Below are 207,898 nucleotides of genomic sequence, written 5' to 3' on the forward strand. Positions count from 1 at the left end.
ACAGAGGATTTGGTGAAAAGCACCTTGGGTGTGTGAGCTGTTTTCCTTTTCTGTGAAGGTCATGTCAGAGACAGGGGGATGCACGTGGAGTGGTGATTGTCCGGATGGTGCCTCCCTTCTAACCACTCGTTTTGACACTGTAATATTTGGTCTCTTTCATCTGAATGCTCTCTTTTGTGCTTTTAACATATCATTATGTTGTGGATTCTACCAAGAAGATCCTCTATAAACCGGGCACAGTGTAATTATAGTAACTCCATTTCATTCACGGTTATCAGTGTCCTAACAGATTGAAGCTGAAGTGAACTCTGCTCCTGTTCCCCGACAATGACTGCACTACCATCACTGTGATAATGAAGACGACTCTCAGATCAGATGGTGTTAACTCAAGTACAGGACGTGTTTTATGATTTGCAGACGATCTTGTCATTTATTTATGGAATTTGGCCTCAAAATGTGCCAAATATCCACATATACAAAACCATGGATGTTTTTCTGACCTTAAGTTGGCATGTAGTTTTAACTGCTCTCTCTCTCTCTCATGAGTTTTGTGATAACTGAGTTGTAAAATGTCCTGTCATTTACTGTTTCATTACTTCTCTCACAGCTAAGTGCAGTCATGTTTTTGGTGATTATGGCTTTTTCCCCCCCTAAATGGACGGGTTATCATTAAAACAAGAAAACGTGATTGTGATTTTTTTCTTCTCTGAGACTGTAAACTGGAGGGACGTAAATAGTTGAATGAATTATTATATAACCAACTGTCCATACAAGAAAACATATTTAAGACCATAGCACTGATTCTTGTGAAGTTAAACCTCAGCGGGAAGTTAAAGAAAGATCTAAAGAAAGTCAAAGTTTGGAAGTTGTTTTCACTGAAATGACAAAAGAGAAGAATCAGAGATCAGTCTAATAACAGAAACAAACAGTCATACAATGAAGAGGTAACTCATGTCACCAGCAACCACTGGAGTTAGGTGCAATCATAGATAATAATATTTCAAATATATATGTGTTACTTTTTTCTATATTTAATATGGATGTATGACTGTAATATTTGTTTGTCATTTGGACAAAACCTCTGAGCTTAGCGTTGAAGCTCATGTATGATTAAACGTGTCTTGTTTCTGAACTCTGCTTTGTGTTGGATGGTTGTGCTTTTATTTTGTTGTGAATTAGAGAATTAGACTCAGGAACTTGTTTTACTTCTCGTTTCATCACTTGGATATTCGAGCTTCACCGTACAGGAACATTTACATGTACAGTCCAAAGACTGATTTGTGTTCATCTGCTCCACCATCTTTAATTCACATGTTGTCAAGTATGTCTGAATATTAAATACTAAATATTTAATATATAGCTGAAAGCTCTGGCTCCTACTCTACTTTTAGAGACTTTAGGGACAACAAGTAAACCTGAGTTCTGGGAGCGCAGTGCTCTAGTGGGGTGATGTGGTACAATGAGCTCTTTAAGGTATGATGGTGCCATGTTATTTAGAGCCTGCAGGAGACTAGAGCAGGAAACTGGAAGCTGAGTTCTCTACCTACAGGACCTTCTTGCTGTGAGGTGACATCCCAGCACCACCATGCCACCCTTGCTTGATCATAATGCCATATTTCTTTTGACCTTGTAGCCACATATAAAAGAGGCCGTCTCGTCAGTGCACATAATGTTTTCAATGTTTTTTTAATCATATAAAATATTATTTTCTTAAATATTATAGATTAATTGTACTTACTATATTCTTCAAGTATCTGTACTTGACTGAAGTAGATTTATTTTTCAGGTACTCCACAAAATATGTCAGCAAATATATGTACTTTCTACTCTACTGTATTTTATACCATGCCTGGCACTGTTCACATTGTTTTTAATGTTTTTTTAAAATAATTAGTAATGAGAGGGGAATTGGTTCTCAGATCCAATCAGAGCAGGCAGGTAACATTAGGTAACATCACTTTTACTTTTAGCCCATATTTTAAAGCTCTCCAGGCTCTCCTACTGTATATTCAGATAAGACTGAGGCGCTCTGGTCCAGTCCAGTCTAGGCTTTCACCTAAACATAGATTAACTTCGGTCGCCTCTGTCCGTGGCAGATGTTGAGATCAGAATTCAGGCCTTTGGGTACGTGATCAGTAAACATTGTTCTCAAATCTTTAAAACGGCTCATACACTAAAGAACAAAGCTGAGTCCTGATCGATATCACTATCACTTTTAGTTAGATTAAAGTCTATTACCTAGACATTTTTAACTAATTTAATTATAACATAGTCCATATTCATGGTAGATGCCATGTGAGAACATCATGCTATAGCTACTGTTTTTAGTTATAAACTGTAGTACCGTGTCATGCACACTCATGGGTTTACACCAAAATGTTCAACTGCAGTGCTCAAACAATGTATTTTTTATTTATTTATTTCAGTACAACATGACAGATTATTTTACTACTCTTAAACAAAATAATTTAGTAATTAACAGAACAAAAGAAGTTGGCAAATATCACCAGTTACAAAAAAAAGTTCATTTCCTGAAGTTTTTCATAATTATGGAGCCAGAAGAAATGAAGAAGATGCTGTCCGCTGTGAACGCCTCTACACAATATTTTGTCTGTCAAGAGATGTCTCGGTCACATTTCAACACTCTGACCTGTGTAGCTGAGAGGAATGTTAAAATACAGTTAAAACATTTGTTTACCAGAATTAAAAACACATTTCATGATCAAAATCTCACATAATTGTTTGCAATAACAGAGGATTTAGGGAAAAGCACCTTGGGCATATGAGCTGTTTGTTTTTTCTTTGTCAGAGACACAGGGGAATGTACGTGTTTGGTTATTGTCCGGACGGTGCCTTCCTTCTAAACACTTGTTTTGACACTGTAATATTTGGTCTTTATGTTGAGAATGATTTCTACAATACTATTTGTTTTACACAGTCAGAGCTAACAACTTGTTCTTGATTTCATTTCCAGATTAAATATCATAGGAGTTACTGCATCATTCAGGAAGGAGACCTGATAATATAAAAACACTGTTGTCATTGTGATTGGTATCATATTTCATAAAAGTAGTACAGCAGCTGTACTGATTTAAAAAAAACATCCTAATGTTGAGTGAATGAATAGTGCAGCAGCAGTGTGAGAACAGGATCTGACTGATCAACAGGATCAGTCGTCGTCTGCTTCATCGAAGGCCACGCCAGTCGCTTGCATCTTTCTGCAAAACACATGAACAGTTGTTGCTTTCCCTTCACAGAGAGAGTCATGGGGCTACTGGTGTGAGTTGATGGGAGATAAACTGTACTTTTTAGTTCCTGGGTTGATGAGTGAAGCCCCTGGAGCTCGTCTCTTCACCGTCACTGATGGACCACAGTTCTGCTGCTGCCTGGGCTCAAACTCTGAAGAAGAAAAAAAGACCATCTCCTTAACTTGAATGAACTGAGCTGCTGTCAACACCATTAACAACAACTCACCATATTTATAACATGGCTACTGACAATCCTGGATTCTGATTAGTAATAAGCTGTAGACAAACTTTTACTAACTGTGGTTAAAACCGGGGTTAAAATGCGCGAATGAATGGGTTTTAGTTTGATTGTGTGTGGCATTTTGTTGGTCACGGTACAACTGGGATATTATACCCTTCAAGTGTTTATGTTCCATGATTCAGTCGAGGCTATTATCAGCTTAGTATTTGCTGTTATTATCTGTTTAAGTCCTAATGAGAACTGATTTAATTTAGTGTAACCTTGTTGGGTTTCTCTATAATTTTTTAGATCTTGACCTTCTATGTAAAATGCCTTGAGATAATGTATATTATGATTTGGCACTTTACAAATAAAATTGAAGTTAAATGATTTTGTATCCCAGCTCAAGAATGGACTTTTCCTCTATATACCTGCTGTTAGCACTTTTCCAATGATTGTGTATGGGGTAAAATTGTGTGTGGGATGCTGTCAAAGATGCAATACCCACTGCAGCCACTACATTGAAATTATGTCACCCACTGGCTCAAGTTTTTGTCAACAAAGGCCAATTTCAGTAGTTGGTTGATATTTAGGTTTAAGAGTGTTCATGTTGTTCAGGGTTTTGGTATATGATGAAAACACTCAAATTCTGCTCTCAGCTGTCTATAATTACAGTAGTGTACATATATAATCTAATAAATAGAGTAAATGTCCTTTGCCGCCCCCCTGTGGATACACCAGGTCAAACTGCTTATTACTAAAAGTAGCTATATGCAGTGCAGGGCCCTCAATTTTACAAACCAGCACTATGCGCTGACTCTAAACTTGACAGGACTTTGACTGTGATAAGCAAACAATGAGTAAAAGATCATAATATACATTATCTCAAGGCACTTTACGTAGAAGGTCAAGACCTTAAAAATATAGGGAAACCCGACAGTTCCCACAATGAGCAACGCTTTGGAGAGAAGAAACTGCCTCTTTAACTGGAAGAAACCTCCAGCAGAACCAGACTCAGTGTGTGCCTTGTCAATGCGCCCATCTGCCTCGACTGGACACAGCTTTAAAAACATACGTACCTGTGTGATTCCTCTGATGATTTTTTAGTGGACTGAGTGCCGGGGTTCTCACTAGAGGGGGTGAGAAAACACATCCAGCACTGATTCCAGAGTGACCATGGGGTTCAACTCTACAGAAGTTCTTACAAGCTCAGATCTGAAACTTTGTGAAGCACCGGCAGTGAAACATAAGAACAAAGTACCTTTACTGTCAAGCTGAGTGAGGCTGTCTGCCATTCTGAACAGCAGCTCCTTCAGCTCCTCTGTAGCCTGTGGGCCCTGCAGCCTGGACAGACTCACACTCAGGTCACCTGACCCTGAGGACACCTGGAGCTCTGCCCCGGTGTCATGTACCACGACAGACACGTCCCCAGTAACACAGGCAGACCTGAGGGAAAGACGGAAGAACACTGATATCATGATTACACTCTCACACACACACACACACACACACACACACACACACACACACACACACACACACACACACACACACACACACACACACACACACACACACACACACACACACACACACACACACACACACACACACACACACACACACACACACACACACACGTTACTCATGAACCTCTGGCACAGCGTCTTCTGATATTTCAGCATGTGGAATGGGGAAGACTGGGATCAAACCTTGGATTTTCTGGTTAGTGGGCAATCTGCTCTGTATGCTAAGCCACAGCCGCTGATTGGAAAGCTACTCAATATGCATCACTGGCATCAATAATTCCAAAAAATAATTCACATTACACAAAAGGGTTTTTGAAGGAGCACATATTGCATGTATAATCTTACCTGAGTTTGAGAATATAACCCTCTGTCGATTTCAAGGCAAACTTCTGTCTCTGCACAGACAGGTAGGGTTAGAACCAGTGGCAGATCAGGAACAAGACAACACTTTCTCTGATGCTCTGTGAGAACCATGGCGGCTCAGCAGCAGGTGAAACTTACAAACTCATTCAAGGTGTCCTCTGTGTACTCTGTGCTCCAAACATCTGCAGCATCTGTCAGGCTGTAAAAACACACAGTCAGCTGACACACTGACATAACCTCCACATGTACACCGGTACGAGGTAGAATAAAAGGTGAACAGCTGTTTGATTTACCCTGGACTGCATGTGTTCACATTACTGTCTCAGTACACACACTGAAAGGAAGACTTCTGACCCAGACTGCATTTAAATATTTGTAAATATTACATTTCCTGGTAAATAAGCAAATATAAATACACAGTCAGAGTACCACAGATGATTGTATTATTGATTCTGGGGGTTGCTCTTTAATTCCGCATTAATTCTACATAGTAACAATCCATTAGTTGATTGTTTTCAGCCAACATGTCGGTCCATTTCTACATCATATCAAGACTCCATGCTGATCTGAGGAATACATCTTTGCCGCCGGCTACTAATTGAATTGAACCTTGTTCTACATGTTGACACACGTCGTTCTCCTGATAATTAGCAGGTCCAGGGTCAAACTGTCCTGTTCTAAATGGAGACTGGCTCGGAGCTGTCTCCCTTCAGTAGAAACACTCACCAGCTTTGACTCACCAGATATAAAACAGTGCATTTCTCCGGTGTGTATAACACAGATACTTGGACTGGCTCTTTCCATCCAACACAGTGCAGTACGACGACGGCTTCACATCCTCCATGTTCCCTCCACTGGTCAGTCAACACGAGCTTTTAGATCTATTTACGTTCAGTCTATCAACACAAGCAGGAAGCGCAACACAGAGCGCCTTCTTCTTTGGGGTTTTTATAGGTTGTTGGGTAATACCGCCACCTACTGGACCGGAAGATGGAGGAACGGTAATTATGAAGAAAAAGAAAATGACCCCATCACTGATTATATTTGTTCACAGATTTCATGTTTTCACTCTTGTCTGTGTTGTCTTCTGTGTCCCAGCTGCTTTACCGCAGCTGCTTGTCCAATTCTCTGTGGGTGAATATCCATGAACTGAATAAGAGTTGGCTGTAAAAACCAAATCCAAATGTGAAAGTTTTTAACCAGGAAATAAGGTCCTGTGAAGTTGTGATACAGTGACCATGTTGGATGACAGCAGCTGATCTGCTCAGTAAAGATGGGGATTCTGTTTAATGTCTGGTGCGTTCATGTAGTGAAAAGCTCTGTGGAAAATCAATTTCAAGCATCCTCTCCAGGAAATGTATAAAAATAGGTTATGTGCTCACTGCGGTGTTCACTTCACTGTGCTTTAAAATCTCTCCAATATGGAGGACGATACATGACTTAAGTATAAATAAATACATGTATTAATAAATACATAAATAAATAAATGCATAAATAAAAAAGGAAATAGATAAATAAATACAGAAATAAATACAGAAATAAATAAAGAATAAATAAATACATTTATTTATGTATTTATTTATACATTTATTTATGTATTTATTTATACTTTTATTTTTATTTTTATTTATACTTAAGTCATGTATCGTCCTCCATACTCCAAGGCTAAACAAGGCTGTAAACACAAACATCTGTAATGCAATGTAACACCTGCAAGCTAGTTCAAACTCACTCAAATACACTGAAAAGTCTTTACCTTCTCTTATCACTGCAACACACAGTAAATATCCAGTGCAACCTTCTCCTAATGATGGGGTACACTGGCATTGTAAGTGCTGTGTTCAGTCATAATCAATTCAATGTGTGTTGCCTGAATTAATTAAGGATGAATTGTATGTGAATGGGTTTAACATCCACAAAAGTATATATTCTTATTATTGGTAAACAGTAGCAATTTGCTTGTGGATAAACAAAGTGGCAGGGGAAGAAGACAACACAATTTGGATCTCTCAGTTTAATCTGAATATGTTTAATCAGATCAAAACCTGAAAGATAGATCACAGGACATTGAGAAAACCACACATGGAGATGTGTGCAAGCTGCCTGTACCAACCAAAGGTCTCAGGCCTGATGACCTGCACCAAGGGTATATGAGTAATGGAGGGTGCCACCTTTCTTCAGGAAGCAGTCGTGCTTATGGGTTCCCAGCTTGATCTGACGCTGGCAGACTCCCACCAGGTCATCAAAGAGGAAGTCACTGTCGTGAACCTCCAGCCTCAGTATGTCGTTCTGCTGGGCCTTGAAATGCGTGAACTCCTCCTCCCACCAGGGGTTAGGGTTGTTGTTGCGAACAGATGTCTCACCAAGGTTGGCAGAGCCACAGAACACCTTGACGAAGCCGTCTGTGGTCCCCAGGATGTTAGAGGGCAGATCGCTCGCCTGCAGGTTGAACAGCCTGAGCTGGGCTTCAGCCACAGTCAGACTGCACAGGAGCAGCAGGAGGAGAGGAAGACGGGAGGCCATGGCTTCACAGGCAGCTGTGGTGGAGGAACAGCTTTTCAATCTGGGATGTTCTGTAACACATGCTCAGCTTTCTGTGCTTGTGTCTGCACAGTTTTACAGTTTGAACTCACGCCTGTGTTTGAAACTGGGGTTAACTGTATATATAAAAGTCGTCACTAATAGCACAATCTTGAACTGGTTTACTTTAATGTTATAGACAGCATTTATCAACATGGTCCGCTTCATATCATGTTTAGTTTGTAGCCCCTGTTGGGCCCTCAACCATTACTCCATCTATCCTCTGGGTCAAGTGAAAAGCATCAGAGGGGTGTTACATCCCCTCATATCTTATCTGAAAGCGTGAATTGAAGAAACATCCAATATCCAAGAGCAGGGCTGGAGATTTGATCCTCTCTCGGATAAATGCTACATGGCAATAAAATCATTTTAAGATTTTCAAATTAAGGGAATGTGAAAATAAAGACAAGGATAACATCTAACATCAACTCTCATGTGTACCAAAAATATGAATCTTTAGATAATATGAAACAGGAAACTGCAAGTTCATCTATAACACATACACATATGCTGCATAGGACTGAAATGTCATGTAGCACCTGGGTTACTGAAGAAAAGCATCTGTGTCAACCCCACATGACTCATGACTCATCACTTATGACTCAGTGAAAGGTCAGAGGTCAGGGGGGAGTTGCATCATCTTTAAGAGAACAGAGTGAGAAAAAGTAGCCTGATAACAGCTGGGTCTATTTGGACTGTTCTTCCATTCATTGCCAACTTATCTCTAATTTCCATTCACTTCCATCTTTTCTCTAATCGTCCCAGATACATGCTGTATTTAAGTTGTGGACAATTCCAACAATATGTCTCCTATTTATTTCAGACTTACTGTCACCCCAAATGTATCCATCACCCAGTTTGCTTATATCATGATAAGTTACCTATTAGTTCCTGTTAAAAGAATGAACTCGAAAGTCTTAAAGATGGGTTCAAACTCTTCGTTGTGAGGCTGAGAGAGAAGGTCTCTTTGGTTTAGTTACTGCATTAAAAATCAGTTGTTATCATAAGTTGACAGCATGGTTTTTAAACTAGATCATTTTTTCTTGGGAAAAAATTGATTCTTGGTTGCTTGACACATACACTTACATTCACAGTCATATTTAATATTTAGGTATCGTTTAATTTCAGTCCCAGTTGCAGACATCAGGTTTGTCTTAAACAAATGTACTGAGAATGTTGGGAAATGCAACAAAGTTTTGTTAAAAGTAAGAATTGTATGTATTAGAGAGAAAACAAATTTAAAAGCATGTTTCATCCAGCAAGTGGAGGGATGTCAAAACATCATTCGATCAAATCAAAAAGTGTAAAAAAAATCCCTACAAGCTACTCTTTCAATTTCTATTCCTATAAAATGATTCAAAGTCTGTTTTCAGAATTCATACCTAAGGGGATGAAAAGTGACAAAGACACAGAGCAGAAATGGGCTAAAGCTTGAAGAAATGAAATGAAAACACAAATCCACACTGAGCTAAATTACAGTGACACTAAAAATCTTACCTGTAGTCTTGACTGCCTTGACTGTGTGTAGCTCCATATGGTGTTAAAGGCAGGTGGAGCAAATATCAGCTTCACGTCACCCTCCCACAAAAACACAACCTGTTACACTCTCAGCATTACATAACACAACACAGCTAGATTTTTGTCTGGCTCATTGCTCACCTTATCTGCCCCCATGAAGGGCAAAGGCCCCAAATATTCCAGACTATTCCAAAAAAGATTTCACTAAATTGTTGTTGGTCACATGGTCACAGTGTTTTTAATCCTGATAACACAAAGGTGTTGATATTGTTTTAACTCCCACACATCAAATATTGGGAACATGATCGAATTTCAAACTACAAGTGTTTAAATATATTGTTTCCTGTCCTGCAACACTGTTGGGCTTGGGTAAGGTCGAGACTCGTCCACCGATCAACAGCAGCAGTAACATGCCAAGATTTGTTACAATGCATGAACAAAGGCATGGAAAAAGACGACTGCAGGCTGGTGAACATGTCATGGTGTCGTCTTTTCTGTGTTTAGTTTCCACCTCTTTTTGAAGAGTGTTTTCAGTTTATTAGTACCTCCTTGTGTTTCTTGTACATCCCTGTGTTTATGTTTGTTAATGAGTTGTTTCTGTGTTTCATGTTTTCCCACTCCGTGTTCTGTTTCCTGTTTTATTTTGTAGTCTCTGTTCCTAGTGTGTTTTCTTTCTTCACTTCCTGTCTCTGTGATTGTCTGCACCAGTCCTCATGTGTTTCACCTGTGTTCAATTGCCCCTGCCTTCCTTGTGTGTGTATATAAGTGTCTGTGCTCCCCCTTGTCGGTTTGTTGTCTAAATGTCGTGATCTCCTGTGCTTCTTGTTTTGCCTCGTCTCCTGAGCTCCCGTCCTCTGCTTCTCTTCGTTTGCCTCCAGTCTTTTCCCCTGTGTGACTTTAGTTGTTTTTTTCTGTTAAAGACTTTTTTCATTAAAAAATACACTTTTTGTTAAACTCTGTATCCTGGGTCCATCTGCTTTCCCCCAACCTGACAGAACATGAGTATAAACAAAGCTGGACTCATAATTGTTGATGTACTCTGTTACATGCAGACTTTGGAAATGTTTTATGATGAAGGAAACCTTCTCGACTTGTGTATGATGCTGTGTTCACACCAAACATGAAGGAATTTCCGTGTCATGGTCCTCATGCAAGTTTGGCCTCAGGATAAGGCCACGGTCACACATATGGAAATGAGAAGTGAATTTTTTTCGTTGCCCGACGTGAGTGATGCAATAAAATGGTGTCTCTGCATTGACTTTGTATGCAATCTCACCGCCCATCGCAAATGTGCTTGGTATTTGGAGTGAGCGCAGCCGGATGGATCCACACATGGAGAGTAAAACAGAATCTTATCACAACTTGACTGTTTGATGTCTGTTTACAAGAAATCTCTACGAGGCCTCTTTAAGTTCCCAGTGGACCAGTTTTAACACTGACTGTGTGAATGAGCAGAGAGACCTGAATATGAAGCATGTGGTTAAACTCAGTCACATAGTGTATAACTAGTGAAGCCAGAGGGGGGAAATAATGGAAGAATACTTTGCCATAATTTTAGAACGACAAGTGCGACTTAAAACATGGGGAATAATTTGTGCTCTGAGCTACAGCCTCGTGTCTGGAAGTCTAACACTCTGACCTCAACCTTGTGTTCTGATGCTTGTCTGTTCTGTTTGGTCTCTCAATAATTTTGAGGTCTCAACTTTAAGATGTTGAATTGAAATTGACAGCATATATGACCCATTGCTTCCTACATAGTGTCATGAGGTGGAAAACATTCTGATAAGTGTAGGTTTCTTCAGTTATATGGGCTGAATGCATGAGAGGGGTGATATATATATATATATATATATATATATACACAAATAAACAATGTCACTGAAGAAATGGGAAATGTGTGTAAAAAAAGAACTAGAACTCTACTTTTGCTGCTCTCCATAGACGTGTGTAAGGTTCATATGGAATTCATTATACTTAGCACTGTGCAAGTTTTTACATTTTGCAATATTAAACTGATTCACTCCCATGATGATAATGAGTAAGCACACAGAGACAAACTTCTTTCAGCAGAGGTTTATTGTTAATTTTCAACCTTGGAAAAGGGTATAAAATACCCAGTGATTCAGTGAGACATGTTCTGATCTGTACACTGTATCTGCCTGACGATTGTCTCAGTTGAGGCTGTAGGTGTAATGGAGGGTGCCACCTTTCTCCAAGTAGCAGTTGTGCTCATGGGTTCCTGGTTGGATCGGACGCTGGCAGACTCCCAGAAAGTCATCGAAGATCAGATCCTCATCGTGAACCTCCAGCCTCAGTATGTCGTTCTGCTGGGCCTTGTAGTAGGAGAACTCCTCCCCCCACCAGGGGTTGGGATCGTTGTCACGGACGGATGTCACACCCAGAGAGGCAGAGCCACAGAACGCCTTGACGTAGCCGTCTGTGATTCCCAGGTTGTCAGAGGGAAGACCACTTGCCCGAATGTTGAACAGCCTGAGCTGGGCTTCAGCCAGTGTCAGACTGCACAGGAGCAGAAGGAGGAGAGGAAGACGGGAGGCCATGGCTTCACAGGCAGCTGTGGTGGAGGAACAACAAATCCAGATTGTAGCTAGTATTCTGAAATGTTTTCTCAAAATGTTTCATGTTTAAAGATTATTGTCATAATGGTACCAATACTGTGTCTTTTACACATTTTACTGGGAACTTATCCAACATTAAAGTATTAGTATGTCTGCAGACAAAATGTAAGTGGGCAGGAGCCGGCAGTCAGATGTCAGTCCTCACCAGAACCCAGTCTTACATGAGAAAACTAATTTAATCAACATGCCAGAAAAAAGATTTGTCTTCAATGTACCTGCTCCAGGATTCTGTTATTTTTTTCAAATGGATAAAACCATCCAGCAATTAACAAATGTATAGGCATTGTATAATTAGTTTTATTTAGACATTTATTAGAACCGTACATGACACCCATGATCCTCCATAAACGTAGAACTATCTTGAGACTAATCAAGGATAAAAAAAAAATGTATAATTTTTTTGTTGTTGTAACTGATTTTGATTGATTTTTTTTCTTATTTTCCTTATTCATCCTTTGTGATACACTTTTCAAAGGTGCAAGATGAGTTATCGTTATTATTTCTATTTTTATTATTATTCATATTATTATTATAAACCCTGTAAAACATTGCTGATGATGTGTGGAGATACTGAAAACTGGAAAAGGAAAACAAGTATAGTCATCAAGAAATAAGAGCTGTGAACAGGCCATTTTGCACCTTCTGTCTTTACTCTAAAAACTAACAGCTCCTCCCCTTACAGATAACAGAAGCCCACATGTTATCTTCTTTCCACACACAAACTGCTAAAATAGATATTTATAAGATATTGCATCATCCTCTCTGGAGGCGAGTGGGAAAATTTAGCCACACAACAGCTGGATTTGTTTGCTCCTTTCACACCTCTATCTACATTTACAATATCTTATAGACATTTGAGACACTTACAGGATTTGTTCATTTTTATTTTCTGCAATTATAAAAAGCTATTTTGCTTTACTTGTCACCCTGGTGAAAGTGAACGTATAATAATCTAATAATTGTTTTTGTCAATCAACACTTGACGTGACTTTTTTTGGCGACCTGTGGTCAGAAGAAACAAATTGTGAATAAGTTGTCTAATCATCACTCTTTAAGTTGAAGTAGTGAACTTGTTATCAAATAGATGCACATCCACAGTTATGAAGCGACTCTGTTTACACTCACCTTTTATAATTTGAACCTGTTTAAGCTGTGTTTGGTCTCTACCAACATCTGATGGAAATACAACATCCTGTTATATAGCTACATGCTCTATTAGGTTCACCAGGGAGTTTCTAACTGTATCTGTCCATCATTTAATGCCAATTGGCAGCACCCAGTGGTTTCACAGCTTCCCTGTCCAGGCCCTAGTCATCATCCCACAGGACCAAAGGTGACCAGGCCTCTTCTATATTTATAAATTTACAATGTTTTATTTTATCTTTTTTTTCTCATCTGTAATTGTTCTGTATTTTTTGTTTCTAATGCTGTGTGACCTTTAAAAGTAGCAGTAGCAGTAGTATAAGTAGTAGTAGTAGTAGTAGTAGTAATATTGCTGCTGCACTAGAAGTACTGGTTGAAGTAATGACTTAGCTCCGGCAACAGTACTGGTGTATTACAGCTGTTCAATTATAAATAGGAGCAATGAGACAGGAAAAATTGTCAATTCAAGACATGAGAAGAGAAAACAAAAGAAACTCTCATTAAATGTGAAAGTCTTACCTGTCGTCTTGATACCTTGGTTCTCACCTCTCTGTCTGCAGTCCCGTGTTTTAAAGGCCAGCGCAGCTTGTATCAGTTCGATAAAAAAAACCTCCCATAAAACCTGCTACACTCTCAGCATTACACAATAGCACAGATACAGAATGACCCCGAAATATTTTGGCTCCCACACAATAATGTTGAGAAGACTGCACTATTGTCAAAGCAGTTAATACATGTTCTAAAATGTCAAAATAATACTTTTGCTTAAAACAAAAAGTGGATGGTTGACTCATAAACTGATGGAATGGGGGAAATGACGATGTAATGCGAAATGATTTTTGTAATGCACCAACATTTTGTGACAAAATATCAAGACACTTTGTCACACAATGTCTATTCCAATGCAAACATGAACCAGTCACTGTTTGAGCAACTACATCTGCTGCTACTTAGTGTAAATGCTGCTATTTCACTAACCCTGTGGATGAACATTACTTGTTTGCACTATATACACTGCAGTTCACATCTACCCTGTGCCTTTTTGACTGGGTATTTATCCTTACATGTTGCTTGTGTACTTTCATGTTGGTACTTATATGTTGCTTACTTATATGTCTATTTATATGTTTACTTGGGGTTCAGAGAAAAACTGCATTTCAATTCTGTCTATAGCTGTACATATGGCAGAGTTAACAATAACATTGACTTGATACTGTCCAGGTGGTTGCAGTCACAGAGAATGAACTCTGACACTGAAGTTTTCTGTACAGTCCTGCTCCACAGTCCTTAACCTCATTCACATCTGCCTTCTGGAAAAGCCTTGAAATCACATGAAGGCTTATTTCATGTTGACTTTTCAGTACTTATCCATGTAAGCACAGTCCTGAAATGCAGCCGGTCCACTTTGGAGCATCCCAGCAGGTAACATTGCATACTACCATCTGCCTGATGTCCTTCTGCACATTGTGCCTCTCAAGACAAAAGGGGCAATTAGGAAGCAGTAGAGAAAGCAGCTTCTTAGATGCCCTATGATTTGGTAACGTATGTTGATGATCTGTTGTGTGGGGTCAGTGGGTGTTTTTAGCCGACCCGCTAAGATATCCTGTGGGACCTGTTTTAGGACATAGTGTGAATCATCACACCCCTGACAGGTTGACAGGAAGCTGGCCTGAAGTACGAGAGAGTGAGTGTATTCGAATAGGTCCGTGCCAGGACATGGTGATGATTTACCGGTGGATCATAGCAGATCTTGATTGGCCTGCCGCTTTGTAAAAGACGACCCGAGATGGTGGGGCTGAGCTACAAGGGAACACTAAAGTCCCTCCTCTCCCAACCAGCCACATCACAACTACTCTGTTCTTTCTGTGCCATGCGCCTGGCTTCCTGTTCAGGAGTCATTCGGGGACAACTGCCATTTTCTTTTCACCATGCACTCTCCTCTTTTTGTGAGTGAAGAAGTTTAGTTATCGTAAATACATTTTTTGTTTGTTATTTTGGCCTTTGTCCACACTGAAGAAAAAATACATTTTGTTAATAAATATATTTGTTTATAATTCACGATTTTTTTCCTCCGTGGTTACTTGTGAGTTGGTAAAGATGATAAACTGGAAGTGGACTTGTATCAAGGGATAAAGTGGCATTAAATAATATTAATAATAAAAGTCTCCAACCATTTCAATGAAGATCAATGTTTAAATTGATCACAATCAAATTAAATGAGCTCACCTTATTCTTACACTGCCCTAATTTAGAAAAAGCCTGATCATTACGTTGGCCCCTGAAGACAAAACACCCAGTAAAAGCACAAATATTAAGTTAAATTCACTCAAAAATCCAGAAACACCACAAACATGAAAAAACTTGAATACCAATATATCAATCTAAATATATATTGTTTCCAATAGATTCCGTGTCATGTGACCCATTGACCCAAATCAGTTAACTTTATGACTGCATAGCTGACAAAGGACCAGAACTATATTGTTATTCTATGAATAATGATTTTACGTAAACATGATTAATAGCTTCCATGTCACGTAATATGTTGGTTTGAAACTCTACTGCAATGTGTGTACATGGCCCACAGAGGACACAACTCTTAATCTATTCATTAGGGATATTTAAGGAATAATTTTTTCAGCAACTTCTGCATCATTTGACCCACATGTAAAAGGAATGCAGCCATTTTTGATGTTTCAAAATATTCCAAAATGGCTTTTGTCAGCGGGAACTGTGCCTCACCTACTGTCCTTCAGGTTGTAACAAATGAACCGAAGACAATATGATAATATTTAATCGATAATGATTTATTATCAATAACATTCATTTGAAAACAAGAGTAAAATTTATCTAAAAGGAAATTGGTCACAAAAGAGAAGGGGTGCAGAATAATAAATAAAACAGGGATGGAGTAGTCAGTATAGACACTGATGAAATTATATAAAATTTGTAAAAAGACAGATTGGTCATAGACGCATATATATATATACACATACACATAAGCTTTGTTAAAGCACAAACTCATAAGATAGTGTTACTCCCACCAACACATGTACATGAAGACAGTTAATGAAAACCACCTCTGAGAAGTTTCCTCATTCTGGAAATGATTTTCTGTTGATTAATGAGATTTATTGCGCAAATAAGAATTGTGGATGTTTTTACGTCACTTGGTTTGAGATGCCCATCACCGTAGTGAATTTCCAATGGTACAGTCTGTACTCGCACTGACACATGGCATACAATACTCCTAATGTTACTGAAGGCCACTCAGAGGTGAAACAAATCAGTTTACACATGTTTCACTAACAGCGCCTGTGTTCAGATGTTCTTCAACTTGTCATGTTTAGAACCATTAGGGACTGAAGGTCGTCCACTGTGCTCACATTTATACATATAGGTGAAAAGAAAAGTGTGGAACTTATGAGGATAGAGAGCTCATGTGTTTGCTGAGGATTCACATCCAAAAAATTTGAAAATTACAGACATAGAAAAAAAAAAAAACATTAAAAAAAATAGATGACAGCACCTGAGCCCTGCTCGGTGAAAACAATCTGCTGAGTGAATAAATGCCTGGAACTCGTGTGGAAACTGATGTGGTTCAAACAGCATGAAGTGTGTTTTTAGGTTTGTCAAAGACAGGGACAATGACAGGGCATGATTCAGTTCAGGTCAGACAAGTGGACACCATGTTGTCACTGCTCTCTGTTCTCAGAGTCATTGGTTTTGGCTTCTGGTGGGGCAGCGGTACTCGTCTCCTCTGCCTGCCCCTCTGCCTGCCCCTCTGCCTGCCGCCCCTCTGCCTGGACCTCTGCCTGGACCTCTGCCTGGACCTCTGCCTGGACCTCTGCCTGGACCTCTGCCTGGACCTCTGCCTGCCGCCCCTCTGCCTGGACCTCTGCCTGCCGCCCCTCTGCCTGGACCTCTGCCTGGACCTCTGCCTGGACCTCTGTCTGCCCTTCTGCCTGGACCTCTGTCTGCCCCTCTGTCTGCCCCTCTGTCTGCCCCTCTGTCTGCACCTCTGCCTGGCCCTCTGCCTGGCCCTCTGCTTGGCCCTCTGCCTGGCCCTCTGCCTGGCCCTCGGCCTGCCCCTCTGTCTGCCCCTCTGTCTGCCCTTCTGCCTGGACCTCTGCCTGCTCCCCTGCCTGCTCCGCTGCTGGCGGCGAGGCCACTGCCTCTTCTGCCGCTGCCCCATCACTAGTGGGAGACTGGAAACCGCTGTCATCATGCGGAGGTGGGGAAAAGTCAGCGGCCACCTCTGGTGGGGTTGTTTCTGTAGCCCCTGATGGGATTTCATTGGGAGAAGGTGCCGGGGGCAATGTCTCCTCTGTCTCCTCCTGGTTGAAGGGTGGTTGTTCATCCAGCGCCGGCTGACTGTCCTCTCCCGCCTCCTTCTCCTCTGAGAACGAAACACTTTCTGTAGCAGATTCAACCATGCAAGGGATTTGTTTAACCTGCTCCTCTGGTTTGGCTTCCTCCTCCTTCAGAGCAGATCCATTAGACAAGGCCGGAGGGTTTTCTGAAGCTTTCGGACTTGCAGATTTAATCTGGTCAGGAGAAGCTTTACCGTCCGAGTTCTCCTCCCTATCTTCCTCCTTCTCCACCTCGTCCTCATCCCCCTCTGGGATGTCTTCGTTGCCGGGCACGTCAATGCACGACTCGTTGGGGATGACTGAGGACTCTTCCACTTGGATCATGGACACAACCTGCTTCATCCTCCTCGTCTTCTGGGACTCCCCACCTTCACTCTCACAGTGGCCCTCAGCGTCCTCCTCTGCTACGTCCGCCTCCTCCTGAGCTCCTCCGTGCTCCTTGGCCCAGTCGATGGAGGGGTTCTCTCCCAGCAGTTGCAGACTGGGGTCGCTGTTGCTGAGGACAATGCTGTCCCTGTAAAGGTTGTGTCTCCTCTGGACCGCCGCCTCCTTCACAGCTACAGGCAGAGAGAAGAGGTTAAAACAGGGTTTCATATGTTTGGTATATGTATTTTTTTTAAACATATATATTTTATAATGACTTTTAGTTTATTCATGGTGAGATGTTTGAGACTGATCTATTTGTTATCTACTTAGGTAGTCATTAAAAGCAATATTGAAAATAAGGAAACATAATGAACTGTGTGATTGTAAAAAGGGACAGGATGAATTGCAGTGTTTAAGACTCACCCATCATGATGTCCTTCATGACCGAGAGCAGCACCACCTCCTCAAAGATGTTCTCCACCAGGATGAAACGGGAAAAATCCTCAAAGATCAGTTCCTGGAAGCGCGGCAGCTCCTGGTGTTTGACAACAACAAAAACATTTAGAATCTTTCAACATCTTCGTCAGGTTTCAGGATTTTCACTTATCTCAACTACGGTACTAAATAAGGACTTGAAAACATGATTACAGGAGAAAGGTGGAGGAGAAGTTTTCCCATGTTAATGTTCGGGAGGCATTGAGAGGCCTCAACCTGATGACAGGCAGAGCACAGTAGAAACTAAGTGTTCAATGCAATGACCCTGCCAATTTAGCAAATGAACTCAATATCTTTTTTTAGCCGTTTTAAATCAACAATATCCTAAAACAACAGAATCCTTTACTATATCAAACAAAAATAAATCATAATCATCAATAATCAATGGAGGTGGTGTCTGTTCTTAGGAAGGTGAACCCCCCCAAAGCTCAAGGACCGATGGACTGGGGGGGAGGACCCTTAAAGTTTGTGCTGAACAGTTTGGAAATGTGCTTGCTGCTCATAGACACAAGCCCTGTTCCTACAATTTGGAACACATCAACAAAATGTCCCATTCCTAAAAAAATGAAGCAAAAGAAATGCAGGATTTCAGGCCCATCGCTCTAACACCTATCGTCAGCAAATGCATGGAAAGAGTCCTATGTATCCATCTGACACTGATAAACCAAAAGCCTGGGCACGGATCTTATTCATGGATTTTCCCTCTGCATTTAACACTGTCAATACAGAAACCCTCTCTAACTTGCATTTAATCTCAGCATCTGTTTGCTGGATTAAACAATTTTTATGCAACTGACTTCGCAGAGATAAGGTAAATGATTTCAGGTCGGACAGTGTTGTTTTGAATAATGGTGTCCCCCAGGGTTGCATTTTATCACCAATATTATTCTCAGTTTATAGAAATGAAATAATTTGTAATACAGATAATAATAATAATAATAATACATTTTATTTGTACAGCCCCTTTCCTACATAAAATGCAGCTCAAAGTGCTTTACAATAAAATCAAAGACACGACATAAGAGATCGATGAGAACACGTTAGCAATAAAACAAAGACTTAAGATTAAAAAAATGTATTGAATTAAAAGCAAGATCGTAGAAATAGGTCTTGAGTTTTTTCTTAAAACTATCAACAGAAGAAGCTTGTCTGATGTGTGGTGGGAGTTTGTTCCAAACCTTTGGTGCATAGCAACAGAAAGCTAATTCCCCAAACTTTCTTATAGATTGTTTTTGGGATCTTGAGCAATGATCATGGTAGACGACCTGAGGGAACAGTTTGGAACATATTCCTATAAACATTTAGAGATGTATGTTCCTGTCAAGCATGAGTCAATCATCTTCCAGAGTGAGGTACGGTCTTACTCTTGCAAAGTTTCTTAAATGATAAAAGGCAATCTTTGTGACATTGTTTATGTGTGGATTAAAATCTAGTTCTGAGTCAAGTGTAACGCCCAGGCTCTTTACTGTAGATTAGTTGTGATGCGCCAGACTTCCAAGTTTGCAAATAATCTCTTGTCTCTGATCATCAGTACCATTTATAAGAATTTCGGTTTTATCTTCGTTTAGTTTGAGAAACTTGTTGCTCATCCATTGTTCCACACTTGAGAGGCAATTTATAACTTGGTTTGGAGCATCAGAGTCATCAGCAGAACAATGATAGTTCACACCATGGTCAGCAGTATCATATAAATCAGATAATCTCACTCTAGTCAAGTATGCAGATAATATGGCACCAGTGGCACGCCTTACAAATGCTGAGTAATTAAATGCGTATTCTAACGATGTAACAGAACTCATTAAATGGTTTGATGACAGTCGTCTTTTGTTCAATGTAACCAAATCAAAAGAAATGTGTCTAGGTGGCCACAAACACAGCAAGTCAAACCCTCTATTTGAACCCATTACAGTAAAAGGTCATGAGGTGGAGCTGCGGACTGCGTTAGACCAATCCTTTCACCTTCACTGATCATGTGGAATGCATCTATAAAAAAAGCCCAGCAAAGACTTTTAAGGTCAGCCAATGCATTTACAGTATACCGGTCATTCATTGAAAGTATACTCACGTTTAACATAGAGTCCTGGGTTTGAATACTTAAGTGGCAAAAATAAGACAAAGCTTTCTACAGTAGTAACACTGGGTAGTACAATTACAGGCTGTAAACAAGCCCTGTTGTCCCGTCACCATAGCAAAGCAGTACAACGCTTAAGTAGCAAAATCCTGACGACCACAGCCAACCCCAAAATCAGTACGTCCAGCTCCTGCCCTCAGTTCAAAAGCACAGAGTCCCCAGTGCAAAGGAAAACATCTACAGGAAATAATATGTCCCTAAGCCATAAAATATCTTAATCAGTAAAAGACAGTCACTCAGCATGATGCCAATTTTATATGAATCAATTAAAGCTATTAGATTATTTCTTATTAGGGTTGCAAAATTCCGGGAATATTCAAAGTTGGAAACTTTCCATGGGAATTAACGGGAATATACGGGAATATACGGGAATTAACGGGAATAAACTGGAAATTTTGTGGGTAATTTATACTAACTGTATTTACCTTGTCATATACAGACATAAATATAAACATTTTGTTTTGTCATAAGCTGATTTGAGCCCTGAGGAAACTTTGGGCACTTGACTATATGCTTCTGCATCTTTGTGGCATTCTTAACATAGGTCTTTGCACAGTATTTGCAAATGTACACAGCCTTTCCTTCTACATTGGCTGGGGTGAAATGTCTCCACACATGAGATAGTGCACGTAGCATTGTTCTGTAGAATAAGATGAGAAAAAAGCTTGTAGAAAACACTAATGCAATGCCAGAGATATAAATAGTTAGCTAAACAATTGGAATCGTCTTTAAAAATATTTTACAATTGATGGATAAATGAATAGAAATAGGCTAGATGAACAATCCTCAATCAGCATGCTAATATATTTTCCCCAGTAATATCATCAAAACTTCCCTGACTAGTCCTTGGGCTAATGCAGTAGTGTGGCCTCAATAGCCCTGCTGTAGTGTGCAGGATACTGGGAATTATCTGTGCATGTGATGGAAGAATGCACTGCGCATGGGATGGAGAAATGCACAGTGCAGGGTTGAAATTCAACGTGCAGCGTGTGCTGCATTCCATACATCTTTAAAATAGAGTTTTGAATGATGTTTTTATTGCTCAGCGTTTAATTTGCGGTAATTTTTTTTCCCCAAAATTCCCAAAATTCCCGAGCTTAACTTCCCATGGAAAGTTTCCGGAAATTTACCGGACATTTTCCGCCCCTTTGCAACCCTATTTCTTATGCACACTTTTTTGAAACATGCATCAAGACAACATATTATATACAACTCATCCTCATGTATATCCTCACACATTACCACATGTTGCAGATAAATTGATTGTGGGCTTTATTATTGTCTATTAAAAACAGTAAATGAATCCAGTGGAAGCCAAACACAAGTGCTAGAGTTGTTTTAGTAACAGTGTTGTTGTTGCATAGTTTGTCCACCAGAGAGAACTGAAACTCCACTTTAGGCTTCACACAAACTGATGTGAGTAAGTCAGTATCAGTCCTGTTATTTTCTCACTCGTAGGTAAAGCATTGGTGTTTTAAAACACATGTTTGTAGGTTATCTGTTAGCTTGCCAACAACATGACTTGTCAATGGAAGACAGCTAATGAGCCGTTATGGTAAGGCGTTAAAGTTATTCTGCCTAAATGTCATATAGGTAACTACAGTAGAGTGGACCCATAGCTCCTGTAACAGAAATATAAAAATAAGAATTCTGACAATCAGCAGAAAACGTATAAATCGCAACAACATAAATATGTGTAAAATAAAGGTCCATATTATTTCCAAACAAGGTGAAAATGTAAAACAAAAGGTTTGGTACTTCTTGCAAAAATCATGATGACAAAAAAAGGTCAGTAGAGCAGTACTGTCACAGCCTGTGGAGACTGATGACATTTTGCAAAGTTTAAAGCTGACACTGTACTATCAGAGGTAAAATCCCCTCAGATAAAACCTGACCATCACATCCCAACTAATCAGAAAGCCGCTGGCTACAACTAGAACTGGATTATTAGCCAGAGCTGATTAAAAAACTTCCTTAATAACTAAACGTAAGAGATCCTTATCCAAAATCTTTGTGTGTCTGTTCTTTAAACCATCAAATATCCAACTCAACCGGTCTGTAAATTTCTGTATCAGTAGAGCTCTGCTGACACTGCACTTTTACACGAAACACTGTTTGTACTCAGGCGCTCACCGAGCCACAGGAGGGGCCGAGCTGCTTCAGCATGTAGGGGATGAAGATCTGGAGGAGAGCCTCGCGGAAGAAACGCTTCCTCACCGTGCTGCTGTCATAGTCAAACTTCTGAAAAACCCAAGAAACACATGATTAACACACACACACAGGAGTGTTGTCTGACATTGAATGTTTAGTTGTCAACTGATTCTTTCTGAATTTATAAGGTGACATTTCCTCCTTCAAAGTGTTTTGATTAAGGACGAGCAAGATGTGTAACCAGTGGTGGAAACAAAGACTTAAAATGGGTCCGAAAGATGAAGCCAATGAGGAAGTGCCTGTAACCTGTACTCCCTCAAATGACCAGCAGAGGGCAACGCCAACGGTTGCAAAAGAAGTTGGTGAAAAGAAAGATCAGGGATTGTTTTTATTAATTCATTATCCTTACTCCATTCAATTTTCTGTTTTCTTCAGGGAAAGGGTCATTTGATAGGAGCACAATGAATCTGGGAAAGATACATTGTGACTGTTAAGCTCCAATCAGGAAAGATGTGACAGTGTCAACATCAAAGTTTCTGTCCATCCAGACTAAAACTCAATCCCAGGATTGAGGCTCCAGAGTCTCTGCTTTAGAGGCTTGAAAACTCTGGAGCAATGTGGACGCATGATATAAACATAACAAAATAAAAATAATTAGTGTGGATGCTGCCAAAGCTTGGATCTACTAGCCTTGTCCTGTTTGTGGGTGTGTTACCTTGATGACTCGGTCCTGGCAGCGCTGGATGGTCTTACAGAGCTCCTCTGTGCCCTGAGACTCCAGGCTCTGGTGAAGGATCTGTTCAAACGTATAAACAGCATCGTCCATTTGCTGTGGACGGACACACACACACACACACACACACACACACACACACACACACACACACACACACACACACACACACACACACACACACACACACACACACACACACACACACACACACACACACACACACACACACACACACACACACACACACAGAGAGTTGAAAATTGTCAGTAGGATTTGCTATTATTGATCATATTAAGAATGGTAAATAAAAGATTTGTTTTTTGACACCAACACATACTGAAAGTTTAAGAGTTATAATACAGTTTGTAGCTCAAACCTTTTAACAAATTCTACTTTGGACTAAATGACTTGCCTCTGTGTTCTCTGAACCACTATTAGAGGGCACTCACCTCTCTGCAGTTCTACTGTGTCTGCAGCTGTCGACACAGCCTGAGCCTCCTCTCAACTCCGAGCAGATTGAAGCTACATCACCACAAACTGTCTGCTCTCAGATACACTGACCTGCATGTTTAATTGTTTCTAAAAACCTCAGAGGACTAGAATTGGACTCAAAGTCCTGCATACATCATTGAATCATATATAAGTATAATACATTATTAATGATATATCGTTAATTTATTCTTAACTATTAGAACGATTAGAAGGATGGGAATGTGTTCTACTGAGTTCAAACAGGGACAACAAATGAATACAAATGACTCCACCAACCTCTTCAAATATCATCAAGGCTTGATAATCTAATATGAACTAAATGATTCCCTGTGGCAACAAAGCTCAAATATTGACCTGATTCACCTACAGTTATCAGGAGCTGCATTATGAGCTCCCTATCCAAGAATCCAGAAAACAACAAGTATCAAACACGTCATGTATTTTAGTCAAATGTACTGAAGCCTGATGTCTGAGGAGCTTTGTGTTCTAGAATGCATTTGTAATATTTAAGATTTGTTCATGGAGACGTCTTTTACTCTGATGAGAACTGATATTAAAAGGTGTAAAAGTGAATTCTCAACCCTAAACATCAAAGTCTTTGTGAGTAAAGATTAGAAAATGGAAATTTGAACATCTACTTCAGATCAGCTTCTAAATTGAGTTTGAAGCAAATATTTAACTTTTACTTTTTTAGTGTATGATGTGAGGAAATGATTGACAATATTGAGTTTGTCAGCTCGTAGCTGATATTAGAATGGGTCCCTAGTGAACACTGATCAGGGGCCTGTACGACAACTCCATTTCCACAAATCCTGCTGTTCAGGTTTTCAGTCTGACAAAGCTGGTCCATGTCTAACAGGGATAAATCACCATGGTAACTTATATTGAACCACTCAGCCATTTTCACAACAGGTTAAGCTCAGGATAACAGATCAAAACCTGTTTACAGCCCAAATACTGACCAATCAGATCACTGGAAACCAGAGTTTTCACTCTACAGTATCCTGCAACTTACTTTCAATTCAAAAAAGATTATTTGATTGTTACATGATACCTGATAACTTTCTTATTCTGTCAATAATGACCAGAATAACAAAAAATAACAAAATTTCCGGTGTAGTTATTTAAAAAATACATTATTACATATATTAATCCAGTTTTAACAAACTAAACTCAACTCAACAGAAACGAGATATTTTATTACTGCCCATGTTATTTTGATCTGCAGTGCCAGAACAAGGGAGCTGCCAGGTTTAACATTTCAGACAGAGGTCATCACACAATAACTACTTCCCTTATCTCCTATCTGCTTTGGCAGCAAACAGTCTGACATCACTTTAACTTTATATTTGCATCAGGTGTCAAACACATATACAGTTTTATCTTTAGCCTTATACTTAAAAAATATGTAATAATTAAAAGGTTATTTTTACTGTTTTTCTTTTCTAGTTCATCATTTACATCTCACTTTGTTGAAAGTCCCTTTTGCCAAACTGACCAATGTTAGGTAAAGTGAAGCCGGATGATGAAAAGATATCCTGGGTATATTGAAGTTGCTTTGCAGTACAGGCCCCAGGTCTCACCTCCCTGCTTTTTATTCAATAACTAGACAAGATTTGTTTTTAGCCAGTCTGACTATAGAGGCAGTTGTCCTTGAGAGTGAGAGTGAGAGAGTGAGAGTGAGAGTGAGAGAGAGGGGGGGGGAGCTGACTACAATGAAATAAGATTGTACTTATTTGAAATTGTAAAAAAAGATAAAATCAATGTGTCAGTCAGTGTTGATATTGTGTCAAATAGATCAATCCACGTGTAGCACTCAAAAGTGTGAAAATACATTGAGTTGATTATGAAACTGTAGAGGGGGTAAGAGGAGCAGGCGGTCCTTCAGTGTGGCCCAGGACACATTTCCAGCTGCTAAAAGAATGTGGCCACATGTGTCGCAGACCTCCTCTGAATGTGTCCCCAATGCATCCTGGGTGAATTCACACTTGAACTTTGAGCCGACAACCTGTGATCGGATCTGTGGGACAGATTTACCAGGTCGGAACCAGGCCAACGTTTTCTTCACAGCACTTGAACTCTGAATGACCTTGAATTAAAGTTCAGACATCCCTCCCCCAGCTGGCCCCATGACCCACTATGGAGATCAGAATAAGTGATTTCTCCATGGGGGTGCTGGATGCCAGAGGGCTTGCTGTGCACACGTCTGGACACATGGACGATGAATACAGGCCCTGGGCTTTTAACATTTGACATTTTATGTCATTGCATTTTTCAGTATTTACCTCTCAAAGAAATAAGCCAGGTAATAAAATTACTATAAAATAATGTTTTAACTTGAATAAAGATTTTTTTTTTTCTACTCAACTCTCATATTTAACACCATATCAACACCCTGGTTTAGATGAAATAAAAAATATACTGTATGCCTAACTCAGACTTAAATAAAAAATGGGTGTGTTAAGGGTGGAAGGCATATTGGTACAATGTTCAGCACTGTTGCCTCATAGTAAGATGCTTCTTGGTCTGTATCCCGGTTCAGCCGAGGTCGTACTGTGGGGAGTTGGCATGTTCTCCACGTGTCTGAGAATCTAAACTGATTGTTGCCTCTCGCCCAGTCTGAGCTGTGATCGGCTCCAGCCCCACCCACGACCCTCAAAGGATAAGCGGTGCAGACGGTGGGTGAATGGGATGTTCTGAACGGCTGGTTCACCTAGCTTTACTCGCTCTAGTTTATAGTTGTACAGATAGTTTTGGTTTTATTGGTCAATGATTGTGAAGTGTCTCATGGGATTTCTGCACTGACTCTAGCACAATGGAGGAATTGAGTTTGTCCTGTCTGCCCCTGAACTCATTGACTTGTTTAGCAAAGTCGTCTCCATTGAGTTCACCAATATCTAACGTGGAGCAGGGCAGAACCACTAAGTTACAATATGGTGGTTTTATAGTATCCAGGATCCCATACCAAGTATCGAACTCACTTGTTGTAGCATGTGTAGAAACCTGAAGCTTAAAATGCCTTGCTACACTGGGATATTTCCAAGAAATCTTTAGACAAATTCCTGTTGACTTGTTTAAAGCCTACACTGTCTGACTGGTCAGATCTGAGATATATATTAATCATAATTGATAAAAATTTTTTTTTAAAAAACTGCCCCTAACCCCCGAAGAAACAATGAAAATAAAATTACAATGAATTAACACTGGGAAATGTGGATCAACCCAGTGCCCAATATCTAACCTATACGTAAGCCGGACTACACTCAATTGAAAAGCAAAGTAACGCGGGCAGTTGTGGTTTGTCTCACCTCTCTCATGAGGATCTGGGCTCTCTGGACGAACACCGAGGGGCTGGACACGTCAAACCTCTGCTGCAGACCCTCCAAGCTCAGGTGCTCCACCTTTTCATAGCAGCTGTTCATCTTCACTGGATGGAAGGCCAGCATGGAGATCTTCTCCATGTGCTGAGGACAAGGTTTCGTACAGTTTTACAAACCATACTAGACTATTGAAATGGCTTCATGTCCTTGTTACACAGACTTTACTTTCTTACTAGACAGTTGATGCTGATACTAGTTAATGTATGTAGTATTTTGGGCCTTGATAGGTCAGATCACGTTCACATCATTCGTGGTTCGAGCAAAGACTCTCAGCCCACACTAAGAGTTTATGCTTAACCTCCTCTTCCTCCTCTTCCTCACCTGTGCCATGGTCTCCTTGGTGCCCTCATTGAGGGTGTTCTTGCTCATGTCCACCAGTTCTCTGAAGAAGACGTCGCGGACCTCTGAGAAGCCTCGGCTGGTCGGCTCCATCAGGGCTTCCAGGATGGAGCTGATGTAGGGCTGGATGCTCACCTTCAACAGCTTCTCAGCTTTGGGGAGAACCGCGGCTGTGTGGAGGGGGAGGAACATGAGAAAGGGGAGAGGGAGGTTTACTGATCAGGTCATGGTTTCCATCAAACATCTCCTTCAGTGTTGAGCCCCTATGAAAATCACAGTCATTGAAGAACTAAAAGTTAAATAAAAAACAATAAGTAATACCATCTGATGCTGTAATGCTGTCAGAAGAAACTGGATCATTTCAAAGTTGCAGGAATATAACAGTGTTCACAGTCCTTCATGAAGTGCTTCTCAAAATACAGGCCACGAGTCTGAGGTGTGACACTGCAATCAATTAGTTATAATAAATATTATGATAGATCTAAAGAAGAAATGTTAAATTTATTTTCAGTAATACACTTATCAATGAATCAATACATATATTATCATTAATACTTTGTCAAATGGAACCAATTTGACCTTTTCTTATTGCATTTACATACTGCATGTCTGCCTAACACATTCCACTGCATCTGTCTCCTGATTCATATTTACAGTTTAATTTGTGTGCTTTTTTAAAAATAAGACAGTACTTGATGATTTAAGGAGCACCAACAAACCCTGCACACAACAGGAGGTCAGTCAGTTTGTGATCCCTCTGGTGGCCCACTTCAGACACCACATTTTAATTTTTTTTATTTATTTTTTTGTATTTAGTAATTCAGATCGTTAAAATGCAGGGTCTCTCACTAACCCTTGATCTTGTTGGTGACGTGCTCCTTGGACGTGATGATCTGGTCCATGTCTTTTCGTATGGAGGCCTCCAGACAGGAACGGGCCGCCTCACACTTCTGCAACACTGCCTCATACTGGGTTTGACACTGGCTCTGCACCAGGCTGTACACTGCATCACTGATCTACACACAGACACAAACACAGGCAGAGAGTCCAGGTCTATTCAGCTGCTTAATTCAAGATGACCAAATTTATACGTCTACAGTCCCAATATTTTTTTATTTGAGCTGCATACATGCTCATCACTCTGTCTCTGAAGCCAAACAAACTGAACTGATGGGTCAAATTTAAAATATCAACTTTGTTAAATTTCAGTCACGTAGCTTTCATCATGCATTTCACACAGCAAATGAAAATGAGTGTGTATACAAGTGCATAAGAGGTCAGCCAATTATACAAATCAATAATTAAAGAAGAATTTCTTAAAAACAGACATGAGCCAATCAGTGAAGTCCCTCTACTAAGAGATAAAGCAATTGATTCAGTTTTTATTCACATCAATACAACTGTAAAACTGGTTTCTTTTGATAAAACTGTGCGCAAGTATGAAATACTGTATTTATCTTTCTTTTATTATTCAGTTCTGTGTCCAAAATGTTTCAGTATCCTGTGAAGACTAGATGAATTAACATTGGAAAGATACTGAAGCATGTACGTATATATGTTTCCATTTATTTACCAAAAGCTGTGCAGCGTAATGTGTGTGAAGCAGTTTCTCACCAGCATCCAGTTCCTCTGCCTCTCATGCAGTTTGCCCTTCAGGGCGGGGGGAGATGAGCTCCATCAGCTCAGGAAGGAGATTCCTCCATCACCAGGTTAGACATGATCTTTACGGAACACACGACACAAACACCTCATAGGATCACAACCATCCCACTCACCACGTGCACATGTTCAACTAAACATACTGGTAAAGCTAGACTGTATTTATCCAACGAGCAGTTGGAGCACCAGGGCTCAGGTTCTCTACAGCTTGGTCCGTAATGACTGACTGTTCTGTATGACTGACTGTTCTGTATGACTGACTGTTCTGTATGACTGACTGTTCTGTATGACTGACTGTTCTGTATGACTGACTGACTGACTTACTGTTCTGTATGACTGACTGTTCTGTATGACTGACTTACTGTTCTGTATGACTGACTGTTCTGTATGACTGACTGACTGACTGACTATGTATTTTTGATACAAATACAGTGCATCTAATTTATCAGGAAGAACGGTTACATACATTACACTGGATGTACAAACGCCCGCCAAAAATGTATTATAGAACTAACATATGCAATCATATTTCCAACAGTGTAAACAGGGTTTGATGTGTAAAATTGGTCTAGTCCCTTTTTAGGTTTCGTGAAGAGCTTTCTGTAGAGCAGACAATGCTGAGTATAAGGATTGAGTAACATGACAACCCTTACCATGAGATGATAGAACTATAACCAACGGCTCATATTTATTTAATATCTTAGTCATGATTGGAGTCACAATTTATTGTAATTATAGGACTGTTTTAATTGCTACATGTTAGTTATTGTATTTTCCTATAGTTTTTTTTCCTCTCAAAATAATCAATTATGTTATACCATATATAGTCTATAACACAGTTTATAATTACATGTACTGTGATTAAGGTTCCAAGTGTGTTGCTAACAAACACAATGAACAGACACAATTGCAGATTACTGGTGAAAAGCAAGAAATCACATTAACATCTCACATAAGTGATGAGGAGGGATTAAATAATATAAGAAAGTTGTCTTAAATGTGTTTCCCATAACGGAGTTGGGTGGGTGGGCAATATTGAAAGAAATCCAACCAACTGTATATGTACTTTTTGACCATGAAAGTGATAATCATAGAAACATTAGCAGGCAGGACTTAGCATTAAAAATACTGCAATATTTTAAAACAAATTGTTATTATTGGCAGTTAAGAACGTTAATTGTAAAATAATTGTAAGGTGAATGTTGTTGGACACAAATTAAAATTATTCATTTTTCCCCCATAGTATTATTAACCTTACAACATCTCAGGGATAATTCAAATTACCAACAAAAAAAAGAAAAAAGATGAATGAATGAATTAATTGCCAACTATTATACTGTATAGAATACCCACACATATAAGCCCTGTCTCTGCAGCTTTCAGACTGCCTCTCCAATAAGGTAAGAACCATAGAAAAAGATTTTCTAACCATTGTAAAATAACTGGAGGAAAACACCAGTTCTGTTCAAAAGTCAATTCACTTAGCGTTGTTGAGAGGAATTTTCAGGGGTGGAAACTCACAACAGCCAATAGCCAGTAAATGCTTAGATGTTCCGAATTAGCCTGTCAGCTACTTTAAGATTTATACTACAATTAGCCATTTAAGAGTCAGAAAAAATGTCTAGAATGATATGAAACATGTCTATAATGTGAGGTCTCCATGTGTTTGCATCATTCACAAAATACTGTCCAGTGACAGAGGTAAAGAAATCGGACCAGACTAAGCTGCAGGAGGGCACTTACAGTAAGTTTGCTCTTCAAAGCCTGAAACACTGCAGCAGTCTCACCATGTGTACATACAGGACAGAACGTTCACGGTCACAGAAGGAGAACTCAAGTTCAGGCAGGAATGTGGAGAATGTGTTTATATGTGCTGATGTGGCCTGATTAATGTGACCCACGCTTAGAATGAAGCATGCTGGGAGTCGGATTTATGCTCCAAGCACTACAATGTGGAACCAAGCCTGTAAAGCTCATCAGGGATATACTGTTTTCACGTAAAGGCAGACCCCAAGAGACGACATGCTTACCTGTGATGGTACACCACACATCATTTCCCAGGTGCCATAGTGCCCTTGAGCTTGGCGGTAGTGTCGTACTGCATCAGTGAAGGCTGGTGTTTGGACTTTTTTCTCCTCTGACAAACCTGGATGAAAACAATAGTAGCGGTTAGCATTCAAGTACAAGAAGACGTTCCTCATCAAAATAAAACAGTGCCAGTGACCTTTTGTTATTACCATGATGTTTTAGACAGAGAATATTATTGACATATGCTAATGGGGAAATCAGAGGTGCTAAGAATAACATGAAAGATGGTTAAATTCCATGTAGCTGCTTCAGTTTGAGGGTCGTGGGGGTTTCACCTTCACACTGCCATGTGTTGACAGTACAATAGAAAGGAGGTATGTTTATGTTATAAACTATATCTGTGCTTTTCCCATTAAGAAATGGAATGTCAACGTAATCAATTACATGGTCATGTACATATGCATTTAGGCTTCGCACTCTTTATGTTATTCCCAATGAATGCAGCTCCCGCACATAGGGATCCTGAGAATGGCAGTTTCTCTCTAAACTCCACGCACACAATCATCAAAATTATGGGACTTTTGAAACCAAATAAAATGCTTTCTAAAATCTTCAAAAACTGTGATGGCCTACCACAGCGCATAACGGCTATGCAGGACCATCACAAAAGAAAACATGCTATGACCTGAAAACAGCGAGACAGCGTCATACGTATTTATTACAATGAGTCTGATTGTTGGCTGGTGTCTGTGCCTGGGAGTCATCATTGTGTCTTTTTCTGTTGCATGACAGACCAGAAGTCGGAGCCAAATACTTCCTAGAGCATGTATGCTAATGACCCTTATGGGAACAGAGCTTTCCAGTGCATATGCAAGCAGTTTGTTTATGCGCAATATAGATCTACAGTGCTGTGAAAAAGTATATGCTGATACCTTTTACTTTTGTATATTTTCTCATTTCTTCTTTCAGATCATTAAACTAATTTAATATTAGACAAAGAAAACCTAAGTAAACACAAATGGAGTTTTTAGATTAATTCAAAAAAGCTATCCAAACCTACCTGGCCCAATGGGAAAAACTAATTGCTCACTAAATTTCAAAGTCAACCAATTAACCACATTTCAATAGAACCTGTCCGACAATGTGAACTAGACTACAACGACACATGATGCCAGAGTTAAACGAATTAAAGAACAAATGAGAAACAAAGTCAATGAAATCGATCCGCCTGAGAGTGGTAACAAAGCCCCTGCTAAGACTCTGGACTCCAGTAAAACCATCGAGAGCCATTATATACAATGGAGGAAAACTGGAACGGTGGGGAACTTTCCCAGGATTGGCCGATCTACCAAAGTTTCCTCCAAGAGCACTTTGAAAACCCAGACCAAGATCTAAACAACTGCAGGCCCTCGCTTGCCCCAGCTAAGGGTCAATGGTCATGTTTGCTACCAACCCTGCTCTGTTCTGTTGTATCTTTCCTCTGACTGCAGCAACACACTGTATTGAGGACTGTATAGAGCCATTCCTCTTTATTTTAAATGAATGTGGTAATGGCCTTCATGTTGTACGATGAGACGAAAGGAAACAAATGGAAGTGAATCTTTTATCTAATATAATGTGGTTGATTGAAGTAGCTTAAATCAAAAACTAACTAGCGTGTTGGTGTGTGCTGTTTAGCTCCACTATCAGTAGTTAACACTGGAGTCAAATGGTGCATGAGAAAGACGAGGCTTTTGATAAACGTTTCTTCATTCCTCATGTTGGCTGCCTTCCAAAGTAAATTACAATCTGCTTAGAAGCAGTAAAGCATGCTCACACTGTGATGAAATATACATGCTGATTTTGAAATGCTGTTCAGCCTTATTGGACAGTGGCGTGAAAAACTCCCCACAACGACAAAGCCAGGATGTGTGTGCGTATGTGGGGGGAAGGGCAGTGACAAGACCAGAGTTCCTAATATGAACTGTGACAGGAAGTTCCAAGACCCTTTCAAAGAGGAGGTTATTATTTTCAGAGGATTTCAAACAAACCCAAAATTCAGATTTCCAGGCTCTTCTGTGATCTTAACCCTTTGCATTACAGTGCAAGAAAACTCATGAGAAACCTTCATGTAAAACATTCAGCATTTTGGGACACTCCATGACATCCCTGTCCCTGTTGCTGAGAAGACCCCTCATAGCATGATGCTATGACATTTTTCAGGTGCTGAACAGAATGTTTGGAGCTCAAATGTTGTCTCAGGGACAACAGACCAGGGACTCGTTTTCCCCCTTGACTTCAGAGTCCTTTAGATTACATTTGCTAATCAACAAGCAGTCTTTCATATTCCCTTGCTGGGGTCAGTTGTTCCAGGGCAGAGATGCTACACTGTTGAAGAACTATCATCTAAATACATCAGACGGACAGCACTTTGGCTCGGGTGGAAAGTCGCTTTCCATCTACAGGCACTTGAAAAGTGTGAGTTTGCAAGGATGAACATTTAATTGATGAGAGTCCAAAGCAATGCATTAGTTCATTAGGTCAGTAAACAACAATCAAGCTTCATGGGATCCAGTGTTTGTGGCTCATGAGGGAGAGCTACTCCATCTCCCACACTAGAGGCAAAGCCCTGCCCTGTGGCAGACACACTCCAACATGCAACTGTTTTTCAAAGCACACTTTTAAAGATTACATGGAGGATATCAACATCTTCATAAATGAGGTAATGAACAGCCCGTCTGTTCAACGTGCCTTTATCACTGAGAGGGGTTGAAAAAAAGAGTGTGTTTGCCAACAGCGATGCACAACTAAACAAACCAGCGAGAAACTGCAAAATGTGTATCAAAGAAAAATCCAGCCCTGTGGAGCCAGTATGTGCCCTGTGAGTTCTATTCACCAGTATGAACAGCCAGTACCTATACTAGGAGGGGACTATAATTTGAGACTCATGGAGATTGTGAAACTAGTGATCAGATGATGCATCTTATGAAATAACATGCTACAACTTTTCTAAAGTGATATCATTCAAAGTTCTCCTATCAACAGGGTGGAAGTGGGGCTTGTTGTGATGAAGTTGTGATCAGTTGTGTGTCAACCCCTAGACTGGCAGAGTGCTACATCCAGAACTGGTGGGGTGGGGTTGATAAGTTGTTTCACTTCTTATTTGTTGAAATGCTCTTCATGTCCCTATAAGTGGTCAAAAAGCAGGTTGGCCCTGTCACTAACTAACCTTCCTGCCTATGCACATCACTGCACATCACCAGAGACTTCAGGCGGGGAAGCATACAGTACACTGCTGAAGCACAGTCGATGGCCAGAAGTTAGGGAGCAGTTGTCAGGCAGAAGGTGTAACTTTAGATGGGCCGATATGAGGGGGTGGGCTGTATCTGTTAGTGTAGCCTGCTCTCGCCAACTTTACAGAGAAGGAGGCTTAATATCCATTCTTTGCTCAGTTGGCCTATAGGGAAACTCCATTGTTTAATAGCTACAGTCAACTTCACATGAGACACAGACTTTACAGGCCCGTGCCCCCTCACCTCCCTCAGCATAGTCGTCTGTTGTTGACTGTTGCTGGTGGTGAGAATTTATGTTTCTGAATACACAGTTGTCAACGTGTTCTGGACCAAACTGTACCAGTTATCACAACCACATGACTTCAACTCCAGCAGGAAACATGGCCGTCAGGGGAAACTCTATATTACACCACTGAGCTCCCTCTCCTTCCCCACTAGGTTTAAGTGACGCATCACACTTCATCAACTAGACCAAGCAGGACGGTGCCACAGGGCACTGAACTCCAAAGGCCTCTGAACAGTTGACATGTGTTTGTTTGTTTGAGAATATAAATCAATAAAATACTTCAACTATAAAGACCAAACCCTTTTAAAGGATCCCACATTATGTCCTAATCTGAAGACTGTGTGTTGAGGGGATTCTTGTCAATATCCATTTTTCATAGCTCAAATAAACTGACCATGAAAAGTCAGAAACTTGCACAATGAGAAAGGCTTTTTTAAGTATCAACTAGTGAATAACTGTATTTGTATAGCACTTATCTAAACAAGGTTACAGAGTGCTTCACAAAATACATGGCAAGAAAACAAATTCATAAAAGGTAAGCGTATGTTAGGGTCATTTTCAATTCACATCCCCCCCCCCCCCAAAATTGTGTTTTTGAAGAGTACATAATACACAGAGAGGATAGGCCCACGGGTCTCCATGTGGGTTCACCCTGCCCTGTGTTACACCACTGACAGAACCTCCTGTGTGGAGAAGAATGACTTATGACCTGGGTTGAGATTGGTGCACTCACACCTTGTTTAAAAGAGCTGTTAAAAAGCCAGCGCAGGTCCCAGAGCTCTGTGTGGTACACAGAGAACATATGGAAGCATTCAGCCGCTCACACGTCATACAGCTGGCCTGTGTCACAGCTCAGGCATGTTAACTATTGGTGCCATTTCCGCTTTCAGGTTCTTCACAGCCCCTGCCCTCACAACTCGTACAGGCATCCAATCAATGCTCTGCCCAGACATTAAGGAGCAAATGGAAATCTACTTGCGAGGTTAGTCAGCTACACAACTTGCTTTCCTGGTTTTCATATTCAAGTTTTATGACTGAAAATTAGAGCTAACGAAAACTGAGTAAGTCTAAAGTCTGAGGCTTTTTGTCCCTTCAGTGCTTCAAAAAGATCCCGGAATGATTATGTTTAAAAGACCTGAGGAGAAACACAGTGAAATAAAGCCAGAGCTTCAAGGCATTTAAAGAAATGAAACACTGATAAGGAGCAGACTTAGTCTAAACAATGTGCTGTTGGTGTGCCGCACTGTAAAAAACGCCTCAGGGACTACACTACATATTCATCATTTCAGTCACCTCGATGAGAAGGGAAGTTAGAGACATCATTGTGTAACTCTGACTCACAACCATAGCTGCACCACATTTTGTGTAAACAATGATTCATAATGAAAATGACAGTCTTGTTTCAAGTGTCCAAAGCACTAAGCTGCTTTAAAGATCGACTGTCACAGCACTGAAATCCAGAGCTTTAGTTTCAGTGAGCAGAGGAAGACAAAGCAGGGGCCAGCGAGCTGTGTGTCCCAGGAAACATGCTTTAATTAACAAAAAGAAAACAAATCGGAGGTTCAATTAATGAATATGTATGCTAACTATGTTTTTACCACATTCTGACTTCTTCATAAGAAGATGAACACTGAACATCACAGCTGCACTACCAATTTACAAATGACAACCAGAAGTTGAATTATGGAAAACTGAGCAGAATACCACTTGTGCAGTCTGTGTTTACCTCATGTAAAACCATTGTTGTAATCTCACACACACACACACACACACACACACAGACAGAGAGACAGAGACAGAGACAGAGACAGAGAGAGAGAGACAGAGAGAGAGAGAGAGAGAGAGAGAGAGAGAGAGAGAGAGAGAGAGAGAGAGAGAAATGTAGCACCTGTCAGTTAATGAACACTTAAAGCAAAGCAGCAGAGGTGTAGTTAAGCTCAGGTTGTAAGTGACAGGTTCCTCCTGGACCTGCCTCTTGCTAATCGGAGCTGAAACACACCGTGGATCAATGCCATGATGTGTTTATTTGTACTACTTTCAGACCCATGCCACTTTCAAATTCACCTCCGACTGAAGCAGCTACATTTACAGCAGAGTTCTCTTTAATTTCATATGGATCAACAATGTAAAAAACTCTACTGTTAGTCTCCAACAATGCAGTCAGCTGTGGACTTAGTTATTACAGAGATAACATTAAGAATCCCACTTCATTTTAAAGACAGCGGAAGCTAGTCAACATTAGCATGTTGCAGACAGTTCAAATTGCAGGTCAAATGAGAATTCTAATGACATGAAATGATGAAGATGCAGAAACAATAGTAGCAAAGTGGAGAATCAACTGGTTACCCAATAATTGTTCACATGCCTTCGCCATTGTTGTCCTCCTGATCCCCTCTCTCCCCCCCATTAGAATATGACAAGCCCTCCGATGCCATCACAGTTCGCTTTGCTTCCAACTGGGAAATGAATTTTCAGGGACCTTGCAAATTTATTTGTGGTCAAAATATTTTGGTGCATGAACCAAAATGATACCCAGTCCATGTTGGTGAAAAAGGGGTTTCCTTCCTTTGTTAACTACCTTGCAACAGCAATGCTGCTAGGTGTGGTGCTGTCCAAATATTTCCTGACCTAACTGTATTTAAAAATCAAGCAAGTTGGTCAATACACCAAAGCACATCCATAACACTGCTTCCAGGCTTCATAGTGGAGAGGGCAGAAAACACTACTGGGGATGAGTGCTTACTTCAGAAAAAATGCTATTTTAACATGATATAATTATACATTTAAAGTGGAATGATACTGGGGCAGACCATTTGACAACTGTTACATCACCCGGTGTTATTTACAGAGCTGACACTTAAAATGGTTTCTTGAAAAATGTAGAAAGATGCTATTTTCATTTCCATCAGGAGAATCTAAAACTGTTATCAACACCCACACGTTTTTGTGATGAATACAGAACTCTGAAGGTACTGAAGGTAATAGCAAACAGGGTAAGTGAACAGAGCAAATTACCCAACGTGTTTGAGCCACAGCTTTCAGTCTCAAACCACTTGTTGGGAAACTTTGAGCCACTCCCTCCCACTTGAAGCCCTGGGCAGCCACAGACTCTCCCATGATGCCTCAAGTGCATTATAATATGTCAGTGGTGCCCTAAAACTATTTCTTTTAAAACATTATAGCTTTGTAAACCGTGCATTACATCAATAAACTGCCAATTGACATGAATACCAAAATATGGTCCAAGTGCCAATCCCCATGTCAGAAGTCTGGATCATGTGTGTGTGTGTGTGTATAAGTTTGGTTGAGGAGTAAGTAGAAGGCCTCACCATCATTGGCGTGACGGACACAGTCCTGTAGGACAGCGTGCCACTTCTGTTGCTCTTTGTCTGTCCCCACACAGAAGTAGTAGTGACGGGCATAAGGGTGCCAGAGGATCAGCGGGAACTGGCTGGCACACTTTAGGAATGGAGAACTTCCCACCTTGGCTTTCACATCTGGGGAAAAACAGGCATAATACAATAATGAATATCTTAATGCATTTGAATATGTTTGTGTAGTCGTCAGCAGGTAAAGCATGACCAATGCTTGTTGTGCAATCAAGCCCGAATTAAACTCATTCTCTTAAATAGCAGTCAAGTTCAAGTTCACAGTGATTATCTATGTCATGCAGTTATGTTGATACTCTCCACATTGATTTGACATTTATAATGTTTATTGTTATTAAAGTGTAAAGTGAGGACACTCAGACAGGATACTCCGACACAGTACAAGACAACCGGACCTCTGATCCAAAGCAGCAGCGTTTGTGGGGTGCCGGAAAACTCAATTCGATCATTTTCTGTCACTGCATCGATGCAGAGTCGTCCATGTCTGTATCGATTCTAAGGTGCATCAACCTCGAACTTTTTTCCTGACCATGTTACACAGGTAAGTTTTTCAAATAAATGAACTAAAAGCTAAGAAGCAGAAACTTCATTAGGGAACATTTGTGAAGGAGTCTTGTTGCTGCGGGCTGTTTGAAACCAGACAATTGTTCCAAAGTGCCAGTTTATCTTAAGAATTCTCGCAGAGCAGATCACTGATATATTTCATGAGATAGTGAAAAAAACATTGAAACTCTGACCTGTGATGAACAGACAAGTCCACTGTATTTTTGTGCATGGGCTCACTGCCTAGTTTGATATGAAGGCGGTATTACTGTCTTTGCAAGCTGTGGCAAGTGCAACTGGAAAAGGGTAACACTGCATTTTCCTACTCTGCACAACCAGGTGCCTGCTATAACATATCAATATGCTGGTATGTTGCTTAACTCCTTCAGGCATTTGGCAAAGGCTTTGGGACATGAGGAGTAAACAGAAGAAAACTAACCTCGTTAAACTCAGTTAAACTGTGTTAATGTGGAACCAGCTGATGTGCCTGACGATCTACAACACTAAATCATTGAAGAGACAACAAGCTCAAAGCTACAGCAGGTACAACAACCTCCCTCTGTCCAAGGCATGGACTGAAGTTTGCACAACCTACAGCTCTACAGTTGTTTTCGATACGGACTGTTCACAAAGACTCAGTTTAGAGAAACAGTTATCCAGCCATCACAGTAGAGAGGTTAATGTGCCAAGCGTGTTCAGTACTTTTATATAGATCTCTCAGCATTTTATAAAAAACGAAATGACCGTTGATAAGAAAAAGGTTCTCCTCCCCTGACCTAAACCAATACAGACCAGATAGTGACACATTATATTTCCCTTACTAGTCAAGTAAAGTGGACTTGATTAGGCAAAGAATATGAAGCTGGCTCCTCAAACATTATAGCTCTAATCATACTGCCGTCATCCCGTCTGATGTTTCAACTCAAACTTCTTCTTTATATGTGTAAACAAATTACTCAGGACTACACAGGAAATCAGCAGAAAACCTTATCAACCTCATCACGAAAACATGCTAATGTTACTTCCAGTCCAGAGTTTTAGGTGTCCTGTGTTTGACTGATAATATTTCCACCCTGACAAAACATACAGTTATATGAAAAATATACAGTCATATTTCATTGTTTTGGAAACCTGGTCATGAAAAAAAGTTAAATTAAATAATCCTGCACATGATAATCAGCATGTTGCTGCTACTGTCTCTGATTCCCACCTCACCTCCCCTCCCCCCATCCTCCTCCTCACCAGGCAGGCTGTTGCTGATCAGGTCCGGTACTGCTCCATGGATGTCAGCACTTTGTAGCCAGCACAGTTGATGGTTCCTTTGGGAGTGAGGCCTCTGTCATGGGACTGGTAGATAAGACCGGGGGGGGGGAGGGCAGAGTTAACACATCTAGCAGTGAATCAAACTTGTATCCTATAAAACAGACTGTATTTTTCCACTCACCACTTTGTTGTCATAGAAGTTGATGTTATAGGAGTCCGGGATGAAGAAGAAGCGGTTCCTCCATTTCTTGTTCTCCTCCAGGTACTGAAAGAGTGAGCCAGAGAAGATGGACTTGTTCTCCAGAGGAATCTGTGGAACACAACACATTCAGATCGTCTGTCGAAGTTCTGTCAGTCAGAATCTTTTGAGAATTTGAGATTGTACATCAAACTATGGGAAACGCATACAAATTCTGCTTTTCTGTGCTAAGAGAGATGGCTATTGTGCAACCTGGTTGTACATTTATCAATGTTTTTTCACTTTGACTGATCAGTATTTTTTGACCTCTTGCTGCTACAACTTAGTAAATGTCCCCATTGTGGGACAAATAAAGGGTTATCCTATCATTATTAATGTGGGTGGCAGAGGAACCCGTTAGCCTTACACAGTGGATAAGTATCGGTTGGAGTTCATGCTCTTGGGGTTCTTATCTTTGGAGAGGAACTTTTACACTTTTATAAAGTCCTGGAGTCCATTTACAACCTATTTAGAACCTGATTGTCTGAGAACAATAACAGGTCTGACCTGCTGGGGTTTGACTTCGGGACAATAGTTGCTTTATTGTCAATGAATTGTGTTTGTACATTCCTGATCTGTGTCATAACTTGTTTCCATTTGGCAGATATGTCATGACCTGTAAACCTGTTAAAAGGTATGAGATAACAATTTAATTTTAATTTAATAATTCTGACTTAAGTTGAAATTAGATTTAAACGATCTCATAAATCTGACTTAGTAAGTCTTGGTAAATCCTAAAGGTTCACAGTGTGTAAGATTTAGGTGAAAGGGATCAATTGGCAGAAAGTGAATACAAAATAATCCTAGTGATGTTGTCACTATTGTGTAATCACCTAAATTGTATGAATTGTTTTCTTTAGCTTAGAATGGACCCTTTATAGTTAAATACGTGATATTTACATCTGGAGTGGGTCCTCTCTACGGAGGCCGCCATGTTTTTTACAGTAGCCCAGACTGGACAAACTAAACACCTTTTGAGTTTTTATGACAACTGAAGGCTACCACAGGTTTTCCATCATGTTTGGAAGGGCAGGGTGAGGTGAGGGGTATTCAGCTGCAAAATTCAACTTCCCCACTAGATGTCACTAAATTCTACACACTGAACCTTTAACATGAGTGTTTTTACTTCCATCCTTCTTCACATTTCCTCTGCTTTCCTGTTTTACCAGGCAGAACTTTCAGATGTTTTACCTTGCGATGCAACAGCTGGGGTTGCGGGCCACCCACCTCCTTCTATGTCCGAAACGAACTTTGTTGAAGAGAGCCACTCCATACTGCTGCTCATACAGATGCCCAAACTCCCCTGTAACCGCCCCAGTCCGAGCTGCAACACACACACACACACACCAACACACACAACACACACACACACACACACACACACACACACACACGGAGAGTGAGTTAGGAACGTAGTGGGCGAATAGTTCAAGAACGTTCTGCGTTGTTGTGAATGTGCTTGCAATGCCGCCATGCTCATTGTGTGTCACACTGTGCTTCAAACAATAAGCACAAGGAGCATTGCAGCCTCAGGGTGTGGTAGTACTTTGTCAACATGTATTTTCCTCTGTGTCTTACCAAAGGGATTCAGAAACATGAAGAAATACAGTGACTCGATAATAACATTTCCACTTTAAAAGAGAATGAAAGAGCTGGTGAATTCACATGATTCACACACAAACACATAGAAAGAAAAAAAGTCAGCACACAGAAACGTTATTTAATCACGCAGTAATATTGACCTTAAGTTTTCAATACTCACTAAATGTAGCCATCATAAAATACTGATTATACCAGACAAAGTACGACTGCAGTGAACTGAGCAGAGCTGAGTGTTACGGAGCGTTCATTTTTGAGAGATGGTGTGATCCTAAAGAAGTGCCATATCAAAAGTGGACAAGCATTTTAGATTCTATAACAACATTTGCATTCAGTAGATAACCTTCATCATATTGTTCAAATGGAATTCAGCTGGTGGGAAATATGTTCACCAGTTGAAACTGCAGTCGGGAGGAGGATGATGTGTTTGGTCCCATCTGTTCCACATTGTGGTTATGAAATGTTGATGAAATGTGGATGTAGGGAGCCCACAATCAAACTTTCTGGAAAGTTGCCACACTCATAAGGAGCGCTGAACCGAGTCTGGAAATGAGGATGGATATGAGCTGGAGAATGTGTCATTTTCTTTCACCAACAACTGTTTCATTAGAAATTCTAACACGTAGCTGTGAATTGTAACAAATTGTTGTATCACACTAAATGGATACAGGTGAAATGGGCCTTACATCACTGTTTGAAGTGTGATAATAAAAGCAAACTTTCTTGAATAAACATCCTGGTGCCCAAAGAGAGTGAATTGTTTCTCTTCCACATTTGGTTCATATGACTCACCTCAGTCGACCTCCAGTTCCCTCCCACAAAGAATGTATCACACAGAGCTGCTTTAGTGTCACAGGGGTTAACACAAAGAGTACAAGCTAACCATCGGGGAATTATAATTAATTATAATTATAATGCTTGCTGATGATAAACTTATATCTGTATCCCTCTCTCTGGCCACACTTGAACATTTTATTGCCTGATAATTGCTGTGATTAATTAGAATAACTTTGCTCCTGAACAGGCACATGCTGTTTTCTGACTAACTGGCCCTGTGGACAGGAAGTCCCAAGAGGAATGTGACCTTTAGCTAGGAAAACAAGAGATGGAGGAAGGGGAGACATGCCAAGAGAAAGTTCAGTCCAGTTTTTTTATGTTATTTGCCATTTTTAATTACATCATGTGCGTATTAAGCAAATATATTAAAGCCTGGAGACATTTTTCTCAAATTCTAGTTCACAGTCCAGACTGCTGCTGTTGGTGTGATGATGTGGAGAATGTTTTCTTGACACAATTTGGACCCTTAATATCAATCAGTCCTGGTTTGAATGTCAGTTTATCTCAGTATTGTTACTGACCATTACTGAATGCAGTAGAACTGGAGCAGAATGAACATTTTCAATATCTTGAGGAGTCATAAGAACCAAGTCTATTTGTATAGTAACAATGCCCAATTTGTTTCAGTACTACATTCAGTCAGCAGCAACACCATTCCTCAGAGAATGTTATCTAAGAACTCGGTGAGTAGATTAGTGCACATGAGATAAACTTCCTCTTTTTGGGTGGGAGGGGCTGGAACAGTGCAGGATGAATGCATCATAGGCGGGGGATTAGAAAACAAGTCAGGGCTGACTCAGTTAATTTTTAATGCAGACAGTGACAATACAACTGCTTCACATCTTAGTCATACAGCACTAAGCTCCATATGACCATGACTACACATGAGAGAGCTCCTGAAAGGGGAAATACCCAAGCCCTAACCCCCCGTAGGACTGCTGTAAATCAGAGAATACACCGTGGTGACCACTGTCCTTTACAATACGACTTTAAAGAAGTGTTAGAATAAGGACTTCTTTTTTGCGAAAAAAAAAAGCAGCAATAATAAAACTCAAGTCCAATCTGTAGTTTCATCCATCTGGCAAGAGTGACAGCAGCTGCTTCACAGTGGTTGCTTTGAAACACACCAGGGCTGACACACTTCTTTTGGAAGAGTCACTCAGCGTCATCACATGACAACCAGACTGTGTCAAAACGCCGAGGGGAATCAAAGACCTCATTCATTACAAGCAAGAGACAACAGCGGGAGATAAACTCGCAGATAATGTTGCTGCTATTTGACTGTGATATCTACATTAACACAAGTTGGCAAACCTTGCTGTGTTTGCACTGAAACATTCCTCAATTCAGGACATTTCATTGCCAAAACTAAGAGGATCCTACAAAGTGCCTGATGTGTTGTGACTATTTGAGGTATTTCTCACTGAGCTTTTTTTCCTTTTTCAAGACACTAGTGTGTGAACGGCTGTATGTGAGGTTCCCTTCATGGTGTGAGGGTGTCTTTATCCACCATTCTTTAAGGGCTACAGACTGATTCTGCCACGCTTGTCTTTAACCCTATTCATCCGAGGACTGAGCTGATATATGGATGTACTTTTACTCACAAACAGCATTATGTGAACTGTTCCTGTGGAATACTAAAGGAGTGAGAGGGACAAAGGGAGAGTCTCTTGAAACTGAAGACGGATCCTTAACTAGATCATATTGCATGTACACTCAGTATAATCATATCATTTCTCGCTGCCTAAAGTAAATAAAAAAAGAAATGAGACTGCCTGCAATCCCCTACCAAGACATACAAAGAAGAACATTCTGTTCTTAGCTTTGATAAATACCTGGACTGTGCCTGGCATAAACACAGCATTCATCTCCATCTGACAAGAGTAATGTAGCCATTATTTCTGCCTGGGTCTGTAATCCATTTCAATCTTTTGGAGTGGGCAGTTTTATTAGCACTGCAGAGGTTGTCAAGTCAGTCTTTTTTGGCATACCACAAAAAGTCATGTAACTTCACATTAAACTTCATCCATTTGACTGACTGTTTACACTGTAAAAGTTACAGAGACTTAAACTGAATGTACTGATGCATCTAAGATGACTAGTGAGGACTGTGAGAACTACAGAGGACTAGACTCCTCTTTCAGAGGAGGAAAATAAGTCACAACAGCAGCCTAGTCCATGAGTCTATCCTGTTCCTGGTTACTAACACATTATAAATGTATTAATGCTGCTGAGGCATCAATTTGTGTTCGGTGTTTTACAATAACAGCTGCTCAAGGTGGAGCGAGATTTTAGTAGTTTATATACTGTTGTTCTAGTTTGGTCCCGTATTTCTAGACCTAGGGGTCAGGCCCCTTCTAATGGCCACCGGATAAACCTGAGAGGAGATGATCACTGAAAGACATAAGAAGGAAAGCTCTGACACATTTGTTTTTATTCATCAAATCTTTGCTCGTTTAATCTGTAAAATTACTAGTAACCATATGTGAAGAACAAGGAATAATATAAAAAAGATGTTCACAAGTCAAAAACAAATATATTGATCTTTTACTTGGGTAAGTACTTCAGATTTGGAAGTTATGAGAACATATCCAGGATCTGCTGCTGTGAGTCTCGCTGACTCTTTGTTGTGTTACAGCTGGCTAACAGACCAATTGTCCAGGGGCCTTCTGCAGTGCTGAGGCCAGCTATCAGCTCTAATGATACTACTGTGCTGTCTTCCACCGCCGTGGTAATCTAATCCAAGCAACACTGCTTTTTGTTTACACGGCAGCTTTTATCACTGACATCAGTCCAACAGGTTCAGCACGTCTTGATCATAGAGTTCAAAGCGAAAACCAGAGTACTATTTAATAGACCCACAAGAGAACCCACCCCCCAACTTTACCCCCTCCTCCTTTCTCCACAGTGTCTTAACAAAAACATTCCACTGAGATAGACCCATGGGCTGACTCATAAATTTAGACCGGGTTCCCATCGCAGCTGAGGCGAGAGCGGCAGCCAGCAGTGCTTGTGTAAGGATCTAGAGCGTCGACCGGAGAGCAAATTTAGTTGGATGTAAACAAGTTTACTGAGGTAATTAGAGGCAGAGCAGGACTGTTAGTTCAAACGTTTCACAAAAAGCTATCTTTTGTTTGCACACGTCAGCCAAGAGGGGAAGTTCAGTGCTCTGCTTCAGGATTTTTACCAGATAAGTGGACCACCAGGGCTGATCTTTGTGATGCAAAACTGACCCAAACCTGATACAGAGTCACGTCAATCTAACTCGTTCATCCATACAAACGAGTTGCCCTGATGCCTGCAGCTATGAGTCAAATAAATCTAACTACAAGACACATAAAAGTACAATGTGTAAGCAGGGCTCCCATGAACATCAGAGATATGAGATGCACTCAACAGACAGGATAATGAGAATGAACTGACCTCTAAGGCTCATTAAAGTAACATGACAATTCACACGCTCAGATCTGTTTGAGGATGTATGATAAAAAGTGTTTTCCGCTGAAAGATATGCAACACAATATGACAGAGGATACTGTGATATATGGGTGCTTGTTGTGTAAAACTCACAGATAGTGATTAACTGGCTCTCCCAGTGCCAGTGTATAGATTCAGAATGAAACAAATAAATCAAAGTGAAAACAACGTGGTGCAGCAAGCATCACTCAGAACTGTGGAGCATCCATGGAGACTGTACTGGACTCACATTAGATCCCCAGCATGCATCATTATCCCCGTGTGGCCCTGCCTCTGCAGCACTTTTTCCTCATTTAGCAAATTAATTTGTTTTTTCCTGCCCACAAATCCCACCCTCGTTGACCTGTTTTCCAGCAGGAGCAAACAGCTGTTTTCTGTGAAACTAAACAATCCGACACAGAAAACAGACAGTTTGCTTGTAGTGAACACAGTGGAGCCTTTAGCCAGTAAAGAACCTGATTGATCTCTGGATTAAGTGAAACCAAGACAGAACTGAAAGATGAATTATTGGACTTCAGATGAATGCTAATGATAGTTTATGTCTCCTGGATGTATAAATAAGCAACACAGTAGTGATATTAATAAGGAAAAAATAGAACCCTGGAAAAACCCTGCACCATTGACTCAGCAGTAGCTACAATAACACAACGTCTATCATTTCTATGGACTAAAATTTGGTTCACTGTGCAGTATCATAATAATCTGGACAGTAGGGTTAGATAATGAACCACAATACATTATGAATGATATTGACCTCATAACCAGGGGGTTATGTTTCTGTGGTCTGCTTTTTTGGTTGATTTGTATTATGTTAGTCAGGAGGATCACGCAAAAACTACTGGACAGATTATCATGAAACTTGGTGGAAGGATGACATATGGGATGAATCCATTACATTTTGGTGCACATCCTGATCAGGGGACAGATCCACTATTTTGCTTCCAAATAGAAATCTGGATCTTGTGAATTTAAATGTGGTTTTATATTGGGACTTTGGCAGATTTATGGAGTACCATTCTAGTTTTAATTCATGATGTTGCAAGATCACAAGGCAGGCTGATCTAACATCATAGTAGTAGGCTAGATTAGTTATCTTGAGCATCAGAGATTCGTTAAACTAGCTTAACTTAGTTTGAAGTAGTGGGCTCAGTTTCAAGAATGGCCTCCTCTTCTACTTTCTGCTTTTTCTCTACTGTTTTTTTTGTAACGTCACCTCACCTGTTCTGTTTGCCTCATGCGCTCATACATTCAGACCTGCTCAGCCACCAACACGTAACACATGTATATGGTGGGGTCCCGGCAGCAGGTATACCCAAACCTTTCTAAAACAGGTCTCTCTGTGCTGAGAAGGGCGTGTGTGTTGAAAGTGAGAGTGCCACACCTCGACAGGCCTGTTGTCCACCTAACACTTCCTCCAGAGCCTGAAGATTTAACACTGACAGGGAAAAACACTCCATGTTCGGATTTCCTGTTTCTTTGCCCCTCGCCCACTGACACTGCTGACTCTGCTCTGTGTGTGATTACATAAGGGAACACTTTGTCAATGTGAGCTAAGATGTGTGTTTTTGGGATCTCTATGAGGGAAAAACTGTGAAACCAGGACTAGAATAATAAACACTACAACATTGGTGTTCTTTTTTTTGGGGGGGGGGGGGGGGGGGGGGGGGTATTTTTGACAAATAACAATATTTTTTCTTAATAATACTGACAGCCAGGAAGTGTTTGGCTCTCTGCTGGGAAAAAAGTAATCCCATTTCTGTATCTATGTGGTTTAAGGATTTGTTATTTTGTGGCCTGTAAGAAAATGTGATGAGTAATTTAAAAGGATAGCTCACAGAAAAATGAAAATGCCCTCATTATTTACTCACAACAATGCCGATGGAGGGGTGTGTGAAGTGTTTGAGACCACAAAACACTTCCGGAGTCTCAGAGTTTCAGCCAAGGCGACCTCTTCGTCAGATGTAATAAAACAGCAGAAAAAACACAACATGCCTCCATACTGCTCGTGTGGTGTCATCCAAGTGTCTGCAAGCCCCGACATTCATATTCATTATACAAGTTAAGTAAAAGGAGAAAAAAGAAAAAGGGAAAATCTGCTGATCATTTTTTTCTGACTTGTCTCTTGGATTCAGTGGCTGGAAATTGTGTTGTACAATTTTTTCTACAGTTTGTTCCAACATTGCCTTTGTACAGACAGAGGGTTTGTAAGTCATTAACTGAGGCATTTGTACTTTCAAAGTTTCATTTTGTTTCACTGCTGCAGGGAAATTGAAAGTTAAAACTTATTTTTAGTCCCTGGAAAAAGCCTGAAAGTTACATACAATTTTGGAGGATTAAGGATCTTTTTTAACCTTTGTCATTGACTCAAATTGAAATTAGTATAAAAGCATAAGCAAGACACCCAGGTACGCTCATGACAGTTTCTAAAGAGGAAATGAGAGGTTAGCCATGTGATCTTGGTCATTTCCACCCTCTCCCCACCCCCATATCTCCCTTTTAAACTGACTTCATACTGGAGGTTATATGAGGGAAGTCAGACACGCTGATAGCTGGTTTAATATGACTCTGCTCTGGGACTCAGAGTTATTCTTATCAACAATCAAGGCAAGGCTTTTCTACCTGTCAGATGACAACAAGATAGGTGTGAACCGTTTTATCAGCTGGTCATAAATCATTGATATGTTTGAATACAATGGCACTGAGGGATGAAGATATCTATGAATGAGATTACCTGATAACTTTCCATTTCTACAAAAGAATTTTCTTTTTTTTTACAAATTTTAACTCCGGCAAAGAAGTTTATCAACTTCCCAATGCATCAAGAACTAAATTAGTGACTGTGTGGGATGTGTGTGTATGTGGACAGCTTTAATGATAAATCCAGGCACTTCCCTTGAAGCCAGCCTGGCTCTGGGTCTGTCCTGGTTGCAGAGACTGCGTGGCGCTGGCTACGCAGCTCAAGGCCTGGAGGAGGTTTCCTTCCAGCCACACACACACATGCTTTTTCATGCATTCCTCAGATTCCACATCTGATGCATAAGTCTGTGTGTGTGAGCATCACTCTGAATTGGCCACTTAAGGCATTTAAGAAAAAATATGACGACGCTTGATCTGTTACACAGCCTTCCCTCTGCATTTCCTCCTAAGAGGTACTGTAGTCAGCCGCATGACCTGCATCTAAAACTAAAATCAAGAGAAGTCTGTTAACACAGAGGGGTCAGTGGATCTGGAGGGTCCAAGCGGGCCAGCGGGACAACATTTCAGTTGGTATATAATAATTATTTCCCCACATGATTTTTAAAACGTTATAATACAAGGTTGTACGTCGATACATGGGGTGGCTGGCATGGCACATCATCTAAAAACAGTAGGATAACTTGGGCCTCATCCATACTGCTACCGTTTTCAAACTAAAATGATCTGTCCACATGAGCATTTGGCTAAATATCAGTTTTAATCCCATAAAATGGCTGAAAATCAAGTGACCAATGAACACGTAATGCACGTAAAGAGGAATTTTCGTTGTTAGTTGCAGAATTATTTCATATTGCTTGAATAATAGCTTGCCTCGGAAAAAAATATATGCAATTGTATCATTGTAAAATGCAGCATTTAACTGCACAACAGCTGTTAGCAAAGACAACAGGGTCAGCAGTGCTTGTAATTTATTATCCATGTTGCGTTCTACACTGGTAGCTGTGTCTGATGCTGGTTGTTTCCTTCACGAAAGGGTCAGGTGACGACAGGAGCCTGACGAATCAGGTTATGTCGTGGCCAAAAAAAACCTAATCAGCAAGCAGTTGTGTCTACATCATTGTTTCCACATGTCTCCGTTTCTGCCCGTCAGATGTCACAAGTTTTCAAACAATGGGACAAATCTAGGCCCCTATAACTGGGCCAGCAGCAACTTTTCCATTTCCGAAAACGTATCATAAACGGACAGTGTTTGAAAGCATCAAGAGTAGGGCTGCACCTATCAATACTGTTTTTATAGATTAATCTAACGCTAATTTGCTTTGATTAATCCAACTATGAATATTAATATATGACTATCAAAAATAATTTATCAAAAATAAAAAAAGGTTTTGAAAAAGGCATCTTAAAATAAAGTTAATTAAATTAATTTTAGAATAAATAAATAAAAAGATTTGGTTTGAGTTTCCCCCTTTCCTTTTTTTTTCTTAATATATAGCTACATTGCACATATAAACAATCTCAACAAATATTAACAACTAAACATCTTTAACACTCCTTTTGTCTTTGTTTCCACTTTCTCTTGCTCAGTGAGAGAAGTAAACTCTACTGTGTGCTGCCAGGATTCACTACCGTAAAGATGGAAAACGCTGTGCAGGTTAAAATAAGACTAACGTAAGTTCGAGAAAGGTGCGAATGTTAAATTGAAACACTCCGTCACAATCTTATAACAGGTCTGGGTCCGTATAGAGCAGCTTCTGGGTCCGGTCTGGACTGCGGTCCGACTATAGGTGACCTATGCTAGATGAGAGTGGTAATTTATTGTTTTGCTTCAGCGTGCTCTTCAGGTGAGTCCATGCTTTGACTGTGCGCAGCCACCTTACATACGATGCGTCGACGCCTTGTTGCGCAAATCGACGAATTTACATAGTTGATTACGTTGATGCGTCGCCCTAACCCTAATTAAAAGGAAAATGAAACTGTAAACGCTCACATCTGTGGCCTCCATGTTTATTACCGACCTCTGTACACAGCGTGCTAGATAATGTGAAGAGCTACAAAAATCTGAAATAAGTGCGAAGGCTTACAGGGTGAACGTAGCTTTAATGAATCAGCTAATCACCTAAGTCAGTGGAATTCGAACTCTAGAGACCATGAAATTCTATACGTTGTTTCATAGCAAACCACCAAGTCTTTCAGTCTGAACCATTTAGCATTATTAACTTACCATCGATAGGATCAAAAAAACTCCAGCTAAGCCTGAGATCAGATGATCACAGGCGTAGGGCCAGGCAGCTTTCACGCCATCCGTTCCATACTCATCAATATTAAGGAGTCAGAATGACAAAGATATTCTCGTGCTGTGACACATCAGATGCTGAACCACACCCTTTGATACCCAGTGAGATTAACATTTCATGTTCCCTCCTGTACACCCTGTACTGTCCCTTATCTGCCACACTCCACTCAGCTCAAGATCAGACATGTCCAACATTTAAACTGAACAAGTTCCACAAGATCAAATAACAAGATCAGATTCTTATTTATAAGAGCTGCAGCTGATAGAGGAGCAGCAGTCTATCTTTTCTTATCTTAGTTGGATGAATGAAAATGCTGCTGTTAAACAGCTCAGCACATCAGATCAGCGGGCTGGAGCTTGTCAGCAATATTCATGTCTGTATTTAACATGAGATCAAAGTCTGAATGACTATGTGAAGTAATAGGCTGATAGAGTCAATAGAGGTGGGGCAGCTCCACCCATGCTCCATAGAAACCCAGCAGCCTGACAGCTATCTGCAGTCTTTTCCCAGAGATCACTCGCACTGAAACTTGAGCTGATTTTGAAATAGCCCAAGCCCAACAGAGCACAAATGACTCTTCCGTGATTAAATTAGTTTTTTGACGGGGAATATAAAGAATCTGAAAATATTTGAATAATCAACAAATCCTTTATTGCTTTATTTTCAGTCCCCTAATTGGGAGTATCATCAGCTTTTCTTCACCAAGAGGAAGCTGGATATCATAAATGTCTGGTTAGAAATAACACTTGGAATGTTGTAGTGAGACAAACTTTCTGGTATTTTATAGACCAAGCGATGAACAAATCTCTGTTAATCAATTCATTATCATTACCGTTTTTTTTAAATTACAAACTGAACAACTTAGGATTTTAGACAGTTTCTGTTTGACCTCACCGATGTGACCTCGGGTTTCAGGGATACTGTGATGAGCATTGTTTCTTCGTTTTCTGACATGGCATACGTAGACCTAACAATCATGAAACTTATCAGCAGACACATTGATGATAATATCTATATACACAATCTGACCATCTTTAGGCTCAAGACTTAAAATTAATTTCTGGTCAAATAAAAAGATTGTAAACAACATGATAGAGGAAACCGTTTTAAAACGAGTATAAAACGTTGCCATCGTCAGTATGATTCATGTAGCTACAGGGGTGGGGAGGGGGCCTGACCAAACTAATGATCCTGAGTTTTAAAAATCCTGTCCACTGCCCTGCTCACACCCACGCCCCTAGAATCTCGCGTTTATTGCCAAAGCACATCGATAGTGATAGCTCAGGCGGATTTAACAGTCAGTTAACAACACATTGAGTCTGTTAAAGACAGAAAGAAGAACTAGAGTCCCACCAACATCCTGGTAGAAGAATAAAAAAATGACTCATTCTCACACAGTAAGTTGACTCATTCGGACAGTGGCCGCTGCGTAAAAACGCACGTGTGCCCAAAGCAGCACGCACCAAACAAACAGCCGCTCACCTGAGATAATCTCCCGCTTGGCCTCATCCAGGTGACTGGAAATGACGTCCCCCATGCTGGATGGAAGTCACAGTGCCAGACCGACGCGTCTGCGGGTCTGAAACGGGTCTTCTCGCAGGACACACGCAGGGGGAATCCGTTCAGAGAGGAGCAGACACTTGTAGGAACCTCCTCAGCTCCTCTCCACTGTTTCACTGAGTGACTGTGGCGCACGGAGGAGACGGGCGGTGGCGGACAGAAGGAAAAGTGCTCGGCCTGTTGCTCGGACAGACACACCCTCCCTCAAAGTGAACAGCTACTCCCACTTTACACTTGTGCTGCGTTCATGGTATGTGGGGAAAATCACCACAGCCTCCAAAAAGAAGATACCTGTGTAGATGGGGGAGAAAGAAAATCTCCAAAATTGTTTGTCTGTGTGGATTTGTACACATTTTAACTAGAGCCAAATAAGCAAGGAGAGCTTGTTTTCTGTTAACATGAAGGTTTGAATAGTGTTACAAAGCCAGGTTCCAGAGGAAGGCTACACTAAAAAGCTACAAACTACAACAAGAAGTGCAATTCAAGTCGCGTGTAACAGAGCACACCAACGAAATAAGAATATTGACCATATTCAGTCTGAAGTATCTGGATTCAGGGATCAGTCAGTAAATAGAGCCCCACGTAGAACTGTTATCTGGGCCCAAAACATGAATTAAACGTCTAGGATATTAATCAAATCATTCTCATTCCTTGTAAATGAAAGAAAATAGAAAAGTTGTCCTTCATGTAATAAATTATATTAAAGTGCAGTACAGAAAACGAATCTGTCTGTGGCACACACGTTACAGTGTTTTGTGTTGTTCACATGTATCCATCTATCTACATACAGTAATGTGGCCCCGCTGCAAATTCAAATTGTGTATTTTACTTTAATATGAAGCAAGTGCATCAATACAGTCCTAAGGTCTCTCTGATGTATCAGCACTTTATTTATATGATATGTGTATATACTTGTGTTTCTCAACAGAAATTTAACAATGTCTTTCTGTATATTATTATTATTATTATTATTATTATTATTATTATTATCATTATTATTATTATTATTATTATTATTATTATTATTATTATTATTATTTATGTTATATTATTATTAATCCTCCTTTAACTGGACGATTGAATTAAAAGAGACAAGTGAAATGTTTGTGTTCAACGCAATTTAAAAACATTTACATCAATATATATCTATATCTATACATACAAATGTTTCAACAACAAAGGCACAAAGTTTGCAGTAATGTTTTGGGGCTTTTCTCCTCCTCTTTGTTCACCTCTCCTTTGCTGCCCTCTCATGGACACCAAAGCTAACTGTTTTCTAGAAGTGTGTAAAGAGCGCTCCTTCATTACAGGCTGTGGACACCAGAGAGGAGTTTAGTCATATCCACCTCTGCTCTGCACCTCTCCTTCATACATTCCTAACCCACAATCTGCATTTTCATATTCCAACATCTTGAATCTTAATATATCCTTAAATATTAAAATATGAATCAATGTTTTTTTTAAACTGCATTTATTCACATTTATTTGTTCTTCTTTTATTGTATTTCATTATAATAAATACAATAAATCAGATATATCTCAGATCTGAACAGCAGATATTCTGTTTATGTTTCTGACACATTATTTTCAAAATAAAAGCAGTCGAAATTAGAAAATATTGTCAATAGTTCTTTTCAAGGGATGATGTGCTTTGTAGTATCCTACACAATTCCACTTCCAACATGTCCAAATATTATCTATGTTTTCGCTGTGAGCTTTTTAGTCGTATTAGTTATGATAACATCAACAACCACAGTTTTGTGTTCATCAGTGAAAAGCATTCCTCTAGCTCCAGTGGGAAGTAAATGCTGGGTGATAAAACACAAAAAGAAAAGCAACTAAATAGAAAGGGACTAATTTTACAGTTTGATAGATATATGCAGTAGATATATGCAGTTCTTCAGTTATAAAATTTAAATCCCCCCTAAAATGATTTATATAAGTGATTGTCTGTGACCAGGTATGAACCTACGTATAACTTACTTGCATCCATGTGAGTACATGTACATGTGTACGTATGAACTTAAATGAATTTACTCTTACTATAGTCTCCTTTTTCAGTGTCTCCCTTTTGACTCTGTCACTGGATGTATAAAACACAAACAATTGACATAATAAGAATAATAGGCAATTTGAATGTTCAGGATATTTTGGGGTTGGTTGTCTATATGTATTGTTCATTTCAATAAAATAAATATGCAGTTCAATCAGATGATCTTGGAGAATACATTTTGCCTGGTTTAATGTTGCTAAATAGGCTCCTCTAGTCTAAACAATGTTATTGGATCAAATCAATTAGAGATGCAACTCTTTTACATAGATACCATGAAATTGGAAGGCATAATCACGAGATGGATCTTCAGCTAAAATTGTAATCAAATTTTTTTTTTTTTAATAACACAATATTATCCAATAGATCACTTCGCTCCCAAAACACAGGCTCACTTGTGGTTCCTATAGGGTAGAATGGGAGGTAGAGCCTTCAGATACCAGGCTCCTCTCTGTGGAACCAGCTCCCACTCCCACACATGCTACTATAGGTCTAGACTGCTGGAGGAACTCCTAACTCCCCCCCCCCCCTTGGTTGACATGTCACTAACTTTGTGTTTTTTCTCTCCCATAATCTCTCTCTCTCTCTCTCTCTCCCTCTCTCTCTCTCTCTCTCTCTAGGTATCTCTAACTCCAGATGTACAGGGTCCAGATAACAACAACAATTATAATTATTAATATTATTATTATTTATCATCATCAGTATTATGGTTATTATTGTTATATTAACTGGTGCCACTAATGACATCTTTACGTCTATAGTTATCACTCTCCTCTTTCTCTCCCTCTCCCTCTCCCTCCCCTTCCCCCCTATCTCTCTCTCTTCTCTCCCCCCTTTTCAACCCATCTCTCCATTCTTCCCCAATTTTCTCTGCTCACCCCAGCCGTTGGAGGCAGATGGAGACCCACATGGAGTCTGGTTCTGCTTAAGGTTTCTTCCTCTTAATGAGGGTTTTTCTCCTCTCCAAGGTCGCCAAAGTGCTGCTCATTGAGGGAACTGTTGGGTTTCTCTGTAATTCTAAAGGTCTCAATCTTCTATGTAAAGTGCGTTGAAATTATTAATGTTATGATTTGGTGCTGTACAAATAAAATTGAATTGAATAATAAATGGAATCAGGATGAACAAGTAGTGTGGCTGTGAATATATAGGTTTGGTATCAGTTGTGCAATTTGTAGGAAGTGGAGATTTATTATCCACGTGTGACAGAGTTTGTGCTGACTGTGCCAAGAGTTTTGAAAAGGTTGACCTCGAGTAGAAGAAGTGACCCAAAGGCTTTTATTTTGGCTTTAATTGGAACGGAAGTGCGTGTGTTATTGATGTGGGCTTGTCACGAGTGTGGCACCGCTCAGTTGTGTGTGGAGAGCTGGACGCGCGGCTGAGGACTCATCATGTCACCACTTGGACTAAAAGCCATTGCTGGAGAAAGTGAGAAGTGTTTATTTGATTTATAAAAATACTGTTAATGTTATAACCCAAACATGTTGACGTAGTTTATCATTCGCAGATGGCGGTAGAGCATTATTCCAAAGAGTCTGGAGTATTGCATAGGGATGAAGGGTTATCCACATTCAGTGGGAGACAGTCAGTGAGAGTATGAACGCTTTTCTTCCATGATGTAAATGTAGTTATTATTAATGGTGATATAGATGAAGCAGCTCCTGGTGACACTTGTTATCATTCTGGGACGTTCGATGCGCAAAAGAAGCGCAGACACATCCGAGGCACGCAGCTCAACAGATTTTTACTGTCAGTGACTTAGTTCTACAAACGTGTTGTTTGCTGATGTTCGGTTGGACTTCAGTGTCAGTTTCTATGTTTAATGATCCGCTTTTGGCGTTTGTGTGGAAAAGAGGAGCAGAGTCCTGGTTCTGCGTAAATCCTGCTTCGCTAATCTTTGCCTGTGCGGATTAAGAGCTGTGACATCATCCTCAGAGGAAGAGGAGAGGAGGAGGATGAAGGACACGGACAACTAACAGGCGTCTGTTTGTGCTGTCAGCTGTCCAGTAGCCCATCATTGACCATCATTCAAACTAAGTTATTATATCGTAGAGATTTGCTTTTGCTTCAAACTAAATTATTATATTGTAGAGATTTGCTTTCGCACGCAAGCAATTGCGATCTCACGCGACCAAAGACGCGCACGCTAAAAAAATTGTGATATTTACTGACAATTTATGGTCGTATGATAATAACATCACTTAATAAATGATTTCTAACAATTATAATGTAATTGTTAGCAGATAGATAGTAAACACTATTTAATGTAGGTTACTGTGGACACTCATGAGTGGAGACTTCTCTGTGACAGATAATGACAATATAATCAAACACTTTTGCAATATCATATAATAGCTAACATTCCTTGAGTTGTAGATAATAGTGTACATTAATAAACACTTAAATGTCCTCATATCTGCTAACAACTACATTGTATCGTGTGACTTTGGGTTTAGTGTTGCCAAGCTCATTTCCATCGTCTCAGTGTTTGAGTAAATAGTGCCTTTCTTATAAGGTTTAATAAATTACAAATCTAATGGCTTTTGTTAAGGTAACGAATACAAAGAATTTATATATCTATTCTAAGATGTCAATTAAAACACGTTTTGGTTGTGTATAGGTTTGGTTGTGTAAAAGATTGGTTGGTTTTTGTCCCTTTTATTTGGTAATAACACATTTTTATATTAATAAATTGTTAATAAATTTGTTTTCGCGTCAGATCTTCTGCAGCCTTATAGGAAAATAGTCATAGCACCCACAGATCAAATTTGCAACTCTAAAGCTGTTACTATTAAAGTCTTGGGCATTGGTAATATACAATATAAGCAGTGTAATATAAAACATCATGACACAAACGACACACACACACACACATACAGCCTCCAAAACACAACATTGTGGAAACTGGGCGAGAGTTAGTTCTTTAGAATGTTTTCACAGAAGGGAGAGAAGTGAGAAGTGTAGCTAGGCAAACAAGGAAGCTAACGTTACCTGGCAGAGCATTTCAAATTATGCATCGATCCAAGTATACCCACTGGTAAAGTTGAGTTTTAAGTTCTTCTCGGCTATAAAGTCCTTTGCACATTGTTTCAACAAATATCGTGATAAACAACTAAAGCTACAGCTTCTAAGCTGACATGCAGAGAGGATGAGACGCTGTCCTGTGGCCAGAACATTAACCGCAGACAGTGATACACAAAACTCTGAAACACTGAAACCGAAAAACAGAACCCGGGCTGTGTACAAAGGTGTACAGTAGTATGTTCAGCACATTCACAAAACAGACAGCTGGAGGACTTTGCTGAGACTTTCACTGAATTTGACAAAAAAAGTGTATAGGATTTGAATCACTGACGATTTATACCTTTAACAAGACCACAACTGTGCCTTTTAGATGATAGACAATACATTGCAAGAAATTCCAAAATACTTGCGTACTGTACTGTACTCTACAATCTAGATCTATAGATTTTAAACAATTCATGGTAAAATACCAACTGATCTCTCTATACTGGTCAAAGGTATTTCTGATTTCATAATTCTTTGTTGCTAGGCTGCTGAATAAATTCATATTTATGTCACTCATGTGACACTTTTATATCCCAGTGATCATTCAGGAAAGGAATAAATGTACTTGCTGTTTAAGGATGAACAAGTTTTGCTGAGTAATTCAATTTATTCAACAGATCAAGTTAGCACTCAGCGGATGTCCCAGAAACGGGACGTATGAAATATTCAGCTTGTCATCTTCACCGAGGAGACAGATGCTGTCGAGGAAACAGTGACTCACTCAGCTTTGGCTGATGCAGAGCTATATCATCATCAGTTTTACAGGAGTGAAAGTAATTCAGGACCACTGCAAAAAATATATATTTTGATGGTGCCATTTAAAATAATGTTAAAAACAACTTTTTTTGTCACATTTTTGTGTGAACTCAATCCTGGACGAATACTACAGTAAAGATACAGTGATATTGACGACAGTGTTAATGACTATTAGTGGTATTGACTACCAGTATGTCTTCATGCCACTTTGATAAAAACGCTGACCGGATATCTTCAGATACATAGTCAGATTGACCTGACCAGCTCTAGTGACCCATGTGTGGGGTGACAAGGTTAAACACAAGAGCATTTAGGAGTATGCACTATATGCATTTTAACACATGGACACTATACAGGTAAAGCAGGATCCACTTCAAGTGCCCCAAAGTAGACAAGTTACCTGTCTGATGAAAAACAACCCCCCAAAAAATACAACACATTTTCACAAGGGACATTAAATGCTGTAGAAGGGTTGTAGAGATGAAAGAAGTCTCCTCTTCCATTACATCTGCTTCTCTTACGCATGTTGCTAGTTACAGCTACTTACTGTGATCAAATATACAAAGTAGTACACAGATCTATCTACTGCAGCAGCCTGTTGTTGTTTATCCTGCCGGTGAAAGCTGCTTGTCGGTGTGTCCCATTCTTTCACAACACCTCACCACTTAATCCTGTTGACTAATAGGATAAACGGGACCATTCACTGATGCATACATCATTTACTGTCATTACCAGCTTTCCTCAGACAGCAGGGGCTGGCCGACTGGAGACTGGAGGATTTCAGAGAGCTGCTCCAGCGTTAAACAAATCTTTCGTGATAAATCATATTCGATTTTCATTTAATCTGAGACAAATATTAAAGAATTATCGTCAGTTTAATATTGTCCCAGTTATTGTCTGTATGAGCTGTGCTGTTGGCTCAGATTTATCACAGTATCTCAGTCATGTCCTTATTACATTTTTAAAGCAACTCTTTATGTGAAACGTCACCCTGGCTCTTTGTGGAAACAGGACATGTGGACTTATTATGGAAGAAGATTGTTTCTGCCCCCTCTTTCTTTCTCTCTCTCTCTCTCTCGCTCACACACTCTCTCTCTATCTCTCTCTCTCTGTGTGTGTGTGTGTGTGCGAGGGCGGATGATGCTGCTTCCCCTGTGACGTCACGTCCGCTGACACAGAAACGGCCCAGAAATAGTGGGGAGTGGTGGATGGGGTAAGAGGATTGGGAGCAGATTAGAGGCAGTGATTGCAGTGGGCCCTTCATGTTCAGTTTGACAGACCGGACGGGACTTAAACCCCCACTGAGGAAAATTGGGACGCTGCTCATCAACACAAGTGATAGGATGTCATGAAACGCCGGGTCCTGTCTCTCAAACATCACTATGATTCACATCTCTTGAACTGACTCTTCACGCTATGTATTGAATTCAGTCTTCTTTTATTGATTATATTACATCATACATCATGTTGGTGGTGTACAGCTTCTCCATGAGAGGGTCACAACTATTATCTGTGCCTTGGTTTTCCTGCTGTCCAGCTGTACTGCAGCGGCGCAGGAGTTTTATTAGGGTTTGTCTAAGGGAAATTGTTTTTACATTGTCAAAGACACAGTGTAAAATTATAAACTGAGATGATATATTGTATTTGCATGGTGCATCTTCCCCGTAGGTTTCCAAAAATAAAATTTGCTTTAATTGGTTTATTGTTATTTTTATCCTTTTGTAAATTATTTTATAACTCTGTGAAGAAGAGTGCTTTATAAACTATTATTTTTATCATTACTTATTACCAACACATGCCTTTCCTTATAGACAGTGGGTGAACTGGGAGTTCAATAGTAGCCCGCTGGTTATTCTTCTCTAGGTTGAACTGGGTTATTCCAATGTCAGCATTACAAATATACACATTAGATTTATTTGCTAATCATGTTTACTCAAACAGCTGTTAAACAGCTGTTAACCACATGGTTCACTAGTCTGTGGGGTTTATAATGCTGTGAGGAAGGACAACAGTTTGATACTTGTCATACCTGCTGCAAGGAAACAGAATTTACTGGACCAAAAAATACTTTTATCCTGATAGAAAATATGGTTCTTTCTGTGATTGCTTTCAATTGCTTATTGATTGCTTATCAGGATTCAATTCAATTCAATTTATTTTGTATAGCGCCAAATCACAATATGGGAGGAGAAGAGAGATGGGTGGAAAAGAGGGGAGAGAAGAGAGAGAGATAGGGGGAGGGGGAGGGGGAGGAGAGAGAGAGACCAAGAACAGAGTAAAAGAGTGAAAATTATAGATGTAAAGATGTTATTAATGATAGCAGCACCAGTTAATATAACAATAATAACAATAATACTGATGATGATAAATAATAATAATATAATTAATTATAATTGTTGTTGTCATCTGGATCCTGTACCTCTGGAGTTAGAGATACCTAGAGAGAGAGAGAGACTATCGGAGACAAAAAACACAAAGTTAGTGACATGTAAAATGAATGGGGGGGTTGAGAGACAGAGAGAGGGAGAGAGTGATGAGATGGGGGTTCCCCAAGCTGTCTAGACCTTTAGCAGCATATCTAACAGATGGTTCAGGACTCATCTGATCCAGCCCTAACTATATGCTTTATCAAAAAGGAATGTTTTAAGCTTAAAGCTAAAGATAGTGTCTGCCTCCTGAACCCAGAGTGGGAGCTGGTTCCACAGGAGAGGAGCCTGGTAGCAGAAGTATACCTCCCATTCTACTCTTACAGACTCTAGGAATCACAAGAGAGCCTGTGGTGTGGGAGAGAGGGGATCTATTTGCACAATACAGTGTTATGAGCTCTTTGATATATTAAGGGGCTTGATTGTTGTTGTATGTGAGGAGCAGGATCTTGAATTCTATTCTGAATTTTACAGGGAGCCAATGCAGAGAAGCTAAGACAGACGTAATATAGTCTCTCCTTCTAGGTCCTGTCAGCATCCGTGCTGCAGCATTTTGGACCAGCTGGAGGCTTTTCACAGACTTACTGGGACATCCTGATAATAAAAAAGGCAACAAATGCATGTACTAGTTTCTCAGCATCTTTCTGAGACAGGATGTTCCTAATTTTCATAATATTATGCAGGCGGAAGAAAGCTGTCCTAGAGACCTGTTTTATATGTCCTGGTCAAACATAACTCCAAGGTTCCTCACAGTGGAGCTGGGGGCCAAACTAACACCATCCCAGGTGACTATCTGGTCCGACAGTGTTTCGATGAGATGTTTACGGCCAATTACAATGACCTCAGTTTTGTATGAATTAAGAAGTAATAAGTTCTGGGTCATCCAGGCCTTGATGTTCTTGAGACATTCCTGATGTTGAACTAAGTGATTAGATTCAACAGGCTTCATAGATATGTACAGCTGGGTTTCATCTGCATAACAATGGAAGTTTACGTGGTGCTTTCTGATGATGTTGCCTAAAGGGAGCATATACAGGTGCATCTCAATAAATTAGAATATCATGGAAATGTTTGTTTATTTCGATAATTAAATTCAAAAAGTGAAACTCATATATTATATAGATTCATTACAGACAGAGTGAAATATTTCAAGTGTTTATTTCTTTTAATTTTGATGATTATGGCTTACAGCTAATGAAAACCCCAAATTCAGTATCTCAGAAAATTAGAATATTGTGAAAAAGTTCAATATTGTAGACTCACGATGTCCCACTCTAATCAGCTAATTAACTCAAAACACCTGCAAAGGTTTCCTGAGCCTTTAAATGGTCTCTAAGGCTGCTTCAGTAGGATACACAATCATGGGGAAGACTGCTGACTTGACAGTTGTCCAGAACACAGTCACTGAGGGTAAGCCACAAAAGGTCATTGCTAAAGATGCTGGATGTTCACAGAGTGCTGTATCCAAGCATATTCATAGAAAGTTGAGTGGAAGGAAAAAGTGTGGTAGAAAAAGGTGCACAAGCAACAGGGATAACCGCAGCCTTGAGAGGATTGTAAAGCAACGGCCATTCAAGAATTTGGGGGAGATTCACAAGGAGTGGACTGAGGCTGGATTCAGTGCATCAAGAGCCAGCAGACGTATCCAGGACATGGGCTACAACTGTCGCATTCCTCATGTCAAGCCACTCCTGAACCAGAGACAAAGTCAGAAGCGTGTTACCTGGGCTAAGGAGAAAAAGGACTGGACTGTTGCTCAGTGGTCCAAAGTCCTCTTTTCAGATGAAAGTAAATTTTGCATTTCATTTGGAATTCAAGGTCCCAGAGTCTGGAGGAAGAGTGGAGAGGCACAGAATCCAAGTTGCTTGAAGTCCAGTGTGAAGTTTCCACAGTCGGTGATGATTTGGGGAGCCATGTCATCTGCTGGTGTTGGTCCACTGTGTTTTATCAAGTCCAAAGTCAACGCAGCCGTCTACCAGGACATTTTAGAGCACTTCATGCTTCCTTCCGCTGACAAGGTTTATGGAGATGCTGATTTCATTTTCCAGCAGGACTTGGCACCGGCCCACACTGCCAAACGTACCAATACCTGGTTTAATGACCATGGTATCACTGTGCTTGATTGGCCAGCAAACTCGCCTGACCTGAACCCCATAGAGAATCTATAGGGTATTGTCAAGAGGAAGACGAGAGACACCAGACCCAACAATGCAGACGAGCTGAAGGCCGCTATCAAAGCAACCTGGGCTTCCATAACACCTCAGCAGTGCCACAGGCTGATCGCCTCCATGCCACACCGCATTGATGCAGTAATTCATGCAAAAGGAGCCCCGACCAAGTATTGAGTGCATATATATATGAACATACTTTTCAGTAGGCTGACATTTCTGTATTAAAAATCCTTTGTTTTATTGGTCTTATGTAATATTCAAATTTTCTGAGATACTGAATTTTGGGTTTTCATTAGCTGTAAGCCATAATCATCAAAATTAAAAGGAATAAGCACTTGAAATATTTCACTCTGTGTGTAATGAACCTATATAATATATGAGTTTCACTTTTTGATTTGAAATATCGAAATAAATGAACTTTTCCATGATATTCTAATTTATTGAGATGCACCTGTATAAGGTGAAGAGTATCGGTCCAAGGACAGAACCTTGTGGAACTCCGTAAATAACTTGTGTGTGCAATAAAACTTCATTGAATTTAATAGAATGGAGGAGTCATTGTTAACATTAACAAATTGAAATCTATCTGATAAATATGACTTAAACCAGCCTAATGCCGTTCCTTTAATCCCTACATTAGGAGTTTGGAGAAGAGGTGCAGAAGTACTGGCAGAAATGTTTGCCCAAAAATCCAATTTAAAGTTTACATCCAAATTATCTTTAGTCAAGATAGCTCGCTACAATCAAGTCTATTTTCGTATTTTTATTATCATTTTCTGAGATACAAGTTTTCAGGTTTAATAATGTGGTATTAACATTTTCTTTCTTTACAGAGATAATGAACAATGTCATCAAGAAGGCAAGAGAAAAAGGGAAGTGGAAGGTAATGACCCTGTTATTCTAATCAGTCTTTCCTATCTCATCCTGAAATTGAATATAAATAGATTCACTCAAAATATCCTAAAGAAAAACCTTTAAATAAGCTGCTGCTGTGTATACTTGTGTTCTAGGTGCTGGTGGTGGACAAGCTGAGTATGAGGATGATTTCCTCCTGCTGTAAAATGACAGACATCATGTCAGAGGGAATCACCAGTAAGTACAACTGCCCAGGTCACCTCAGGTCACTTCAGCTGTAGCTCTGAAGTCAGTGGTGCAATTTCATTTAATTTAGTTCAGCTAAGAGGATCTAATAACACCTACTGTCATGTGGATGTACAAAGGCTTTGTAGATGACATGAGCTTGAATGTAGTAGAATGTAAATATACATTCCTCAACAACTGTTATGTGATTATATATGCGAAAACTATCTATTGACAATCTATCTGGCGGTGCCGCTGCCTCAGTGAGGACAGGTTATTGGATTTTGTCTCTGTGGAAATTGTGCTACCAAACCTCACAACGTCACTGGTTGACAAGACTTCAGGAAGCTACACACAGTTACTGCTGTGGTTGGTCAAGATATAGTTCCAGCATATACAATAACTATCCATGAAACAGCACAGTGTCCTTATATAAGTGTGTTGGTGCACAGTATGTACAGTTTGTTAACTGGTCATCATTACAGCTGCTCGATCGGTGGTTTTTCATCAGGCTCATCATCTGTTTACTCCTGTTTACTACTATTTACTGATCACTGTCAGTCACACTAGAGATATACTAGTGATATTACAGCATTCTACTACGTGATCTTAATATTAAACCCGTTAGTACAGTGGAGCTAAGATCACAGTGCTCTCTCTCTTCCACACACACACACACACACACACACACACACACACACGCACACGCACACGCGAACACGCACACACGCACACGCACGCACACGCACGCACACGCACACGCACACACACACACACACACACACACACACATGGGCGGCTGTGGCTGAGGGGTAGAGCGGTCGTCCTCCAACCTGAAGGTCGGCAGTCCCCATCTGCATGCCGAAGTGTCCTTGGGCAGGATGCTGAACCCTGAATTGCCCCTCATAGAACAACAAAGTGCTGCTAATAGATGCACTGTATGAATGTGTGTGTGAATGGGTGAATGTAAAACTGTACTGTAAAGAGCTTTGAGTGGTCATCAAGACTAAAAAAGCTCTATATAAATACTAAACCATTTACCATTTACACACACACACATGCTTCATAATTTAAAAAACTTGTGTCTATGGTAATAATCAAATAAATGTGCCAAAGATTAATTACCCACAATTGTTATAGAAGCATACAAAGGAAATTGATTTCAGCTAAGTAGTTTCATTTGAGGATGTCACGGCAGAATATGATTTAATGTTAGTCAATAATATAGGAGAGTAGCATTATGAGACTGAAGCCCTTAACTTATCTCTTCACTCCTTATTACCAACACAGTGAATGGAGAAAACAACACACCGTAGTCATTTAACCATCATATATAGCACAAATATCCCGAAGCGTAAATAATGGCTTTGGTTCCTGCTCTTTCAAAGGACTCAGCAAAGAAATATTTCAAAAAGTGATCCAACATACATAAGTGTTTTGAGAAATAAAAACTGTGAGTAAGGCAAAGAGTAAAGAGTTTGTCCAAGCATTAAACATTGACTAATGTGAGGGCTCTGAGGGTCTGACAAACTACACACTCACAGTCAATGGAGCTGGATGGACAGGTATTGATTAATGCTGTTTTCTTCTACTCCTCAGTTGTAGAAGACATAACGAAGCGGCGTGAGCCTCTACCCAGCATGGAGGCCATCTACCTGATCACACCTTCGGATGAGGTAAATCACACAGCTCCTCTCCAAGCGTTTTACATTTCTATAGTAGAGAAAAACAATTTTCACAGTTACTCACTAATGTCTTATTAGCTGCCTTCATTCTATGACTACAATAGGTGTAACAGTAGTTAGAGTCCCAATTCAGGGGCCACATCCTTCGGAGGCCGAACTGAAGTGAGATGGTGTATTTGAAGGAGGATGTTTCTGCGTGATTCACTAATGTCACATAACACGAAAATGTTTTTTGTAAGGCCCATTGTTTTTTACATTTGTAACATTAGCTATTTGATTGAGTCTAGGGCTGTGAAATAAAACACTATCAATAATTGACACAATATAATTTTCATCGTAAACAATATAACAAAAGTGTATTATAATGTATATCGATATATTGCTCATGCACTGTGTAAGCACAAGGAGGAGGTATAATATAGAATTAATCTACCTCAGATTTAAAACGTTTTGCTGTGTTTCAATCTCTGCTTCACTCAGGAGCAAAAATCTTTAAACTTAACACAAACTATAATGTGATATTTATCATGATAATTATGTAAATGAACTGATAAAAATTGCTCAGCGTAATATAATTATTGGCCTTATCGCCCAGCACTTATTGAGTCTGATACTAACATTTGAAAATGTATTTCTGTTTGGTCTTTGTCATCTGCTACCATATTTCCCACCGATTGCCACTTTGAAACAATTGGTCTTCAAATTTAAAGGAGGTGGCCCCTGAATTGGAAAACAGATATAGTTAGCTTGGGTGGCAGTGGCAAAGACAATTGTAATTGTGTTTCTTTTAAACGTTAGATTATGTTTAAGTAAGTAACACAATCATAAACATACACTCACAAACACACCAGCAGACATACTCACAAACACACACACAAGAAACATCAGTTGCTTAGTCACAACATGTTCTCTGTTGTCCAAGTCTGTTGAGAGTCTGATCGATGACTTCAGAGACCCACAGACTCCAAGGTACCGGGCAGCTCACGTCTTCTTCACCGACAGTGAGTAAATCTTTTCAACCCAAACACGGCATACATGTAACATTTAAAAACTCACATTTAACCGAGCCAGTTCCCGTTACTGTTGTTGAGGGTTAAGGGCAGAGGATGTCACACCTTGTTAAACCCTATGAGACAAATTGTGATTTGTGAATATGGGCTATACAAATAAAATTTGATTGATTGATTGATATAAAGTGATTACATTTCAGTGGTCAAAGATCACAGTGAACTTATATGAATCGGGAAAAAAAGTATGTCGAAATATGAACACGGAAACTGCACTGGTGTGCAGAGGGATACAACCCATAGTGCGGTAATTCTAGTTTTCTTTGATTCTCTGCAGCGATCCCAGACACCTTGTTTGGACTGTTAACCAAATCCCGCGCCTCCAAAGCCATGAAGGCCTTGACTGAGATCCATATCGCCTTTCTGACCTATGAATCACAGGTAAGACTCTGTCCAGACTGGAATTAGACCACGGCATCTCGTAACCATCTACTTCAGGTGGGATAAATCCGGTTTGGATGAATTTCAGTCAACAGTGTGTAAAACCTGCAGAGAAACCTGCCTCGAGGTCTACTTTGACTGGTGTTTGTTTTTATGTTGAGATGCAGTGTATAGGGGGGTTGTCTTGTTACATTATTTGAACTCTGTGTGTGTGTATACTGTGCATCATTGCTCAGGATCTGTAAGAACATTTGGATGGATGTGACGAATGATAAAGAAAACATGGTGACCAGAGTTTGATTATCTCTACAAAAGTAAACTCACCTTTAAGGTCAGGCTTCATAGATAAGTACAGCCAGGTGTCATCTGCATAACAATGAAAATGTGTGTGCTGCTTTCTGATATTTCTATATATTGCCTAAAGGAAGCACATACAAAGCGAAAAGTATTGGTTCAAGAACATAACCTTGTGGAACTCCATAACTAACTTTTGAGTGCATGTGGAGTCATTTAGAAAAATGTACAAATTGAAATATGATAAGTATGACTTAAACCAGCATTGTTGGTTGAGTCCCAAAAGCATGTTTACTGACTGCAAAAAAGGCCTTTCCTCTGCAAAGTATCACCTCATTGTTTTTTAATGAAAGCAAACCTTGATATAGGTGTATTGGTGGCTCAAACATCTGGGTCAAGAGTAGCCTTTTCAAGCAGATGTTTAATTGCTTCAACCATAAAGGCCTGCAGTATATCTCCTGTTTATAAAGATAAATTAATTGAATTTAACATTTAAATCACATTCAAGTTTTAGAAAGGGTTTACATGAAGACACTGTTAAGTCGGCCCAGCGAGATCAAGATGACAGAATCAGGTTATAAATAATGGATAAATTAAAATGTAATGGTGGTAGGAAGTAGGTCCCATGTCCTTGGTGTAGGAACAGTCAGAGTACCCCCCCCCCCTCCCCTCTCTCTCTTCCTGTGACATTGACACAGTTCTTCAACAGAGGGAGACACAGTGAAGACTAGTCTGAAAGTGTTTTGTGTTGGATCAGCTTTAGCCGTCAATCCTCTGCTGTTGTCCGGTAATTTTAATCCTGCAGTGGAAGGAACATATTAAACCAGCCCCATATCCCTGCCCTCTTTCTCCTGTTGCCTCATTGGCTGATGCAACCAGTGCACACACTCTGCAGGCAATGGGAGCACAGATGAGACGTGTGACAGGAGAAAGCACAGGGAGTGTTATCACGTGATTGTTGTCAGTAACAGATGGTTGCATGTGTACTTGTAAAGGGGTGTGGTAAAGGGTTTAATTAGTGACAGCCTATAGATAGAAGCTTCTGGAGACCAATACATTTTCATTTATGACTTTATCATTAAAAGTTGCCTCAAGTGTTCGATTTCTGTACATAATGTAATATGTAATAATGTTATGTAATAGATGATAACTTCCAAAACCTCATTTAGATCGTCATAGGGCGTTAAATATAATGAAGAATGGTAATGCATACCTGTGTCAAATGCAGCCTATAGGTTAATATCTTCATGTAGACAACCAGCATAGCATTGATGAATTTAAATGTTGGAAACAGAAATAAAGTTGACATTGAACCTCAAGTTGTCTCTTTGTTGTGTCCTCTGTGCCCAGGTCTTCTCCCTGGACAAATTGGATGCCTTTCAGGACTTCTACAGCCCCTTTAAGGCTGATGTGAAGAATAACATGCTGGAGCGTTGTGCTGAGCAGATCGCTACCTTCTGTGCCACACTCAAAGAGTATCCTGGAGTCCGATACAGAGTGTAAGAACAGCCAGCACATTTCAATAGTCTCTTTTTTCTGTGCAAATCTTAAAATGCATTTATCGTAAATGGTAAATATACTGCATTCACATAGCGGTTTTCCAGTCTTATCAACCACTCAAAGCACTTTACAGTACAAGTCAAATGTACCCATTCACACATACATTCATACAGCACTTCTACATGCAGCACTTTTTCTGTCACACCATTCATACACTGTCGGCACAGCCATCAGAGACAATCAGTATCTTTTGCCCAATGACAATTCAGAATGGACAACCCTCTCCCTGAGCCACAACCACCCGTTCTATGAATAAACGTAATAACAAAATAGTAGGAACCACTCACAGTATAATCCATAGCAGTTCAACACCACTACAAATGACATCCTACAGTACATGTATCAGAACTGCATGGATTTTTCAGGCTTTTTTTCTAACTATCAGGATATTTAAGTCATTACTGTTCGACAAAGAACTCTGTGACACAAACTAAGATTAGACAATGGACTTTTCACTTCAGCTGTATTTAATGATTTCTCAACTTCAGGTTTGACTGAGTTTTAAGTTGTAATTGCTTACAGTGTTATTCTCCTCTTAGAGACATTGATAAGTTAATTATTAAGTTAATTAGCCATTAATGTGAGGTATATTAACACATCCTCAGTGTTTCCTGGTTAGAAAACTGTTTTTGTGAGTTGCTGTATGTGTTTGTGGGTTCAGGGAGTACAAAGACTGTGCAGTTCTGGCCCAGATGCTTCAGGAGAAGCTGGATGGCTACAAGGCGGATGACCCCACCATGGGAGAGGTAGGGATTTGGAGCTAAATGACGAAATTACTAACGATGAGAACCAGATGCATCATGGAACAGTCAATATGTACAAAAATATATAACCCGGCACTCACGTGACACAGCACATATCGTATATGGATAATTTGCAAACATCATCATGCATTTTTTGACCTGAATGTTGATAATGAAATAAATACATGCCTTATTAAGACAATGAATATATTCAGATTTTTCAAACACAAAAACTAAATAAATTTTGAGGACGATTCCTCCAGGAGCTTTTTTCAGCAGTGGAGGCAGACGATTGAATTTGATTGGTGGACACATATATAACCTCGGTGTAAGTGTAACCTCACTTTTGAATGCTTACTTCTCTTCGCCATTGTAATTTGTTCATGTAGTTCAGAGCACTGTCTCTGTGTAGCTGACGTGTGTCTCTGCCTGTGCATGTCAGTGGGAGAGCAGCTCCTCCTCTCCTGATAACAACTCCAATGTGGTTGATCTTCATGATTTGACTCCAGCTGAAGAATGATATGCTTCTCTTTTAATTTAGAGACTATTATAAATAGATTATTAAAAAGTCCAAAGTTAATCAATTTAGACGTTATGTTTAATCAGCAGCTGTAGCTGTCGTATTCTTTGGAAAGTGTTAATGACCAAAGTCTCTGGTTTGCAAAAATGATCAACATCTGTTTGACCAGATACTGTGAAATGCAGCATTATACAGTGGAATGGTGAGCTGTAAGAAACCCTATCCGTCAGCTCCCACAGAGTTTCATGTCTCCTCCAGGGTCCAGACAAGTCTCGTACTCAGCTCCTCATTCTGGATCGTGGCTTCGACCCCGTGACACCTGTCCTGCATGAGCTCACGCTGCAGGCCATGGCCTACGACCTGCTGGGAGTCGAGAACGATGTCTACAGGTAAAGACACTACTGAAGGACAGCTGCCAGGAGTCACTGAGCCTGGGCTGTCATTTAAGTATTTGTCTTTTATTTTGTTATTATTGTTACTGCCACTTTGTGGTTATATTCTTCAGTGGTGGCCAGACGGCTCTTTAAGTGAAATACAACAGAAATGTCTCAGTCTATATGGTTAAACAAAACCCTGCCTCAGTTCAAGGAAGAAGCATAACATATCCGGCACCAACAAACAGATAATACATTTCTTCAGTGCTGATCTATTTTGGAAAATCCTTTCATGTCCACTGTGAATTATTTGAACAAATAGAAGACTCTCTCTTTAAGCAACACTCCTGCAGACTGTAACCTCTCTCACCCTCTCTGTTAGTTTTGAGACCAGTGGGATGGGAGAGACGAGAATGAAGGAGGTGCTGCTGGATGAGGACGATGACCTGTGGCTGACTCTGAGACACAAACACATCGCCGAGGTGTCAACGTGAGTGAAGTCGACATATACAGATTCACAGCATGGTATAACAAAACACAAGAGCAACTTCCTTCTCGAGTTTTAAAATAGACTAAATTGAAAAATATTTTGTCACAGAGAAATGTTACATAGGCCGACATGGACAAAAGGAGGGTAACATGGAAACAACAAGGGCACATGGTAGAATCTCCTCATGATCAATCAAAGACCAAAAAGTCAACAGATATATTTGGTTACATTTTACACATTATTACATCTAAATTAGGGTGCCAGGGATTGAAAGTCCTTCATATTATATCAACATATATAAATATATTGATATAATAAAAAATAAATAAAAATTAGGGCTGTCAAATGATTACAATTTTTAATCAGATTAATCACAATCTCTGTATATTGTTGTGGGAATGCAAAGATAAATGACAAAAGGCGGATATATACATTTAACATTTGTTTTTTTATTGATGACAAGTCCAAATGATAGAGTTATTAAGATTGAAAAATAAAATAAAATAAAACTAAAACATACCACACCATAATTAAATGTTGCTGTCTAGGTGTCAACATAGGATGATGTTATTTAGAACATTTCTTTTTTATCAAACTCAAAGAACCTTTATACTAAACAATTGGGGCATCTTAGCCTTTGCCCTTTTTTTTTTGCAATTTTTTTTAAATCAAACAAACCTTTAAAAAACCTTTGCACGATTAAATGTGAATGTGAAATCTGAATCTGAGCCCATCTGTAGAAGCAGTGTTGAGCCAGTTCACACCACAGAACCGTTATTCATCTCAGGGAATATGATACAGAACTCCCCAGTTTGTTGTTCCTGACCATCTCTTTTTCAATCCTCTGCACAGGGCTGTGACCCGTTCTCTGAAAGAATTCTCTGCCGACAAAAAAGTGAACACTGGAGAAAAGGTAAAGGACAAACTGGACTCACTCTGCTATGGTTTCAGGATCTGTGACCGAGTCGCTGCTCCTTACTGTCCTTCACGAAAAGAAAAAGCAAAAGCAGAAGTCCTGTACTTTACTGGGATTTTTACTATTTCTTCAAATTCAAATACTGTATTATGGTGAAGACACCAAGTCAACAGAAGCACATTCCATTAAAAGTATCTGAGTTAACTAAAAGAATACATTCTTTATTTGTATCTTTTTTGTAACCATTTCTTGAATCTGGGCATCAGTTAAACAGTTGTCATAGCGATAGCCACACTGAATTTAGTTTGACGTCGCATAGCTCTGCTTGTTGCCATATGCCAAACATGATTTTGAAGCAAATACGCTTCCATTCACTAGGGTTATACCCACCACTGCCCCCCCCCCTTAGCTCAGCTGCTGCGTGGCACAAGTATAATGCTATGTCTCTAATGAGATGCGTCAATTATTATACTCACATGTAGAGCATGGCCACAGCAAACTTAGTGATGTAGTGCACTGGTCAAACCCATCATTCACAGGCTCATGTTGTCTGGCAGGTTTGGGTCAGCTTTCAAGAAAATACACCCACGTCTGCACTAGAGGGTGCAGTTCCTCTCGTGTCCTGGTTGTCAATGGTCTGCATGACCTAAATATGAAGTAAACTACCTCAACTGTAATTTGTAATTATCCTGACCTGTCCTCACTTATCAGCAGCTTCATCGTCAATTGTGGTTTTGGTCAACGCACAAGTTTTAGTGTGATAAATATAAATAATTCTTAATAACTAATAATTATAGCTGTCATATAAACATAATGTAATAAAAAGTACCTTATCTGCTTCTGATAGTATTGAAGTAAAAGTTCCTAAATGCTATACAAAACATAATACTGTAGTAATATATCAGAGGAAAACTGTAATTAACTATTCTCACTCATCCGTGTGTTTCAGACCACCATGAAGGAACTGGCTCAGATGCTGAAGAAGATGCCCCAGTATCAGAAGGAGCTTAGTAAGGTAGGACCTCAGGTGTTTCTACTGTACATGTGTAGGTACAGCATGGTCATGGCTCTCAGAGAGGGGACCCAAGAGCACGACTCAGGAGACAGATGTGAATTTGTTTTAGAAAGAAAAAATAGGATACAAAAAGTGAAGCCAGCAAACGAGGGACAAAGGACTGAGGTTAAATCCCAAACATGATCAGGTGCTGGAGAGCTAAGGCTTCTGGCAGAGAGAGAGTGGAAATAAAGCAATAAATCGCCCATACCATAGAGCTGATAAGGGAATGTAGAACAGGAGAGCAGAGGAATGGAGAGGAGTGTTGCTACTGGTGAGCTTGTCATTCTACTGGCGGGAAATGCAGGTAGGTGTGAGTCTGAAACTCAGCACCATGAGGTATTGTATCACTTCATGTGGGAGGTAAAGTGGCCACTCTATCACTCCCTGTATTGTGTTGGGTTCAGGCTACACAATATAAACCTGATGTAAGGCATCTGAACAGAAGATGAGCATCAGATGCAACTATTGATTTGACTTTTAACTTGTACTATTTTGTACTGTTTTCATAATATATGGCCCATCATGGAATCCTCACAACCTCCTGACAGACCTTTACCTTCTGCCCCAAAATATAACAATGCTGCTCTACATTATGCTGACAGTGACCAATGTGTAAACAACATGCTTTTTTAGTATTGTATGCAGTCGATTCTTTCCTCTCTGCCAAATCACTCACTGACACTAAGCATCTGTCCTCTCTGACCTCAGTATTCAACTCATCTCCACCTGGCTGAGGACTGTATGAACCGCTACCAGGGTACTGTGGACAAACTCTGTCGTGTAGAACAGGTAAATCAGAGACACCTCCTTTGATTATTTAGTAGACTGTGTGCAAAATGCTTGTGTGCTTTACTTTCAGAACTTTCAGTCTCATGCCTGTGGATTAGGTATTTAGGTCATTTTGAGGATGTTGTTACCTGGTACAGAGGATATCAAACCTCTGGGTGGCACTGAAGACTTGTGGTGGAGGCACAGAGGGAAAGATACTGCTTGGAGTGCTTGGTGGGGGCAGTGGCTGTGACACAGCTCGTCTCATCAGCTCTTCAGTAGGGATGCACCGATATGGAAATTCTTGGCCGATACCGATATTTAAAACAACAATCTAGCCGATAGCCGATACCGATATTTGTTTATTACTTGAATAATATGAAAAACAGAAAAAGTGACAAGTGTAACTTTAGATGCCATGTTGAAATCCTTGGTGGTATTACCCCCTCTTGAAATGTCGGCTGAACATGTCTTGCAAATTGCTAAACGGCGATCTTTCTCTGAGACAGTGAAGAAATCCCACACAGCCGACGCTGCCGACATTGTCTCTGCTGTTTGTATGTAGTACCTGTTGCGCATGTGCACACCGGACCCGCATTTCTCTGCGCCGGTCAGCCCGCGATTCTCCGCTTGTTGTTGTATGTAACCCGTTCAATGTCGGGTGTCGGGGGTAAATGACGTATTCTCCAAGCAAGCCTTTAGCCCCCCACCCCCTCTCTCTTTTTATCTATATGACTGCTTGTGTGGCTGTAGTGGATGGGCAGAGGGGGACATTTAATTATGTGATTGGGAAAATTGGGAAAATTAAAACTCCAGGACAACAGAAGGGGAATACAAAGTATGGGATGCATATTTGATCATTTATATCATATAAAATATGTCATTTATATCGTTTAAAATCATATTTCAGTCTGTTTCCTGGCGTGATACGCTCGCTCGCACGCTGAAACCATCGGTGAAGGGCGCTGGCGCAGCGCGGCGCATTGCAGCCCATGTGAACCGCACAAAGGTTTAACAGGGGGTGGATGGGAGGCGCCTGGCTTTCCTTGGCGCTGCGCTGCGCGGCGCGGCGCTTCAGCGCCCGGTGTAAACCCGGCGTCAGTGTACCATAATCTGGATGCCAGATTGGCAGGCTGCAGAAAACATACCAATGAACATCGGCCAATGTTATCGGTGAACGAGGCGAATATCGGCCGCTACCGATATATGGCCGATACATCGGTGCACCACTACTCTTCAGTATCAAATAAATTCAGTGACACTTGTCTGTACATCCATATTACACAACTGAAGTGCTGAGAGCTAATGTTCCACCGTTTTAATTGTGCCAGTTGACAAAATGTCACTCAGTCCACAACTTAACTCACGGACTCCAGGAAAATGTCTTGATAGCTAGACCACATACCATGTATTGTTAAAATGGATCTTATGTGGACGTCATGTTGAGCTTTGGCTTCTTCTGTCCTCTGTCCTTGAAGGATCTGGCAATGGGCACAGATGCAGAGGGAGAGAAGATCAAGGATCCCATGAGGCTCATTGTTCCCGTTCTACTAGACCCCAATGTCAGTGTCACTGACAAGATCCGCATCATCCTGCTCTACATCTTCCTCAAGAACGGTCAGATCCCCACTGTCCTGCTCCTGTCGTTTTTCATATCAATGTTATCTTTAGAAGGAGAGAGAGAAAATAAGAATGTGACATTATTCCTGTATTTCCACACATTTAATTTGAATCTTAATATGTTTGCATTCATGTTTCTTGTTTTGTTTTGTTTTTTTGTGCTAGTCAATTCTCAGTTTACCTTGTATTGGCATGCATTTAACCATTTTTGTAAATGTGCCTGCTCTCATGCATGTGTGTGTTGCATGTGTTGACTGAAAATCTGTGCTGCATGTGTTTTGTGTGTCTGCATGTGCGTGTGTCAGGGGTGACTGAGGAGAACCTGTGTAAGCTCCTTCAGCATGCCAGCATCCCACCAGAGGACAGTGACATCATTTCCAACATGGCCCACATGGGTGTTCCTATTATCACTGAGGTGAGCTGTCCTGGCTCAGTGTCTCATTAGAAACTTTGACCTGAGGCACGTTGTCCACTATGTCCTTAATACTTCCATTAAAACTGCTATTCAGGACCACTGATATGTGATATAGAATAATGAAATATATTAATAGGGTTAGAAAGTGTTTTTATTATTTCTGTTTTCTAAACCTCATGCCACAGTCATTGAGATGACCACTATTTCCTAAACCCAGTATCACAATAAGAAAAAAAGATTAAAATATAAAAAATATTTTGAGGCCTAAATGAACCAAAATAACTCGAACTCATCAGGATCAAGATCATCATCTGGCATCTATTCTTAAAAATGGCACGCTCTTCATCTGCCTCAGTGAGCTGATCTGCTGATGTGAGTGGAGAACATGAGAGTTGAGTGTGGTTTGTTCACAGGGCATCGCAAAGAAAACCAAGAAGCCGGATCGTAAAGAGCGAATCAGTGAGCAGACCTACCAGCTGTCCAGGTGGACTCCTCATGTCAAGGACCTCATTGAGGTACCTGACATGTGGCAGAATGACGACACACTAATGTTTACTGCACACATGCATCTTAACAGTGTTTTATTAATAGTGCTGATTTTCAAAATGTAATCTTTCTTAGAATGATAAATCTTCCACCAGTTAATTTGACAGGGCAACTTGTTCTTTTGAAGGAAGGAATAAGGCCCCATTCAGACTGGTTTAATTTCTCTATGGGAGGCAGGGCCGGCCCTGTACATTTGGGGGCCCGAAGCAGGATAGGTTTGGGGGAAGAGATAGGCAAGCTTTTGTACGTTCTTATAACCCTTATTCACTTGAAGTCTATTAGTTTAAACCATTGTCTTGATTACTATAGTTAAATGATATGTGACATCAATTAGTTTAAAAGAAATATTCATATTTTTTCAGTCTTGCACCACTCATGTGGTGTTAATTACATTACTTTTTCACTTTAAAAAGGCCTTTTTAAAAGTACTTTAATAAAAAAACATGTTGTCACTAAATGTTCTTTATCTGGTTAATATTGCATTTAATATTTCTCTCAGTGAGAGAGGGGGCCCTGCCTCCTTCACATGCTTTACATAAATATTAATGTCATTGTTTTTCATTTTTTTTATATACTGTATGAAGTTTAACATTTCACCCCCACCCCAGTAACAATTACAGCCACAATGCTCTATTTCTACAAACTGGCTGATCATGTTGTAGCCTATTTAATGCATCTTATTTTCTAGAAGAAGAGGGGCTTGCCCTACTTAAAAAACAACAACTCTTTTTTGGCTAATCACATAGAGGGAAACGTATTAATGCCAGTATAGACCTATGCCACGACTCAGAAACAAAGAACTAAAATGAAAAATTCTACACTTGTCTTTTGTTATTATTTAACTTATAGTGAATGCTATGGATTCGGTTTCTCACTAGGTACCTTTTCTTTTGTATGAGTGGATTCAGGCAAAGAGGGTAAGCAGGTCGTAAGTCTTGCTTTAGGTATTTCAGTAAAACAATTGGTCAGTATTTTTTTTATACACTGCATTAATGTACATGGACTTGAGTATGGATTTGTATGAATACATAACATTAAAGAGTCTACTTAACCTCACAGCAGCTAGATAAAAAGAGGGACAGGCAAAAGGAAAAGTTCAAAAATAGGTCAAAACCTGGCAGCGATAACAGCTGAGTATGGCAAAATCATTCAATCGCCATCTGGTTGCTGGCTGTAGTATAGGTAATAAACCTTGCCTCCTCCAGGTTAGCAGATGGGACCTGGGCCAAACTAAAAAGTACCCATCAGATACATTTTTCTCAAAGATGGTTTCTGTCATTTTAGGTAGTTCATATCACACTGATATATGTCCAAGTGCTCATTTTTTGCTCATTAAGATTTATTTTAATTAGTTATTTGATGCTATCAAAACTAGGTGAAATGTAATTATTGACACGTGTCCAGTGACCACGATAGCACGATAACTACTGCACAGACTCTGGCTCCCAATAACATCATTGGTGCAAATGACAGCATTTCTGGATAATGGGAAGAAGTGGAGATGCGTTGTTCATTTTTATATACTGTCCACGTTCGTGAGCTTTATTGCAGAGGAGGTGGCCTTTGTGGATAGAAAGGGCGAATGAGGCTTTAGATAGTATTTTAGTTGGGAACTGTAACATAGATGAGTGTGTTTGTGATGCTAACTGTTGTATTTTTTCCCACAGGATGCCATTGAGGACAAACTTGACCCCAAACTGTACCCGTATATTTCCCAGCGACAAGTGTCCTCCAAAGCCAGTGCTCCATCCAGGTGTGAAGTCTTTTGTGTGGTGCTTTTATTTAACTGAACACATAACTTGTATAAACGGCTATATATATATATTTTCATTTTTCTCGCCATCCAGTGCTCGCTATGGTAACTGGCACAAGAACAGAGGCCCCACAGAGATTAAGACGGGGCCGAGGATCATCATCTTCATTATCGGAGGGATGACGTACAGCGAGATGCGTTGCGTGTATGAGGTCACCCAGGCCAATGGCAAGTGGGAGGCCCTGATCGGTGAGTTCACTGAACAGAGACATGGCTGACCAGGGTATTCAGCATCCCTTAAAGAGGCACTCTGCCAGTTTTACACATGCAGGTCATAATGTCTGAAGGAACTTTATCAAATCTGAGAAAATAACCCAGCCACTAGATGTATGGAGTTTGAGAGACGTGAGCACTGACCTGGGAGGAAGTGTCGCATAAAAGATGCGGTCAAGTTGCATTATGGGAAGTGCAGGATCCAGACTTTTTGTAGTTCCACACATATGAAGTCAGTCATTGGTGTTCAGATTTCATGCTAAACTGTTTAAGTATCTTATCAAAACTGTCTGAGATGCAGAACTGAATTGGTTCATTGGAGCATGTCTCTATATTTGATCCTTTTCACATACAATAAAGAATGTCGGATTCAGAATGTCATGGGAATAAACTCTCCTCTGATGCAGGGTCGCAAAAGTAATGCTACTACTAATACTATCCTCTAGTATATTTAAATTAGTGAATTCAGTTTTCATTTAAAAATTGTATTTGAAATTACATGTCCGCTGTGATCTGCAGCATTCATTAGATATTTCATATCGACAAAAGTTTGTTTGATCTTCGTATAAATTGGTAAAGGTTTGCTAAATCCTCCTCAGTGATGTTGAGACGTGTGTGTGTTATAAATCCAGTATTTACTGTATTTTCTGTGCAGCTGACTCATCAGGGCTTGACTCCTGTGTAATGGTATTAATCACATTCTCTGTGAGAGCTGATATGTTATTGTGACTTTCAGTAAATGCAGTGTCAGGTTTGGGAAAGAGAGGAGAAAACAAGTGACTCCTCTACATCCTCTGCAGTTCAGATATCATCAGGCCTTCAGTCCTTTGTCCCACTTGCCTGTAGCGTCTGAGGACAGGCTGTATTTGGCAGCATTTTGCAACTTTCCATCAATACCTCAGTGAATTCATATATTTCATTGTTATAAGACTAACATGGATTCTTTAACAAACAAGCTTCCACCCAGGATTCAGTCCGTGCTGAGATTTCAGGTTTGTGTTCCCTGTAGGTTCCACCCACATTCTCACCCCACCTAAGTACTTAAAGGAACTACAGCACCCAGACTTCTTGGACCCCAATGCCGAACCAGAGGCCACAGAGGAGACGCCTGCAGAATGAAAAGACCTTTGGAAGTAAATACACAGGATTTGATGTGATTTGTGAATCCCAGTGTTACCTGTGTGCCCAGTGACTCACTCTGACCCACTGATCCCTGCAGTTGTTTTTTACTGACTCATATTTTCCACTACAGTGTCTTGTTGGCAATCTTACCTTGTATCATCTGTGCTTTCCTTTTACATCCCTGGCTTCACTGTTTCCCACTAACACTGTATATACACATAATGTTGCTAGGAAGAGAAGTTGCAGCACATATATTTAAGGTAAATAATCCTGGATATAGTATCTGTGGCAGTTCTGACAATGAGATTCATAGAAGTTACACAACAACATGTGTTGGAACTAGGGCTGGCTAATTAACCGAGAAGGTATCGAAACCGCCTTTTATAACCTCTAACCGACTTAATCTTGCTCATTTCAGTTAATTCGGTTAATACTTTCCCCAATGCGTGCATTCACCAACTGCAGCAGCGGCCTGTATTACCCTGCTGCATGTCCTCCCTCCTCACTCTCCTGCCGATCTGCGCTCACTTTACACATTAACAGTAAACATCAACACAATTCAGAAGTTATTAGGACACGTGCAGTTCTTGCAGTTTATTTTGTGCTTGTTTGATTCGCTCGAGAGTTTATGAGACACGTATTTATACACAGTGAAAAAAAGCAGAGATGAGCAGACACACACACACACACACACACACACACACACACACACACACACACACACACACACACACACACACACACACACACACACACACACACACACACACACACACACACACTCCTGCAGACAGGATAGAAGTTTTTCCCGCAGATTATGACACAACGCAGTGTTTTAACTTCATTGTTGCTCGTAATCGAGGTAGACGTTTGAAACAATCGTAGTATTGATTTAAAGTCATATCGTCCAGCCCTGGTTGAAACAATATGCTGTTTTACACCAGTTAAGATCCAGAGATTACTTCCTGTAGAGCTCCATTTGGCATATATTATATCACCAAAGCATGTGAACACAACATATCAGCATGCACACATGTAGCTGCGTTGTATTCCAAGTGAGAAGCAAATGTCAACTGGAAACATTTAGTTTGGACCTTGGTTAGCAACCTTTTATGTTTAATAAGTACTAATACGATTTAAATCATATAGCAAAGGTATAATTGTGTTCTGAGCAGTGTGATGTGATCCATTTCTCTCTCTATGTTTGGAGTTCCTCTCTGTGAAACTGTTGGCCCTCTCCACTTTTATGAAGTGAGATGGCTCCAGTTTCATGACAAAACAATGACAGTTTTATACAGTCTCTGGGCTACACATAACAGTTAATATAAACTAAAAGTAACTTATTCAAACTTTGGTGAGTGTAAAGATTATAAAGATTAAACAGAAAATGGTGCACAGGTGACACAAGTGAGGCACAACAGGATAAAGGGGCCAAGAACATTGATCCTACTCTATAATAAATTGTCAGATAGACGTATGGCTTTTGAACTTTTCTTAAGCTCCTAGTTGTCATTCCTCACATGTCTTCCTCATGTGTAACGAAGCAAGAAGACATAGGTGCTTGCTGTTATTCACATTTGTGTGATTCATACTCAACGAAGTTATAAAAGACAGATTAGGAGAGCAGTTGGATGTAGCCAGAAGAGGCCGTGAGCAGGTTTTTACCTCACCTTCCACTGAGTGTTATCTTTAAGGCATGCTGAGCCCCTTATGTGCCGCACCATGAAGACTGACACCACACCAAAGTAACACAAAAGACCATCACCAGCACTGAAGTCATGGATGGATTGTGACACAGCATGTCCCTCAACTTTCCTACCCATAGAAGCAAGACACCCAGTTGTTTTGTATTGTTTAGTTGTTATTTGTGTGTTTGTAGTGATTTTATTCCTTTTTGTTGTTGTTTTGTGTCTGTTTGTGGTTAGTTTATGTCCTTAACACAGGGCCACTGAACTGATCATTCAATAATATGTGCAATTTAAACCAACATTTAAATTTCTCTCTTTAAATGAAGCTGACTAAGAGTATGAAATAAGATAATGTAGGTCTGTAGCCAGTGATTAACCTATGACACAGTATAGAATATCTTAAAATACAATGGTAGTTGAACAATGGGGTAAAAACCCATACACCCTAAAATCCGTAGGAAAGACATTGTGTGATTAATATATAGTAAAAAAAAAAGAAAGATTTGTTTCATCATTAATTTAATGCAAATCTGTTAATCAATACAACTACCTTGCTGGTGTGTGAGTGTGAAATCCAGGCATTTTTTACCCAGTTGGGTTTTAAAGAAACTTTCTAAAGCTTGAAAAGCGATTCATTTTTCTCAAACCACAGTTCAATACAGCAGCAATGTAGAACTTTTGATTTTCAAAGGTCATGCATCCTCCTGTCTGAACGCTGCTGGTAGTTGTACCTCACTTCCCTTTTTGTTCCCTCCAGGGCTGTCTGTGTGATTTGTTGCTCTGTTGCTTTGTCTTCCTTTATTTGTATCAGTCCAGTTCTCTTCTCCAACACAGTTCTTTGGCGCTTGTCTTCTAGGTGCAGCCTCGTCCTCACAGACAGACACTGTGATTTTGTCTCACTTCTTGAAGAACTGCTCAACAAATTTTCATAGTTATTCTATTCTATTCTGAATGCCTTCAACTAGTTCAATCAAATCTTTATATGCACGCTGGCAGGAACATTCATGTAACGGCACTCAAAGAAGTTGTGCCATCATGTCAGTAATGTACTGTATACACATGTGTCACTACATGCTGGATCCTGACCAGTCATAGCTTGTAGTCTGTCATGACTTGCATTGTGTATAGAAGTAAAGTTAAAGAGAGTTCTGTGCTCCTATTGGTCAGCATTTCTAAATTTCCACATCTCTAAAATCCCGCCCCTATCAGGCTGATATCCCAGCATTCATCAGAGGTTGATCTCTAACTACGTAAGCTCAGCAGTAGTTAAGTAGAATATAATTCAAATTAGAAAGCCCTCAAGATCAATGGAGGCCCTGAAGAGCAGACGAGAAAAAAACTTCAACTTCTGATCTCTCAGGGATTCCATAAGTATTCCCCAGAACGGCACAACCCTTTACATTAGTGACCTATGTCATGAAAACTAGATTTAAGGCTCAGAATAATTTGTGCAGAACTTTAATTACACTAACTCATCAAATGGTATAATGTATTCAAGATACAGTATGCAATAATACCAGATTACTGTATTAATATGAAAATCTCTGAAAACCAGATATAGATCAGAGTGGAGTATCAAAATCAAATAAATGTTGACAGCACAATCAGCTGTAAAAAAGCTAATCGGGACTAAACCAACCACCTTAATTCAACCTGCAGTCTGCTGAGTGATACAAACACAAACACCACAACAACACACAAGGACATTCGAGTGAAACTGAAATCCAAGTTAAGGTAATGGAGGAATTCATTCTGTTGAAGTAGTTAAAAAATGAATCCGGCTTCATCAGTGGTTTTACAAAACCTGTTCCTATAGGTTCCTTAAATTCCAAAATGACAGATGATCCACATGTACTGAAGGTTTTTCATATTTGGAATCATTTCAGAAATGTATGCTGAAAGGATGATTCCAGTTAATATCAATGTGGTCTTTGTTTCATTTGGTCTTTATTAATCTGTATCAGTATTGGTAAAATTATACTCACCAAAGTAAGATTAGGGATAATGAGGGATTGTAAATAAAATCAAAGGTTATCCAGATTATCAGTTTTTTTGGTACAGTGGATCAGAGCAGGAAGTCAGTTTATAAACTCATAGAAACAGCTCCGTTATGCTCAAGATAATTTGACCTCAAACACAATCATCAAAACCTTATCAATGGATGTGCACGATTAACATATATCACTGGAATTACTGGGAGCTGCCATCTTGCAACATGATATCCAACTCTTATAATGCATCCATGGTCATCTGAAAAATATAAGACCATACGTTTGACTTTATTTTAATACTTTTTGGCTAACTTTGTAGTTTGTTAAAACCAACTCTATCACCAGACAAGGCCATTGGTATAAGATATGGTAAGAAATAGAAAAGAAGAAATGATTTGAAGTTTTAACTTCCTTTATATCTGCACATGGCGGCGGGACTGGGGAAGGTTAGGGATAGATGGGGGTGATGAAAAATGGTTGGGAGGACAATACTTGCAATAGCATATGTGGTGTCATATGGACCAATAATAAGGATAACTGTGTAAGTTGCATTGCCCAATCAGCTGCAACCAAACTGACACCAAATCACACCATACATTATCTCAAGAGTACAAAGTAAGGTTAAGACCTTAAGGCCACTTAAGTGAGAAAACCCTGTGGGGTCGACCACAGATTCATAGACTCCAGTCCAGAGATATGGGATCTCCGTACGGCCCATTACAGTAGACAGTAAGGCACACTGCTCTCTTCCTGCAGTGACACTGGTCATTTGCTCTGGGTGTAAATTATAAGGTGTAAATTGTCTAATATACAGATACTAGGCCGGATGTCTGCCTGGTCGTCTGTCTGTGCGTTTAGAGTTCTGTGATTTCTATAAATAACTTGCTTACCACAATGGTGCAGGAATGACTCTTGAAATGAAGACCTTGGAAATATACCCTTTAATTTTAGAATGAAAAACACTTGAATTATTTGGGATATGAGACTGATCTGAACTGATTGACAAAAGGAAAAACACAGTGAAGTGTATGGACTTTCAGTGCCTTTCTTTGGTATTTGAGATCGAGATCGAAAAGTGATGTGTTCCTCTTGTGTCTTTCAGGATCAACTGAACTCCTCACCCCTGCTCGCCTTCTGAAAACCCTCAAAGACCTAGAGAAAGAAACACAGACCAGTTAAGAAGTTCCTGTAGTTCGCCCTCCTCAGCCTCATTCATAAATAACAGCCCCCACCCCCAGCATGACACATCAAACATACACTCGATGCTGTGCAGGATTCAATGGCTGCTGACCCACAAACCAAACTGTGTTTTAAATTGAGCGTGTTGATGTTGATCAAAATGTATTGGGAGAGACTGAATTTATGTTCTGTGTGGTCCATTGTGCTCTGTGTGATGATCATTTGGAAAAGGGATGTTGAGATGACTGGATGAGATCTGGAGATAATGGGATATAAATGAGAACTGTAGAATCAAGAGTGTTGAGTATATGCTCCAACAATGGTCCACTGCTTCTCAGTTATGATGGAACATTATAACACAGTATATTCACTTCTACTATAACCCATCCCCCACCAGTACACAGCTTCCTTCTTTTATTTTGTTGGAGCATGCCAGTTTTAATGTAGTGCTTTCCATACAACCACACACTACTGTATAAATAGACAGATTTACTGTGATGTGTCTGACCTTGGAAATGCCAATGTACTCTGAAGTTATATCTAACTGTAGATTAGGCATCTCAAAGATAAATATACAGTTTAGTTGTTTTGTGCATTGTCTCAAGACTCAGCAGTGTTTCTGACTTTGTATTTTTTCCTGTAGAGATTGAGCTACATTTTGATCCCCCATGTTTGACCACAGTGTTGTCACTGTTTTTTTTTGTTGTAGTGATTTTCTGTAACTGTGTATGAGGAGAGAGGTCAGTATAAAGTCTGTGTTTTTATGTCCACATGCATGAGCAATGCTTGCTGCAGGATATGTGTTGAGCTAATAAAGCGGCTTCTATTAAACTCTTCATTTAGTTTTCCTTTAACTCTGCAGCGGTCGTCAAAATGATCCTGAAATATCCAAGAGCTCTTGAAAGTACAAAGTGTGAGCACAGGTCATCTAAATAGAAACTTGTAGGGATGACAACATTAATATTTCTTCTCAAGTAACCGTCAAGTCAGTTATGTTTATTTATTTATTTATCTATTTATTATAAAGCCAAGATCATCGATCAACTTGAGAGCAAAATATTAAAAGCCCACACACAGTGGAATTTTGTTGAGTGAAGGTGTAACGACTGCAGGACAGTGCACCTGTCACTAAGACATGCAATCTATCACAAATCACACATGTGCTGAGAAGGTCTTTTCTCTCGTGGCAGCTATTGAAAGTCTAAAAATGAAAAGCCATGAGTGCCCGGAACAAAGTAAATAGCACAATATAGCATCAACATCATTGGAAGTCATGAATCACCTACACTGCCTCTCATTTACTCAGAATCAGGACCTACTTTTATCACTATAATAAGTCTTTTAGTGATACAAGTAGGTCCTGAGTCTGTTCCAATTAGGGTGTCTCTCCTAACTCAGGAACAACGTTTTGCCTTGGGATATTCTATTAATATGGGTTAAGAAATTAAAACCTTAAAAACTCATTTCCTGCAACAAGCTCTGAATGTCCAACCAATGTTCATAAAATTTCAGCACTGACCGAAAGAAAAAAACTTGATCTTCTTGGAGTGTCAGAATGTTGGGAGTTGTGATTTTTTATAAGTAATTAAATTTAAGACATTAAAGCATAATATAACAGAATGGATGAGGGCATCAAGGTGGGTGCTGCTTGGCTGTGTTTTTGTCAAAATCTAGTTTTATAACCTTCATTACTTCCATATAGTGTATAGGTTTACATGGAAAATATTCCTCACTAACTGTATATTTAGGCAAAGGTCTAGATCTAGACTTCTTCTTCCTCTTCTTCACTTAGCTTAAACTTACATTCATCTTATGGTGTCTTTTCATTTCTACTCATAAATATTGATTTCATCACAGTTTTTTCCACGTAATACATTAGTTTACCTTGATATAGTACCGTCCTTCCTGCATTTTAATGTGATTAACCTGGTTATGTAATCTATTACAAACATTGAGCTGTATTTCCTTATAAATCCACTGGAGGGAGCTTTTGTCCAGTGCTGATAAAAGCTGTTTAAAGAGTGGGACAGATGAGACTCTGAAGCATGTGAATTCAGCCGTGATGGAAAATTACTTATTTCTCATTGAAGAGAATTGGATTGCTGTTTTGATCAATGCTTTTGTTCAGGTGAAAAAGTGAGATGAAAGAGGCAATGAGCTGATCTGGACGCACCTCATCAGTAAACCAGGGTCAGTGTGCAGCATTACAAACCCTCACCAACATGTATTGTACCTGCTCTGTGAATAGGCTGGCACTCTGCCCGAGGTATAAGCAGCTAGACACTACATTTCCTTTCAGAAATACTGTGGAAATAATGCTGTGCCATTGGTCTGGCACAAGCTCCATTTATTTATTTATAATCGTTTTAGTTCTCTCAAGGCCGCAGGCGGAGAGGGAGGCAGCGTAAGATGTTGTGAGTCATTTCAGCACTATGGAAACCAGTATTTTCTAGAGACAAAGCTGAGAACAGCTGAACACATGTCCACCTCTGTTATGTGGAATACAACACAAGCTTATATAACCAGAACATCTCGTCGAGTCTGTGCAGAGGGAATTCCTCTATGCTTCAGTTTCAGTCTTTACTCCCCAGTCCGTTTACTCACTGCCCAAACTCCTTCAATTCAAAGATGGAAATTGTTTAGCATATCCGAGAGAGTCTCTGTAGAACCTGAAAAATGGAGCATGAGCTCTGTGAGATTGTAGAAACCAATTTAACATCAAGATCATGTCTTCACTTGTGATTGTGTATCTAAAGCTGCTTTCAGACATGCACTGGACATTCTCCGTAGAGGCTACATGTGTTATTGCCAATGGCCAAGTGAGAGCCTCCTGAGTTTCTGTGGACCTCCTCAGTCCGGCCCCTTGTATAAAGTCCACAGAAAGTCGGGAGATGTGAGAACACAGAGAGAGATCATATGCAGGATTCACCGAGAGCACGTTGTTGATCACACAACAGAAGGAAAAAATAACGTTCCAAATATCTCCAGAGGAAAAAGTGGTATCATACAAGTAGAAGACACTGTAAAGAATGTTGGTAATAAGGGCAGACGCTGGCTAAAATGAGCTGTAAACAAAAACATGTGACCTCTACAGCAGATTGGATACATTACATCCTGCCTCTTTACGCTGCACCACCACTCACCTGAATCCTGCGGTGGATTTGTTGCTGCTTGTTGCGTCTGAGCAGAGAATCTCCTGCTGAGTTGTGCATGTGTGAAACTCTGCAGAAAGTCTAGACCCAATTCTCCAGACACCTTCCAGAGGTCATGTCTCAACTGCAGACAACAGGGGGCCCGTTCAGAAAAAATAATTTATAAAAAGTCTCATCCAGAGACAACAACAAATGGGCTGACTGTGTCATTGTATTGAACTAAAACTGGTGTGAGTTTGTGAACATGAAGACATGAGGTTGTGTGATCGTGAAATTACAGTGAGATGAGTTCACCTCAGTCTTTCTCTAATCTCACAGTTGATATCATTTGTGTGTATACTTTATTACATCCACAAACATTTTCAAAAATCTAAATAAGTAATTTTTTTAAATTTACATCTCAAGCATAGAAATGATCTCTGCACATGTAACTGTGGTATCGTATGGTCAGAATATGTGCATTATACATATTTGTTTATCAAACCTTGTAATCTGTTTTCCAGAACACAGTGAATATTCCTCACATCTTCTTCCATCGAGTTAGCACTGATGAAAAGAATCAGCACAAACTCTTCTTGCCGCGTTTGGTTGAGTCAGCAAGCTGTTAATGGAAAAATGGAATGGAGGCCAGCTCGATATAAATGAGATTGTCGTCCTGATTTAAAACAGAGCAACAGCCCGGTGTGTGTGTGTGATGCATTTTAAAAGAGTAGTCGAGCAGCAGCAGGCAGAAGAGAGAAAGTATTAGCTCACCCATTCTCTTTCCCCATGACTGTTCCAGAGCGAATGAACATGGAGGGATCAGCCTCACGCCGACTTCTCTGCAGAAATCAAAGTCAGTCACGTTATAGCTTAATCAGGTGGTGACGATGGTGGCCAACTGTTTATCAGAGAAACCCGCACATTGATCAGATAGAGCACAAAAGAAGGAGAACGAAATCACTCGTCAAGTGGTAAAACAGAATAATAAGATGTGCCACCCAAGTTATACGGTCAGAAGAAGGCATGATTTACCTGCTGGGAGCCCTGAAAGAAAGGAGGTGTGGTGATTGTGGATCGTGATGGCAGTTGATCGTGGATTATTATTACAACTAGATTGCTTAGATATAAAATATGCCCTCTCATGTTTGGCAATAACTCATCATTACAATTGTCGTAGCTGCTCACTTCATCCTTGTCAGACATTTTCTTTTTACCCTGAAACAATGACACAACTCTCCATTTATGTTAGACACCGCCTTTCTCATCAGTGTTGTAAATATTGTCGTTTTGTTGACTTCTGCTCGTCCTGGGAGAGAGATCCCTCACCTGCTGTGGGTTTTTTGGAAGTTTTTCCTCACTCCTGTTGAGAGTTAAGAACAGAGGATGTCGCACCTTGTTAAGCCCTATGAGGTTAATTGTGTATGAGCTACATAAATACAATTTGAGTGATTAACAGATTGACTAGCCTTGGGGTGCCAGGGCCCCTGGGAGCCAGCGATCCCATTGCCTTGTATTCAAACTCAGCCTTGGTTAAGAGAGAGTGATCAACACTGATAAACTACAGCATGTTTGCTGTCTGTCCCTATACTGTACATCCTGTGTCAGACTGTGTCCTTATCATTAGCAAACTAATAAATTCATCATTGTTTCACAAAAGCTAGTGTTTGATCTTTAATCATTGTTCATCTTAACTCAAAAGGCAAGGTGATGCTTTACATGTCCAACAGTCCACAATCTCTCAAGATATTCAATTCACAATAAATTGATTGAAAATTAGCATCATGAGTCAATATAAACTCAGAGGATGTCTTTTTCTGTTTAGAGGTACAGCAGGTGTCACCTCTCTCCTCTGCTGTGTTACCAGTGTCATACAGTTACCTTATAGGTTAACCCTGGTCCAGTGGTCTACCCACTTCTAAATAACCTCTGGTGTGTGCTGTCATTTTTTTCATGGACCGCAATAGCATAACCCACCTTACTCTGCCTCAAAGTGGCTAGTCCTCATTGTCTTTGCTGGTTAGGGTTGGTATGAGGAGTGGTGATTGGTTAGTTAGAGTAAGCCAATCAGAGGCAGAGTAGGGCAGGTCATGCCTGTGTTTGCCCTCCTGGGAAAATAACATCACCTTACCTTTCCCTGACCTGCCTGATTAACTGAACACGGCCTGTAATGAAATTCAAACATGATACAAACTACCCAAACAAACATTTCAGCAGAAAGGACCTAAGCTTATGAATAAGAAATAGTTGACTCAAAATGTAATCATGTAGTTGTGTCACCCTTCAGTCTGTGGGCAGGTGTTGATGCAGAATCTACCTCTGAAGCAGAAACTAAGTAACAATGTGCCAAAACTACTGGCCCATCTTTGGGTGCACAAAATATCCAAGAGTAGTCTGACATGTCACGGCTATTGACACACGGTATTTATCCTTTGCTGAACTTCCTGCTTTAAAAAAAAGTATACTGACTTCCCCAGTCACCACGACACCACCGTCCTATAGTCCTATTCCCCACTATTCATATTATAACCATTTCTGAATCTCAGTAAACTCTTGCACAGATCCTGATGCAATCGTGTCTGATTTTGTGGACCACAAAATGAAAAGCATCCGGGAGGAGGAGCTGGGTATGCAGATTCATATCTTCTGTATCATAGGCTACTGTCGCAAATGCTTTTCTGTTTCATGTGCCGTTCTATGTGAATTTAATCCAAATTTATAATTTCCACCGTGCTGCACTTTGAAACTTTACTGAGAAACTGCCCTTTTCAGCCTTTCACACAAAAATACTTGAACTTACTGTGGCTGCTGGGAACAGAACAAGACAGATGTTATGAAGGTCAGGCAGCGTCTCGTGGTTCACAGGTGCTGATGGGAAATTACACAAAACCTGACTATGACACCTTATACCAGATCATGCTGATAAGTGACAAGAAATCTTTTAAAAAAAATCACTAATACTTCAATTCCTAATCATTACTTCCATTTTACATGAACTGTAAAATAGCATAATTATTCTTATTTATGTATTTAAATAAATAAGTAGATTAAATAAATAGAGTTGCATTCATTGTTGGTTGGGAACCTACATGGGATTTGTTGTCAGAAATTAAAAAAACATGAAATACTATTAGCCAGACGTGGCTAAAAAGCTCAAAAGAATCAACCCATCAGTTCTTTAACACAGAATCTCTGCACCAAACAAATCCAAGCTCTCTATCCCTGTTGTTGCTGCATGAGTCATCTGACCCTACACTCGTAGGGTCAGATGAAAGTTTAAAAAAGCTTATTTCTTCACACAAAATAAGCAACATAATATGCAAACATTAGTTTTATCAGACTTTTATTGTGTCCACGGGAAATCTCTTTGGGGAATATTTGTAAATATTTGAAAAATAAATATCGTGAGAACCAATTCAAGAACGAGTGACCTGCTCTGAAGGATTCTTCTGTGCCGACACAGCTGTGATAGGACATGAGGAGGGAAAACGCACAAGAGATGTTAGCAGTTACATCAAGGGGTTACGTAATGGTGTTTAACAAAATTCTCTAGCCTCTCACAATGTACTGTACATATAGCTCTATAGGAATCGGTGTGCAGCCTTTTCTGTACAAGCTTTATCATTTTAGAACTAGTTTGCATTCACAAAACCCCCCAAAATATCATAATCTCATTTACACATTGTTAAAACAGCACAGTATTCTCACCAGGGACACTTCAGTGTTGAATTACTCATACATCATTTCATATAAACTCCTACATTTCTCTAGTAACCACTATTATCTCTAGTGGGATTATGTCATTAGATTGTATAAAAATATATTAAATAGAATTAGCCAGAAATACATTTTTGAAAGCCGGTAGCATACTTCTATTAATCTTGGTTTGGATTGCTTGGCTCTGCTGTATTCATTTGGATTGTAGTTACAGTTATGAAAACAATAGACAGTAAAATAAATCTCAGGCTTGTGAAATGGGTAAATGCTTTTGAAGAACAGACCAAATACAAGAAACAACCATGACTGACTGCTCTGCTTCTTTCTACTGAAGCGTTTTTCAAATTCTGCAACAACATGCTTCTGCTAAATCACCTATAGTGCCTTTTCTTTAGTTATCCTGAGGCCAGGTTAAAAATGGAGAATAAAATAAACTTGTGCTGTAGATCATATAATGTAGAAACAATCAGCTGGACCTTGGTTGAGACAGAGGTCCTATAAAACAAAGTACAAATACTGCAAATGTTTTAAAGGGAAACTCCAGATTAAGTGTTGCATTGTCGGAAGATGAATCAGAAGAGTGAATCAGAAAATACTGCAGCAGCAGCAGCAGCAGCAGCAGCAGCAGCAGCAGCAGCAGCAGCAGCAGTGGCGGCGGTAGCAGAAAAAGCCCAAAACACCACTAAAGCCTAGATTTCCCATGATGCAACCAATGGCATATTTTTGCTGGTAAATTTCACCTCTCCACTAGTTACCTCTGCCAGGGCAACTGGCAACACTGTTTGTGTGTTGTTTTGTTTATTTGTTTAATTGTAAGCAAGGTTACACAAAAACAACTGAACACATTTCAACGAAACCTAATGATTTGGAATCGCTCAGGGAAGAACAACATGTTGATGTGGTTTTTCAACATTTTCCCAGATTGTTAAGGGAATAATTCATGAATCTTGGTGAAAACTAGAATTACTGCAGTGTGGTTGTATACCTCCACCACCATTTCCTTTGACCACTGAAATATAATCAGTTTATCTTTTTACTCTTCCAATTAAAAACTGATCAAAAATCAAAGGAAAAGAAACCAAAAACATGTTACTGAGGTCACCGTGACCTTGACCTTTGACCACCGAAACCTAATCAGTTAATTAGAGAGTCAAGTAAACATGTGTGCCCAAATTTGATAGAATTCCCTTGAGATGTTCCTGAGATATAACATTCACAAGGCAAAATATATGTTACTGAGTCACAGTCACCTTTGACCACCAAAGTCTAATCAGGTCATTCAGTGACCAAGTGGATTGTGCCAGATGTAATAAAATTCCTTACAGGCAGTCGTGACATATCAAATTCCCAGTAACATGAGGTCACTCTGACCTTGACCTTTGACCTCCAGGCATCAAAACGTAATTGGTTAATCTTTAAATCCAGGTGAATGTTTGTACCTAATTTGAAGACATTCCTTCAAGCTGATCTTAAGATATCACGTTAAAGAATAACATAAGCGTATACTTTCTGAGACCACCCTGACCGTGACCTTTGGCTACCAAACTCCAATCAGTTAATCCTGGAGTTCAAGTGAATGTTTTTACTAAATTAGAACAAATCCCCTCAAGGCGTTCTTGAGACATGTGTTCACAAGAATGAGATGAACGGACAACCCAAAACCACAATGCCTCCAGCCACTGGCTGTCGCCGGCATGGAGCCATAACAATCAGACACATTTAGGGAACTGATTTCTATGAGTGTGTGTAATTTAAAGCAGCTTGATTGAACTCAAGGGGATTGTTGGGCCTTGGAGGAGGTATTTGTTTTACTGAGTTCCTCCTTGTTTCTGTTCGTACATTTGATCTATAAACCCAAACTCAGATTATCTTTAAAGAAAAAAGCTCCAGAGCAGCAGAAGACATTATCCAACTGTTTTCATGGTTTTACAGGGAACTTCTTACATATATCCTGTATGTTGTGTTGCATCAGTTGAATACCCCTCTAACTGAACTTGTCCTATAGAGCTACAACACTGCAGACACCCACTTTCTGCCCCTATAACATTTTGTCAGTCACCAATCAGTGTTGTACATCAACAAATCTGCAAATCAAGTCAAATACTAAATCTGCATGATTATAAATTACAGATCTATAACAATGTTTCGCTGTTTGAGCAGCTTGTGCAGATGCTTGTATTCCATATAGTTTGTGTGTTATGTGGATTTGATTGATTGAACATTTCTTACTCTGATGCTCTGATTTGTTTTACGTGGCCTCTCCTGGTATGAGTTTATATGTTGTCTGGACCATCTTTATCTTAATGAATCTGAAGCTGTTGTAAATGAAGTCTGGTGAAAAATGAAGGTAAGATTTACTGCAGTGCGGTTAACTTATATTACATGATGGAGACATCATCTGTACAGTACCACTTGCCCCTGGCCATGAATAGAAATCTATGGCTTCCTGGTTTGTTCATACTCTCTACAAACCAGAACGAGGACCAGACCTCCTGCCTCTGTTTCTCACACTGTGAACACAACTCATTGATAAAAACAGGATATTCCAACATGACCAGCAATTCCTGTACAGTGCATCTGCAGCTCACTGATTCACTGTCGAGTATCATCCCTCATCAGCTCCCCACAGAGAGCAGGATAATGAGGCTAATTCAAACAGAACGTCCATTGATCTTTGTTGAGTAGGGGTTTGAATGAGGTTTCATATTGACAACCTTAGAAGTGACACGTTTTAATCCAGGTAATGACTGAATGAACCAAGGGCTACATTTATTAACAGCAGCAGAGTCATTAAGAGGCGGTCGGGGGAGATAGCAACTGTGAAACACACAACTATCACACCAGACCAAATATAAATATAAATATAAATTATCAGGTTGTAAATATATGGTTTTCTATTTTAAACCAGACAAGGATCTTAACTAACATCAGCCAAGCGAGTCTAAACAGAATCATAAAATAGATTTAAAAAAGTTATATTGTACTTTAAAATCTGTTATTCAAGCAGAAAACAAATATTTGTCTGATATGTTCAAGGTATTTGCAACTTTCCAAACACGTAAATGAATAATATATCCTCATTATATTGATAGAGAATGTAATCCAGTCACAATTACATTTTTCCACACAACATATTTGCAGTTTAGTTGTAGATAAATCATTTTGAGGAGACAGGGTTGTTTAAGAACATGACACATCCTACACTTCAAGCTAAAAGAAAACAAGAGTGATAGTGTAAATAAATTGTATAATCTAAAATAATGTTAAATGCTCTTCTACTCTAAACTATTTCATAATATAAAAAGTTATACAGAGTCATCTCATCAAGAACTAATCTACATTATTGTCATACCATTAATGTTCGTATAATCGCTGTTTAAGTACATTTGGCAATGCTGCGGAACAGATGTTGAAGAATATACATATTGAAAGTTAATATGATGTGTTTAAGTTATATACAGTATATGTATGTGTGTAATGACTAGTCGATTCAAGGATTAAAGGCGTTAGTTCAGTGAATCCATCTGGTAAACTCTTCTTCCAAGGCTGAATGATGCAGCATAAAGTCATCTGTTTAAACAGGATCTGCTGGCTGAGAAATGGTTATTTGGGGTTTTGATTCAGGATATATCAAGGTAATTAAAGGTACTAACAGTGACTCAGATGATGTACGCAGGGATGCTTATTTGACCTGTTTTGAAAGTTTACTGGATATCAGCCTGTTGAGCTCATCAGCGTCTAACCAGCATCTGACCAGAGCTTCATGAAACAGTCAGCAGTGACGGAGAGACGCTAACATTATGAAGTCTGATACTGTCAGTAACTAAGCAACCACAGACAGTCGGCACCCTTTGATCTGGGTAGAGGATCTTTTAAGTGTTCGTTGGGTAATCGTCAGGCCACACTAGCAGGTAAAGCTGCTCACCTCCCACAGCCACAGCTGAATTGTTGTTTGGTGTGTTTAGTTGTAAGCAAGAATATACAAAAACTACTAGACAGATTACCTTGGAACTGGGTGATAGGATGTGGTATGTGTCAGGAAAGAACCCATTCAATTTGTGGTGCAGATCGGGATCAGGGGGCAGATCCAGGATTTCTTTTTCACTTACTTTAACATTGCGAGTGTGGGTGATGAGTGTGAACAGTTTGGTGCAGATCAAAATAAAAATCTGGATCTAGTGAATTTAAAAGTGGTTTCATGAGGGGACTGCTGGGACTTTGTGGAGGATTGCTCAGAATCTGGTAGTATTATTAATAGTACGTGCAACAGGTCCAGAACAACCCTGTTCCCTATAAATTAGGTTTTTGCATAACAAAGTAGGAATATCACACATAAAATTATAGGACTGTAGTCGTGAATCTCAGTCATGTTCTTTGTACCACAACCACCTTCAGGTGATTCCGCTGTCATTAAGAAATGTCTGTTAAGTTAAGCCTGCCAGTGATTTTCTATAGCTGCTTCCAGACATGCACCGAACTCATCCGCAATTTCTCCGGAGGAGGTGTATGTGTGAACACAAATGTCCAAGTGAGACCCTCCGGAGTTTCTGCAGACTTTATCACCTGGCCCCTTAGTATAAAGTCCGCAGAAAGTCGAGATAACACAGCAGGAGATCCTCCGCAGGATTAACCAGAGAGAGAGTGTGTGTGTGTGTGTGTGTGTGTGTGTGTGTGTGTGTGTGTGTGTGTGTGTGTGTGTGTGTGTGGGGGGGGGGGTGATGACACTGCTATCACACCACAGATGCAATAATGAAAAAGAAAAACAAACAAAAAGAAAAAAAATATCTCAGGATGAAAAAGCTGCGTCAAGTGGCCAAGAGTTTGTGGTGATAAGAGCCTATGGCGGTGTCGATGTGCTCTACACAAAAACATGTGATCTTTGCAGTGGAACAAATAGCCATCCTGCCTCTGTCAGCTGCACCCGACTGCTCCACCTCTCGACTGAATAATACGGAGGATTTGTTGCTGTCGTGAACGTGTCAGAGCAGAGAACCTCCCGCTGCGTTGTGCATGTGTGAAAGACAAACTGCGGAGAAAATCCGGACCCAAAAACGGCTTATGAGACAGGGTTCCAAAGAATAAGGAGTGGTGAGGTGAGCAGAGAGGTTGTAAACAAGGCAACAGTTTAGCTTGATTAGCTACAGATTATTCGGATTTGGATGTAAACGTGAAGACCCAAAAAGTCACTAATAATTGGTCAATGGAAAAAAAATGTGCACGTCAATATAGCTGGCATATGTAGTAGATAAAGTAGGATTAAAGTTGAATTTAGAGGGGAGTCTCTAAACTGTTGGAAACACCGTTTGGGGAAATTATTTTACTGAAATTGTCTTTGTTTTCTTTGCCAAATAGATTTACTTAACTAGGGAGGGTGTTTATTCACAATCTGATTGTCTGATAGTGGTTGTTTGTACAATCTTTTTTCAATGCAATGTGGGATTATTACCAGAGGTGACAGCGAGGCTTGTATCATTTTAACATTGAGTGTGTGTGTGTGTGTGTGATCAGGACCAAATTTGGTCAGACTGCTGTTATGGGACGATACAGAAGTGGCAGTTTTAAGTACTCTGACAGGTATCTGTCTGTGTTTGTCTGTGGACAAATTTGTCACCACAACGATGTCACAGCTGTGCCAGATACAGTCACAAACATTTGTGAGTAGCATAACTGAGTTCAAATTGAAGGCCGAGCTCCAAGTTGGTACGAGCCACGTGTTCATGTAATAATGTTAGAAGGTCACCACATTGACAGCGCAGCTCATCAAAAGCTCTCTAGTTTATTTTCTAATTGTGACTGCGTTCACTTTTGATTTCACCTAAAGGGGAAGTAATAGTTCATCTGGCTAAACTGCTTGTTTTAAACCTGCCTGGTTGTTTTTTTCAGCGTCTCACTTAATGTTTAAATATCAGTGTTTAACTTGGAACTACAATGTTATTTTCATGTAAACGACAGAGTCAAGAATCTTGCTGTAATTAACAAATAATCCTTTCAGAGTTCATAGCTGCCTCGAGAGCAGCTCTGCCTCCACAGATAAGGTATGAAGAATAAAAAATACCAACTTACAACTAATTTACTGACTAAAATGTGTTTGGCTGTTTTCATTATTATTTGTTATGGCAAGCCACCTGGGAGTACTAAGTGTCCTCTTGATGACACATACAATAACATTCAGGATTTGAATGCTAATGACCCAGGTAGGACCTTTATGTTAAATACTAGTGTAATATCCTTTTCTGAATTTAAATTGTGCAAATCTCTGTTGAGTGCAATCAGCAGCATACCCGACACATCTTTCCCTGAAATTAAAATGAGGGCCATGGGTACAGGACAACATCATGTGGAGTTCATGTGTCTCTCTCAAAGCGGTAAAACAGTGTCTTCTTAAATCAAGAAAAGTCTTCATATTAGAGTCCCGGCTCAACCACCAGGAAGTCAATGTGATCCATGTCTTTGGTCTTGAAGGCCTCTGCGATGATGCGGGCAGCCTCCTTGTGCTCCCGACCTCTCAGGGATATTCCGTTGACCTCCAGGATCACCTGACCCACCTTCAGCTGGTCGCAGTTATGAGCGGAGCCTCCTTTCTGTCACCGGAGACATGGAGACAAGGAAGGAGAGAAGGTAGTCATTTTTGACTATAGGCTTGAAGATTTTCCAGTGATTTTAAAACAACTCATTTGGATATTAAATTCCGTTGTAATTTACATCGCATTGCACAGTCCCTTCCCTGGTGTTTATAATATTTGTATATTTAAAGGTCCAGTGTGTAGCATTTAGTGACATCTAGTGGTGAAGTTGCATGTTGCAGCTGAAAACCCCTCAACTCACACCAAACATGAAAGAGAACCTGTGGAAACCTTCAGTTGTCACAATATAGTTTGTCTAGTTTGGACGACTGTAAAAAACATGGCGGCCTCAGTATAGAGGACAAAGTTCGAATTTATTCTAAAATATCTTGCATATAGTTCAAGAGACCACTGCAGCTAAAAAGGATCCTGTTAGGTCTGTATTAATGTAATAATCTAAATTGAGGTCAGACTTCATTAAAGGCATCTGCTGTTTTTCTCCTCAAAGCCTGTGAAGTTCAGCATTGATTGCACTCACTCAGCTTCCTAAGCTCAAACTTTTAACCACCTCAGCAATTATGGTGCTTTCAGTGGAAAATGGTGCAACTCCATCAAACTTCTCAGTGTCACTTTCTCTCTCACCGACCAATCAATATCAAGAAGGAGGCAGGATGTAGAATATCAACATCATTAATGATGGGAGAGGAGAACATGATCATGGCTGTCACTGACAACACAGTTATTTATGATGCTGAGGGACTTTTGTAACTTAGCTCCATCGAGAAGAGACACCAGCACAAGAACCTGCCTGTGGACATTAATCTACAACGATGAACTTGTAGTTAGCATTCTTGTTTCAATAACTACAGCATGACTTCATTACAAGAACACATAAGCCCACATTCTGGAAACCCTGTGTTCCTACAGAGAAAACTGTCTGTGTTTTATTAGGAGGATATGTTTGAACCTTTGAAGTGCTTCACTTTCTCCAGAACATCTCCTCGACCTTTCTAGTTGGGAATTTCACCTTGGCCAGGTGGTTTCCCAGAGTCACCCAGTCTTCCATATAAGCTACATACAAAATAGAAAAACCTTAATCGTTGTCAGTCCAGAGTAGCAGACCAGGAGGATATTACCAAGGACTGCATTAAGATGGATTGTCTTATGCCCAGACTGTCAGGAAAACTTAGTGGCAGCCATTTAGACCTCCGCATTCTAGGGTTGAAGGGGACAATGAAACAACGGAGCAAAACACTAAGTGAGAGATCTATCATGTTGTGTAAAAATATTCTGCATTATGAAAGTGTGGCAGGGTACATACTCCATAGTGTACACATTGGATACAAGGTGTGCAAGGTATGCATTTCCCTTTGATGCTTTTCATTTTTTTGCACTTAAAGTTTTGCTTTGTTTTCAGTGAATTCAATCCAATCCTGAGCTAAAAGGGGAGATACAATCACCCCCTGGAAATAAACCAACTGTTAATCCATTCAGATATCTCTCTGTGTGTTCTGGTAAAGACATTTCCTCCGAGTGGACAATGGGAATCAACGAATGCAGCTTTTGAAATACTGGAATTGACAGTACAATTTGATAATTGACTCTGTACCACTGAGTAGTTCCAACTTCAAAAAATACATTTTGCTCCATTTAAGTACTTTAGATAAATGTAGAAAGCCTTCTAGTGTAACCTTTGAACTGCCTTCATATTTGATATCAGTAAGATAGGTCAGCTGTGAAGAAAATGAAGGATGTGATTTGATGACTGAGATGAATAATTTGTCTGTTTGCATGTGTGAGCAGTGTTAAATGGTCGTTTACCACTGTGCACACAGTATTGCGAGACCATTTGCTCTTTTTCTAGGCAGCCCAACAGAGCCACAGGGTAAATGTGTTTATCCATTCACAGATCCTTCTTCCTCTCAGGACAATCACAACAGCTGTCATGAACATGCACTATTCTGAATACGTTAATTTGCTGTGACATTTTATTACAAAGTAGCTGCTGAAAACATGACTGCAGGGCAAACAGGCCATTAGTAATGACTTTCAATTCTGCTGGCTGGTTGAGAAACTCTGAGGAGGTAATGAATTAAGCTATCTTCAGACATGACCTCCATGTAAAATACTGACAATTGGCTACGGAGTTTACCCAGAGTTTGTCTTTCACACATGCACAGAACAACAGCACCAAGTAGATCACGTGATTTTGTTTACAGCCCCCAACACCGTCGTCTTATCACCACAATCTCTCTTCACATATTTGTCGGTGTCTTCTATGTGTTTGACGCTGTTTTTTTTTCACCTAGACTTTTTTTCATTATTGTGTCCGTCGCATTTTAGAAGCATCATCAAACCCCCCACTCGCTTGCGGTGAATCCAGTGGGAGATCCCCAGCTGTGTTCACACATCAACTTCTCCTGGAATTTGAATAGACTTTATACTAGGAGGTCAGGCGAATACATTCGTAGAAACTCGGAGCGTCTCACTCAAACATTTGTGTTTACACCTCCTCCCGAGAATATACGGAGGAACTGCGGAGTCCAGTGCATGTCTGAAAGCAGCTTTGGACACACTCTTAGCTTCTTCTGCAATCGTCGCTAATATGCCTTTGAGCAAGGCATCAAGCCGCTTCCACTCATCAAACCTAGTAGGTAAGAGTACAAGGATGAGGTCAGATTAAGTGGCCCTTTGTTAGGGTTTTAGAAAAATATATTCAGGCATCATTTTGACAATTTAAAAAATATATATTAATAACTCCACCCGTGTGGATCGTAGGGTCAACAAAATCAATACACACATAAATGATCTTCTACTGGTCAGACTACAACTTTAGTGAATGTACTGTTCTAAAGTGAGGGTTGTATAGTATCCAGGAGGAGACCATCTATGTGTGTATTGATTTTTGTGACTCTACTCTGTACAGCAGTGATGCTATTGAATATTTTTGCTGTATGTGTTTTCGGTGTTGCACTTTTTTCTTCCTGATCGGATCGCTGCTCGTTTTGATGAAAATCAAGCGGTAGCTGGTTGTGTACATTACTCTGATTGGAAGGAGGCTTAGCTTGTGTTTTAAGGAAGTTTCTTTTATTAGTTATTGATCCGTAAAGTCCGAATGAGTGAATATCATTCCGACATCACCGCAGTCAACTAACTCCTGTACTGTCATTTCCACACATAGCAAGCCAAAATGCACTATGGTCTGACAGATATGACATTTGCATGCAATACTTTCTGGTGCACAAGAGAAAAAGTATTGCAGAAACTTTATTGTATATTTTTTTTTTGCCCATGTCCCCTTGGGAGCTCCGTACTGTCATGATACCAAATATCTAAAATAATAATTTCAATAATAATAGTGCCTGTCTGAGTCACTGTACACATAATAACTCATCTGGAAACTAATTCAGCCTGTCTGTCAACACAGCAGGCTTTAAAGAAAGATTTAATCACACGCTTTCAATCTCTTTTATACCAACAGGAATTCAAGACAGTGTGTGCAGCCAATCAGAAGAGGCCAAAATTAGCATTATTAGATTACATTCCCTTGATATGTTAGGAATATAATTGGCTTGTATTCATGTGCAACGTCACACTGATTATAGGGGACACTGTGTCTGACGAGCTGATCAGTGACTGTGAAGGACATCAGCGGACTGACATTCACTGTCATCCACTGTGCTGAGATTCACAGACACACGGCTGAACGGAGTCATTGTTATGGAAATCACTGCACAGTCACGGAAACCCCTCAAGGATGGGGGTGTTCTGACCAAGGCTCTGATGTTCATGCTGATGTTATCACCTCTCCCCCTCAGCCCATATAAACCACAGATGTTATGGGAATTTACTGCTCTGCTCTCTTTGTACTTGTTGGACTTAACAAAATGTGAAAGGTGCCAAAAATAAATATCATCAGGAAGATTTGTCTTTGCAAATTGCTTTAGAGTGCTGTCTGGGCAAAAGGCTAATCATCAGATGTTGGAGGAAGACGGAGTTTCTATTAAAGCAGAAAGGGGAATGTTAATGCATTTTCTGCATAATCTTCAATTCAAGTAACACACAGTCGATTTAAAAGGAAATTATTATTTGCATAGTGGCAAAACAATGGCTTCAAACCAAACATCAGCAAAACACTACGTATTGTTGTCTCACCTGAATGGTGACTATACGTGGCAAAGGTTGGCGTGTATTGGCTCCCCCCTCGATAGCGATGCCAAGGGTGTTGCTATTTTTCACCACTCGCACCAGGGTAGCGGTGGCTGCTGGGACCGGTGAGCCAGTCAGCTGGGACACAAGGTGAAGAGGTGTCAGATCGAGAGCTTTATTTGATCTTTGCAATACAACCCAACCCAAAACAACTCCTGTAGCAAAAAAAGAATGGTAAATGGTTTGTATTTATATAGCACTTTCTACCAATCAGAGCGCTTTACAGTACAGTAGGAGGAAGGGCACTCTGAGAGCGCCTACCTCTGCGCAGGCTAAAGACTTGTTAAACAAAGTGACAAAAATTCCTGGATCTGCCTGTTTATCCGGATTTGCTACAAAATGTAATAAGCTATTTTTTGTTCCTGCCCAAACATTCCACAACATTTTATGGAAATCCAACATGCAAGCCCACTTCACACATTGACCGGTCTGGTGTGTGGAGGTGTCAGTCATCAAGGTCACTGTATACCCAAGTGCTGAATAACTGGTCAACTGGACTTGGTTGAGTTTCTTGAAGATGTCGTTGATGTTACCTTAGAGGCTGGACCCAGCCTGCTGTTGGTTTCACTGGGAGTCGTTTGTAGGTCGTTGACCCACCCGCCCCCTGTGAGTCATGTGTCCTAAGGTGTGAATCGCAGTGAAACTCCCTGGGGATGGAAGTCAGGACTGTGTTGCATGTGGCTGATAGGTAGTGTCTTAAACCTCCTCCTCTGTTCAGAGATGGCTTCCTCCACTCCTCTTTCAAACCATCTGTCTCCCCTGGCCAAAATGTGGACATTGTTGTCTTCAAATGAATGTCCCTTGTCCTTTAGATGTGGGTGGACTGACCGGAGGAGCTGGCTCTCATGTGCTGTGCCATGTGTTTATGAAGGGGTTGTTTAGTTTCCCCAATGTACAGCTCCGTGCATTCCTCACTACATTCAACTGCATATACTACGTTGCTCTGCTTCTGTCTGGGTGTTTTATATTTGGGATGAACCAGTTTCTGCCTCAGTGTGTTGGCAGGCTTGAAATGAGCAGTATGTGAAGATCAGGTGACCAGAAGGATCAGAAACACTGTGGGGACATCTGCTGGGGAGGTGGGAGATGACGGGGTGCCTTGGAGAGAGAGAATTACTGAAGCTAAATGGAGGTTATGGAGGCTGTAGAGTCTGGCGGTTTGGTGGGAAAGTTTTGTGATGTGTATTAGCTCCTCAGAAAAGCAGCAATTTTATCAGACATGCTACCCATATGGTCACATCTCGATCTGCACTCCTTATTTATCTGGCCGTTTGACTGCTACCATAGAGTGATGCACTCATTTTATAGACTGTATATAAAGATGGACAATGTGACAGCTCGCAAAGGTGATGGCAAATTAACTATACTAGTGGCTGCAGTATAGGTAATAAATTCCGACCCCTCTATGTTTGCAGATGGGACATGGGCCAAAAGAAAAAGTTAAAGTACATGTCAAATAATTTTTTTAAGATGTTTTTTGTCATTTTAGGTAGTTCCTATCACCCTGATGTATGTTCAAGTGTTAAAGTTTATGATGTGTTTGGTTTCAATTAGCTATTTGCCGGCTCCAAACTACATCACCAGCGTAAGATGGCAGCATCTATGTCCGGGATATTTTAAGCTTATTTTTGTACAGTGGGAGGAAGTGGAAATGCATTGTCCATTTTTATATACACTCTATGGCTGTGTCATATGAGGTAATATGATGTGCTGTAGGATTGATCACATTGCTTTTGTGTGTCTGTTATATGTTGTATTTGCTCACTTAAAGGTTCAGTGTGAAGGATTTAGTGACATGTTGTGGTGAAGTGTCATGTTGCAGCTGAACACCCCTCAACTCACCCTCCCCTTCCAAACATGAAAGAGAACCTGTGGTAACCTTTAGTTGTCATAAAAACTCAAAGGGTGTTTAGTTTGTCCAGTCTGGGCTACTGTAAAAAACATGGTGGCCTCCTTAGAGAGGACCCACTACCAACTTAAATATAAACAATTTAAATATATTGGGCCCATTCTAGGGTAAAGAAAAAAACAATTTGTACAATTTAGATGATTAAACACTAGTGGAAACATCACTAGGACTATTTTATATTTCATTTCTGCAAATAGATCCCTTTCACCCAAATCTTACACACTGAACCTTTAATTTCAGCAACAGAATAAGTCGAAGTTGAAATCACAGTTTGATAAATGTGTGGGTTTTACACAGAAGGTCACAGTGAGACGGGACAATCGGAATGATCGAATGACTTGCTGAAGTGGTTGTTAATGATAGCATGAGGCTCTCACTTGTCTCGTGGCCCCTGGAGGTGGTACATGGGCCCCTGGCTGTTCCAGATGGTTCTTCTGGTTCTTGCTGGGTCGAGGGCTTCCATCTTTACTGAGACCTCCTGCTTCAGCAATATCCACCCCGCTGTCCTCACTCAGAGTCTGGCCACTGTCTGACAGCTGGGACAGAGTCGCCCCTGGATAGGACACAATAATGTTAGTATGCAAACAGGCATTACTGTCTTTATTAATCTCCTCACAATTCTATATTATATTTATTTATGCAACATGTTAACCTCTTAGCTTATCAGTATAGGCTACTATGTTGATTTCCAAAATACATTTCTAACTAGTATAATATATAATTCAAATATTGTATATAATCAATGTTGTACAATATAGCCACAGACTACTTGATTTGTGAATCACCTTAGCACAAATATTTGCACGGTTCTTTTATAAGGCTTGTAATATTGTAATGCACATATTGTAGTATATCGTTGTATTACGTAGGCTTTTTAATGGTCTTTAATTTCTTCATTTGTTTTTGCTTATTTCATTCAAAAAGGTATTTGTCTTAATCTTAATGTTGATTTTATCTTAAAAGGTTTATGAAACTCAATACATCAATATTGACGGTGAACAATATTGGTTTCATAAAAAAAAGTGTACTTAAAGTATAAAACTTAAAAACACTTGTTCTGTACTGTCACTGTTATATTATTATATTACTGGATCATTATGGTCATTATCATGTATTAACATTTCATTAGTATTTTAAGTTGTAATTTGTTGAGGCTTAACAGTTGAGGATTTTAATGCATCATCATTTTGGAACTGTTTGGTTTCTCTACAATATTGTAAGTTCTCAACCTTACTATATGAGTGTGAAGATAATATATGTTGTGATTTGGTGCTATACTATTAGGATCTATGCTTTAATATGCTGTGCTTGTTACAATTAAATATTGTTAAAATTTGAGATTTTACACCAGATATAAATGACTCAGATGCTGACAGACAAGTCCTCGGATGTATGACAACATACAGTATCTCCACATCACTAACATATGGAGCTGTACCCAATATTTGTAGGTACTTGTATGTTGAGGCATAGATGAGTTGTATTTCTGCACTTGAAGGCAACACAGTGACACCTGCGTACCTCTTTGCTGTGGTCTGGAGTCTGCAGACAGCCGGTTTGTGTCTGTAACGATGACTTTATGAGTGAGGGCAGGGGAGCAGTGCAGGTCTGGACTACAGGGTGGAGGAGCAGGTGTGATCAGAGAAGGGCAGGGGGAGGGACACGGCGAGGGATGGGGGGACAGATGAGGCGATGGCATGGGAGAGGCTGCTTTTGAAGAGGAAGCCGACTTTGACAAGATGGAGGACTTCTCATAGGAGCTGGATCTGGAGGGGAACTTGACAGATCCCTGTGGTTTAGCAGAGCCGGAGGAGCCCCGGTGGTTGAGGAAGCCTGGGCAGGTGTGGTGTCCGGAACTAGGCCTATTGTGGTGGACAGGATGTTGGTGGAAGTGATGAGCGAAGTGCGGGTGGTTGTGGTGTTCGGAGTCGGAGAGCTGGAAGAAAGTCTGGCAGGTGTGATGGAGGGCATTGAGAGAGGTGTGGTGGCTGGCTCCTGTGCCTGTGTGGTCTGCCAAGGTTGGGGAGGGCTGGTGGGTGGTGGGGAGGGATTTGAGCGACTTGTGGAGGCAGCCCTGCAGCAGCTGGGTGGGGCCGGAGAAGAGCAGGCTGGAGCCAGGCTGCATCAGCCGGGCCGAAGGCTTCCGGCCGAGATCCATCGCCCTAGGTGACCTGCTCTGGGCCTGGAGAGGAGCAACTCGGAAGGGTGGAGGAGATTGACTTGTAACCTGCACTTCATCCTGCCGGTGAAAAGTAGGAAGACAGAACTCATGAATCAAACATGATTGGTGGAGCTCCTGTCACTGATAAGTATCAAAATGAAAAAAACAACAACTTTTAATTGTAATCCTTAAGATTCACACACATTGAGTGTGCTTATTGAAACGCTAACCATGGTTATGTTTAAAAAGAATATTAATGCTCTGACATGTGGGTGAGATAACTTTGTTTAACTTTCTCAAGCCTCAAATCGCTCCTTGCTGCTCAGAGCTTTCATTTTTGACGAGTGAGCTGCTTTCTCTGATGAGCACTTATAGTTTAGAACCCATTAACGGCCACTCGCAGCTATAATTTCTTAAATGCAATTTTCCAGTGCTGTGCGCACCACAAACAGAATACCATTGTCCTCCATTGTGTGGGTGCGGAGGCAGAAATAAATGTATTCATTTCTATACTTTGATAATTGACCTTATAGTATTTTCAATAAATTTAAATGGTTTAGTATGTAGCTGTCTACATGTGTAGCATGTGACAGCTGCATCTAGCATGCGTCTGTTGTTCACAGAGCGTGTATGCAGCAGAGCTGCTACCTGAGGTTTCTGGTGTATACCGCAATAAAAGTACAGCTATGTACTCAAGTAAATGCTAGGACATCTACGGTAGCCATGCATCCTCAAGTCCTGCAATAATAACAGTATTAATGGGTTCAGTCAACATAAATGCTTTTACTTTGAAACAGGTACAAGAAGTATAGCAAATATTTATGTTTGTGACATATATGAAAGATAGAACTTAATCAATATTGTTTTCACTAACCGTGTGTACACTGAGGAAATAGGTGAGACCCTGACTCAGCGTGGCTCACACACAGGAGACGCCCCAGAGACGTGCAGCTCTAACCTGACAACATGGGCTTCGAAATGGAAAGCGAGACATTTCATGATGCCCATGTGCCGCTCACTGAAGTGTTCTTAAGCACTCAAGGATTCTGAAGCTAATTCTCTAAATCCACAAGCCAGATTTAGGGGTAATCGGTTGTGGATATTTAAGGTCACCCTCTGACCTTTCATATAGCAATATCATCATCTGTACACTCTATATTTATGCCTCTATATACTACATATAAGATTGCAATGAAAGTTAACCGAGTGTAGTCCTGCTCCGATGAACTCCATCAGTTTGGAGCTCCATGAGCCTTTATCCCCTGCCTTCCTCTGGCTAAAAGGAGTCACAAATGCTAATGAGAGATTTAATGAATTCATGGTCAGCTTGCCGTGAAATGTGCTGAGCAGAGCCATGCTCCCAAGGGGACAAAGTCTTGATTTGAATGACTTTCTTGGTGTTACCCTCAGGGTTGGCTTTACAACTTCACCCCAGTGCAGTGTTAATAATCCAACACTGTCCTGCTGTAGATGTAATGATCATTACTGTTTGAATGGGACTCCTAGTGGGGCTAACAACTCTTAGCCTTGTTATATTAATCTAATTTGTCCTCTGGAAATAATGTAACTCTGTGGTTTGTAAAAAAAATGGACAAACATGGAAGATCATTCACACACAATCCATTTTTATAGCAGATAAACCCCAAAAATGAGACCAGGCTTTTGTGTTCTCCTCTCGCCATCAACAGAGCCATCAGCCTGCAGAAGCAGTGTGAAGCTTTGTGGTACTACAGGGCTCAATCTCAAATGAAAACTTTGTATGATTTACTTTAGCCCACTTCATGAAGATGCCAGATGGATGGGATTTGCCCAGTGGGACAATATAATGAGCGCAAGAAAGTTTAGACGGTTAGAGCAAAGGGATTTTTCCAGTAACAGCTGAATCATTAGAGGCCGTTTCAGGCTTGAGGGTCTATATCGTTTCAATGCTGCAGAGGATTGTTGTTCTGCCTGTGGGCTGGCATCAACCGTGGCTGCTGCACTCATCTGCACTGCAGTGTCTGCCATGTCTGCTCACCGACTGGAATGGGCTCGTCTTCTGAGGAGGCCTTTCATCTGCATTCTGACAACATTTATATGTCTGAGTTCACCCGCTGAATTTGTGAAACAACTAAAATGACAAATTTAGTCATTTTTAAAATAAAAGTCTTTAAGTTATAATTATAATCATGACATCTAAAAACACAACAACAGCTCTGCTATGTATTTGTCTAAAGCGACTAAAGGTTGTCCGTGTAGATTTACTGGCACAAACAACTGGCTTACGTCGTCCTTTTGGAAAAGTTCTGTTGACTCCGTACACACACAAGCGCCAAGAAGGCATATTTTTTATGCCCTGTGGAGGCTGTTGGAGGAGCTTAGTTTTTATCTGGAGAGCAGAAATTATTCTACACTAAAATTAGAGGCTAAAAAGGTGAATGACTCCTTTCCCATCGTCAGTAAAGGTGTTTTTCCTTTTCAGTTTTTTTCCCTTGTCATGTTCAACATCACAAACACACAGAAAACAGAGGGGCTCTCTCCTTTAGCTGTTTTTTGACCTGTGGAAAAGGGGCTTTAGAGAAACTAAGTCAACCAGTGTAGTTTGGACATAATCTTAATCTAACCAGCTGTCAAATGCGGAAGCTTACATTTTACTCCTGCTATGGCCAAAAAACAAAACCCCAGACATTTTTTAATGCTTTTAAGATTTTTTTACTTATTTTCTCACTAAGTGGGCTCTGAACTCATCCTGCAGACTAAAGGTGCTTCTCTGCTAACAGCCCTCTATCGCCGCACAAGCTGTGTAGAAATTGTGTAAATCTTTTTCTCATCATTACTTTGTAACACTAAATCTTCAACAAAGGAAACAGAGTTGCGTTTCCCTTCCTCTACACCTCAGTGCTTCAGATCAAGGAGACACGTGGACATGTCACAGCAGGAAAAGCACAGTTGTAAATAATAAAATGATTGATGACTGAATTGTAAGTGCTTGAGTTTCAGGGTCCGGGTTTTTCTGCTTCACTGAGACATTTATTTTATCAGTATCACTAATGACAAGTCAAAATGTCTGCTGTGAAAAGGCCTGTGAAATTGAATGTGAAATGGACTCAGACTTATTTTGAATTTGACAGACAATGAAGTTGCCAATGAAATAAAGAAAAAAGGAATTTTGTATTATGACTTGATTGATGCTCATTTCTAAACAAGTGAAATGGAACAGTCTTTTCCATGATCATTTTTCATAATGGCAACGCTCTCATAGGCCTCTTTCATTTTTACACCTGCAAGCCAATGATGAAAAGCAATGGGTAAGATGAAACACAGTTTGGGTGAGGTTAATAGAAACTTTGTTTAAATTAAAACTCAACTTTATTATATTATTAATGCCTACTCACAGGGTTCATTTGTGAATGGCAAAGACTGTACTGTAAAGTGCATTGAGTCATCATCAAGACTACAAAAGCGCTATATAGATACAGAAAATGTACCATTCTTTTTACATTTCATCTATTTAGGTGTCCATGACATAATACGTTTTAAAGCTTGTGTATAAGGGCTCTACTGTAGCTCATCATGTACTTTCTAAATACCCCCAACCCCTTTTCTTGGAATGCTCCACCACCTCTAGCTATGTTAATTACAGTTATTGGTTATTCTTAATGACTGTCTTTTGCCGCCAGCCTGCATGGAAATATCTTTGTAATGAGACAATGGTGTGTCACAACACAGTGTTGCCACGATGAAACTAAGTGGCTATCAATTAAATGCAATTAGCTTTTAATAGGGGGTTGTAATTTCACAACCACAATAATGAGTTGCAGCATGGGGAATTTCTCAGACACGTGCTGCGCTGTGGCAAACACTGACATCAGCCCTCTTTTAGTAACAGCACCAAACAGACATCAATGACAAGACAAATGCACTAAAAGCTCCTGAAGGCACAACGAGTTTGGTCAGGCAGTGGGCCAGAACTCTGGAGCAGAGGGAAACCAAGTTGCACCGTTGCTTCTCTATAGGGCCCAGACTGCTGGAGGAAGTGGGTCAGCAGGAGAAGGACACCTGTCAGATTCAGGTCTCTGAGGATTGACATGGACCACAGTAAGCATTGACACTCGTTGACCTGCCACAAACTGTGCTGCTCTGTGTCACTTTCCGACCGAATGGTTCCTGTTTTCACTATCGTCTAAAGACCAGGGGAGATGAGGTAAATGAACCGACAGCTACAACAAGCAGGTTCCACTCCGGTGCACCAGGCAGCAGTAATGCAGAGGACTACATAACAGTGGGAGAGACTCAGATTGTACTGCTGTTGATTATAAAAATAGACAAACCGGGACAAACACAAGTGTCAAAGTTTTCACTTGAAATACTTCCAAAAAACTATTTTATGTGCAGACTTTTTGGGGATTAAAAGATTTCCTCAGAATAAAAACTTGGAAACTGCTGGTACCTGCAAAGGTTCCTATAGCACTACCGCAAATGTCTAGAAGTGTTACAGCATTTTTTGAAAATACATATAAGTGATTGTAAGTGACGTATTGCATCATGCGCTTTACCCACATTGCCATAAATATGTGTATTGTGTGGGATTTAACTGTAAAAATACATCAGAGGTTAACGGTGTATAGTCCGGGGGAAAGTTCCTTGAGTGGAAATACAGCTTCAGGCAGTTGAGAGTGAGGAGGATGGAACAACATGTGTGTAGAGCACTACTGGTCCATAACACTTGTATTACTCATGGTTCATTCTTACAAATACCTGGGTGTACTGTGATTTGTATAAGAATGTCCATGTGGATCATGTATGCACTAGGATTCAACAGCAGCTCTTTGTGTAGACGCAGGGTGTTTGGGGTTGGACAGAGGATGATATCTCATCATGATGTTAGTGTATTATGTCATGGTTCCTCAGCTTGGTTTGGTATCGGCTAAACCAAAATGACCAATAAACAGACTGGCCAACACAGCAGTTGGGACGAGGGTGAGGGCGCATCCCTCCCTCCAAAAAGTATTTGAGAAGACTGTAATCCAGGAAAATGATTACTGACCCCTCCCACGTCCTGTACTAAGAATACAAAGTACATGCTTCCATCAGGGAGACACTACAGGGTTCCAAATGAATACAAGATGAGATACATGAAAAGCTATACAACTCTTTCATTACTCTGACAGTGAATCTCCAAAATTCAGCACAGAAGGAGGATGTGAGATGAGAGATTGTTACATGTATCTGAATGTCTGCACTTGTCTGTACTATGCACTCTATGTGTGTTGTATTCAAGTGTTTCTTCTAAGATAAACTTCACACACACACACACACACACACACACACACACACACACACACACACACACACACACACACACACACACACACACACACACAAACTGAATAAAAACATATAAACTGAAAAATCGAAGCAGTTGAGTGTAATATACAACACGTAGATGTGAAATACTTACTGTGATACACTACAATATTTGAACTTTTTGTCAAATTATTTGGGAAGCAGCCGCAAATAACAAAAAATATCCCTGGCAAAGTCCAAATTTCCATTCTGAGAGTTTGTCTTTCAGTTGTGAACTTGCTCTAATATCCCTTATTTAGGTCCTATACATCTTTGTACAGATTAAAGTGGCAAAGTAGGCATTATACCACACAGTATTACAACAGATTTTTTTAGTTGTAATAGATAAGGGATCTACCGTAGCTGGGACAGTGTGTACTGCATCATGGATCACAGGAGCTGCGTGGTTGCAGTGGGACGGTGGGTGCAGCACTCCCAGGCCTCCGTGCCAGGCCTGGTGGGCTTCCCTCTCGCGGTGCAGCACCAGTCTGTCATAGAACTCCAGATCCTGGGGAGACACCAGGCTCCTCACCTCAGACAGCATGGACAGCTGCAGGGAAGGAGCAGAAGAACTAGTTGAGAATAGACCACACGAGAGGGGAACAGTTGAGAGAAGGTGAGACTTAAAGTTTTAGGATTTTATAGACTTTTCAATTCCCATCCATTGTGACTTATGTTGAATAAACCCACACATTGTAATTAGCGAAGAAGAGGTCTCCAGGTTCAGTAAAACCACTGAAAGATGTGTAAACCTGTTTGCTGGAGTTTTATTATTCTTCTCTCTGAGGTTATTGACATGAGACTATTACTATGAATTCTGTTTTGAACTTACAATGCTCTTGTAGAGTAGCTGAATTTGAAATTGCTTGTAGTAAGGTGGGAATTAGTGCCTGAGGAGGTGGATGCTGCTCTGAGATACGAGAACATGACAACTGAATTAGGTCATCAAGTCCTACCTGGGTTGTGAATGAAGGGCATAGAAATCTTGAATGTACAGTAAATTACACTTCTGAAGTGTCAGACCTGCTCAACTGAAGTTGGACATTGATATTGACAGATACATTCCATGTGTTCAGCATATCTAGTTGATTTGGTTTTAATTATGTATAAACCAATAAGGCAACAATAACCTTGACAATGAGAGTTTACAAAGATGGACATCATTACAGCTCCCTAAATGTGGAATTCAGTTCAATTCAGTTTGATTTGTATAACACAGAATCACAATATAGATTATGCCAAGGCTCTTTATATAGTAAGGCCAAGACCTTACAATAGAGAAACCCAACAGTTTCTACAACGAGCAAACACTTGGCAACAGTGGAGAGAACGGAAATCAACAGTTCAGATAAGGGTCCAGCCGAACCTGAGGCAGCCAGTCAGACTGAAGTCAATAATCTACATGTGCATTGCAGATGCATCTACCCCATGTCAAAACACAGACTAGCCAATGCTGATGCTCCCACCATGCGACCAAACAAAGCTCTCATGCTATAGTCTATGTTACAGTTTATCTCTGTATTTGCATGAGCACACACAATTCCTCTCGTGACTCTAACCAAAGTGCATTTAGAGGAAAAAACTGTTAACTTGCCTACATCATGGCCAGTAAGCAGCCATGACTGTCAGGGGAGTAGATCTGATCCTTGAAACAGGCATGATGATGACCTGTGTTCTGGGTTGCAGAATCAGATGCAAGTTAAGATTCCGCTAATTTCTACTAATGTTAATGTAATTCTAATTTGGATTTTCTTTCCAACATTTAACATTTCCAACACTGATGGAAAATGGAAAAAAATATTAATCATACATCTGACAAATGCAAAATACAATCTCAGAAAATTGAATGTTTCCATCTTTTAGTTGAACCTGATTGTCCTGCACTGGAATAACTAACTAATTTCACAAGTCACCATGGCAACACCAAGCATGTCCCTGTCCTGGCTGTATTCATCCTTTTTTTTAATTCATTTAATTAATTTAATTTGTGTTGTAGTCTATGCAGCATTTGGTACAAACTTTTTATGTATTTTCCATTCCACAGACATCTGAGTATTTGCCCACATACAGTATATAGGTGAGCTAGACTGCAGTCCGGTTATCCGACTTTATATTCCCACATTCAGATATACTCTTAGAAAATTATTTCTTATTTTGAAAATATTTATTTCTTTTTCTGTTATCATTGAGACCAACAGTACAGTCATCCTGTAGCTGCCAGGCTGCTTTACCTTTGCATGTGTGTTGAAGAGCTCAAACAGAGCCATGGTCAGTGGCTCCACTCCTATGTGTCCCTCCTGGTACTCCTGCAAGTAGTAGACCATGGTCTTCCTCTCTGGTTCTGTCAGCAGCATGTAGGCCTGCTGCTCCAAAGACACCTGGACACCTGGTGGACCCACACCTCTGTATACTGCAGGCTGGATGGACACAGACAGGACAATGCATGGAGAAAGCAATAAGAGACATGACAAAGGAGAAATGAGGGTCCCATACAGATAGAATAGGAAGCGTTATCTGGCTCCACAGGTCCAGTGGCATGCTAATGGGAAGTCTTCAGATGTGTGCAGCTTCCATTTCCTCCTCTCATCCTTTACATGACAGGAGATGAGATTATCATCCTCAGAAAAAAGCCACCACTTCAAAGCTGCAGGGTGAGTCAATCTTCATAAGTAGCTCCACCTAGCACTTCTCACTGTTGGTAGACAGCCTCAGTGTGCTCCTCTGGCTTTACATGTAAATAACTTCATTCTGAATTTTTGAAAAAGCTGCAGGGAAAGACTTTCCTTCCCACAAAGGTTTTTCTGTTAATAATGCAAAACAAATAAGTAGTTCATTAGATGACTGGAAACAAATATTGTCTGTTAGGCTGCATTCACAACGCAGGATCATTTGTGCTTATTCGTGTTAGTCGTTTGTTCGGCACGTTATTCGTCAGTAACGCGAATAATTACCACCGGTGCGTATTCGCTTGTTCTCCTCGCGAAGAGAGGAGGACTACTGGCTGAAGCGAGTACAGCTGCTGTGTTGTTCATGTTGGGGAAACACCGGAGGAAGCCAGTGGAAATGCTGGCTGAACTCACTACAACTGCTGGGGTGTGTGCATTCTTTTAATCATTTTTTTTGTAATCTCGACGTGTAAAAATAGAGTGGTTGTATCTTGTGTATGTTTGTTTTTGTACTAAATAAATATGCATGGAGGGAATTCCACTAAACTTGGTGGGAGTATTACTTGGGAGATTATCTCCAGATTATTAACTTTTATAGCTGATCAGTCAAAGGTCAAGGTATGGTTTGAAAACACATTTTTAAACACACCTCAGCAAATAATAGCTAAAAAGGCAAATATAAAACAATCCAAAGCTTATATTAATCAGAAGATTATTAGGATAGAGATGTTTTACTGTTATTTAGCATTTTAACAATACAAAACACTTTTGTCTGGCCGGGGTATATACAGCGCATGCAGGGTATAAATATGCATTGCCCCTCCGATCTTTTCAATACAAATGTTTCCTTGTTATATTGTCGTTATGGTTCCTGGGGCAGGTATATGAACTTAATCTTTAAACTGGTGGTTAGGGTTGGTGTCTGTAGTGTATTTTAGGTGTGTGATATATGTCTTTATATTTCATAAATGCACTAAATACTACACGTGTTGTCGCTCAGAACCCATTCAACATCCATTGTAATTTATTAATAGATACCAAGCGTCTGTTGTGATGCTTGTTGAACGTGCATTAAATAAACAAGGCCACCCATCAGATCTGAATTTAAAACACTCAATAGGCCTTGCCAGCATGGGGCACGGAACGTAGATCCACTACTGAAGAATAGCTGCTTAATTAGAGCAGAGCCTTTGATCCAGACAGTGTTGATTTCCTGCACTTATTAGCGTGTAGCTTAGATGTTTACAGCATCAACAGAGATAATTCAATAAAGAGCTCAGTGAGAGGAGGGCTTGACATGAACAACACGGCAGAAAGAAGTGGAAATGATATAAGAGGGACCAGATTATTTACACAACATCATTAGCTACAAAGAAACATGGATTCTTTTTGTCTTTGGTCAGAATGGCAGGTGTGAAATCACAGTCAGTCGTGACACTTCAGTGGAATAAACTGCTCATTGACCTGAGATCAGCCCACTAACAATAGTAAACTCAATGTTTTTCTTATTCCTCAGGCCTACAATATTGTATGTGTGTGGGTGCATATCTGTGGAGTGGGTGTGGGTTCCTCACTGTCTATGTGTGGGTGGTTGTTTGCAAATGCATTCTCATGTAAATCCCATAGAGTTTACCTCTAATGAGATACACACTATGAATAACATTTATTTGCTTTGCCCTCTGAACTAACTCTGTGTATTGGAGGTGACAAATACAGCTTTTCTGCAAGATACTCAGACTCTGAGTGATTTGGGGAATCATTGCTGTACTGATGTTACATGTAAAACACATACTTGGATGCTTGCAGGGGGCTCGGCCTGTCACAGTCAGCCAGAATGGTTGATGCTCGCATGTCTCCTCTTAGATCTATTACTTAGACGTTTACCTGCTTCAGCAAATCAGTGACTTGACCTGCACTTTGAATGACTCCATTGATAGTGTTCAGTCTCAGTTGGCTATCGAGGTTTGGGAAGTTGGCACTGCGATAATTTTCTTTATTTTCAAACTCACAGCATTCAGCATCATTTTACATAAACCCAATTACAAACATCCTAAACAGAATGAGCTCAGTCAACCACATCAAATTAAGTCACAACAAATAATGCAAATATATGTGCAAGGGCAGATCATATATTAACAGTAAAACTTGGCAGCAGTACCATGAGTAAATCCTCTACCTGCAGCAGTTTGAGTCAGCAGGGTCAGCAGCCTCATCGCTCGCTTGTACGCTTGGCAAAGTGAATTGAGTCAATAGACATCGACAAACACTAATAGCAACGGCAAATATATCACTTGGTGAAGCAAAACAGTTTGTGTCCATCTCAGTACTTATAATAGAAATCCTGGAGTTCCTGTGCTTAACACCACTGTCATGTGGGTATGGAGCCAGAGCCAATAAGCAATTAGCTCGGAGCAGAGGGAAACAGAGTAGCCTCGCTCTTCGCATAATTCAAAGCGCAGCACCAGCTCAAAGCTCTCTAATTAACATGCCCCGTCCTGTTTGTTTAATCTGCACACAAATGAAAATATAAAAAATGAAGGTACCAGTCACTGTGCTGGGTTTTTCACCAATAAATACTGTAGTTAAAGTCAATAAGAAAGAGTTTGTCCATGTTTCTCCACTATATGCCTTTAAATGTATTACATTTTATACTATGCCATAGCCAAAGCAGGTGGTGCATGCTCATTTCCCTAACACACCTCAAAAATATAAATACTGAAAGTTAAGAATATGATGTAGTATAAACCTACCAGTAACTAGTAGGAATAAACTGGCCTAGTACTCATGATGATGATTGGTTCATAGAAAGCAAATTTGTTCATGTAAAATACAAGATTATACAGGAACAATAAGACTTGAAAGCATTTACTCATGTAATAAAGACGTTTTGTTAAGGTTAAGGTCATTTTATTTGTACCCGTAGGTAGATTTGTTTTGCAGTAACAAAAAAGAGAAGGCATCCATCCAAAACATTGGACAGAAGACAAGACCACAAAACCATTGAGAAAAGTGCTCAAATGCATTGCTATCAATAGAAAACTGGATAGGGACTGGATATAAGTGCAAATTTGGCTATAACCCGTTCAAAGGAACAATTGCAGCTGGAACAAAACTATTCCAATAGTGTTTTGTTTTACCCCTTGGGACTGTAAACCTTCGACCAGAGGGTAGAAGTTGAAATTCCCTAAGTAGAGGATGCGAGTCATCATTAGTAATGGAGCTGGCCATCCTCTGTAGCTGTCTGGTGCACAGGGCCTCTAGGCTCATCTGATGCTCACCAATCAGCCGACATGTCTCTGATCTGATCTCTATCTGACTCAGTCTGTTTCTGTCCTTTAAAGACAGGGTACCAAACCATGACACCAAAGAAGAAAGATGAAACAGACTCAATAAAAGCATGATAATAAAAGTGTCAGCATTGTTTTGTCAATATTAAAATAGGTCATTTTCCTTAAACAGTACAAACGCTGGTGACCCTTTTTGCACAGAGCTTCACTGTTTGCATCAAAGTTGAGTTTGGACTCCACAATAGTCCCAAGGTATTTACACGATTCCACACATTCCACAGTTTGACTTTTGATAAAAGTGTCTTTGTGTGTGTGGGCACGTTTTCTGAAATCGATGACTGGCTGAAGTCAGCTGTTCATCACTGTACCTGTGTCAGTTCACCATCAGGGATGTTGAGGACTCCAAGATGTGGCTGTGTAGCAGACTAGGAACTTAGTTTACTCACTCAGCTGCCTTTAGAAACTCTTCTTTGCTGATTCCCTTTGCCAACTCTGCTTGCTGCCATGGCTTATGAGATTTAAGATTTGGCACTGTTGTCTTGCTCAGCTTTTATAGGATACCTTTTTTAACTGCACAAGCACAACAGCAAGCCCAGAGTAGTCGGTCTTAGGTGCACCAACTGTGTGGGCATCTTGAAGAGCACTTCCTGTGTTGGTTCATTTATGTGCAAGAGAGCTGGCTGAGGTGGAATGTACATTAAATAGATTAACTCTGAGCCAGTGAGATCACTGGTGTTTGAAACAGCTGAGCCAATCACAGTGACACGTGTCATCAACAGCTCAACATATGAATAAAGGCGTCTCCAGGAAATCATACTGTTGTGTGAATGTTGCAGAGCAGCACTACCAAGCTGCAGCAGGAGGGTGAGGTGTTTTATTCAACTTGTACAATAATGGAAGAAATAAACAATGTTCATGAAACCATGAATATGACCATACAAATGTAATAGTTTTATTTCTACTCTAAATCTGTAAATCACAGCACTACAGAGCAGTAAAACAACTGCTTAGGAATTACTACTTTTCAGATGCAGCCACAGATAAAAGGTATTGGCTTAAAGTGAGGAGATAATTTTGTGCAATGGCCTCTTAACTTAATGCACCAGAGGATTAATATACGCCAGTGACAGAATCAGCCCTCTAGCTCCCAGGCTCACTGGTTGATCACAACGATGATAATGTGTTCTATATACAGACCAGAAACTGATATCATAAACTAAGATGAACATTGCTAACAGGGCAGGTACTATGATCAAGTAACAATAAGCTTAACAAAATATAAAGTGACAGCATGCAAGTGTAACTGAACAGCTGTGCATCAGGAGAAAGATTACAGTTTATTGATTGGACATAAGTTCCATATGTCAGAGTCATGAGCTGGAGAGAGCCGCTGGTGAGTGATCTGTCAATCACAGCTGAAAGGGACCACCAGCTCATTTATTAGATGGCCTGACTCAAAAGTGCAGTACATACAGTACATACACAGTTAAAGTGTATACTTATCTCAGTGCCTATGTTACAGACTACAGCCATGTCTGCTCCCTGCCTGTAGTCTTTACTGCAGTGCCAAAGGCCACAGAAGTATCCAGTTCAATCTGCACCGAGCCTGGGGACAATCACTGCCTGAAGGATGAACCCTGACAACAAATTACTCTTTTATTGACTACATCAATGAAAGTCAGCATCTGGAAGGAGAAGCATCTCCAGAGGGATGACCATGAGACGAGCATGACGTTAGATAACAACGTTACACTGTGGCACCGCAGGAGGAGTGGAGTGATCAGCACTGGAGGACATTTTTACATCCTGAAAGTTGTAGAATGGGAATATGAAAATACTCCAGTAACATTTGTGCATTGAAAATGCATTGTGCTAACAATGTTCTTAACTATTAAAAAGACAAACAGAATGTTACATTCTATAATTTGAAGTTATTGTTATTGATAGACAACATTAATGTGTATGTAGAAATTTTACTGAAGTTTGTGGTCATGTTGGAAGAAGTACTAATTATTTTATATACTGTTGAGCAGCGTTATCTATAGTGGCATCAAATTTTATCAGCACATTTCTTTCGTATATAAAATATTAATCTATAAAGAACATAGTGAGAGAAAAAGGACAAATAAATATAGTTAAGGACAATATTTCCTCCTAAAGCAGAGGTATACAGTAATACCAATCATTTATGTGAATGTTGCATTATTAATGTATATAATAAAATGCCAAGAACCCCGTACCTACTGCCAAGCACTGATTCAATATCTTTATATTTGAGGCTAAGCTCAAAGTTATAATCTATGAACCACTCCATTGTTGTGGTTTCCATGTTACTGAACTGAACTGGAAGTATATTGAAAAACATGGAAGTACATTGAAGTACTAAACGAAAAACTTTGCAAAACTTTTGTAAGATCTTGCAAAAGTATGTGTTTTTTATCAATTTTCTTTCTCTATGTCCCTCCCCGGGCTCCGTACATTACCTTTAAATACACAAGTTATATAGTTTAGTGTTGCCAGGGAGAGCAGCGATCAGGGGGTTAGTTTCAGACAACACTACACCATCGGACTGAATGTAGTGATTGAGACCACTTTGACTGGTATTCACTTTTTGAAAGTGAATCTCTTGAAGCCAAGGCATTTTTTTCTTGACCTAAAGCAGGCATCATCAGTGCAGACACTTAGCCAGTAATGGACCTGCAGCACTCATACACTTCATACACATCCAGGTTAAATATAACTATGGTACTCAACAGTGCCTTGTACAGTAAAGCCAATGCATAGCTGTTCATGTCACCTTATGTGCAGCCTTTAAAGACGGAGCTCTGTTGTATAGGAAATGTTTAGCTGTCAATGATTGGTGCAAAGTAAAATGATCAGTTTCTCCAAAGTTTGTATATGTTTGCTCTTTTTTCTACTTCTACTTTTAAGTCTCTGTTTTTTCTATAAAATAAAAGTTCCTTTTATACAGGCCCATCCAAATTAATATGCCTTCACCACTACATCAGTGGTGTTGCATTTAAGGTCCTTCCACACTGGCTTCACTTGGGGTTGATAGCATTTAAATCAGATCCAAATACAGTTTTGAACTATTATCAAAACCATTTAGATTCATCTCTCAACATCTGTAAGATGAAAGGAATTTCAAAAAAGACAAAAGCTCAAAGATTCAGTCAAGATCTGGACTTGTTATCAGCTGCAAAGACAGAGACAGTTTTGATTAAATCACTTAATGATATGAATAAAAGTTGATGTGGGAGATTATAGAGACTGAAACTGATATAATAATACGATGCAGCTAGGTTGTCTCAACTAAGACTGACAACTCTTTAGGTCTTGTTAAACCTCATAAACACACAGTCTACTCTAAATATTAGACTGATGTTAAGTGGTGCTTCCTTTAGCAGACAAATGATCTTTGCCTGAGTAAAAACACCGACTTCCAAGTTTTTGTTACTGAAAATGGTGAATGTCTCGGTGACAAGCCTGCTGCATGAATCTTCAACATCCACATGTGAAAATGTCAGGTATAATGTTGCAAAATTATATAGTTAAAGTCGGCTGTTAACTGGAAAATTAAGAGCTTTAATGTCTTTGGGAGGATCAGTGATTCCAACATTAATTCAGTCTCACCTCACTTCAGGAGTCAGAAACAAATTTAGAGGAATCATGTTGGATGTAGAATCTTCCAGTCAAGTCAGTAGCATACATGCATTTTAAACAGGTTAATATGTACACAGAGGGCGGTAATGCATGGCTGCCATTCTTACCTTTGCTATTAGATGTGAAGATCTGGCTGATGATGGTCTGTAACAGAGAAGAAAACAATGCAGAGCATATTTAAGGAACCAATCATCTCCAGTTAGTGTATAGTCATCCTCCAAACAAGTTAAGAGCAACACATACATTAAATACCAAAACGCCTCACCAGTTCTTGTACATGTATAACATAAGAAACACAACAACATCACAGATGAGCTGAGCCTGAGGCAGGGCCGTGGCTTTGTCAGTTTAATCAAGTGTGGAGCTGAGAGGCAACTTGAACGATTTCCAAGGCAGCAGCAGGGAAAGAAATGTATACCTCCCCAAACTCTCAATCAGGGCCAGCTCCATTAGAGGCGGGAGACGGATGGAGAAGGGAGAGAGAGCGGAGTCCCCACACTGCTGTTCTGTCAGACACAATGGAGCTGTCAAACACCGTCCCCCGCTGCAGGGAAGGGCTTTTTTTGTCCTCTCCGATCAGAGCCACTCTCATTGATAGAGGTCCCACTCGGTGAGGTTTTGTTCACAGAACGACAACGTTTCTGTTGTTAATGATTTAGTTTTAAATGAACTGAACGACTGTCTGAATAGATTCATTGTGATTTCTTTTCACTTTCGACGTATTGAATCAAACTGTGAACTAGAATAACAATAGAGTGATGAAAAATGCACTTTAATGTATGAATGGACCTTGAGAATGGAACTTACAATGAAGGGTCAATGTGCTACCATTACAGGTGACTTTACCAAACCCACACACTTTGGGTAAGTGACTAACCTGATTCATTTCTGAGAGTCATCACGGACTATGTCATTTGTTCTTTTTTAACTAAACCCTGTGATTATACAACTCTGCAAAACTAGACAGATGAATCTTAAACAGTTAAACCAAATCGTGTTTTAATATACAAAGTTGTCTGCGCTCAGGTGCAAATAGTCACACAGCAGCTGTTCAGCTATTTAAACCCATATGGAATGACCAGTGGGTCCCAAATTGCCCTGTCATTGAATCTTCTCCGTGTGCAGGGTGGCATTCTAAATTCAGGCTCCATTTTCTCCCAGAAAGGCTTTAGAAGTCAGGTGAGGTAGAATAATATAAAGAGCAGTGAAGTCTGTGTATGGAAGAGGATGTGACGAAGGAATGGGTCTGTGATGGAGACTGAGGTTTATCTCCTGTGTAAAAACAAAAGTTGATTTGACATGCTTAAGACTTGGTTTAGTTATTCTCTTCAGTTTTTTCACATTTAGAAAATCTCTATTTCTCCTTGTCTCAGTACTGAATGGAAAACATGTGCGTGTGTGCAAGCCCATTTTCCACTGGTCAAAAAACCCACAAACACCCAACATGAAATTGAACATGACTCACCAAGGAAAAACAACTGGGGAAAAAAACGTACGTATACCTGCTCTTTTAGGTGTAATATAGTTATTATAGATGTAATAACTAGCAGCCCAAGGTGACCAATCAAAGTCGTTTGCAGTTGTGACATGTGGTTACATTTTTAAAGATGCGCATGAACTATGGTGTCACCCACAACAAAGCTTCAGACAATTTGAAATCAGCCAAAAAGAAATACATCATACTGTGTATTAAACCTGAGTGGCACTTTCAGTCACCAGTAAGGAAAGCTCCAACACAAATAGCTACTACCCGCAGTAACACTATAAAAATGTTTGTTTATAATTCATTATTGTATAATATAATATTATTATATATTCATATATTATGAATAATCTGGATGTAAGTACATGTTTTTAGTTGCAGGGTGTAAAATTAAATGTGACTCTGTTTTCCTGTCAATATCCTAATACTTAATAATTTCTGAATACACATTTCAGTCACTGAAAATATTGTGTTTTCACAGCACAGATCAGGTATCCATTACAAAGCCTCTGCTCCATTGCGCTGACAGTTCTAGTTCTAATTTGACTTGGCAAGTAGTTCAATTTCATTTGGTATAATGTACAAACCTTGAACTGCTGGTGGTGGCACTGACACTAGTGTGGACACCAGCATTGACAGTGGGGTTGGCGACAGGACTCGGGTTAGCCGTGGCGTTGGTCTCAGCTATGCCCTGGCTACAGATCCACTTGGTCTCGTCCACCACTGTGCGTGCGTGGGGCAGACGACCAACATCCCTCACCTTCATCAGCAGGTGGCGTCCTGTTTTGAGGATGTGAACGGCCTCATCGTGGCAGATGGTGACAAAGCTCTGACCGTTCACTTCCAGAATCTGGTCCCCCACCTGCAACAGGCCAGTTTCATTAAAGACAAGACCAACTGCAGACACCGGGGCGGGTATGAAAAGTCTGCATGGAGTTTGTTTCTACGAATTCTTGATGATGATCAAGGGCAGTGCTACATATAATCCATATTGACAATGTCCGTGTAGCCTGTTTTTGTTTCTTTGTTTGTGAACAAGGGGAAGAGTGGAACTAGCAACCTTACTTGGCAATTATAAGGGACCAACTATGCAAATGATGAAATCTCATGAATGTGTTCCTCCTGAAGAGATGGCGGTCATTAGGTCGAGGTGACGGATTTACAACAAAAGTTTGCTCACTTCGATAAATCTGACTTGGAAGGCTCATGTAAGTAAACACACATGAATTAACCATGGCATACTTATGAGGGACAGATTTGAGGGGCTATACCTGAGCCTGATACACCAACAGCCCTTGGTAGTGTTCATTTCTGTTGCAGTAGAATTAAGCCCACCTCTGTGTTAACCCTTAGAGACGAGTCTTGGTCATGGTGGCCCATTGCTCATTAGACCTTAATGCTGTCTTGGCCACTGAAAAACCAATTTCACACAACCACAACAATCAAAACATGAACACAGCCATTAAGATAAAAAGGATTCAAACGCTATAATTAACAGTGCCATAGGCTCTGAGCTTGCCAGCAAAGAACTGAAAGAGAGACCCCCTCCTCCAGACGCTACCCTACGAACATGTTCCTATATTGTGCCAATCGAGTTTAGGTTATATATATCAGACAACAGTCTCGTTGTGTGTTTATTAATTTCTACACTGTTGTAAATGCTTATCAGTAAACATCAATATGTAAGATCATTTATAGAAAATGAAAAAAAAAATTACTCTGTTAAATTGTATCTTTGTCATTGGATCAATGTTTTTCTTTATTCTGTATATGCTATTGGACTCAAAAAATGAAAACAAAATGAATGAAAATCTCACTTCTTAAAATTGTCATTGCTCCATCCTACTCTGCTTCTGGTTGGCTGATGGGGACGCCAATTTCCCCTCTAGTCACACCTTGTTTCACATCCAAAATTATCCCCAAAACAGCCACACAAGAAAATAAATCATCCAAGGTTTTCTTTGAGAGTTTTATCTCCCCACAACAAATTGGAGAGGAACAGAATTAAATTTGTGGTGATCACAGCAATGAAAATATGACATCATTTGAAAAAATCTCTTTTAAGAAACACTTTCGCTTTTACACAGATTACTTTGGCAGATGGTTGTTCCAGTCGTTTATTCTAGCAGTTTACTATAACCCACAGTTGCATTTCATTGTTCGGTAACCCTAGTGGGCATAGTAATTATGACAGGAGTAAGGGTGTTGGTCAAGTGACCAAGAGTGAGTATAAACGTGAGTCCACACAGACGACCACTATTTGTTTTCGTTGAGAAATGAATAAATGTTCTTTATTTTATTCAGAAGAGTTCCACAACCTTAACCATTTAGTATTTTTATAACCATGATGCCGAAGGCCCTCTTATCCAAAGGAAGAACTTATTTTAACCAACACCACTATATTTTCCTGAACTTTAATTTTTGTAAATTAATATACCCCAAATTGTCCCTGACAGGCTGCTGTGCCGACAGAGTGTGAGTGATGTATGATAAAAACATGCACTTTGTAAATGTGTGTGTGAATGGGTGAATGGCAAAACTGTTCTGTAAAGTGCTTTCAAGACTAGAAGAGCGCTGTGTAAACACAGACCACTTCTCTCTGAGGACTATGCACCGATATTATATGCAATGCATTCAATCCGTGATTCAGACAATATTATTTTCACTGTTGCAACCTTAGGCCACAGTTTCAATACCAGTGAGTGTAAAATCCAAGGTCGTCCTATAACCCAACTTGTTGAGATGTCTGCAGGCTGCCACACACACACACACACACACACACACACACACACACACACACACACACACACACACACACACACACACACACACACACACACACACACACACACACACACACACACGCACACAAAAGAAAACACAAATTCTTCACTGAGGCTAACTATCCTCATTCAAACAGTCAGACAATAGGTGAGCTCCTAGTCCCTCTGAGCACAATATGTCAGAGCAGAATTTCACTGCCGGTGTAATTCATCAGAACATAAGTGAGGAAAATCAATCAGTGGTCAACTGCTCTGTGGTCTGAGACATTCATGGTGCTTTTATTATCTAAGAGTAGATAAAATAGTACAGATAGCCATGGTCCCTAGAGGCTGACTCCTTAAAATATAATTCATCAGGACTAACAGCCATGCTAACAGCTCTGTGAGGATGTACATTGAACGGATGAACAATGGTGCTCTGAGGTAATTGCTAATGTTAGCATACAACCACAATGCTAACATGCTGATGTGTGATCAATATAATAATTACCATTTTCAATGTCTTTTTTCAGCATGCTAGCATGCTAACATTTGCAGATAAGCACTCAAAAAAATATGGGTGATGGGAAAGTAAACAGGTATTAAGCATAGACTATAAATTAAGTAAAATGCAAATGTTTTCAGTAAGTCTGGTTTTACAACCACACACTTGGTGGAGTGTGTGTATCAGCAGGACCTCGATACTGTGCTGGTTCCATCCCTGATTACTACAGTGAAGACTCTGACTCCATATTACATCATCAGCGCAAGATGGCCGAGTTTGTAACCAGGATGTTTTCAATTTATTTCTTGATAGTGGGAGGAAGTGGAAATGCATCCTCCATCTTTCTATACAATCTGATCTTTGCTTAATTTTTTTTTTCGTTCTTTTTTTTTTCTTTTTTGGGTGGCAGAGCCACGGTCATCCTCTAACCAGAAGGTCGGGGGTTTGATCCCAGTCTCCCAATCTGCATGCCGAAGTGTCCTTGGGCAAGATACTGAACCCCATATGCCACTCATAGGAAAAGTGCAGCACATATTGCAAGATGCACTGGGTGAATGGGTGAATTTATTTTTCTGTTTTATTTCCGTTTCTTTTAAATGTTATTTTAACATGTTCTTATGTGAAGTTAAAATCTGTTCTCTTATATGAATTACATGTTTTTATTTGTATCTATATTGTATGCAAAGCACTTTGAGCTGCATCTCTTGTTTGAAAGGTATTGCTATACAAATAAAGTTTGTATTATTATCAAATGTAAAGTCAGGGGACGACCAAAAGTGTTACAATTTATTTCCTGGGGACCATGAGTGTCTGAAACCTAATCATGGCTGCAATAACAGCATCAAATGGACGGTTTTGAAATTTTACTAATCACATTCATGTTTCTTCAGATCAATTCAATTCATCTGATATTATCGGGTGCCATCCTCAGAGCAAAATGGAAAATATGTCTGCTTAATGTGGATGATATCTTCTAATCTAAAAGGCAGCTGTGATTGACTTTTTTGATTGCATTGATGTTTGTATGGAGATAAATCCTTATCTTAAAAAGACAAGGACAAATCCAAGGGACAAACATGAGGACTCAGTTTAGCTTCAAACTAATTGTTGGATTGTTGAAAAGCAACTTAATCCCACGTTGGCTGTCACATATGTAGAGAGAAGGCAGGCCATTTAAAATGTTTTACTAAAGCGCTTTAATCATGTTCACACTACTTGCTCAGTTTGAACACTTGGACCAAATGAAACACCATGAAAGACTCCAAAGTAATTGTGCTTGTCAATATTTTTTCCCAACTAAATATATATTTATAGATATAATAGTCACATAAATCTATTCAAATGTAACAACTAATCCAAAAACCTAAATTTAAACCCAGCCCTATTCAGAATAGGTATTATTACTTTGTATTACTTATACTGTGCGATCATGAGAAATACCATTATGTTGTTTGACACAGGGGGCAGTTGAAGTTGAAGTGTATTACTTTTAAGACACATCATCTGTTGGCCACGCACTGATTAGCCGCCACTGTCAGCTGCTGCCAGCCATACAGCATGAGCCATTTGATCCCCTGGAAACAGTGGAGCTGAAATGGCTTTCTCTTTAGATGCCATTCATGCTGGCAACTGTGTCCGCGAAAAAAGAATGGGAGAGTTCCATGCATTTTTCGAGGAGCACGAGGACTGCTGGAGATTCTTGCCGGGTGATGCTAGGGTGGTGCTGCGCCCGAACCCTACATTCCGGCCAACATTGGTCTGAGTCCCACACAAGTCAGTCCGAGGAGCTCCACCCTTTCCACCCTACTCAGGATGGTGGAGCAAGAGGGCAGTCACTGTTGTGCCCCGTCAGACCCCTGACTGTGTATCTCCAGCGGACATGGACTCACAGGATGACAGACCAGCTCTTCGTTTGCTACCAGCCTAATTGCCTGGGTGAACCAGTTTCAAAGATGAGGCACTCCCACTGTGTTATGGAAGCAAGAAAGGTATAATTGGAAAGTATAGAAAGGCAGGCAGGCACCCCTAAACAGGTTCCACACAGGGCCTTGCTACCTCTTTTGTTATGGCAAGGTGCCCCCATATCTGAGCTTCTTGGTCGACCCCTTCCAACTTCATTGGGTTCTACAGCATGAATGTGGCAGTCAGCAGGACATGGCCTGACATACTGTGCCTCCGAGCCACATCAGCTCGGAGTGATGTCCTCTCTTCCAAGTTAGCCTTGCAACCTAAGTGGCCTTCCACTTATTATAGCTGGCCTTGGCATCTGATGGAGCTAGCAAAGCCTTGGTGGCACCTCTGACTTAGGCTATTGGTGTGTACATAGTGTATATATGTAAATAGCTCCTTCATTTGGGCCTATGTGTGATAACTCTGGTGGCTCATTCAAACTCAACTGTCATTTTACTCCAACCAAGAGCCTCTCAGGAACGCGTTACAATTAAGGTTAGTCGAGGTGGCCGTGCACGTGTGTTGCTTATAGATAGATAGATAGTCTCTCCACGCTGGGAACCTGGGTTACTAATGCAACCATCCGTTATCACCATTTTCACCCACAAATTCTCACACTACATGCTGTAAATAAATACCAAAAACAGTTTAGTATTTAACATAGAGTTGGGGAATTTGCAAGAGATAGCTTTAAAAAAGAAAAAGAATGGTATCTGCAGAAGCTGATGCTATCTATTTATTGGACCCTCATTGTATGATGAACGTCTTTATAGCACCATACCCTCGTCGTTAACAGTTTCTCTGTTAAAAGATTTGCATTGTTAAACCAAATCTAAGATGACATCATCAGGGTTCATTTCACAGGCTACAAAACGCACAAGACACTATACAACTATTTTCTTGGACTGAGCAGAGCTTCACATTACTAGTAAACTGATGTGTCTGTGTACAATTGGTATAATTACTCCATTCAGAACTTGATGCTCTATAGGGAACAACATTTATCTGAAAAATGCAGTGATTGTTTTTGTTTAGAATGTGGCAACAAATTACTAGGGGTCTTGAATGAATGCAGGTCATTGCTAACCATAGTCCTATTAATTCCTGCATCACTAATGGTCAACCTCCTTGTTCATCTGATGTAACATACCTTTTTTTCATGATACAATAAACTTGTCTCCCTGAAGTATTTTAGCCATATTTGCCTTTTTACCATGACCCGGTTTTGCAACAGTCTTATATCACTTAATGCTCAACAGAATATATTTTAGACAAAATAAATGCATGATTGATTCTTTTTATAACGACTGATGAAGAGAAACATGAAGATGGATGGAGAAACACAGCCGCTGCCGTAGAGCCGGATAAGTTGAGTGAGAAATGAGTTATTGACTTCTCTCCTTCTCACCTCCCTGCAACAACATGATTATGTAAAACAGATGCAGCGTTGGTCAAACTCTATGACTGAGCCCTCTGAGGATAACAGGAACCCCTGATTTACTTATTTTGACAATGACCACTCTCAAACAGGGACATGCATATACAATACTGGCTAAAGGGGCACAAGCCACTGTCCGCTTTGTCTTTGGCTGAAATTAGCTTCTTTACTAACAATATTATAAACAGTTATTACCGTCAAAATTATATTTAACTATTGTACACTATATGCAAATAAATCACAAGGATCACTCTCGCCTCCCCCCTTGCTGTAATCATAAGTTGTGGTTCACTGATCATTCATGATAATGAGTAGAAGAAAGAGTGCATGTGCAGGGTGCTGAAAGTGCAGTGTATTTGTCCTTTAGAGAGGACAAACTGCTATTTTCATCCACAGGAGCAGTTTGCTGACAGGGACAGGGGCTGGGGCTGTGGGGCTGTTTCGTTAATGACTAAAGGACCATCTAAAACTCTGTGTTACAGCCTGAACATACCATGGTCAGGATTAGTCTTTGGGCCCTTTTTGCCTTTTCGCACATTACTTCCTCCACTGTATCCCAGCATAGGGTCGGAACTGTGCACTGCACAATACTATGCAGATATGACTGTAACAGGTAGGTGTAGAGTTATAAAAAAGCAGAGCACCAGCAGCAAGTTCTATCCTCTACTACTTAGTGAACTGAAGTTATGCTCATAACACAGAATAAAATTGACATGAAGCACAAAGGTATACCTTAGGTTATGTTTATAGAGTAAATAAAATGTCTCTTTATGCACCTTATAAGAAAATTACATTGATTAAACTAAAACTAAACTGTGTATATGCTCTGTTATACACATGAGACTGAAACTTCAAAATACAACACTTCACAAGACAAACATGGAAGTAGTGAAACCATTTAACATTAACAACTGATTTGCAATAACTATATAATTATATGCAAATATCGACAATCATAAACAACAAATTAGAAAACAACTTTAACCTTTAACCCTGACTAGTAGTTTTTATTTGCCTCAACTTAAACAGCAGCTGCAGTTGGAAAATGCCCTCCATTTAAAGATGCACCAATAAACACATTTGTATATTGACACTTGATCAAATTCATAGTGACACACCCTCCTGTTTCCAGCTGCATACAGCTGTTTGCAGTGAAATAGCTCAGATAAACTCACTGTCCAGCGCCAAGCAGGCGACTGACAAACTCAGCAGCTAACGGGTTGAAGAAAAGGAAAGAATTAACATCTGAAGGATTGGAGAGGTTTTCAGTTGGTTATAAAATGCAACTTCACAACTAAATGCCACTAAATCCCATACACTTAACCTTTAGATGAATTAAGTTAATTAAATTAAGACAGATAAACTGCTAAAGTTTGATAATAATTTGTTCAGCTTGAAGTGAAATTTGTCAATATTGTGTTATTAGCTAATTCTACTGCCCTCAAGAGACAAAAGAAAAATCTATAAATGCAACTTTAATGACATCTGTTCATTGTAGGTCATTTGTATTTTTATAGAGTAAACAAGTTGATGTATCTAAATCAATATGTAAATGTCCAAAAACAGCAACAACAACAGTCCCAAAGATGCTTACATGTGTAATCTGCTTGTCTGATGGATGTGGAAGTGAAAGCAGACATTTTTTGCTGGCTGATGCCTCTACTCAACTATTACTATGTGGTGAAACAAACTGTTATCCAAATGTTCAAATACAAGCTGATAACCACCATAATGGATTCTTGTCGAGGGGAACAAGCATCTTGGGACCTGTGTTAGTTGTATTCTCTTACATGCAGATTCACATCCTGGCTATAATCCACTGGGCCAGTGTTACAGCTCATATATCTGTTTAAGTTGACACCAGCAGTCTGAGTTCCTGCAATGATGTGCATTTTAGTGTATGCAGAGAGAAGGCCACTCAGCTCAGTTGCAAGCCAAAGGGACCTTTACAAGGTTAGAAAACAGCCTCTCATTGAAAGGAATTTGAGCAGATTTATATCACTTTCTAATGGATATGGCTTGATGTCTTACTCTCTTTAAGTAATGAATGGGCACCAACTGCCACAATGGTGCTCAAATATATATCAGCTATTCAACTTTCAGCCGGGCCTATTCATGCGGCGTTGTGATGATAGATCTACCAGTTTCCTAGCAATGCTGAGTTCAGGAATATTTGACATCAACAACTCAAATTGTTTACAAGCGTAAACTGCTGCTTTCAGCACTGTATTGTACAACACTAATTCATGCATATGAAGAATCCATGCAACAGGAGCTTTATTTATTATTAGTCTAGCAAGTAGTGTTGGGTGTTTTGCTAGATGATGCAGACTGTCCAGAATAAAAAGTTGTTTCTGGGAAACATGGCCAAGTAAATTGTATCTATCGGACAATTAGACTTCGATACAACCTTATCTTTTGTACATGAGGATGTTTTGCTCTAGAGCAAAAGAACAAGAGGTCAGGGATGGTCACCAAAGACATTCATCCTCTAAAGCACCCATGAATTTCTATTTTCTATGGTAACTGGCCAGTGCAGCATTGACTGAATTGGCATAATCCCAATTTGACCCCTTCTCCCTACCCCTACCCCTACCCCTTGTTTTCGAGGGCTATCTTGCCTCTGGAAACAGAGTTGTTCAAGACAACACTTCAAGAAGCCGTTAAGTCATCGTGAGTCATCAGAGTCATCGCGAGAAACTATTACATCATCAGTAGTCGTCACGGGAACCTGACAAGTCATCAATAGTCATCGATGTGCATAGACTCGACAAAAAGTTTTGCTGGGGATGTCAATGTATTAACATTGTTGAGATCTTAAACAAACCAATGCTATTGCTTGAAGGTACTAAAGTGACAAACCTATAATATCCAAATAACATCTGTGCTAATGCAGGTGAATCAAATTAACAGGTAAATGCACAAGACATGTGTTCCCTCTGTACTGTGGCAATAATGGCATAGTACAATGACTTTATGACATTCATCCATTGGAAATTGAAAACCTTGGATGCTCGGCATTATTTCACGTATAAATCCAAAGCACACAGCTTCAGGCTGCTAGCAGTGGTCTGTAAGCAACCCTGCCAGGATGCATTGTTATTAGAAGAGCAGTTAAGTTCAGTGATGACCATAATACATTTAAATTATATTAAACTAAGATATTCCAATTATTATCTTAATTTTGAAATCCTTATTAATGGAGAAAATACTACATTTATAGGTCTCTCAAGTCGCTTTTGCAGCTATCTTGCCGGTGGTTCGCAAGGCATTCTGGGACATTTTCACAGCCCTCTGGTTGAAGTGTGGGTCTGAAAAATCTCAGTTTTGAGGGCTGTATAGCACTAACACTTGCCCTTACCCCTCCATCCCAGGGCTAGGGCTAAGGGGTATAGTGAGTAGGGGTGAAATGGGATTGAGCCTTAATGTCCTACCAACATCACCATGATATATAAATTCAAGCAGACTAGTTTGTCCAAATAGCCATGCGACAACATAAGGCAAAACACCTACTGTCCTAGGGTGTAGGAATGTTACTATGCATTGTAAAAGAGAGAACATGTTCCAGCTTTCGGACAGTTTCAGTTCTGTGCAGAGAGAAAAACCCCAATCAGTGTGTTGACCAACAGTCAAGTGCTTTACAGTACAGTTAATCATACATTCATATGCGGATTCATATAATGGTTTTACGCAGCGCTTTTCTATCATGCAGCGTTCACAATGAGGGTTCAGTGTCTTGCCCAAAGACACGTCGTCATGCAGCCTGGATGAGCTGGGGATCGAACCCTCAAATCTCTGGTTAGTGGACGTCCCAATTTATCTCCTGCGTCACAGCCGCCCGTAAAGTGGATGTTCTTCTCAGACTGTTTGTTTCAGAAGCTTTACTGATTCTGCAGGGCATTGTTAGGTGATTGGTTTTCTTTTAAAAAACAAAACGATTAAATGGTCTGTGTTGATATAGAGCTTTTCTAGTTTTGATGACCACTCAAAGCACTTTACAGTACAATTTTGTCATCCACCCATTCACACAAACATTCTGATTTGCAGCACTTTCTCTTTCACACATGATTCACACACTGCCAGAACAGCTGTCAGGGGGCAATTTGGGACGAGGCCTTTTCGGCATGTGGAATGAGGGAGATCAATCCGCTACACTATTTTAACGAGAAATAGGAAAAGAGATCATATTACTACGGCTTTAGCGTCTTTACACTGGCTTGCAGTATCACTGATGATTGATTTTTTAATTATTTTACTTGTTTTTTAAATCTCTTAATGGTACATCACCCTCATACATCTCAGATTTTGTATCGGAGTATGTTCCAAACCGTTCCCTCAGGTCTTCTACCATGGGCTTGCTCAATATCCCAAAAACGAACTATAAAAAGTTTGGGGACGCAGCTTTCTCTACTTCTCCACCCCACATCAGACAATATTCTTCTGTTGATACTTTTATGAAACAAATCAAGACCTATTTCTATGATCGTGCTTTTAATTCATTTTATATTCTTTTTTTTAACACCATTGTCTTTATTCTATTTTTTCCCCCCTAAATTGTTGTTCTTATTGATCTATCTTATTTCATGTCTTTGATTTTATTGTCAAGCACTTTGACCATTTTATGTATTAAAGGGGCTGTAAAAATAAAATGTATTATTATTACCTCCTGAGCCACAGCCCCCAACTGTTTCTAAAAACAAATTGAAAAAGAGGATTATTGATTATAGTTCCCAACAATTGTGTAGTACGACATATGATATACATATGTTCCTCAAATTTAAGTTATTTCAGCATCCTGTTCAAGTGTTATTTTCCCTCCTTATTTTGAAAGTAAAACCTTATTAAAGGGTAATTTCCAGAGTAGAGGACGGTACTCTGACATTATTGAGTCAAAGTTAAACTTTTTACTTCATTGCACACTGAAAATATTGATATGTTAAGAATGTATGAAATCAGCCTTGATAATGTGTATTTTTACAATGAATAAACAAGTTCACATTTACCAGGAATCAGCAATAACATCCACAACAGGGTAACAAGCTTGCTCCTGACTTTGGTACATGAATGAATCCGGTGAGACCTGGAGCTCCCACGTAAAGGAAGTGCTGAGGGCAGCTACTTTGAGTAGCTGCAGTTAAGTCAAGTCTTCTGTGGGAGGGCTGCACATGTGTCTGTCAGTCACCACCTGCACTGCTTGGATTTGAACAATATTTAAGGTTGACATGCTTTCATTTGTGAAGCTGACACTCAGTTTGTAACACATTAAAGGTGAATTAGCAGATGAACGTTAGTGCTTTTGTCAGTCAGACTTGGGAATGTGGGTATATGGGTATTTACTGGAGGCAGCATACACCAGTGTCAGCTTGATTCATATCACAAAACCTTTATGAGAATGTTTGTATTTGGCCAGCACTCATTTGTAGGAAAAATACCTTTGATTTATCGGCTTCAGTATCTATCCAGCCTTCCACTTATTTACAGCACATGGCCAACAGGGAAGGAGGGATGGATGCAAACATGGGAAGTGCAAGGTTTTCCAGGAAAAGAAATACAGCCTCTTTTATCTGCCTGCACCACCCACTCTAACGGCAGGATCACACACACCCACACACACACACACACACACACACACACACACACACACACACACACACACACACACACACACACACACACACACACACACACACACACACACACACAGAGTAAGGATGGACAGCAACTCACTTGCACAAACAATGAATGGCTGCGGACCAGTAAACAGAGACTCATCTGTGATGTGAAGAGAAAAAATCCACCATATTTATTTTTATGTCTATTCTCTTTCACACGCTCTGCTCTCTCCCTCCTTCCTTACTGCTTTCACATTTTCTTTCATAGTGTGTCAAAGGCTCCAGTTCTGCAGCATGACCAGCCAATCCTCCATTGTAAAAAAAAAAGTACCTCTTCATCTCTCTCCGGCAAAGAAACTGAGAAGTGTCACACACACTCTTTCAAGGGACAATTTGAATTTCTGGAAAAATCTCCTTTATGTCATTGTAAGGTTGTGTTTTTTCATGTGTCCTCATGAATTTGGAACAGTAAGATGTCAAAGGATAAACCTAAGGTTTTACTTTTATCCTCAAGTAGGCCACAGTGAGGTATTATCATGAAAGCCATACTCAGTTTTCAGGCATATTGTTTACAGGTAGGAAACACTGGCTTATGTTCTTCCCTCAGGCAAGTGGCAAAATAGCACAGAATGAGAGCAGCCTGCTTGTTTATGGAGGCAGGAAGCTGACCTGAAAGCACACAGCAGAGAGTTCGCATGGCTAATGAAGCAATTTCTGCAGGCCTGCCGTGGGTCTGTAAGGCAGCTGGCAGATGTTAGCGGCGCTAACAGGTTTAGCAGTCTAATAGGGAGCAGGTGGCAGGTTCGTCAGAATCCAGCAGCAGATGTTTGTGATAACAGATGACACAGTAGCTTAGTCTCAATTTAGCATCCTGCGGAGGACCTGGGGTTTCATTTATAAAACAGTGCGTAGGATTCATACTAAAAGTGTACGTATGCACAAAAGCCGGAAATGGCGTACGCCAAAGAAAATTCTGATTTATAAAACCGTGCGCACGCACACCTGAACGCAATGTTGGCTTTATAAATCACAGTCCATCTGGAAACGTTCGTACGTGGATCTGCCTCCAAATCCGCCCTCCACACGCCCCCTTTCAACCATAAATGGTCAATGCAAAGTACGTCATGAATATTAAATTATGCTGCTGACCAATGGGTTTCCACCGTGAGTCCTGACGGAGTCACGGCATCAAGCGATGAGAAGAGGAAGCGAAACTTTCTGACACTGACATCGAGGTGTTTGTTAGTCAGGTGGAGGTGAAGAGCGATTTTATGGGACAGCAGTGATGTCAATAATAAAGAAAATACACTGATACTCTGCTGCTGCTGCTGTTAACACAATGTGTGAGAGTGAGGACGATAGAAAGAACGGAGCATGAAATAAAAAAAGATCCAATTCAAAGGTGGAGGCAAAAAAAACACCCTCTCAGAATGTGAGGGAACTTGTTGTATCTCATGTTCGTGTTGTAATCATCCCAAACTGCAGGATTATTAAATTCAGAGACAGATGTGATGTCCTCAATCTATAGAATTTAACAGAATTATTATTATATGCTCGTGTTTGTACTGGGATGGTTCGGTTCTGTCGGTCGATCTGTGTGATGCTGGACTCAGTTCAGCTCAAAGATCACAGATCAATAGAATCTATATCAGCTGATCAGACATCGCTGAACCCTCGCTTCCTCCTCATCCTTCCATTCGCGTGCATCCATCACGCAGAATCACGCACCAGTGTCACGGCAGTATGTATTTATTTAGAGCATCGGACCGATTCCCTCACATCAGTGGATCCTCACCTCCACTCTGCGATATTATTTGGAAAGTTTCTTCATTTCTTGTAAGTGATCTCCTGTGCACTCTGTGCGCTCGATGGCACAGTCCCGTTCACTGCAGTGATTTGATGATACACGCACAGTGTTAGAAGATATTATTAAAAACTGTTAATGACTTGGCTCTGTAACTCCGCTGTTTAATGGAATCTGAACGTAATTTGCTGTTGTTTTATATATTTTTAAATTAAAAGGTTTGTGTGGAACAGATATGCCGCGCGAGCACAACTAAAGCTGTTGGTTTGAATGTAAATGATGAAGTGGATCAATAATCTGCTTCAGTGCGTATGCAACAGTTATAAATGAGACCCCTGGTCTACACAGGCGATGTCACGTCACCAGCTTGTCCTGCCGTTACAGCCATCACCTAGCAACAAAGCTACAGATGAAATGTTCTTTGGTTGATTAGAAATTATTAAAAGATGTTTTTTTAACTGGGTACCATTAGGTACCCAGTTTTCGCCTCGCTTTTTGCCGCCATTCCCTCTATGAAAATAGTTTGTCACTGAAGTGCAATGAATCATGGGATGTATTGGGCCGGGAATGATCCACCCAGATGGACACATTCTCTGCCGCATTTGGAGGATCCTTTGAATTGGGACAGTCTAGTCACGCCCCTGTGATGCAATCGGTCTACGAATGCAGCCGAGACTGATAAATTCAGATTAAGATTAAATAAATAAAGGGAGTATTCTACTGAATTAACCCCATGCACCCGTCAGATTTTAGCTGATGTAAGAACTGCCTAATTATAGTGGTGGAGTCTTGAGTGACATTTATGCTGATCCTCTGGCACAACCTCAAAGATTTCAATTCTCATAAGACGGAAATTTTACACAGTTTTTGTGGTGTAATATTGCAATGATATCAAGAAAGGTTAAATTTGGGTACCTTTAGTGCACCGACGTCCGCAGCAGATCCAGGGTCCACTCCAGTGATGTAGATCCCCAAGCCATACTCAGCACCGCCCCTGATCATCAGGCCCAAAGAGCGACCGTCGTCCATATTCAGGTTTACCTGTAGGGGAGAATGACATTCAGATCCCTCAGTGGTGACTTTAAACCAAACTATGTAATTTAGAAATGGGACATCATGAAATACTGTATTTTAGTGTCTCAATGTGTGTGAGGTATATGGACGTTTGCTGTGTTTTCTTTTTCTTCCTGGGGTTTCTGTTCAGCTGCCAAGCTCTGCTTGCCTGCATACTTGCTACATGTTTCTACCTTGCCTGTACGCAGGATCACCTGCCAGTCCTACCACAACCCTTCACCGCCACCGCATGCACTCTGTCACACTCCAATCTACCTCTCACTCTGATTTTCTCTGCATTTGGATACACTGAACTGACTGGTCAGAACCAAAGGTGGCAGAAGTACACACATTCTTTACTTACAAGTACAGATACTTGTGTTAAAAATGAAGTACTGATTCAAACTGAAGAACCAGTCTTACAGAGCTTCAATATGATGGTTACACATCTGTTCCTGGTCTCTTTAAATATACATGTAAAGTTTAAATGTATATAAATATACATAGATTTAAATATAATATTTTAGGGCTTGAGAAATGAACACTACTGCAAATATGGTAAATGGCCAAGCCACCAGTATGCAACGATCTCTTCTCCCTTAATGCCGACTGGAACCGTTTCGCTCCCATATGCTGGGGTTCGTACTGATCAGAAGTCCGAAATGGCCGACTTTAAATTTCCCAATTGTGTTCAAAACAAGTCAGAAATCAGAAATCCTTTTTCACTTCTGATTTAAGTCAGGGTAGATGGACTCGTAGATAAGAAAAGTCTGACTTTGAGTAGCATTCCAGTGTATTTTAATTTCACTGTTACATTTAACAGTTTTGACTGCAGGACATTACTCTCACTACTATTTGACATTATTTTCAGTGAAAATTGAAGATCAATGCAGCTGTTACTCCGAGGTTCGAGGAGCATGTTCCTGCAGAACCAGAGGTTGCAGTTTCAGGACCGCAGCTCTAGGGTCCTCTGTTTTTCCCGACAGTGCCACCTTGCAAATTGGATGACAACCGACCTGCATGATGGACGACAGTAAAAGTGTGAGTACTGGATCTGAATGACTTTTTATTTGTTTAATGTTAAAAGACAATTCCGCTGTCTTGAATTAATAGCAAAGTTAACGTTAGCTAGTTAAAGTAGGAGTAGGTATCTTTGATAGTAAAGGCATTTTCAACAGTTTGCTATCTGTTAGTTTAGGATAGTTGTAAGTTACTTGTGTTCAGACCCGTGTATAATGGCTTGCTGTTCTGTATCAATGTAATGATATATTTAAATGATATTGTCTAAAGCTAATCTATTTCCATTAGATATCATTTATGGCCTTGCTCTGTTGAAGAATGTGTCCCTGCAGGAGGCTGAACAGGTCTACCTCACTGGCCAAGCATATAAAGGTAAGAGTACAGAATGTAATTTCTTTTATACATTTGCATAAAATCTTAATCCATGAATAACTAACTACTTACCAATATTATTCAATGCCTTAAGAAATTGTAATGTTAATTAATGTACTCCTCTTTTAGTGTAACCAGTATTTATGTTAACCCAGCAGTTATTATGTTTTCAGTGTTTTTCAGTGAGATGGAGGAATTTGCCAGAGGCATTGGAAACCAACTAAAGAAAGAAGGAAAAGTGATCAAAGAGGGTTGCTTTTACCTTTTGGACTTAAGTTCTTGTATTTTTTTATATTTGTTCAATGTGTGCTTGTTCTTGTTTACAATTTTATGTGAAAAATATATTTTTTATCTTGAAACTGCCCCCAGAGTTGTTCTTGTATCTTGCTTCTCTCCAACCTTTAAAATATCTGGTAGACCTCTAGTGACTGCAAAGACCATAGGATATGATTCCATCTTTATTTTACTTGACGGTGAGCTTATTCTAATTATACAAATTATCAACATGCAACTCTCAGTAACAAAGACAGTAAGTAGCATTTGGGCAGAATAAACCTTTAAAATGTGAATTATTTCAACAGAGAGTACTTAAATAATCTACACATTAATTTAAACAATCATCCACTTCGCTAGTTGGTGCTGTTGTGAAAAACAAGGGTGCTAGAACTGCGGTCTGAAACTGCATTCAGGAACTGCAGTAAACGTCCAATTCACCAGGTGGCACTATTATGAAAAAACAAGGGCCCGAGAACTGCGTTCCTGAAACTGCAGCCTCTGGTTCTGCAGGGACCTAATATTGCCCCAGCCAAAGAGTGGTGCATGTAGAAGCGCTGTATGAAGCGCTGTGTATGTGAATGCAACTTGCACTAGACTGGAAAAGCGTGTTATACATGTAGATATAATCTAAATACAATTTTTAATACCTTGCAATTCTATATGTGTAATAGCTGAGCAGGATTAAAGAACATGTCTAAACGGTTATGTTTCGTCATGGATTCTGGGTTCGGGGTTAGGGTTAGGGAGATTTAATGGACAGAATCTGTAAACGCAGCCTGGGGTTAGCGACAGTCTGGTACAGCGGATACAAAAAGCAGAGCCTACAGATGGTGAGGTTCTGCCGTCGCACTGGAAAGGTTTGCAGCTAATGGCTTGAAGGTTTTGGGCTGAATCTCAGAAACTTGAGTTCCTGCCCACGAGTGAGGGGAAGCAGGAATGAGATCATTAGGAATGTTGGGAGAGGGGCCCAGTAGAGGCCCCCACTGAGCCTCTTCTTGGCTGGATCTGACTGACTTGCGTACACCACTTGAGGGAATAAGTTACATCATTGGTCAGCCGAATGCCACATGATTAAGTTACAGTGTAACGATAACAATAACAATTTGTCTTTTATTGTAAAATTGAGAAAAAGGACAAATCATGTTAACATGTAAGAAGCGGGACTAAGAAAGGTTCAGCAGCATCTGTGCTCCTCTTACATTTTACTTCTCTTCATTCTTTGGTGGAACTGCAAATCAATTTAATTGTATTGCCATTATTGGTATCCTGGAAGAAGCCATCATCAAAGCTTGGCATGAAGAAGAGGAGGATTAAGGCCCAATCCAATTTCACACCTTCTCCCTACCCCTTAGCCCTTCCCCTTTGTTTTGTGCATTCCCGTGTAGGGGTAGGCGTTCCCAATACTTGTTGGGACATAGGGGGAGGGCCAAGTGTTAGCCCTCAAAACTGAGATTTTTCAGACCCACACTTCAAACCGAGGGCTAATAAGTGAAATAATGCGGATACTAATAGGTTTGTCACTAACGTAATCGCAAACAATAGCATTGGTTTATTTAAGATCTCAACATTGTTATTACAATGACATCCCCGGCAAAACTTTTGCCTTGTCTGTTTACATCGACGACTACTGATGACGTGTCGGGTTTTCACTAAGACAACTGATGATGTAACGCAGGGGTCGGCAACCTTTTTGACAATAAGTGCCAATGTAAAATTTTCTTGTGAATTAGTGTGCCATATCAACATTTTTTTATATTAAGTCTTATTATTGAACCACATTAATATTTCCAACAGACATGTCATTTTATTCCATCCATATTGGCTATATATAGAACAACACTTTAAAGAAACATGTTTATCTCATTATGATTGCAATAATAAGTTTGTCATTAACCCCACCAACCACACTCATATTCAGAATTGCAAAAGCTTGCTTCCAAGACTTTGAGAGAGTTGGCTTCCCATACCTGGACACTGCACGTTTGATTGATTCTCCCTTGTCTGCCTGATCTTTGAAACTTCTTTCGTGCCTTGTTTTAAAGTGGCGCTTAACACTGGACGTTCGGCACACAACATTTTCAAAACATAACGTGCACACAGCACGGTCCTTATGAAAAACAAAGCCACAGTCTTCTGCCCATGAGGGCTGAAATACCCGTGTCTTCGTTTTTTTAGCTAGCGGGCATGCCATCACCAATACACATGAACGGCTGCACTTCACGGAGATTCATGTGGGGAAATGCGAGCAGCGCCGTGCCAATGATGGCGCCGCGTGTAACGGCTTCTTGAAGTGCAGTCCCAATTCGTAGGGGAAGATTTCAACCACTATCCCTTGCGACTCCGTTTCAAGGGCCAAGATAACCCTCGAAAACAAGGGGAGAAGGGGAGAAATGGTTTGGTCTCAAAAGGGAAAATAATAGGTAAAAAGTTTGATTCCCTATTATCCAAGGGTGGTGAAATACAAAAATGGACTTAACTACAGCTGTCAGAGCAGGGAACACAACTGACGCATTCGTCACTAGATGCACATAGAGCACCATGTGCTGTCCTTGGTGGTAAAAACAAGCTTGTCTGACTGTATGTTCTCTTAGACATATGCTTGTATGCCTCAATGTGAAAATGTGTGTTTAAGGATAGGATATACCAGCTATTTTACAGATGTGAATTCAAAAAATCTGTTATCAGAAGGGCGCATCAAAAATCCTGCACCACCTCTGTGCTCAGAGTCGAACTCCACCCCTGATTGATTGATTGGTACAAGATGTGGGATAAAATGAGAGATACTATGGACTGCAATATACTGTATGACTGAAGACTGGATAAACACAAAACCAGCCACTCAGAGCAAAACAATTATTACCCAGTGATTACACTATGATATAAAATTGATTATGCCAATAATTAACTACGGCAATTATGTTGCATATTTTAAATAATCTTCACCTGTGCACCTTGAAATGTGGGATGCAGTCAGGTTACTCCTAAGGGTGGCTTATATAGCAGAGCCACTGTGAAGTGTTATCTACCACGACCAAACATTCACAGTGCTGCCTGCCTTTCATGGGGAGAAGGAGAAGTACTAATTTCTATATATATATATATATATATATATATATATATATATATAGAGAGAGAGAGAGAGAGAGAGAGAGAGAGAGAGAGAGAGAGAGAGAGAGAGAGAGAGATGGATGACATGACAGCTCCCCAAAAGTACTTCTTATCACACTGATGTATGTCCAAGTGTTCATGTCTCTAATAAGTTTGGTTTTAATTAGTTATTTGATGCTATTAAAGATGCTAAAATGGTTAAGACTTGTTCACAATTGGTTGGAGGGATCTCAATACTGTGGCTTTCATTGGAAAACTAATTTGACTAACACCAGGTTTAGCAAAATGATTTGCTGTGTGCTTTGACTTTTCGGATTGGTCCTTGTCCCATCTCCTAATACAGAGGAGGCAAGGTTACAAACCTATACTGCAACCTGCTACCAAGGGTCGACTAAAATGTTTTGGCTTCATTTTTGGGAGCTGTCATGTTGTCCACCTTTATATTATAAGGTATAAGTCATTTGTTCGAATAAACAACATTCATAAAGGAGAGGTGGCACATTGTATTTCAACAGGCATATTTTCAATAACAAAGATTTATATATTCTCCAGATGAGGAGCCAACAAATAATGGCTCCCTATTTTACTGTATATGGCAAGCCTCTGTAGTGGTAACAGCTTCTCAGGCCTCGGTCCAAAACCTGCACTCCCTTCCTCAACCTTTAATCAGTTCTCCTCCAGGTCCTCCAAGCTCGTATGAATATAAGCAAATATAAGCACTTTTCTTAAGTATCCTGCCACACCAACATTTAATAGAGCAGACGTAAATCAGCTCCTGAGCAGCTTTTAGAGGAATTATCCATCAACTGATCCCCTTTCATATACAGAGTTGTATTCATACGCACTTGCACCGGCTGAGTGAAGAAGCTTAGGCAGCATTTTAGCCACTAGAGGATGTTTGGAGGAACCCTACAGCGGCAGTGCGCTCATTGATTTCCAGTCCTGCCTGAGCAAACCATCGATCCTATGAGAAGAGTGGACTCAGGGATATCATCTAATTGTGAATGTCATTACCATGAAGATCCGAGTTTACTGAAATTATTGTTGCTGGCCTGACCCTTTTCCTGAGCCAGTTAAGGGTTTTCCAACTTCAGCCATGGAGAAAACAAGTTCATTAAAACCCTCTTGTGTAAAGTGTCATCATCATAACATTTGTGCTTTAAAGAAGCATTTTTCGAATCGTATACATACACTGAGCACTTTATTAGGAACACCTGTTTATCCATAAAAAGTCATTTCAGGCAATAATGGGGCAAATCATGGTGTATGAGATTAGTGAAAAATATATCTGGTGAGCAGCAGTACTGTGCTGACGAGAGAGGTCAGACCGAAAGGCTACAGTCACTCAGATAACCTCTCTTTACAACTGTGATGAGCAAGGAAGCATTTCAGAATGAACAAGAGGTCCAACCATGAGGTGGATGGTCTACAACAGCAGAGCCCATGTCAGGGTTCCTCTCCTGTCTGCAGAGAACAGAAATGTGAGGCTGCAGTGAGACAGACTCACCGACACTGGACAGTTGAAGACTGAAAAACATAGCCTGGTCCGATGAATCTGGATCTCTGCTGAGGCTGCTGTTGGTAGAGTCACAATCTGTTTATCTAGGTACTGTTACCGACCATGTTCATCCCTTCATGGCCACAGTTCACCATCTTCTAATGGCTACTTCCAGCAGGACAATGTCCCATGTCACAAGGTAAAAGTCTCAAACTGGTTTCATGAACATGACGGTGATTTCAGTGAACGTCAGTGACCTCCACAGCCACCAGATGTGAATCCAGTGGATGTGGTTGAATATGAGACCAGCAGCTTGAATGTGCAGCTGGTAAATCTGCAGAAATGATGTGATGCTGCCATATCAACATGGAGCAGAACCTCAGAGGTAAGTTTTCAACAACTTGTGGACTCCATGACACAAAGAACTGAGGGAGGAACTAATACTACTACACTATACTAATACCCCAGTATTAGAATGGTGTTCCTAATAAAGTGCTCACTTAAAATGTTTATTGGACTGAAATTTTATATCTGTGTTTACCTTGTTAATTTGATTTTTATTCAATTGTATATTTATGTATTTATATTCACATTCAGGCACTGACAACTGTTCAAATACTGTTTGAAACATAGTGAAAAAGACCTTGACACAATCTCCCGAATGACTTGCCCAACTCTAATATCCACTGTTAGAAATGCATTATTAATTCCAAGCAATGCTCACATAGTATGATTATAATTTTTTTAATTTATGCTCTCTCTCTCTCTCTCTCTCTCTCTCTCTCTCTCTCTCTCTCTCTCTCTCTAAATTAGAAGAATGTGGTATAAACTTATATACCACATTCTGGTAAATTTATATACAGTTGCTTATAATATGATAGATTGTTTTTGTGATAATTGTAGCTTACAGGCTGCTGACTGACTGTTATTTGCATGGAGCCATTTCAGTGGATAGAGCTGTGAGTAGCCATGATAATCTACTTCATTGTAGAACTAATAACAGTTTTGGGGCACAGCGAGGTGCATGTTTTTTTACCGTGTGGTATAGAGCTGTTTTTTGATTTGTACCACAATAAATGCCATCTACACAGAAGCCACGTGTCGAAAATTACAAAACAAACTGTGCAGCAATACGCATCATTGAGCTTTCTATTTATTTCTTACTCTCACATTACAGATACAGAAAAGGGCCACCCCACTGCATCACAACATTGGTTGAGTTTCAAAGCATTAAACAGATCTATATCAGAAAGGATTAGTTCAAGTTTTAGCAAGCATTTCAATTTGAACAAAGAGCTCAGTGTGAAATGGTGGAGGAGCAGCCTGCGTCACAGGCCTGTGGCGGACGACTGCTGTAGGATGAGTCTGTCATCCAAAACCTCACAACACCACAGGTCATGATGACTGTGTTCAGGGAGCCATATTCCAGTGCTGAAGTAAGTGCTGCCAGGCAAGTGCAAGGACGATCACAAAAACCTCTGTATCATTCTGGATAATACATTCTTCAGAACCTGCAAGATGCTATTTTAAAAACCAGCAGTTGTTTCTCTCCTTTTTTTAGAGAAAAGTGATGACTTTTCAAGTCTGCACTGCATTGGTGTCTCTTATGTTTTATTCATGTTTACAATGCATCACATCATCTACAACAGCCTGCTGTAATTTGTTTCTCCTGCAGCACCACAGTACACACACACAAACTCACACCAGTCCTTCTTACCGTCCTCTCCTCCGTACCGGGTCCTTGCCTCTGGTTTATCTCGTGGCTGTCGGGCGGTGGGGAGACACTCCGGCCCTGAGGGTCCACCCAACTGTACACATGGTTGGTGATGTAGCCTCCAGGAATCCGACCCATAGAACACACTGACATCGCAAGCTGCTTGCATCCCTTCAGCACCTACATCAGGAGAGGAGGGTGAGACTGTGAATGCTCTAAAACTGCTTCCTCCAATAGACATAATGACCAACCAATGAAATCTTTTATGGCAGATATTTCAGCGGATCTCATGTGGTTTAAGTTCTCACCATGCTGCAGTGGTGTATAACAGGATCTCATACACCTGACAGTGACATTGTTGTTGTTATGGTTACTACTGAAAACAGCCAGTGATGCTGGGTGTGATCAGAGCTGCCAGGGCTGTGACACCACCAAGACAAAAGTCAAAGAGAAGAATTCATGTAAGACCTGGAACTCTTTACTTATCCTAATACAGATGTTATGAACAAGCATCTATTGAGTATTAATGGCACAGCAACTAAGGTTGCTGGTTTCCATGTGCATCAGTGGATGTATGTAGATCCATGTTACTGTTTCTACAATGTGCCTTAAAGCAACACTGTAACTTTGACTGATAAACAGCGCCCTCTGCAGACACACGTGTTGATTCATTCTGTTAGGCTCCGTGTTTCAGCGATAAAGTGGTTTTCATGAGGAGATATTACAAAGCCAATCAATCTCATGACCAGAGCTCTGACTGCGTAGTCATGATCCTGAACCTGAATAGCTGCGGCTGTAACAAACTCTGTTTAAAACTCTAACCCATATTTTAAAAGATTCCTGGCTGAATATTGGAGATAAACGCTGGCTCTTCTTGGCATCTTCGTCTTTCTTAACTTAACATTTAACCAAAAATATTTCCCCTTACTTTAACCAAAGTGTTTTTATTGCCTAAAAAAAACATGATAGTCAGAATGTAAACCCTGGGATCTGGTGTCACAGCAATGCTCTTTGTACACACACATCCATCCCGACCACCTCCCACCAACTCTTACGTAATGCATTAATATAGTTTCATGCATTAGAAAAGTGTTGACTCCCAACATAATTCAGTCAGCAATTACATTTGTCCTCACAATGCAATTTAGAGAACAACTGATTAATATATAGACATATTTTCTGAGGGACAGGATTGCCAATAGACATAAATGTTGAAATGTAAATCACACCATTTGTCGGACTGTGGCCTGGTCCAGCCAAGGACACAGACATTATCTAAACCCACAATCTTCTGCCAACACCCTTTTTTCCACCAGATCTGACTCTTATTTAATGTTACTTGTGCTCAGGCTATTATTGTAAACACTGGCTCTGTAAGTCACCATGCCCCCTGACTGCTGGCACAGGTACACCTTTGTCTGGTGTTGAATCACTGCATCCTCTCGTCTTTTCTCCTTGAGTGATCTCGTTCTCCTCTCAGCTCTGCTGTTGCCTCGCGCATCTGCTGTCACATCATTTAGATGTTTAAGAAGAGAGGGACAGAATTAGTAGAGGCTTTGGGGCCATGGCGCTGACTATGACTGTGACTCACAAAGACACTTGGACACAGAGAAAAAGAGGGTCCGAGTCCGCCCTTCTATGGCCTGATCATCCAAGGCCTCTCCAGTGTTCAATTCTTTGAAAAAGAAAAAGGAGATATATAATAATCAATTAAAAAGAAGTCATTATAATTACTTCACATTTTAGTGATACTGACCAGTGTGCACTCAGTTTTGTTGCATACAATATTAATATTTTTGTTATAATGCATCTGTGGAATCAGTGTATGCTCCTGAATAATTAACACAGTGTCTTCTATTAATTTATCTATTAGACCTCTGGCATTAACATTTTAGTGATGTTGTGTCTATTTTATGTAAGCTAACATTAAAAATTACAAGCTCATGGACCAACTGCACGTGCTTCAATGAGACAGTATACTCAGAATGGATTCATCAGCAAAAGCAATGTTTAGGCTTTTGTGTCCCACAGGGGTTTTGGTTTTCATATTTAAATCTGTCTAATTCAATAAAGACATCAAATGCTTTTCAGAGTCTCCAAAATTGGCCTGAACAACATAGTTCACAAACAAAGGGTCTGATGAATGTGTCTTTGCACTATTTTTAGTCAGTGTGATGTTTATCTGAAAACAAGTGCGGAAGTTTCAGCCTGCATCAAGTGGACACATTTGGCAGCTTCTTAGACATGAAAGCTGCTTACTTTTTTTGTCTTTCCCCTTTGTTTCTGTTCATTCCTATTTTGGGCTCTTCTCTGACACTCTGGTCCACATGAACATGCAATGAGTGATTGTGTTAAGGCACAGTCGCTGGCTGAGGGACACTTCAATATGAAACATGGCTGCAGTGTAGGTCACAGCTGAGATGGCTCTGCTGCAGGATCGTCCCTGTCATCATAAGGGCAATGGGCCATGCTGTTTTTAGATTTTCTGTCTTATTGTCTGCAACTGTTTGCCACTGGGGTTTCATTGCCCCAGAAACCAAGACAATAATATTTCCTTGCAAGAAATAAAAAGTGTCTGGAGTTTACAGCTGTCACTTACTGTTTTAAGTGATTTACGAAACATTGTCTAAACGCTGCCACATCACATGTGGATTATCCCTGGTCTGTTTAGTGATCCTGAAACTCTGGGAAAGACTCCGGACCGCAACAGAAACGTATTTTCAGTAACCCTGACTTTACATTAAGGTCAGCCATCAGGATAATGACAAATTTGAGTCCAGCATTGTTAGCCATCCTACCCCATCTTCTGTCACTGTTGTGCATGGGTCCACAAGACCATACAGAGGTGCACACATCTCTGGGAATTTCAACATCCTCTCCAGGAGCAGTGCCACTTCCAGAGCAAGCTGAAGTTGACCAGTGACGAGTTTGATGACCTGCTAGCAAAGGTTGGTGCCAGGATCTGACTCCGTTGAGTTTAGTTTTCATCGCTGATTGGCTTTTGCAACATTTGCATCATGCTAATTCTTAGCTCAAGTTTAAATAGTTCAGCTTGAGGGAGTGAAGCGAATGACGTGAAATTTGCATCTATTTGCATTTTTGCATAGACCTTGTATTTAATCTCATTGTGCGAAAATTCACCATGACCGAAGACAGAATGGTTCAACAAAATCATTCCAAGGATGTGTGTGTGTGTGTGTGCGTGTGTGTGTGTGTGTGTGTGTGTGTGTGTGTGTGTGTGTGTGAGTGTGTGTGTGTGTGTGTGTGAGTGTGTGTGTGTGTGTGTGTGAGATCACTAAAAAAAGGATCAAAACCAGTGAAATCCATGAGTACAATCTTGCTAAAAGTAAAAGATACAGTTAAACATTCCACACTCAGTCATTGTAAAACATTAATGTTCAACCTTAGATGCAACTTATTAGCCGCAATTTAAAATGTACCCCACCGTTACAGCTCCCTTTAACAGCTTAATATACATATAGCCCATTGTCCCTTATAGACTCTCTGGATGTGGTGCCTGAGGAGTTGGATGGCTCTGAGGCGCTCCCTTTTTCCCCCCTCTTTTTTTGTGTGTTTCCCTTATGATTCGTATTTTTATTTATTTATTTATTTATATATATATATTCCCTTTTCCCTTTTTACTCTTTATTTACTTTTACTGTTTTATATTGGTGTTTTTTTATTTTTCTTTCCCTCTGTATGTTTTTGTTCTTTTCTGTTGCGTCTGTCACCCAGAGACGGGGTAGGGGTTGGGATTTCAATGGTAGTTGCTAAATCTCAGAGCAACTACATTACCAGTTCAAGACACAGCAACATATTAGCTCATAGCGTTCTAGTTACATCTAATAACTACTCAACTCGTACCAACAGTTAACTGCCTGTGAAGAAACGTTTAATACATATGCACTGACATTACTTTGGAGTTGACAAACACCTCTAAGGGAAAATCACACATCTGTAGTGGAAGAGTTATCAAGGCCCCTGTGATGACGTCAGCGATACTATCCCCCTGACAGCTATATTAATTAAAGAACAAAGGTGCAACACAAACTGCATCATCTGAGATATGGATCATTAAGTCCAAAGCCTTTTCTACACTACCTTCAGCAAGAGTACACTACTTTCAACAGAACTTTGCAAGTGTATTGGGAGGCTCTCCTTAGAAACTATTCACCAGTATGGGGGTTGAACCCATGGCCTTTGTGATATTAGAACCATGCTCTAACCGGTCATGGATTCAGTTACTGTATTGGCCAGTTAGGTGTATTTACAATGAAAAAGCTACCAACTGCCAGCATTTGCAAAGTAGATAGCAGCCTAAAAGTTCATCAAAAATCGTTCACCCCCTGTAACATCATACATCACCAAAGTTTTGACTTAAGGCCCCCCCAAATAAACAAGCAAAAAAATCAGTAAAATGTGCATGTTGTCATCTTCTAAACAGATTATTCTGCCTCAACAAAGTAACAATGGCCCTCTTAACACCTATAGGACCACGTGGCCTAATGGATAAGGCGTCTGACTTCGAATCAGAAGATTGAGGGTTCGAGTCCCTTCGTGGTCTGGTACCTTTTAATTGAACCAAATGTCCACTCTGTAGAGCTACCTGTAAATACTGCTAAACAAATTAAGGTAAACTCTCAAATCACACATCAGATCTTGATGAACGAATTATTCAAATTGAAAATCTTTACTGACATATATTCTTTTATTTGTTGAGAACAAAATTATGTATCAACGGTCAATAGAAACCAAAATCATTAACCTATTGAGGGCTGGATTCAAAATCCTACCCAAAATCAAAGAAGAAATCACAGGTTGATCCAACTTGCGTGACTTTTATCACAGCAACTCATAATGTGACTCAGCACCATGTATGGCTCCCACGTGCCTGTGTGCACCCCCGACAACGTCTGGGCATGCTCCTGATGAGTCGGCGGATGGTGTCCTGGAGGATCTCCTCCCAGACCTGAATCAGGGCATCAGTGAGCTCCTGCACAGTCTGTGGTGGTACTTGGCGGCGTCAGATACACCAATATTTAACGTCTCGTAGGTGCTACATTTTATTTAGGTCAGGGGAACAAGAGGGCCAGTCAATGGCATCAATGCCTTCGTCATCCAGGACATGCTTACACACTCTGGCCGCATTGTCCTGTGCCAGGAGGAACCCAGGGCTCACTGCACCAGCGTAAGGTCTGACAATCGTTCTGAGGATTTCCTCCCGTACCTAACAGCAGTCAAGGTACCGTTGGCTATGATATGGAGGTCTGTGCGACCCTCCAACGATATGCCTTCCCAGACCTTCAGAGACCTATTGCCAATACATTCATGCTGGATGATGTTACAGGAAGCATAACGTTCACCACTGCGTCTCCAGACTCTTTCACGCCTGTCACATGTGCTCAGTGTGAACCGGCTCTCATCTGTAAAGAGAGCGGGGCGCCAATGGCAGACCTGCCAATTCTGGTGTTCTCTGGTAAATGACAATTGAGCTGCACCATGCTGGGCTGTGAGCACAGGTCCCACTAGAGGTCGTCGGGCCCTCCTGCCACCTTCATGGAGTCTGTTTCTGACAGTTTGGTCAGAAACATGCACACCAGTAGCCTGCTGGAAGTCATTTTGTGGGGCTCTGGCAGTGCTCCTCCTGTTCCTCCTCGCACAAAGGAGCAGATACCGGTCCTGCTGCTGGGTTGATGCCCTTCTATGGCTCTGTCCAGCTCTCCTTGTGTAACTGCCGGTCTCCTGGTGTCTCCTCCATGCTCTTGAGATTGTGCTGGGAGACACAGCAAACCTTCTTGCGACTGCAAGTATGGATGTGCCATCCTGGAGGAGCTGGACTACCTGTGCAACCTGATTGGGCTGCAGGTACTGCCTCATGCTACCAGTAGTGACAAGGACACTAGCAGAACACAAAACTAAAGAAGAATCAGTCAGGAAGGATAAGAAGAGATCAATTATCTGTTGGCACCAAATGCAAAACCATTCCCTTTTTGGGGGTTGTCTTGCTTTTGCCTCTCCATTGCACCTGTTGTCACTTTAATTTGCACCAAAGCAGGTGAAACTTATTCATTATCACTTGTTCTTCCTAAATGGATAGATTGATACCCCTGAAATTTAACTAACTTGCTGTTAAAATCAGAGGATTAAGTGTTCCCTTAATTTGTTTGAGCAGTATTTGGTCAATGTTTCAATTCTAGGAAGGCACTTCTTACAAACTATTGGCCAATGTGGGCTTGAACTCAAAACATTGGTGATATTAGCAATCTCTAAATAGCCATGTGATATTCCCAGAAAGCTTGGTAAAAATGTGTGTCCATGCTTTTTTGAGTAACTTTGTACACACACGCTAAAAAACAAACACGACCAACAATTGACCAAGACCAAATCAAATCTGAGTGTGTGGAATTGCTTTTCTATTCCATATCTCAGGGGTTCAAGACCATTTGTGGTTGAAACTAGCATCTGATTGTTCACAACTTGGGTGGGATACGTGCAATAATAGTGAGTGAACAAACACACTGGTGCAGTTAGAAGTCAGTTCATGCTGGATATTTCACTAAGTGAGCAATCTTTCTGCCATTTTCTATAATTCAGAGAAGCTTTTGTAAATTATGGCATTGCATCTCTTACAAACAACTGGCCAGTATGGGGCCTTTGTGATATTAGAACCATGCTCTAACCGGTCATGGATTCAGTTACTGTATTGGCCAGTTAGGTGTATTTACGATGAGAAAGCCACAAAGTGCCAGCATTTGCAAAGTAGATAGCAACCTTAAAGTTCATCAAAAATCTTTCACCCCCTGTAACATCATGCATCTCCAAAGTTTTGACTTTAGGCCCCCCAAATAAATCAAGCAAACTGATTTATATCACTGTATTTCAAAGCTAACATTAAAATGTGCATGTTGTCATCTTCTTAACAAATTATTCTGCCTCAACAAACTAACAATGGCTCTCTTAGAATTGTTAGCTGAACCTAGAGTTAGGCTTACAGGACCACGTGGCCTAATGGATAAGGCGTCTGACTTCGAATCAGAAGATTGAGGGTTCGAGTCCCTTCGTGGTCTGGTACCATTTAATTGAACCAAATATCACCTCTGTAGAGCTACCTGTAAATACTGCTAAAAAAATTAAGGTAAACTCTCAAATCACATATCAGATCTTAATGAATGAATTATTCAACTTGAAAATCTTTACTGACATATATTCTGTAATTTGTTGAGAACAAAATGATGTATCAACGGTCAATAGAAACCAAAATCATTAACCTATTGAGGGCTGGATTCAAAATCCTACCCAAAATCAAAGAAGAAAACTGAAATCACAGGTTGATCCAACTTGCGTGACCTTTATCACAGCAACTCATAATGTGACTCAGCACCATGAGTCGGCGGATGGTGTCCTGGGGGATCTTCTCCCAGACCTGAATCAGGGCATCAGTGAGCTCCTGCACAGTCTGTGGTGGTACTTGGCGGCGTCAGATACACCAATATTTAACGTCTCGTAGGTGCTACATTTTATTTAGGTCAGGGGAACAAGAGGGCCAGTCAATGGCATCAATGCCTTCGTCATCCAGGACATGCTTACACACTCTGGCCGCATTGTCCTGTGCCAGGAGGAACCCAGGGCTCACTGCACCAGCGTAAGGTCTGACAATCGTTCTGAGGATTTCCTCCCGTACCTAACAGCAGTCAAGGTACCGTTGGCTATGATATGGAGGTCTGTGCGACCCTCCAACGATATGCCTTCCCAGACCTTCAGAGACCTATTGCCAATACATTCATGCTGGATGATGTTACAGGAAGCATAACGTTCACCACTGCGTCTCCAGACTCTTTCACGCCTGTCACATGTGCTCAGTGTGAACCGGCTCTCATCTGTAAAGAGAGCGGGGCGCCAATGGCAGACCTGCCAATTCTGGTGTTCTCTGGTAAATGACAATTGAGCTGCACCATGCTGGGCTGTGAGCACAGGTCCCACTAGAGGTCGTCGGGCCCTCCTGCCACCTTCATGGAGTCTGTTTCTGACAGTTTGGTCAGAAACATGTACACCAGTAGCCTGCTGGAAGTCATTTTGTGGGGCTCTGGCAGTGCTCCTCCTGTTCCTCCTCGCACAAAGGAGCAGATACCGGTCCTGCTGCTGGGTTGATGCCCTTCTATGGCTCTGTCCAGCTCTCCTTGTGTAACTGCCGGTCTCCTGGTGTCTCCTCCATGCTCTTGAGATTGTGCTGGGAGACACAGCAAACCTTCTTGCGACTGCAAGTATGGATGTGCCATCCTGGAGGAGCTGGACTACCTGTGCAACCTGATTGGGCTGCAGGTACTGCCTCATGCTACCAGTAGTGACAAGGACACTAGCAGAACACAAAACTAAAGAAGAATCAGTCAGGAAGGATAAGAAGAGATCAATTATCTGTTGGCACCAAATGCAAAACCATTCCCTTTTTGGGGGTTGTCTTGCTTTTGCCTCTCCATTGCACCTGTTGTCACTTTAATTTGCACCAAAGCAGGTGAAACTTATTCATTATCACTTGTTCTTCCTAAATGGATAGATTGATACCCCTGAAATTTAACTAACTTGCTGTTAAAATCAGAGGATTAAGTGTTCCCTTAATTTTTTGGAGCAGTATTTGGTCAATGCTTCAATTCTAGGAAGGCTCTTCTTACAAACTATTGGCCAATGTGGGCTTGAACTCAAAACATTGGTGATATTAGCAATCTCTAAATAGCCATGTGATATTCCCAGAAAGCTTGGTAAAAATGTGTGTCCATGCTTTTTTGAGTAACTTTGTACACACACGCTAAAAAACAAACACGACCAACAATTGACCAAGACCAAATCAAATCTGAGTGTGTGGAATTGCTTTTCTATTCCATATCTCAGGGGTTCAAGACCATTTGTGGTTGAAACTAGCATCTGATTGTTCACAACTTGGGTGGGATACGTGCAATAATAGTGAGTGAACAAACACACTGGTGCAGTTAGAAGTCAGTTCATGCTGGATATTTCACTAAGTGAGCAATCTTTCTGACTTTTTCTATAATTCAGAGAAGCTTTTGTAAATTATGGCATTGCATCTCTTACAAACAACTGGCCAGTATGGGGCCTTTGTGATATTAGAACCATGCCCTAACCGGTCATGGATTCAGTTACTGTATTGGCCAGTTAGGTGTATTTACGATGAGAAAGCCACAAAGTGCCAGCATTTGCAAAGTAGATAGCAACCTTAAAGTTCATCAAAAATCTTTCACCCCCTGTAACATCATGCATCACCAAAGTGTTGGCTTTAGGCCCCCCAAATAAATCAAGCAAACTGATTTATATCACTGTATTTCAAAGCTAACATTAAAATGTGCATGTTGTCATCTTCTTAACAAATTATTCTGCCTCAACAAACTAACAATGGCTCTCTTAGAATTGTTAGCTGAACCTAGAGTTAGGCTTACAGGACCACGTGGCCTAATGGATAAGGCGTCTGACTTCGAATCAGAAGATTGAGGGTTCGAGTCCCTTCGTGGTCTGGTACCATTTAATTGAACCAAATATCACCTCTGTAGAGCTACCTGTAAATACTGCTAAAAAAATTAAGGTAAACTCTCAAATCACATATCAGATCTTAATGAATGAATTATTCAACTTGAAAATCTTTACTGACATATATTCTGTAATTTGTTGAGAACAAAATGATGTATCAACGGTCAATAGAAACCAAAATCATTAACCTATTGAGGGCTGGATTCAAAATCCTACCCAAAATCAAAGAAGAAAACTGAAATCACAGGTTGATCCAACTTGCGTGACCTTTATCACAGCAACTCATAATGTGACTCAGCACCATGAGTCGGCGGATGGTGTCCTGGGGGATCTCCTCCCAGACCTGAATCAGGGCATCAGTGAGCTCCTGCACAGTCTGTGGTGGTACTTGGCGCCGTCAGATACACCAATATTTAACGTCTCGTAGGTGCTACATTTTATTTAGGTCAGGGGAACAAGAGGGCCAGTCAATGGCATCAATGCCTTCGTCATCCAGGACATGCTTACACACTCTGGCCGCATTGTCCTGTGCCAGGAGGAACCCAGGGCTCACTGCACCAGCGTAAGGTCTGACAATCGTTCTGAGGATTTCCTCCCGTACCTAACAGCAGTCAAGGTACCGTTGGCTATGATATGGAGGTCTGGGCGACCCTCCAACGATATGCCTTCCCAGACCTTCAGAGACCTATTGCCAATACATTCATGCTGGATGATGTTACAGGAAGCATAACGTTCACCACTGCGTCTCCAGACTCTTTCACGCCTGTCACATGTGCTCAGTGTGAACCGGCTCTCATCTGTAAAGAGAGCGGGGCGCCAATGGCAGACCTGCCAATTCTGGTGTTCTCTGGTAAATGACAATTGAGCTGCACCATGCTGGGCTGTGAGCACAGGTCCCACTAGAGGTCGTCGGGCCCTCCTGCCACCTTCATGGAGTCTGTTTCTGACAGTTTGGTCAGAAACATGTACACCAGTAGCCTGCTGGAAGTCATTTTGTGGGGCTCTGGCAGTGCTCCTCCTGTTCCTCCTCGCACAAAGGAGCAGATACCGGTCCTGCTGCTGGGTTGATGCCCTTCTATGGCTCTGTCCAGCTCTCCTTGTGTAACTGCCGGTCTCCTGGTGTCTCCTCCATGCTCTTGAGATTGTGCTGGGAGACACAGCAAACCTTCTTGCGACTGCAAGTATGGATGTGCCATCCTGGAGGAGCTGGACTACCTGTGCAACCTGATTGGGCTGCAGGTACTGCCTCATGCTACCAGTAGTGACAAGGACACTAGCAGAACACAAAACTAAAGAAGAATCAGTCAGGAAGGATAAGAAGAGATCAATTATCTGTTGGCACCAAATGCAAAACCATTCCCTTTTTGGGGGTTGTCTTGCTTTTGCCTCTCCATTGCACCTGTTGTCACTTTAATTTGCACCAAAGCAGGTGAAACTTATTCATTATCACTTGTTCTTCCTAAATGGATAGATTGATACCCCTGAAATTTAACTAACTTGCTGTTAAAATCAGAGGATTAAGTGTTCCCTTAATTTTTTGGAGCAGTATTTGGTCAATGCTTCAATTCTAGGAAGGCTCTTCTTACAAACTATTGGCCAATGTGGGCTTGAACTCAAAACATTGGTGATATTAGCAATCTCTAAATAGCCATGTGATATTCCCAGAAAGCTTGGTAAAAATGTGTGTCCATGCTTTTTTGAGTAACTTTGTACACACACGCTAAAAAACAAACACGACCAACAATTGACCAAGACCAAATCAAATCTGAGTGTGTGGAATTGCTTTTCTATTCCATATCTCAGGGGTTCAAGACCATTTGTGGTTGAAACTAGCATCTGATTGTTCACAACTTGGGTGGGATACGTGCAATAATAGTGAGTGAACAAACACACTGGTGCAGTTAGAAGTCAGTTCATGCTGGATATTTCACTAAGTGAGCAATCTTTCTGACTTTTTCTATAATTCAGAGAAGCTTTTGTAAATTATGGCATTGCATCTCTTACAAACAACTGGCCAGTATGGGGCCTTTGTGATATTAGAACCATGCTCTAACCGGTCATGGATTCAGTTACTGTATTGGCCAGTTAGGTGTATTTACGATGAGAAAGCCACAAAGTGCCAGCATTTGCAAAGTAGATAGCAACCTTAAAGTTCATCAAAAATCTTTCACCCCCTGTAACATCATGCATCACCAAAGTGTTGGCTTTAGGCCCCCCAAATAAATCAAGCAAACTGATTTATATCACTGTATTTCAAAGCTAACATTAAAATGTGCATGTTGTCATCTTCTTAACAAATTATTCTGCCTCAACAAACTAACAATGGCTCTCTTAGAATTGTTAGCTGAACCTAGAATCAAGCATACAGGACCACGTGGCCTAATGGATAAGGCGTCTGACTTCGAATCAGAAGATTGAGGGTTCGAGTCCCTTCGTGGTCTGGTACCATTTAATAGAACCAAATGTCCACTCTGTAGAGCTACCTGTAAATACTGCTAAAAAAATTAAGGTAAACTCTCAAATCACATATCAGATCTTAATGAATGAATTATTCAACTTGAAAATCTTTACTGACATATATTCTATAATTTGTTGAGAACAAAATGATGTATCAACGGTCAATAGAAACCAAAATCATTAACCTATTGAGGGCTGGATTCAAAATCCTACCCAAAATCAAAGAAGAAAACTGAAATCACAGGTTGATCCAACTTGCGTGACCTTTATCACAGCAACTCATAATGTGACTCAGCACCATGAGTCGGCGGATGGTGTCCTGGGGGATCTCCTCCCAGACCTGAATCAGGGCATCAGTGAGCTCCTGCACAGTCTGTGGTGGTACTTGGCGCCGTCAGATACACCAATATTTAACGTCTCGTAGGTGCTACATTTTATTTAGGTCAGGGGAACAAGAGGGCCAGTCAATGGCATCAATGCCTTCGTCATCCAGGACATGCTTACACACTCTGGCCGCATTGTCCTGTGCCAGGAGGAACCCAGGGCTCACTGCACCAGCGTAAGGTCTGACAATCGTTCTGAGGATTTCCTCCCGTACCTAACAGCAGTCAAGGTACCGTTGGCTATGATATGGAGGTCTGTGCGACCCTCCAACGATATGCCTTCCCAGACCTTCAGAGACCTATTGCCAATACATTCATGCTGGATGATGTTACAGGAAGCATAACGTTCACCACTGCGTCTCCAGACTCTTTCACGCCTGTCACATGTGCTCAGTGTGAACCGGCTCTCATCTGTAAAGAGAGCGGGGCGCCAATGGCAGACCTGCCAATTCTGGTGTTCTCTGGTAAATGACAATTGAGCTGCACCATGCTGGGCTGTGAGCACAGGTCCCACTAGAGGTCGTCGGGCCCTCCTGCCACCTTCATGGAGTCTGTTTCTGACAGTTTGGTCAGAAACATGTACACCAGTAGCCTGCTGGAAGTCATTTTGTGGGGCTCTGGCAGTGCTCCTCCTGTTCCTCCTCGCACAAAGGAGCAGATACCGGTCCTGCTGCTGGGTTGATGCCCTTCTATGGCTCTGTCCAGCTCTCCTTGTGTAACTGCCGGTCTCCTGGTGTCTCCTCCATGCTCTTGAGATTGTGCTGGGAGACACAGCAAACCTTCTTGCGACTGCAAGTATGGATGTGCCATCCTGGAGGAGCTGGACTACCTGTGCAACCTGATTGGGCTGCAGGTACTGCCTCATGCTACCAGTAGTGACAAGGACACTAGCAGAACACAAAACTAAAGAAGAATCAGTCAGGAAGGATAAGAAGAGATCAATTATCTGTTGGCACCAAATGCAAAACCATTCCCTTTTTGGGGGTTGTCTTGCTTTTGCCTCTCCATTGCACCTGTTGTCACTTTAATTTGCACCAAAGCAGGTGAAACTTATTCATTATCACTTGTTCTTCCTAAATGGATAGATTGATACCCCTGAAATTTAACTAACTTGCTGTTAAAATCAGAGGATTAAGTGTTCCCTTAATTTTTTGGAGCAGTATTTGGTCAATGCTTCAATTCTAGGAAGGCTCTTCTTACAAACTATTGGCCAATGTGGGCTTGAACTCAAAACATTGGTGATATTAGCAATCTCTAAATAGCCATGTGATATTCCCAGAAAGCTTGGTAAAAATGTGTGTCCATGCTTTTTTGAGTAACTTTGTACACACACGCTAAAAAACAAACACGACCAACAATTGACCAAGACCAAATCAAATCTGAGTGTGTGGAATTGCTTTTCTATTCCATATCTCAGGGGTTCAAGACCATTTGTGGTTGAAACTAGCATCTGATTGTTCACAACTTGGGTGGGATACGTGCAATAATAGTGAGTGAACAAACACACTGGTGCAGTTAGAAGTCAGTTCATGCTGGATATTTCACTAAGTGAGCAATCTTTCTGACTTTTTCTATAATTCAGAGAAGCTTTTGTAAATTATGGCATTGCATCTCTTACAAACAACTGGCCAGTATGGGGCCTTTGTGATATTAGAACCATGCTCTAACCGGTCATGGATTCAGTTACTGTATTGGCCAGTTAGGTGTATTTACGATGAGAAAGCCACAAAGTGCCAGCATTTGCAAAGTAGATAGCAACCTTAAAGTTCATCAAAAATCTTTCACCCCCTGTAACATCATGCATCACCAAAGTGTTGGCTTTAGGCCCCCCAAATAAATCAAGCAAACTGATTTATATCACTGTATTTCAAAGCTAACATTAAAATGTGCATGTTGTCATCTTCTTAACAAATTATTCTGCCTCAACAAACTAACAATGGCTCTCTTAGAATTGTTAGCTGAACCTAGAAGTCAAGCATACAGGACCACGTGGCCTAATGGATAAGGCGTCTGACTTCGAATCAGAAGATTGAGGGTTCGAGTCCCTTCGTGGTCTGGTACCATTTAATAGAACCAAATAGTCCACTCTGTAGAGCTACCTGTAAATACTGCTAAAAAAATTAAGGTAAACTCTCAAATCACATATCAGATCTTAATGAATGAATTATTCAACTTGAAAATCTTTACTGACATATATTCTATAATTTGTTGAGAACAAAATGATGTATCAACGGTCAATAGAAACCAAAATCATTAACCTATTGAGGGCTGGATTCAAAATCCTACCCAAAATCAAAGAAGAAAACTGAAATCACAGGTTGATCCAACTTGCGTGACCTTTATCACAGCAACTCATAATGTGACTCAGCACCATGAGTCGGCGGATGGTGTCCTGGGGGATCTCCTCCCAGACCTGAATCAGGGCATCAGTGAGCTCCTGCACAGTCTGTGGTGGTACTTGGCGCCGTCAGATACACCAATATTTAACGTCTCGTAGGTGCTACATTTTATTTAGGTCAGGGGAACAAGAGGGCCAGTCAATGGCATCAATGCCTTCGTCATCCAGGACATGCTTACACACTCTGGCCGCATTGTCCTGTGCCAGGAGGAACCCAGGGCTCACTGCACCAGCGTAAGGTCTGACAATCGTTCTGAGGATTTCCTCCCGTACCTAACAGCAGTCAAGGTACCGTTGGCTATGATATGGAGGTCTGTGCGACCCTCCAACGATATGCCTTCCCAGACCTTCAGAGACCTATTGCCAATACATTCATGCTGGATGATGTTACAGGAAGCATAACGTTCACCACTGCGTCTCCAGACTCTTTCACGCCTGTCACATGTGCTCAGTGTGAACCGGCTCTCATCTGTAAAGAGAGCGGGGCGCCAATGGCAGACCTGCCAATTCTGGTGTTCTCTGGTAAATGACAATTGAGCTGCACCATGCTGGGCTGTGAGCACAGGTCCCACTAGAGGTCGTCGGGCCCTCCTGCCACCTTCATGGAGTCTGTTTCTGACAGTTTGGTCAGAAACATGTACACCAGTAGCCTGCTGGAAGTCATTTTGTGGGGCTCTGGCAGTGCTCCTCCTGTTCCTCCTCGCACAAAGGAGCAGATACCGGTCCTGCTGCTGGGTTGATGCCCTTCTATGGCTCTGTCCAGCTCTCCTTGTGTAACTGCCGGTCTCCTGGTGTCTCCTCCATGCTCTTGAGATTGTGCTGGGAGACACAGCAAACCTTCTTGCGACTGCAAGTATGGATGTGCCATCCTGGAGGAGCTGGACTACCTGTGCAACCTGATTGGGCTGCAGGTACTGCCTCATGCTACCAGTAGTGACAAGGACACTAGCAGAACACAAAACTAAAGAAGAATCAGTCAGGAAGGATAAGAAGAGATCAATTATCTGTTGGCACCAAATGCAAAACCATTCCCTTTTTGGGGGTTGTCTTGCTTTTGCCTCTCCATTGCACCTGTTGTCACTTTAATTTGCACCAAAGCAGGTGAAACTTATTCATTATCACTTGTTCTTCCTAAATGGATAGATTGATACCCCTGAAATTTAACTAACTTGCTGTTAAAATCAGAGGATTAAGTGTTCCCTTAATTTTTTGGAGCAGTATTTGGTCAATGCTTCAATTCTAGGAAGGCTCTTCTTACAAACTATTGGCCAATGTGGGCTTGAACTCAAAACATTGGTGATATTAGCAATCTCTAAATAGCCATGTGATATTCCCAGAAAGCTTGGTAAAAATGTGTGTCCATGCTTTTTTGAGTAACTTTGTACACACACGCTAAAAAACAAACACGACCAACAATTGACCAAGACCAAATCAAATCTGAGTGTGTGGAATTGCTTTTCTATTCCATATCTCAGGGGTTCAAGACCATTTGTGGTTGAAACTAGCATCTGATTGTTCACAACTTGGGTGGGATACGTGCAATAATAGTGAGTGAACAAACACACTGGTGCAGTTAGAAGTCAGTTCATGCTGGATATTTCACTAAGTGAGCAATCTTTCTGACTTTTTCTATAATTCAGAGAAGCTTTTGTAAATTATGGCATTGCATCTCTTACAAACAACTGGCCAGTATGGGGCCTTTGTGATATTAGAACCATGCTCTAACCGGTCATGGATTCAGTTACTGTATTGGCCAGTTAGGTGTATTTACGATGAGAAAGCCACAAAGTGCCAGCATTTGCAAAGTAGATAGCAACCTTAAAGTTCATCAAAAATCTTTCACCCCCTGTAACATCATGCATCACCAAAGTGTTGGCTTTAGGCCCCCCAAATAAATCAAGCAAACTGATTTATATCACTGTATTTCAAAGCTAACATTAAAATGTGCATGTTGTCATCTTCTTAACAAATTATTCTGCCTCAACAAACTAACAATGGCTCTCTTAGAATTGTTAGCTGAACCTAGAGTTAGGCTTACAGGACCACGTGGCCTAATGGATAAGGCGTCTGACTTCGAATCAGAAGATTGAGGGTTCGAGTCCCTTCGTGGTCTGGTACCATTTAATTGAACCAAATATCACCTCTGTAGAGCTACCTGTAAATACTGCTAAAAAAATTAAGGTAAACTCTCAAATCACATATCAGATCTTAATGAATGAATTATTCAACTTGAAAATCTTTACTGACATATATTCTGTAATTTGTTGAGAACAAAATGATGTATCAACGGTCAATAGAAACCAAAATCATTAACCTATTGAGGGCTGGATTCAAAATCCTACCCAGAATCAAAGAAGAAAACTGAAATCACAGGTTGATCCAACTTGCGTGACCTTTATCACAGCAACTCATAATGTGACTCAGCACCATGAGTCGGCGGATGGTGTCCTGGGGGATCTTCCTCCCAGACCTGAATCAGGGCATCAGTGAGCTCCTGCACAGTCTGTGGTGGTACTTGGCGGCCGTCAGATACACCAATATTTAACGTCTCGTAGGTGCTACATTTTATTTAGGTCAGGGGAACAAGAGGGCCAGTCAATGGCATCAATGCCTTCGTCATCCAGGACATGCTTACACACTCTGGCCGCATTGTCCTGTGCCAGGAGGAACCCAGGGCTCACTGCACCAGCGTAAGGTCTGACAATCGTTCTGAGGATTTCCTCCCGTACCTAACAGCAGTCAAGGTACCGTTGGCTATGATATGGAGGTCTGTGCGACCCTCCAACGATATGCCTTCCCAGACCTTCAGAGACCTATTGCCAATACATTCATGCTGGATGATGTTACAGGAAGCATAACGTTCACCACTGCGTCTCCAGACTCTTTCACGCCTGTCACATGTGCTCAGTGTGAACCGGCTCTCATCTGTAAAGAGAGCGGGGCGCCAATGGCAGACCTGCCAATTCTGGTGTTCTCTGGTAAATGACAATTGAGCTGCACCATGCTGGGCTGTGAGCACAGGTCCCACTAGAGGTCGTCGGGCCCTCCTGCCACCTTCATGGAGTCTGTTTCTGACAGTTTGGTCAGAAACATGTACACCAGTAGCCTGCTGGAAGTCATTTTGTGGGGCTCTGGCAGTGCTCCTCCTGTTCCTCCTCGCACAAAGGAGCAGATACCGGTCCTGCTGCTGGGTTGATGCCCTTCTATGGCTCTGTCCAGCTCTCCTTGTGTAACTGCCGGTCTCCTGGTGTCTCCTCCATGCTCTTGAGATTGTGCTGGGAGACACAGCAAACCTTCTTGCGACTGCAAGTATGGATGTGCCATCCTGGAGGAGCTGGACTACCTGTGCAACCTGATTGGGCTGCAGGTACTGCCTCATGCTACCAGTAGTGACAAGGACACTAGCAGAACACAAAACTAAAGAAGAATCAGTCAGGAAGGATAAGAAGAGATCAATTATCTGTTGGCACCAAATGCAAAACCATTCCCTTTTTGGGGGTTGTCTTGCTTTTGCCTCTCCATTGCACCTGTTGTCACTTTAATTTGCACCAAAGCAGGTGAAACTTATTCATTATCACTTGTTCTTCCTAAATGGATAGATTGATACCCCTGAAATTTAACTAACTTGCTGTTAAAATCAGAGGATTAAGTGTTCCCTTAATTTTTTGGAGCAGTATTTGGTCAATGCTTCAATTCTAGGAAGGCTCTTCTTACAAACTATTGGCCAATGTGGGCTTGAACTCAAAACATTGGTGATATTAGCAATCTCTAAATAGCCATGTGATATTCCCAGAAAGCTTGGTAAAAATGTGTGTCCATGCTTTTTTGAGTAACTTTGTACACACACGCTAAAAAACAAACACGACCAACAATTGACCAAGACCAAATCAAATCTGAGTGTGTGGAATTGCTTTTCTATTCCATATCTCAGGGGTTCAAGACCATTTGTGGTTGAAACTAGCATCTGATTGTTCACAACTTGGGTGGGATACGTGCAATAATAGTGAGTGAACAAACACACTGGTGCAGTTAGAAGTCAGTTCATGCTGGATATTTCACTAAGTGAGCAATCTTTCTGACTTTTTCTATAATTCAGAGAAGCTTTTGTAAATTATGGCATTGCATCTCTTACAAACAACTGGCCAGTATGGGGCCTTTGTGATATTAGAACCATGCTCTAACCGGTCATGGATTCAGTTACTGTATTGGCCAGTTAGGTGTATTTACGATGAGAAAGCCACAAAGTGCCAGCATTTGCAAAGTAGATAGCAACCTTAAAGTTCATCAAAAATCTTTCACCCCCTGTAACATCATGCATCACCAAAGTGTTGGCTTTAGGCCCCCCAAATAAATCAAGCAAACTGATTTATATCACTGTATTTCAAAGCTAACATTAAAATGTGCATGTTGTCATCTTCTTAACAAATTATTCTGCCTCAACAAACTAACAATGGCTCTCTTAGAATTGTTAGCTGAACCTAGAGTTAGGCTTACAGGACCACGTGGCCTAATGGATAAGGCGTCTGACTTCGAATCAGAAGATTGAGGGTTCGAGTCCCTTCGTGGTCTGGTACCATTTAATTGAACCAAATATCACCTCTGTAGAGCTACCTGTAAATACTGCTAAAAAAATTAAGGTAAACTCTCAAATCACATATCAGATCTTAATGAATGAATTATTCAACTTGAAAATCTTTACTGACATATATTCTGTAATTTGTTGAGAACAAAATGATGTATCAACGGTCAATAGAAACCAAAATCATTAACCTATTGAGGGCTGGATTCAAAATCCTACCCAAAATCAAAGAAGAAAACTGAAATCACAGGTTGATCCAACTTGCGTGACCTTTATCACAGCAACTCATAATGTGACTCAGCACCATGAGTCGGCGGATGGTGTCCTGGGGGATCTCCTCCCTGACCTGAATCAGGGCATCAGTGAGCTGCCTGCACAGTCTGTGGTGGTACTTGGCGCCGTCAGATACACCAATATTTAACGTCTCGTAGGTGCTACATTTTATTTAGGTCAGGGGAACAAGAGGGCCAGTCAATGGCATCAATGCCTTCGTCATCCAGGACATGCTTACACACTCTGGCCGCATTGTCCTGTGCCAGGAGGAACCCAGGGCTCACTGCACCAGCGTAAGGTCTGACAATCGTTCTGAGGATTTCCTCCCGTACCTAACAGCAGTCAAGGTACCGTTGGCTATGATATGGAGGTCTGTGCGACCCTCCAACGATATGCCTTCCCAGACCTTCAGAGACCTATTGCCAATACATTCATGCTGGATGATGTTACAGGAAGCATAACGTTCACCACTGCGTCTCCAGACTCTTTCACGCCTGTCACATGTGCTCAGTGTGAACCGGCTCTCATCTGTAAAGAGAGCGGGGCGCCAATGGCAGACCTGCCAATTCTGGTGTTCTCTGGTAAATGCCAATTGAGCTGCACCGTGCTGGGCTGTGAACAAAGGTCCCACTAGAGGTCGTCGGGCCCTCCTGCCACCTTCATGGAGTCTGTTTCTGACAGTTTGGTCAGAAACATGCACACCAGTAGCTTGCTGGAAGTCATTTTGTGGGGCTCTGGCAGTGCTCCTCCTGTTCCTCCTCGCACAAAGGAGCAGATACCGGTCCTGCTGCTGGGTTGATGCCCTTCTATGGCTCTGTCCAGCTCTCCTTGTGTAACTGCCGGTCTCCTGGTGTCTCCTCCATGCTCTTGAGATTGTGCTGGGAGACACAGCAAACCTTCTTGCGACTGCAAGTATGGATGTGCCATCCTGGAGGAGCTGGACTACCTGTGCAACCTGATTGGGCTGCAGGTACTGCCTCATGCTACCAGTAGTGACAAGGACACTAGCAGAACACAAAACTAAAGAAGAATCAGTCAGGAAGGATAAGAAGAGATCAATTATCTGTTGGCACCAAATGCAAAACCATTCCCTTTTTGGGGGTTGTCTTGCTTTTGCCTCTCCATTGCACCTGTTGTCACTTTAATTTGCACCAAAGCAGGTGAAACTTATTCATTATCACTTGTTCTTCCTAAATGGATAGATTGATACCCCTGAAATTTAACTAACTTGCTGTTAAAATCAGAGGATTAAGTGTTCCCTTAATTTGTTTGAGCAGTATTTGGTCAATGTTTCAATTCTAGGAAGGCACTTCTTACAAACTATTGGCCAATGTGGGCTTGAACTCATAACATTGGTGATATTAGCAATCTCTAAATAGCCATGTGATATTCCCAGAAAGCTTGGTAAAAATGTGCGTCCATGCTTTTTTGAGTAACTTTGTACACACACGCTAAAAAACAAACACGACCAACAATTGACCAAGACCAAATCAAATCTGAGTGTGTGGAATTGCTTTTCTATTCCATATCTCAGGGGTTCAAGACCATTTGTGGTTGAAACTAGCATCTGATTGTTCACAACTTGGGTGGGATGCTTGCAATAATAGTGAGTGAACAAACACACTGGTGCAGTTAGAAGTCAGTTCATGCTGGATATTTCACTAAGTGAGCAATCTTTCTGCCATTTTCTATAATTCAGAGAAGCTTTTGTAAATTATGGCATTGCATCTCTTACAAACAACTGGCCAGTATGGGGCCTTTGTGATATTAGAACCATGCTCTAACCGGTCATGGATTCAGTTACTGTATTGGCCAGTTAGGTGTATTTACGATGAGAAAGCCACAAAGTGCCAGCATTTGCAAAGTAGATAGCAACCTTAAAGTTCATCAAAAATCTTTCACCCCCTGTAACATCATGCATCTCCAAAGTTTTGACTTTAGGCCCCCCAAATAAATCAAGCAAACTGATTTATATCACTGTATTTCAAAGCTAACATTAAAATGTGCATGTTGTCATCTTCTTAACAAATTATTCTGCCTCAACAAACTAACAATGGCTCTCTTAGAATTGTTAGCTGAACCTAGAAGTCAAGGCATTACAGGACCACGTGGCCTAATGGATAAGGCGTCTGACTTCGAATCAGAAGATTGAGGGTTCGAGTGCCCTTCGTGGTCTGGTACCATTTAATTGAACCAAATATCACCTCTGTAGAGCTACCTGTAAATACTGCTAAAAAAATTAAGGTAAACTCTCAAATCACATATCAGATCTTAATGAATGAATTATTCAACTTGAAAATCTTTACTGACATATATTCTGTAATTTGTTGAGAACAAAATGATGTATCAACGGTCAATAGAAAACAAAATCATTAACCTATTGAGGGCTGGATTCAAAATCCTACCCAAAATCAAAGAAGAAAACTGAAATCACAGGTTGATCCAACTTGCGTGACCTTTATCACAGCAACTCATAATGTGACTCAGCACCATGAGTCGGCGGATGGTGTCCTGGGGGATCTCCTCCCAGACCTGAATCAGGGCATCAGTGAGCTCCTGCACAGTCTGTGGTGGTACTTGGCGCCGTCAGATACACCAATATTTAACGTCTCGTAGGTGCTACATTTTATTTAGGTCAGGGGAACAAGAGGGCCAGTCAATGGCATCAATGCCTTCGTCATCCAGGACATGCTTACACACTCTGGCCGCATTGTCCTGTGCCAGGAGGAACCCAGGGCTCACTGCACCAGCGTAAGGTCTGACAGTCGTTCTGAGGATTTCCGCCCGGTACCTAACAGCAGTCAAGGTACCGTTGGCTATGATATGGAGGTCTGGGCGACCCTCCAACGATATGCCTTCCCAGACCATCAGTGACCGGCCGCCAAACCAGTCATGCTGGATGATGTTACAGGAAGCATAACGTTCACCACTGCGTCTCCAGACTCTTTCACGCCTGTCACATGTGCTCAGTGTTAACCGGCTCTCATCTGTGAAGAGAAGGGGGAGCCAATGGCGGACCTGCCAATTCTGGGGGTCTCTGGCAAATGCCAATTGAGCTGCACCGTGCTGGGCTGTGAGCACAGGTCCCACTAGAGGTCGTCGGGCCCTGCTGCTGGGTTGATGCCCTTCTACGGCTCTGTCCAGCTCTCCTTGTGTAACTGCCGGTCTCCTGGTGTCTCCTCCATGCTCTTGAGATTGTGCTGGGAGACACAGCAAACCTTCTTGCGACTGCAAGTATGGATGTGCCATCCTGGAGGAGCTGGACTACCTGTGCAACCTGATTGGGCTGCAGGTACTGCCTCATGCTACCAGTAGTGACAAGGACACTAGCAGAACACAAAACTAAAGAAGAGTCAGTCAGGAAGGATAAGAAGAGATCAATTATCTGTTGGCACCAAATGCAAAACCATTCCCTTTTTGGGGGTTGTCTTGCTTTTGCCTCTCCATTGCACCTGTTGTCACTTTAATTTGCACCAAAGCAGGTGAAACTGATTCAGTATCACTTGTTCTTCCTAAATGGATAGATTGATACCCCTGAAATTAAAATTTTTTGAGCAGTATTTGGTCAATGCTACAAATCTAGGAAGGCTCTTCTTACAAACTATTGGCCAATGTAGGCTTGAACTCAAAACATTGGTGATATTATCAAGCTCTAAATATCCATGTGATATTCCCAGAAAGCTTGGTAAAAAGGTGCATCTATGCTTTTTTTAGCAACTTTGTACACACGCTGAAAAACAAACAAGACCAACAATTGACCAAGACAAATCTGAATTGCCTTTTCTATTTCATATCTCAGGGGTCAAGACCATTTGTGGTTGAAACCAGCATCTGCTTGTTCACAGCTTGGGTGGGATACTGGCAATAATAGTGAGTGAACAAACACACTGGTGCAGTAAGAACTCAGGTCATGCTGGATATTTCACTACAAGAGCAATCTTTATGCCATGTTCTATAATTCAGAGAAGCTTTTGTGAATGATGGCATTGCATCTCTAACAAACAACTGGCCAGTATGGGGCTTGAACCGATGGCCTTGGCGTTATTAGCACCACACTCTGACCATCTGAGCTAACCGGCCGTGTCAATATTGAGGATCAACCCGATTTATTTTTCCAGTGTTCATTTTGCACAGGGTGAACAACAGTTGAAGTGCAGCATGATGTAGCCACCTTCCAAGGTCAGTGTTAGTAGAGAAAAATGAGCAGAAACAAAGTTGTCACATATACCTTAGGGCAGCAGATGCTGCACTTTGTTAAGCCCCATGAGATTAACTGTGATTTGTGAATATATAATATATATAAAATTGTATTTGAGTGATTGATTGACCTTGAGTTTTGATGAACTAGCTCAAAAAACGAATTAGCTGGATATACAATCCTAAGTAATTTTCCTACTAAACTCCATCGTAAGTACTATTCCCACCGAGTTTGGTAGACGTCTCTTCATGCGTTTTGATTAACTCCACACCAAAACACCAACCAGTGACCCTAATGGCTCGAACAATAGCAGGGTGGCTCCACAAATTACAGATATCCACAGCTTTTCACACCTTGACTCAGAGAACCCAACAGCCCACTAACTGGTGGGGAAGGGGGTCACCTCCTTCCAAGTGGGTGTTAGTAGAGAAGAATTAGCTGAAACAAAGTTATCACATACCTAAGAGCAGTGTTTTTCAAAGCTAACAGTAGAATGTGCATGTTGTGAACTTCTTAAAAAATTATTCTGCCTCAACGACCAAACGATGGCTCTCTACGACCTCTCCACTAAACCTTAAATGAGAGAATTAAGACCACATAGCTGAATGGACAAGGCGTCTGAGTTCGGATCAGAAGATTGAGGGTTAGAGTCATTTTGTGGTTGAATATCACTCAATTTACACAAATATCAATACTGAACTGCTGCCAGTCAAAGTCAGTATTAAATTGCAATTTATACATTTTATTACCAGGAAGGATCCAATACTACTAGCAAAAGCTCTGATCATAGACTTCAGGAAGGGAAGTACAGAACCGTCACCTATTTTCATAAATGGAGACTGTTTGAAAATTGTTGACAGCTTTAAATTCCTGGGGATCCACATATCGAAAACAACCTGAATGGAAAGCTGCTGGTGACCTTTTACCAATCCACAATAGAGAGCATCCTGTCGTACGGCATCACAACCTGTTATTCTGGATGCTCTGCTGCCGATAAAAAAGCTCTCCAGAGGGTCATCAACACAGCACAAAATAGTATTGGCTGCCCTCCCCCTTTATTACAAAATATCACAGAGCACCGCTACGTCTCCAGAGCCAAAAACATTGTGAAGGACTGTTTGCACCCTGGTCACCATCTGTTTGAACCTCTTCCCTGAGGGCGGCGCTACAGGTCACTAAAAACTCGAACCACCAGATTCACAAACATCTTCCCCAAGGCCATTCAAACTCTTCATCGACACAAGACCCCACAAAAAACGATTATGCACTTTTAAGACTTTTAGGGTATTTTTTTAATACTTTTTCGTGATCATGTGCAACATGAATGTATGGAATGAGTGCATTGTCTTTCATTCTGTTGTCTATGCATCACTGGAGCAGCAATTTTGATTCTGTTGTATTCTGCTGATACAATGACAATAAAGGCTTTCTATTTCTATTTCTATTCTGAAGATGTTTCCCTTTTCTCTGGCATCATTAAATCTGATTCACCTACAAAACAGTAGTAGTAGTAGTTTCTCTTCCCAAACAATATGACAACTACATTGTTTTTCTTGCTGTGGCTGCTTCAAAAAGAGCAGCAACATGAAATGTTCAGTTAGCATTAGCAGCTAACACTTCAGCAATAATACCTCCTCCAGCACGTTTACCACTAGCAGTTCCACCTGTCATTATGAAAAGCAGCAGGACGTTTTACTACAGGCTGGAAGCTTTTCTTGTCTCTTTACTGCTTTGTCTCAGCCATTACTGTGACTGAAAGGTGTTTGTGGCCTCTAGTGGGTTTCCATTGTTGCAGCTAGATTGGGCCTCTGTTCTGTTTGTCACGTCTCATGTCTGGGTCTCAGCTGCAGCAGGAGGGAGAGAGTGAACCAGCAGACCTGCAATTTACTTTAAGCTCAGTGCACAGCAAACTTATCTTTCCTGATCCAATGACGTTTACAATGCTGGACACTGAAACTGTAAAGCACAGGGCAGTCTAGACATATGTGTGATGAAATGAGGAAACATATAGTCCTGTGCAAAGTGATAGCATATGGATTTGATAACATCAACTGTGAAGCTAAAATGTATTAGACGCCAGTAAGAACAGGAACAAAAGAACCAAAGTCTAAAGTGTAGAGGTTCAAGTACAGCTTTAAAACATTTTTTAGTAGACTGACACAAAAGAAGAGCATGAACCTCTGTCTCCAGTGTAAAATTCCAGTCCTTTACAAATCCTACCAACCTCCTTGACCTCCTCTGAGACTTCAGTACAAGAAGGTCACACTAAAGCAAAAGTAGACACATACAGTGTATAACTGTATTTTGTAAGAACCAGAATAACATTCTAGTCTCTCTGATTAATATTCTAAGCTATTTCTCTTCATCCTCTATCATGAACCTTACTTCTCCTTCAGTCCTCCTGGCAGTCACAGGTTTAACATGAGCACATCTGCTGAAATGTCACAAACACTGGTCCCCACTGGCACCATGGCCGCTGTTCTGCAGCTGACCGTTTCCTTTGGCCTTCACAGGAGGATGATTAAGATGATAGACAATTTCCGCCAGGGATCACTAGACAATGACATTATTACTGTCTTACTTTTTTCCCTCCTGTCCACCACAATGTATCTCTTTTCCGAGGCCGAGTATTAAAAGTTTAAAACCCGTCCTCTGCTTCGCTCTCTTTCCCCTTTCTTCCAATGATTTGGACGATATGGACATGACGTTAATGGATGGCTCTCCCTGACAGTGGTGATGGATGTTCAGTGTGAGTCTCTGCACTGTGACTCAGTATGTCACTCCGACAGTGTCAGGGTCATAAATCAGCTCCTATTGAGCCGCTTTATCAAAGCCAAAAGCAGCAGACATACTTGTTCTGAGATGCTGTGTCACACTTGTGATCCACACCACATCCAGACACACTGGCTGTGAACTGTGCTGAGAGGTTGTGCATACGTGTCTCTTGTGTCCAGAAGAGGAATGGCTGATGAAGAGAGACATTGAATGTTTAAATGGACCAGGTTTTGAGTACATCATATCATCTCAGGAGGTCGGGTTGTAGGGAACAACATCCTGTCGTGCACCAGGGCAACAGATGCATTTGTTCAAGTGTCCTATTTAGTTACTGCATCTGCATATTGTTATGTTATTGTGTTCTGAATGGTGTAATGATGCTTTGCTGCAGTGCTGATACTTTACCTGCTGCTACCAATTAACCTGTGGTTTATTCTAAAACCTGCTTCCCATTGAGTCCTGGACACTAAGTGTGACAAGAAAATGCTCAGATGCATGGCAAAATAAAGCTTTATATTTGAGTGAGCTCTTGATAGATACTTTTCTACTCTTCTTTTACAACAAAGATAGCCATTTTCAAGATAAATCCTCCGTATAAACAAATCTCAGCTGTAGCTCAGCTGTAGAACTGTGGAGGATCATCACCCAGTGTGAAGCTATTTTATTTAGTTGCCTTATTGTGAAAGGTCGGTCAGTGAATTTGTGTTTCCTGTCATCTATAAGCAGTGTTTCTGTATGGGACTTTTATTGTGAAGGGTCAACAACGGAAGTGGTTGTTCTTTTTGAGGAGCGAGACTTGACTAGATGTAGAAAAATAAACTTCCACATTGTTTAGTTCATATTTTACTATGACCTCTCAGTAAAGGATAATCAAACCCTCGGCTACCTGAACATCAGACAACTGCTAATCTGTGACATACAAACAGCCTGTGTGACCTGGTGTAATAAACTGTGTTATTGATGAATGGACTCAACGTTCTGTGGAAAGAAATCTGTCCACAGTGTCTGCCCTCTGTTTGCTTTCTTTCTCTTTCCTTTATTTCTTTCTTTTTTTCTGATTCACAGACTTTACGTTTGCTTTCCTAATATCCTAATCCTTTCCTAATATTTCCAATATGTCTATTGAATGTCACCCGTCACTCACTGACTTCGATTATGTTCACAAAGGATACCTGCAGCAAGGACTAAACCATTATTTGTAGGGGTAACACAGGTGACCTAAGGAAGCCTCCACTACTTTTGTATACAAATTTCAGTCAATAAATCGATTTATTCAGCCAGTTTAAGTTCTTAGAAATTTAATTAATAATGTTATTATTATTTTCTTTTTTTAATCATTCAGGCCTTTTAACGGCCCCCCTACCCTATGGGGCCCTGGGAAGTCAGTTCCACTTTTCCCCCCACTACTACGCCACTGCTCACCAAAGAGAAGCAGTCCCAGCCATCACATTAGGGAGGTTAATATATGTGTTCAGTAAGGATGTTATAAAGAATACGAGATCAAAGTTGGTACGAAAAATGATATGAAAAATGTTCCCCATCACTGATGTAGTACTTTACTCTTACATTACTGTTAGATATATATTTTTGAGTTTTCCCAACTCAAAATACAAAAAAAAGTTCACCAAACTTAACAAAAATAGTTAAGGAATCGTTATTTCAACCTTTTGTCTCTTATAGTAACAGTTTCCAGAGCGTGGATACAAGTCAGCTGCTGTAAATACACACAATAGAGTTTTCTTATTGTACTATTGAACACTTCGAAAATGCATCGTGCTTTGGCTGCAGCAATTTATTTCAGATTTATACTAGAAATGACAATAATTTTGCCTGTCAGCTCCTTCGCTTCAGAAACATGGTGCACAAATGAATGTGTCATGTTCACACTGTGATAATATGACAGGAGTTGATACAGAGTAGAAGATGAACAGGCACAGATACCCAGTCACAGCTAATTAAACCTGACTCTTTTAGCAGCCTTGTCCTCATCACATGGGAGGCGGCGCACTGTTCATTAACCCCACTCCAGACGCAATAACCGTCCCTGCACTGTCCCCTACCTAGACATGATAAATTGGCTTGCTAAATGTTGGCTGAACCCAAGGCTGAAGTTTGACGCTTTGAGAGGGTATATTTCAGCATACCAGACATCTCAATAATACAAGCTGTATATCATCGCACTCTCCCAGAAAACAGGTTTCATTTCAGTTTTAACCTGTCCTCTGAGCCAACATGAAGGAGACGCTTTCAAACAACCTGAAAAGATTTGCTTTAATATTTAATATCCTCCCTGTAAAAATGTGACAGAGTTTTATTTGATTGACCTTTTAAAAGGAGACTTGACAAATTTGCACTTACAAAGACTTATGTGAAATATGTGAAAGCTGAATGAAGGAATACTTTTAACCTTAAATATTGACTTCTACTCTAGCTGCAGAGGGACTGTCTCTTGCATATGGAGGAAAATAACTTTCACTACAATGAAAACTAGTTAGTACAATGACTTATGAGGACGCTAAAGCTGCTCAGTGAACAGAAGCAGATGACATGCTGTCTTTTTCATGCTGGTCTGTGCCAGGAAAGAAATTGAGGTTTATTGTCCTGTTTTCAAATATTAATCGCAGAAATAATACTTCCCCTGTCACTATTTTTTAAACAGAGCCTTATTTTGCCCTCTTAACTCTCAGCTCAGGCTCAGGCTGTGGAAAAGGCTGCAGCAAAGGTGTACATCACAACTTCAGAGACAGAAGCAAACTCGCTTGCTGGTACGAATCAAACACTGTATAAATATATGATACATAAAAAGATGGATGACGTGTTTCTGATTCCTCCCAGCCAAAATATCCCATAGATGCTGCTGTCTTGCACTGGTAACATCCTTTGGAGCCAGTAGTGATTATAGAGTCCCACGGATAAACCCGCCCAACCAATCAAAAGACAATCTCAGCTGTCAATCAGTACACTTCACCTCGTTTTATAGCATCAAATCACTCATGAAAACTTAAAAAAACGTATCAGAAATATGAACACCTGAACATGCGTGAGTTTGAAAAGAATAACCTAAATTCATTTTCAGTGTAGTTGTATATTTTTAATTGAACCTGTCCCATCTGCTAACATGGAGGGGCAGGGGTTTATGACCTATCATGCAGCCAGCCACCAGGGGGGGGGGATTGAGATGTTTTGCCTTCACTTTGGGGAGTCCATCAAGATTCAAGAGTTTACTGAATGTTTATTTACCATGTCATCCAGTTTTGAATACAGTCATTTTATCATACTATGCATTTTTTCCATTATTTCATAATAAACTCTAAGGCTTGTCTAGAACTTAGTCCTCCATACATTTTAGTTTTTAACTTCCAACATGGTAATGATGTGGTGGTGTGGAAATGAAGTGCTCCAAATGAAACATGGCAGGCGGACTGGTGAGTGAATGCATCTTGCAGTGTGCCTGACCCTGAATGTTATCTGACTCAGCTGAAGAGCTGCTGGCACTCACTGTCCCAGGCCTCTTACTGCAATGTCTGCACTGGGCTCTCTGCTCCTCAGCCTCTCCTATCCACAGGGAGAAGCACTGCAGTCCCAGCAGATGGTTCCACTACACTAAATAGACTATTGGCATGCTTAGTGCTTTCAGCCTAAAGACACTGCAGTCCCACAAAATGTAACTGAAGAAAATTATTTTCATTATTCACATTTCATAATGGGACTTTTTGTTTTATCACGATATACTGTGTATATTTGTTAATGGTTTGCCTTGACAGATGGAGGGGCCTGTAGACTCTCTTCTCTGCAGACATTTTGACTTTGGAAAGAGTAACATTTGGGATGGCTGTATTTCATATGGCTGAGCCAAAGTTCAAAAGCAAACTTAGAAAAACAGCAACATTTTCCCAAGTGTTTGAAAACTAAATAATAAATACACTGTAACACTAACACTACATATTAAACAGATCCAGGCAGTTTAAATATGGTCAAATTGTCCCCCCCAATAAACTGAATTGTAAACTGGCCGATGAATGATAAATAATTAATAAATAAAAAAGCTGTTATGCTATGATGACAAGCAGAAAAGCACCGCCTGAAATAGTGACTATGAAACTTTGAACGATTAAGGAATTATGGTGTAGTGCAGCTCATATACTGTTTCGGGCAGCTCTGCATGAGGTTTGTCCAATGTCCCTTTTCCACCAACGCGAACCAGGTTCCAGTTCCGGGCTGGTGCTAGTGCTGGTTTGCAGTTGCTTTCTAAGAGAAGGTTAGTGTAGGATCAATCAAAACCAATTTTCTAAACCTTTTGCTAAAATAACATGGCTACAATGTGGAACGTTGTGTATTGGGTGTACTTGGCATTCAAGTGGTTAAGTTATGTGAGACATTGATATTAATATCCATTGTGTTAAGAATTTGTTCACAATATTTTTCTTTGCTGTATCATTTTATTATTTTGTTAGAACAATTGTTTTTTTCCCCACAAATGTTATACTGGTACAAGAAACTGCATCAAATTATAAAGTATAAAGACATACAATATACATTTATTCACACTGTTTTAAAAGTTAAATATGATTTTATAAACGTTTTTATTTTCTTAGCACTGACTTTTAGGTTGGACAAAAAAAAAGTTCAAAAGACATGAGCAGACAGATCCAACAAGATCATTCAGAATAGAAAAATATTACTGTGATGGTAGATCATAGTTTACAAACCCACTTCCACAACTTTGACTTGGTACAATTACCATAGTTGCCCATGGTATTTCTAGGTAATGAGGGGTTATTAGCGACATTTTAGGTGCACTTACTTTTATTTTGAACCCCCCTAAAAAGACCAGTTCATCCAGGTTAATTCCCATCACGAATAGAACTGATGGCAATAACTACTTATTAAAAACCGGTAATAAACCACAGATTTAGTTTAAATACACTGTTCACTCTACACAACTTTGGGTGGGTATATACAAGTGGGTATGGACTTGATAAAGACAAACATTAACACTCTCCTAAACATGAACCTTTCTGCATCTTTGAATGACAAGTTTTAAACTTATTTTTGAGAAGTATAATTTAATTTCTACTCGATTACATCTATGCGAAAACAGCACAACTTCTTGCATGAGCATACAGGATATTTTGGTGCTGTTCAAAGGATATTTTAATACGCCTCACTGCTGGAAACTGGGTCTGGTCTGCGTCTCTGCCTTGGACTGCTTCTATGATGGATGATGCTCATCCAGCAGCTCTCCCAGATATGTCATCATTACAGTGGCACAACAGCTCTTTGATTAAAAGTTCTCTATTTGGTGTGACAGCTCAGTTTCTTTTGGGAGAGGTATGAGGAGGGACGATGGAAATTGCTGTGACAGGTGATCGGTCTCTAAGTGGAGGTCATTATAGACAGTTAAACAGTTGACTTTATGGCCTCAGAGCAGAGGTGTCAAATAAAGAGGAATCCCATAGGTCTTTTTAAGCAGCCCATCAAGACAGTGACTGCACGAATAGTATGGGCTCACTGGCAGAGAAGGAAAACCACCAAACCAATCTGTGTAAAGAAGATGAATGACTTTCTGTTCACTCATACAGTTTGTCCAGGCACAGGGACCTACAAAACTTCTGAAATTGGAACACTGAAATGTAAATGAGTCATTAACCTTACACTAAACCAATTACATATTCTGTCCTCAACTGTTTTTTAATCTCTTTAGAATAATTACAATGGGTTTTGTTATGCAAGCATGATTAGGTTTTGGTTGTCTAATAAAACATCCATCTATCCATTATCTATACTGTATATCCTCTTGAGGGTCAGGGTTAGAGCTGATCCAAGCTGACGTTGGGTGATGGGGTGCACCCTGGGCAGGTCGCCAACATATCACAGCTATGGTCAATTCAGAGATAAAGGGAACCCCAGTGCCACAAGTCTTTGGACTGTGGGAGGAAGCCGAAGTGACTGGACAAAACCCCACAAAGACACGGGGAAAGATCATGCAAACTCCACACAGAAAGACCCTGGCCAAAATAATAAAACATTTAAAAGACAAAAATCACATTCTGCCTTCAAATTGGGAAAAGTAAATTTCCGTTCTGTTGTCCAACCACATCATAAATTAAATGCATATGTTTTCCAAACAGCGAAATTGGTAGGCACGCTGCAGCCATCACAGAGAGTGAAGAGACATGGTGTTGTTAAGTATGGAGATAACAGCGCAGACTCTTAGACTATGCCTCCTTGAAGGCATTCACAGAGTTGCACTCATTTGTACACACAAAGGTGACAGAAGAAGTTGTGTGAAGCATCGAAATTGGAGCCTGAAAGGGAAGTTTAAACTCTGCTCACTCACTTAACTCTGCACACAGCAAGATGTTGGACGTTTTTTAACAGAGATGGTTGTAGCCTGACAGCCTGCCCAATTCCACTGTGGTACAGGAGAGGACTGTTACGGATTAAATCATTGGACAAGTAGCTCTGATGAAGCACATGGACGGATTAATATGGCTAAATCCTAACAGCCGATAGTTCGATCTCATGCACATGCACAACCGTCCCCCCCTGGAAACAAACATCTGTTTTCCCTGGACTAGTTTGTCACATCTGTACCCAGCTCCCCACCATTCAGAGTAACCACTAGTTTTGAAAATATTTCATCACACTGTAAACTCCAATTTTAAACTTTCTTTTAATGATGTCCTCAATTATACACTTGAATAATTTGAAGTTAGTAAATGTTTATGTGAAGGTTATTTGTCTATTTTTTTACAATTGCGTTTTTATTGGAATTGAGGCACTGAATATTACAATATATGGGCCTCTGCTGCCATAGCTATGAGAAAACAGGCCTGTCTGAGGTCAGAGCAAATGTGGAGCATTGTTGAGATTACAGCCAGGAAGTCAAACATGAAAATGTTGTAACTCCTCTTCTTCTTCTGTTCGGTTTATTGGTGGGTGGCAACCAATATGTGGAACGCATATCTCACGAACTGTTCTTCTTATCGGCTTCACATTTGGCATGAGTATTGTTAAGGGCCAAAGGAAGTGCAGCATAACATTTTATGCACTTTGGAAATGCAATATGTTCAATGTCAATAAACTTTGAATAAAGCAGCTGGGAGTCAGTTGGGACGTGAGTGACGTTGTCAACCACGACAAAGGGTGTGTTGACAACAAAGGCAACTGATTCTACAGGTCAGGATTCTGCAAACTGAGCCGAGCTTCACTGAACTTGAAATAATCAGGTGAGCAGCTCTTTGTGCTTCAGCAGGTTCTGCTGGAGTCCAGCAGCAGGTCTTTATTTGCTCAATTGCTGCAGGTCAGTTTAACAGTTTCAGAAAGAAAGCTACAACCAGCATTACCACATACTAAGCAAACAGCCCATTCCAAACATGCAGGTTTAGAACAGACTCTAGAATAGAATGAATAAAATGCTCAAGGAGGCAACTTGTTTTGCATGTCTTCTTCTTCTTTGCTACGGTTTTATTAGTTAAATACTTTTCTGGTTATGGTTAGAAACGGCTGTGGTCTTATCTATAACACAAAGTTCACAGATACTTTACACACAAAGTGTTTATTTACCTTTAACCAAAACCCCCTTGACCAAAGAGCCTTTATAAACCTAACCAAAGGTGGGACTCTGAATCCGGACACCAGTCTCTTGTTTTGTGGTTACATTTGGAGGTGGCATGAAAAGTCTGTCATGGTAGACAAGAGTTGATTTATCACAACAGCACATACTTTCAGACTGTTGCTCTTTTTGAAGACGTTCACAGTATTACATTTATTTGTACACAGAAGTTACAGAGGTAGTTGTGTGTAGCCTAAAAAACAATTTGACAGCACACACAACAGTCTATGGGTGTGTTTGTTGAATTATAGGGTTTGGAACATTAATACGGTTTGTGAACGTAGCCCCCAAGTCCATCTTTAGAAAGGTGTCTTTTGGCACAGCTAAGGCACAGTGACAAACATAATTTATTAATATGGTCATGTTAGTATTATTAAAAAAAATACAGTGTGTTCTCAGAGAGGTGAAGACCCATATATACTGTAATTTAGCAGCACGTATACAATTTAATAATGTAGTGGCAAATGCAGCAATTAAAAGAAGAATATAATGGTGCTAATTATGTTTCGGACCATTATCAATCATCATTACGACCCATTATCAGTCCACAGCCAACACAAAGTGTTCACCTCAGCACTTTCCTATGTGTCCTCCAAGACAAGGACAGTAAACGCCAACTGAATTTGGTTTCTCATCCATTACCTCTGACATCACACAGTAAAGAAAATCACACCATTAAGGCATACCCACCATTAAAATGTCTCCTCCACCCAATTATGGCCCTGATGACATTAAAGTATCAGGCTACTCAACGGACGCTGATGAAAAGAGCGACCCAGATAAACCAAAGAGAGTGATGGTAGTCTGCAACTATAGCTTCACTAACAAATGACATTGCAGCACTATAAAGGAAGTCTCTGCAGGCACGTCGATTCACTTTGTTCAGTGTTGTATCACAACAGTGAATTAGAGGATGAGGCAGAAGTAGCTGCTTTCTATTCTGGGCCCAACATTTCTGCAGGCTCCGAGCCATTCAGAGATAGAGAGAGGGAAAGGTCAGCCCTGTAACCCTCAGAAAGCAGCGACACTCGAGCACGATTTGGGCTATATTTGCTTCCCCAAGGTGCTCGAGCCAGGATGGAGTGGGTGGAAGAGGAGCTCTCAGTGGGTTTTGCGTGGAGCCGGATGGGTAGGTGGAAGACGAGAGAGAGGGAGGGAATTGTTGCTATGACGGAGGTGGTAGATGGGTTTATTTTTACATTAGAGGAGAGGTGATGTCCGGGACAAGAGGCCAATGCAGACATTGGCGCTAGACATGTAGTCTACAGGAGCCACTTTGAGGGCCCTTCACTGGGAATGTACTGCTGCTTCACCCTCAGAGCAGCTTATGCTAACGCCAGTCGTAATCATCACCAGGTTATATAGAACTCTCTTTAAAATAAATATATATTCCTACTGAATATACCTTAAATAAAACATTAACATGTATGCAGATGATCTTGTTATATATGTATCTGCTGTTACACATTCATATCCAACAGATTTTCGTCCAGGACCCTTTCTGACGAAACCTGACCTCTCCATGTGGGCAGATGGAGGGTTTTTGGGGTAGTTTGTCCAAGTGTTACTGATAAATCCTATGAGACAAATTTAGATTTGTGAATATGGGCTATAAAAATAAAATTTGATTGATTGATTGATAAGTCTGTTTTAAATTAGTTATAGATGCTATAAAAATGTAGTGTGACAGATTGTGATATGGGAGCTCCACTACTCCCTACTGGACTGACTTCAAATGATGGCAGTATGTGAGATTCATCTCTACATACAGTCACTGGTGTCGAGAAGCAGAACATCTATTGTACAGTAGCACATAGAGAAGCAAACAGTAAAGCTGTGTATTGACTTTCACATACAGTACAGTGGTAACTAGAGGTTACATGTGTGTGTGTACCCATGCACCATTAGCAATATACAGTATATAGGACTACATACCTTCCTGAGAGCTCTGAAGCCATAATAATTTTGTTTTTCTGCTGAGTTTGTTTGTATGCTTGTTTGTGTTTGTTTGTGTGTGTGTGTGTGTGTGTGTGGGGGGGGGGGGGGGGGGGGAGAAGTATATTGAGTTAAATTGACTGTCACCTCAAATCTCCTTTGCCTGCTGCTTTCCTTTACTTGTTCATTTGTCACAGTTACTGCACCGGATTTCCCCCCTCTCTCTCTCTCTCTCTCTCTCTCTCTCTCTCTCTCTCTCTCTCTCTCTCTCTCTCTCTCTCTCTCTCTCTCTCGCTCCCCCCCTCTCTCTCTCTCTCTCTCTCTCTCTCTCTCTCTCTGCTGGCTGCTTGCACTTACCTCCAGCTACATTTAGCAGCTATGTGATTACCACTGAAGCATGAGCAAGAGCGAGTACAAAAGTATAATTTCACTGTTATTTCAATTTTATTAAATCATTTATGATAACTTTTCATTTATTACTGCTGATTGGAGGTGAAGATGAATTTGCGCATCTTCCACAACATTTTCACATCCAAGAATATAGTTCCCTTTTATGCCTGTTTGCATCCGGTGAACCATACAGATTATCTTAATAAGACGAATCCCTGAACAAATGAAAGTGACGTGCAGGGTGAGGTTAGGTCAAATATTCCTAGTATTTACTATTTATATTAAAAAAAACTAAATCCATAGCTTTCTCTCTGGATCACTGCTTAATCCTTTATCTCTCATTCACTTATGCTCTCGGGTTGGACTTTTCTTGCCACTGCATTACATAAACATCACAAAACATATCCTCCATTTTCCCTAATATGTAGTGCTGTGTGAATACTGCACTTGTAGCAGTGTTGCTATACTTGGAATCAACCATCATTGAGCAACAACAGCAGACTCCACCCTGACAGATCTGAACCTGAGAACAGAGACTTCAGGGGAGCCTGGAACTCCATTGGGCCGTGGAAACAGCCTAAAGAGGTGTTTACATGGCACAGTACCACTGCCTCTGTCTCTCTATCTTTAGGATGAAGATGTATGTATGTACACAAAACACAACAAATATGATGGACTACTAGGTGTACGCATTGAAAATGTATCCCATGTGGACTGAAAGTGACTTCAGCGTGAGTGGATGCATCTGACTGTTTCAGGCAAAAACTAATTCTACCCCACAGCAGTGATAATTCTGTTCATTAAAAGTAAATGTGTTGTCAACGACCTTTTTTTTCATGACTAAGATAAGACGATGATGAGACAGCACCAACGTCATTCGACAGTACAGTGACTGTCATTACATCCAGACTTGATTATTATAATTCCCTATTATCATGCTCCAGCAGTGAGTCTTTAAAGACTCTGCAGCTCGTCCAAAATGAACTAACAAGAAACAGGGAAAGAGATCAAACCTCTCCCGTATTAGCTTCACTACACTGAGCTCCTGTTGAATTTAGAATCCTCACCGACAAGGCCCTTAATATTATGGCACCATCATACCTTAAAGAGCTCATAGTACCACATCAACCCAGTATAGAGCACTGCACTTAGTATACTTGTTGTCCATAAAGTCTCTAAAAAGTAGAGTAGGAGCCAGAGCTTTCAGCTATCATGCTCCTCTCCTGTGGAATCATCTCCCACTTTCAGTTCGGGAGGCAGACACCATCTGTACGTTTCAGAGTCGGCTTAAAACCTTCCTTTACGATAACGCTTATAGTTAGAGCTGGTCCAGGCTTTCCTTAGACCTGCTCTTAGTTATTCTGCTATAGGTCTAGAATGTCGGGGGACACATGACACATGGAGAGTAAAATGGACAGACATTTAGTCAAGTAAGACCTGGGTGTGGTAAATATGATTGTATGATTGTTGAAATTATAAAAACTAACAAAGACACAAAATGTAAGACTAAATTAAAACAAATGTTTAAAAAAAATAACACCCACCCACAGAAAAAAATAACACATGTAGTATTTACTGTGCTTGTGTAAACACAACACATTCATGAACACATGCATATGCAAATGCATGTAAACAAACATTTATTGGACAAACACAAACTTGTATTCACATCCACACATCTAAAGTCTGTCTCTTAATCTCTCTCTCACACACACACACACACACGCACGCACGCACACACACACACACACACACACACACACACACACACACACACACACACACACACACACACACACACACACACACACACACACACACACACACACAATATTGTGACAGCTGTTCCGCTCTCTGCTTCACTGTAGCTACATGTCAGGCTGCTCCTCCACATCAGGGAGCCGATTCCCATTTGCTTCTCCCACACACTGACGCCTGTTACCTAGAATATGTGCTTTGAAAAATGGAGAGCTGCGTTCAAGGACACTTGACAACAGCAGCATCCAGCAGTGGAGTTTTGACAGGGAAAAGCAGCCACGGGAGCCGTGAGCAGTCAGCGAGGTTTGTCCTACCAACAAGCGCTCATGTCACGTTGGCTCTATCAAGTTGACAGCAAAAGATAACCTCACCTACTGAAATATCACCACGGACCAACCTGAGGCAGAAGGGGGGGGGGGGCTTGTTGAAGACCTAATGTGCTTGATGGAGTCATTTGGTTGTGATTACGTAATCCCTTTTTTTCCCACACACATTGAGAATGAAACAGTCATTGTTTAAAAATAAAATCAAACAGTGGCCAGAGTTACACATACAGCACTGCTCTGAAATATCAAATTCAAATACGCTTGATTCTAGACAGTTAAAGCCAAATATGCCATCCCATAAACCACACCACTTACACGGCCAATATACGGCTTGGATATATTGCTGCCTAAATACACATAGGGTAACAAGTGAAAAAGTGATTAAGTTCTCAATGAAAAGCATCAGATGGGTGATATATCCTGCACGTGCGCTATACCCCAATCAGGCAATGCTAACTTTTTGATCATCTAATGTTGCCAATTTATAATGAATTCATCATGGCATCTTTTATGATGATGACGGATGATCTAAATACACTGTAGATTGAGTCATTTGCCAACTTCATAGTGACATCATGATGACAAAAATCCTACGATCGGAATAATTATTTGATCTATATGAGCTTTATGTCATGTCTATAGTCCTACAGGATGCAGAAATATAACAAATACATTTATTTTTGATTGGGATTTTCTGAATTCAATGACATAATTCTAAATGACATAAATGATAGTCACGATAAATCACGACTGTTTGCTGTCCTGGCTCCTAAATGGTGGAACGAGCTCCCCATGGACATCAGGACAGCAGAAAGTTTACACATCTTCCACCGCAAACTAAAAACACACCTCTTCCGACTATACCTAGAATAAAATTTTAAACTAACAATTTAGTAGCACTTAAATGGCACTTACTTATAGCACTTTGTAGTTTAGCTTTTTTGAAGAAATTGTACTTTCTTGATTCTTGTTGTTCTGGGTTTGTACCCTCATGGTTGAATGCACTTATTGTAAGTCGCTTTGGATAAAAGCGTCAGCTAAATGAAATGTAATGTAATGTAATAGTGAATAATTTTCTGATCAATATCATTTTTATATTGTCTTTCTATTATTTGCAGTATATCGTAGAAAATGTGTTTCTCTGATCATATTATTGTTGAACTTGATCTTTAACCAAGTAGCTCCAAATGTTAATCATCTGGAGATTTAGTGAAAATCCATCCATGCATTGTTGTGTTACTCTGAAAACACACACACAGGGGTGAAAACAATACCCTGCTTGCATCTATACGCTGGTGCACAGGGTAAAAATAAAACAATTTCAGATGGGTTTATATCCTTGGCTTTGTCTGTTATGCTCATGTAGTCAGGGGTCTTTTATTAAAACGGATGTGAATGCCAGTTAATTCATTAAAAGCAGTAAATCCCATGTTCCCCTTCCCACCAGTATTTCTTGCCAAACGCCCAGTGCATCTCCACGTCTCGAGGATCAGCTTCAAGGAGATGGCTGGCATGAAATCCCACAAACATCTGTACCACTTTAAGTCTGCCAGGCATGCTGATTTTCACAACAGTATTAGCGTGACGTTTCAACGGCCATTTAACATGGATGCTCTGTTGTATTGTACTTGTGCCAGAGCAGTGCTCCACTGACGAGCTTTTATTCAAAATGACAACACATCTCACAGGACCTCGCCTGTGCTGTCGAGGAAGAGTGATGTGGTCAACGGATCATCGGAGGAAATAGTCCCTGCAGACTGCCCAAGTGAAATACACTTGATAAGGGCAGCTTACCATAATGCATGTTTGTCTCTGTATTATTTAGAGTACAGTATCCGTGCAATGTTATTATGATACTATACACAGTCGCTCCAGCAAATGGACTATTTAAACATCACAGAGCATTTTCATTGTATAATTGCAGAGTTGGTCATGGAATAGAACAAGGTTTAGGTTTAGGTTTGATTATTATTTTTAATTAAAAAAATCTATATGACAAAGTAAGAAAAAGGCAGAGCAGATAAGTGATCTTTATGAACAAATGTTAAAAAAATTAATAGATCATGTCCGAAAAGAAGAAAGAAGAAATGCATTCTAATTGAGTCCTACCCCTTTTTTCATAGTTCATCAAAAACACTGTGTATTAACAATGAAGCATTGTAGCCATTACATCTGGGTTCAATTAGTATTTTTATTGCTTTTCGATATTTATAAGTTGGAACATTTACTAAATCTGTTGATAAGGTAAAGAGAAGCTCATGATATACATGTAGATACAGTATAAGCACTATATGTAGGTAAAGTAAACAGGCGGGGATCATAAAAGAAGAAAATGTTGTGAGATTAAAGTATTTCATGACGACAGCAGATAATGGATGGATCCTTTTTGTCTCAGCCAAATGAGACGGTTGTTTTTAATTTAATGACAGCAGCGTTATCATATCAGGGACAACGGACAGTATCCACAAACTTGTGTCTTGCACATTCTTAGCAGGGATTCTGAAGCGTGAGGGCAGCACCAGTGTCTAATGGACAGAAGTGCTATACAAATATATTAATATGTTATCTAATGTGCTGCAGCAGCACTTATATTATACTATGTATATTAAACTCTCCCCAGTGACTGTTTGGCAGCTCGTTCAACAAACTAAAGCGCAGGAAAAGATGTGTATACGTTAGTAAGATTGGAAGCTGACTTAAGCAGGGAAGCTAAAGTGGGTTGTTGTTTGCTGTCACGGCTGCTGACTGGGTGGGAATTAGTTCTCTGTGTACTTACACAGGCAGCCTGTCTGAATTATTTCATTGAACGATTTCAAAATGTGCAATCATTAAACCAATAAATGTAAAATATAAATTTCACCCTTATGGTTTATGATGCTTTCTTTTTTTTGTGGAGAACAAATGACGAGTGATCTATAGAGCAGATGTGAATGTTTCATTTCAGTTGATACAAATCAGCAGCCCAAGCTTTAGGCTAAGTGTAAAACGATTACAATGCACTTGTCCACATTATGTAGATTTCATCATCGGACATTGTGTCTGACGCTCCGTGAGGTAAGTAAGCCAGTAAGCTACAAGTGCAGCAACTATATGTGCACTCCTCCAAGCAGTGGATCAGAAAGAAAAGAAATCAAGATGAATACCAGGCAGAAAAACTAAATTCACACAAAGCAGTGTTGTTTGTGTGTTTGTTTGTTTATTTGTTTGTTTGTTTGTTTTACATAATTTTCCCACATACTGTTTTGTCTCATGTAACACTAAACACTTAAAATGATTATTATGAAACAGAAAATGTGTTGTGCCTGGTTTGCTGGCCTGGCCTTTATTCGGAGGGTCTCCAACACTGGTTGTGTTAACAGTGGTGTAACGAAGTGAAAACTTGAATAGGTTAATAAAATCTGCCAAGTCTACATTAACAGATATAACTTTAATTGTTTAAAATATGTGAACAAAATGCCAACTTTAGACAAAACTAATTCTCTCAGTCCATTCAGACTGATTTCCTAAACAGCAAACTACTTTAATTAATTGAATTCTCACTGTCTCTTTGTAAAACACCCCAGTGCTTCTCCCGACTTTTTTTTATTTTATTCATTATTTGCTGCTGAGCTTCAGTGGGGGACACAGTGGGCCTCAGCTCCCAGAATCCTAATTTCACACATACGTATAAATAGACACAGATCGATGCTCTCTCTGCAGAGCAAACATCACTGAATGTCCCATGAATATCTACTCCCATTTTAAATGTGAGGCAGTGAGGATGGATTTTGTTGACGCACATTCCTCTGTGCAGTCTCCAGGGTTAATATTCTGTCAGAGTTTCTAAAAGGAATACACAACAACAACTTTGGCAAGGGAAGTGAGGAGGCTGGTGAGAGTGATAAAAAAGAAATGGAGCGAGCAAGAGAAAAGAAGGGAAGAAGAAGAAGAAGAAGAAAGGGCATGTGTGAGGCAAGCAAGAGCGTAGACAGATCTCTGACCACACTGGCCATGGAGAAGGAGTAGTTTCCAGTAGACAATGGACTAAAGACCTCAAACACACTGAAGACCTCAAGCAGACATGGTCATCACAAGTGGGTCTGTTTGTGCTTTTTGAGTGTTTTGCTTCAAATAAATAAACCAGGTAAATAAACCAGGTAAATAAATCAAATCAAGATGCCGTCTGGTTCGGAGTGAGGCTGTTGGAGCAGCCATCACAGGAAATCGGATCCAAGCATGTTCACTATCAGCTGTGATTGTGTGCTACCACGTTTGGTAACATTAGCAGCCACTGTAAGAAATGAATGAGGTTAAATTACAAATTTTACTATTGGATTTTGATTGACAGATAATATATTAGGAAGAATATCATGATTTTCTGTTAATCTGCAGCACAATTGTCATCTGCAGTTACACAACAGAATGTGTTATTGTTGCGGGAAATGAAATTAATAATTTAATAAACAAGTCTTTTGAGCATTTAAACAAATTATCTTTGGAACTACTTCCTCTGACTTTACATGCATGAGTTTATAGTACATATTACAACTGCCAGTGTTGGTGTTCACTCTCCAGTCAGGTCAAGTTCTCCCCGAGCCCGTTTCAGATCATGTCTCTCTTTATTAAATACTTGCTTCACACAGCAGGGCAAGGTAGATGTTCCACAGGTCCATTTTATGCCGTACAGTTGTAATGTGTGAAATCTGAAATCTATTTCAGATGCAGTCCCGACAGTCAGACGACCCAACAGGCGCTTTGTTACTGAGGTATGACACTGATATACCTGATGCTAATAAACTGGATATTTTCAGTCACAGTTTTAAGTTCTTATTAGGTAGAAAATCCATCTGCTGCTTGTTTCCAGGAAAAAGACAATATAAGACGTTGATGATAAACAGAATTGTTTTGTGTTGTCAGATTCTTCTTTCACGCCTCTCAGGTCCCTTTTTAGTGAGCTAGAAATGGATCCTGTAAATCAACTGTGCCTGTGTGTGTATGTGACTGTGTGTTGCATTCTGTTTTGATAAGGTCTGTCAGTTATGTATGAAATGTAGTCTGGGGTTTGTGAAATGTTGTTGCGTGTCGACCCTCGGGGTCTCCTTAACCTTCTGTTAATTCAGTGTAACAGTTGTGTAACAGAACAGTCGGAGGTCTGGTCGATTTTCAGACCGTTCAGTGTTTTGTTAATTGTTTTCGTTATGTTGCTGCTTATGAGTTGTAACAAATTTGTATCCATCCACAGACAGGGGGTGAGAACAATACCCTGCTCAGGGTGATATAAACTAAATAGTAAATAGATAAGCAACATATTTACTTTAGGAGATGTAGCAAAACTTAATGGCAATCCATCTTATAGCTTCAGATATGCTGCTATCATTCTCTAACTGTTCAACTGCATGTGTCTCACACTCTGCAGTGTTGGTTTGGTTAAATACTTCAGTTTAGTTCCATATTAAATATCTACATGACGTCCAGAACATTTTTTGTTTCTAATATTGCAGTGGTGCAAAATCTTTATTAAATGTGACAAAACAGTCATTTGTATTGCTTTGTTTTGATTCATATTTTTATACTTGCTATGTTACATATAGCAGAAGGGGAGGGGCCACCATGGTATTTTCAAACTTGTGACAAATAGAAAGAAAGAGGACATTGTGTCACAGTCACTGAATTCATCCAAAATTGACTCAAAATTTAAAACCGGACCCAGTTGATAAATATCAAGAGAATTTACATACCTCTCCAATTTTAACTTTCCAAAATATTGAGCTATCCTGATACACCACTTTAAATAAAGTCCAACTTGTTCTTGCTGTGCTCAGGGGCAAGTCAGCTCATTAATTTATAAAGTGCAGAATTGCCTGACTAAATCTAGAATAAATAGATTTATCTTCACAAATGAGGTCCTCTGTGTAAGCAGCTACCTCTCTGGCCTTTACCACCCTGCTGGTAAACACCTTTGAAGTCACGTGCCAGACAAGCGGAGGCCCCTGGTGCAGCAGGCCTTACACGGAAGCAGCTTCATTAAGAACTGTAATGAATCACTGGGCACATGGTGGGAGCAGTGCTGTAGACAGGGCGAGAGCCCCCGCCTTGAGCAGGAGCTGGAAATATTAGCTGTGTTTACATCTGAATATTAAAGAAGCCTGACAGGGAGCAGCACACTCGTCCCAGAGGAACTATAATTATGGATAAGCAGTAAACATAGATTATTTGTTTGCAATAAGACTCAACAATATTGTCTTCATTTGTCAACGGCAAAAAGAAACGGTTTAACATCACCCTAAATCATGTTGTCGTTTTCACAGTTTTCACACATTTGGAGAAATAAAATATGTGCTCTCTTTCTGAGTGTGACATCGGCATTAATACATGTCTGTGTGTTATGTAGGAGCTATAGACAGGGCAGAGTGGGCCTAGGTTAGCATTAAGACTGGAAGCAAGGGGAATTAGGGAATTATTAGGGAATTATTCTGCTAAAAAGATACGCAGGGCAATCTCCACAGCTCACTCTTTACCATGTGTAATCATGTTGTTTAATCCGCAAATAAGAAATGGTTTTGTCATGCTGTCATTGTAAATTCAAAAATTAAATTATCATATTGACTCAAGTGTTTTTAACTCAAAGTCAAACAGAAATGTAAAAATGTTGATTCGTGGTTTCAGTAGTTAGAGGTCATACACTGACACTGCGCTGCTGATTGGTCTTGTTTTCAGGCAACAAAATCACAGCAATGGTTTCATTTCATCACTCAGTCAACCTGTTTGAATTCAGTCTCCAGCCAATAAGAAAGAGAGTGGTGGCACTAAGAAAGGACCAGAGACACAAGGTCCAGCCTTCAGAGAGTCGTAATTCCCATCTCTAAGGTCTGTTTCTCTTGGTGAGTGTCCTCTGGTGCTGGAGTGTGCTGAACCTGGAGCTAGGGCCTGGATCAGAGGTCGCAAATATCCAGACGTTCCCATTTATCTGATAGGCTGAACAAAATAAGCTGTAACACATTAGCAAATAAAAAGAGCTGTTAAGCTTTTTTCTTCCCCCCCATGTTGGACTAATTCTAAAGTCCTTGTACAGGCAGGTGAAAAGCCTCTTTATTTGCTCCTAAATAAGACACTGCCCAAGGCCTGAGCTATTCAGCCTCCGCAAAAGTGTTGTTTCTGTTTGGAAATTGCTGTAGGTGGAGTATATTAAAGTCTGACTCAGGGATAAAAGCTTGCAAGGTCATAAAAAAGCCCTGCAGTCAGACAGACAAATGCATGCGGCAAATAAAACATTAATGTCTGGGACAATAAAACAGAACATCATCAGGGATATTGTTAAACAACTGAGGAACAGATTTATTTTGCTTCTTGAGACCTTTGTCTAATCTGTTCTGTAAGATCTTTATAAACATTATTTCCCACTGGCCTGATAAAGCACAAGTAAGCTGTTGTGCACATGGGGTTACACATTAGCCAGGTTTCCATCCAAATGTACTACACATTTAAGTGCACAACAAATTTCCAGAAAGATTGCAAATGAAAAAAAAGTGAATTCATGTGCATTTCAATCTGCCACTGTTATGTGACTATTGGGCAAAATTCTCCTTGACAGAACTAGAGGACACAACATGATGTCTTATGACATTTCTGTTTGCTTCATGTATTAATGTATTTCTTCACTTGACCCAGATCTGAGGTGAAGCAGATGTTTTAGTCACATGATTAATGTAAATCACATTTAACATGCACACTCAGATTTTTTATGCACAAAATTAAGGCAAGAGATTGTAAATGCATTTTGGGATCTCATTGTCTAGAGTGGCACTTTTCGCTTTTCTAGCCCTGATGACCACTCAGTGTTTTACAGAACAGTTTTACATTCACCCATTCACACACACTTTTATACAGTGCATGTGCAGCACTTTCTCTTTTACTTGTAAATCACACTCGGTCGAAACAGGCATCAGGGGCAATTTGGGTTTCAGTGCCTTGCCCAAGGACACTTCAGGACCAGAATGGGGTAAACCGGGATCAAACAGCCGAGCTTCTGGTTAGTGGGTGACCCGCTCTCATCTCTTAAGAACACAGTGATAGTGCTGTTGTACAACATTAATTTTCCAATGTAAACATGAACTAACTTCACATCCAATTTGGCATCATTTATATCAAAACTAGAATCACCACCTCTTTTTGTCATTGGTCCAGGAAATGTCCGAGGCACCTTCCACAACTGTTATTTTAGTTTGGACTAAAGTGAAAGGTCTGATGGTCCAGACCGAACAAGGTAGGTGTGAAAGCACCCTAAATGCCTGTTTGATGCATGAATTGAAAATAAACGTCAAAATAAGGTCAGTGGATCTATTTTCAATATTCCATTAAGGAAATGAGATGAAGCCACAGTGAGCGAGTGAGATGAAGAACTGGTTAGGTGATGCCGATGTGATTGTTGTTATTGCAATTTAAAGGAATAGTTCACCGGAAAAATTTAAATTCACTCATCATCTACTCACCACTATGCCAATGGAGGCGTGGGTGAAGTGTTGGAGTCCACAAAACACTTTTAGAGTTTGAGGGGTAAACAATGTTGCAGCCAAATCTAATACAATTTGGGTAACTGGTGATCAATACTGGTCCTGTGTACGTAAGCCCCAACATTCAAAACGGCGTCATTTACTCCATGTTTTTAGCCTAAATGTCCTCTGATATCCTCCTCGGAGCCACGATTACATTTGCGTGCGTACACTGTGAACACACTGCACACCAGCTCTCGCGCAAGGGCACGCGCGGGGTGCCCATTAGCATCGCTACATCCCCTAGCATCGCCACTTCCGATGCTGACTTTTAGGCTAAAACATTCAATTGTATTGAACACTGTTTACCCCTGAAACTCCAAAAGCTTTTTGTGGACTCAAACACTTCACCCACCCCTCCATCAGCATAGTGGTTAGATAATGAGTGAATTTTCCTTTTTCAGTGACCTATCCCTTTAAATTAACCTCAGGCCTAAGACATGATGACCAAGAGACCCGCCCCTTTTACTGTCACAGCAAAAACCTGATGCACTAGAGCAGCCGTTCCCAAACTTAAGAATGTCGCGGCCCAATTTGAAAACTGAAAAATTTGTGCGGCCCATCCACACCTTTAATCACAACTATATGATCCACACACAGGGATATAATCATCTATTACCAAACATATTATTCATTTTATAGCTAAAATAATTGTATATGAACGTAGGCATATGCAGTGCAAATCCAATAACATCCACATTTAAGCGTAACAATTTGCAAGTTACTGCAAATAGTGGATTGTTAAAAATATATTCTTGCTGTTTGTATAACAGAGCACAACAAGAATATCAGGGAGAAGAAAAACACATTTGAGGCGTAACCAAATATACTTAAGGCGTTTAAGGCCCCCCCCAAAAAAAAAAAAACGCTTGCTATCACATGTCCATAAACTGACATTAACACTGGAATTCCTCAAGTCTGACTTCACTTCAAGCAGTTTATCTCGATATACTTGATATTGACATATCGTGCAAAGGGACATCGTGTCACCTGTAACTCACCCAACCAATGAGAGGGGGGATGTTGCCGCGTAGCTGGCTCCGATGCTCTCTCGGCGTATTTTTAAAATAGGCTCGAGGTTCTCCCTCAAGTTCTCCCTCACCTATGATTCCCCCCCTAACGATGCGTTCAAGTGTTAATGTGACGGTCAGCAAAAACAATGACACCTGCTATATAGGTCAGATAAAATAAGAACAACGTGGAATTTATATCTCATGTCTTTGTTTCATTACCTGTGATGATTTTTTTTTTTTTTTTTTTTTAAATCAATCATAACTTTTTTGTGGTAATCAACGCTTACTTACAAATCTGAAACTTTTGTATCTATTTATTTTCTGATGACCTCTCAGGGCCCACCTGCAGTGGCTTCACGGCCCACCAGGGGGCCGCGGCCCACACTTTGGGAATGACTGCACTAGAGGATCTGATCGTGTTGACATGAAAACTGTATGGAATCTGGGGCTAGTGTGGCCCCATGTAAAAAACATACTTTCTCACTCTATTCGATTTGCCAAAGCGTTGAGATGTGCACTTTATACCGAGGCTTTGTCTCTATTTAAAAGTTTTCTCACAAGTAATCACATTGTCTGTGGAAAGACTAATTGCTGTAATTAAACGCCATTTTTCAATGCTATGTGCAGCACAAATGGAATTCTATCAACCTGTTTTCGGGTGGAGGCAGAGGTCAGAGGTCAGAGGCCAGAGAGAGAGAAGATATAACCTGCGGACCAATTAAAACTATATGTGAAATTATTGCTAACTCAATTTGGTTCAACTGACCCTTTAATTGTATGTCAGACCCCCTCACATGTAATACTGCACTTCCAGTACAGAATGTGGAAAAGGCTACTCACTATAATATAACCTTTATCTTGCAGGCTGTCTGTTCATTGAAGTTTCCTCAGCAGCTGGAAAGTCCCCATGTTGTTCCTTTAGAATGAATCTCATTATAGATTATGATTGTTGATTAGTATCATTATAGCAACAATGATTTAAACTAGCCAAGCAAAGAAAATTCAAAGTTTTAACAAACTATTAATCGCTGTAGTCATTTGGGGAAAAAAGCCCAAAGCCTTTGCTGGTTCCAGCTTCACAGATGTGAGGGTATATATTATATAACTTTGGCTTTTGGCCTGTTGGCAAAGCAACAACACATCAGAAGTGGTCACATGGGGATGGAGAAAACTAACAAGCACTATTTTCACTGTGAACTTTTTTAGACAGAACAACTTAACACTTAATTGATTAATTGAAAAGAATTGTACCGACTACACCATAATGAAAAGTAGACTCTAAATCTCACAGGCATCCCTGAGTCTATGGCATGAAAAAGGGAACAACATTTGGGGTTTTGGTTGTGAGAAAAAGCAACAGAGTGAACATAAGGGTTCATGTTGGTTCATGGCGCCAGCAGTCACAGAGCATTAAGCCATGGCCAAGTGGTGTAGAAGAATGAATAAAAGGGAACTAGCTGGACTAGAGGCGTTTGCAGTGGGAGAAAGCAGCGCTGTTTGTAGGCCAGCACTACATTTCCTTTGTAGTAACGTTCTCTGTGCCTGAAGCATATACAGTGTTTACATCCGGAACGCATGCGTAAAATCTAACAGGCTCACGCACTCTGAGGGGATTCTTCGTCTCATGGAGATTATATCGTGTGGCCTTTTTAGAACAAAACTATACGATTACAGCAACAACTCACTCGCGCGCACATATGAAGCCCTACCTTCACCGCGTCTACGTGAGAGACATTGCTGAACATCATGTCGTTCACGGTCACGATCTGGTCCCCGATCCTCAGTCCTTCTCTCTCGGCCGATGAGCCAGGCTCCACGAGGGACACGTAGATCCCCACGCCGTGCTCCGACCCCCCGCGGATGCTAAAGCCCAGGCCCTCGTGGCTCCGGGAGCGCGTCAGGGTCACTTTGCGCACATCTCCAAAGGTGCCCTCGAGGAACTGCGGGGCCATGGAAGCCGACAGCTCCGCCGCGGCGCTGAACCCGTCCGGGCAGCCCAAGGTGAGGGGCTGCTCCTGGATGGAAGTGACATAGTTTTGCAGAGCCGAGTCACCCTCGTCCCCAAAGCTCTCCGCGCTGCCGTTGCTGGGGAGCAGGTCTGTCTTCAGGTAGAGTCCCTCGGACGTGTACTGGTCGAACAGCAGCTGGTCGGACCGCGGGATGACCAGGCGCAGCATGGGCAGCAGCTGTCGTTTGCCGGGCGTGCTGAGAATCACTTTGAGAGTTTGGACCAGGTCGAAGACGTTGCGCTTGGCGTGGTACACATTGAGGCAGTGGATGAAGTGCTCCCGCTCCACGTCGCTGAGCAGCAGGTTGAGAGCGTTGTGGAGCCTCCGGACGTTCGCCGAGAGCGCACGGCCGCCTGAGCCCCCCGAGTTCAGGGGTGTGTTGAGCGACGCGCGCTCCAGATCAGCGCTCATCCTGCAACATAACGAGGAGACAGTGCATCATACAGACCGGAGGACGGGTCAGGCATTTGGTTAGGCGCCCTCTCGAGTCGATTCTCCCGTTTGAAAGCAACGCGTGCAACAGCTCACCGCGCGTCGGGCAACTTCAACAGGTGACCGGGGATCTGTGCGCGTAACGGCGCTGATGTGAGCCACGCTGCACACGCTGCATCAGCCGAAAACAAACCGTCCCCCAGGTGATGCGCGCATCTTTCTCTGGCACTGGTTAACTCACTGGTCCTTCTGTCCTGTTGTCTTTTATTCCATGAACCACAAAAGCGTGCCCGCGCTGTCTTCACTGGGACGAGCCTCCGCGATTCAAATAATGTCCTGTGCGGAATCCACCCGGCGGGTCAAACTCCGTGGGAAGCTCTCTTAATTATTGTTAATGATATACCGTTAGCGTACAACAACACGTGACCTGCACTGTGTTTATTCTGCCCACGAGACCAACTCCCGCGTCTGTCAGGTCTCTACAGCGGAGCCTCCTCTGTGCGCAACTGGCTGAGCGAGCTGGAGTGAGAGCTCCCGGACCCTTTGTGTGTAGGAAATGACGCAGGTGTGTGTGTGTGTGTGTGTTGCTTAGAAACTGACAACACTATTCACCCTCATTTAAATGATTATTTCTGGCACTGGCTGATGTCATACACTGTTGAGTAAAGCAGGAATAGGACGAGTTTAAACGACTCGACAAACCAATGCAATTTCAGATTTTGAAGTGTTTTTTTCACAATTTCCTGAACCAAAGGCGAATCCCTGCTGTGGGGAAAGTGTAATTCATGTGGAAAACTTAAAAGTGTATATGCACTTGTTCACCTTGGAGATGGTTGGTTCATGTGGGTGCAGATGACAGTAGGTGTCTGCCTGTCAGCCTTTAAGCTGATCAAGCTGCATTATAGCAAATGCCTCCCTGAGACTCCTTGTCATAACTGTAGCCCATGGCTATTTTTAAATAGCTATTTATAGGGGCCCAGAGTTGTCTTCCTCATCATAGCAGTAATGAGCTCCCTCTGTCTGGACCATTCGTATAATGAGAGTCCCAGGAAACATCCCCTCCACACCAGGGTGCTGCTGAGGAGACAGGCCCCCTGACTGTATGAAGATGAAACACAGCCACCCCGAGGAGGTGTGGGTCAATGATGTTTAACACAAACATTACATAAATGACTGGATTTCTCAGCATGTCAGCATTGTACCCTCAAGACCCATGGAAACCCTGCAGCCCCCCAATGTCTCCCATTTGCTGATCCACTGTGATGTTTTTTTAATGTTTTTATTTTGAACAAAAGATAAGCTGAGAAGTGTACATTTTAACATCCCTCCATCAGTCCAGACTTTTCCAACAATATAGACTTATACCAGAAAAGAAAGTAGACATACTACATACTTAGTACAAGGTAAAAAACAGTCAGGCAAGATGAGTTTATTGGTATAGCTGTAGCATACAGACAGTTAAACATTAAACATAAAAAAGAAACATTAAACATTAAAACATTACGTAATTCGTCAGCTAAGTGCTGATGTAAGTGCAAGGTGGACAATTATGAGGGCATTTATTTTTGGCCCCTCAGGAAACAACTGATAATCATTTTTGAGGAATTAATGAACACATTTTATTGGTGTATTTATTAATAGTTCAAGACTGGTGACAGGACAGGAAGGATACAAGACATACATATACAAGACATGACAACAAGAGACAATAACCTCAAAAGAGAAAGCAAAAAAATGGAGACAAAGCAAAACAAATAAATAATAATAAAGTGTAAAAAAAACCATAGAAAATAACTGAAGACTACAGACTTAGGGTCGAGGGCAGGGCAGGTGGGGCTTGTCCTCACGCCAGGCCCTGGGAACATAGAAGTGTCTGGGGAGAGAGACAGAGAGAGAGACAGCTGGGTTTGGGTCAGGGGTTATTTTGTGTTTGCAGGCTATATGAATGAATGCATGAAGGAATGAATATGTACTCTATTTATATTTTACATTGTACATTATATATATGTACATCTTATATTTTAAGGCCTTGACATTAATGGAGCGACGCCTGCGAGCTAGTTCAGGCAGCCAACTCGAGCTGCGCTGCTCCAATCATGTGACAAACACCATGTGACATACCTCACTCTCAACAATCATCTGTAATACACACCCACCTTATTAGGTGGTCTATTTAAACAGAGAAAATGTCCCATCACTCCCTTTGGTTGCCCCGCTGCTGCGTCAGTATTGCTGCCAGTTGCTTCAGCCCCTCCACCACCCCAACATCCACCAGTAGGCTCCGACATGCATCGCTCACATGTACTTCAAATACATTTGAGACACTCCAAACAATACGAAAGGAAACAAAAGGAAACGTTGGTATATGTGTCACACATGATGTCAGATATAAAACGAGCATGTTTAAGGTCTCGTAAGTTGTGTCATGTCGAACAGATGTTGCCCAAGAGACATTTTCGAGTTAGCAACCATAAGAAAAAATTAATGGTATTTTATCTTTATCTTTTTTTTCTGAAACATATTGACATATTCGTTATTCTATGCAGATCAAAGGAGTGGAGGGAGTGCATTATTTTGGTTGAGTGCATTACATCATAGGCCTACATGTCAATGTTGTCAGTGGGGAGGGAAGACTCTAATACCTATTAGATAGCAGAGGGTGGTTACAGTCAGATTACATGTGTTATCACTCTTCCTCTCTTTATCCCTCTCTCCCCCACACACAAACAGATTTGTTCACAAACTTCTCAGAAGGATTTTATAGTGCAGCCTCTGTATGTTCCAGTTTTTGTTGCTTTTGTTTTTGCTCAACGTTTTACTGATACATGCACAGGGCATAATGGTACAAGAAATAAGCAGGGATGGGCAGTGTTTATGATACGTGTATTTAAAATACTTATTTGAAATACAAAATAGTATTTTGTAATTTGTATTTGATAGGTTTGATGAAAATGTATTCAGAGTTTGTATAAAAATACTTTAGTGTTCAGTATTTTTGTAGTTTGAAAATATTGTAAAACAATCACTTTCTGTGAGATGTCTATGTGATGATTCATAAAAATTGATGCGTGCAGCCTCTGATTGGTGTCCAGGCTTGTTGTGATCAGAGCATTGAGATTCAGAAAATTAAAGATCCAGCACGAAGCGAGATCAAAAGAAGAAGAAGCACAATCATACCACAATCACCTCTCTAATGTGATGGAGGTCTATAGTGATGATGATGATGATGATGATGATGATGATGATGATGATGATGATGATGATGACGATGATGATGATGATGACGATGATGATGATGATGATGATGATGATGATGATGATGATGGTGACGATGATGATGATGACGATGATGATGATGATGATGAAGATGATGACCCTGGTATCAAACATACGTCTGTTTTTTTCATTGCAGGTAAGAGGGAAAAAACTGTACATTTCATGCAGTGTTCTTTGCTGTTTATTTCTCTGCGACGGTTCAATCTTCCACACCTGTTCTCGACAGTTGTCATGATGCTTGCCAGTGATGGCATATGATGTGTTGTGCACCCTGATCATAATCTTTCTTTTTTGTATTCATGAATTGTCTTGTGGACAATTTCATGCTATTTTACAGAAGATTTTAAGGATTCAAAAAGTCATCCTTGGAGCTTTTGAAATAAATCTTCAAACTAAAATTTTTGAAGGTTATGCATTAGTGACATTTGAGGATGTTAAAATTCACTAAACTAAAGGAATAATATTCATTACATGGACTGGAATAAGACAGAACAAGGACAGGCAGTATTAACTGCAGGCAGTAATCACTTCAGTCAAATTAGCGTTTGAAATACACATTTTGTTCTTCTTCAGCCATCCCTCTGGGCTCTGTACATTCTTATTCAGAGGTGGATAAAAAAGTAGAGAACATCCGCAACCTTGAACTTCTTATAACCTGAAGCAATAAATGTCCATCTTAATGAACAGACCTCCCAGAGACAGTAGCTCTTCCTCTTAAAGAGATCAAACAGAGGCTTGTTTAAAGACAGGCCTTATTTTGGATTTAAATTAAGTATGTGGGCGGGTGAGGTTTTATCTTAAGACAACATTAATCCACTCCCTCTCCGAGTCAAACCTCGCACCGACTCACCAGCAGATCCACCTGTGTCTTCTTATCCAACAGCTCACACGGCTGGATGCAAAAGTCCAAATATAAAGAACACAATCTCCAGGAAACAGGAGGCAGTCTAGAGGTGGGAAGTACTCTCAACATATAGAGTTACTGCAGACCACAAATGAACACATCATTGTGCTGTTTTCCAAACTCTCAAAATTCAAAGACTTACGATAACAGTACAAAATGCAAACTCTCTGGAAGCCTGCATTGATAAAAGCATTCAGACAAACGGAGTCACACATAACAGGAAAAGAGACTAAGAGGCAAATTCCTTTCTGCCAGATGTCTTGCTTTTTTAAAGCTCCAAAAATTATCATTTATTTTTGCAATAACAATGAATCACATCACTGTGTGAAATGTGAAAAATGTTGCTTGCAGACCTACAGTGAATTATTACTAACTGTGATGTACCTCTTAGTTCTATGGGGCCGACAATTCAATTTAGTTCATTCTTAAATTGAAAATAAGAGACCAGGCAGTCTCTCATGATTGTTGCTAGACAAAGCAGGCAGCTAGTTTCAGCAAAGAAATAAAAAATACAAAACAGAAAAATATATTTTTCTCAAGTGTTGCTGGAAACCAAACCCCAGGTCAAAAAAGATTATTATTATTATTATTATTATTATTATTATTATTATTATTATTATTATTATTATTATTATTATTATTATTATTATTATTGCATTAAACAAATTGCTGTCTAAATCATATCCACCTGCTATTCTGAACTGATTGCTGATGCTAACAACAGAGACATCCCTAGATCTGTATTTATTCAAACCTCCAGCAAAGTCATTCAGTTCCACCTGGTAAGTTTGAAAACACTTTCTCAAACTGTCACTTGTATCAAACCAGCCACATGTGTAGTGGATCCCATTAGGCAACATGCATCTCTAAGTTTTAATATCCTTCCACTGCTTTAAAACCAGCGATGTAGTTAACACCCTAATTGCAAATACCCACAAACTTTATACAATTATAGATATTTTAATATAATATTTCATACTTATTTAAGTATTTAGTGAACCCTTGTACCCTTTGGGTATAGGAACATTATCATCCAGCTTCTCCATTACAATTTCAGGTTTTAAATAGTTTTCCAAATGCAAAACATCGCTATTTATCTATCAATACAGTGACACACATTGTGTATCTGCCGCCCCTGTAACAGTCAATGATTCCAACTATGAATGCAGTCAATACTGCATGTGTAATAACTAAATGGCAACAGGACTGAAATATCTCTTGCTGATTCAGCTCGACTAATAATACATGACATGGATTTTTCCATGAATCTCTGTTTCTCTGAGCCACATAATCTGACAGCAACAATGGAGCTACAATTGTTCTAAAATGAATCTGTCCATATTTTACAAAAAGTATGAAGCTTGAACTGGTTTGGCTCCTTCATACACCACCAATTTTATTATTCTTTATACTCAATGACATCATGAAATGGAAGACGTTTGGAACCGCCAGGACTGAGCTTTGGTCAGGGAGGTGACCGAAGCTGCTGCAGTCACTCGAACAGAGTTTCAGAAACCCTCTTCAGAGAGGAACCTGCTGAAGGACAAACACCTCAGCAGCTCTTAATCAATAAGGGAGAGCAGCACGACAGAAGCTACTATGAGTTAAAGGCATTTGACGGACTGCTTAGAGTTTTCAAGGACACTGAGAGCATGAGGAGCAAATCAGTCTTTTCTGAAGAGTAAGAACAGAACTGCCACAAACATGAAGCACCCATTATAGTGTCATATCATAATGTTTGAGTTTACTTCAACTAAGCAAATGGTAGCATGCTAACATGCTAAACTAAAATGTGTACCACTTTAGCAGTGTCTCAGTTCAGGGGCTACTTCCTTCGGTCTACGGTCGACTCGGCCTACGCAGACCACCTTCTTCACAGGCTGTGACCATGAAGGCCAAACTCATGTCTAGTCTACAGAGGCTTTCCATGTTCGACATCACCAGCTCTTCTCGCCCTTATTGCTGTTACTTAGCAACATAACTGAAACTGGACACAACAAGTAACTTTTAATGTGAAGGCTGATACTCAAGCATCAGACATCTCGTTGCTTGCCGGCTGCATTACCCTTTGAAAAATGGTTTGTAACTGAAGAGCAATTAATCGTGGGATAGGTTGTGCCAGGAAGGATCCACCCTTTGGACCCTTTGTTTGTCTGGGTTGGAAGGACGCATTTGAAGGAGCCTTTGAAATGGGACAGCCTGGTCACACCGCTGTGACCCAATTGGATTTCAGATGCAACCTCCGCACAATGCAGTCCCTAAATTAAGAAGAGCTTCACAGAGCTGATCAAGCGGCTGTGGACTCTTCTTCTTTTTTTTTATATTGCACTATGTTTGCACTTAAACTTGTGTTAGGAAATTAAATGACCAGTATTTGTTATATTAATTAATTGCTTATCAATTGACATTGTGTTGATGTTGTAGGATAATGGCATATACCACTGCCTCTTCCTGGCAAGCCAAAGAGAAAGCACTCAGAGGTGTTGCCTCTCTGTGCAGAGAACAGTCATTTGTTGACTGACTGCTTTCTCACTATATGTAAAGCGAATATAACTCCCACTGTATTCATCCTTCCTAGCAGTAGCTGTGGCAGGGGAAGGTGGGCGTTGAGAGAGTAGTGCAGTAATTAGATGCCTCTGTTTCATAAGCCATTTGAATGGAGCTTTCAGTGCCCCCACCTCACCATTTTTCACATCCACCATCTCTGACAACAGCTAAAAGCACCTGACATTTCCCTCGCTGGCAATTAATGCCCAAGCCGGTGAACTTCCCATTGTTCTGAGTGAGTTAAGGTCCCCCCATCCTGCTAATAAACAGAGTCTTGGACGCTTATCTTTATATTTAGTTCACTGCCCAGACATACAGTTATGAGGATGTGAGAGGTGCCCGAACGCATGTTGTATTGATATAAGTTATAAGGCTCAATATATGCTTACAAAGTGCCAACTTGATTTCATAGCTTTTAGCATCATAACAGGGAGCAAATATCAAGTAAAAATAGATTTGATGCATACACATAGATTTGATTCAAAGCCATTCACAAGGGAGTGACCATACACCCTTATACAAATATTTAAAGTGTTCTTATAAAGAAAATAACAATTGGGTCGAAGTTGGGTTGGTTGGGAAGATTCAACCCTCAATTTCTACTGGAGAAGTCACTCGGCCACATAAAAGCTTTGTTTGTTTTCTCTGAGTTTTCTTCTTTTTTTCCGAGCGAACTCGTGCGCAGAAATGCCAGACGGGGCCTCATTTAAACCAAGTTGGTTTCATATATCTACAACAGAAGCAAAACCATTTCACATCCATGACTGTTCTCAAATCAGTTTTCTAAAAGGAAAAGAAAAAAAATATAACATGTCTCATGTATCATACCCTATACACAAGATATGAAAGTATATCTATGAATCCAAAAATGTAGATTTCAATATTTTGGCCCTAGTTGCTTATTATTGTATTAAAAAACTTGTTTATACACTAAACAAGCTGATTCTGGTCCGCACTTAAGAGAAGAACATATGCACCCCAACGTATACGTGATAACTCCTCTTCTGAAGGCCCGACAGTTTACACTACACAATGTCTACACTGATACATTTCAGAGAGAATTATTGACAGCAAACAATAGATATTATAAAAAGCTGGTGAAACACGTTAAAGACTAAACAATCGGTTTTGAAAAAATGTTGCCTCTGAAAAAGAAATTTCGTTTTTTCAAATGTCTCAGTTGTTAAAAGCTTCCCCCCACTAAAATTCTCAGATGTTTTAATGATCCAGTAACTCAACTTGAATCAAAGAGAGAAACAGGCTCTCACTGCCTCAGTATAAATGATCTAATGGTGTCATAGAGCTTAATAAAACCATATAATAATCAGTCAAATGAGTACTGTTACTTTAAAACTTTGTCTGTCGCCGAGACAGATACCCTTGAGGTTGGGGCAACGATTTATGACAGTCAGGCTGAAAAAAGTATGTCTAGGCGAAAGGAGAGGAAACGAGCCGGTCTATGTGCTAGGCTACAGCCTAGGCTAAAGGCTAACCCGTACAGACCAGCGCTCCTGAGTCTGTTCCTCGCCATCTCCATATTTTACGTGTCTTCATTTTATAATCAAATGTTGAATATTTTGCTCTTTGAACCCCGGCTTTGATATGTGCTCCCAGGAATCGCTCTCTCAGTCTGCATTTGGAGCTCAGAGAGACAGTAATCTGGGAAGAGGATGTAAACTGATGCAGTCCCTTTAATTTCAGTAAAAACAATCCAAAGAAAGCTGTGGTGTTGTGGTGTTTTCTTGGTAATGGTCCTGAACTCGCTACATGTCTTTTTTTCGCTCCTTCCAAAACAAATGCACATGCTGTCTGAACCTGCCAGTGGAAACACTAGAGCTTTTGTCCACAGAAGAGCCAAAATCAACAGTGGCTTTGTGTGTGGCATATTATTGATGTACTGTATGTTTCTATAAAAGTGACAATTTTTTCTTACAATGTGTGACATCAAAAACATATAAATACAATTAGTTTGCATAAAACCACAATGCCACGTATCAATATGTGAGCATGATCTGTTTGCATTGCTGCAGTACATGTGGAAACAGAAAACATTCACATCAGGGATTCTCGGCCGACTTTGGTCTTTGTCTCATTCATAACACTGTATACATGAACTCAGTTATTATGGAGTTTCCAAAGCCTGAACATTATTAGTTTTGAGGTTTTATTTTAGTAGAAGACTCAGAGGCATCATAACTGCATTTGTCTACAGTACAGAATCTTGATCCAACTTTATTAACGTCTGATGAACTTAAATATGGAGGAGGCACAGAGCGACATAAAGCTGTGTCCATAATAAAAGGCTGATGTCATTACAGTTAGAGGAATCATTGACTTTGAATCTGTCGTCATTAACAGGACTTCAAAGGGTTAATCTGATACCTGTATGGGTGCGATGAAGCAACAAAATATGTTTGTTTCTGGACATTTTCTTCCCCCAAATGAAAAATGTTAGCCAAACAAAGGGAAATTATAAAAATCAGCTGATATGTGTGATTTTGGTGGTGGATCATGATCGTGGTGGTGGCTGATCATGGACTATGATTAGTAAGTAATTACAACAAGACTGCTTGATATACAGTATGCCTACTGGGTGAAGTGTTTGAGTCCACGAAAGACCTTTCAGAATCAGATAAATTTGAAGTCAATGGTGAGTCCTTCTTCAGACATAGAAAAACAACAGAAACAAAATAACATGCCTCCATATTGCGCGTGTGATGACACCACACGCGCAATATGGTGTCCGCAAGCCCCGACTTTCATATTCGACTCTAAACGAGGTCATTTACACCGTGTTGTTAGCCTAAATGTCAGATGATATCTTCCGACGTTGTGCATTCAGGGACCGTCGGAAATGCTAACGTCTGCAGGCTTAGCCACTTCTGTTGGACTTTTAAGCTTAAAACACGGCGGAAATTACCGTTTTGAGTTAAATATGATTGTCGGGGCTTCCGGACACTTGGATGACACCACACGAGCAGTATGGAGGCATGTTATGTTTTTTCTGTGTTTTATTATGTCTGAAGATAGATCACTAATCAGCTACACCGTTTACCCCTGAAACTCCAAATGTGTTTTGTGGACTCAAACACTTCACTCAATTTTCGTTTCTGGGTGAACTGTCCCTTTAAGGGCAGAGGATGTCACACCTTGTTAAAGCCCTATGAGACAAAATGTGATTTGGGAATATGGGCTATACAAATTCAAATTGATTGATTGAGCCTTTCACAGACATTAGTATCTGTTTATGTTTGCCGATATGAAAACTTGTATTGTACAGAATAAACAATGCAGAACAGATGTTCATTCATGTTTACATTTTACTTTAAAAATAATCAAAAATCATGTTTATTCAAGTTCCATATATTTGGTCGTATTCGTGTTTTCTTGTTTTTATGGGTGTCGTGTTTGAGCTACTTTGACTTTTGAAGAACAGTAACAGGATAAAAAAAATGTATTCGCACAAAGCTGGAAAGGTTCAGAGAGTAATTTAAAAGAGTTTAGATATTCATCAGTCCACAGTTCTATAAATGTTTGTTCTGTGGCAACTCTGCCCAGAAGTGGGCATCCAGCTAAGATGACTCCAACAGCACAAAGCAGAATAATCAGTGAAGTAAAAAAAGAAATAAAGAACTGTGGAGCAGCAGCTAAAGGCTTAAAGGAATCATCGCAGCTGGCTGAAATCTTTGTTCATAAGTCAACCCAACACACATCATAGTACATGATTGCATGGAGCATCACAGATGAAGCAACTGCTCCACACAAAACAAATCCCAATGCAAGCCTGAAGTTTGCCAGATGTTATGTGGATAACATAAGGTATAAAAAGGGCAGAGGGCATCATCTCAGAGGTGAAGCATGGTGGAGAGAGCATCTGCCTCTGGGCCCGGACATCTCACCAACATCAAGGGTGAAATGAATTCCCAAGTTAAGCAATGTATCTTATATATTATCAGGGTGTGTTCACCAGCTGAAGATCAGTAGAGGTTGAGTGATGCAACAGACAAATGCTGAGCATCAACAGAATGATAAAGAAAACCCACCCGTTCGAGTCCGAGCCCAGAGCTTAGTGAAATGAGCTGTTGATAGCAGACACTATGAACATGTGTTAGCCGAAGCAGCTCTGTAAGGAAAATGGTCCAAAATCCATGGGTTCTCTTACTTCTCTTTCACCACTGTGAATGTTCAGTGGATGTGTTTAATAAGGATATGAAATATAATAATTAACATAAACACATTGTGTTTGTCTGTACTTGTGACTTGGATGAAGATCAGATCATAGTTTTTGATGAATTAACTAAACCAAGTCATTCCAAAGACACAACGTTTTTCTTGCCACTGTAGAGGAAGTCAAACCATCAGCGTGCACCAGTCTACCAGTCACATGGCCCCCTTCAGACCCTCCGTCACCCCACACAGTGACTGAGTCCAGATTTAGAGAGCATAAAGAATCCCCACTTATGTGGCAAAGTCCAAGCAACAAAATGTATTTGAGATACTGAT

The 207,898-nt window shown here is 40.5% G+C and overlaps 5 protein-coding genes and 8 non-coding genes across 16 annotated transcripts; 9 read left to right on the top strand and 4 right to left on the bottom strand.

The window, feature by feature from the left end:
* Positions 1–2,932: 2,932 nt before the first annotated feature.
* Positions 2,933–6,299, bottom strand: paxx (PAXX non-homologous end joining factor). Of its 2 annotated transcripts, none has more exons than XM_034595863.1 (7): positions 6,101–6,299; positions 5,499–5,559; positions 5,343–5,392; positions 4,730–4,914; positions 4,548–4,598; positions 3,301–3,399; positions 2,933–3,218 (listed from the first exon to the last, which is right to left on the bottom strand). In XM_034595863.1, exons 1-7 carry the CDS (start codon positions 6,202–6,204, stop codon positions 3,106–3,108), a joined length of 663 nt encoding a protein of 220 aa, XP_034451754.1. In that variant the 5' UTR covers positions 6,205–6,299; the 3' UTR covers positions 2,933–3,105. The 2 variants fall into 2 exon arrangements, with proteins under 2 accessions (XP_034451754.1, XP_034451755.1); XM_034595864.1 differs by having other exon boundaries at positions 3,306–3,399; positions 6,101–6,296.
* Positions 6,300–11,513: 5,214 nt separating this feature from the next.
* LOC117767906 (perforin-1-like) lies at positions 11,514–13,862 on the bottom strand. The gene is made up of 2 exons (XM_034595892.1): positions 13,757–13,862; positions 11,514–12,030 (listed from the first exon to the last, which is right to left on the bottom strand). The coding sequence occupies exon 2, from the start codon at positions 12,014–12,016 to the stop codon at positions 11,630–11,632; it is 387 nt and encodes a 128-aa protein (XP_034451783.1). The 5' UTR covers positions 12,017–12,030; positions 13,757–13,862; the 3' UTR covers positions 11,514–11,629.
* Positions 13,863–16,734: 2,872 nt separating this feature from the next.
* On the bottom strand, positions 16,735–54,838 carry niban2b (niban apoptosis regulator 2b). The gene is given in 21 exon segments (XM_034595626.1): positions 16,735–17,019; positions 17,257–18,167; positions 18,400–18,511; positions 22,736–22,843; positions 23,469–23,582; positions 27,290–27,445; positions 27,683–27,870; positions 28,554–28,716; positions 29,315–29,356; positions 29,358–29,396; positions 29,398–29,421; positions 31,390–31,505; positions 38,275–38,442; positions 40,120–40,146; positions 40,149–40,224; positions 40,322–40,450; positions 41,570–41,602; positions 41,604–41,618; positions 41,620–41,702; positions 52,768–52,938; positions 54,829–54,838. Coding segments are annotated over 21 exon segments (2,772 nt in total). The 3' UTR covers positions 16,735–16,932.
* Positions 54,839–56,237: 1,399 nt separating this feature from the next.
* On the top strand, positions 56,238–85,880 carry stxbp1b (syntaxin binding protein 1b). Its single transcript, XM_034595772.1, has 20 exons — positions 56,238–56,320; positions 64,148–64,197; positions 64,325–64,406; positions 65,994–66,070; positions 67,002–67,080; positions 67,424–67,527; positions 69,172–69,320; positions 70,043–70,127; positions 70,903–71,033; positions 71,401–71,508; positions 72,361–72,421; positions 73,374–73,439; positions 74,190–74,270; positions 75,728–75,866; positions 76,175–76,284; positions 76,698–76,799; positions 78,498–78,583; positions 78,678–78,832; positions 79,866–79,989; positions 84,760–85,880. The coding sequence occupies exons 1-19, from the start codon at positions 56,284–56,286 to the stop codon at positions 79,973–79,975; spliced, it is 1,812 nt and encodes a 603-aa protein (XP_034451663.1). The 5' UTR covers positions 56,238–56,283; the 3' UTR covers positions 79,976–79,989; positions 84,760–85,880.
* Positions 85,881–97,449: 11,569 nt separating this feature from the next.
* On the bottom strand, positions 97,450–197,247 carry whrnb (whirlin b). 3 transcript variants are annotated; one of them, XM_034595740.1, is made up of 11 exons: positions 195,937–197,246; positions 146,066–146,242; positions 137,937–138,062; positions 123,538–123,812; positions 121,575–121,611; positions 114,083–114,268; positions 112,210–112,401; positions 105,887–106,604; positions 104,743–104,921; positions 102,403–102,534; positions 97,450–98,265 (listed from the first exon to the last, which is right to left on the bottom strand). In XM_034595740.1, exons 1-11 carry the CDS (start codon positions 196,645–196,647, stop codon positions 98,089–98,091), a joined length of 2,910 nt encoding a protein of 969 aa, XP_034451631.1. In that variant the 5' UTR covers positions 196,648–197,246; the 3' UTR covers positions 97,450–98,088. The 3 variants fall into 3 exon arrangements, with proteins under 3 accessions (XP_034451631.1, XP_034451632.1, XP_034451633.1); XM_034595741.1 differs by having other exon boundaries at positions 104,743–104,918; positions 195,937–197,244; XM_034595742.1 differs by lacking the exons at positions 97,450–98,265; positions 102,403–102,534 and adding an exon at positions 104,515–104,630 and having other exon boundaries at positions 104,722–104,921; positions 195,937–197,247.
* On the top strand, positions 150,554–150,626 carry trnar-ucg. The gene has a single exon. It is a non-coding gene; the product is annotated as a tRNA-Arg (tRNA).
* Positions 153,057–153,129, top strand: trnar-ucg. Its single transcript has one exon. It is a non-coding gene; the product is annotated as a tRNA-Arg (tRNA).
* On the top strand, positions 155,511–155,583 carry trnar-ucg. The gene has a single exon. It is a non-coding gene; the product is annotated as a tRNA-Arg (tRNA).
* Positions 157,965–158,037, top strand: trnar-ucg. The gene has a single exon. It is a non-coding gene; the product is annotated as a tRNA-Arg (tRNA).
* trnar-ucg lies at positions 160,420–160,492 on the top strand. Its single transcript has one exon. It is a non-coding gene; the product is annotated as a tRNA-Arg (tRNA).
* trnar-ucg lies at positions 162,875–162,947 on the top strand. Its single transcript has one exon. It is a non-coding gene; the product is annotated as a tRNA-Arg (tRNA).
* trnar-ucg lies at positions 165,331–165,403 on the top strand. Its single transcript has one exon. It is a non-coding gene; the product is annotated as a tRNA-Arg (tRNA).
* Positions 167,789–167,862, top strand: trnar-ucg. The gene has a single exon. It is a non-coding gene; the product is annotated as a tRNA-Arg (tRNA).
* Positions 197,248–207,898: the final 10,651 nt, after the last annotated feature.

This window comes from Hippoglossus hippoglossus, chromosome 9, assembly GCF_009819705.1.
Source record: "Hippoglossus hippoglossus isolate fHipHip1 chromosome 9, fHipHip1.pri, whole genome shotgun sequence".
Lineage (NCBI taxonomy): Eukaryota > Metazoa > Chordata > Actinopteri > Pleuronectiformes > Pleuronectidae > Hippoglossus > Hippoglossus hippoglossus.

Excerpts from the sequence above, each read along its gene's own strand:
- LOC117767906 (XM_034595892.1), bottom strand. The coding sequence starts at position 12,016 with ATGGCCTCCCGTCTTCCTCTCCTCCTTCTGCTCCTGTGCAGTCTGACA.
- paxx (XM_034595863.1), bottom strand. The coding sequence starts at position 6,204 with ATGGAGGATGTGAAGCCGTCGTCGTACTGCACTGTGTTGGATGGAAAG. Across the intron at positions 5,393-5,498 it reads AGGACACCTTGAATGAGTTT|AGACAGAAGTTTGCCTTGAA; the intron begins GTAAGTTTCACC and ends CTGTCTGTGCAG. Across the intron at positions 4,915-5,342 it reads GGTTATATTCTCAAACTCAG|GTCTGCCTGTGTTACTGGGG; the intron begins GTAAGATTATAC and ends TCTTTCCCTCAG.
- whrnb (XM_034595740.1), bottom strand. The coding sequence starts at position 196,647 with ATGAGCGCTGATCTGGAGCGCGCGTCGCTCAACACACCCCTGAACTCG. Across the intron at positions 146,243-195,936 it reads CTCACGTAGACGCGGTGAAG|GTGCTGAAGGGATGCAAGCA; the intron begins GTAGGGCTTCAT and ends CTCCTGATGTAG. Across the intron at positions 138,063-146,065 it reads CCGGTACGGAGGAGAGGACG|GTAAACCTGAATATGGACGA; the intron begins GTAAGAAGGACT and ends TCTCCCCTACAG.
- stxbp1b (XM_034595772.1), top strand. The coding sequence starts at position 56,284 with ATGTCACCACTTGGACTAAAAGCCATTGCTGGAGAAA. Across the intron at positions 71,509-72,360 it reads CACATCGCCGAGGTGTCAAC|GGCTGTGACCCGTTCTCTGA; the intron begins GTGAGTGAAGTC and ends TCCTCTGCACAG. Across the intron at positions 78,584-78,677 it reads AAAGCCAGTGCTCCATCCAG|TGCTCGCTATGGTAACTGGC; the intron begins GTGTGAAGTCTT and ends CTCGCCATCCAG.